Source organism: Sorex fumeus, unplaced genomic scaffold (assembly GCF_029834395.1).
Source record: "Sorex fumeus unplaced genomic scaffold, SorFum_2.1 ptg000013l, whole genome shotgun sequence".
Lineage (NCBI taxonomy): Eukaryota > Metazoa > Chordata > Mammalia > Eulipotyphla > Soricidae > Sorex > Sorex fumeus.
In genome coordinates, this window is record NW_026606070.1 from 13,846,582 (window position 1) to 14,134,939 (window position 288,358).

The window sequence follows — 288,358 nt, forward strand, 5'->3', positions numbered from 1 at the left end:
ATGGAGCTAGAGAAGTTCTATAAAGAAGACCACACCTTCTACAAGATCATTGTGGGTGATTTTTATGCCAAGATAGGACCGAGAAGATCAGCTGAAGAACTTCACATCGGGACCCATGGCCTAGAATGGAACGAACAGGGTGAGAGACTGTCAGAGTTCATCATGTCGACCAAGACCATCCATGGTAACTCACAGTTCCAGAAGGCAGAATCTAAACGATGGACATGGGAGTCTCCCGGTGGACGATTCCACAACGAAATAGACCACATCATATTCAATCGACGGTTTTGCCTGACTGATGTCGCTGTTGTCCCAAAATTTCGAACGGGATCGGACCACTGTCTCCTTCGTGCAAAATTCTACTTCACAGAGCAGGGAGAAAGGGCTGCAAAGTTCAAAAAGAGAACTCCCAGAATGACCACCAACTGGGAACTCTTTGGTACTATTGCGGCAACATGGGAAGATGCCATTGTTGACAACATTGACGAGGAATACGATCGACTGGTTCAGCACCTCCATGAATGTGCGAGGAACGCCAAGAGAGAGATAGCCACAAAAAGTCGCCTATCTTCGAAAACTCTTGAGCTAATTCGCCAGCGTGGTTTGGCGCATGCCTCAGGCAACCGCAAGCTAACGTCCGAGCTTGCAAAGCAGTGCAGAGATGCGATCAAGGAAGACCTCAAAGAGAGAAGAGCAGAAGTACTGGTAGATTCACTAATAAAAAAATTTTTTAAAAGAGCGAAAGCATTTTTTAAGAAATTAAAAGCTGCAGTTAATCTCGAATCCGTGCATGGCTGAACTGACCAGGGTAAAGAGGAGGAAGGCAGTTTAGCCTAGTGCCCAACCAAGCAGAGTCCCAGGCAGTCATTTGCTTCCACAATCCAAAATCACTGCCATGGCCCTCGCCTGACTCCACCGTCTCAGGACAGACCGAGATATCTGCTGAAAATTTGGGCATATGGGTTTTGTGACTAAAATCTCCAGGCTTTCTTGGAGTTGGGGTGGGCTACCTCCCAGACTCCCAATACTCCTGGAAGCACTGGCAGGTCACGTCCATGGACCAACTCCAGCATCACCAGGTAAGCTCTACTACCGGTCTTGTTTCAGAGACCCATAAATAAATTCAAAAGCTATAAAAGCAGCTACTAATCTCGGACCCACGCAACACTGAATAAACCAGTGTAAATCGGATGGGGGTGGGGGGGCAGGTTAACCTGGTGCCCACACAAACAGAGTCCCCAGCTTCTGTTTGCTTTCACAATCCAAAAGCACCACCATGTCCCTGGCCAGACTCCATGGTCTCAGGACAGACCTTACTGAGATATGATCTGCTGAAAATTTGGGTATGTGGGTTTTGTGATTGAAATCTCCAGGTTTTCTCAGAATCAGGATGGGTTACCTCCCTCTATCTTTCCATACTTCTAGAGGCTTTGGCAGTCACATCCACTCCCCAAAGCTGCCACCCAGTTCAAAAGCTGCTCCAGCCTTACACTCTGATAAAAATACTGAATGCCCTGAACAAACACGATGACTTCTTAGTACCTGTATTGCAAACCATCATGCACAAAACCAGAGGGAGGCTGGGGTGGGGGGTGGTGTGTTGGGGAATAGTGGGAGGGAAATGGGGACATTGGTGGTGGGAAATGTACAATGATGAGGGACGGGTGTTGGGTCATTGTATGACTGAAACCCAGTCACGAACAGCTTTGTATTCAATAAAAAAAATTTTTTTAATAAAAAGTAATGTGGAGTTCATGCCTGTTTCAGTCAGCTTAATTAGTGGCTGTATAAATAGCAGTACTCCTACATTAAAAATAAATAAATAAATAATTAAAAAGTGTGTAAATCATCTCATTTTAAATTTCTTTATTCTATAGGTTTAATTCTGTTATGACAGTATGTCTTTTGAAATCACTACATAAAAGAAAAGATTTTTCTATGTTGTTCTGGAGGTACTGAAACTTTGTCCTACCAATACTCTAGGCACAAATTTGCAATAAAACTAAAGTATTTGCTCCTATATTGACAAAAAAATAACCCCTAAAGTATTGGTCATGGTCCTTAGGATTATCTTAAAATGTGAGAGGTCAAAAAATAATACAGATATCTCAGGTTTTAAAGACCAATAAGACATCTCTTTGGCTTCAAGGATTTTAAAGTATGGCATTGAAAATATGATATTAAAAGCCATCACTGGGGCTGGAGTGATAGCACAGCAGGTAAGGCACTTGCCTTGCGTGCGGCTGACCGGGGTCGATTCCCAGCATCCTATTTGGTCCCCCGAGCACCGCCAAGAGTAAATCCTGAGTGCAGAACCAGGAGTAACCCCTGAGCACCGCCAGGTGTGACCCAAAAAGCAAAAAAAAAAAAATTCATTATGAAAGATAGTTAACATCTACTGAGTAACTTATGTGAACCAGAAATCATGCAGTTTGTTGCAGTGTGACCAGAACTGGACAGTCTCAGACTAAATGAAATAAGTCAGAGGAAGAACAAAAAGCAGCTGATCTCACTCATATGTGATAAAGGTAAGGTAAGGTAAAGGCCCTCCCGTTGATCGTCGATTTGCTTGAGCGGGCCCAGTAATGTCTCCATTGGAGACTTTGTTGTTACTGTGTCTGGCATATCGAATACTCTTGGTAGCTTGCCGGGCTCTCCGAGAGGGGCGGAGAAATCGAACTCAGGTCGGCCATGTTGGCTGCGTGTAAGGCGAACGCCCTACCCACTGTGCTATCGCTCCAGCCCAATATGCATATCATATGTGATATGCAGAGAAATATTATAAGAAGATAAACAATATGAACAAAGTCTTGGCTTTTGTGTGCAAAACTGAAACCACCATGCACTGAAGGGAGGACTGAGGGAGGAACAGGTGAGCTGGGATAACCCAGAAATAGCAGTGAAGGATCTTGGTTTTCTGATGTTAGCGAAGGTGCAGTAAATTTGTTCAGCAAAATTGTGCAAGTCAACACTATTGTAGACGTTTTACCTACACAATAGGAATAATTTCTTAAAGAGCAAATAAAATAGTGTCAGAACCCCAATCTGATCCATTCCTTCAATAAGAAGGCTACATCTCCTCAGCTAGGCTGAACCCCAAATGTTGAAGGTTAACACTCAAGCAGAAACTTCACTGCACAGTGACCCAGGCTTTGGTGAGGACCAGAATTTGAATCTATGCACATGAGAGCTAGAGGAGCTGGAGAACGGAGAGGTCAAAGGGAGCAGACTGTAAACTATGCTGGTTCCCAAATGTAAGTCTAAGGAATACAATGCCAAGAATTTCCCCATTGTCTCAACTCAAACTAATGAATAGGACAAGGATTACTCAAGAGAGGAGGAGTATGGTTGGGTGGCATTAGCTTGAAGTAGAAAGACTGTAGGTTGAAACACTACTTAGTATGTCGGACAGAAGATTCAGAATGTTTTCAGTCAAAAATGATGAGCAAAGCAATCATGAATTTGGAGCTAAATTAAACGGTCTGTTATGTGATATCACCACAGAACATAATGCTCTCAACGTAGAAGGGATTTCTCTTAGCTTTGAGGTCTCATATCACAAACATTTTTTTACATTTCCTCCAATGTCTTTATGTGTAACTGGAACATTTTGTTGTTGCTTTAATATTCTCTAGGTCAATGACTGGGTTAGGCATTAAAGAGGATGATTTATGTGAATACATTAACAGGGGAAAGGTGAAAAGCATGGGTTTTGAAAACTAGATTGCTTCAGTTCAAATCCTACTATGCCATTTGTTTTTTAGGTTTTGATTGATTGGCTGGTTGGTTTGAGGGCCACCCCTGGTGATGCTCAAGGCTTCTTCTGGCTCTGTGTTCAGCCTGAGGTTCGGAGGACCATGATGCTAAGTTGAACCCAAGTTGTAGCATATGAGGAAAGCACCCTACCCACTGTATTATCTCTCTGGACACCTGAAAATGCCATTTGTTAATTATAACTTTGGGAAAGTCATTTAATCTTTCTGTGCCTCAGTTTACTCTCACTTATTAAGTGAGAATAAATCTTACTTTCTCTTAAGGATGTTATAAGTCTTAAATATGCAAAGTACTAAAACTGTGTCTTTTGCATGGAAAGAGTTCAATGAAGAGTACTTGGAACTGACAACTTTGAAACCATAAACCCAGTAAGGTAAAAGGTAAAGGTAAAGGCCCTCCCGTTGATCGTCGATTTGCTCGAGCGGGCCCAGTAACGTCTCCATTGGAGACTTTGTTGTTACTGTGTTTGGCATAAACCCAGTAAGATTTTTATTTGTAGTAATTAATGAACAAGACTGGAGACAATGTATTGAACCCAAATTATCCATGGGTTTAATGTTCTAAATGGTTTTATTATCAGTACTAAAAACTGCTGCTTGGAGAAATTTTTAACTCTACCCATCATTAATTTAAAATCTCTATAATGTTGGATTTATATGCCATATTAATCTTTTCCCTGGAGAATTTGCCTCAAAATATTTCCTGCAATACACCTGATACTTCATGTAATTACATATTTTATTTATATTTCATTATATATAAGCATTATGGGGATATACCTGTTTTGTTTCCAGAGTAATAAAAATGGCTAAATATTATGGTACATTTTTATGTGCCAGTTACTTTGCTAAACGTTATGTGACTAGTATTAATATTTCACTCAACAACTATTTGAAGTTAGCACTATTATTCTATTTTAATATTTTATTACAAATGTTTATCATATTCCCATTTACAAGTGTGGAAAATATGTTACTACCTCCTGATTCTGGCCTCAACTATATGATTTGTTTAGTTACAAACAGATATAAGTTACAAACAGATATAAGGCATAGAGAAGCTTAAGAAGCAAGTACATGGATAGACTTGCTTTTCTATACTTCTCCATCACCTTAAAAAATAATACCTTGGGTAACCACTTGCCAATAAGAAAAAGAAAATGGGGAGAATCACTAAGCCACTAGGAAAAACCAGCCAAAATCAGCTCATCTCCAGCTAAATTTCTGACACATGAAGAAATTCACCTAAAATAAGGAGTTTCTCAGATCCCTCTAAATAGTGCTACATCTGAATCCTATAAATTTTGATGAATTGAATTTTATTTTCATTCAGTTCTTTATTCTTTGACTTCACTTGAGATTTCTTTGATGCAGTGCTATTTAGAAGTGTATTGTTATTTACTATTTGGTGATTTTCCAGCTATTTTTCTGCTTAGGATTTTCAAATTTAATTTCATAGTCCTTTAAAATATTTGGTTGTATGTTCCTATTATTTTAATTTGTTGAGACATGTTTTATAGCCCAGGATGCAGTTTATCTTGATGAACATTCCATTTAAATTTTAATGTAAATTTTTTCCTGATCCAGTTGTATGGGGAATTCTATAATGTTAATAAGGAAATATTGATTGATAGCATTTTAAGGTCACTAAAACTTTGCTGATCACCTGCTTCAATGAACTGACATCTGAGGAAAGGTGTTAAAATTGACAACTATATAATAATGGATTTATCTGTTTATTCATTCAATGCTGTTGGCCTCACTTTTTTTTAAAGTACTGCTGTATCTTCTTGGAAAATTGACCCCTAAATTATTATACCATGAACCTATTTATCCCAAGAGGAATTCTTCTTCTGAAATATGCTTTTCTGAAATCAAGTTTCTTCAGAAATCAAAAATGAGTGCAAAGTAAAATACTTAATTTTTAAATACTTTTAAAATTTAAATATTTTTAAATGAAATTATTTTAAATATTTTAAAAATTATAAAAAATACCTTCTGAAATAAAAAATGCCAGGCATTTTTTTCATTATTATTAGCTTGGTATTAATTTCCCCATCCATTCTGACACTTCTAATTTCCCCGAGTCTCTATTAAAAACATATTTCTTATGTACACTATTTAGTTGGATCTTACTTTCTGTCTTATTTTTGCCAGGGAAACAAAAGGCAGAGGGTGAATGTAGCCAAACCTTTTGAGTGGTCCTCAGGGGCTTTTCCTGACTCTGTGCACAGGAATGAGCCCTGGTCATGCTTGGGAGACCATATACAGTGCCTGTAGCATGCATGACAAGCTCCTTATCTCTGTGCTATATCTCTCACTCAGGATCTTATTATCTATTTATTATAACAATTTGTCCTTTAATTTCCCCCTTTAAACTTTCTTAAAGTGATTTTTGTTTAATATACTTGTACTAGCATATAACATGTTTGTAACTTTTTCCATTCATTTCTATCTTTCTGGTTTTTTTTTTTTTCTGGCTTTAACTGAGCATTTCTTTATTATGTCATTTTATCTCTTCTCTTACTCTATCAATAAGAATGCTTTAAAATATTTTTAGTAGGGGAGCTGGGGGAGATAGTTGAAAGGACTGCAGCTTATGTTTTATATTCACAAGCTCTAGCTTTAATTCCCAAGACCTATGAGCACTGCCAGGAAATACCCAAGTACACCAAACTAGAAGTAGTCTCTGAGCACCTTTGAGTGTGACCTCAAAACAAACAAAAATTTAATTAAATAAAATCAAAGTGTTTGTAGTTACTCTAGAATTTGAAGTACACATTTTTTAACCAATTAAGTTCGTTCTTTGCAAATGTCATACTATTGCTATATATAAGGGGAAAGTATAATGTAGTACAGAATTTCCCATATCACATTATTGCCATTAATTTCACTTATCAACATTCAATAATTACCAATACTTAGGTATTATTTTGATTACTCTGACAGTTTTATTTTAATTACTAAGAAAAATAAAATATTTTACTTGATATTCATTTATCCTGTTTGTGCTTTCATATATAGATATAGATATAGATATTTGTATATACATATATTTATGTTTTAACGTATTGTTTTCTTTCTTCTTGAAGAACTACACAGCATTTCTTATAGTAAGTCTACTAGCAATACCTTCTCTCAAATATCTTATTTCTGAGAAAGTCTATTTATCTTTTTCTGTTGAAGGATAATATCACTGGGCATAGGATTCAAGGTGTTTGTTTTCACTTTAATCTAATTATGCCACTGTGTTATACTCTGGTTTTCTTGGTTTCAGATGTAAAATTCATGGATTCATGGTAATTCTTATTTTATTTCTATACAGGAATATGCTGCTATCGATTTTTTTCAAGTTCTCCCCTTTCTAACATTGGTTCCCTATAATTTAAATATAATTTGCCTAGCTAGAGATTTTTTTTTCACTTGCCCACTTGATATTCTATGATGAGTTCCTGGAGATAAAACCCATTAAAACGCACAGACCCTAAGATTCCAAGCTTAGGGCTTTCACGCTCTGAGCATTTCACACTCAACCTCTAGCAATTTATTAAAATTACCCTTTCATTTTATTCTTGTTTATGATGCCAGTGGCTTCTGGTTTAGATCAGTAAGTTTAAGCAATGACACCCTGAATTCATCTGTGTCTAGATTATGGAGTGGCAGTTTGTGCTGTAACCTGACTTCTTTGAGAGATCCAAGGATTTGAATTCAACTCTGCAAGGATATTTTAGTTTTCAGTGTGTTCAGCTTTTTCTTATCTAATCACTGGGAGTGATAACTTTTAAGCTCTTTACATGTCAGAACCAGACTTGATAACCATCAAACCATGTTTAACTAGAGAAGGTGTTAGTCACAAATTACATTCTTTCTTGGAATAGATTAATGCCATCCTTTAAAGTTTTCCTTTAATAATCTTCATATGTATTTTCTAATTTTTAAAACGAACATGATAAATCATCATGAAGGGGTGTGGTGCTACCAGCAAATCAACCAGTACCCACAGGGTAAGTGCATCAGCAGCCTGATGGTCCCTTCAGGTTTTTGATACCCCCAGATAGCTGCTGTGCCTCTGGTCAGACCCCAGTATAACTTAGGACCATGTTTCCTGAGAAATTAAATGTTAAGTATGTAGGAGCCACTCACACAAACCACATCCGACTCAGCGATACACACTCACTTATAGACCTTGTGTCAGAGACTCATAAGTAAATCTCCAAAGAGATCAAAAGCCACAGTTAATCTTGGACCTGCGCAAAGCTGAACAGACCAGGGTAAATCAGAAGGGGGGGAGGGGGAGCTAGCCTGGTGCCCAGCCAAGCAGAGCCCCAATACTGGCTTGCTTTCACAATCCAAAATTGCCACCATACCGCTGGCCAGGTAAGTAGAGTGATAGCACAGCGGGTAGGGCGTCCGCCTTACAAGTGGCCAACATGGCCGACCCGAGTTCGATTTCTCCGCCCCTCTCGGAGAGCCCGGCAAGCTATGGAGAGTATTCGATATGCCAGACACAGTAACAACAAAGTCTCCAATGGAGACGTTACTGGGCCCGCTCGAGCAAATCGATGATCAACGGGAGGACCTTTACTTTACCGCTGGCCAGAATCCACCATCTCAGGACGGACCTCAGTGAGATACAATCTGCTGAAAATTCAGGAATGCAGCGTTTGTGACTGAATTTCTCAGGGTCGAGATGGGCTACCTCTTCCCACCTCCTTGTACTTCCAGAGGCCTCAGCAGTCATTTCCACACCTCAAAGCTGCCACCCAGCTTAAAAAACTACTCCAGCCTAAACTTCTGAATAAAAATATTGAATTTTTTTTTTTTTTTTTTTTGCTTTTTGGGTCACACCCGGCAATGCACAGGGGTTTCTCCTGGCTCTGCGCTCAGGAATTACCCCTGGCGGTGCTCAGGGGACCATATAGGATGCTGGGAATCGAACCTGTGTCGGCCATGTTGGCCGCGTGCAAGGCAAACGCCCTACCCGCTGTGCTATTGCTCCAGCCCCAATATTGAATGTTTTGAATAAATACAATGACCTTTGAATACTTGTATTGCAAACCATAATGCACAAAAGGAGAGAGAGAGAGAGAGAGAGAGAGAAGAGAGAAAGAAAAAAGAAAGGTGCTGTCATAGAGGCAGGCTGGGGGCAGGGAGGTGTTGCAGAATGATGAGAGGGAAATGGGAGACATTGGTGGTGGGAAATGTACACTGGTGGAAGGATAGTTGTTGGATCATTATATGACTAAAACTCAATCATGAATAGCTTTGTAATGGTCTATTTCACAGATATTCAATTTAAAAATTTTCAATGTTGTTACAAGTTTTAAAAGTAAGTAAATAAATCATCATGAGATGCAACAAATTTGCTATGAAATTCAGAAGACTATGTTTATTCAATCTCTGAACTTTTTTTCCCCCTTGAAGCTGATCCCATATCCCAAAGAGCCCATCAATTTAATTGGCTGATTAGAATTGTACAGTAACCTCAGAGACCTGACAAAGACTTTATCCATCAATGAAGTGTCTATAAATCATCTATTTGCAACCAAAAATAAACACAACATCATATGTTCACAGAGCCCATATAATATCTGTTCTTAGATATCTAGAATGAATAAAAAATTGTATCATAAATACTGTTAAAGAAATGCAATGCACTGATAAATGTGTAAGGTAAGGTAAAAGGTAAAGGTAAAGGCCCTCCCGTTGATCGTCAATTTGCTCGAGCGGGCCCAGTAACGTCTCCATTGGAGACTTTGTTGTTACTGTGTCTGGCATATCGAATACTCTCTGTAGCTTGCCGGGCTTTCCGAGAGGGGCAGAGGAATCGAACTCGGGTGGGCCATGTTGGCCGCAAAACTGCTAAATTTCTTTTATCACCCTAGGGAAATTTGAAGATATTTAAACTCACCACATTATTCATTTTTTTTTGGAAAAGATTGTTTTTACAGAATGAAGCTTGCTTAGAAAAATGTGAAAGGAGAGACAAAGGTGAAATGTATGTATTCAGAAGAGAACACAGGCTTCTCCAAAGTGGAAAAACAAGCAAGGAAAGATACCTTGGAGACAAACAAGTGTTCAAGGGATATATGTCCAAGGGAGAGGACAGGTTAGAAGAGCAAATTCCATTATTCTAACTCCATAATAACTCCATTATTGATTGTTCAAAATCATGCATGCATTTAAAATAATTTCAGTAAGAGATCTAGTTCAACCTGAAGTCCCTCTTACCTAAAAATAAAGACATAAATTAATGTTGGCGGTTTGTGTAATTAATGTTCATGTAATTAATAAATAGACCCCAAGGCTTTATTTAAACTTATGAATTGGTGGAAGGATCAACAAAGGAGCTCACGGTAAAACTGAGAACAGACTCAGGTGAGTGTCCATGCAGAATCTTTGGGTTTAGCAGACAACCAGAAAGAGCCACAAGAATGGGGGTTGCTAAGTACAAAAATAAAATTTCCTTTTGAAAGTCAGTAAATACACCTTCTCTCTTTCTGCTGATAATGTGCATGAAGGATAAGGATCTTCCAGGAGACATTCTGCCGGTTAAAAATGGAGACTGGTCTCATTCGCAGGGTATTGAAAACAACAACAACAACAACAACAACAAAACCCCATAATATGTGAAAAATACCCAAAGACAGTATAAATAAGGGCCAGGAGGACTGGTTCATGGTAAGAAGCTTGCCATCAAGGGAAAGGAGAGTACGGTTAAGACAGAGAAGGACCACTATGCACTATGGCAATGAAGTTGGGAATGAGATATGAGTCTGGACAAGAACTGAGAGCTGAAGGGAGGCAAAGTTATATGCTTAATACCCATTCAGTAACAGTATTGCAAACCACAATGCTGAAAAAGAAAATGAGAGAGAGAGAGAGAGAGAGAGAGAGAAAGTGTCTGCCATAAAGGCGGACTGTGGAGGTGGGGTGAGAGGAGGTGGGCTGGAGGGAAACTGGGGACATTGGTGGTAGGAAATGTGCATTGGTGTAGGGGTGGGTGTTGGAAGACTGTATGATTGAGACTGGATCATGAGCAACTTTGTAATTCAATTTTTTTAAAAGAAGAATGGATACTGGAGTCAATGAGATACATCAGATGGTGGAGCATATGTCAAGTGCTAAATGTGTTAAATTGTATCCCTGGCACCGCAGGTCCCTGCTTCAGGTCACCCCTCTCTCACCACCAGCAGCACACGAACTTCACTGGGTTGACTCCTAAAGATTGTGGGGAGTGGGGTGGAAGTAGGGGGACTGGGCTGAACCACACAGGAGAGAATGAAAGGTTTGTACTGAAAAACTGTGGAAGAGCAGAGAAAGACTACTGTGTTTTAAGTACAATTTGGTCCAAAGACAAAAAAAAATGGACTAGGTATTTCATGGGGTATTTCATTCTCACTGACTCTGTGAATTATTTTTCAGTATTTTAAAACTTCATTCTTGAATCGTAGCTCACACACTTATTAGCTTTAAGTTTAGTTTTAACAAACTTTAATCATGGGTGGAGTTTCTTTAAACATGCACATTCATACTCTGACTAGGAATCAATCTTTATCCATGATGAAGATTATAGGTAAACACTGTATACCAAAAATGTCAGAAAGACCTCTAATTTTTTTTATTAGTGAAACACCATGAGGTACAGTTGTAGACTTACAAATTTTTGTGCTTGGGTTTCAGTTATACAATGATCAATTACCCATCCAACCAGCAGTGCCCATTCTCCACCCCCGCCAATCCCAGTATCCCTCTCACTCCCCCATCTCCCCATGCCACCCTGCTTCTGTTGCAGGGCACTCCCTTTTGTTCTCTCTCTCCTTTTGGGTGCTGTGGTTTGCAAAAGAGGAATTGGGAGGTAATCATGTTTAAGACCTCTAAATTTTTATGACATAAACTTTAACATGAAACCAATACAATTAATTTAACCACTAGGAAATACAAAAGAACCAAAAAAGTGGCTCTGTAAATTAAAATACTTATTTATAATTTTAAAAATATCCTTTTAAAGGATATTTTAAAGGATATCCTCCCCCTGCCTGCGATAGCACAGCGGTAGGGCGTTCGCCTTACAAGCGGCCTACATGGCCGACCCGAGTTCAATTCCTCCGCCCCTCTCGGAGAGCCTGGCAAGCTACCGAGAGGATATCGCCCGCTCTGCAGAGCCTCCAAGCTCCCCGTGACGTATTCGATATGCCAGACACAGTAACAACAAAGTCTCCAATGGAGACGTTACTGGGCCCGCTCGAGCAAATCGATGAACAACGAGAGGGCCTTTACCTTTACCTTTACCTTAAAAATATCCTAATACCAGCAAAATAAAGGTTTAAGTGAATAATTTTTAAATTTTTGTAGCTAATATTTATTAAGTTATAGTTTTATCGATAACAGAATAGCTATTACTATTGTAATATAACTAATGTAAGTTACCATTACTTATGTTAATAACAATTTAAGATGAATAAGATGTGTACTTTTAAGAGTCCACTACTCTTGATTTTTGGTAATCTTGTTAAATAACTTAGTTGTGTCCTTAAACTAAAAAACAGTGTTCTTTATGCTTGGACACATAAAAATGGTACATTATAGTGTTGAAATAAAAGTACTTCACATATTATATCTGATGGTAAATATTTTCCTATTTTTAAAAATTATTTGTCCATCCAGTGTTTACATAAAAACATGACAATTTTTTGCAAAAGATCTTAACCACTCTAAAATTTGAAGACTTGTTGTTTATCATGGGCTGGAGCGATAGCACAGGGGGTAGCACAGTTGCCTTGCATGCAGCCGACCAGGTTCGATTCTTTCGTCCCTCTCAGAGAGCCCAGCAAGCTATCGACAGTATCCCGCTCTTACAGCAAAGCCTGTTAAGCTCCCCGTGGTGTATTCCATATGCCAAAAACATATGCCAAAGACAGTAACAACAAGTCTCACAATGGAGACATTACTGGTGCCTGCTCGAGCAAATGGATGAACAACGGGAGGACAGTGCTACAGTGATATTCAGCAATTGTATAGATATCAAAACAATACTAAAATGCCCTAACATTGCATCATTCCCTCCCTCCAGCCCCCACTACTCATACTTAGGTAAGCTTAGGATAATAGTTCTATTATCAATATCTACTGATTTCTATATTATTTTATCTATTCATCTATTTTGTATCCTTATATTAAACATGGGGCTAGAGTGATAGCACAGCGATAGGGCATTTGCCTTTTTCACAGCCAGCCCAGCCGAGCCGGGTTCGATTCCTCCACCCCTCCCTGAGAGCCCGGCAAGCTACTGAGAGTATCTCACCTGCACAGCAAGCTACCCGTGATGTATTCAATATGCCAAACACAGTAACAACAAGTCTAAAAACGGAGACGTTACTGGGCCCACTTGAGCAAATCAATGAACAACGGGAGGACAGTGACAGTGACAGTGATATTAAACATGAGGCAAAATAAGACAATACTTGCCTTTTTTCAATTGATTCATTTCTCCTCACATAATTTCTTCAAGCTCTTTCCATTTAGTTGTGAATGACTGAATTTCTTTTTTCCAACTATATTCCATTTTATATATAAATATATAAGTGGTTATACCAACATAAATATAAATGCTTTTTTCAATAATCTGTAGATAAAAACTTGAGTTACTTCTATAGTTTGGATATTGAAAATAATACTTTAGTAAAATATTATTTTATGAAAAAAAAAAACTCTAAAGTGCAATGAACCAGAACTTAAGCCTAATATTAAAAAATTAGATCCCTGCCTTTGATCAAAAATTTGTATACACCTCTTACTGCATATTATATCCAATACTATATAAGCTGCACTCATGGTATAATTATATGTCTAGTTAATATATTGTCATTAAAGACAATCTAATTAATTTTAATAGGAAATGAGAATAAAATTTTTTAAATCACTGATTTATCTACAGGGATAATATTTTCACCAAAAACAAGTCATACTGCTACTTGAATATTTTCATAAATTTATATAACTTAAGTAATAATCAAAATTCTTCGTTAGGACATTGTAATAGAAGACCTCAGGACCTTGTAAAGAATCAGCAGAAACACATCTTTGTCACAGCTCACAGAATAAAAGAAAAAGTTCTTATAAATGAGCACCATTTAATTTAGAAAACTGATGATGTTGTTCAAAACACAGTAGAGAATACACAATAAGATAGAATTGAGAATGGAAAGTCATGTGTATTAACAAGATAAAAAGTTTTTATTATGGAAAATCCTTGTTTAAATTTTACATGGAGCAAAAAGGAGGAAGATTATGGTATCTGAGATTAGTATTTCAGCCGTAAAGATGGTAATTCAGCTTTCACTGGGACAAAATGAAATGAGTAAAGCACTGATCTAAAGACATCGGACAACTAGCAAGAAAGTAAAGGACGAAGGGACCATATCTAGTAGTCAGACAGGGCTTGTCTTTGCAGACTGAGTGATTCCGAATGGGGAAAGTATTGGATGAGGGATAGAAAGACTGAGCAGAGCTATCCACAGGGCTAACAGGGATGGGAGTGAGTGGTGGACTGGAGAGGCAGGAGTTAAGGTTTAGATCCTAGGGGGAAAAAAAAAAGGTCTTTGTATGCTCAGTCTTTCATTTGTGATTTAAAAAGAGACATCTTAATAGCTTGAAAGGAAAAGAAAATAACTTGAAAAAAGAACCAGAAATAGGCGAAGTCTTATGTTCAGTTCAGTCAGGGTATAGCAGATTCAATAATTTGTTCAAAGTCATACAAATGCTTCGAGAATAGATGGGAATTGAACCTGGCTAGTCTGGCCAGGATTCATGCTTTTTGTCATACTATATGTATGATAGCTCATAATGTTGACACCTAAATTTTGGAACAATTTTACATCTGAATGTTGATACAGCAGTACAGAAAACAAAATACAACAGCATATTATAAGTATAATACCACAATTTGTGTAATTCAGGCTGTTTATGCAAAAGGAATCACTGTAAGGAAAATTACAAATTTAAGAAAATATTGATAGAACAAAGGTATCATTTAATTTCTGATATTGACAATTTTTAATAAAATGCAAGCATAAAGTTTACATATGGTATCAATTGTTTATTTAAAAGACATTTACTAACACACAAATAGAAATATTATTATGCATATATGAGCTAAAGTACTCATTAGTTGATAGAAAATTAATCCATAGTAAAGCTGGGAATTAATTATAGTTTGTGTTAGCATTAGGGCATTGCTTGGGTCTGTTTTCTCTGAACATTTTTATATGTTTTATAATTTTGTTATCAGTTTTTTTTTCTGTTTTTATTTGGGGGTCACATCCAGCTGTGTACAGAACTTACTCCTGCCTCTACCCTCAGGGATCACTCTTGGCAGTCTTGGGGGACCATGCAGGGTATCAGGGATCAAACCTGGGACAGCCACATACAAGGTAAATGTCATCCCACTGGCCCTATCATCAGTTTATTTTAAGTTGAAAAATGGAAGCTCATTACTTATCACTGAACATGGAGACCCCTTTTTTGTTTAGTTTATTTAGTCAACGTGAATTACAAAATTATTCATATTCGGGTTTCAGGAATACAATGTTCCAGCACGAATTCCTTCACCAGCTCTACTATCCTCAACCAATATCACCCTCTCTCCCCCCCCCAGTTACAGCCTACCTCTATACTTCAATTATGAATTTTAGGTGGTTTGCTTTACTGTTACGGACAGTGTTTCATGCCTAACACTTTACCACCTCCTTTCAGCAGCCTCTCATGGAGACCTCTGTATAAAGCATTATAAGGAACTAAATAAAGGATGGATATAATGGATATAATGGATAAATAGAGGATCACAGGTTCTGAATCTTTCTTTCCTTTCACATTGAATTTCTTAGTTTGGGACTCCCACACCAAAGGAATGAATGATTTCAGGTCCCTGTGACTTTCTCTGTCGTTTCTTAAATTTCTGATTTCTTGAAGCTAAATCAACTTTTAAAAATGTATAAATGCTTTAGAGATACAGTGTTTCTATACCCAGTCATCACCGAAGGGCCAATACCCGTTTACCACATTCTTTAGAAATAAACTCAACCTACATTCAGAGCTTGAAATGGGTATTTTCCCGTCTTCTGAGTTTGTGGTTGTCTGCTGGGATTTTCTAGTCTTTGCACATAAATAGATCAGAGTGGTTAGAGCTCAAGCTCCAGCATTTCCCAAAATGGGTGATACCAACTCGGGTGTGGGTGGGGGCTGGAGTGATGCTTGGTGGGAGAGAATCTCAGCCTTGGGTGCAATGGGGTTGCACTTTCTGTTTGTTATACAGAAGAAGGTAGAGTTCCACTGAGTATTCTTTTTCTTTTTTCCTGAAAAAGGTCTGTAAACCAAGTAAGATTGGGAACCTTTGCACTGGTACATGAGATCATAATATATTAGACCTAACTCGTGGACATGTATGGTCTCCAGTCTCCTATGCCTTCCTCCCACTATTGTCCCAACCTCTGCTCTATGACCTCAACATCACTTTCTTTTTGGTCCTTACTGATATCCACTTTTTTCTTCTGTATTGAATAACACATCAGAACATTTTTTTAACATTAAAATAACATTCCAGGTTAAAATGTAAGCATAAAATGATATGAAATGATGTAATGAGCACCCAGAGCTGAGGAACTTTACAATGGTGTGTTTCAAGCTCCAGTGATAACATCAGATTCTTTGAGGATGTTCAGCGAGAAAAACAACATATGGGTAAGTATAGTTTTTTGTTTATAAATATATGTTAGAAGTAAATATTCTCACTGAAGTAAAACTGTTTGAGTTCACAACGCTTTCTTTCAATGTTTTCTAAATAAGCTAAATAGAACTTATTACTGAACAGCTGTCTGTACTCTTCAAAGAAAAAATACAGTATGATGGAGGCCAGATGGGGTATTACAACTGGTAGGGAGTTTGCCTTGTACGCGGCAGACCCTGCTTCGATTCCCAGCATCCCATATGAGGCCGCAGCACTGCCAGGAGTAATTCCTGAGTGCAGAGCCAGGAGAAACCGCTGAACATCGCTGGGTGTAAGACTTCCACCGCAAAAAAAGTTTGTGGAGGCTGGAGTGATAGTACAGGGTAGGGTACTTACCTCACACGTGGACACCTCAGGTTGGATCTCTGGCATCCTATATGGTTCCCCCTTCTCCCCACCCCCCACCCCCACCAGGAATGATGCCTGAGCACAGAGCCTGGAGTCAACCATGAGCCAGGTGTGGCCAAAAAACAAACAAATTTTTTTAAAAAATACTGTTGGTATCACATGCTAGATAGTGAACCAAAACCAAAGGGTCATTATCAAAAGAAGTGCAGATTTATCATTGCTAATGCAACAGGATTTCTGGCAGGTCAGGACATTTTTAGGCATACACTGAAAGGAAACTCCCTGCCTCATTTACTCTGAGGATGACTCCTAAAACTCTTCTTTTTTTTATGACAGCTTCACATGAACAAGAATTAGCATGAAAAGTTTTACATGGATGACACATAGGAAAATCCATGACACATAATTTTAGCTCCATTATAATTTGTATTTCCTGTTTTATTCATGCTGCTACCTAACAAGCATAGAGCAGTATTTTCACATAATTTTGAAGCCAAAAATGAACTCGTGACTAAATTTTACATCAAATTATACAACACTTTTTAAGTTTTTAAAAATCGAGACTGGAGCTGAAGTACAGCATGTGGAGCTCTTGTCTTGTATACAGAGTTCCTGGGTTCAATCACCCACACCCCACAAGATCCCCTGAGCACTGTTAGAGACGATTCCTGAGTGCAGAGCCAGGAGTAATCCCTGAGCATCACCAGGCAGTTCCCAAACAAAACAAAATAAAAAAATTCATAGGAACAGCAATACTTTCAGAGTATCCAGATTTCTGTGGAAGTTAGTCTTTGATTATTATAAGATTCAATAGTCAGTTTACAATATCCAATCTACATACACCAAAGACAAGTAGAATTCCACTTTTATCACTCTGAATTTTGAAATGCATACTTTAAAACTGAATTATTGAAAGTCTAGGAAAATGATCAGCTTTTCAGTGATATAATAGTAATGTCATTGAAATGTGAATATAAAAAATTATTTTAGGATACATAGAATTTTTATAATTAAGCAGTTTTAATATATATGATTGAAATTTCTATTTTCTGGAATATTAGATAACAAATACACAAATAACCAGAATCTGTAATTCAAATTGTAATTCAAATAATCTTTTAATAAGTGACCATTGATAGCAGAAACCCATGAAGTAAATGGCTTAAACTACACAAATCTAGTTAACTATTTTTTGAAAAATTAAACATATGTTATTAAGGTTCATAGATTCATTTTTTATTTTATAGCTTTTTAAGACAATTATTTATTGTGATATTATTTTTAATTATTATAATTCATACAGAAAATAACTTTGATTTTAGATCACTTGACATCCCATTACTCATTGATTTGCTCATGCGGGCACCAGTAACGTCTCCATTCATCCCTGTGGCATGCTAGAATGGCATCTGCTCATTCTAGGAACACGGAAAACCTCAAACCAATTGTTCAGGGTCTTGATGAAGAAGTCTGACCATCTCATAGGTGGGCGGCCATGTGATCTTTTGACATCCAGTGGAATCCAGTCGGTAATGGCTCTAGTCCAGCGGTCATCTCCAAATCTCATTATGTGTCCAGCCCATTTGATTTTCGACACCTTGGCAAATGAGACAGAGTCCTTGATTCTTGACCATCGACGGAGGTCAGAACTCCAGATTCTTTCTCTCATTTGAGTGAAGCATGATACTTCAAGCATAGCTCTTTCTATTCCTCTTTGGGAGACCCAAATAGCATTCTCATCCTGTTTTCGTAGGGCCCATGTCTCTGAGGCGTATGTTAATGCAGGAAGAACAGTGGAATCAAAGAGATGTGCCCGGAGCCGGAGGTTCTTCTAGCTATTTCTTCGATGCTCTTGAAGGCGTTCCAAGCCACTCTCTTCCTCTTGCGCAAGTCAGATCATTCATCATGTTGACTTCTCGACCTAGGTACACATAACTGTTGCATTCGGAGATGTTCGTTCTGTAGAGAGCAAATGAAAAGTCAGGAACAAGACTGTTTCTCATAAACATTGTCTTCATGAAATTCAGTTGTAGTCCGACCTTTCCACACTCAACAGTCGAAGTCAGTCAGCATTTGTGCCGCTTGGTTAATGTTTGGTGTTATTAGAATGATGTCATCAGCAAAGCAGAGGTGGTGTAGTTGCTTACTGTCTATCTTCACTCCCATTCGTTCTCATACCAGTCCTTGCATGACGTTCTCGAGGGTGGCACTGAAGAGTTTCGGTGAAATGTCATCACCCTGCCAAACCCCTCTTTTGATGTCAGTGATCACTTCCTTGTAGAATGGTGAGATCCTGGTAGTGAATGTGTAATACAGCTCACGAAGGATCCTGATGTATTTTGAATGCCCTGATTGGCTAGGGCTTCAATGACCACTTCTGTCTCAACAGAATCAAAGGCCTTCTTTAAAACAATGAACATTAGACAGAGCAGCATCTTGAACTCCCAAGAAACCTCAATGAGCTTGATTATCGTGTGGGTATGGTCAATCGTGCTGAACTTTTTTCAGAAACCGGCTTGCTTGCATGGTTGTCCTTCATCTAGCATTCTGCCAATCCTATTCAGGATGACTCGAGTGAACAGCCTGTAGATGACAGACAGTAGGCAGATTGGATGATAGTTGTCAATATCGTGGATGTCTTCCTTCTTGTACAGTAGTACAGTCCTGCTGGTTTTCCATTGGAACAGAACCTTGCATTCAGACAGGTAGCGTGTGAAGAACTGAGTCAGTGTATTGATGAGTACTGATGGCAGGTTCTTCAGGTGTTTAGGTCTGACCTTGTCTGGGCCTGGTGCTATTCGCTTCTTTACTGAAGAAATGGTGTGTTAGATTTCGGAAGCGAGAACCTTGGGAACGACATATCCATCCTGCAGAATTTGTTATGTAGGCAGGTGGACGTGGCTATTGAAGAGATCCGAGTAGAGTCATAGATAATCTTCTCCATTGCCCTTCGATTTTAGATATTCAAATTAATTAATACATATCCTTCAGGCCAATGCCCAAGAAAACTAAGCTTTAGAATATTCTTTTTTAATTTTTTTTAATTTTAATGTAGAGGTATTGCTATTTATTCAGCCATTGATTAGGCTGATTGAATTGGGCATGAACTCCACACTTTAGAATATTCTTATTTTACTACTTAACTGCATCTTATTTTGTCATTGATTTATGATAAATGAAACACAATTCAAGCATTTATACCAACTCACAGACACACCAAGAGAACATACAAATGGATGTTACATAAGGAGAGTCAAGCTGTAGTGTCCAGTGGCCTGGATTTGGATGCTTCCATCAGACATTTTTATTCATGTTGGTGTTCTCACCCCACGGAGCTTACTCCTTCTTCTGAGCTCAGAGGTCACTTCCCACAGAGGTGCTCGGTGACCATAAGGGCTGTTGGGGATTGAATATGGGTGGGATCATGCAAGACAAATGTCTTACCTGCTGTACTTTCACTCCAGCCCTTCTATCAGAAATTTCTTTGACATCTAAGTCCTTCATACTCGATGGTCTGTCGGTGCACTGCTGCTTGTACCCTGGGTACCTGTGACTGAGAGCCTATTCTCAGCTTCTTCACTTTCAAGATCCATGCAGAGTGTCTAATAGACAATCATTTTCCCCCCACAAGCCCCATGACTTCAGGTTATTTTGAAATTTTTTTTCATCATAGTCTCTCCGTAAACATATGAATAGATTTCTTGCCTCCAGCAAATGAAGAACTTTATCTTGAAAAAATAGACTTTTCAGTTCATTTGTGTTATCTGGGGACTGACTGCAGAACACAGTAGCTATGTATGCTCAATAAGGAAAACATTCTGAATGGGAAAAGGCTGCAAGTTAATGGAACTGTTTTATGGGAGCTTTGTTTATGCAATTGACGGTGTAAAGAAGCAACAAATTTATGAGGTTACAAACCAATAGTTTAGAAAATCTATCTGGCCCCAGGCACTGACTTATCTGCTTGTATGCAACTGAGCACCACCTTTTCCAGTATGGTCATAGAGGTCACCAATTGCAATATTAACATCCAAAGTCTCCCAAGTTAAAGGGGAGGACGGACGTGCCTTCCTGTCATTCACATGCTAGGCACATGCACATCTTCTGTCTGAGCTCTCACTTGAAAAAGAATGAGCGCATCTATGTGGAAAAGGGAGTGGTTTTACAAAACAAGCAAAAGACTCTTGAGTTTTATTTTGCAGTCTTTGAGTAAATTTCCTAACTCAGGAAAACGGTCAGCATTTAAGCTAACCATGAAAAGTTTTATTTGATTCTTCTTTAAAAACAAACAGAGATATTGGGAGACAACTCAAGAGGTAGAGTTCCTGTTAGCATATGCAAGGCCCCAAGTTCAGTCCCAGTCACCATCTGTCCCTCTAACACGTATCACCGCAGCAACTCTAGCTGTCACCCTGGTGGCCTTCTCTGAGCACTGCTGACCCCAAGCTAGGCACCACTGGCCAAAGTACCAAACTGTCAGGATTGTATTGCCAGGTAGATCATGACAAGTAGCCCCAAGTCACCTGACCTGTTGTACATGTGACCCCCTACCGGAAGAGTTAGCCTCCAGTATAATTTGCATTAGCACTTCAAAGCATGTCCGAGTTGTCAAAATCGCTTTCTTATTTCTCATATAGCACAGCGGTAGGGCGTTCGCCTTACAAGCGGCCAACATGGCTGACCCGAGTTCGATTCCTCCGCCCCTCTCGGAGAGCCCAGCAAGCTACCCAGAGTATTCGATATGCCAGACACAGTAACAACAAGGTCTCCAATGGAGACGTTACTGGGCCCACTCGAGCAAATCGATGATCAACGGGAGGGCCTTTACCTTTACCTTCTTCTCGCTATAGTTAACAGTTGACAGCTGGTATTGGTTTGATGGAATACCGTGACGGTCCCTGGGATCAGAAAAAAGGTACGTTTTCCAGTAAACTAGGTGCCCTGAAAGTAAAGGATGATGGTGCTGCAAAGCAAAAGATGCTGTTTTCAGAAAGGTCATGAGTGATGGCAAGACAATTTTTACTGCATGCGATCCATTTTCTTAGTCACGCAAATACAACTACAAGAGGATAAACTAATTTTGCAATGTTTTGATTTGTTTTGGCTTTGGTACCACACCTGTCTCTACCCAAGGCTTACTTCTGGATTTGGATTCTGGTACATTTTGTTTGTTCCCTGGGCATCTAATTGTGCTCAAGGCTTACTCCTGGCTCTGGACTCGGGCCATATAGGGTTCCAGGGAATAAAACCTGGGTTGGCTGTGTGCAAGGAAAGTGCTTTACCTGCTGTAATATCTCTACAGTCCAAAGGATAGATCAATTTTCAGCAGGATTGCAAAGCTTATGAAGACATGCTCACTCACAGGAAGCTCTCTAGCCCTTCGAGTAAATGGACTACACTTCACCCAGAATACCAGTTGGCAAACATCTGCTTATCCAGTTCACCTCAAGAGTCCTGAACCCCATTATAACATGTGCTGCGCTCAAAGCTGGAGCTTTAATATATACTGAGTTTGACTCTATTATTATAGATTTCCTTTTTTATTTCTTTTCTTTCTCTTAAATATTTTGTTAATTATTTTTATTTATTCATTTATTTTTTGCTTTTGGGGTCACGCCCGGCAATGCACTGGGGTTACTTCCAGCTCTGCACTCAAAAATTACTCCTGGCGGTGCTCAGGGGACCATATGGGATGCTGGGAATCGAACCTGGGTTGACCCACATGCAAGGCGAACGCCCTTCCCACTGTGCTATCACTCCAGCCCCTATTTTGTTGCTTCTTAAGCAAATTCTTTGTCCACTTCATGTCTACAGCATAACAATACCTATCATAGACTACAGAAAGAAATTTCCCAGCACTTTTTGGGGCACCATTTGAATACTTTTGAATTCAATGGTGTCCTTGGAAGATTTTAAAAAATTAGGAAGAAAATATACTATGAGGAAGGGAAAAAGAATTGGAATATTTCATATTAGCATTGCAAGTGGTAAATGGGAGAAAATCACCTTAGGGTGATAATTAATTTAAGAAGGAAGTACAAACAAGATGTTTTCTATCCATTTCTAGCTTCACAAAGGAAAAAGTACATTATAATAAGTTAGAATTTGGTTCCTCAGGAACATGAAGCCTTAGAATTATGTTCCTGATGATCCTGTAAAATTTTAAGGGAGAATGGAGGGCTATAAAAACCCCAGGTCTTCAAGATTTCCAGAGCCAACTATAATTAGAATATTTTAAATGTTTAATAATTATAATCAAGGTTTAGAATGACAGACAAGGATGTAAATCCAAATTATAATTCTATTTTACTGCTTGTTTTGAAAACATGAATTTATTACAATATAAAGGAACAATTTGAGTGTAATAGGAATTCGGTGTTTGTATTCAATTTTTTCTCAGAGGACCACTAAATTATGCACAAAGCTATAGAGCTTATCTACTCACATGCTCAAAAACCAAATATGTCCCAGTTACCTTGATTCATATTTGTGTAAGGAGATACTTCTTCACATCTACTGTTACAGCTTTTTGCCCAATTCCTTTAATTCTTCCTCCATCATATGACAAGAAAATCAAATCTATAATCCTCTGACTTCCATGGCAATTTTAATTGTTTTTCAAGCAAAAAGTAATATATACTGAACTATTAATGCATTCCTGAATCAAATAAACAAATGAAACTATGCAAGTAGTCTTATTAGATTTGTTTTTATTAATTAACACCAGAAAAAAATTAAATGTTATATCCCTAATTCAAGTTTCCCATATGCCCTTTGAATGTTTTATCACACAATTTTGTAGTTATTTATTTCATTTTGTTTTGGACCCATACCTGATAGTGCTCAGGTGTTATTCCTGGCATTTCCTGGGGACCAACAGTGCCAGGAAATAAATTTGGGGCTGTCACATGCAAAGCATGAGCTCCCTTATCCACATGTGATGATTCTGAAAAAGGCATAAACCATGTCGCAATAAAACTGAGTATTGAATACCAATTGGACCTCTAACAATAGTTTCAAATATTAATAATCAGAAGTAATATTTATTGAATGAGTACTGTGTTCTAAATATTTTACATACATTATCTAATTTACCTTAATCCTAAAATGATCCTATGGGTTAAGTGTAATTATTATCCCCATCTTATAATAGAGGATCCTCAGCTTTAGAGGGGTTAAATAATTTATTTTCTATTACAGAGACAATAAGCATTTGTCTGGTACAAATCCAGCTCTCTTAGATTGCAGGGCATACTTTAATCAACACTGATCAAACAATATCTGTGGCTAAGCATTATGATGAATGAAATAGGAGTTGGATCTGGAGAGCTTTGGGGTCAAATCCTTGTTCTAACACTTTACTAGCTGTAGACCACACTAGTTATGTAAAATTTCTACATTTCAGTTTCTTCATCTGGTAATTGGGAAATGACCACAAGAAAATGCTAACAATCATTGAACACTTGCGCCTTAAACATGCTAGAAGACAATGATTATCCCTCTTCTCCAAATATCAAAACTGGGGTTCAGAAAAATTAAGAAACTTGTAAACTGCAGATTATCAACCAATTAAAAAAATTTTTAAAGAAAAGTTGAGAAACTTGATAGTAGTAGCACACCTAGATAAGGATGGCGCTGGGATTTAGCCTCAAGCTGATAACCTCCAAAAATCCATCAATCAATAAATTGCTCCTGGCTGTCTGTAAAGAATGAGGCGCTGTATATAAATCACTTTGCACGGTGCCCAGTCTATGGTACTTAGTAAAGGACATAAATTATTATAAATCAAGTAGGAATATATGGGTACCATTTAAGAGACTTGATAAAATAAAAAGGATATCCAGGGAATTGAAAGGAAAGAAAGATAGTATTTGTAAATAATACCCTAAAAAATATTTGTAATACACAATGGAGTACTATGTAGCTCTTAGAAAAGATGAAGTCATGAACTTTACATACAAGTGGTACAATATGGAAAGTATCATGCTAAGCGAAATGAGTCAGAAAGAGAGGGATGGACATAGAAAGATTGCATTCATCTGGGGGATATAAAGTAACAAAATATGAGATTAATACCCAAGAATAGCTGAGATCAACACCAGGAGAATTACTCCATAACTTAGAGGCCAGCCGGGTATTCTAGGGGAAAGGACAATTCAGATAGAAAGGGGAACACCAAGTGGAGGGTGTTTGGAGGATCCTCCCAGGAGGGGAGATGCAGGTTGAAAGTAGACTGGACTGAACATGTTCGCCACTCAATGCCTCTTTTGCTGGTCACAACACCCAAAAGGAGAGAGAGAACAAAAGGGAATGCCCTGCCACAGTGGCAGGGGGGATGGGGGGATGGGGGGGGACGGATATTATCCTGGTGGTGGAAAATGGGCACTGGTGGAGGGATGGGTATTTGATCGTGGTATGACCGAGATCCAAGCACAAAAATTTGTAAATCTACAACTGTACCTCATGGTGTTTCACTAATAAAAAAAAAAAGATACTGAGGTGCCACTGTTAAAAAAAATATTTGTAATAAATAATATTATAAATAAATGTTTCTCAAGGATGAACCTCCATGGGGGGGGGGTAGGAGAAGGGAATGTTTAATATCTTGGAAGACAGATATGAAAAAGGTAATATATGTGGTGGGCACACCGAAGGCCTTTAAACACAGATAGGAATCGTGTGGTTTACTCAGGTAGCAAAGATCAGCTGTTGTCTGCAATGGATGGTCAGTGTAGGAGCCCTAGAAGCGTGGAAAGCCCCAGAGCACCTGAGCCTCCGGCGGGAAGGTCTTGTCAGAGAAGAATCTTCAGGAAACATGGGATGCAGCAAGGTGTCAGTGACCAGGGAGGTAACCTAAGCAGGGCTGGGCACTAAGAAAACAAATCTGGCAAGGACTAGCAGAGAGTGACTGAAGGCGTGGGCAGGGCAGTGTCTGAGTCATGGGATGCCACCCTCGCCAGCTTACAGGTGAGTGTGGGTTCTCCTAAAGAGCACATTCCTGGGCAACCTGTCTGGCTGAGATTAGACGCAGGGCTGGTGTGGTTTGCGGTACAACAAGGCCCTCTACAGGCATGTGCATGACTAGACCCAGAGGAATTCATCTGAGGTCAGATTCAACGCACACAGTAAGTCTATAGAAGGGAAGGTCCCAGGGCAGCCTGGAGAGGCGCACAGTAATAGAAGCTCCAAGGGGTGGCAAGGGGTGGCTAGGTACAATCCTAGCAAGGCTGTGTGAAGATGACTTTATATCTTCTGGATGCTTTTTTAAGTTCGAAAAGCTGTGTGTGTGTGTGTGTGTGTGTGTGTGTGTGTGTGTTAAATATCAAGGTTTCTTTTTTCTTTTTTTGGCGGGGGGGGGGGGGTCACACCTGGTGATGCACAGGGCTTACTCCTGGCTCTGCACTCAGGAATTACTCCTGGCAGTGCTCAGGGGACCATATGGGATGCTGGGAATCGAACCCGGGTCGGCCATGTGCAAGGCAAATATCCTACCAGCTGTATTATCCCTCCCGCCTCCTAATATCAAGGTTTCTAAATATAGGTTTGTTTTAAAGCAAACACCACAAAACCCAATGAAAATGTGTGTGAGCTGGATCTGTCCTAGAGATGTGACCTTCTCAATATCCAGCATCAGAGCAAGAGGGGATGGAGAGGTGGCTTTTAGAGTTTAACTTCACTTAACAGAAAGAACAGCATTGCAAGGGCCTGGGTGAAATTAACACACAGCCTGTTCGCATTACATCATAGGTGGTTTAAGTTCATTTCCATTTATTGTTCCAGTCAAAGGAAGTGTTTCCCAAACCCCTTCTGACTTTGGTGCGCCCCCACCCGCCTCACCATACCAGTCGGCCTCCTAATCTCACGCCCTCGTCTCCTCATTTATGTGAGTTTTCATTTTTGACTCCCATGGAATATTCTGGGGGCCATATGGCTCCTAGTGGAGAAACACTACTCTAAGACTACAGGTAAAATTAAGGATTGATTGTGATTTGATTAGTGACAATTTATTACAAAGGTAAAAATCACTTCTCATCTAGTCACAAAACTAAGTATGGCCCAGTAGGGTGACATCAGAGTCAAATGATCACTGTGCACAGAGGGATAAAGTGTTCCTTGGTGACCATCTCATCTCCTGAGTCCTGAGGATAAACCCTGCTTTACAGTCCAGTCTCTCCCCAGGCTTGAAATCTGCTCTTGCCCCACCTATGGATGGCATGCATATCTCAATTTCTGTAGGTGACAGGGAGTTTTTGTGGTTGATCTGTGGCAAAGGTCACTATTTTACATATTTTAAGGAAAAGAACTTTTTATTTGCATACAAATCACTTATATCTCTAAGCTCAGAAGAAAGCAATTCTTATTTGATCATTTTGAAAGACTGTTGCTGATTTTTTGAGGTTTAATACTATATGTGGTTACAATATGTAATTATACCCTTTTTCTTCACCTACTAAATATATAGGATTAAAAATCATGATGTCTGTAATATATTTTCAAATGATTTGTCACAATTACATGTAGGAAAAAGATGATATGAAAATGTAAAGAACTATTGGCTTCTAAGTGTATACAAGTATACATTACATTACACTTTAAAAAAATTTATTTGTTTTTCACAATAAAATATTAGAAAAATATCTTTCCAAATGAGCCAACAATCTCATACTAATATTTTTCATAGGGTTCCGGGAAGCATTATCGTACAGAACATTCATAACAACTGCATGTACTCAGACTTAAACAGCTACAACATGATCTTGAAAATAAAATGGATTGTCTTCTTTAAGATTCTGTTACCAAAAGTGTGGATTCAAGTAATAATAATAATGATTTTCTAACATTATTAGTGCCCATAGATAGTAACTATATTATGCTGTTGCCTCAACTTGATTTATGAAGAGACTACTGAACCAAAATTTTGTGCAATTTTATAGCTCTAGATTCCATTCTTTCCACAAGGAAGTGAAGCTAAACTAACAACTACTTAAAGAGCAAAAAACAGTGTTAATTTTAGCCCAAATGTGTCATGACCTGAATTTCAATCTGGGTGACATGTTTAATATGCTACCAATAATATCTGAAATATAAAAATTAAAAAGTCCATGATATATATAGATAGGCTGTGGCTAAATATTTCAACTGTTTGTGTTACTATATAATCATAGTTCCAATCTTTCTAGATGCATTTTGGAAGCTGTGGGTGTTTTCCACATTATGGAACGTTTACCTTGTTTAGTTCTGGCAGCCAATGAAATAGAATAAAGTGACATATTTAACCACGTGGATATTCTCAAAAGGTAGAGCTTTTGAATTTTTAGGAAATTAACTGCTTAAGCTTTTGTACTCTAAAACTGTACAATGAATGATTGAAAAAGCAATAGAAACTTGAGGCTGCATACGGAAGACATGCTTCTGAATGTGCTATGACTCGGGTAATGCCAAAGGTTTGGGCAGAAACGTGGGATCAACCGGATTAGCCGAGCTAGAGTCTGACAAATTAAATTTCAACATGTCCAGTTCACTGCGGCAGATGTTAGTATCCTGATGTCATGGAGCCATGATGTAAGTTAGAAAGAGTGGAATTTTGCAAGAAGGATTCTGGTAACCCTTCCCATGAGTGTGGGTTGCCGGATATCAATATTTACACCACACCACAGAGAATGTGTTAGGTTTTGCAACTGAGAGAGAAGTTAGATGGTTTACTCATGGTATTCTGCAGAGAAGCACAGTCCTTACAGTCACCATCAAAAGCTTAAACTGCTAGTGTTTGCCTTGGTATTTTCCTGAGACATTTTTCCATTTAATGTAATGAATGAAAATCCCCTCCATATCAGTTAAGTAGACATATATAAATGAAAGAATTTGATTTGTACTATGCCACAAAACATTAAAAGAGAAACCGTGTGACAGTTTCATCCAGTTCAAATGTAATAAAAATTTAATTAAAAAAATTAAGCGGGAGAAAGAGAATGCTATTTCTTTTATAGCTTTAGTGTTTCAGGTAGTAAAATGAAATTATAGAGTTTGCTTCCACGTCTACCATATTTCCAAACTCTAACTAATGAAGTGCTTATGGAAACTGAAGACCTAAAAATGTATTATCAAAGAACTGAAGGACAGACACAGGAAGGAGACAGTAAGAAACAAAACTGATGAACCCCTTGGCCAGTTTGCTTTATGTCAGAGATATTGAAAACGTGTAATCATTTCTTTCCTAAATGACCTACTCCATCTCATAGATCCATAAATAGGTGAAAAAATAGTTTACCAGAAATGGTAAAGAAAGTTTTCAAGCAAGGGTTCACTTTTATCAGGAGGCAATTCTTAATTAAGCTTTATGTTTTTTCCTGAACCCTCCCCAGATTTTTAACACCTTTTGGAAATGCTTTAGGAAGAGCATAGCTTTCTAGGTGCGGTCCCTGGAATCACTGGGAGGAAACTACCTCCCCACTCTGAGAAATGATGTAACCTTTGCATACTGAGTGAGGACATGCAGAAAGTGCTGATGCGAGCTTCCTCCATACTAAATGCCTTCTGAAGGAAAAGCAAAGCAAGGAAAGTACTTTCTACTTAAAGAAGAGCAGAATGCTAAGTTTTTGTTGGGAACTAAATGAAAAATCATGCCTTCATATAAACAAAAGACTTTTAAAGAGACAGCCATCATATCAATATCCAGGTTGGAACTGCATTTAATCAAGGTCATAATTAACATTATTCTTCTAGTCTACATCACATTGTTTGGGGAAGGGGCAAGTGGGAGGGTTGACTCCACAGTTATAGGTTGACTCTAAAAGAAAGATGTTAGTTATTATGATACTTCAATTTCATTTTTATTTGCTTTAAACACACATATTTCTTTAAACTTAAATTATTATTTTACAAAACAAATTCTAGAATACACACCTCCAATAATACCCTGTGGAATGTTTGGAGCTTGCAGAAGAGGTCGAGGGCAGAGGGTGGGGTGAGGATAACTTTCTTACAGAACAGATAAGAAACTTACAAATTTTAGAGCTGCAGAGCTTTATAGAAAAAAAAAAAAGTAAAACCAAAGTCCAAAGAAATTAAAGGACCTACCTTAGACTACTTGAATTACATGAAAGAAATGGTTTTTAAAGGACCCTAATTCCCAAATATTTATTCCCTCGTTCAGTTTTCTTCGTGTGCAAATAAGGTATCAAGTATCCAGAAATGGTAAAGAAAGTTTTCACATGTTGTTGACTGGTGAAAAACTCCTATGTTCAATTCTTCAGTTTCTGTTTCACGGTCAATTGCAGAATTTTATTATTAGTAGAAGACTAGGATATTGATCCAAGTGGCTAGTCACATGGTAATTCCACTAACACTAGGAAGAAATGATGAACATAAGTATTTGAAGACCAATGAGTGCAACATAGTTTTATAATCCGCAGAGAAACAGGCAACGTTTTGCCTTCTCCAGACTCAATTATCCAGATAGGGTTCAGCTATCAGAAACTCTTGAGCTCATTTCATATTTTACAGATAAAAGTTGCAGTATTGTCACAAGCTGAGAGTGAACTATACTTGGCTTGGATGTTGCATTTTCATTTTTCTCAGACTTCAGCTTCATGTTTGTTTCACTGGAGGTTCATAACACTGATATCTTACCTGTTGATATCACATTATTTTAGACACCACAAAAGCAGCATCTTTGGGCATAGGTCCAGAACATTGGAAGCAAACACACGAAGAACTCAAGCTTGGTACTGCTTTAAGTTGCTGTTATGTTGATTACTGTCTTGAAAACTTATATCCAATGTGTTCAAAACTCAGAAGCTCAAAAGCACAAAGTTCAGAAACACAAAACTCAGTCTTTCTGCAGTGAGAACAATAACCATACAATAATAGCCACAAACCCAGAGTAGGATTATGAACTTGACTTTTGTCATAGTTATCCTCTTGGCGTCCATAGCACTCAATGACAGCAATCTAAAGATGAAGGTGGAATCTCTCATTTATCATGAGCCCAACTTCCATTATTTTAAAGTCCAATCAGCAAGGGAAGAAGTTTTGGTGATTCATTTGAAGTTCTCACTTTTCACCCCACTGATTTTTATAAATGCCTCGTGAAGACTTTTTATAAAAGTCTCATAGCGATCTTCCTCCAGAACAAATGTTGTAAGGTGATTTCAATTTTAGACACCTGAAACAGAGCATTGGTTTCCATATGAAATCGATTGCAGTTTGCATGACTTATTGGTGATGATACAAATGCTCAGGAGTAATAGTTGCTCTCGGGCCCTTATCCACTAGTAGACCCATCATCCAGCAGCTCTGAGGGTTAGTACTAATACAGTATTAATAGTAATAGAGCACATCCTGATGAGAGGATTGCTTTGATTGACAGGGAACTGTGAAGATTCTTGAGCGATTTCAAGATTCCTGGGAACCCCCAGGTCCTGTGCTACTAGGAGCATTTTGCCATATAATGGTTGACTGATGCAGGAAACTAAAGGGGATCTCTCATCTTCCTAAATCTGTCATGCCATTCATGTTCTAGACCTCTCTGTGGAATCGAGCTGAAGCTAGAATTCAGTGAAAGCCTCATGTTAATTTTTACCTTCTTTTTCTAGCTCCCTTTATTTCAATATAGATTTAACCTTAGAGAGATCTCTTGACCAATTGTTTGCACAAGAGTTTTCATTTTAGGTTCTACCTCTAGCAATCTGACCTCAGAACACCTGTCATATAACTTTAAAAGATTTCTTTTGCTTTCTTTCTTGGTTATGATATTTGATATTGCTATATGATACATGATATTGATCTATAACATGCCATATATTAAATATTTCTTTCTTTATATGGGGTATTTCTTTCTTGGCAATCGATATATGATATAAATTTATATGATGGATTTTATAGATATGATTTACAATAGCCTAACATATTTTGTCCTTTGTAAGTCGTAATTATTAAACAAATTTTTTTCTTTGGTAATCAATTTTGGTTATCGGGAAAATGATTCAGTGATTTAGCTAATAGTATATAAGTAGCAAGAGAAATATATTTATAATTTTTACTGTTTATCTTGTATTATTTCTTAATTTCACTAATCATATGAAGCTAAGGAAAAAATATTAGTGTGGGTAAGCTAGAAATAAAAATTTAATACATACATAATTTGTAATTCGTGGGAAAAAGTTTAATTTTTCAAAAATTTTTTTCTTTTGGTTTGGGGCCACAACTGACTGTGCTCACGGCTTACTCCTGACTCTGTGCTCAAGGATCACTCCTGATGGTACTCAAGGGACAAAAGGGATCCTAATGTGCTGCAGATTAAGGGGATGGGGGAAATAGATCAGTGGCATAGACAAACTGGGTCTGACTACATGTAATATAAGAGCTTATACCCTGTACTGTCTCTCCAACCCTTCTGAAATGTTCAACAGTAGATAGTATTTCCTAAATGTACTATCAGTTGATATCTGGGGGAGAAATGAGATTCATTTCTTGATTTGTTCGTGAAACAATTATTTACTGTGAATACTATTTATTATGAAAATTTCTAGGGAAGAACAGATACTGTTTTGAGCATTAACTCTTTTAGTGTGAATAACTGTGAAACTTCAGAGTACACCCCTATAAAGGCTTCCTGTTCTTCTCACTTATAACTTAGATATGAGATAAGGGTGAAGGAAATTGTAAGCTGGAGCTATTCTCTTGGATCTCTGAGTACATTTTTACCACTTGCTTGTATTTATAAGAAAAGGCATCAAGACAAGCGTCTAGGTAGAGATTTGCTAGATTGAGAGCCACATTTTCACTTAAGAACTATCCATGTCAATTCTGCCACATCATGGGTGCTTAGCAAGTATTTGTGAACTAAACGAGTTTCATTGACTTTACGTTTTGTCTCTTTTCATACCTCTTTTTTATGTAGCAGTAAAAAATAGCAAGAAAACCACTTAATAACAATCCAACGCCAATCCCAATTGCAATGTATTTTTCATAAGAATCCACAGCATATGAAGTTAAAGTCAAATGCTCACATCTTTCTCCAGTATAGCCAGTAAAACACCTTTAACAAAAAAAGAGAATATATACAATTTAAAAACTCATGACAGAAATATAAAGACAATTTAAAGAATGAAAACGATTTATTAGAAAGAAAGAGACAAGCATAAAATAAACTCCAATTTTTTTAAGTTATTGAGAAACTGCATATTTTATAAGAGTAACTTAAACTGCCATACTAATGCACCTTCCTTCATTAGTAGAAGATAAAATAATATAATGAGTTAATCTAGAAAACTGTTAACCTACTACTTCATAGGATGCCACTTCACTGATCAATAATCATTAAAATGTTCATTAGTGACATTAGAAATGCATTTTCTGAGGTATTTTTGTTATAATGTATTTCATTTTCTCCTATAAGAAGTCTTAAAAAAATCCCTGGAATTGGAGTCACAGTGATAGTATGCTAGGTAGTGTGTTTGCCTTGCATGCCAGCCAAGTTTCAATACTTGAAGTTCCCCGAGTCCCACAAGTGACCCTGAGCACAGAGACAGAAGTAAGTCCTGAGCCCCTTTAGTTATGACCCCAAAACCATGAACCAACAAACAAACCTGGAATCATCTTTGCATGTTGTTAAAATGCAGATTCTGACTCAGTAGTTCTGAGGTAGGACATATATTCTGCATTTCTAACAAGACCCCAGTCATGCTAAAGTCAAATACGCATATTTTGGGATAACAAGGATCAGTAGTTTAGAAAAAAGACTCTCTTAGTTATTGAACTATAAAGTTGGTGAGTCAATTTCAGATCATGTACCTTTTATACTAGATAAAATGTGAAAATATACCTTAGGGGGAACCATAAGCATAAATCCACTTATTCATCTTATGGACTTGGAAAGTTCTTTAAAATACCTGCAGATGGCTTTTTCCAGCTCATGGTGGAATGCACAAACACCATTGATGCAGTAACTATTATGGTCTTCCAGGCAAGGATGTGAAAACTTCAGGGCAATGGGTCCCTCTATGTAGTCAGCTAGGGAAAGAAGATACAAGATTAAATGATCAAGTGGGACATACTTTCTTTCATAGTGAATTTGTAAAACAAATAAAGAGACCTTTTCATTTTTCCCCCAAGTAACAATGATTTGAGCCAGGGAGAAAGTTCTAAGGACATGAGAGAGCCTTGGGCTTGTTTCCTCCTGAATCACCCAGGGCATTCACTGAGCAACCTCCAAGCACTGAGTAAGAAGTAGCTCCCATGCACTTCCTGGTATAGACTCCAAACAAAAAGAAGTAATATTGGTTGATAACATTGTGTAGGTGTCAAGTATATAGCTTTATAATAAGTATACTAATATATACTATGTTATAATTCCCACTTAAAGTCTCGTTTCCATTCACCACTATATAATGGACCTTGTTTACTCGAGTTATTTCCTGATCCTCTCTAGTACCCATCATTTTGTCTTCATAATATAAGTGTTCATCATTGTTTTATTTAGCTATTCATTTGTTTTGTTTCTTTCTCTTCAATTTCAGGTCTAAAGCTTATATTTTGACATCTGTATATATTACATAATTACCAGTGAAAATCTAGTTTCTATCTAGAACCATACAATTGACTCTTTTTACCTGTATTGCCCATTCACCATCACCCTAATTCTCCAGTAATTACCATTTTTTTAAAAATAGACTCTACTGGCTTGTTTTATTTCGAATTCCTAAAATAATCCTTACAGCAAAGCACAAAAATTGAAGTATTACGATTCCTTACTGATGTTAAACTGTCACTACAAAGCTACAATCACACAAAAATTGCATGCATGATGTTTGACTCAAGACAGAGATATCGTCAATGCAACAGAATTGAAAACCCAGAAAAGGCACACACAAATATGGATAGCCAACTTGCGACAAGGAATGGGAGATATGTGCCGAAAGTAGATAATGAACCAAACATGATGACCTCTCAGTGTTTGTATTGTAAAATATAATGCCAAAAAGTAGAGAGAGAGTATGGGGAATATTGTCTGCATGGAGGCAGGGGGAGGAGAAGGGGGTTTTGCTGGGGATATTGGTGGTGGGGAATGTGCACTGGTGGGAGGGATGGGTATTTGATCATTATGTGATCATAACCCAAACATGAAAGCTTGTAACTTTCTCATGGTGATTAAATAAAATTAAAAAACAAACAAACAGAAAACAAAGACTAAGAATATAAAATGGATAAATAGTGTTGTTCAATAAATGGTGTTGGGAAAACCAGGTTATTACATGCAAAAAAATTAAACTAGAATAGCTTTCATCATACACAAAAATTAATTCAAAATATATTAAAGGTTTAAAGATAAAAACCACACCCCTAAAACACATAAAAGCAGTAAACTCATCAATATTGACCTTAGAGCTATCTTTGTAGATTTGTCTCCAACAGAAAAGGTATTCAGCACTACTTATCACTGTGGAAAAAAATCAAAATCACGAATAGGTGTGAGGTATCACTGTGAGGTATCACCTCACACCAGTTAGAATAGTTATGATTGGGCCAGAGAGATAGAGCAGTGACTGGGCCAGAGAGATACGAAGTGAGTAGGGCACTTGCCTTGCACACAGCCAATCTCGATTCAGTCCCTAGCACCACATATGGCCCTCCGGTACCAAGAGGAATGATCCCTCAGCAAACAGCCAGGAATAAACACTGAGCACAGTTGGTGTGGTCCCCTCAAAATGGTTAAGATTAAAAAGACAAAGGAAACTCTTATACACTGTTGATGGGAATGGAAGTTGGTATAATCTCCATGGAAAATAGTATAGAGATGTCTCAGAAATTTAAAATGGAAATATCAGTCCAGCCATTCTATCTATGCCTGAGTATCCAAAGAATATAAAAATACTAATTCTAAAATATATATGACCACCGTGTTCATTGTCGAGCTATTTATAATGCTAGATAAGGAAACAGCCTAAGTACCTATTATTGACGGATGAGTAGATAACGAAGATGTTGAAGATATGGAAACACACACACACACACACACACACACACACACACAAATATAAAGTGCTACTCAGCCAAGAAAGTATGAAATTTTGCATTTGCAACATCCTGGAAGAAATGTGGTCATAATGCTAAGTGAAAAAAGTCAGATAGAGAAAGACAAACACCAAATTGTTTTATTCATGTGGTAGGTAAAGAAATGAAGCCAACAACAAATAAAACCAGAGATTTCTATTTTTAAGAATATTCTTTGGGTGTTCTATCCTTGGAACTACGGATTGAGTCTGTTGGCAGGTTACATTCACAAGGGTTGGGTTGATATCATTTAGATAAATCATTCATCAATTAGGAGGTGGAGGTGGACAGATCATTTTTCCATTCTTCAGAAGCCACATAATGAGATAAAGATACGTTTGCCGAAAGGTGGCAGCATTTATTGTAGTCTTAGCAGGTTACTTTGAACATTGTTTCCCAAATGTGTGTCAGAATGATAATAAACATAGATTATGCACAACTTTTTCCATTCCCCTATTTACACCTGAGAAGTGAGAACTTAGAAATATTTGGATTGACACTTATCAGATCATCAACTTGATTTCTCTTCCTTCCCAGAGAGGAGTAAGGTGAGACTCCTCTCACATATCACTGTCATGTGTAGCTGATTTTAAGAAGCATTGTTGTAACCTACAGAAGAATCCAGAAACAATGTATGACTCATGCTTAACAAAGTTAAGACAAGATCTTAAAATATTAATTAAAAAATTAAAAAAATCACAGGACCAGAAAGATAGTACAGGGGTTAAGGCACTTGCCTTGAATGTGGCTGGCCCAGATTTGGTCCCCTGAATACCACTGGGAGTGATCTCTGAGCACGGAGGCAGGTGTAAGTCCTAAGCACCATCTCGTGTGTCCCCCTCTCTCAAATCTACTCAGTTAAGAGGGATTATAACAGTGGGAGAGTCATGGCTTAGGAATTAAAAATCTTGGCTATTGGGCTTTTTAAAAAAAATCACTATGCATTTGAATGCATATATTGAGCAAAACTTTTGTAGCATAGTGTTGAGAATCTTCTATATTGAATGCTTCATTGTGAGAGGCTGTGGTGCAGTACAATGTATATATTTCTGCTTGTTCCAGATACCCTAAAGACATACATCGATACCATTTGAGGGGGGTATGGAGTAGGGGTGACTCAGGTAAAACCACACAATTTGGGAGGTAAACTTTAATTACCAATTCATAAACTTTTCTCAAGAGAAATTAGTGTGGTTTTGTTCTTGTTATTAATAAATATATCCCCTCATCTCTAGTTACCATATATTACTATATTTGACGTAGAGTAAGATAATTCTACTTATTTGTTTTTAGGAAAGAAAACAAATCTAAAAATGAACATTTTTTATTTTTTAAATTATTTTTTGGGGGGGAACTTAGTCCTATACTAAGTTCCTTCTAATGGTGCTCAGGGAACCATATGGGATGCTGGGGATCAAACCTGGGTCAGCTGCATGCAAGGCAAATGCCCTACCTACTGTACTATCTCTCCAATTCCCAAATGGGCACTTTTTAACATTGAAAATACTAAACCTTTTGGTACTAACACACCAACATGATACAATGTTGTATGACTTCATTTTGTTGAGAAAACATAGATTAGCTTAGTTTAAAATTCACATTTATTTTGTAGAATGGTAAATCTAATGCCCATTTTAATAGTACCTCTCTGAGACAGTGTGCATTTTCCAGTATAAACTATGCTTGGTTCTTCCTACTTCAGGACTAAATAAGTTCAATAAAAAAGTCTAAAAAAAAGCAACATTTGCTAGAATACATAACACCCGAAAGAAGATACTCTAAGGAAAGTAATATTAAGTGCCCATTTATACGTAGGGTCCTAAGATGCACATTCTTAAAGTCTAATAAAAAGTATGGGGAAAACTCAAGTTATCATGAATAAAAAAGGGACAAACTGCAGCTGCGGAATATTTAACTCCCCTTTCCTGACCTCATGACCTGTAACTTGGAGAAAAGTATTGCAGTATAATGAAGGGAAAAAAAAGTGACCTGAGCAAACTGTGTGAAGTCTCTTACAGGAAGGATACTGGCTGTACTTCTGGAAATTTCAGCAGTCATTCCCTTCTAATGAAGCTATTTCTTTCATCATCGTTCAGGAGTTCAGAAGACATAAAGTTGACTAGAAGTCACTTTAAAATCCCACACTAATTTTACTTTGCAAATTGCTGGATTTTCACAAGATAGAGTTGAATAACATTTTCAGTAAATATTTGAACATTTAAAATCATTCGTATTTAAAAACATTTAAAATAGAAATACATAAGTAATAGTCTTTTATATGATAAATGACATGTTTGCCTTGCCCTTGTACCTGCCTGGCTCTCAGAGCATGATATGCCCTTTGTCTGTGCTGTCACATTACCACATCACCTAATGTCCTATCAGGTGTCTGCATGTGATTTCCAGGAGAATCCCTGCTAACCCAGAACATAGGTTCATCTCTTAGAGGTGAACTTGGCAAGCTGGGTGAACTGGGTATGCTTTCCAAGTTCATCTCTAAGAGTTCAAGCAGGTTTGAAAAAACGCTGATGTTCAGATCTATTCTAATAGCCAGATCTATTCTAATAATAATAATAATAATAATAATAATAATAATAATAATGTAGGAAAGAAAACATAGTAACACCTTCCACAACTATTTGTCTGTCACAAGTGGTTAGGACAGAAAGCTCTTATTAACAACAACCCCCCCCCACCCTGACCCCCTTCCCCTGAAAAAACAAACAAGAGAAAGATCTTTCCAAAGATAAGAGAAAGTGGATTAAAGCTTCTTCATCTTGTAACTAAATTCATTTGGCTGCAAAGGGTATAATCACAAATCAAAATATGATGTCACTCGTTAAGAATGCCAAAATAGGGACAGACTACCTCCAGACACGCCTGGCATACTGGGAACCAGTGAGGAAGCAAGCAGAAAAACATGGTATGTTTTACAGTCAGCTCAAGACTCTTTCTCTCATTTGCTTCACATCCTCTTTTTCAAAAGACAAATTCATGCTCTGGTTTCTCTGCAGATCATAAAAATCCTTTGCCTTTTACTAAAAAACACAAACGTGTTGGCCTGTAGCTTCCATTGAATAGCATCTTGCCCAGTGAGTTGACTAAACTTTACAGAAAATTACAAATTTCCAGCATTGTTTCTAGCACTGTCCAAATTTCTTCCAAGAGTTTAAAAGAAAAGATTCACAAGAAATACAAAAGTGCGGGCTGGAGCGATAGCACAGTTGACTAGGACGTTTGCCTTGCATGCGGCCCACCCGGGTTCGATTCTCAGTATACCATATGGTCCCCTGAGCACCGCTGGGAGTAATTCCTGAGTGCATGAGCCAGGAGTAACCCCTGTGCATCGCCGGGTGTGACCCAAAAAGAAAAAAAAAAAGAAATACGAGAGTGCTAAGACAATACCTTCTGTTTTGTTAGCTGTCCAGTTACTTTGCTGGGCTGTGATTTGAGGGAACGCCGTCACCGCTGCCTCCTCGGTCAATGCTGTCATTGCTGTGTGAAGGAAAAAGGACACTCTGAACAGGTGTGTCTCCTGTGTATGAACCACAGGGTAGCCTCACTGCTGGTCTATTTCTAATAGAAATAGACTCATTCACCTTTGAAATCCAAGCCTCACCAATTTCCTGACAGTTTCACCTCCATACCAATTCCTTTGACAATGTCATAATTATGTGAAACAGAAGCAGGTTAATTTTTCAGAGTGTGTGAATGCATTTATCCATAATTCAATACAAAGATGTTACTGTACTTTCAAATTGTATCAACTATTCTTTGATTAAATAAAGCATGTTTTAGGTTCTCCAAAAAAAGGGAGCCAAAACGTATCTAAAGAGGAACGTAGTATTACACAAGAAACTAAATTAATTCACAGATTTCCTGAGTCAGATCTCTGTCACAAGCAACTGTTAAAAGTCAACTGCTCACTAATTCGGAGAAAATAAGCTCCATTCATTCTTCACACTCAGATCAAATTAACAAAACGAAAAATTTACTTACCATTGAATAAAATGTAGACTGATATCGGAACTCCAAAAGCCATTGCCTGTAGTTGTTAATCGTACCTTTCTCTTAGCCTCCCAGACTGCCGGGTGGCAGGTTTATATTGCGCTGACTGAGGCTTTCTTGCATTTATATTTCATGAAGCGTCATCTGGAACTTCTTACCAATCAAAAAAATATGCACTTCTGGCAGTGGCAGAAAGCCTCCAGGCACTCACGCACTTGTTTAGGATACCTGTGTTATCTGGCAATGTGATCAAGCTTTCTTTTGAAACACTGGTTTCCTGTTACCTGTGGGCATAATCATGTATGTAAAGGGACTTAAAACAACAAAAAAGCATCTGAACCCAGGAAAAGCCCCATCAGAGTGAACAGAACTGGACCAAGTCCAAAGATGCTAGCAACCTGTTCAGGGTTCAAAAAAAAAAAATTGGAATTTCGTCCTTTGCCTAGTAGGTCATGGCTTAAACCTGTTAATGAAAGAAATATCCCTGAGACTACAGTCTTTCTGTTACTTTTGTTATAGATGAGATGCCATGGCAAGTTAATGGATTTTGCAATTTACCAGTTGACAGATTGATACCAAGATGGAGGTTTAATATTCCATTTTCATGTTTGCTAGTTTTACTACCACAAATTCAATACAAGTAGTTCTTTTAAATAGCATAACATTTACTTTAATGTCATTATACCATTTGATATATTTCTTCTTTGGCAGGGGATAATAATGTAGTTTTTAATTTAAGGAAATGCCACACTCTCTCCCATAAATGCTGTATCACTCTCACTACCACGTTTATCTCTACATCCTCAGCAGCACTTTTTAATCTTTGATCTTTCTGAGATTTGCATTTTTAACAGATGAAGTGGTATTTCACTATGGCTTTGATTTACATTTCTCTTATAGTTACTGAACATATTTTAATATTATGTATATGTATTATTTGCATATTTAACATATTTCTGAGTCAATCAAATATACTACCATTATCTAGGATCAGTTTGTGGCCCCAAATTTGGAGAGAACCAGTGAAGTATCAATATAAGAATGATATTAACAACATTAACAATAATAAAATTTGCATTAAGAGAAAATACTTGGTATGACTGAATTTCTGTGAATAGAAAGTTTTCAATTTAAGACAATATTCCCATTTTTCTCTGTTAATCTTATGATTATCAAAGTAGCATTTAAAAGAGATCAAAACATGTAATTATTACTGTGACATTTTGTGACTATAAAGGCTGACCGTTTATTTTTCCTTTCTCACAAATTATTGCAATTTATTAACATATTTTGCTGATATGCCATTTAACATGGAATTTCAATTTGCTTATATATTTTGTACTTTCAAAATCTATTTTAAAAAGCCCAAAGAGACTTTCATTTACACCATTGTCGACCCAGAAAATTTATCAGAAAGGAGCCTTTCTTCTATTAAAATTTGAATTTGTCTTTGGAAAAATAATATACTTGTTAAACTTGTGATTCCTATGGCAAAGGGAATCACTTACTGCTGGAGTCATCTTTTTAAAGTTTATATATATATATATATATATATATATATAGTACTTGACTTTAGATGTAACTACATGTTATTTCTACTTTTGTGAGATTCAAAAAGTTATTAAGACAATTTGTGTATATATTCCTAGATTAATCACCTTTTGCACCATTGATGATTATTTCATGTAGAAACTGCTTACAAAAAGTTAAACTCTCATAGCTAATTGTGGCTTCCATAGGGGGAGCCTACACTTATATCAATGCCTTTATTTCTAAGACACAGACAATGTAGAGAGGTGTGCTCCCAAGTGGTCCTGGAGTGGAGGTAACTGCAATTCTTGGCCAAGCAGGCCAGTGAGTCCATGGAACATGTGATGCTGCTTTGACCTCAGACACTCAGTCACCCTGGCCAAGCTGGGGTCTTCCAGGCTGCATCTGGTGATGCTCAGAGGACCATGCAGTGCCAGAAAACAAGTCGTGTTGGCACATGCTGGGCTGTGTTATGTGTTAACCCCTAAAACATAAGGCTACTTAAGGAAAAAGAAGACAATCATCCTTCAAAATGATTTTATTATTCAGTTGAAATAGTATTAGTTATAAACATCTAGTCTATTTCACACAAATGATCAAAAGTACATGCTGGTGAAGACATGTCTTGGTAAGAATCATTTTTAGTTCATAAACAAACTGGGTCTGGCACATGAAAGAACACAAATACAGTAGTCTCAAAATACTCTTCAGTTGAAATGCACAAATATTTCTAATTTAAATTGTTATTATAAATAGAGCACATACTTTGAGAAGCAAAAGCTATAAAAAGAAAGAAGATAGGATTTTGGACAACAAAGCAGTAGATTTTTCGTCATATCCTAAGATTTAGCATTGTCACAGTTGAAGACTCAAGTTTATCCATTAGATTTATGATTTGGAAAACAAACAAAAACAACTTCTAATGAAGTCCTCAATCATGCTACATCATATCTTTCTTCTGGAGTGTGTGTTTGTGTGTGTGTGAGTGTGGGGAGAGAGTGGGGAGGGGGCTCAGGATCACATCCCATGGTGTATTAAGGGATGACACTCCTGGCAGTCCTTAGGGGACTATATGTTATGCCAAAGATTCAACTGGAGACAGCCATGTGCAAGGGAACTTCTTTAACCTCTGTACTATCTCTCTGTCCCTACATCAAACTTTTTGAATATTTGAGTAAAAAATTACAACCTTAGTTTGTATATATATATATATATATATATATATATATATATATATAAAACATTTTTATTCCTCCCAGCTCTGAGATTTTAGCAGCCTCTTCTAGTCTTTTCCCAATTATTGGAAGCTCTTTCAGGGTAAGGGGAATGAGACCTATTGTTGTTACTGTATTTGGCATATTGAATATGCCACGAGGAGCTTGCCAGGCTCTGCCCATGCAGGCGGGATATATATGTGTTGTTGTTGTTGTTGTGTGTGTGTGTGTGTTTCTTTTGGATGTCCTGTTATTTCTCAGCAAAAGCATTGCCCAAATATTTTTCTGGTAAAACAAAGAAAATTACATATAAACCTAACACATTCTGATTACATTTTTACTATAACAGTAATTCACAATTGAAATATCATTTGCTTTCCAAGTAGTACTGCAGTTTTTGCCTTCTTTATGTATTTTTCATTCCTAAAATAGAACACTATTTCTTATTAGTATAATACTATAGGATACACTATAATACTATAGGATATCTATGAAATCATGAATTTATTTTAATACTTCATATTTTTTAACAAGTAAGCTCTTTTTTAAATGTACGTTGTAGAATGTAAGATACATACATATTGAGCACGTAATGAAAAAAAATTTTATATTAATGCCCATTGGCTGCTTAAAAACATTGCTGAAAATGTACTGTGATATTTAGTTGTGTCAAAAATACATTCATTTACTATGAGCCCTTTATTGTTTTATTGTTATGGACAGTATTCACAGAATAAACAAATATCAACACTGTTCATCAATGCTGCTTTGTATTTTTTCTAAAACTCAAAGTCCATTTGTCGGAAATGCATCAAGTTGGGTGAATCATCTGATCTTCAATGATTCCCACAAATGAAAAAATAAATATGATGTAGGAATAAATAGTTTTTTAGTAAAATATAAAGGTATTGCTATTCATGAAATAAATGGCGAGATTTCAACGTGCTTTATTCTCTTGCGTGATCTAATAAATGACTTTTCTGGCTGCCAGCAGGGTGTTCTTCAGAAGCATCGCCACTGTCACGGGTCCCACGCCTCCCGGAACTGGGGTGATAAAGCTGGCCTTCTTTTTAACAGCTGATGGAAGAAACAGAACATCCTTAGTTGACTTTCTGAGTTGATTTTCTGAGATCATTATTTTCAAATGTAAACAACTGTTGAAAGATAAGTGGAGACAAACTAAAAATTGGAAGAATGCATCTGAGCTTTTATCCATTTTGAACTTAGAAGTGGATAGGAATGCGCTACTGCACAGGAGCCAGATGGCAGACGGCAAGATTTATACAGAAAAGGCAGAACCAAAGAAATCTACTTGATGAACTGTAGCTTAAATCCCAGCTGTCTGTTTGGAATTGGTTTGCCTTTAAAAATTTTTTTTTTCTTTTTGCATCACACCTGGTGATGCACAGGGGTTACTCCTGGCTCTGCACTCAGGAATCACTCCTGGCGATGCTCACGGAACCTTATCGGATGCTGGGAATCAAACTTGGTGGGCTGTGTGCAAGGCAAACGCCCTGCCCACTGTGCTATCGCTCCAGCCCCTGGTTTACCTTTTGATTTTGTAAACATTATGGAAACTAGATTTTTATTTCCTTCTACTAGAGATGAATTGGTTTAATGGTTTCCATGTTTATATCAACCAAATACAGTATATTTTAACATTAAAATGAACTTTTAAATGTTCAAATCATCCTTAGAACAAAGTAGTCTATACACATAAATACACACGTGGACATATACTTCTGTGAAAGCTAATCATTACTAAAAAACACAATAAGGTCAAAAGTACAGGTTAAACATTCACACAACTCAATTATTTGATGAAAATCTATTACTAATATATTCAACTACATGTAATTCCATTTAACTATTTCTAAATTACATGCTATAAGTCACAAAGTGACTATAGGTTATGGATCACTGTCACTGTCCTCCCATTGTTTATTGATTTGCTCGAGCGGGCCCCAGTAATGTCTCCATCATGAGTCTTGTTGTTACTATGTTTGGCATATTGAATAGGTCACAAGGGCTGGAGTGATAGGATATGGATAATTATTTTTATTTGTAGTTGTTTTCTTTTTATTATTATTTTTTAATTGAATCACCGTGAGATACAGTTACAAAGCTTTCATGATTGAGTTTCAGTCATACAATGATAGAACACCCATCCCTCCATCCATGCACATATTCCTTCAACAATGTCCCAGTGTCCCTCCCACTAACCCCACCACACCACCTACCTTTATGGCAGGCACTTTCCTTTTTTACTCCCTCTCGACTTTGGGTCATTATAGTTTGAAATATGGATACTGGGAGGCCATTATGTTTGTTCCTTTTTTTACTTTCAGCATACATCTCCAATGATGGTTGGAGGGATCGTTTGGGATGGGAGAGTATATGGATATTTAATACCCACCATTCACTGAAGTAGAGAAATCTTATAATAATAGCATCATGCATGTATAGGTAGTATATTCTAGTATAAGTCTAATAAAACCATTAAAAACAGCAGAGTTACTGAACACATAAGCACATCTGTTCTAAGATACAGAGTCTTCTTATTCAGTGAATACGCAAGAAAACTGGAAGATAATTTCAGAGAGAGAGAGAGAGAGAGAGAGAGCAGAGTACAGAGGTTAAGGCACTTGCCTTGCATGCAGCCAACCCCTGTTTGATCCCTGGCACCATGCATACAGTGAGTGAGGACCATCAATAGTGATCCTTGAGCACAAGAGTCCATAGTAAACCCTGAGCATAGTCAGGTGTGGCAGCAAAATAAAAGGAAAGAACAAAGGAAGCAAGCAAGCAAGAAAGCAAGCAGGCAAGAATTTCAGCACATTTTATTTAAGAATATTTTCACACCCACAGTGTTATAGATGAGTGGTTCCTTGCATTGGCCTACATGTTTATTGCTTCATCATGAGAATAAGAACACAGCTCTTTCCAGATAACTCAAAATCACATTAACAATATACCTTAAATCATAATATACAGTCATTAATCACATTATTCAAACACATTGCCTTTTAAAAGTCTGTTCATATACACTTCTTTTTGTTTTGCTTGCTTGCTTGGGGGCCACAGTCAGCTATATTCAGGGGCTACTCCTGGCTCTGTGCTCAGGAGTTACTTCTGGTACTGGTCAGGGGACAATGTGGGATGCAGGAGATTGAACCTGGGTCGGTTGTGTGCAAGGCAAGTACTTGCTCTAATCACTGCACTATCACTCTGGTCCTTGTTTGTATATACTTCTATATAAATAAAAATCAACATATGCCTTTAGGTCTTTAGTATTATTTTTGCACATTCTTATATTTTAATATTATGTTTATCTTTTAATATTATTTACCTTATTTAAATTATTTAAATGTAGCAGTGCATTGCAGTATTTTTTATAAGTAAGAAATAATACTTTCTATTATTTATTTATATTTTGCTTTTTGGGTCACACCCAGCATTGCACAGGGGTTATTTTTGGCTCATGCACTCAGGAATTACTCCTGGCAGACCTCAGGGGACCATATGGGATGCTGAAGATCGAACCTGGATCGGCTGCGTGCAAGGCATCAAAGAGGGAGGAAGGAAGGAAGGAAGGAAGGAAGGAAGGAAGGAAGGAAGGAAGGAAGGAAGGAAGGAAGGAAGGAAGGAAGGAAGGAAAAAGAGGGGAAAATCTTGACTGTTGTAATTTTCCTACATTTTTACAATGAGTGCTCATAGCTCATCATCTTTGAATTACATGCACCAAGTACTTCAAATTACACAGCTGATTTAACCGAGTTGCTTTCTTCCTGAGCGTCCAATCAGATAAACCACTACTCTGCTCAGTTATCTTGACCCTCCTCTTTTAAATTATGTTTTTCTTAACATGATTACTATTATATTCTTTTATTCAAAAGTGGAGTTTGGGGTGGAGAAAGAGGAATGAGGATAAGTGATTGAATAAAATGCTTGCCTGAAATTCATAGCTCATGCCTGAATTTATGCATACTTTACTGGTACTAACAAACATATTATTCTTTCTTGCCTATACTATATGATAATAATAGGTCTTAATCTGATCTCTGCTAAGGCTTCTCTGAACTTATTCATAAGCATTCATAAGCATCAGTTGCATCAAAGCTTAAATTACTCACTAGACAAAAGTTCATATTACTGTGAACACAACTGATTATTCAAATTCTCGGTTCAGATAGTTTTATCGCCTATAAAGTGAACAGAGGAAAAAATGAAGTTTTGGAAGCATTCATAAGGGGGCAAAGTGAAGAGTCTGGCTAAAAAAACAAACAAATATAATCTCTATTGATTTTCATTGGATTTTATGAGAATCTGTGTGTGTCAGAGAAAACTGCTTCCTGAATAATGTTAATATATTATTTGTTTATGTACATGAGCAGCAGGAAATAAAAGTGAGTAATTTTTCGAGAAAGGTAGGAAATCAATACTGGCAAATGATGCTAATAAAGAAACCCTCTAATCCAAAGTATAAGTATAAAGCATGTCCTAAGTGAGTTGTTTATGAGGACTGGAAATGACTTATGGGCTAAAATTAAACATATGAGAAAGAGTTCATGTTTGATGCTTTGAAAAGCATCTTTGCCAATGATATCTACAAGAGAGTAAGTTAACAAACATGACATCATCTGATGAACTTCTCACTGGCTGGCCTTTCCCCTGAGGGAAGACAAGGTTGACTTATATATGATTTTTTCAATGATAAATCCTATTACATGTGTGTGGGGGATGGGAATGTCCTATATGCTTCACTGGAAAGAACTGCAGAAGCATTCTGAGCAATAATTTCTCTCACAGACTTATCTACTGTGTGTTTAGGTGTGAGGAGAAGGATGGGCAGGGGGAATAGTTGAAGTGGGGTATGTTTAACCTCCCATACAGTGATTTAGGGTGCTAGGGGTCACTTAAGTCAACCAGCCCTGATGGTTCAATGCAAAACATAAGGATGGGGAACTAGTTGGGTGGGACCACCAAGGTCAGGCTGGCAGTGCCTAGAGTCACTAGGGCCATACTTAGCCTTACTCTGGGGACCCCAAAGCTCTACCCAGCCAGGTTGAGGAGAAGCCAGGGTGCTGGGGATGGGAATCAGGATCAGCGTCAATTTCATAAAGAAAACATTATTTAACAATGAATGAAACTGACCACGTAGGCATATAAAATAAGGAAACCTTACTGTTTATTCACATGGAATTGCTCTGGCATAGGAAATTTAGGTGAAGATGACCTGGTCATACTTAAAGCATGTTCCTAAAAAGAGGATATTTTGAGAAAACCCCAAAATTTTTATGACAATTTATTTGCAGGATTTCTCTGTCAACCTAAACCCTGCAAAAAAAATCTGTCATATATTTCTTTGAAAGTGATATGGTTCTATCGGCATGGCTTAGCATACTTGTCCATGCTGAGCAGTAGAGAAACAAAGATCCTTATTTAAAATAAGCCATTTTGAGTACTAGGAATGTGGTTCAAGTGGCAGTGCCCATGGTTTGCAATTGTGAGGCCCTGGATTCCCTCCCCCACACACCAGATTGGTCCCCCTCCCCCCACACTCCTGGTCTTGGTGGCTCTAGAGGGAGAGGCCTGTCCCCAACTGGCCACAGCACCATTGGGCATGTATCCATATCAATTTCAAGCCTGCCTCCTAACAATCAGCTATTTACACACCATATTTGCCTTGGCTTATTGGACCACACCTGGCATTGAACAGGGATTACTACTGGCTCATGCATTCAAGAATTACTTCTGGCGGTGCTCGGGGGACCATATGGGATGCTGGGGATCAAACCTGGGTCGGCTGCGTGCAAGGCAAACACCCTACCTGCTGTGCTATCACTCCAGCCCTACACCTGCTATATCTTTAAATATACTTTTCCTATGCTTCTTCTTCTGATTCACATTTATTATTGCCTTTTAGATCTAGCATTCGTCAATTGCCTCGAGCAGGCCCCAGTAACGTCTCTTTCATCCTAGCCCTGAGATTATATTCAAGGCTCTTTAGGAGAATGAGATCCATCACTGTTACTGGTATTTGGCACATTTGGTACGCCACGGGGAGTTTGCCAGACTCTGCCCTGGATCTAGCATAAGTGTGACTTATTTTGGCTCTCAATTAAATACCCAGGGTGAATTAATTTTCATTCTCTTATTCAGATATCTTAGTAAAGTGATTTTGAACTGAAGTCTTAGAATATTCTGGAATCTCCTGAAAATTGGAGTCTACACAAAAAAACTCCTCCCATGGCAAGTTGCTGAGAACTATTACTGATAAAAGAGATCTTTTTACGCCTTGCTCTGTGCTCAGGGATCACTCCTTCCAGGAATCAAGGGACCAAATGTGGTGCCAGGGTTGGTGCCAGGGATCAAACTGGGGTCAGCCATGTGCAGCACAATAGTTTTAACTCCTGTATGATCTCTCTGCTCCAGAAATGAGAGATGTTTCTAATGGGATGTGAGTGGGACAGGGAGGTCAGTGATAAACATAACGACAAAATGGATAGCACTGCATTGTAGCACTGTCCTTCCATTGTCATCGATTTGTTCAAGCAGGCACCAGTAATGTCTCCATTGTGAGACTTGTTGTTACTGTCTTTGGCATATGGAATATGCCTGGGGGAGCTTGCCAGGCTCTGTGATATGGTGGGATACTATTGTTAGCTTGCCAGGCTCTCCAAGAGGGACGGAGGAATCAAACCTGGGTCAGCTACGTGCAAGACAAATGCCCTACCCACTGTGTTTTTAATTGGTGGAAGTTCACTGTTTCAGTGAATCTACTTCACAGTATGGTCTTAGGGTTTCCACTCAAATCTCTGGCAACCTCAATATACAAAGCTGTCATCATATGTAGATTCATAGTTGTTAATATTTCACTGGTTAAACAAAGTCACATGGCCAAGGTCAAATTTAAAGACTCAGGATATGAGAAGTGGCAGTATCACATTGCCAGGTGGATGTACATGTGGAGACAAAAAATATATACATTCATTACCAAGGAATCCATTGCCATAATCTCTTATTTTCTGTTCTCTACCATATCATACTTTCAGCCTGCTGCCAGATTTACTCCTTAAAACACAGACTAGAGGATTTCAGTTGACAAACATGTGTAGGATAAAACATTAAGATTATTCATGAACTTGTCCTACATCCTTGTCTTAGCATTCACATGTTCTAACTCAGTTATTCACTGTTCACATGCATCGTACAAATTGACCCAAAGAGCTTCACACCAAAATTTTGAAATGTTAACAGCATTGCACTGTTAGGAGTAGGATCTAACTGCGCCCAGGCACTCTGTTCATGTTTATCTTTGCCAAGCCCTGAAACCTGAAGGATGAATAACAAAAAATTCCAGACAAAATGGAAAGGTGGAAAGTAGACAAAGTTTTGAAAAGACAACCATCTTTGTGATGAAGTCAGACAGAAGATTCACTTGGGAGAAAAGCAGCGTGAAATTGGGTGTCTAGCAAAAGAGGGGCAATGTGGCTGACAAGCAGGAAGAAGGAGGCAGAGGTGGGAATTCAGTTCATATAGAGTCTGGCAGATAATATCGAACGTGAATATTATACCGACAATCGCTACAGTATTTATAAAACTTCCAAAAATATTCTAGGAATGATGAGATCAAATGATGAAAATGCTTGCGATTGCTCATTTTGCTTATGAAGTGAATGTATTGCATGCAGTTGAGGAAAGAGACTATACAAAAATAACAGCAAGGGGCCTGGAGTGATAAGACAGTGAGTAGGATACTTGCCTTGCATGCGGCAGATCCGAGTCAAATCCCTGGCATCCCATATGGTCCCTGAGTACTGCCAGTGGTAATTTCTGAGTATAGAGCCAGGGGTAACCCCCAATCATTGCTGGGTGTGGCCCAAAGCCCAAAATAATAATAATAATAAGATCAAGCAAGATGCACTCATATGGGAATTCTGCTTCTTATAGAAGTGTCTCAAAGAGAACAGTAAGTGAGCTGGAGAGATGATACAGCAGGTAAGGTACACAGGGTCACCCAGATTCAATTCCCGGTATCCCATATGGTCCCCCAAGCATAGCCAGGGGTAATTCCTGAGTCCAGAGCAACACTGCCTGTGGCCAAACAAAGACACCAAAATATCAAAACAGAAAACAGACAAAGGGCCTTAAAAAATATGTCAAAAGTGACAGAAAAGTTCCAAGGTTTTACAGATGTACAAAGGAGTAAGAAAGAAGGTGGGATGCAACATAGACACAGGGAACAGAGAAGGCCAAGGTTTAGCCCTGACAGTAGAGCTAGTGGAATGTGGAGAGCAAAAAGGTTCACTGGACTGAATTACATGGTGAGAATACCGCTGGAAAACATAAGGCCAGGGAAGTGGTGGTGAGTCTCTGAGCCCAAGGCCAAAGCTCTGGAAACAACTTGTGTGACAGCAGCAAAGCCAGGCATTACTGTGCTTATGTGGAAGAAGAGTTTAGGAAAGTCTTTGTGAGTGAACTGGTCTGTTGATATTTCTGAGATGGACAGTTCTGCAAAACAAGAAACTGAAGAGAAAAATGTATATTACTAAATATTTTTCGTAGAAGTTAGTCAAAGTAAGGGAGCTATTTATGTTGTGATTCTAGAATGCCTCAAGTTCTGAGAAGTTCCTGTTATCTGAGAAACTCTTTTCCAAGGCCTGGCTTCTATGGCTAGTTCTCCTTTCCTTGCCCTCACTGCTGTGCTGAGCAGGGGTCTCACACAAGACCCTTGCTGAGGATCACATTAGTTGTGGCACCTGAATACATGTTTGCTAGGGGTGGCACTCAAGTTGTAGTGATCATGCCCATGCTGGTTGTATATGTGACACCAGGGTCACACTTACTGGCCTTGGTGCTCACACATCTTTCACTTTCAGTGCTTGTTAGGAGTTGCAGGCCATTAGTTGTGGGGCCCAAGTACATCTGGCTGTGGAGTGGCCAGAAATTGCTTGTGGTATTGGAGACAGCAGACAGCTGGGTAGCCAAGACTATGCTCAGTGTATGCAGCAGAACTGGTGATCAGAGCTCTGGCCTTATGTTTGTAAGACAGTCATTCTAAGTCACTCTATCCCCTGGTCCCTGGTACATATGGTTACTCTGTGGTGTCCCCCTTTTCTTCACTATTTGAAGCATGATTTCTCTCAAATTTTGTACTTTAGATTTATAAAATGAAGAACTGAGCCTGGTTTAGTCTAATAATCCTATTATTTTTACTTAAAGACAGTGATTTTTCAATATAAGGGAAATTAATAATAAGTATGGAGAAGAGGTTCTTTGATATTTAGAGGTTGTTTGATATTTAGCATTTATAATGACTGCAGGAATGATGCAACTAAGTGGGTGATCAGTTTACTTTGTGGGATGGAGGGAAGGAGGGAGGGAGGGAGGGAGGGAGGGAGGGAGGGAGCGAAAGAGGGAGAGAAAGAAGGAAGGAAAGAAGGAAGGAAGGAAGGAAGGAAGGAAGGAAGGAAGGAAGGAAAAAGGGAGAAAGAAAGGAAGGTAGGAAGGAAGGAAGAAAAAAAGGAAGGAAGAAAAAAGAAGGAAGAAGGAAGGAAGGAAATAAGGAAGGAAGGAAGGAAGGAAGGAGAAAAGAAGGAAAGAAGAAAGGAGAAAAGAAGGAAAGAAGAAAGAAAGAAAGAAAGAAAGAAAGAAGGAAGAAAAAAGAAGGAAGAAGGAAGGAAGGAAATAAGGAAGGAAGGAGAAAAGAAGGAAAGAAGAAAGGAGAAAAGAAGGAAAGAAGAAAGAAAGAAAGAAAGAAAGAAAGAAGAAGAAAGAAGGAAGAAGGAAGGAAGGAAATAAGGAAGGAAGGAGAAAAGAAGGAAGAAAGAAAGAAAGAAAGAAGAAGGAAGGAAGAAAAAAGAAGGAAGAAGGAAGGAAGGAAATAAGGAAGGAAGGAAGGAAGGAGAAAAGAAAGAAGAAGAAGAAAGAAAGAAAGAAAGAAAGAAAGAAAGAAAGAAAGAAAGAAAGAAAGAAAAGAAAGAAAGAAAGGAGAAGAAAGAAGGAAGGAAGGAAGGAAGGAAGGAAGGAAGGAAGGAAGGAAGGAAGGAAGGAAAAAAGACAGAAAAAAGGAAAGAAGAAAAAAGAAGGAAGGAAGGAAGGAAGGAAAAAAGGAAGGAAGGAAGGAAGGAAGGAAGGAAGGAAGGAAGGAAGGAAGGAAGGAAAGAGTGTTCACAAGGTGACCTGTGTTCACAAAGTGTGGAAAAATTGCTTATGAAGGATACCAATGACAGCCTAAGAGATGCTGAAGTTTCCTTACAACTTAGGTGTTTTTTATGTGATAATTGGCCTCTGGCACTGACAACCCATGCTTCATGCAGAGTGTCTGTGGCTTATGTGGTTTAGGTTATTACTTCCTCTGGAAATTCCACATTCCCAAGTTCCTAAGCCTGAGTTGAAAATGCTAAACTCTTGCTAATCCTTTACAAATAATAAACCTCCTTAAGTAGAGTATACACTAAAGTTCTCAAGTGGTGGAATTTCTACAAGGACCTAAACAAAATTAATTTTTCTAACAATGTTTGGAAATAAAATATTTTGGCAAAGTGTACATGGCATTTTTATACTTTATAAATCTATTTTGGGCAAAGAAAGAGGAAATCATGTCTCAAGTTCCTACACTGTTGTTTTATGTCTCTTTGTATTTGTCCAATTCTCTGTTATTTCTCAGAAATTATTCCATAAAACCCATGTTGGATTTCTAAAAATGCTACTCCTAGTTTTTAAAACTTATTTTCCTCCCCGAGTAAAGGGGATGGTGCCTTATCTGTGGCAAGGCAGCGAAAGAAAGGAGTTGTTTCTCTGGTGTAAATTTCAGTCTCCTAGCACACATGTGTAATTGTCTAAATTAAATGCTTGGAAAATTTCCCATGCTTCTAAATGCAGGCCATTTAGGCATGACCTCTCAGACATATCCACTGTAATGAAGGGGAGACAAGTTTCAGGAAAATGAAGTACATGAATAACAACCAGAAAAACCTGACTAGCATAGACTGGAGAAATAATATGACTCAGGAGACAACATGGAAAACATTCTACTTTCTCAAATGGTTCGTATAAAAATGAAACTTAAAAGCATGATGAGCTGGGGGAGGAAAGAGAGCTTTCTCTTAAGTGAATGGCTCACCATTAAACTCTTATAAATCAACAAAAAATCAGTGGCCCCAGAGGCAACTTACTATGATTTCTCTTCATCTAGTTACTTGGTTTCCGGAGTTTCTTCAAGTTTTCTTCATGTATCAAAACACTCATTACCATGAGTGTAGGAAGCAATGGGATAGACAAACGGGAATTAGTGCCCTAATTAAGTATAAAAGTTTTGAGGCTCTGATCGTGATACATATTTTCATACAAATGATGTTGGCTTCAAGAGATCAGTGAGTGAGACTGAAACAAATGTTATGCAATCTGTTTGTCTATGGAGGTTAAACATATAAAAATTAGCTTACTATTATTATTCTTTTTTATGTTTTAGTCACTTTCATATTAAATTTGTACATTCAGTTACTTGCCTCATGAATGCAAATAATCAAAAATGCCATCCATATCACTCAGAAGGCATTCAATGAGGCTGAAAAGCAAACCAGTCACCTAGTGAAAGTATGAAGTTGTTCTCTGTGAACTCCGAACTATGTCCAAACAATGGAACTTTCTGGCCTTGGATGATGTTAGCTATCATGTTTCTACTTACATATAATCACTTCCATGATTCTAGTAGCTCTATCAAACTGTCTTTTAAAAAGATGTCTCTTATGACCTCTTTAAACAAAAAAAAATCATCATTTATTCCTGTCACCATTCAATTATTTTTCCTCTTCCCCAAATCTTTCTTTTTGCAAACCAATGGACATCTCTATCATAGAGTAGCAAATCTATAAACTAAGTAGACTGTAACATCTTCCAAATCTTTTGATAGAGACTCAATCTTAACAATCAGTGGTAATCAACTAAAATCATTAGAAATTATATTTTCCTCCTAAAGACACTTGTAATTTAATAATAATCCCAGAAAAACATCTACAAAATAACAAATAGACAACCCCTCAACCTCAGTATAAGAGAAGAAAGACTCAAAGACATCAGGTCCTTTTCTTATTCCTGTGACTGTCCATTCTGAGCTTCATCTTTAACTCCCCTCTATAGAGGTACATCAACCAAATGAAAATACATTCTAGTAAGTGTAGAAGGTTTGTAAAGGTTGAACAGATTTCAAAGACTAGATTTCACATGAGCATCTTGTCCATATCATAGGCCACGGCAGAGGCAGTTGATTCACTGATACTAGAACTCTCCTAGAGAGCCTCATTGGTTCTACTTGCTTGATTAAATAACCCGTATGGTTATGAAATAACCCTGTATATGTATTATACAGGGTCATTCCCTGAGATGCTTTGTAATTGCCATCAAAATCCTCTGAGCTTAAGTATGAGGTATTCCCTCTTACTAAAGTTGGTTTAGGGGCTACTTTATAACAATCTATAATAAAAAAGCAGATATGTTGACTGAATGTGTATGTGTATGTGTGTTCTACCTCCCCAAGATCCAAATGTTGAAATCCTAACAACATTCAATATAAAGGTATTCAGAGGCAGAATCTGTATATGGCTATGGATGAGAGTAAAAAACTCATGAATGAGATTAATGCCATTATTTAAAAAATAATAAAGTCCCTAGAAATCTCTTTTGCTCCTTAAGTCATGTGAATGTACAACAAAAAGTTAGCTCTGGTGAGCAACTGGGTCTTCCCCAGAATCCAACTATAACTGCAGCCTGATCTAGCACTTTCAGTATCCAGAACTATAAGAAATAAATGATAGTTGTTTACACTACTCAGTCTGTGGTAATTTGTTAGAGTGGCCCAAACTAAGTCAGATACATATCATCCAATTAAATGATTAACACTGACAACTGAGCAGGTGAGGAATCACTTTAATTTGGTTGTTTATAATATCACATATTAATAGTTCTGCAAAAGTGCCATAGTTCAAAATAGTTAAATTTCTTTAGAAATTGTTAATACACCAACTTTTCCATCTTTTACAACACGTACCTGGGAGTTATTTATCCTAAAACCAGTTCCAAAGGCAGCTAAGACATAAACTCTTATGACCATACATTCCATGTAAGCAGGAAGTAGACTAAATCTACTTTGTTTATCTTGTGCATGGCTATATCCCTAGTACCTTGAAGGAATGCTAAGTGAGAAATATATCTGAAGCAATCAATGAATAATGCAACAAATGTTTCACTGGATTTGAGTTGTAGAAAAATATGCTTGATGCTAACTTGATGGGACCTATTGTTCCAATGAAGACAATTTTAGGAAATTGCTTCTGTAATGTAAGAGCAATCCTAAAGATTTGTAAGTACAGAGGATAATCACACAAGTGACCAATGGTATGACTAAGGAGGCTGAGATAGACATGGGATGAGGATACAAAAGAAACACAGGACGAGGAACTTACAGAGGCATACAATTAGTAAGGAAGGACTAAATAAAAGTGCAAGGTAGTACAGGCTTAGGAGGCAAATGACTAAGGCAGATGAGGCCTGTCCCAGGAGCTTGGAGAAGATGGGTGTAGGCATGAATGCTTCCCAGCTGTTTCATACAGATGTTGTGTAAAGGACAGATATCATCAGAGAGTCAGGAAGATAGCTCAAAGGGCCGTATACATGCCTGGCATGTACCAGGTCCTGAGTCCAACCCCTGTAACACAGGCCAACCTTTTAGTACCACTGGATATGGTCCTAGTGGCCCCAAGTACTGCTAAGTTTGTTCTGGAGGCCCCCAACACTACTGGACTTGAGCAACATCATATCCTCAGGCCCCAACTATAAACTGTCCGGCTCAATTGTGGAGCTCACCCAGAAAGAGCCCTGTGTCCCCTGAGCACTGCTTGGGAGCAACCATGTTCCTGCCATCCCAAATCCCTTCCCCAAAACAGACCTCATCAGAAGAGAGTTAAGGTCAGAAAAGTAATGAGGAACTGGATGGTAATGGAAGTACGTATTTCTCTGTTTATGGGTTAGTACTGTATTGTGACTGGAGAGATAGCACAGTGGGTAGGGCGTTTGCCTTGCACATGGCCAACCCAGGTTCGATTCTTCCTTCCCTCTCGGAGAGCCTGGCAAGCTACCAAGAAATGGCAGAGCCTGGCAAGCTCCTCATGGCATATTCAATATGCCAAAAACAATAACAACAAGTCTCACAATGGAGACACTACTGGTGCCCGCTCGAGCAAATTGATGAACAACAGGAAGACAGTGCTATAGTGCTACTGAATGGAGAGCAAAGGTGAGTACCGTACATGCACACAGACAGACAGACACTATTTTCTGCCAGGCATTATGCTCAGCAAGGCACATACATTAACTCATGTGAGGTGATTACTTCAGTTAATCTTCATAACAACTTTATAAGACACGAATTATTATCTCAGGTTTTCGGTTGATAAAAATCGAGTCTCAGAGAGGTAAAGTTATTTACCTCAGCTCCTAATTGTTTCAAGCAACAGATTAACATGCAGTCTGTCCCTGACTCCGACTCACATCCTTTTATGAAAGATCGAACCGAATAGGGCAGAAAAGAAAACTGTCTCACAGATTACAAATGCAGAGTGCCAGGCTCACGCATGACATACAGATGCCACTGTCAGGAAAAGGGAGAGAAAAGACAAATAAAAATCTGTCTTAAACACCCACCAGAGGCTTAGTCTCTCTAGTAGCTTCTCTAGTCATTTCTCTTTCAGAGTTTTTCACGGGAATGACACCCAGTGTCATTCTGGCTCTATGTGATTTCAGACGCTCGTCTATCAAAAGAGTGTATCAAAGGTTTACTTTGACTACAGGGCTGGGATTTTGAAGAATAATTCTGACGATGGAGTCCCAAATGATAGGGTGTTTTTATAGTATACAACAAGCTTCCTAAACAAGAGGATTTTTCATTTTTTTAAGAGTAGAGTTAAAGCTCTAGCTATTTAAGTTATAATTCACAAATGTTTTTAATATCAAACATCCCTCTTCCAACAATGGAGGACTTACGACTGAGAAGATACGGTTCTTTATAATTCCTCCTCCTTGCTTTTGATCTGCTATTCACTTCCCTTCTCCATCTGCTCACTCTTTACACAGACTTAGGAGAAATGGGTTGATCCTCTAAGACTGATCTCAAAAGGATTTTGAACTGATACCTGCACTGTTACTATTTAAAACCTCTGAAAATCATAATTGATTTTTCCATACTTAATCATATACTCAATCATTCCAACTCCCCTTTTAAATTATATCTACCATCTTGATACCTCTTATTACCTTCACCCATTACCGCCCTGGTCTACACCCCATCTTAGGTAATTTCTTACTTGGATAATTACAATAGCCTCCTAATAGGAATCCTATTTATACACTTACCATTCTAAGGTTTGTTAACTATTTAATGGCGTAGTATCTTGTCAAAACGAAAGTCAAATATCACTTCTTTGCCTCAAATCTTCCAATGCCTTTCTGTTGCACTTAAGGCAGAAAGCAAATTACTTTCCAAGTTCCTACATGAAGGGGTACTCTCCTGCTATGTCTTGAGTGTTTTTTTCTAGTTATTCTCTCCTTATTTTTTCTTTTCTGGTTACAGTGGCCTTCTTGAAGCTCGGAGCTCTTTGAAATCATTGCACTATGTCTCTGGATGGTTCTGCCCCACATAGTCACAGGCCCTTTCCTGCATTTAGCTCAGATCGGCAGTGAGCCTTCTCTGGACACCGTTTCTATGTAACTTCCATGCACAGTTCTTTAGATTGCGTTTTCTTAACCTATTTTGTAACATCAAGCACTACTTGAATATATTGTGTGATATGCATAATTTATTAGCTATCTCCTTCAACCAGAACGTAAGTTTCTTGTGAGTGCTTGTCAACAGAGGTTGCCATGTCAACATAAGTATCTTTATGACAATTTCTGATATGAATATACCCTCACCCTCTCTTCTCTGTAGCCCCCAGTGCTGCTCTGGTCTCCAGGAACTTCTCAGGTTTAATCCCAGGCTCTGCCAGCAGAATACTAATTCTAATTCCTGCGGCACCCTTTATGTCAACCAGGAGTACCATCTCTGATGCACAACTGGCATCACCACTAATCGTATGAGCACCACCACTAAGTGTGTGACTCCTTAGCTCCTGAAACAATCACAAAGGGAAGGGAGGCGGGGATGAAAATAAATAAGACATTTATTAGGGGCTGGAGAGATAGCACATCAAGTAGGGCACTTGCCTTCACTTGCAGTTGGCCTGGGTTAAATCCTACCAGATGTGATCCCTGAATATAGAACCAGGGGGAAGCTTTGAGCACTAGTGAGTGTTGCACAAAAATTATTAAAAGAAAGGTCAGGAAAAAATAGTTATGGCTGCAGGTTTTTCTAAAAATCTATGTAACAAGTCTAATTTCTCAAATAGTTTTATTATATGAGTAACAGTAATGAAAATAATTTTTAGATATACACAATAGTTTTATTACAGATGCTTTTAACTACTCCCTCTCCTTCCAACATCTTAAGCTGGAACTGGGATATACTGTAGCAGTTGAAGGGCTAGTGTAAGATTTCTCAGATAGTGATGGTGATACAATCAAAGATTAAAATAAAATGTTGTTAACTATGTAGCTTTGATAGCACAGCAGTAGGGCGTTGCCTTGCATGCAGCCAATATGGCCGACCCGAGTTCGATTCCTCCGCCCCTCTCGGAGAGCCCAGCAAGCTACCCAGAGTATCTCGCCCGCCCGGCAGAGCCTGGCAAGCTACCCGTGATGTATTCGATATGCCAAACACAGTAACAACAAAGTCTCCAATGGAGACGTTACTGGGCCTGCTTGAGCAAATTGATGAACAACGGGAGGACCGTGACCATGATGTAGCTTTGAAATTTTCTATTATACTTTCCTTAGGAATAAAATAAAAGCAGCAAATTTATGCCTCCAAAGAAAAGCATTAACTAAGAGAAATATAGGACAGTGGAGACCGTAAGGGCAGAAATTCTAATTCCCTGGCTATGAATCCTTCCTGGCCCCATTACTGCGTTATCTTGGGCAAGATGCCCTATCTCAGTGTCCTTGAAAGATGGGGAACACTAACAGTACATATGTTCTATGGTTACTGTTAAGAATTAAATGAACAATTTATGTGGAAGTTTGAGTGTAGATTCTAGTACACTGCAAAGACATTGCAGTTATAAGTCGTTATTAATTACTAAATGAAGAGCAATTCCAAATAATCAGAGAATAGAACATTCCCTGTAAAGAAAGATGCTCACATCTCTTAACCTTAGTGCAATTTTCTACTAGATTTACCTCCCACTTCTAAGAACACTGGCTACTTCATGACTGAGGTGAGATGGCATGGAATTGTAGTGTAGGGAAGGGCAACATTTGCCTCTCTGGATGACACCTGATAATGCTGATCTCCAGACAATTTCTTCGAAAGAAGGAAAAATGGAGAACAGAACAGAGAGTGAGGGGAAAAGAGAAAACCAGTAAATAAAGAAAAGTATGCTGGGGGAACTGATACCTAAACACAAAGAAACAACCAGACATGAATGCAAATATGTAAACTAAGTGTCTAAATCAATAAGAGGATGTGATATGTATACATAATGGAAAACTTCACTGTCTGCACTGTCCTCCCATTGTTCATCGATTTGCTTGAGCGGGCCCAGTAATATTGTGAGACTTGTTGTTACTGTGTTTGGCATATCGAATACGTCACAGGAACTTGCCAGACTTTGCCGTGCGGGCAAGATACTCTTGGTAGCTTTCCAGGCTCTCCGAGAGGGGTGGAGGAATAGAACCTTGCTGGGCCACGCTGGCTGCGCTCAAGGCAAACGCCCTACTGCTGTGCTATCACTCCAGCCCAATGGAAAACTATTCTACAAAATTTTAAAAAGATTAATTCTGACACTTTGACAGTAACTTGAAGGGTTGATGCTTAGAGAAATTAGTCAGATGGAGAAAGAAAAATATTTGACTTCACTCATATGTGACAAAAGATAAAATACTTGGGCAAAAGAGATAACTCACATGGTAAAGAATATGTGTAGCATGTGTCAGGCGCTTAACTCAATACCCACACCGTGCCCCAAGCACCATTTGGGATGGCCAATACTCTTAAAAATCACTTGATCACTTGAGATCCCATTACTCATCAATTTGCCTGAGTGGGCGCCAGTAACATCTCCATCCGTCCCTGTTGTCTGCTAGTGTAGCCCAATGGTGTCTGCTTGCTTCAGGAACATGAAGAGCCTCAAACCATTCGTTCAGGGTCTTGATGAAGAAGTCTGACCATCTCATAGGTGGGCAGCCACATGATCTTTTGACATCCACTAGAATCCGTTACTAGTCGGTAATGGCTCTAGTCCAGGGGTCGTCTTCAAATCACATTATCTGTCTAGCCCATCTGATTTTTGACACCTTGGCAAATGAGACAGCATCCCTGATTCTCGATCGTCAACGGAGGTCGGAACTCTGGATTCCTTCTCTCACTTGAGTGAAGTCTGATACTCCAAGCATAGCTCTTTCGATTCTTCTTTGGGTGATCTGAATGGCGTTCTCATCTGTTTTCGTAGGACCCAGGTCTCTGAAGCATATGATAATGCAGGAAGAACAGTGGAATTGAAGAGATGTGCCCAGAGCCGGAGGTTCTTCGTCCTCTTAGCTATTTCTTCAATGCTCTTGAAGGCGTTCCATGCTGCTCTCTTCTTCCTGCACAACTCAGGTGCCAGGTCATTCAGCATGTTGACTTCTCAACCTAGGTACACATAACTGCTGCATTTGGAGATGTTCATTCCCTTGAGAGCAAATGGAACGTCAGGAATGAGTCCCTTTCTCATTGACATTGTCTTTGTGAGATTCAGCTGGAGTCCGACCTTCCCACACTCACGGTCGAAGTCAGCCAGCATTTGTGCCACTTGGCTAATGTTTGGTGTTATTAGAATGATGTCGTCAGCGAAGCAGAGGTGGTGTAGATGCCAACCATCTTTCTTCACTCCCTTTCCTATCCAATCCAGTCGTTGCATGACGTTCTTGAGGGTATCACTGAAGAGTTTTCGTGAAGTAGTATCACCCTGTAGAACTTCTCTCTTTACGTCGATGATCACTTCCTTGTAGAATGGTGAGATCCTGGTAGTGAATCCGTAATACAGCTCATGGAGTTACCTGATGTATTGGTGAGTTTGAACACCCTATTTGGCTAGGGGTTCGATGACTGCTTCAGTCTCAACAGAATCAAGACCTTCTTTAAAACGATGAACATTAGACAGAGCGGCATCTTGAACTCCCGAGAAACCTCAATGAGTTTGGTTACCATGTGGATATGGTCAATAATGCTGAATCCTTTTTGGAACCTGGCTTGCTCAAATGGTTGTCCTTCATCTAGTGTTCTGCCTGCCTATCCTATTCAGGATAACTCGAATGAACAGCTTGTAGATGAATGGAACAAACAGGGTGAGAGATTTTCTGAGTTCATCATGTTGACCAAGACCATCCATGGTAACTCACAGTTCCAGAAGGCCGAATCTAAACGTTGAACATGGAAGTATCCCAGTGGACAGTTCCACAATGAAATTGACCACATCATATCCAATTGATGGTTTTGCCTGACCGATGTCACTGTTGTCCCAAAATTAGAAACAGGATTAGACCACCTTCTCTTTCGTGAAAAATTCTACTTCATAGAATGGGGAGAAAGGGCTGCAAATTTAAGAAGAGAACTCCCAAAACGACCACCAACTGGGAGTTCTTTGGCACTTTTGTGGCAACATGGGAAGATGCCGTCATTGACAACAATGACGAAGAATATGATCGACTGGTTCAGCACCTCCATGATTGTGCGAGGAATGCTGAGAGAGAGAGAAAACCACAAAAAGACACCTGTCTTCAGAAACTCTCGAGCTCATTCACCAACGTGGTTTGGCACAAGCCTCAGGCAACCACCAGCTAACATTTAAGCTCGCAAAACAGTGCAGAGAAGTGATAAAGGAAGACCTCAAAGAGAGAATAGCAGCAGTGCTGGCAGACGTGGCAGAAGCCAGGAAAAGCATTCACAATGCTGCTTGACCTTCACCGACTACAAGACCAAGATGACTGCCCTCCGACATCCTGATGGATCTATCACATCTTCCAGAAAGGCAATGGAGAAGATTATCCATGACTTCTGCTTGGATCTTTTCGTAGCCATATCCACCTGCCCACACACCAAATTCCGCAGGATGAATATGTCGTTCCCAATGTTCTCCCTTCCAAAATCTGACATACCATTTCGTCGGTTCAGAAGCAAAAAGCACCTGACCCAGACAACGTCAGACCCGAACTCCTGAAGAACCTACCATCAGTACTCATCAATACACTGGCTCAGCTCTTCACACACTACCTGTCTGAATGCAAGGTTCCATCCCAATGGAAAACCAACAGGACCATTCTACTGTACAAGAAGGAAGACATCTACAACATTGGCAACTATCGGCCGATCTGCCTGTTGTCTGTCGTCCACAAGCTGTTCATGTTTAAAAATAAAGACATAAAAGCAAACAACAACAATAACAACAACAAAAATAACATCTTGGTTTGGAAAACACAGTGATGGTTACCAAAAGAAGGGAGAAAAATGGATGAAAATATCAATGGTTGACAGAGATTAGACTCTTGGTGGTGATCATAATGCAGTAGATACAAATACTGATTTATAGTACTATACATCTGAAACCTATGCACTATTAAAATAATACTTCAACAATAACCTGATACTAAAATCAAGCATGAATATTTAGAATGTTTCTGTCTCCTTTTCTTAACAACTATATAACCTCAGGCCATATCTGATATAAAATATCATTCTTAAAAGGAGCTGAATGAAAACCAGCAAATAATGGAACTGATCCAAAACAGGCACCTATATTTTCTAAGATATAAAAGGAATGAAATGATTTCTGCTTTTACATACTATCAAATTTTCAACTATTGACATATTTCCAACATCCCCCTAATGTAGTAATTGATTAAATTATTTCTTAAAAATAAATCTCATCAGTATAATCTTAAACTGGGCCATTTTTTTATTTCTCTCTCAATTTTTTTTGAGTAAGAACTTCTACAAAGGTAATTGGCGTCAATACTTGTTTTTGCCTACATATATTTTGTTTATCTTGGCTATAGCTTTAGTGAAACTTTCACCGATACTCGCTAAGCACAGCCACAATTTCCCCATGGCAATTTGCAGCCAAATGCTACCTATAAGGTGAGTGGCATAGCCCAAGTTCAAGTCCCTCCCTCCCAGCTGTGGGATCATCCCTCACCTCAGGTTAAGTTCTGATGAACAACCTGAAAAGCAACATGTCAAAACCTATCACTAGCCTGCAACTCAGGATGGCTGAGTCATAGCCTTGCTGGCAAGACATACTTTATACCATGTCCAGGGCTTCCCTAGGGCTCAGGCACCATGAACTAGCAGGCTGGCAAGAATGAGGTATCAATCATATGGGTATATTTATGATAAGCTCAAGAAGACCTGATAGTCCCAAAGATTCTGTCTTTCTACATGCTCATTTAGTCCTACTCAGTTGAAACTTCAAGATGCACCAAACATCAGAACTGAGGCAGTCGACGATTTCACTAAACCTGATAACACCCCAGACAGTCAGTGAAGATATAAAGTTGTCAGGTTACAATAAAAAGATCAACTAAAAGAAATTTTTCAAAGGGCTGGAGAGATAACACAGTGGGTAGGGCGCTTGCCTTGCATGCCGCCAACCGGGGTTCAATTCTTGGCATCCCATATGGTCCCCTGAGCACCACCAAGACTAATTCCTGAATGCAAAGCCAGGAGTAACTACTGAGCATTACCAGGTGTGGCCCCAAAACAAAACAAAAAACACCTCTTCAGTGTCCCAGGTTGTTATTCCTTTTCTGTTTATTATACATTTTGGTTTCTCTTAGTTATTTCCTTATATATTTAGATACACATAATATGATTTAAACTAGTGTTTCTCAACTGAGGGCCAGATAGCTGAATGTGGGGCCCAAGTATATTCCAAGGAGGGCATAGATGAAAATCATTTAAATGCGGGTCCATGGCAAAAGAACAAGGGGAGTCTACTGGTAGGATGCAGGATGCGGGGAGGGAGGGTGTCATAGGAAGAAAACAAAGAAGGGGACCACAAAAGTTGAGGAAAAAGTTGAGAAACACTGACTTAAGCTACCCAGTGAACCTGAAATCTATACCTCTGTGGGACCCAGCATATGCACCCACACAAAAAAGGCTCATTCTTAAATATTTTCAGAATTAATCTGGGGAAGGAAAAAAAATCTTGCTAAGGATAAAATTGTATGGAAACAAATGACTTAAGACCAAAAAAATATCCTGGAGGAGAATCACAACATGTGGTTACCTTGCCCTATGAGTAGTCAGGGTTATGAAGTGCAAACCTCCTGGCTTTTTATTTTTGGCTTCGAGCCAATTATCATAGGCTGCCTGTGCCTTCCAGGAGCTTCTTAACTATGTAGAAATTCTGCAATGAATAACCATACTATAAGGTTTTCAAGAGGCAAAAAAATGACAGGAGGAAAAAAGATTTAGGTCACGTTTAAAATAAAACGCATCTTACTGAAAGTAGACTCTAGACCGAACATGATTGCTACTCAATGCCTCTTTTGCAAACCACAGCACCCAAAAGGAGAGAGAGAACAAAAGGGTGGGGTGGGGGGGATGGGGTGGTGAGAGGGATACTGGGATCATTGGTGGTGGAGAATGGGCACTGGTGGAGGGATGGGTACTCAATCACTATATAACTGAAACCCAAGCACAAAATTTTGTAAGTGTACAACTGTACCTCATGGTGTTTCACTAATAAAAATTTAAAAAAGAAAAATAAATAAAATGAAAAAAAATGCCTCTTATTCTTTCAAAAATACAAATAAACTATTGATATCTGACACTAATGATTGAACATCACTTAATCACTTAATCACTTAACTTCCCGTTAGTCGTCGATTTGCTCGAGCGGGCGCCAGTAACGTCTCCATTTGTCCCTGTCGCGTGCTAGCGTACCCGATGGCATCTGTTCGCTCCGGGAACATGAAGAGCCTCAAACCGATTGTTCATGATCTAGACGAAGAAGTCTGACCATCTGGTAGGTGGGCGGCCACGTGGTCTTTTGACATCCCGTGGAATCCAGTCGGTAACAGCTCTAGTCCAGGGGTCGTCTTTAAATCTCATTATGTGACCAGCCCATCTGATTTTTGACACCTTGGCAAATGAGACAGCGTCCATGATTCTTGATCTTCGACGGATGTCGGAACTCCGGATTCGTTCTCTCATTTGAGTGAAACGTGATATTCCAAGCATAGCTCTTTCAATTCCTCTTTGGGAGACCCGAATAGTGTTCTCATCCTGTTTGCGTAGGGCCCTGGTCTCTGAGGCATATGTTAATGCAGGAAGAACAGTGGAATCAAAGAGATGTGCCCGGAGCCGGAGTTTCTTCGTCCTCTTAGCTATTTCTTCGATGTTCTTGAAGGCGTTCCAAGCCGCTCTCTTACTCCTGCACAGCTCGGGTGCCAGGTCATTTGTCATGTTGACCTCTCAACCTAGGTACACATAGCTAGAAACAGTCTCATTCCTGACGCCCCATTCGCTCTCAACGGAACGACCATCTCCGAATGCAAGAGCTATGATTGAACATAAAAACTAAAATAGAGAAACAAGGTCAACTATTAAACTGCATATCAGCTGCATGCGCTGCTAATATTTACCCATAGACTCAGGAGAGCCCGGCAAGCTACCGAGAGTATCTCGCCCGCATGGCAGAGCCTGGCAAGCTACCCATGACGTTCTCGATATGCCAAACACAGTAACAACAAGTCTCATGATGGAGACGTTACTGGGGCCGCTCGAGCAAATCGATGAACAACGGGAGGACAGTGACAGTGACAGTTACATACTCAGACACACAGTTCACTTGCACACCCACATCTATGGACTGTAGGCCCCAAAGTTGACAGGAATCCTGTGAATGACATCCTGTGAGGACAGCAGCATGTTCTTGGATAAGGCACATCTGTATTTTGCTCTCGAAGACCTCTTTGTGCCCATAGAGTGTATATGTGTGTATACATATACATGTACACACACATATACACACAAACACATATATTCACACATATATAATGTGTATGTATATATGTACATATATATACACATACACACTGTGTATACACAGACACGAACTGTACATATTTATGCATATATATATAGTGTATATGCATCCAGTTTTTCTTTTTCCTTTTACCTTTTTTTTTTAGTACAGGCTCAGATTGCAAATCTGGATCTGGTTTCATGTACCCTGGAATCTCATATATACCAGTACAATTACTTAGGAGATTTCCACGTATCTCTACTTTCAGTTTTACTTAACACTATGTGATAAGTTGGGTAAGCCATAAGCTAGCTGATAACCATATTCAAAGCAAAAATGCAAATTGTGAATAATTAAAAAAACTGCATCGTGTATTCCGTTCAGTTCATCAAGACACAGTTACAACAAAACATGAACCTGATATTTTTTCTATCAGAAAATACATATTTATTTATAACTTTTACTTGTGGAGGCACACTCGGTGATGCTCAGGGATTATTTCTGGTTCTGCACTCAGGATATATTTCCAGTGGTGCTTGGGGGGACCATATAGGATGCCAGGGATCGAACCTGGGTTGGTCACAGCATGTAAGGCAAGCACCCTACCTGTTGTACTACTGCTCCTCCCACAGAAAATTCATATTTATTTCTAGTATAAAGTGCTTTCACTTACTTTACTATAGTCATGTCTTACTAGCACCTAAGATTCCAAGACTATAGGTAAAAAAAAAGGTAAAGGCCCTCCCGTTGTTCGTCAATTTGCTCGAGCGGGCCCAGTAACGTCTCCATTGGGGACTTTGTTGTTACTGTGTCTGGCATATCGAATACGTTACGGGGAGCTTGCCAGGCTCTGCCGTGTGGGCGAGATACTCTCGGTAGCTTGCCGGGCTCTCCGAGAGGGGCGGAGGAATTGAACTCGGGTCTGCCATGCTGGCTGTGTGCAAGGCAAACGCCCTACCGCTGTGCTATCGCTCCAGCCAAGACTATAGTGAAACCTTAATACAGGAAAGTATCTGACAGAGATATTGGTAGCTGAAATAGATTAGGGGTCAGGAATCTGGAATCATATTTGTCTTAATGGCTCAGTTTTGTCACCAATAAATTAGAAAAAAAATTGGTTACACTTGGTTTATTAAAATTATTACTACACATTGGTTACATGATTACAATAGTGTTCAAGTTCACAGTATTGATGTACAAAGTTACTACACTCAGCTCTGACCTCTTTTCCTTCAGAACAGCTGATTAGTAACTTAGTAACATGTCCTTAAAATCGTTAAGTTTTTTTGTACATGCAAAGTAGAATTATTTTTTTCTTTAATGATTTGTTTGCTCGTTTGGGGGCTTTACCTAGCAGTGCTCAGGGCTTGCTCCTGGCTCTGTGCTCAGCAACCACTCCTGGCAAAGCTTTGGAGACCATATAAGTGCATATAGGACAAATGCCATACCCTCTGTACAACCTCTCCAGCCCCTCTTCCCTTACTTATTAAAAGAAATAGTTTATTACCTTCAAAGTCCACATCTCCGACTAATTTTGTCTTTCCTGTCACAGGGTCAGGGACATAATTGATACCCACGTCAATTACAGCAGCGCCATCTTTAACCATATCAGATGTAATCAGCTTTGGAACACCTGAAAGCAAGAGAGAGTTGTATAACACTGGAGAATACTTTGTCCAACAGCACAGATTCACGCATAAAATGTTTCATTGTTATGGTTGTAAAATAGGTACACAAAACACTGTTTCTAAGAAAACACTGTTTCTAAGACAGAGAGGTCAACTGCACTTGGATTTTTTTTTCTGATTAAGCAGAACAAAAGTAGCCCACAGTGATTTCTTTGGATAGAATCCTGACAGGAGTGACCCTTTCCCAGACTTCTTTCAATGGAGATATACTTGAATGACCGCTTTTATTATCTTATATACTACAATAGAATGAGGAGATTTGGGACATAATACTGTCTTCGGCCAAGACAAGGGAGTGCAAGAATAAAAATGGGGAAAAATAAGATAGCAATTATTAATATTCATCAGACTTGTGGTAAATGCCAAATACTGTACAGCTTATATCACTTACATATACTTAATCTTTGAGCTTTCTTTGTTTTCTTATTTTCTTTGATTCATTATATCAATATATAACTCAGAAATAGAAAATTCTATTCACTGTTTCTTCATTCCAACTAAAAGAGTTCTAGATCTATTTCCTATTAATCTATTTCCTATTACTATTTTCGAGTTTTACCTCAAGTATAACAGTACCAGGTAACCAGACTAATGTCCCTCTTTCTTTTTTTTTTGGTTAATGGTTAACAAACCACCCTCAATCTTTGTGATTTAAACCAGTTATGATGATGAGTCACAGTTCTGTGGATTGACTGAGCTCAGCTGGACTGCTCCTGTTTGGCGTGCAACTGGATTCAGACAGAGGAGACTGAAATCATCTAGAGCTGTGTCCAGACAGAATGTATGAAGTGGCTGGACCACAGTCTGCGAATGATGCTAATGGTGAAGGAGTCACCTACGTCTGTTAACTGGAGCACACAGACATCTCCTCTCTGTGTGGCTTGCAAGCTGTGTTGCTGGCTTTCAAGAGTTAGTGGTTCTATCTAACCAAACCATAGGAAGCAAAGTTGACAGTCTTTTAGGATTAGAATGTGGAGACTGGCATATGTCTTTTCTGCAGTATTCTGTGGTTAAACAATGACAGATCTCTTTCACCCTAGTTTGAAGAGGAGAGATAGAGATTCCATTTCTCTCAATAGCAGAATCTAAGAGTCTGTGGCCATCTTTACACCACGTTACCTCTGATGGATAGTACAGCAGGTAGGGTGCTTTCCTAAGCACATGCTGACCTGGGTTCAGTCCCGGTCGTCCTACGTGGTTTCCTATCAGGAGTGTTCCCTGAATATAGCCAAGTGTGACTCAAAATTTTTTTTAAAAAATCGTTGGCATTGTGATTCTTATGTTATCTCTGTCTTTCTGCAGGTCTACTTCCGGAGTGCTAGTCTATACAAGAAGCAGAAATCTAACAGGAGTCTTTGGTGCTTTCTATCTCTGTCACAATGGTAAGTAAAACCTCAAGCTAGGAGAGTGAAGGATCAAATCTTGAGGAGGAAAGCTCCATCATTTCAGCCGAAGCCACTTACGACAAAAGTCAGCTTTTAAGTAGTCACTAGCTGATGGAAGATGAGCAAACTCAGTAAAGATCAGTAAAGATCACCATAAGTGAGTGATTAAAAAAAATAATTTGAAAATGTATTATTGTTGAAATAGACTGCATTTTTACACCACAATAGACACTCTATATTTGCAAATGACATAAAACTAAATAAAATAGTAAGCTGCCATTCTGATTGACAGACTAAGAAGCAAGAAAATTTTGAAAGGAACAAATGTGAAATTTTGCACAGATGTTAGCTTTATTTAAAAGTCATTGAAACAGTAACAACTGGGAACTGGGAAGATAAGATGGGGCTTAAGGCTCTTGCCTTGCACTTGGCTCACCCAAGAATAACCCCAGTAGATTTGGAAAAAGACATCAATAGCAACACAATACTAGTGGGAGACTTCAACACTGCTTTGTCACCTCTTGATAGATCAACCAGACTCAAGCTTAGCAAGGAAATACTTCATTTGAGGGAAACAATGGAAGAAAGGGACTTAGTAGATATATACAGGACACTTCATCCACAAAAAGCTGAATACACATTCTTCTCAAGTGTACATGGAACATTCTCCAAGATAGACCACATGCTGAGCCACAAAACATGCCTCCATAAAATTAAGAAGGTAGAGATTGTATCAACAATCTTCTCAGACCATAATGCGCTGAAATTAGAAGTAAATCACACACAAAAACAGAAAACTAAATCAAACACCTGGAAATTAAACAGTGCACTATTGAACAACGAGTGGATTAGACAGGAAATCAAAGAGGAAATCAAAAGATTCCTAGAAACGAATGAAAATGAGAACACGAGTTACCAAAACTTATGGGACACAGCAAAGGCTGTGTTAAGAGGAAAGTTTATAGCTCTACAAGCATTCCTCAGGAAGGAGGAGCGAGCACACATAAGTAACCTAACCTCACAGCTTAAGAGCTTGGAGAAGGACCAAAAAAAGGAGCACAACCCAAACAGGAGAAAGGAAATAATAAAACTCAGAGCAGAGATTAACGAGATGGAAACCCAAAAAACAATCCGAAAGATCAATGAAACCAAAAGCTGGTTCTTTGAGAAAATTAACAAGATCGATAAGCCTCTAGCAAAACTCACAAAGAAAGGGAGAGAGAAAACCCTAATAAACCAAATCAGAAATGAAAAGGGGGTCATTACAACAGAAACCACAGAAATTCAGAGGATCCTCAGGGAGTACTTTGAGAAGCTTTATGCCACGGAACATCAAAACCTCGAGGAAATGGATAAATTCCTAGACTCCTACAGACTCCCAAGGCTGAACCAAGAAGACCTGGAATACCTGAACAGACCTATCACCATCAAGGAAATTGAAATGGTAATAAAAAGTCTCCCCAAGCACAAAAGTCCTGGCCCGGATGGATTCACTAGTGAATTCTTCCAAATCTGTAAAGAGGACTTACTCCCAATGCTCTTTAAGCTTTTCCACGAAATTGAAATATCAAAAACACTTCCGAACAGTTTCTACGAAGCAAATATCACACTGATACCAAAAGCAGACAGAGATACCACAAAGAAAGAGAATTACAGGCCGATATCCCTGATGAACACAGATGCAAAGATCCTCAACAAACTACTAGCAAATAGAATCCAACTACTCATCAAAAAGATCATACACCATGACCAAGTAGGATTCATCCCAGGGATGCAAGGATGGTTCAACATTCGGAAATCAATCAACATAATCCACCATATCAACAAAAGAAAAGATAAAAAGCATATGATTATATCAATAGATGCAGAGAAAGCATTTGATAAGATCCAGCACCCCTTTATGACGAAAACCCTAGCCAAAATGGGTATAGAGGGGACCTTCCTCAACATAATTAAAGCCATCTACCACAAGCCTACAGCAAGCATCATCCTCAATGGGGAAAAACTGAGAGCCTTCCCTCTAAGATCAGGGACGAGACAGGGATGCCCACTCTCTCCACTGCTGTTCAATATAGTACTGGAAGTACTTGCAATAGCGATTAGGCAGGAAAAAGATATTAAGGGCATTCAGGTAGGAAAGGAAGAAATCAAGCTCTCACTATTCGCAGATGATATGATACTCTACTTAGAGAACCCAATAACTTCCACCAAAAAACTCCTAGAAACAATAGACTCGTATAGTAAAGTTGCAGGTTATAAAATCAATACCCAAAAGTCCATGGCTTTCCTATATGCAAACAGTGAGAGAGAAGAAAGCAACATGAAAAAAACAATCCCGTTCACAATTGTGCCCCAGAAAATCAAGTACCTAGAAATCAGCTAAACTAAGGAAGTAAAGGACCTGTACAAAGAAAACTACAAAACGCTACTTCAGGAAATAAAAGAGGACATGAGGAAATGGAAAGATATCCCCTGCTCACGGGTCGGGAGAGTTAACATTGTCAAAATGGCAATACTACCGAAAGCATTGTATAAATTCAATGCAATCCCTATAAGGATACCCATGACATTCTTCAAAGAAATGGAGCAAACACTCCTGAAATTTATATGGAACAATAAGCCCCCACGAATAGCTAAAGCAATTCTTGGGAAAAAGAAAATGGGAGGAATCAATCTCCCGAACTTCAAACTGTACTACAAAGCAGTAATAATTAAAACAGCATAGTACTGGAACAAAGGCAGAACTGCAGACCAATGGAACAGGGTTGAATACACTGACATCTCCCCTCAATCATATGCTCATCTAATCTTTGATAAAGGTGCAAGTAATGTGAAGTGGAGTAAGGAAAGCCTCTTTAATAAATTGTGTTGGCTTCACTGGACGGCTACATGCAAAAAAAAATAGGCTCAGAACTCTGCCTAACACCATGTACAAAAGTAAGATCAAAATGGATTAAAGACCTCAACATCAGACCAGAAACCATAAGGTACATTGAAGATAAAGTTGGCAAAACCCTCCATGGCATTGAAGCTAATGGTATCTTCAAAGATGCCACGCCACTGGCCGAGCAAGTGAAAACAGAGATAGATAAATGGGACTATCTTAAACTAAGAAGCTTCTGCACCTCCAAAGAAACAGTGACCAAAATACAAAGACAGTCTACATAATGGGAAAGGATATTCACCGAATACACATCTGACAAGGGGTTGATATCCAGGATATACAAAATACTGGTTAAACTCCACAAGAAGAAAACATCCAACCCCATCCAAAAATGGGGCAATGAAATGAACAGAAACTTTCTCAAAGAAGAAATCCGAATGGCAAAAAAGCACATGAGAAAATGCTCTACATCATTAATCATCAGGGAGATGCAGATCAAAACCACAATGAGATACCATCTCACACCTCAGAGACTGCCCCACATTCAAAAGAACAAAAGCAACTGATGCTGGCGTGGATGTGGCGAGAAAGGGACACTCCTTCACTGTTGGTGGGAATGTCCACTGGTTCAGCCCTTCTGGAAAACAGTATGGACGATTCTCAAAAAATTAGAAATTGAGCTCCCATTTGACCCAGCAATACCACTCCTGGGAATATATCCCAGAGAGGCAAAAATGTATAGTTGAAGTGACATCTGCACTTGTTTGTTCATTGCAGCACTCTTTACAATAGCCAGAAACTGGAAGAAACCTGAATGCCCAAGAACAGATGACTGGTTAAAGAAACTTTGGTACATCTACACAATGGAGTACTATGTAGCTCTTAGAAAAGATGAAGTCATGAAATTTACATACAAGTGGTACAATATGGAAAGTATCATGCTAAGCGAAATGAGTCAGAAAGAGAGGGATAGACATAGAAAGATTGCATTCATCTGGGGGATATAAAGTAACAAAGTCTGAGATTAATACCCAAGAATAGCTGAGATCAGCACCAGGAGGATTACTCCATAACTTAGAGGCCAGCTGGGTATCCTAGAGGAAAGGGCAGTTCAGATAGAGAAGGGAGCACCAAATAAAGGATGTTTGGAGGATCCTCCCAGGAGAGGAGATGCATGTCGAAAGTAGACTATGGACTGAACATGTTTGCCACTCAATGCCTCTTTTGCAGACCACAACACCGAAAAGGAGAGAGAGAACACAGGGGATTGCCCTGCCACAGAGACAGGGGGGATGGGGGATGGGGGTGGGAGGGATATTATCCATGGTGGTGGAAAATGGGCACTGGTGGAGGGATGGGTATCTGATCATTGTATAACTGAAACCAAAGCACAAAAAATTGTAAATCTACAACTGTGAGCGATAGCACAGCGGGTAGGGCGTTCGCCTTACAAGCGGCCAACATGGCTGACCCGAGTTCGATTCCTCCGCCCCTCTCGGAGAGCCCGGCAAGCTACCGAGAGTATTCGATATGCCAGACACAGTAACAACAAAGTCTCCAATGGAGACGTTACTGGGCCCGCTCGAGCAAATCGACGATCAACGGGAGGGCCTTTACCTTTACCTTTACAACTGTGAAAAAAAAATAAAATAAAATAAAGGGGAAAAAAATGAAAAAAAAAAAGAATAACCCCAGTGACCTTCCTGTAGGTTCCTAGATTCACAGAGCCAGAAAGAAGCCCTGAGCACAGCCAGGTATGGCTTCAAAACCTTTCTCTCACTTTCCTTCTCTCTCTCTCTCGTTCTCTCTCTCTCTCTCTCTCTCTCTCTCTCTCTCTCCATATATATATATACACACACACACGTTTCTACTATATATATATATACTATATATACATAAAAATTTTAATGTATATAAGATAGCACTGTAGCACTGTCCTCCCGTTGTTCATCGATTTGCTTGAGTGGGCCCAGTAATGTCTCCATTGTGAGACTTGTTGTTACTGTTTTCGGCATATCGAATACACCACAGGGAGCTTGCCAGGCTCTGCCCTATGGAGGATACTCTCGGTAGCCTGCCGGACTCTCCCAGAGGGGCGGAAGAATCGAACCCGGGTTGCTTGGGTTGGCGGCGCGCAAGGCAAATGCCCTACCTGCTGTGCTATTGCTCCAGCCCATATAAGACAGTGTCCGGATATAATCATGTAATAAAGTTATGTTTCCACTATATATTGATTGAACTCTCTGGAGATGTTGGTAGCATTTCAACTGGTCCAAAGAATAGTCCAGGATGTGAGGGCGACCTGGCTGCGACATCTGTCACCCCATTTATCACCAGGGTTGATTCGGCTGATCTGGATGGCTAGGCGGGTGTCCCCTTTCTCCCTCACTGCTCCATGTGCGTCTCTCCCGAAGCATCCCGAATAGGGACGGACTGGTTTTCTCATTCGAGGGTATAGGAGTAGCTGCGTTCCCCTGCTAGAACCTCCAAAGAAACTCCCAAAGAACAGTCCAAAGAAGAACAATGCAGCTGATCTAGAAATCATGTCATACAGAACAGGTTTCATAAAATTGGGCGGTTTAACTGTTCACTATTGGTCTGAGACAGGATTAAAAAAAAAAACCTTTTGCAGCAATGTAGAGCAACTGCATACACCATTAATTCAACTAACTTTAGTTTTTTGTATGGCAAAGTCAAGCAGGTATTTATTTGCATTCTGGCATAGGGTCCTTATTCTGTACGCACTCTGGGCAGGCACCAGTATGCATACAATAATGTTGTTGTTTGAGCTCACTAAAATATGTATTATTTAAGGTCAGAAAATAAAAACAAATTAATAAATCTCTCCATTTTCTGTATAATGAAGAATAAACTGTATTGGCTGTACAGATCTTAAATTGATATGACACCATTGTATGTGACTGAAATATTTAAGCCCACTTACTAGTGTTTTTTCTGACTTTTATTTGCTTCAAACAAATTCATTTTTAATGCACACAGTCAAGATCACATTTAAAAATCACATATATATATACACACATGTTTCTACTATATATATACTATATATACATAAAAATTTTATTTTATATAAGATAGCACTGTAGCACTGTCCTCCCATTGTTCATCGATTTGCTTGAGTGGGCCCAGTAATGTCTCCATTGTGAGACTTGTTACTGTATACATACATATATATATATGTCCTACATATCCAACTTTGCAACCACATTTTCAAATGCTATTAGCTAAATTGGTTGTAGAGGGAGAAGAAAAAACTTGCTGTGTGGAATCTGTTTTTTCTTTTTTTTCTGTGGTAAAATCAGCCCTTCCTGGAGAAACTGTAAAAATTAACTTCTGGGAGCCAACAGGAGTTAGCTCCTTCTCATCTCTGCTCCTAAGAGAACGTCATGGTAGAGCCCTCCTGAATGTCTGTAAACATAAACTCAGATTTGTCTTATCATATCTGGATGATATATTTGGAAAGTTAGACTTTGATAATCTTGAGGATCCATGCAAGTCTGACTAAAAACTAGAGGTCATGATGTCAAAAAACACTCAGAAATCCTGATTACCTTTGTGGTTCTCTGAGCCTCTTGCTGGGAAACTGTTATATCTCTCCCATTGGGGTCACTGTCACTGTCACTGTCCTCCCGTTGTTCATCGACTTACTTGACCGGACTCAGTAACGTCTCCATTGTGACACTTGTTACTGTGTTTGGCATATTGAATATGTCACGGGTAACTTGCCAGACTTTGCCATGCAGACGAGATACTCTTGGTAGCTTGCCAGGCTCTCCGAGAGGGGCGGAGGAATCGAAACTGGGTCGGCCTTGTACTGAGTATAAATTCTGATTTCTTTTCATTTAGGATCTCTAAATGGCCCCCTCTCCACCCACGAGAGTAAGAAACCCTTTTAGAAATACTTTAATTTTCCAGACAGAATTAATGAATGCTGATGCTGGTGGAGGTCTTATCATAAACAACACAATTTGTCTTTGCTCCTGCATTTTTCTTTTCCTTCCTTCCTTCCTTTCTTTCTTTCTTTCTTTCTTTCTTTCTTTCTTTTTTTGTACATATGTAAAGAAAAAGTTCATAAGGAGAGCGGAGGCTAAGCTAGATAACTTCATTCCTCAAACCAACCCTGGTTACCTTTGTTGTTCTTTGAGCTCAAACTCCAGGGACTGAGAAATTCATAAAATTATCTTCTGAACCCTGGAAATTTCTGTGAAAAAAAAACTGTCTAAGATAACTTAGAAAATTTTATGAAAACTTACTTTGTTTTGTCTAGAAAAATCTCTTCCAACCATTCTGTCTGCAGGGAACTACGAATCAGTCAGGCACATAGCTGAGGAGAGGTCATGGTGAGCTAAAGGCGGGCGGGAGACACACGCAACACTTTGAACTGACCAATCCTAGACTTGATTTGCCTTTGTCTCAACTCAAGGCCATTCTCCCTCTGACACAGATGCCTCTTCTTACATCAGTTTACACTATAGCCCAAACTTTTTATGCTTATCTAAATTATATTATTTCAACAAGGGCAATTTAAAATGAAAATAGTTATTCTGAGGAACTTTTGATATAAGTGAAAGTGCTTTAGAACATAAAGGAAGAACATGTAAAGCATCACGTTGTCTGCATTTTAAAAATACTTTTGAGGAAGTTTCCAAAAGTTTTTATATAAAAATTACTTCCTCAAAACAAAATTGTTCCCTTGTTTTAGTCAGGCTTTTTTTCTTTCTTTCTTTCTTTTTTCTAAAAAAAAAGGTAAAAAACTGAAAATGATCTATTTGGGAACTTTTTCAAATCACAGCCCAAGTCTATTTTTTTTATCTTGTTATTTCTCCTCCCCTTCCCTGTATTTCACCATTTTTTGGTGACTTGCTTCTTTTTCCTCCTGCATGGCCCCAAACTCCCAAATTACAATAACCCCAGAAAGTTACATTCCCCTCAGAGTATAGACGGCTATTTTGGTTTTAAGATTTAGACTCATTTTGGTTTTTTTTTAGTTTTTTTTTTTGTTGTTGTTGTTTGTTTGTTTGTTTGTTTGTTTTACTCCAGCAATGCTCAGGGCTTACTCTAGTATCACTGGATACTGAACTGAAATCCAGTGTTACATGCTTTCCAACATCTAGAGAGAATTTTCAAAGAAGTTAGAAATAACTTTTGGAACATATAACTCAGGGATTCCAAATATATATATAGCAGGTAGTACAGATATTCATATGTAAAACATTGGAATGAAATGGTAGATGCAAAACTCCCAGCTGGCTAAGAAATCAGAGGGTCTTAGTAAAAATATACATAGATCTTTTGGAAATGATCCTCAAACTCATTCCTGTGAACATAGACTGGACTTTGACTTTAAATAAAGGCTCTCTCCAGTGGGAACTTCAGACATGGAACTCTAGTAGGGTTAGAGAGCAGGAGGAAATAAACACGGATGCAGATGGAGACTCACTAAACAAGAAAAGTTATGACGGAGACAATGCTGTTGCAGGGTTATAACTATTCTTACTGAACATTTTGAAGGAGCCTAAAAGAGACTCTGAATAAAGGTATGCTCTTACGGATAAAATAGATATTCCCAGCAATTCAACACCAATAAGGAATATTGGGCTGGAGCAATAGCACAGCGGTAGGGTGTTTGCCTTGCACGCAGCCAGCATGGCCAATTCGAGTTCGATTCCTCCGCCCCTCTCGGAGAGCCTGGCAAGCTACCAAAGTATCTCACCCGCACGGCAGAGCCTGGCAAGCTCCCCGTGACGTATTCAATATGCCAGACACAGTAACAACAAAGTCTCCAATGGAGACATTACTGGGCCCGCTCGAGCAAAAGGAATATCTCGATGGACATGTGAAGATATTATAAATAGAAAAAAAAATAGCAAACTAAAAGAAGCAAGTCATGTAATTTGGTCCTTGAGGAAGAAAAGGAGAAAGAATTAAATGCCCAACCTTCTATTTCATTCCTAAATTCAGAAAATTTCTCATAATATTAACACAGTCATTGATTAGTCGCAAACTCTGCTCTATTTATTTATACTTGAATAATCTTCAGAGACTGTTCATGTCTTAAGTTACATAAAGGTACAGTCTTTCCTCCTCTGTGATCTGCTAACTTGAGCAATAGATGCCCACTGAAATGAATTTTCCATATAAAATAGTATCTTAATGGCCTCTTAAAATCCCTGAGAAGGGGCTGAAGAGATATTATAGAGAGGGTAAGACATTTGCCTTGACTGCACCAGCCCAGATTCAACTCCTAGCACCACATGTAGTTCCCTGAGCACAGAGTGAGGAGTCAGCCCTGAGCACTATCAGATGTGGCTCAAACCTCTCCTACCTTCCCCCACCCAATCACAATAAAATATAATCTCTGAGCATTACCAGTTCATTGCGAGCCCACAGTTAATTTGAACATTGATTTAGGTTTACTGGAATCTATATGTCCACATCAAGCCCAAACTGAAGATTTCAAATCTGGCCTTGGGTATATAGGTGATGTGGAAGAGTGTACAGCTATATATCCAAATTACAGATTCAACACTGAAAGCATGCCATCTAAACTACAAACACCAAACTCTGAAATGTGCCTGCCAAGGTGAAAAGACAGAGACTGGAGGGTGCATGGAAACAGTGATGAAGAGAAGCTGATGCTGGTGGTGGGATTGGTTTTGGAATATTATATGCCTAAGACTCATCTATCAAAACCCATAAATCACAGTTCTTTAAATTAAAAATGTTTTAAAATTCTAGTTTATAACTATAATATACATGCTAAAGTTCAAAGTTGGTTTAGGAAGGTAAACTACTTATGTTTTTCTCCCCAAGCAACTTAATATATCTATGAATTAATTTCTGGCAGAAGAAAAAGGTCTATTATTAATGCAAATTTGCAAAAATAATTGGTATAATTATTTAAACTCTTCTCATAAAAAACTTTAGGAAGATACTTCATTTATGATTTCTATATTCTAGTCAAAGAAAATCTCTAGTAAGTAGATCAATCAATGCCTACTTTTCATCGAATCATTCAAAGTTAGTGACTTTATTATTAGGTGAGTACAAATCTTCTCTATTATGATTCCTTATATAACGTATATGAAATAGTCAAAGTTATCTTATAAAAATATACTGAATAAATATAACATATTAAAATCATGTCAATAGCTAAAGTACACTGAAGGCACAATTCTATAGCCCAGGGTCTAATTTTTCCTTGATATCAAGGCATAATGACTGAGCAAATATAAAACTGTATTCTATTCTCATTAACTAGAACCCCAGTTGGGGATCTGGAATGAAGAAATACTACAGGAGTAAGATGCCTGCCTTGCAAATGGTTCTATCCCTAACCAGGAGTGATTCCTGACCACAGAGCCAGGAACAGGCCCTTAGCACAGGTAGGTGTGACCTAAAAATCAGGAAAAAAAAAGAGGAAAAAGGGGGGAAATAACCCCCAGGTAGGTACTTCCATATGCCCACTTGACAATATCAGGTTTAAGTTTCACAGAATTTAAAAAAATTAATCCTATCCCTATGTTCCCCTCTATCATAGTCATCTTTAAGTCTTTATGAAATGGCTCAGTTCATTCAGACTGATAAAAGGAAGCACTACATTTACACATCAATTTAATTAGTAGAGTTCAAAGGACTGTGCTAACATTATCTAATTAAACTTCACAACAATTCAGTGAAGCAAGAGAAGGTTTACTTATTATCCTATTCACAGAAGAGAGATTTTGAGGTGCTGAGAGGCTAAACGATTTCTTAGTTTCACAATGATGAGTCAGAAGTGCGGCTGGGAACAAAACCAGAACCTTGTTCAGATATAAAAGTAACACCACGGAAATGCTTATTCAGATGGGTCACTCCTTCAGCTGGAAGTTGTCCTACTACATAAACAACCAGAGTAATTGCAATGGAATTTATATGAATGTATATGTTTCTAGATCAGAGAAACTTTCTTCAGTATTATTTGCTTTGGATACAATAGTATGATGGCTAAATGGATCCTGCCTCAATGTAACTTACTTTAGTTAGTAGTAAGAGTGCTCAGTGTCTAACTCCAGGGATCCTGCATCTATTCCTAGGATCCCTCAAGAGGTTTTTATAAGCCAATGAGTCAGTGGCAATAATCACAGGGAAAATAATCTTTCCTCACTCTTTTTCTTTCCTGTTTCTTTGGTTCCTAGACAACTATTTGGTTCCTAGATAACTATATAACAGTCCAGTTTCCCAGTGTCAGCAGGACTCTGGTCTTTGTCATAGCTGATCATGTAGGGTATGACATTAATAGGCAAGCACGCACAGTATCAGCTTCATGCTAGATGGAATATTAAGGTTAAATGAAATAAGTTTTAAATAAAATTTAACATTTCTTTTCAAAAGAGAAATGTTTTCCAATCTGGGTGTGTAAAATTATCAGTGCAAGGGGAAAAGGCACTAAAAGAAAACAGATGTTCCCAGATGGTGGAAAATGTACACTGGTGGAGAGATGGGTGGTCAATCATTGAACGACTGAAACTTAAACATAAAAGTTTTGTAACTGTAGCTCATGGTGATTCAATTGAAGAAAGAGAAAGAAAGAAAACAGATGGTGGGCTGGAACAATTCTATGGTTGGTTTCATAGGTTCTCCCAGAATTCAGTCTGAAAACCAATGAGTCTAATTTCTTTGTTTTCCAATTCTTTGTTTAAAGAATTGGATCCCGAAGGACAGACTGTCTAGATACCATATACAAATATGGTGTGATGTTTAGAAAACACAAACTTTTTTTTAATAAACCATGATATCTCCTTATGTATATTATTAGACCTTCCTTTGTCTAACTCCTTTAAGCACTGAAACAGCCACTAAAACTATCTGTAATGACTCAAAAAAGGGATAGACAAGAAAGAGAAGCAGAGAATAAAGTATTCCCTGGCTTTTGGACTCAAAAGTCTAGCACTTTATATAGACAGATTCAAACTAAAACATGGAGAGCCTTGTATTAAAACATTAGAAGATTTCAAAGAAGTGGTAAGAGTATAGACTAAAGGTTCCCAGAGCGGGGATACTATTAGCAAGCTTTGGACGGATCGGGAGACAATTGGCGAAAACCTCAGTATTGGTTTATGATATCAAAAAGGGTGTCTCAAAGCTTGTGAAAAGGCTGAGAAAGCTGCATGACCCCAAATAATTAAATGGTTCCAAGGTGCATCTAAGTAAATTCCTAAGACAAAGCCACCAGAAACAAATGCACTGGAAAGGCAAAAATGTCTGGTACCTCCACAGTGCAGGTGAATATCACTGCCCAAGGACCAATAGGTCCTATCTGGATGCCAGATAGGACCGTGAAAACCATGTGCCCCTAACATGTCTTGGTACTTACATGTAATTTCAGGGACAACAAAATAGTTTGAGAATTAATTTAACCTACAAATATCAAACTCAGAAATAAACATGTTTAAAGTACTCTGGGAGGCCAATTAAACTTTACTTTAGACTCTCAACTCATTCTTCTCAATTCAGAGGTCACCAAGATTTAGAGCCAGAGAAATAGTATAGCAGGTAGAGCATTTGCCTTGCACACAGTTGACCCGGGTTCGATCCCCATCATCCCATATGAGTGCAGAGCCAGGAATAACCCCTGACCATCATTGGGTCTGACCCGAAAAGCAAATATAAACAAACAAACAAACAAACAAAACAAACAAAAACCAAACAAAAAAAACAGAGTTCAACAAGCTTTTCCAGGATCATCTCACTCTATGGTAGATTTTCAAGTCATTATCGAGAATGATCAAAGAAATCACCTTAATTGTTTCTTATGTCTCAAAGATCATTTTCCTAAGCTGTTAAATAATTAGTGGAAGTAAAATGCAATTTTTAGTTTTTTCAGGTGAAAGGTAAATCTAGTCTGTTGCTACATCTCTGTCATAGAAATCTCATGATTGCATTATTATACTTTTATAAAATGACAGTTCATACTGACACGTTAAAACCTAGACTATTTCTTAAAACTTCTGCCCATTATGTAGATGAATGCTGATTTATGTTGTCCTTGACTGGTGAATACTTATTTTTCATTGTTCACTACTAAAAACCAAAATGCAATACATTTCTGTATATATAGATTACAATTAAGATATTAAGGAAAGAGGTGGATCTCTAAGTTACATGCACATTTTCAGGTTTAATGATTTTTTCAAATTACCTCATAGATTGACCGTAATGAAATGAAGCAACTTTCATTAGCAATGTATATTTTCCTATAACTTTTCCAACACTTGATACCATCAAACTTTTTATTCTTTGCCAATCTGAAGAGCAAACGTTACTCCTTTTGTTTGAGTTGAAAACTGTCTAATAATTAGTGGCATTAACAAACATTCGTATGTTTATTGTACATTTTCTAACCTTTCTTAACTAGATATTTTCATTTTTCAACCACGATTTTTAAAAATGACTGACTGATATTAATTCTCCGAAATTTTTATTTATTTATTTTTCTTTCTGGATCACACCCGGTGATGCACAGGGGTTACTCCTGGCTCATGCACTCAGGAATTACTCCTGATGGTGCTCAGGGGACCATATGGGATGCTGGGAATTGAACCTGGGTCAGCTGCACACTGTGCAAGGCAAACACCCTACCCTTCACCAGTGTACATTCCCCATCATCAATGTCCCTAGTTTCCATCCCATTACCAACCCACACACACACACCCAGTCCGCCTCTATGACAGACACTTTTTTTCCTTCCTCTCTTCTGTCTGTCTGTCCCTCTCTCTCTCCATTATGGTTTGTAATACAGATACTCAAAAATTTATATATATATATATATATATATATATATATATATTCCTTTACCTACTTTCAGCACAGAGTGATCATTTCCAACTATTTTAATATTTGGGGTTTTTGTTTGTTTGTTTGGGTCAACACAGTAATGCTCAGGGGTTACTCCTGATTCTGAACTCAGAAATTACTCCTGGCATTGCTCGGGGGACTATAGGGAATGACGGGGATAGAACTCAGACTGGCTGTGTGCAGGGAAAACACCCTCCCTGTTGTAATATGGCTCCAACCCCTTTTCATGTGTCATTATTGAACATTAATATAATGTCTTTGGGGAATATCTGTTCAATTATTTACCAATTATTTATTTACTCCTTAAACAAATAAACACCGTGATTTACAATACTGTTAATGATAGGATTTCATGTATACAGCACCACACTCTCCACCAGAAAATTCACTTCTTCCCACCTCTGTCTCAGGGTCCCCTCCCACCCACCCTGCCCCCACTCTTGGTAAGCCAACTTTGGCAAACCAGTTCTCAGGTTCAACTGTCTTTGATCATTTGTTATTCCCATATTGTTTCCTTCTATCCCACATATGAGTGAGAACATTCTGTACTTGTCCATCACTAGCTGACTTCACCCAGCACTTTCTCATTCCATCCATGTAGTAGCAAATTGTATATTTTTGCTCTTTCCTATAGATATTTAGATTCCACTGCGATTATATACCACAGATTCTTTGTCCAGTCATCTATTTCATTTGATACCTTTCAATAATTTATACCTCTATACTGATATTCTCTTTTTGACAAGACTTGTCATCATGTCTTCCTTTATATCTCTAAACATAGCTTTCTTTACTTTTTCGACTGTAGTAATAGTAGGTAATTTTGAAGTCTTTGCTAAATTTGATAGCTGAGCCTTCTAAAAGATGTTTTATATTGTTCCCTGGATTTTTGGTTAAATATTGGATATTTTATGTAAGATAGCAACTCTGGATTTTGATGTAACCTACTGACCTTCTAATTGTTTGCCTATTATTTACTGATGTGTCCATACTACTTCAGTGAAATCTATTTCTCCTATAGTGTGCAACTCTGTTACTTCTTGGAGAGCACAACCTTAGGCACATAGAACCAATACAGGACAACGGTGAAAGCTTTACAGAGCTCTCTTTATCTTTCCTAGGCCTCTCCTGCACACTTATATCTTCCTCTCTTGGTACCACACTCAATGTTTAGACTATACTAATTTACAATTGATGCTGTACTGTTTCAACAATACTGTTGAGGAGAAATTGTTCTACAATCTGATTCAATTACATTACATCTTTGCAGTAGTCCATGAAGTAAGTTCTTGTTCAACCCAGAAGGCATTTTATCTTCCTTTGTTTCTCTCTATTAAGCCTAATAGCTTCTGTATGCTTTAGCTTGTTGCCTTCATGGAACTTTAAGTTGTCCACCACTCAAATTGTCATTGTTTCTAACAATGTGTTTACAGCTTCAAATTCCCTTCACTCTCCTCTAATTAAGTTATTTTTCTTAGAAATAGTGATGGGGTAACCTATTTGAGCACACTACCTCATAAGCAAAAACTTTCCCAGACCTGGAGATAGAAAAGTGGTCCACTGCTGAGAATGACACTCCTGCTTATAAGTTGGTATTGGAAAACAGGAGTACTGGGAGCTCTAGTCTCTGCCACTTACCTCCTTGAGCATGAAACCTCTACCACACCAGTGGAAGGAATGACAGTGAAAGAGTCCTAGTGTTCTTGACTTGCATACCTGAGAAACAGCTTCTGCCTCATGCATGGGAGTTGCATGGGATGAGCCCACACTTATTTTATCTGTTCTTGTTTGTAATGCAGCTTCTCAACAAGTAGCTGAAGCAAGTAAGACATTCTGGCAACTTCCCCTGCAAGGCAGATATTAGACTGAGATCTAAGTGGAGACGGAGCCCTTGGTTCTTAGATGAAGCATCCCAGAAAAGAAATTCTGTCGTGTTAAGCAGAGGACCATTATTCAAATAACACAGACGTTAACTTTTTCTTAGAGATAGTAAGTCTCTATTTTCTTGGATGAATATTTCTCTATTTAATATACTTATTTCGGTTTTGGTTTTTTGAGCTCTACCCAGTGTTTCTCAGGGCTTATGCCTGCTCTGTGTTCAGGAATCACTCCTGACGGAGCTCAAGTGACCATATGGGGTACTAGGAATCAACCTGGATGGGCCACGTGCAAGGAAAATGCCCTGCCAGCTGTATTAATGTTCCAAGTATCTTTCCAGATATTTTTCAAATAGCTAAAAAAATTTTTTTGCCAGTTGTGGATTTTTCCTTGGGGAGGGTTCATAGAACTCTACCCTGCCCATAGGTTTCTCTGCTTAATATATTTAAGATATTTCTTGTTCTGCACTAATATTTATGCTCATATCACTAAAAATTTAGTCATATTATCTTCAATGAAATAATCAACTTTTAAAACAAATTTACTATAAAATTCATGGTGTCAGATATTAATATTTTATAACAAAAATCTAAAACCTTGATGCTAATACCATGATTTGAATGAAAACATCCACATGTTACTGTAATTACTTTTTTGTGAAATATTTGCTCATCAACAAGCACCAGCATACTTTTTGAGGTAGGTAATTTTGTGTAAGGAAAGGGAACAAAAAAAAAAAGTAGGCTATTTCTACCCTCTAAACGACAAGTTTTCTTTCTTTAACCATAAATTAAGATGACAACTCTTGACTGCAAAGAGATGTCAAGCTATACTAGAGAAATAATGGTACAGGCTAGAATATATTCTAAGTGGTCATATTCACTGAGTTTTTCACATAAAAATAACAAATATCACTAATAATACAGGTAATAATAATAATGTACATTTAAATATATATACATATATATGTATATTCCAAATCTAACACTAAACAATACCAGAAGTATGAGAATAAACTTGTTTGACTGTTGTTGAGATTTTGTGTGTATTGTATGTATCCTGGACATTAGTCTTTGTTAGATGCAGCACTGCAGCACTGTTCTCCCATTGTTCATCGATTTGCTCGAGCGGGGCACCAGTCTCCATTGTGAGACTTGTTACTGTGTTTGGCATATCAAATACATCCCGGGTAGCTTTCCAGGCTTTGCCGCGTGGGCAAGATACTCTCAGTAGCTTGGCGGGCTCTCCAAGAGGGGTGGAAGAATAGAGCCCAGCTCTGCTGTGTGCAAGGCAAACGCCCTACCTGCTGTGCTATCACTCCAGCCCTTTTTTAGATGTATGCTGTTGAATATTTACATGTTAAAAATACTTATTTTTAAGACCATTTTAATTATATATCTAAACTATATGCAAATTTTTCTCACTGTTAGTCTTCTGTTCACCTAGTTTGGTGTTTGTCATTTATTATCATTGCTAAGTGCCTACAGTGTCATTTCCCATGGGCTACCCCCTCTAAGGGCATCCTGGAACCTTCCAGCATGCCAAGGTGGACTCGGTTGCAGTCTCGCTGCAGAGAAGCTGACACTCAGGGCATTCTTCTTCACAGATTCATTTTCAGATTTGGCTCAAGTCCAGACTCCCATAATTGTACGGTATGTGCTGCAAAGGCCCCATGCCATATGGGAAGGTACTACTATTCTCAGCTCCATGGGGAACAGAAAGATAATGGCACCTTTCCCAGCACTCAGTTACAACCAATGTTCACTGAAGTGGTCCTGAACTATGTATATAACTTGTTTGGGTACAAAGATACCAGCAACTTTTCCCCAAGAATTAAGCAAGGACCCAACTCTCTGCTGCCTCAGATTGACTTCACAGGCTCATACTATTCTGAACCTTCTTGTTACTGATTGTTTTTTCTTTTAGAGAAATATCCTTTTGCTAGTCTAACAGAGAATCTTTCTTGCTCTAATAGAAAAAGCTACATCTATTGATTTTAATTTAAAAAAAACATTGGGGTCAAGGAGAGTTTTGAGTCACAGTCAGGAGTGCTCAGAGTTAACTTCTGAATCTGTTCTCAGAGATCACTTCTGGTGGGCTCTAGGACTGTATGTGGTACCAGGGATCAAACTCAGAACAGCTGCATGCAAGCAAGCAAATACCTACTGTACTGTCTTTTGGGCCCAAACACATCAAATTTTGATTTTGATTTTGATCTAATGTCTGGAGAACTCAGTTAAAGATCTATGCGGGGGACCAGCGCAGTAGAATCAATGGGTAGAGCGCTTGCCTTGCATGTGGTCAACCCAGTTCAATTCCCAGCACCCCACTTGGTCCTGAGCCAGCTAGGAGTGATCCCCAAGTGCAGAATCAGGAGTAAGCCCTGAGCACCATGGGATGTGGCTCAAAAGAGAGAAAAAAGGATCTATGTGGTAAGAGTAGCAGCCATCCATGTCACAAAGATGGTATGTCATCTTCATACGAATGTGTTTTGTGGGAAGAAGATGATGAGTTGGTTGAAGTGGAAAAGATGTTAAAACTGAGTGGATGTGTTCAGAGGTTTAAATAACTATTAGATATGCAAAGGCAACACCAAAGGAGTAAGACATAATTACGAAGGGTTTACACATAAAATCTCTAAAGTTGCAATCCTACAAGGAGAATATCTAGATAGGAAATATTTTCATGATTTCAACCTATTCTGACTGAATAGCTTCTATGTGCCAGTTTTTGTAAAAGGTGATGAGGATAAGGCAACAAGCACAGACAGAAATCTCTAATGGGGCCTAAATTTTCATAGAGCAGATAATAAGCAAATAAATAATTTTCCATATAGGCAGTGATATGATGCCAGACAGCCATGCCCTTTTAAATATATGTCATTTGAATAAATAGAAACCTGAATGGAAAAGAGTTATGTAACTTCACAGTTCCCAAATTTTGGGGGATCTAAACTACTTTACATGCCCCAATTTTTTGAAGCCCCAAACAACTCAACTCTGTTCCTTTGACTTATATTATTCATTTCATCATGCAGATAATTTAAGTTGTCATTTAAATTTGTGTAAATTAGATCTGATGTATGTTGTCAAAATAAACAACACATTTTAAATTAAAATAACTGCATACCCCCCATACAAAAAAGAAGAGAAGAAAAGGAGGAGGAGGAGGCAGAGGAAGAGGAAGAGAAAGAGGAAGAAGGATGAGGAGGGAGAGGGAGAGGGAGAGGGAGAGGGAGAGGGAGAGGGAGAGGGAGAGGGAGAGGGAGAGGGAGAGGAAGAGGAGGAGGAGAAGGAGGAGGAGCAGGAGGAGGAGGAGAAGGGGAGAGGCAGGAGGGGGAGGAGGAGGAGGAGAAGGGGAGAGGGAGAAGGGGGAGGAGGAGGAGGAGAAGGGGAGAGGGAGAAGGGGGAGGAGGAGGAGGGGGAGGAGGAGGGAAAGGGGGAGGGGGAGGAGGAGGGGAAGGAGGAGGGGGAGGAGGAGGAGGAGGAGGAGGAGGAGGAGGAGAAGAAGAAGAAGAAGAAAACGACAACGACGACTAGCACAGTGGGTAGGGTGCTTGCCTTCTGATGTTCCAACCTATATTTGATTCCCAGCATCCCAGAATCACTCCCACTAGGAGTGATTCCAGAGTGCAGATCCAGGAGAAAGCACTGGGCACTGCCAGGAATGTCTCAAATACACACACACACACACACACACACACACACACCAAAAAAACGTGAGAAGAGAGGTTCTGTTTTATAATTTTGAAAATCTTTAAGACAACTGGACTCTCAAATCTGAATTTGTGATGAACCTTACACACAGAGATAACTGGAAAAGGGCGGAGCGCTGTCACAGCATACCAAGATAACCGGCTATCTTTATTTGAATCTATACCAAAACTTGTAAGCAATATTTTCCTAAAGGTCAGCTGCAACGTGATATTTGAAGCCACGTCAATGAACTTTCCATACTTCATAATATTAAAATCCAACACTGTCCTGACACTTCAAATTGATTTGATAATATCTTGTACCTTTATTTAGAAAATATACCATTTCATTAAATTATGCATATCTTCCAAATTCCGTCATATACCATATTAAACTGATTTCTTTGGACAAACATTAAAGCATCACACTGTCAGCTTGTCAAAAGAAGACTGCTTTTACTCTGAAATCAAATTATAGCGAAGTGCAGACTGTAAATACAAATACAACCAGACTCACCCCAACTCACCTCTATACTCCCTACCAGACTGGGTTTTGGTATCTCCCCACTGCCAACGCAGTCCCCTGTGAGTCAGTTCCTACAAGGCTACCAGAAGATTCTATGTATCCCACCAAGTGAAGGCTGTCCCACCTTATGCAAAATTCTGGTCTTAGACTCATACTGTATATTTCCCAGCAGATTGGAAAGACTGTAGTGATGAATATAATAAATGATGTCACTCTTCATTCTAGACCTCACCCCCTAAACAGGGTGTGACATTTTCTCCCACAGGCCCAACCTTAAATGTAGAATAATCACACAACAACAGTCGGTACAAATAGTAACAAGAGGGTTGCTCTGTCACACCTATCAACAAACTGAACAGTATAATTTCCAATTTTGGTCCTTTCTTAAACATTAAAACCAGATTTTAAACCATTGTTTGGGATCAAATCTCTTAAGTTCACTGTCATCATAGATAAGAACAGAGAGCCAATCAAAGTTAGGAATAGACACTTTGACAAAAAGGGGAACAAACTCTCTAACTCTCAGGGATTTAATGGGTGGCTCTGTTACCTTGCCTACAAGCTTTGTTTTGGGAGAATTACTAGTTGCTTATAACAAGCTTTGTGATGTTTTCTGTTTGTTTGGTAGCCATAAAAAAAAAATAAGGTCAACACATTTATATTCATTAGAAACTGCTAAAATATGCAAAGCATGAAACTCTGAAGATGAAATGTTTTTGATTCTAAAACATTTTTTTAAAAAAAGACAAAACAATAAAACCAAATATCAAAAATGAAATGCAAAAGTGCTTCTTTTAACATCTGAACAAAATTCACAACAATGGACTTGAGAAAACTCAAGAGTCCCCCCCCCACCCCCCGCCAAATACATCAAGGATCTTTTGCATAGTCTTTTGATATCATAACATCACCTTCCCATGTAACCTAGTACATGTGTGATAAGACTGCATGCTGACATTTCATGAAAAGATAGTTGATAAAGCCCTTGTCCTAGGAAACTCAAATGCAATGGGTAGAAGATGACTGGTAAACCTGAAATGCACTGTAATAAAAGATAACATGTGTGTGAGGGCAGAGGGGTACACAGATAGAATTGAATTTAAAAAAAAAAAAGGAAAAAAATACTATGAAAAGTCTTCTTGCCTGCTGTTAATAAATCCTCTAACACCGTATGTTAGCCAAATCACCACTACTTCCAGGGGACTTTCTATTGTCACCCAAATCCTAATACTAGACTGGGTCTTCTTCTTCTTCAAAAAAAAAAGCTCCCTTTTTCCTTTAACAATTTCCAAATTTTGCCATTATATTTGCATGTCTTTATCTTACTAGTGTTCAATATAAATATTATCCTATACATAAATAAAATTTGAAATTATATAGACTTTTCTAAGGTTTAAAATATTTATATAGGGATTAAAACATGAATGACTCCCTATTTATTACGAAGCATGCTATGAACACAATCAAACTCATCCTTGACTGAACAATGGAGAATATGATACTAATGAATCTGAGTAGCCTTAGGAGGCTAAGGCAACAAGAAAGCTTTGGAGGCCAAGACTATGAGACTACAGGGCTCCATATACTTTCATGTAGAGTAGACGCTAGAGGCTGCATGAGGGCAGAAATTAAGTATCTGTATACACCTTCCATGGTACACAGTCCCTAGCACTACTGGGTCATCAATAAGTGGGTTCAGCAAATAAAAGGAGAGTGTAGCTAGAGACTAGCTTAATATGCCAGCCCTCTAAAGTGGTGAATTAATTAGGAGAAGGACAACAGAATATGTCCCAGAGGAAAAGAAAAGTCAATGAAGAGAGCCCTGCATGGGCTGGAGTGATCGCACAGTGGTAGGGCATTTGCCTTGCGCGCAGCCAGCCCTGCCGAGTCGGGTTCGATTCCTCCGCCCCTCTCGGAAAGCCTGGCAAGCTACTGAGAGTATTCAATATGCCAAACACAGTAACAAGAAGTCTCACAATGGACATTACTGGGCCCGCTAGAGCAAACTGATGAACAATGGGAGGACAGACAGAGTTCATGAAAAAGCAGTTTCATGCAGTTCTGTAATCACTCACTACAATTTTGAGCTCACTAAATTTTCCAATTTCTGACTCAAAAACTCAAAGATCTCTTTTTAAATATTTTTTTCATGGTGTAAGGGAGAAGAAAGCTTCTAATTATCAAGAGAACATTATTTAAGTAGTTTCTCTCATTTATGCCTTAAATTTAATTGGCATGGCTGGCCCTGCAGGCTGTAGGGAAGGAATAGGAAGGTGACACAGTTGTTAACTGCCTCTGAAGCTCTTAAGCAAGGGGAACAGGGATTCACAAATGGGAGCAAGTAGTGAACAGAAATTCCAGGAGTTCCGTATCTGCAATCGCAGAGAGAAATTGGGGCCTCCAGCAGTCACTCCATTCCACGGGGTAGTGCAGGACACAGTAAAGTCATAGTAAGAATTCTCATGGGAAAACTGGATGTTACTGTTAATTTCTACATTACAAACTAGTCGTTGCCTAGTTGGGTAATCGGGTTTGCCATTAGAACTGTATAAGCTTGCAATCTGAGTCAGTGGAAAGAACTTGAGCTTTGGAGGCAAACAGATCTCCACCTTGACAATTACTTTGTGGGATCTTAGAGAAATGGTTTGATTCGATCCCACATTTCTAAAATCAAATACATCTCTTCCTACTGCTTACCTAGATACTGCAAAATTAAGAAAATGAAAATACAAAGTATGGTGCTTTTCATGTTCTAGCAGTCAATGAATGATCTTTAGAGTCTTAGTTTTGTAATTAACTTTTCAAGCATAATATAAGTATTAGGTTGCATACAGTTTTACTGATAATAGATCACTATAAGTAACACGTAATTCACTAACTGTAGTTTTTACATGTCGTTTCAAAACTAAATAAATATAAAATTAATTTTCATGAATATCAATGTGGCAATTTTTGCAGTTCAACTTATTTAGCAGATATATTATTATTTACTTAGGGTTAGAAAAGACAAATAAGGCTTAAAGGACCACATCCAATAAGTTAAAATTGCCTTTATTTACATATTTTAAAATTAACAATTTTAGCCATTGCTGCTGCAAAACTAAGAACTCAAACTGAATCCAGGAAAACCCACACCACAATTAGCCATTATTTTTTTGTGTCCTGGTGGAGACAGACTTTCTTTTAAAAAATTATTTTAAGATTAATGGTGCACTAGCTAGTTTCCTTCTTGAGTTTACAGGTTAAAATCCCTAGGGAAATGAGTCATGTTGATTGTAAAAAGACATCATACAAATGTCAATGATTAAACAAAAAGAAAAAAATTACTCCCATTGATTTTCAACTAATTTCTTGGCCATCAATCATATACCCTAAAAAGTCCCAATTGCTTAGGTTTTTCCAGTCATGGCACTTATTTTGTTAGAAATACTAAAGCAGGTCATGTACTTGCCTCACACACAGCTACCCCTGGTTCAATTCCCACACCACATGTGGTATCCCATGCTTTTCCAGGAGTGTTCCCTGAATACAGGAGCCAGGAGTAAGTTCAGAACACGGCCAGGTGTGGTCCAAAAACAAAACAGGGAGGAAGGAAGGGAGGGAGGGAGAAAATCTGGGTGACAAAAAGAAATGGGGATGATGGGAAAATGTTTGCGTCTCTGCAGAGATTGTGGATATGCACTCCATCACTATTCACATTATGAAAGTATTTAATGAAACCACTTAATTTTTTAAATAGTGATATTCATAATTCTCAAAATATGAGTTTTGTCATTTAATCATATGAAATAAAAGCAGAAAACTTAAATGTCCCTGAGTTTTTTTTTTTCCCCTTTATTTTATTTTATTTTTTTTAAAGTTGTAGATTTACAATTTTTTGTGCTTTGGTTTCAATTATACAATGATCAGATACCCATCCCTCCACCAGTGCCCATTTTCCACCACCATGGATAATATCCCTCCCACCCCCATCCCCCCATCCCCCCGTCTCTGTGGCAGGGCAATCCCCTGTGTTCTCTCTCTCCTTTTGGGTGTTGTGGTCTGCAAAAGAGGCATTGAGTGGCAAACATGTTCAGTCCATAGTCTACTTTCGACATGCATCTCCCCTCCTGGGAGGATCCTCCAAACATCCTTTATTTGGTGCTCCCTTCTCTATCTGAATAGCCCTTTCCTCTAGGATACCCGGCTGGCCTCTAAGTTATGGAGTAATCCTCCTGGTGCTGATCTCAGCTATTCTTGGGTATTAATCTCATACTTTGTTACTTTATATCCCCCAGATGAATGCAATCTTTCTATGTCTATCCCTCTCTTTCTGACTCATTTCGCTTAGCATGATACTTTCCATATTGTACCACTTGTATGTAAATTTCATGACTTCATCTTTTCTAAGAGCTACATAGTGCTCCATTGTGTAGATGTACCAAAGTTTCTTTAACCAGTCATCTGTTCTTGGGCATTCAGGTTTCTTCCAGTTTCTGGCTATTGTAAAGAGGGCTGCAATGAACAAACAAGTGCAGATGTCACTTCGACTATACATTTTTGCCTCTCTGGGATATATTCCCAAGAGTGGTATTGCTGGGTCAAATGGGAGCTCAATTTCTAATTTTTTGAGAATCGTCCATACTGTTTTCCAGAAGGGCTGAACCAGTGGACATTCCCACCAACAGTGAAGGAGTGTCCCTTTCTCGCCACATCCACGCCAGCATCGGTTGCTTTTGTTCTTTTGAATTTGAAATGTCCCTGAGTTTTGCCATTTAATCATACCAGACTTATATGTCAAGCTGTGATTAGTGAAAACAAAACTGGGCTAAAGATGTAGTAGATATCTGCTCAGAAGAGGAAAACACCATATATTTATTTATGTGCTATTTGAACACTGTGCAGGAGGAAGAGAGCGGCTTGGAACGCCTTCAAGAACGTCGAAGAAATAGCTAAGAGGACGAAGAACCTCCGGCTCCGGGCACATCTCTTTGATTCCACTGTTCTTCCTGCATTAACATATGCCTCAGAGACCTGGGCCCTTCGCAAACAAGATGAGAACGCCATTCAGGTCTCCAAAAGAAGAATAGAAAGAGCCATGCTTGGAATATCACGTTTCACTCAAATGAGAGAAAGAATCCGGAGTTCCGACCTCCGTCGACGATCAAGAATCAGGGACGCAGTCTCATTTGCCAAGGTGTCGAAAATCAGATGGGCTGGTCACGTAATGAGATTTAAAGACGACCGCTGGACTAGAGCTGTTACCGACTGGATTCCACGGGATGTCAAAAGACCGCGTGGCCGCCCACCTACCAGATGGTCAGACTTCTTCATCAAGATCATGAACATGAAGGAACATGAAGGGTTTGAGGCCCTTCATGTTCCCGGAGCGAACAGATGCCATTGGGCTACACTAGCACGCGACAGGGACAAATGGAGACGTTACTGGCGCCCGCTCGAGCAAATCGACGACTAACGGGAAGTTAAGTGATTAAGTGATTAAGTGATTTGAACACATGGATATAAAATGTTACTTATTTGCAGTATTATTTATTAGCAATTTATTGGAATTATAGTTGCAACTTTGCAAGTCTTGCAAACAAACAAGTGTTGAATATTTTCCTAAAATAGGACTTTTTCTCTATTAAGAAATTTTATAATAACATATGGAATATGTTAAATATTATTCAAAATTCTTGATAAGGTGATACATGTTTGATGACTGACTTTTCAATTATTATAATAAGGACACTTAAGGTAAAGAAACAAGAACTATTACACTCACAAAGCATGGCAGAAGAGTAAGGAAATCTTACACAATCCCCTAAAAGCATGGCAAAAGATTAAAGATTTCACACCTCTGTAAAATTAGGGCAGTAATAAACAAAGAATGAGGAATCAAGATCAGGGGCCGAGAGATGGTGCAGAGCAAGGTGTTTGCCTTGCATGCAGCTGACCCTGATTCAATCCCCTAGAGTGAATCTGGTTTCCTGAGTACCAAAAGGAGGGATCTCTGAGCACAGATGAGAAAATAAGTCACAAGTATGTCCTCACACCCCCCAAAAGAATCAAGACCAAGCACAAGACATGTTTCCCAGTTCTGGTTCATTCATTTCATTATATAGCCAAGACAATTCAATTCACTATATTCTTATATTCACTAAAGCCTCAACCTTTGATATTAAGGAACAAGGAAGTTCTAATAGTACTAATAGTAAAGTGAGGAAGTCACCTGGGTTGCAAGTGACCAACCAGGCTTGATCCCCATTACCCATATGGTTTTCTGAGCCCACCAAGAGTGATCCCTGAGCACAGAACCATGAGTAAGTCCTGAGCACTGATCAGTGTTGCCAAACCCCCCAATACCAAAGAGAGATAATAATGGTACTTACCTTGTAAAGATGTATGAATTTTAAATAATGTATTGCAGAATCTTCAATAAATATTAGTCATTATAATAAATATCATGAAAACTGATATTTAAACAAAATGTTGAAAAGCCTATACTAAGACTCAATAACTAAAGGTTATTTTCAAAAGCATTTAATGAAACCACTTAATTTTTTAAATAGTGATATTCATAATTTTCAAAATATGAGTTTTGTCATTTAATCAAATGAAATAAAAGCAGAAAACTTAAATGTCCCTGAGTTTTGCCATTTAATAATACAAAATAAAAACAGAAAACTTAAATGTCCCTGCCCATGGTATTTTGAAGAAATATTATGGACCAGTGCTAGAGTGCTAACGATGAATGAGATACATCTGAAACAATATTTTTCTAAAGTTTAAAATACTTAAGAATCAAAAATGGATTTTAGTTAACTAACTAGAATTCATCTGCCTCACAGGCATTGGGAGGGTTGGGAGGGGGGGTTATTGGGTTTCTTGGTGGTGAAAAATAAGTACTGGTGAAGGGAAATGTGTTTGATGATTGCATGACCGAGACTTAAACCTGAAAGTTTTGTAACTTTTCCCACAGTGATTCAATAAATGAAAATAAATAAATTTAAAAATAGATTTTATATTAGTTACAAAGCTAGCTTTAGTGAAAATCTGTATTTGTCCCTGACTAACTATGTATAGAACAAAGTATTAATGACATCAGTGTAGCACTATGGGCTGGAGGTAAGAGGAAAGAGTTTCCCCAACAAAGAAAATTCAGATGAAATGGAAAAGGCAGAAGTTAGGATCAAACCAGAGCAGATGGAAGTTTTCTATTGTTTCCTCTTGTGTTTATTTTCTTGCACTGCTCCTTCTTCTTAGCATTACTGAAACCTAGACAACTTCAACTACTTATTTGCAAACAAACTCAAAATAAAAAATTACCACAGGTTTTGCATCCTTAGGACTTTGTATTTCCCACCTAATTTTTTTATTTTATCAATTTTTTTTAAAAAATTAAACACTGTGGTTCACAAAGTTTATAATACAGTTGTAACAGGCTTTCAACTTTTCATATAAACTTTACATATGAATCCATTTAATCCATATCTATTTCCATTTCTTTTTAATCCCAAGGAAAACCACTTAGCTAGCACTTTATAGGACACTAACCATGCAGGTTTACAGTGACACCTCCAAACTGCTCTTATATTAAAAGGTTAACAGCCTGAAGGGACATGTGTGAGGACTGGAAAGGGTTCATATAAATATGTTTTTCTTTTCAATGTACAGCTATGAAATCAATGCATATTGGAGAATTTGCATTTAGAATCTAGAGAGATAAAGAAGGAATCAGTATTTATCACCTTTACTCCATGCCTTAGTGGTAACCACTCTCTTCAAGTTAAATTTTTTTTTCTTCCCCTTTGGTTCTTTTATTGCTGTTCGTGCCCATGGCTTACTTCTGGCTCTCTGCTTAAGGATCATTCCTGGCCGTGCTCTGGGGACCATATGTGGTACAGGAGATGGAATCCGGGGTGGCGTGTGCAAGTAAGCCCCTTGCCACTGTCCATCACCATTTGACTTTTTCTATGTTTGTCCATTTATATGTGGATATACGTGGACACATAGAATTTTATCACATACAGATATAATATATATTTAATAGAATTGTTTCCTCAGGCTAGAGATGTAGGTTAAGTAATTGAGCACATGCTTTGCACAAGCAAGGTCCTGGGTTTCACCCCCGCACTACATAGTCCCAAAGAACCATTGGGTGTGGACCATGAAAAAGTAACCCCCAAAGTGCATATACTTAAAACTGGCCATAAGAATTCATATGTAGGAGCTGGAGTGATAGCACAGTGGGTAGGGCGTTTGCCTTGCATGCGGCCGACCCGGGTTCGATTCCCAGCATCCCATATGGTCCCCTGAGAACCGCCAGGAGTGATTCCTGAGTGCAAGCCAGGAGTAACCCCTGAGCATCGCCGGGTATGACCCAAAAAGCGGAGAAAAAAAAAGAATTCATATGTATTTAAGTACATGCCTGTCGTGATCTACTAAATTTTTCCATATTGTTAGATGCTTAGGCGGCTTCCAATATTTTGCTAATAAATAAATCTGTGGTTGATATCTTTGATTATCTTGGCATGCCTAATTATAAATTTCTTTAGGATAAATTCCTAGATGCAATATTTTGGAACCTGATATAAAGGCTGTTCAGAAAGCATATATTCAAAACAAGTTTATAATAATCATATATTATTTGCACTGAAGATATTTACTCATTTCTGTCTAATATCATGCCCATAGTATACTATTTTCTGAGTCTTCCAAGCCATTCAGTGCTGCTATGTCAAACTTTTACTAAAAAGTCAGCATCATAAAATAAAAAGCAGACCCTTCAAAGAAAGGTTTTTGACTTAAGGAATCTGATTAATTTTCACATAGTATGCCACATTATTTTTTGGAATTTCTTGGCCAGCTATCTTGGGAAAGATGTTTATTACAAAATACACTTTGTTGTCTCTGTGTGTATTTGGAGTGTGTATATGTGTTCTCCAGAGACAAGGAAATTTCTCAGTAATCTGTAAAATAAGTCTGAATTATGCAACCCACACAAAAGGAACATTACTGAAATGCACCTGTCGTTTTGAAATGTAGTATCTGATCCTAAATATTCATTACTATCTTGATTCACTGGGCAGAGATTAGTGAGACACTCAGAGGGAACTGACCATACTTTGCATATTCACAGGACAACTATGACTGATCTGAATTTGTTCCAACCACAGTCGCGCATGGCGCTCATCAATCCTCGAGTTTTGTAATAAAGGTAGGTCATTCTAAACGAAGTAATTATTAATTAAGCAAATGGGAAATGAATTTGAAGAAAACATTTGGCTGAAAGATGAAGGGTAGAGACAGAAACCTTTGTCTCTGATATAAATGAGTAGAAAGAAAGGCTTTCATAGAAAGCTACCAGAGAAACGATAAGCAACACAGTGTTCTATCCCTTTTAAGGCTCTCCTTCTCACCCAAGCCACACCTAAAGAAGGTGGCCAAGAGCAAGATGAGAATTTCCAGTGCACAGTTCCAACACCACCTCCCTGAGGATTATCACAGAGGTGTTGACGTGTGGCATTTTGATCCCTGATTTTTTTCATTTTTCATTTTCCTGAATTTTAATTAGATGTAGAGAGGCGAGTGCAACGCCACACTAAATAGTGGCATCTCCATACGCCTGATGGAATCATTTCACTTTCTTCCCGTCAACACGTCTGGAAGATATTCAGCAATCCCACACGCTTTGCACACACCACAGGTATGATGACTTCACCCAAGAAGGGCTCAGATGCCTACCCACACTGGAAAGCAAAGCAATGGCATCTTCTCATTCTTTTATTGAAGGCAATCATCATTTCTCAGCTGTTTTCTCTGTCTCCTCCCTACCTTACTCGTGAACTCTGCAGGTGCAAACTCTGAGTCAAAGGTGCTGATGAAATGTCATACTAAATATTCATGAAGTGGAACAGCCCCAAACAAGGTGTGTGTGGGGGAGTGCGGGAACCTAAATTTGGGGAATCATTGACCCCTGTGAAAGTCTTCTTCAACTTCTAAGGGGTGGGGGAAACTTAGACGAAGACAAGCACCTGACTTCTAAAAAGCACCGACTTTTCTAATTGGCAGCATCGGTTTTTCACTAGAAACTAGAAATACAAAGGTAAATCAGGTTGGTTGTGGCCACTAAGTGACACAGAGGAATGGGTATCACTTTAAAGCTGCCCATACAATGTACCCAAACTCATGCTGCCTCAGCGTTAAGTCTTACTGTTCTCTATCCATCACAGCTCAACAAGGTTCTAAGTATCTCACACACTCCTTATTTCCCCCATGTCAATATGATGGGTTTAAACTTTACATAATACTATGGAATATTATGTGCCTTCCATGCCATTGCCAAACAGTTTTTTTTATAGCTGAAAACTGACTTGATACTACTTCAGACAAAGTAACATCAAAAAAATAATAATAAACTAGAGAGCCCAAGGAGATAGCTCATGTGATGAGCATACACAAGGTTCTGAGTGTCATCCCTGGTACATGCAGACCCCAAGCAACTGGCTATGGTCTCTAACCATAAAAAAGTGGGGGGTGGGGCAAAGAATGATAACACAATGGACAGTGAGCATAAGGGGTCCCCAAAGCACAGAGTAAGAAGTAAGCCCTGAGCACTGCTGAGTGTGACCCAAAAAAGAAACAAGTTGACCATACATTTGCTTTGGTTTATCAAAGACATTTTCACACATCGCTATAAAGATCCTTTCAGGGGTTGGGGGATAACTCTCAGGTCTGGAACCCCAGAGTCCCCAGAGCATTCCTGGGAGCAACCCCTAAGTACCAAGCCAGAAATTGCTTGAACACACACTGGTATGATAAGTCTCCCAAAATGTTTCTTAAAGATGATAAATGGTGGGGCTACAATGTTTAAGAATTATGAGACTTGCACTTAGCTTCAGAAGAATGTTAACTGGTCTTAAACAAGCAAAGTGCTGCAGCAAAACTAGGCTTTTTTTTTTTGGCACTGATGACACAGATGAGAAAGAAATATGGTGGCACTTATCACATCAATCAATACGCTTCAGACATGCCAATATCAGTCTGCTTAATCTCACGGTACACACAAACGCACTCTGATTCAGGACTCCATGTCCACTAACACATGCCAATAACTTTCAGACCATCAGATTAGAGTGTTTCCAAAGTCCAAAACCACTTATCTAAATCTTCTACTAAACCCTCACCTGGATTTTGCACAATGCTTAAAATTCAGCAAGTTCAAATTAAATTTATTATCCCCTCTTACCTTTTTTTAAATTTTTTTTTTTTAGGTTGGGCTGGAGCGATAGCACAGAGGGTAGGGCGTTTGCCTTGCATACCACTGACATGGCCGACCCGAGTTCGATTCCTCCGCCCCTCTTGGGGAGCCCGGCAAGCTACCTCGAGCAAATCGATGAACAATGGGAGGACAATGACAGTGACAGTGATTTTTAGGTCACACTCAGCAATGCTCAGGGGTTACGCCTCGCTCTGCACTCAGGAATTACTCCTGGTGGTACTCAGATGCCGAAGATTGAAGCCTGGTCGGTCTCATGCAAGGCAAACACCCTACCCCCTATTGCACTGTGGGTATTGTCCTATTGCTCTGCCTCCTTTACTTATCTTGCTCTTCCAAACCCCGCTTCCTTTCAACATGTTCTCACTTGTTAATGGAAATCCCATATACCCAAAGTCAGAAAGATTTTCTGTTCTCCTCTTTCTCGTTCTCATTTTCAGATACTCCTATATTCATTTAGAGTAACATCATGTCAGTTCCAGATTCATCTCTGCCCAGTGGCTGCAGAATGACGCTTCTAAATAAGACCAATAATGCCTACAATTACTTACAGATTTCCAGGATCTAGTTGATAAAATTCAAATTTCTTCAGCTTGACTTTTCTGCTGGATCCCTGCCTAAATCATCAGCTGCTCTCAATCACAACTCACAGAGAGTCGGTTGTCTATAAATTTGAAATAGTTAACATTCTGCTTCAGTACATGCACAACGTTTCATCAATCTAAGCTGTTTTCTGTCCTTTTCTGCTCAGTAAATTTCTATTCTTTCTGAAAGATGGAATACAGCACAAACACAAACATCTCATGATCATAGTGACTAGCTCTATCTATCTCTAAGGTGCTTTTGTCTCTGTCACTGTTTTTCTATCCATGGCTGTGTCTCTTTCTGTCTTTCTGTCTTCTCTTTCTTTCCGAAAGATAGATAGACATTAATGACACACACACAAACATACATCCTACCTTTAATATTGCCCAAGCATATCCATTTGTTTGTACATCTTTCTCCCCTGCTACCCTCTGAACTTCTGAAGTGCTAGAACTGATTTTATGTACCTTTGTTTTCTTGTATCTGATAAAAGGACTAATGTATAGTTATGATAAAAATAGTATCTATTCAAATAGCAAATGGATGCCAAAGAATATTAATAGACATATCTATAGCTCTGTTCATAACAATAATATATCATAAATATTTGTAAATTAATATATCATAATATCAACATAAAAATGAATATTCGATTAACTGGATATTCTATCTTTAATACCATATATATATGCATACAAAATCTCCATTAAAATTTATTAAAGCATCGTGATTTTCAGTGTCATTCATACATGAATTTTAAACATACAATATTCTAGCACTGATCCCACCACCACTAACCAATGTTCCCCCACACACACCACCTCCCCAATACTTCTTCTTGACAGACACCATTTTAGGTTGGTTATTAAACTTTGGGGTCTTATGATTTCAGTGTGGTTGACTCTGTAGTTTGGATACTTAGCACTCTCTTCCCTTCACGCCACTGATGTATTTGAATCCCCTTGATCCCAGCCCTTTACTGCTTCTCATCTGTCTCTTTTCCCCCTTCCCACTCTATTTCTTTCCTTCTTCTTCCTATACTCTGTGACCAAGGGTTATCAGAACACCCCCCCTTTAAGCCACTACATTCCCTCATTCATTTATTCTATATATCACATATATGTGATAACATCTTGTGTTCATCTTTTTTCTGGCTTACTCCATTTAACATGATGTCTTCCGGTTCCATTTACGTTGCAGAGAACTACATGATTTAATCATTTCTTATAGCTGTGTATATATACCACATCTTGGTATATATGGAAATCTTCGTGACCCACATACCTGTCACTGGACATCTAGGTTGATTCCAAATGATAGGTATTGTACTGAGTGCTATAATGAATAAGGTGTGCATAGGTCCTTTTGAATGAAAGTTTTTCCGTCCTGGGGACAGATACCCCAAAATGGAATTGCTGGGTCATATGGGAGCTCAATTCTGAGTTCACTGAGAACCCTCCTTACTACTTTCCATAGGGGTTGGATAAGACAACATCCCCACCAGCAGAGGAGTAGAGTTCCTTTTCACCACATCCCTGCCAAAAGAGATTGTTATTTTTAATATGTGCCATTCTCACTGTCATAAGATCATATCTCATTGTTGTCTTGATTTGGAGGGAAATCACCACTTTTTAAGAACAAGACAAGTTTCAGAAATGCACATGTATTGAAGACATACAAAAACAATATTTAGATCTGAAAGATTTGTAGGTGTCCCTAATGTTCTTGCCTACTTTTTATGTATATTTTAAATATTTCATAATATCACATTATGCTACTATCAGAAGTAACAAAAAGCATTCCTTTAGTATACTGAAATTATAGCTTTATCATTTACACAGAAAAATACAGAACAAAATCATAATGACATCACTTTTACCTATGAGAATAGCCTATTTCAGAAAAGATTGGAAACAACAAATCTTTTCCAAATTCTCCAACATTTGGAGAAATTGGAGAAAATGACGTCTCGATGCACTGTTAGTGCAAATTGGTACAGTTTCCATGACACACAGCAGAGAAATTCCACTAAAAGATAAAAATGGGAATACCCCATGACCTGCAGATGCTACCCTTGGCAATTATTTGTGGAATATAAAAACACTAAGTCAAAAATTTGTACACCAAACATAAGAGACTAACACCCAAGAGTGGCCAAGATTAGTAGCAGGAGTTTCGCTCCATGGCTTGGAGGCCAGCCACACATGCTAGGAGAAAAGGGAGCTCAGATAGAGAAGGGAGCACCAAAGAAAGGGTGTTGGGAGGATCCTCCCAGAATGGGAGAAGCATGCTGAAAGAAGAATACAGACCAAATATGATTGGCACTCAATGCCTCTTTTGCAAACCATAACAACCAAAAGGAGAGAGAGAACAAAAGGGAACGCCCTGCAACAGAGTCAGGGTGGGGTGGGGAGATGGGGGGTGGGAGGGATACTGGGACCCGTGATGGTGGAAAATGGGCACTGGTGGAGGGATGGGTATTTGGTCATTGTATAATTGAAACCCAAGCACAAAAATTTGTAAGTCTACAACTGTACCTCATCGTGTTTCTAATAAAAATAATAAAAATAAAAATTAAATTAAAAAAATTAAAAAAAATTTGTACACCAGGTTTACACCAGCATTATTCACAAAAGATACAACAAGGAATCAACCCAAATGCTGTCAATATACAACTGAATGAGAAGACTGTAACATTTATACTCCACATACTACTACTTATTTTTAAAAAGGAAAAAGATGAAATTGCTTCTTTTTTTTTGCAATTAGATGAAAAGAACTACAGGTGATAAGTGAGATGAGTAAGAAAGTGAAAATAATGCAAATAGTTAAAACAAAATAACTCACAAAAATAATATAAAATAAAATAAACACAATAAAATCAATTCCTAGACTTAGTGAAAACTATGGTGGTCATCAGAAGGAAAGTGGGATGTTGGGGGAAAATAGAAAAGTCTTTCTGATGTGAAATGGCACTACGACATTTGGTCGTGGATCAGAGGTGAAAAGATATAATAATATTCTCCTGAAATATTATATACTGCAGATCAATAATAAAGCAATTTGGAGAAAAATAAGGAGTGGCATGTGGCTTATAAAGAAACAAAGCTAGGGATAGGTAATGTCCTGTTTTAAAGAGCCTTAGACTCTGACCAGAGAACTGAACTTACCCAGGGCAGGAGGATGTGGGCTCTAACATCAATGAACACAGTGGAGGGACACTGGCACGTTGGTGGCAGGGGTGACACTGTACCCGTAAAAGGGATAAACATTTGCTCTCATGCAAACCTGTGTTATCTAAATAAAAAATAACTGCAAAACTTAAACAAAAAGCAACCAAATTATTTATTATTTCTAAATGTTTATATGCAATGGCTCAAGATGGGCTATGTATACTTAATAGTCTAACATTTGTTGAGTATTTGTAATATGCGAGGCTTTGTGCTATGCTCTTTATGTGGCTTGGATGGAATAACAATACTATCTAAGAGTTTATTATTCTTCAATGAAGCTGAAGGTTAGCGATGACTTGTCCAAAGTTACATAATTAGCAAGAAGTAGAGTTGGGATTCGCAATTGGAAATTCTTATTTGATCAGGGCCTGTGCATTTACACTACCCTGAATCACTGGGAAAAAAAAAAAACTGGTGACACTGAGATAAATGTAAAATTTAGGAAAGCAGGAAGAGATTGCAAATAGAGAAGCAGAGGTGTCCTGGTGCCAAACTAGGAAATGAAAACTAGGATATGGGGAGAACAATAGCGTTACTCAAGCCATGAAATGTGCATCTACTCAGGCATCCAGGGCTGTAAGTGAGCAAGTTTCACTCCTGAGTCGGATGAGCTGCAGATGGTGGAGTAGACGACATTCCACACCCCACCCCGAAGTCTGCTCAGTGTCCTGGCATCTAAAAAATTACCGGCCCTGCTGCAAAGAGGAGGAAGTTCATCAGAGGGAAAACTTCATTGAGAACCCAGGGTGATGTTTGATGGGAGTACATTTAAAACTTTATGACACACTGCAAGAGGTGGTGAAAAGAAATTGGTTGGTCTCTTGGTGTTTTATGACTGGTTAAGTATAAATATACCAAATTACTCGACTGGATAAGGCCATTTATGCTATTTTATATTATAGTATCTATCATTAAAAATGTTGTAATAGCGACGCTGGAGTTCTCACTATAAAGGTTCGTTCATCATGCTGGAGGGGATGGCTTAGTGGGAAAAAAATACTAGCTTTCACCAATGATGACACTCCGTATCCAGAGGTTAATAGACGAGTGGCTTTGACTCAGCAGCTCATCTTCTGACTGAAACTAGTTCGACAGAGTTTACTCAGATGGGTGGAGGGTCCTTTGAACAATGTCTTGTGGGGGGATACACCTTACCCTGCCTGGATAATGAGATTCTTGGAACTTTTACAAACTTAGGATTTTCCTCTAGTTTCCTGGAAGCACATGCTATCGTAGAGTTAAAAGAACCTTTAAGGCATTCTTGGATTTGCTGTCAAGTTCCAAAGAGCCTTTCCTTCTTCATCATTGGGTTCCATAAGGCCTCCCCTTTCTGTCCACCCAACCCCATCTTAGATTTTCTATAATCAGCTGACTAGTTTCTTCACCTTTCTCATAATTTTTTTTAATTTCTTTTTTTAATTTAACTTTCCCCTTACACCTTATATAAACACTGTGGTTTACAAAGTTGTTCATGGTGCTTTGCTACAGATGTTCTGTATACCAACACAAATCCCACTGCTATTACACCTTCCTATCACCATTATCTCCAATATTTCCAACCACCCCTCAAACCCACCCATATGAGGCTCTCGATGATTTATTTTATACTCTTTGTTATAATTTGCTAAAAGAAAGATCAAAAGAAGAAAGTTTCATCAGAAGAAAGTTAGAGAAGATTGTGTATCTCACAAGCTATAACTAAGATATTGTTACAGGTTAAGCCTTCTGTGTTGATATTTTGCTGATCACGATTGGATGTCTTCTACATCACTTCCCATTCAATCCAGTGTTGCTATTCCTAGTTTATCCATATTGTAGGGCTTGAGGGGTCAAGCAGCCATGTGCTCCAGAAGTCCAAAATTTTTAGCAAGATGATACAGCTGAAGTTAAATTTTCAACTGGGTGGCACTTTGGGGTGCGTGTATGACTGTCATAACTTCCAGAAGTACAGGGAGATGTTGGGAGGTAGTTCATTCCCAACTCCGTGAAAGGCTAGAGATTTCAGTGACAAAGCCTGCATACCTGAGTTTTTCCACAGATTAATTTCTGAATAAGGCTTGTTCGAAGCAGTGGATTCTACTGAGGCGCATGGCGGATTATGGAGCGTGGAGGTCTTTGGTTTCTCCTAATTTCTTAATCTTAACATTTACATTAAGTTCAGTCCATCATCTATTTAACAATATACATGACTGTTTTATGAACAAACCTTTTGCTTTCCTGACTTTATTAACTATATTGACAAGTAAAGAATGTTTAATAGTTCACAAAAATTAAGCGACTACATGTACATCACTCAACAAATGTAATGATACCATCATCATAAAATAATCTTTTAAACATTTTGACGTTTTGCTTTTGGATCACACCCGGCTGTGCTCAGTGATTATTTCTGGCTCTGCACTCAAGGATCACTCCTGGCAGACTCAGGGGGCCTTATGGGGTGCCACGGATCAAACCCATTACTCACTAGACTATTTCTCTAGCCCCCTTTTTACATTTTGGTCAGCTAAATTTATAGCAGTTTGAAGTCTTTGTTCCAGATATAATCTCAACAACACTACAGTACGTATTAAGTAAATATCCACTGTGTCAGATATTGTTCTAAGAACTTGCTATCATGCTTAAATAAATAGCAATAATGACAACCATGAACAGAAGTTATGAGCTATAACAATGAACTGAACTTTAAAAAGACATGGATTCTGGGGCTCAGAGAGGTAGCTTTGTATAGGAATTTGAAGCTTCTTTTTTTGGGGGGGGGTGAGTTTTGGCTCACTCCCAGTAATGCTCAGAGTTAACTCCTTGCTCCCCACTCAGGAAATACTCCTGAGTGATGCTCAGGGGATCCTATGGGATGCCGAGGTCTGAACCCATATCAGTCACATGCAAGGCAAATACCCTACCCTCTGTACTATCTCTCTGGCCCATGAAGCCTCCTTTCTAAATGCATTGTCTCATAGGGTCTGATTGTCTCATTTGTATTAGTCTAAATCTGTTTTTCAGGGACATGTCTAAAATGAAGTGATAGAGAGTGACACCTATAAGGTTAGGACTAGATGAATTGGAGAAACTGGGAAGATCAGATTAATATCTACATATATTCATTTTATTCATGCTCCAGGACTGTCACACAATTATTTCCTCTTTTACTTTTTTCTCTTCTGCAAGCTCATTCCGAGATTTCATCACCGCATTCTTCAGTGTCATCTCTCTGACTTTATCAATCACTCGGAAACCTCACATTGCTCGTCCTTCTGCTCTTCCTGATTTCTAGATGTGACTGATTCCATATATGCTGACATTCCAGTTATGACAATGAGCCAGCCCTCCCTGCTCAGCTACCACTGCCATTAGATCATTATCTCTTCTTTAATACTCGCTTTTGATTGTATTTGTTTATTTCCCACACATTGCCTGATGTGGTCATTTTTCATTCCTATTGTCTGGTTGTATGGGATCTCTTTTCATTTTTTTACATGAATTCGGGCCTTTTCTACTATATCATTTCATTGATATATTTTATCCTTAAAATTCCAGGTGATTAATTAAAAAGAAAGAAACATAACAACCTGTCACCAACTCCTGTTGAGTTCATTTGTCCCCCAAATTTTATTAGCTATATACTTATTCCCTCAGGACGACTCTAGGGCTATTTATTAACAAGGCATTTAACATTCAGCATTTAACACATATTTGTATCTAGTTAGACGTCTCCGAGCTAGAATAGAAGGCAAGGGAAAAAGACCCACTTGCACTGGACTCAAATGTCTACCAGCCAGGCACTTGACTGGCGCCCTCTTGTGGTAAGGAAATACGCACCCGAAAATGGCCTCAACACTGTCTGCACACCAGGGGATGGAGTACCTGCTGCCTCCTATTTTGTTAATTTTATACAATTATTTTTTCTTTTTTTTTGGGGGGGGGGAGTTTTGTTTTTGAAACAGAAGTTCTCAGAGCTCAGATCTCGGAGCTGCAATCCAGGATCACTCCAGGAGGGGCCCAAGGAAACCAGACTATGGTGCTAAGTATGGTACATTGGTGGGCCGCGTGCAAAGCAAAAGCATGACCTGCTATACTATTGCTCCAGCCCCTATCAATCTTGACCTTCCTTTCCCGTCTTTCCCCTGTATTTCCTTATGTCTTTTTATTGGAGAGGTGGTGAGGAGAGCCACACCAGGCAGTGCTCAGGGAACTTACTCCTGGCTAGAGGTTGATCCCAGCAGTCCTCATGACACTAGGGATCCAACTGGGACTAGGCTGGTGCAAGAGAAGCACCTCCACCCCTGTACTATCTCTCTGGTCCTATCTTACTTTTTTAACAATCCAGTGGTACAATATAAGAAACTAAAGGGTGATGATAATGTGGGTACAGTGACTTTTGATACAACAGCCTGATTTTGTCCCAAGAGAACTCCATGATCCCTGTAAGAGATCTGTGACAGGCCACTAGCCATTCTCATTATAAGACAGCAAAGCATAGGTCAGGACATAGCACAAAGGACTGGAGTGCATGCCCTGCAAGCCTGAGGCCTGAAGTTTGATCCGTAGTCCCAAATGGTCCCCAGAAGACACCTGACAGCTCCCCCAAACACTAAGCTAAAGAAGCACCTCACTGCTGGACCCCAGCACTGAACAGCCTGCCTGAATTACTGAGCCAGGGATACCCACAAGGGCACCCCAGAATACTGCAGGGGAACCACCAGCACAGCCCCCAAGAAAAAAAAACATTAATAATAAAAAATGAACATGAATGCATACTTTGGGATTTTTCCTCTTCTAAAAGAAAGCATTCATTTTAGATTATTATTGATAAGTGAGAGCTAAGATGAACTGTAAATTATTCCTTACTAGTCATTAACATGACCATTCAAATTCCTCTCTACTCATCAAAGTCTGATGCATGAATTCAAATAAATGTTTCTAAGGGCCAGAAAGATAGTTCAGGGTATAAGGTACTTGACTTGCACCATATACAGTCCCCCAGGAACCTCCAGGAATGATTCTTGAGTACAGAACCAGGAATAAGCCTGGTGTGGCCCCAAAACAACAACAACAAAAAAAAAAAATAAAATAAAATAAAAACAAAATGTTTTTGGAAAAAAAGGCCAATGTAATATTTGTCATGTATATATATATCAATTGGTGCAACATCTCACTACACTGTGATATGAAAAAATGTTTAACTTTTTCAAATCATCGCACAGTGGTAGGGCGTTTGCCTTGCACGCAGCCAACATGGCCGACCCGAGTTCGATTCCTCCGCCCCTCTCAGAGAGACCGGCAAGCTACCGAGAGTATCTCGCCCGCACGGCCCGCACGGCAGAGCCTGGCAAGCCTCCCCGTGATGTATTCAACATGCCAGACACAGTAACAACAAAGTCTCCAGTGGAGACGTTACTGGGCCCGCTCGAGCAAATCGATGAACAACGGGAGGGCCTTTACCTTTTACCTTTACCTTTTTTCAAATCACAATATCTTGTCATTCCCATTGAAAAATAAATCACATTTGCATCTACATAAAGAGTTTCCAAAAATCTATTCAGAAAAGACATTTGTACTCCTCTATTCATCACAGAACCATTCACAACAGTCAAATCTAGAAAAACCCAGTGACTGGATAAAGAAACTATAATTCAGATACATAATGGAATACTTCCCAACTATAAGAAAAATCAAGCAACTTGCTGTCTAGAGGTTGGATCTGAAGAGTGAAATTAATCAGGAGGAGGGGGACAGACACATAATGATCTCCCTGGTGTGTGGGATTATAAAGAGACATAATCAAGGTATAACAAATACCCAGAGGCAACAGAAACCAAGGACTGGTCTTCAATAGAGCTTACTACAGGGGAGGGATGGGGTATAGAGGGAGAAGAATACTAGAGCAAGTGAACACTCCGAGGGAGGATGTGTGAGGGACTGTGTTAGGCATGAGATTCAATCATTAATAGCACTGTGGGCTGGAGCGATAGCACAGTGGTAGGGCGTTTGCCTTGCACGCAGCCAACTTGGCCGACCCGAGTTCGATTTTTTCACCCCTCTCAGAGAGCCCGGCAAGTTACCGAGAGTATCTCGCCCGCATGGCAAAAAAGCTTGCCAAAGTCTGGCAAGCTCCCTGTGATGTATTCGATATGCCAAACACAGTAACAACAAAGTCTCATGAAGGAGACGTTACTGGGCCCGCTCGAGAAAATCGATGAACAACGGGAGGACGATTGTGATTGTTTGTGAATAGCACTTTAGATCATGGTGCCTGAAATAAAATTTTAATTTTTAAAAAAATTCCCATTTGAATATAATTTCTCGTAAAGACTATGAGATGTAATTACTTGTCCTAACTAATCCTTTATTTCCAGTAAAGCAGCTATTTCTATTTTTACTCCATAAGAAAAGTAAGGGAACAAGTGAAAGATCAATTCTGCCTTAATAAGGTATCAAGAAAAAAGGTAAATATCAGGCAACATGCACTCTGGGTTTCAGAGAAAGGCCTATAATAGAATAAGACATTGAATTAAAATAAGTTTAAAGTTTATTTAAACTACTATTGTTTTCCTCATCACAGCCAATTTATCCTGAAAATTTTACTCTTCTTTTATAGTTTATATGTAGCCATAAATGAAAGCAGAAAGTTTATAAATTACTAGTACACTGAACTGATGAGCAAAATGAAAAGCAGTCATGCCTTAAATATAGCAACTAATTCTTTGCAGTGCAGGAAAACTTAAGTCGCAAGAGCAAAAGTAAAAGTAAAGGGTGGCGTCATTTTGTATGTTTGAATATAAAACAAATTACAAAAAAAAAAATCCATGAAGTGCAATGCTATTTTCTCTATTCATACTTCTGTTCTAAAGTCAATTTTTCTTAACACACTATGTGTCAAACCATAATCAGACCATGTCAGTTTCCTATTGTTAATGTAGATTTAATGGACCAATATGATGATTACCAAGAAGCAGAACCCAGTTGATGGTAGTTAAACTTAACTCCTCTAAGAAACTATATAAATTAGGACTGGAGTGACAGTACAGTAGGTAGAGTGTTTGCCTTGCACATGGTCAACTCAGGTTCAATCCCTGGCATTCCATATGGTCTCCTGAGCATTGCCAGAAGTAATTCCTGAGTGCAAAACCAGGAGTAAGCCCTGAGCATCACCGGGTGTGGTTCTTCCCAAATCCCCCCTCCCCGCCAAAAAAAGGGGAAACTATATAAACTAGCTCCTCTAAGAAACTAGCTGTTCTTATAGATATGTCAGTATTTTGAACTGGAATTCCTCTGATTATAACATTCTACCAAATAAGATCCATAAAGATTTACCTGCAGCTACTATGATAACATCAGCCAACTGTGTGTGGATCTTCAGTTGTTCTCTGGGAGTGTATCTGTGAGCTATTGTCACAGTTGCATCACCTGGAATTTAAAAAAATGCCATTAATAATTATTGAAAGTTTTAAGCACCCCAATTCAATTTCTGTAAAACTATAAGGATTAGAAAGCTATTTTGAAATATTAAATCACTTTTGAGCAAAACCTAAAAAAGAAAAAGCTAGATGACCACAAGCATTGTGTCATCTAGCTTACACTGATCATAAACAAAATCAAATGAAGGGTTGAGGGGCCATTTGTCAGTAAGGCACTTGCCTTGGATGAGGTTAACCTAGGTTCTCCCCCTGGACTACATATGGTTCCTCAAGCCCTTCTAGGAGTGTTTCCTCAGCACAAAACCACGAGTAAGCTCTGTGCACAGCTGGTGTACCCAAAGCCCCCAACCCCAAATCAAAAAAACAAAACAGAATCAAATAAATCCAAATATGGTTAAGTATCATTCCAGCCGGAGTGATAGTACAGAGGGTAGGGCATTTGCCTTGCATGCAGCCAACATGGTCGACCCGAGTTCGATTCCTCCGCCCCTCTCAGAGAGCCTGGCAAGCTACTGAGAGTATCTCGCCCGCACGGCAAAGCCTGGCAAGCTACCCGTGACTTATTCAATATGCCAAACACAGTAACAACAAGTCTCACGATGGAGATGTTACTGGGCCCGCTCGAGCAAATCGATGAACAACGGGAAGACCGTGACCGTGACCGTGACCAATGGTTAAGTACTAACCATCATATAAGAAAATAAATAGGGTTCTAGAAATCCAGTATTTGAAAAAACTTTTTATTTACAGGTCAACATACAGGCACAGAGAATGACTTAATGGCTTACTAATAAAAGAAGCATAGATATTAGAGAGAAATATATAGAGAGCTATGCCTCTCGGTGAGCCCGGCAAGCTACCAAGACTATCCCGCCTGCACGGGCAGAGCCTGGCAAGATCCCTGTGGCATATTCGATATGCCAAATACAGTAACAACAACAGGTCTCATTCCCCTGACCCTGAAAGAGCCTCCAATCATTGGGAAAAGACGAGTAAGAAGAGGCTGCTAAAATCTCAGGACTGGAATAGAGACATTACTGGTGCCCACTCAAGTAAATCGATGATCAATGGGATGACAGTGATACAGTGATAGATATACTGGAAACAATAAGATAAACGCACATTGGGAGCACAGGTGAGCAGTCAATTCTCTATTAGGAAGGTATTAAGAAAGAGTTCCTAAAGAAAGCAGTTTGTCAGGCCTTAAAATATGAGTAGGGACATGCTAATTAGGGAAGGAATAAAAGGGCATTACGGACCAATAAAAATGCAGAAAAACATGAGGTAACTATGAAATATACTTTTGGGAAAAAAACAGGTTTGCAGTCAGAGAAAGCACTCACACATACTTCAGTGAGGTGACGTATGCATAAGAGAGGCTGGGAAGCTGGAAGATTAAAATGTAAGACAAGGGGCTGGAGACATAGTAGAGCAGGTACAGGGACTACTTTGATCCCCAGCACCCTACATGGTCTCCCAAGCCTTCCAGGGGCGATCCCTGAGCACTGCTTGATAAGGACCAAAAACAAACCATAAAAGATATATGTTAAGAAAGTAGATGTAAAAAAAAAAAAGTATACCCAGTCAGATCTGAATTCAAGATTAAAGGTCTAAAACAGGGGGCTGGAGCGATAGCAGAGCGGGTAGGGCATTTGCTTCGCATGCAGCCGACCCGGGTTCAATTCCCAGCATCCCATATGGTCCCGAGCATTGCTAGAAGTAATTCCTGAGTGCATGAGCCAGGAGTAACCTCTGTGCATTGCTGAGTGTGACCCAAAAAGCAAGAAAAAAAATAAAAATAAAGGTCTAAAACAATTTTGAGGAGGGGTGGGGACAAGTTGACCAGAAAAGAATTGTACTGTGAGTTCTCCATGGAATCAGTACAATGTAGGTCTAATACACACATAAAAACAAACTGGAACACAGCATCCCCTGACAAGTCTCACAAGGAAAATTCACTAGAGGAAAGGATTTCACCTCAGGGAGACTCAACTCAGTGGAATTTGGAATTTTGCAGACATTAGCAGACATTTGCAACTTTGCAGACATTCAGAGCAAAGGACAAGAGTTTCCCTGGGCAGGGCAGGGCTGAAGTAGAGATTCCAGGACTAAAGAAACCAGAAGTCCAGGACCTAACAGCAAACACCATCCTAAGGTAAGAGGGAGCTAAATGCTAAAGACTCACATAACATCCGTTTTAAACTCACGTTAGCTAAGAGAAAACGGATTCAGTTCTCAGCAGCACAATCCAGTTGGTTACTGCTCCCACCTCGAGCCCAGAGTGAGCTCTCCAGAGTGAGCCAAGCTCTACAGGGCCGTTCCTGAGCCAACAAGGACCCGCCGGCTCACTGCCAGAGAGATTCCTATCAAGCCACTAGCCATTGTCCAGAGCTCATTTCTGTACCGGATCTCGTGAGTTGCAGTCTCTGGACTCCCTAAGCACCACAAACGTTTGTACAACCACGTGTGGCTGGGCTGAGAACAGGTGTTCTGGAGCAGAGGGGAGCACAGTCAACTCAGCAGGGCCACCCGAGACCCACCCAGCTGCTCCTTCTGGACAGGCTCAGTCACAAGCCCACCTCAACAGCCTCCCTATCTCACTGTCTCAGTTCTACCCTTCAAGTTCCAGCTGTCACACCAGGCAGCACGGAATCCAGGGAAGTCCCAAAAACACAGGTACATCTGAGCCATCCTCTAAATCAGTGGATGCTGAGTGCAAAAGGTCCATTATTCTCCTTAGATGTTTCCCTAAAATGGGTAAGTCAAGAGGGCACTCCTCGGAGGTGTTTTCTGTTTGCGAAAAGATGAAGATTTCCAGGAGGAATGGTGAGTGATTTTTTTCCTGAAAAGGAGGCAAGGAGACCAAGTAAATCTGGGGCTGCCTGCCTTAGACCAACAGGCAAAATGACAGGCAAAATGACTTTTTCAGATCACTTCCTAGTTTCCTTTCTCTCCCTCCCCCTAGTAAGTGCAGTCTCCTCAGAGACACATGCTGTAGATGGGTCCCTCCACCTTCTGTACAGTATGGGGCGGGATGGGGGTGGGGGGGACAGACGCTCACCCTCCACCATCTCACTGGCTGAAGAGCAACAGCCACTGCCTTCTCTGCCATCACTGCCCCGGATGCTCCGGGTCCCACCGATTCTGCCCTCAGTCACCCCCTCTGGAAGCCAATTCACCCATTTTCAGGTGTCCAGATGGAAAAAGCTTGAGCGGGTCCTTATATGCTGTGCAGAGGCACCTAATGTTCTTTTTTTTCGATAGCACAGTGGGTAGGGCGTTCGCCTTACAAGCGGCCAACATGGCCGACCCGAGTTCGATTCCTCCGCCCCTCTCGGAGAGCCTGGCAAGCTACCAAGAGTATTCGATATGCCAGACACAGTAACAACAAAGTCTCCAATGGAGACGTTACTGGGCCCGCTCGAGCAAATCGACGATCAACGGGAGGACCTTTACCTTTACATATATTTTTATATATTTTATTTTCACAATAGTTCATTGCAGATACTATTCAAACACCAATCCCACCACCGAGCACCTTCCCAACCACAATGAGAGGGAAGTGTATGAAGGCTGTTGTTTTCCATTCTGGAGCCATTTAAGCCCATACATAAGAGAATACAAGCAAGTATGTTAAAATCAAACAAATGTGTGCTACTTTTGGTACGTAAGTGGGCTAGAGTATAAGAAGGAAATTCTGCGTCACTCTCTTCTGGGAGCTTTGGTTTATAGTCTCTGGGTCTTGACAGTTGATGAGATTACATGGCGCTGGGGGCAATTTGTGGGTGTGACTGTCAAGCTACTGGAAAACTCGGGAGCTGGGGGAAAGCAGTCCAGTCCCGATCTGAGTGGGCATGGGTATCTCAGCCCCAGGTCCTGCATACCTGGGTTTTTCTGCCAGTTCCCACTTGGGTTAGGGTCATCCAAGCGTGTGGAGAGTGGCCTTGAGCATGGTGGTGGTTGGATTCTGGAGGTTTTCAGCTCCCGGGGTTCTGTTTGGGGCAGTGAGGGAAACTAATCCTGCCCAGTGAAGCACCTAAAGTCTTTTAATGGTGATGCACGTCCAATTTGTTGTAAAGCAAGGGGGAGAGGAAAAGCGGAAGGCTCAACCAGCCACAATACTGATACCAATCCTAGAGGAAATCGATTCTTGATGTGAGCAGGAATTCGTTTTGTGTCTGTTCTAATCTTCTTTAGCCATACCTTTTCTACCCTTTCTCACTAATAAAAGATGTTCCACAGAATAAGGAAAGAGTCTATTATCGGACCAACTGTTAAAAGCATCTTCCTTTTTAAGAGCTGAAGTTTAGGTTTTTTGCATCTCTTACTGTGATTTTAAGTCTAGTTTTGACACAGCTCAGAACTAGTCACAACTTCCTTTTCTATGAAGCAAGCACCTGTTTGTACCTGTATCAACAGATGAAGCAACATGGCAAACCCCATAGGACTCACTCAGGCTTTTACTCTGTCCGAATAAGGAAGGATGGGTCCTTTCCAATACATTAGTTCAAGCCATGGCTTAAAGGTGAAAGCACTGAAGTAATTGCAGGGAGGAAAACTAAGTTAACTCATTAACCCGATGGAAAAACAGAAGCTTAAGCTCTATTTTAAGACAAATATCTGGGGCTGGAGCTGTAGCACAGCAGGTAGGGCATTTGTCTTGCATGTGGCACACCCAGGTTCTATTCCCAGCATCCCATATGGTCCTCTGAGCACCGCCAGGAGTAATTCCTGAGTGCATGAGCCAGGAGAAACCCCCGTGCATAACCAGGTGTGACCCCAAAAGCAAATAAAATAAAATAAAATAAGACAAATGTCTGCAGAGGTCTAAAGAGTTTAGATTTAAACATGCCATTTCTTTTCTCACTTCCAAAGCAGATATTTCATCTTTCAGCAAAAACAAACCAAGAAGTCTTTCTACAGAAAAATTATCAGTAGAAGCTAAATAGGCACAGCCAAATTGTATGTGAATAAAATAATTAGCCCATTTATATCAGAATTTATATAAAATCTGCCTTCGGTGCTTTTTGGATTCTTCAGAGGGCTTCTGCCAGAAGTCAAGGTAGTTGGTTTGCCCTATAACTTATGAAAAATTTACTTCCTTTTTAGTTTCAATGGAAAATTCCATAAAAGGGATTTATACTCTGCCATCTCCCCCAGACTCTACTGTCTCATTTTCTACATAAACAATGGCACTGTAGCACTGTCCTCCCGGATGAGTGGGCAAGAGTAACATCTCCATTGTGAGACTTGTTATTACTGTTTTGGGCATATTGAATATGTCACGGGTAGTGTGCAGGCGGGATATTCTTGGTAGCTTGCTGGGTTCTCCAAAAGGGACAGAGGAATCGAATCTGGGTTGGCTGCATGCAAGGCAAACACTCTACCCCTGTGCTATCGCTCCAGACCATATAAGTAATAAAATGTAAAAATTTTAAAAAGAGAGAACTTATTATATATACTTTAGTACTTTGTCCAGATGAACTTATATATTCTATACAAAAGACAAAATTCAAGTTCACTTAGTCTGGTTGCAGTGCCAGAAAAAGAACTGTTGATGTTCACAGTAGTAAAGCCAGAGTGAGCACTCAGTGACTTGAACGCTTCAGCAGAACAGCATTCTGAGGATTATCTTCCTGACTCTTTTAGGAAACATGAATGATCTCTTAGGTGATACATCTTTTTCCCTAGGGATAAATTCTGCCTTTGGATCTCACCTGAAACACAGCAATAGTACTGATAATAGAGCATCTCATGAGAGAAAATTCACAGAAAGTCATGCTAATACACAAAGTATGTCTTTAACTTTATCTTCTTATAACTTCTTGTAATTTGCAAAATGAAGATCCACGTTCCTGATCTTAAAGGAATACTACCCTCTCTCAACTCTGGAAGTCCACTTGTGGAATGTTTTCCACTTGGATTGCACCTTATTTCTCTGGACAGGTTACAGGACACTCAAAATTTAAGCCTTCCTTTCATGGTAAAAATGAACCATATTTTAATACGTTTGTATCTCATCAAGACTGAGCTAGTTCTTTTTTGTTTGATAGTTCACCCCTTTTAAACATCTATTCCAAAGGTCTAAAGAGTAAGAGCAATTGTTGTGAGGCAGTCCAGTTCAGATCATATAAGGTTTTATATATCACAGTAGGGAATTTGGACTTTATCTTAGCATTATGTTCCAAGTGTAAGGAGAGTTATGGATGGCTGATGATTGAGACTTGCCATAGGATAAATCAGAGACCTATAGTAGCCGAACGAAGAATAGAATCAGGGAGATCAATATGTAAATGTTAATGTCCAAGCAAGATATGGATCTTATTAGCAAAGGTGGTAAAATTAGATGTATATTTTACAGATTGCTAACAATGGGTCAGGCATGAGAAATATGTAAAAAAAAAAAAAAAAGAAAGGTGTGAACAACTAAGTGAGTTGATAGTGCCACATAACAAGATGTGAAAGGTTCTGAAGAGTAAAATTAAGAATGTAGGAGCCTGTGGATTTGATTACGAAGCTCAACGTTTCACTTGCAAGGTCTTGGGTTCCATCCTTGGGCGCCATAAGCTCCCCAAGTACTGCGGGGTGTAGCTGTATAGCACGTAACTCTGAAAACCTTGGGAAGTGGCCCCAGGGCAACAACAAAGTGTGAAGGTAAGTTTAAAGTGCCCATTGGCCGTTCAGGTGGCGCTGTCCTTTAGAACTTATGTAAGTCTGTATTGATGGCACTTAAAGTTATGGAGCTGGAAAGGACAGTTTGAGGAAGGGCCATGGAAAAAAGAAAGTTAGTTCTGGACTCATTCCAACACTTTGCTGGGTCTCTCTCAACCCTGAGTATATTAGAGCTCCTTAATGAAACAGTTAAACGAGCTTTATCGACCTTTTGGGGAGGCAAAACAAACAAAAAATAATGAAACTCAGGTCTAATCTCATAAAGATCCTGATTTAGTGGTTTTGTTTGAGGCTCATAGTGTATGTATTTTTAAAGCTCTGGAAGACAGTTAATTGCATACCTCTAATTTAGAACTGGAAAGAGGAGAATGCCCCCAAAACAGAAATAACTACTGAGATCAAAGAAATACACACCTGTGGTAGCTTTAATCTGTGCTGTAATAATAGAATAGCCAAAAATTGTGGCTATAGAACTAGATTTAAAATAATACTATAAACCTTACTCAACCCATTACATTGTTTTCTGTTTATCGGAACCCTTGGGAGAAATTACTTTTTGGTCTCAACATCAGAAAATGGCTTATTTATCCTGAGGATAGAATTTAACTTTAAAGATACTAATCGGGAAAACAATCATTCTTTTCTGAGAACTAAGAAATTCTCAGGATGAAATAAGTATATTTGTATTATTAGCACTGTTTTAGCACTGTCCTCCCGTTGTTCATTGATTTGCTCAAGCGGTCCCAGTAACGTCTCCATTGTGAGACTTGGTGTCACTGTGTTTGGCATATTGAATACATCACGGGTAGCTTGCCAGGCTTTGCCGTGTGGGTGAGATACTCTCGGTAGCTTGCCGGGCTCTCTGAGAGGGGCAGAGAAATCGAACCCAGGTCGGCCAGGCCAACTGCGTGGGAGGCAAACGCCCTATCGCTGTGCTATTACTCCAGCCCCAAAATAAGTAACCCAATCATAAAAAAATAACTTAGACCCAATCACAGAAATTTACCAAACATGTAAATAAAGCACACCCATATATTTAAAAAAGCAGCATGCTCGGCAGTGGGAGTGACTGAATAAGATATGCCTCTTTTCGGCAGTACACTTATTATCCTTGGCTTCTTTTTTGTTTCCAGGCCCTGCTTCCCTTTCCCATAAACTATTTCTCATTTTTACTGTTTTACATATTGCTGTAGTCCACCTTAAATATGTGTTAAAATAGGTACATTATACTATGTAACATGACTTGAGTATTTACTTTGTATGAACTAACTAGCTCATTGACTTCTGCCTCCCAACAACCTCACATTTATTTTTGTTTTAATTCAGAAAAATTTGGGTGACTTATGTAAAAAATATCCCTCACTGTACACAGTAAAAATCTGACAAATGTATTAGGGTATTTATACCCCTTTCAAGGGTGGGAAACCTTTGTTCTGTCGGGGCCATACAGATATTTGTAACATCATTTGTGGGTCATGCAATATGGGCAATCCTCCTAAAAAACAGTTCATTATGTTTTGTAGTGGGCTGGAGTGATAGCACAGTGGGTAGGGCGTTTGCCTTGCATGCGGCCGACCTGGCCAACCTGAGTTCGATTCCTCCGCCCCTCTCGGAGAGTCTGGCAAACTACCGAGAGTATCTCACCCTCACGGCAAAGCCTGGCAAGCTCCCCATGATGTATTCAATATGACAAACACAGTAACAAGAAGTCTCACAATGGAGACGTTACTGGTGCCCGCTCAAGCAAATCGATGAACAACAGGAGGACAGGGCAGTGACAGTGATGTTTTGTAGAAAACAGACATAAGTAGGCAAATGGGGCTGTAGGGAAGCATACATGTCTGTCTCATCATACACCAGGGCCAGATTACAAGATTTCAAGGATTCACTAGATAAGGCCGCAGGCCTTATGTTTCACATCTCTACTGCACCTACCAAAAGCACACTGCAGATGTGATTCCTATTACATTCTGTGTATATACACAATACATACTGCCAAGTAGCACTGTAGCACTGTCATCCCATTGTTCATCGATTTGCTTGAGTGGGCACCAGTAACATCTCCATTCGTCCCAGCCCTGAGATTTTAACAGTCTCTCCTCTCATCCTTCCCAACTCTGCTGTGTTGGAGGCTCTTTCAGGGTCAGGGGAATGAGACCCATTATTGTTACTGTTTTTGGCATATCAAATACATAACGGGTAGCTTGCCAGGCTCTGCTGTGTGGGCGGGATACTCTTGGTAGCTTGTAGGGCTCTCTGAGAGAGACATAAAATATGTATATAGGCATATATATGCATATATATATTTCCCTCTATGATTTGTTGTCTACTGTCTGAAACCCATCAAATATGGTGTGGTAATTATGGAAAATGAGTGGGGAGTATCTTATGATGGGTTGTGCATCTGCACGGTTCAGGATTATGTTCATTTTATGCTCCCTTCTGGGAGAAGCAGCCATGAGTTCTGGACGGTGGCCGATGAAGAGTACACATAAAATTAATGCCTGCCATTAAATTTTATAGCTTTTTTTATAAAAAGGGTATTTTTGTCAACCAAAAGCCAGAGTCCTCCTAAATAAAAGTTCATTATCTTTTGTAAAACACAGAAATATCAATGGTAACTTTAGTCAGTAACATATGTTCTGAGAGATCTGAAATATAGTCATCACGATCACGATCATCCTGTTGTTCGTCAATTTCCTCGAGCAGGCACCAGTAACGTCTCCTTCTTCCTAGCCCTGAGATTTTAAAAGAGCCATTTCAATGCTCTTTCAGGGTTAGAAGAATAAGACCCATCATTGTTACTGGTATTTGGCATATTGAGTACGAGACAGGAAGTTTGCCAGACTCTGCCGTGCGGGCAGGATACTTTTGGTAGCCTGCCAGGTTCTCCAAAGGAAAAATAAGATAATAAGATGTCGTGTGGCCGCAAATGTGGCCACACGCTTCTTGGAGCTGGGTTTTATAGTCTCTGCATCTTGGTCATTGATGGGACCAACCTGGCGCTGGTGGCAACTGGTGGGTGTGATGCCTACCTACTGGAAGATGGGGGGTCTGGGTGGAGAAGGCCCAATCCCAATCCGAGTAGGCTTGGAGACCTCAGTCCCGGGACCCGCATGCCTGGGTTCCTCTGCCAGTTCTTTCATGCATGAGGCCCGTCTGGACATGTGGAGAGTGGTCCCAGCATGGCCATGGCTGGCTCCGGAGATCCTCAGCTGCTGGGGCTCTGCTCGGGGTGGGGGGGAGGGGGGAAGAGGAACTCAACCCTCCCCCCTCCAAGGGGGCCCCGGTGAGGACAGCCAGGTGCGGGAGCAGGAGACTCTGAATCTCTTCTCTTGTTATGTGTCCCTCTGCAACACTTCCTTTGGCTTCTTCTGCTGCAACCTAAGTGCTCCTGCTTTTTAACCGTGAAGTCTTTCTAGGAGGTGTCAGTATCTCTTGCTTCGGTTCAACTTGGCACAACAGTGTTTCATTTCACTGAACAAAGCATTAATATTCAACACAGGATGGCAATCTTTCCATTTTGAAATCTTGGTTCCAGTCCGTCTGACAGTACAGCTCACACCGTGCGAATTCCTCAAGAGCTTGTTTTGTTTGATCTCTGCAGAGCTGGTAGAGCATGAGAAAGCAGGTTCATCCAGCTGTTGTACAGCTCTGTCCTCTAGAATGAAAGCCTGTATCACTCCTGCATCTGGAAAAATGCCACTTAAACTCAGCATTGATTTCCCAGCTTTCTAGCCAGTGGATGGAGAGTTTCCTATCAGCAGGTGGCACCCAGAGGTGAGGAAGCACTGTGTGGAAGGTCAAGAGCTTTATTTTTCTTTTGTTTTTGCTTTTTTTTTTTTGCTTTTTGGGTCACACCTGGCAATGCACAGGGGTTACCTCCTGGCTTTGCACTCAGGAATTACTCCTGGCTGTGCTCAGGAGACCATATGGGATTCTGGGAATCGAACCTGGGTCAGTTGCATGCAAGGCAAATGCCCTACCCGCCATGCTATTGTTCCAGCCCCTACATTTCTTATTGCATGAGAAAATGTCAAAATGGACAATGGACACAGGTAACCAGACCAAAGCGCCCAGACTCATTAACAGTAGACTCGGCTGTTCCACAGTCAGTCTTCACCAATCGAGACTACAGGTAGAGTATGAGTAGCTATCTTAAAATAACTTTAAAAATAATGAAGATATTATTTTATATGAAGAATTATTATATGTAGAATTATTTCCCTGTTAATGAGGATCAGGTAAACTGGATCATCCCTCTCAGTCAGTTCCCCAGGGAACCAGATTCTCAACAGTAACAAATTGCCAGGTCACGGGTAATATGATTGTGAAACTATTAGAAAAAGTTTCAAGCAATCAAATGATATCCCAATGTTTAGTTAAAATAAGTTAGTTCAGTCATTGGACAAGAGGTTTATTGTAAGCAAAAGCCATAAGTTGTACTGACTCACTCACTCCTGCATTGCATGGTTAGCATTATTGCTAGGCCCTGTGACAAATTCCAGGGAAACAAAAGTTTGTGACAAAATATTGAACATTTACAAGTTCACATTTACTAGACATACTATGTATGCCTAGGAAAATGAAACACATTAACAATCAATATCCAATAGAATTAGTATTGTTATGACAATATACACAATACGTAAAACCTGGGTTGGATGTGTGAAAAGCATACTATATGCTGCTGTATTTCTCCAGCCCCTTCAGGCTGCATTTAAAATAATGACTAATATTAGTTTCAACGGTGTAATATTCCCAGCTATCTGCCGCGAGAACACACAGTACTGTGGAAGCACAAAGCCTCCCAGATACTAGTCAGCACAAGTCAGGAGATTCTAACATGAAAGTTTTCCTCCTACTCAGACTTTTAAAAATGAGATTACAGCAAGCATTCATTCATTTCTATTACCTTCTATAGAAACTCAAAGCCACAATTCAGTAATATTTCATGGAACAAAAATCGCCTCCGTGTCACACCTATGCATTTCTAATGTGAGGCAATGGGACAGGAGGAGGGAACACTGCACGCTCGCCATCTCCCCTGCTCCAGTGTGGCCAAGGCTCATTCTAGAGGGCAGCAAACACCCCATTCTGCTCGGCTGCCACCCACACCGCTTTTCCATCCTAGTTGTGTGGTCATTTTGCCTGGCGTTGCACTCCCAGGTGTACGGATTTGGCTCTTCATATTGAAACCTGAAAACGTCTGGATCAGCCTGGAGCTATGTTGTATTTAACCACACAAACCACATACATCACTTGATTCTCGCCACAAACATCATCTTCAGCATGACCTCCTAAAGGCACTGGAGGTCGGCGATAATATACCCAAGGGGTAAAAAAAATGTTCATTTTCACAACTGGAGGCAATTTCCATAAAGGCATGGCATTACTTCTGGCAAAATATCTTGTGGGTTTATCATTGAGATAGGATAGCGCTTGAATAACAAGCACCTGATACCCACAAAGTTTCCGCACAAGGGCAGTTTGAGCACAAAAGTGCAAGGCCAGAGAGGAAGCACGTCTCTGAGGAAAGTATCTAAAGGTGGACGCTGACCACACAGACTGTCACCTTCTGGAAAGAGAGGACTAAGTTTTTCTAACCCACTGGATCCCATGGAACTTCATAGAGAACAAGTACTGAGTGAATGCTGCCCAAATAAAATCCAGAACATTCCTATAAACAAAGTCAGCTGGTTGGCCTTTCTAAACTGCTCTTTTTGACTGACACCCAAGGATAGTAGACACAAGGGTCAGGAATATCGCTCCATCGTTGGAAGCCCGCCTCATGAGCTGGGGGAGAAGGCAGCCGGGATAGAGAAGGGGTCACTAAGTCAATGATGGTTGGAGGGATTACTCGGGATGGGAGATGTGTGCTGAAAGTAGATAAAGGACCAGTATCTCAGTATCTATATTGCAAACCATAATGCCCAAAAGCAGAGAGAGTATGCAGGAAATTGTCTGCCATAGAGGCAGTAACGTCTCCATTGTGAGACTTGTTGTTACTGTTTTTGGCATATCAAATACGCCACGGGGAGCTTGCGAGGCTCTGCCATGCGGGCAGGATACTCTCGGTAGCTTGCAGGGCTCTCCAACAGGGACAGAGGAATCAAACCCGAGTGGGCTGCATGCAAGGTAAACGTCCTACCCACTGTGCTAACAAGTCAGAGTTCATATGTACAATGGGTCGTTTCACTTACTGTGTCGAGCACAGTGATCAGTTTCTTATATTCATATCTCACTTAATTTCACAATAACCCAATGAAGAAGCTATTATCTCTTATGCAGGTGAGGAAAGCAGAGAGTTGCACAGATTCAGTGACCTCTCCACGGGCACAGCGATAAGTAGAGGGGCTGCACGGCAGTCTATGCTCCTGACTGGAGTGAGCTCCCATTCCCCCAGTTCGGATCTCCCACTTCCTTGAGTGACCTTGGGAAAGTGCTCTGCCCGTCTCTCACTTTCTTCAGTTCTGAAATGTGTAACACCCAGTGGTGTTTGGGACAACTCCTGACTCTGTGTTCTGTGCTCAGGGTGTAGCGATGCAAGGGTGGGGGTAGGGGTGGGGGGATTCAAATCAGGCTACCAGAGCAGCAAGGTGAATATTCCTCTCCACAATGTCTCAGGGCCCAAAGCTAAGTCTCTTTTAACGTTATCTGCAACACCATTGGTTCTTAATTTACTATAATCTACATACATATTTTTTTCTTTTTGGGTCACACCCGGCGTTGCACAAGGGTTACTCCTGACTCTGAATTCAGGAATCACTCCTGGCAGTGCTTGGGGGACCATATGGGATGCTGGGGATCAAACCCGGGTCGGCCACGTGCAAGGCAAACGCCCTACCCGCTGTGCTATTGCTCCAGCCCTACATACATATTTTTGTTTGTACCATATTTAATTCCTTAAACCCCCAAAAAAAAGAGAAATAAAAAGCAAAGATCTCATTATTCATCAATTTATATATGTGATCCTCAGGCTCAATTTTCCTTTGATTTTTGAAGCTTAAAATTTGTTTTCATATGCATTATTTCCATCATGATCTTAATCCATCTCTGAAAATCTGAATCAAGAAACTGAAATTCATCCACCAACAGTAATACTGATAATATGTGTACTGTCTTCGCTGTGAAGGAGAAACTGATACATAAGATGTGGAAGCTAGTAGTGACCTGTCTGTGAAGATGGATTCGGTGAAGAATTAAATGGGAACATGCAGGGGGATACTGTTTTTTTTTTCCAACTTTTTAAAATGTCTAAATTATTGGGTTTTTTCCTTTAAATAAAATATATAGAGCAAAAAGAAAAAAATGGAAGTAAAGGAGTTGTGTACATAATGTACATACAAGTAAGAAAGGCAATTATGTTATTAGGTAAGGAATTAGAGAAACTTTTATAAAAACCCACAAATAGGGGCTAGAGAAATAATACAACAGGTAAGGGCCTTGTCTTGCACGCAGCAGACCCAGGCTCAATCCCTAGTACCCCATATGGTACCCACCCCAAGCAAACACTGCCAGGAGCAAGACCTAAACGGGATATGCTCTAGAAGAAATAATAATAAATACACATCTTATATTTTCAAACATTTTTACTTGATAATTTTAAGAAATAATAACCTTCTAATTTTAAAGAGACTTCGCAAGGTCTGCCTACCTCCTGGCCGTTCATGGTCTCCATCCGTGTGTAAAAGCATGGCAATGGGCATCCCTACATTCTTGGATCTTCCAGCCACCACCACATTTTTCCCAAATGTTTCAATTCCTTAAAACACAGAGTTTAATATAAGTGAAGAATCAATCAACAAGAGTCAAAGTAAACATTTGAACTCGAAATGAACTTGCAACATTCTTTAAAATCTTCTAGTTACATATGGATTACTGAGTTGTTTATAAAGTGTCTATAAATTGCTCAGATTATTTATGCTTCTTGCATTTATCATGTTCTCTGTGATTATATTCTCATTAGCCACAAATATTTTCAAGTTGCCATTACATTACTTTAATGCAGTGAGATTCTCATAAAGTGAGTAGTGCAGATTTAAAATATATTTTGCACTGATTATAAAGAAGATTATAACAAGATTAAATTTGATTGGTACTAAAACTTTAAGCAAACATGAGATAAAATTAAATCTGTTTTTTTTTTCTTTTTTATTTTGTTTAGTGGCCACACCCAACAATTCTCAGGGATTACTCCTGGCTCTGCACTCAGGAATTAGTCCTGGCCATCCTTGGAGACCATAGGGAATACCAAGGATCAAATCCCAGTCAACCGCATGCAAGTCAAATTCCTTACCTCTGTACTCTCACTCTGGCCCTATAATCATTTTTTATGCATAATTTTTATTAATTACTGAAATCACTTTTAAAGGTATTTTTTATACAACACACACTTTACTTCATAGGAGATAAGAGTAAATATACTAATTGGAATATTTATATTCCAAATATTTATCTTCTCTTTATATAAGAAGAAAACTGGTGAAACTTTATGAGAAATAAAGTTTGCAAACACAACACAGGTTACCTCTATGGGGCATATTCTTTCCGTAAATAAAAGTTGTTAGAACTAAGATTGTTTTTAAGCACTAATATTTGAAGAGTATGATTCTGGGATTTGCACTGGAATTTTTCTCTCCATTAGGAAATAGCCAAATAAAAAGGAAATGCTTCCAGGAGTGAAGGAGGTAAGAACACCATCCAGGGAAAAGACCTCCAGGAATCAAGAAATGAATGCAGAAATAAGCATCTTACACACCTTTCTGGACTGTGAGCCTTACTTATTTTATTTTATTAATTCTTTTATTTTATTTTAGATTATTTGGATGTAGTTTCAAATAGCACTGTAACACTGTAGCACTGTCGTCCCGTTGTTCATCGATTTGCTCGAGCAGGCACCAGTAACGTCACCATTGTGAGACTTGTTACTGTTTTTGGCATATAGTGGCGTATTCGATATTCGTAGTTTCAAATGATGATTTAAAATTATTATTTTAAGCTACATCTTTCTATAATTAAACTTTTATAGATTACCATTTTCTGTCTCTTACTCAGACTAACTAAGGGGTTTCCATCAAGGCAAATGCTGTTTGACACTTCACACCCATGTCCTACAGACCACAATCACCAACCTGTTCTTTTAATTATTTCCCAAACAGCACCGGCAGTGGCAGGTACAAGGCAAGGCTGATCAAGGCACAGCCTTCCAATATTGATAATATGAAAGCCATCGACATCTTTTTCAGGGGCAATTCCATTGCACACTGTTCGCTCATCCACGTGATCTGAAAAGTAAATAAAATTGCTCTGATTTTGTAACTGTTATTATTAGAAGGCTGCAAAGTGAAATCTAAGGACCTCACAGAGAGACCACTTATAAATCAGCTTCAGTAAACATATCCAATCACTACTTTGTTCCCTGTCTTGCTACCAAAATAGTAGGATAAAATGGTATATCTTGATGGTTATGATTAGCTGCTATAAAAGTACATGTAATTACAGGGCCAACATAGCTGAGCTGAGGAAGAAGAAACTGGTGAAATCAAACAATATCAGTGAGATCTGGCAACCACCAGGTAATGTCTTTGTGTCTGTACCTTTGCATCCAAAGAAAACTTGAACAAATAGTTTTTCCATATAAAACATTTTCACTAATAGCCTTCTGTACTCCATTTTTATCATTATAGATTTAGTGGAAAATATAGTCACAATTAAAATAGTCATCGTTCATGCCTAGATTCCTCCTAATGTCCATAGTAAATATACATACATATATATGTATCACAATTGTAATGCAAAATCTCATTATATTTCCTATAAGACTACATCTTGAGCAGTAAATTAATCAATTAAAAAGTAAATGTAGGGGGGTTGGTGCCGCCAGCAGGTCAATCTGTACCCGTGAGGCGAGTGCATCAGCAGCCTGATGGCGCCTTCAGACTTTCAGATATCCCAAAATTGCTGCTATGCCTTTGGCCAGACCTCAAAAACTTGGGGCAAAGTTTACCAAGAAAGTAAACGGCCAAAAGTTAGGCATATGGGAAACACACCCACAAACCACCTCCAGCTCAGCTATATAATTGGAGGCATGGCCTCTCTCGTTCCTGATTGAACTGCTTAATAGCCATGATCCCAGAGACTCAGAAACAAATCTGGAAACCCAGCGGCTTTTGGCAGAAATGTGTCTGGTCCCTGCAGTAGGTTAACAGTGCTGGGCCAACCCAGGTGGGAATAGGTTTTGTGTCTTGGCCTGTTCCCCCTGGCGGCCTGGTGGCCGCCATCCTTCAGAGTCCATCGGACAGCCAGGTTTGGGCCCCCAGTGATGAGACATGCAGGGTCTCATGGGATTGAGGGGGTGCGGTCCTGTCCTCCCCACCCCAACGAGACCCCAAGTCATCGCCCACAAACGGCCTCTCTGGCTCCTGACCAAGCTGCTTAACGGCCATGATCCCAGAGACTCAGAAACAAACCTCGAAACCAAGTGGCTTTTGGCAGAACTGTGTCTGGACCCCGCAGTACATTACTGTCGCCGGGCTACCCCAGTGGGGAAAAGGGTGCTGTCCCTCTGCCTGCTTCCCCCTGATGGTTCGGTGGCCATCATACTCCAGAGGCCATTGGACAGTCAGGCTTGGGCCCACAGTGACGAAACTTGTTGGGCCTTGCAGGATGGGGGCGGAGCCGGGCCTGTCCTCCCCACCCCAACGAGACCCCAAGTCATCGCCCACGAACGGCCTCTCTGGCTCCTGATCAAGCTGCTTAATGGCCATGATCCCAGAGACTCAGGAGCAAATCTCGGAACCCAGCAGGTTTTGGCAGAAATCCCTCCAGATTTAAGTGTTAAAATTTCAGAATTTCAAAATCACATGGCCCTACTGCTGCCACGCGACATCATATGTTATTCATAACCAGCAATAGAACACGAATTGTCTACTGTTGCTTTTTCAGCAGATCTGAGTATTGGGGTAAAATCTCAAATAATAATGGTGGGTCTGGTGTCGAAATATTGAATGTGATCAAAGTAGAGAGAGAGTAATGTGGAAATCATCTGCCCCACAGGTAGGGGGAGGGTGTGGGATGGGGGTATACTGGGGTTTTTGGTGGTGGAGAATGGGCACTGGTGAAGGCACGGGTGTTTCATTGTATGACTGAGACTTAGACCCGAAAGCTTTGTAACTGCTCTCACGGTGATTCAATAAATAAAATTATATATATATAAAAAAAAAGTAAATGTAGGTGCACATATGGCGCTCGAGCCCATGTGCTGCTTGTGCCTGAGTGGCCGAGCACATGTTGTGCCTGAGCACATGTGTCACCCACATCTCCCCTCTTGAGATGTGTACTTTTGTGCTTTTCTATCTAATGCTGGGGTGTGTGTAAGGGCTCTCTCCACCCTTGGAGAAGCCCATGTTCTCTCTTGAGCACGTTACTCTGTCTCTCTTACTCTTCACTCTCTCCCACTTTCCTCTTCCTCCTTCCCTTCAAAAACCCTCCAAATAAAATCTGTTGACTTCAAAAAAAAAAAGAAAAAGAAAAAAAAAGTAAATGTAGTCATCTCATTTTGAAAAATATTAATTATAAAATAAACTCTTACTATTCTATACACACCATAAGTTAAATCACCCTAAAATACAATTAACCCACGTGCTTAAATTTTGAACTATGGATACATTTGTTACATAAAAGCTTCCATACCCATTATATTGTGGAAAAGACTAAAATGTAATTTTTAAAAATATTTCCAGAATTCAAATTCAAACTGCTTTCAACAAAATGTCTTGTGTCTTGGATATTCTGTATACCAAGACTGGTAAGACTACCATCTTACTTTAAGCAGATCCAATTATCATTAGATCACCAAAGTAATTAAATGTGTAAAAGCAGTTATTTCAGGGGGTCAGAGAGATAGTATAGTGAGTAGAGCACTTGCCTTGCATGCACCCGAATCAGTGTTCAATCCCTAGCACTCCATACAATCTCCTGAATATGGTCAGAAATGATCCCTGAGCACAGAACCAGGAGTAAATCCCTTAGCCAGGTGCAGCCCTCTCAAAAAATTAGCAGTTTCAACCATAGCACTGTAGCACTGTCCTCCCGCTGTTCATCAATTTGTTCGAGTGGGTCCAGTAACGTCTACACTGTGAAACTTGTTGTTACTGTGTTTGGCCAGGTGCAGCCCCCTCAAAAAATTAGCAATCTCAACCATAGCACTGTAGCACTGTCCTCCCACTGTTCATCAATTTGCTCGCGTGGGTCTAGTAACGTCTCATCGTGAGACTTGTTGTTACTGTGTTTGGCATATCGAATACGTCCCGGGTAGCTTGCCAGGCTTCGCCGCGCAAGTGAGATACTCTCAGTAGCTTGCCAGGCTCTCCAAGAGGGGCAGAGGAATCAAATTCGGGTCTGCCGGGTTGGCTGCGGGCAAGGCAAACACCCTACCGCTGTGCTATCGCTCCAGCCCATCTCAACCATATTCAAAGAGAAACAAGGGGGCCAGAGCAATAGTACAGCGGGTAGGGCATTTGCCATGCACGCGGCCGACCCGGGTTCAATCCCTGGCATCCCATACAGTACCCCAAGCACCACCAGAAGTAATTCCTGAGTGCAAAGCCAGGAGTAACCCCTGAGCATCTCTGGGTGTGACCCAAAAAGGAAAAAAAGAAAAAAAAAAGAAACTTTTTAAAGAAAGTCTCTCCAATCAATACTTTTTCTACTTTGAATAACTGTATTCATTCTATAATGTTATAGCAGGATAAGTCTCCATCTGTGTTTCCTGAAACTAGGAGATGACAAACAATTTAGTCTATAAAAAAAAAAAACTTTTTAAAAAGTTCTCTACAACGGACCAAGGATAAGGTGCTGCTTGGATTCTGGGACGCTGGTGTACTCATGTTGGCCTGAGGAGGACCCCAGGTCATCCTACGAGGAATTAGGGGTATTCCAGAGCTGCACCTGGTGATGTCTGAGAGATCACGTGGCGGCGAGAATCAAACCCATGGCAGGAACATGCCAGGCATGTGCCCTAACCACAGTACTCTCTCCTGACCCCTTAGTTCTTTTAATGCGCAAAACACTTTAATAGATACAGTATTAAGGAAAGTAATCTAATGGGCAATATCCAGGTGAAAAGAAATGCAATTGTGGTTACTTAAAAGTGAGGATGGAAGATAAGCACAGGTATGAACTGGGAGGGGTATGAGGAAATCCTAGGCTGATAACAAATATTCCATCTCTTGCTGTGTTTAAGTTACACGGGAATTTATATTTTTCAGGATTTATGGAACTGACACATTTAACATACGTGCATTTCAATGCATTTGCCCAAAAAAGTATTGCTGGTATTATAAATTTCAAATAAAATATTAATATAACAATGCTATGTTCTCTGACCATTTTAATGTGAAAGATCTATTTGATTTTCATTGGTTGCTTCCTTTCAGGACTTGAAAATTAGAAATGTCGGGCAATTTTTATGCTAATAGGTAATGTACTCTTTGAGCAAAAATATAAGATCCTTGAAATTAACTCATTAGGGCTCTTGGCATTAGAGATCCTGGGTTCAATCATTCATTTATTCACCATAAAAATATTTACTAAGTATTGACCACATAGGTGATACTATTCAGGAAAACCAGAGAGACAAAATTCTTCCTTCCTAGAGCTTACATTTTAATGGAATAAATTAAATGTCTGCTAATCAATTTATTTAGCTCTGATCTTCAATTGAGTTTATTTTCCAGAAAGTTAAGGAGAGAAATACTTTTGGAAGTTATGTTCACAGTTCTCAAGACAATAAAAACATTTAGTAAGAAAAAATACTTAGTGATACTTATAATCTCTGGATACATTAAAGTTAATTGAGCATTGCCTAGGGGAAAATCTTTGCTTGCCTTTTCATATTCTGATCACAACCTTTACAGCCTACCTCAGCTTCCTCTTTTCTGGGGAATCCATCCACCCAGTTCCAGGTACTGCCCAGCTCTCCAAAAGAGCTCAGGATTTGCTTCTCAAAGGGATGTGGTTTTAGTGCCTTTGTCAGAATTCATGGCTGGGCAATTTCTTCTTAAATTTTATTATTACACAGCTCTTTACTAGGGCTGCCGTATATATCAGCCTGCAACCTTTTCCCCCTAAAGATTTTACCTTCAGAAAATTTTAAGGGGTATGTGGGTGAAGGTGATGTAGGCAGGCAGATTACGGAAAGCCCACTGCCCCTCCCCCAACCCCCATCATGGCAGTGAAATTTCTGGGAAGTAATAAAGCCACCAGTCCTAAGTCTGACCCACCTTGTGGATACAGAAAGCAAGACCTGATAAGACCTCCAGCAGCAGACCCTGAGGTCTGAACAGCCAGAGGGACTCCTCCAGACAGAAAGGGCCTAAAGAGAAATACTGGACAACCCTCAATTCCTTCCTTTGATCTGATAATCCTCAGCCCAGACCAGAGCAGGTTGGACCCACCCTCCGAGAGAAGATCCAGCAGGACCAACGGTCAAGAAAAGGCGTTTCAAAGAAAGAAGACCACTCCCAACCCTACACACTTAGCAATAACCCTAGCAAGGGACTCTTATCTAGCTAGAAAGCCCCACGTGGTTTTTTATAGGCTTGGAAAAACCCTATAAAAGCCACCTTGAACAAAGGAAGGGTGGGCATATGCTGCCTGAGCCCTTGTGCTGCTTATGCCCACATGGCCAAGCACATGTGTCAGCCGAGCACATATGTTGCCCAAGCACATGTGTTGCTGCATCTGCCCTCTTGAGATGTGCACTTTCCTGTCTAATGCTGGGGTGTGTGCAGGGGCTCTCTCCGCCTTTGGAGAAGCCCAGGTTCTGCCTTGAGTGCATTACCTTCTCTCACTTTCCTTCCCTCCACATCTTCAAAAACCTCCAAATAAAACCCGTTTTTTTTACTTCTTCTGGGCTGGAGCGATAGCACAGCAGGTAGGGCGTTCGCCTTACAGCGGCCAACATGGCTAACCCGAGTTCGATTCCTCCGCCCCTCTAGGAGAGCCCGGCAAGCTACCGAGAGTATTCGATATGCCAGACACAGTAACAACAAAGTCTCCAATGGAGACGTTACTGGGCCCGCTCGAGCAAATCGACGATCAACGGGAGGGCCTTTACCTTTACCTTTTTTACTTCTCTGCTTGTCTACTCCTGAAATTCTTTTCTGTGAGGCAAGACAAGAACCCGGTAACTGTGGGTAAGACCTAAGACTGACTTTCCGTTCCTGCAAAGAGCAATTTCTCATCCCAACCTGAGTCTGTGGCTCCCCAAGAAATCGGGTGGCAGAAATCAACTCCTGTGCCCAGAAGACTGAGTGGCTTGACGGCCACTCAGTCTGGGGATGGGGCTCATCTGAGACATTATCAGTCCTCGTCTTCTCAGCTGGGTCTCGGCGTCACAGAAGCAGATCTTGAGAAAGGGATCTCTCTCCTCTCCTCCCCACCTCACGTAAGCCACCTGTGGGGCCCACCAACAAAGGTCTGTTCTCTGTAATTTCTTCATGCTGTAATTAGGGATTTACAAAAAACATCGCAAAGATAGTTTTACAGAGGGTTCCTGTACATCCTTTATTCAATGTCCCCTAATGTAACAACTTACCTAACCAGGGTGCATCTGTCAAAAATTAGGAAATTAATACTGAGATACAGGACTGTTAACTAAACTTCATTTTTTTATGAAAATCACCAGTTTTCACAAAAAGACACTAATATATCTTTTTCTATCTATTCTAGAATCCAATCATCTAATCTAGAAGAGTACGTAACATTTAGTCTGCTGAAGTTAAAAACATTATTTTCCATGCTCCCAATTAAGTTAAAATTATTACAGAAAATGTGGTGTTTTATTATTTAAGAGAAATCATTAACAAAAATAACACAAGTTGTCAAAATGCCACTTGTTCTGTGATTATGAGTTCAGTGGAGAAAAAACTGCTAATTATTTGGTACCTTTTAGCTATATATAGTTTCACATATTTTCTATAATATATAATTTTCACAGCAGCAAGCTTGAAAGACGTTCACAAAAATTTAAAACATTCTCATTTTTTAGTGGAAAACAATGATTCTTCCTAATGTGATTGTCAAAGTTAGGATTTTTTTCCAATGACATACTATTGGAAGTGGGAATGGGAATAAGGGAGTGGGAATAAATTCCTGAATACACTACAGGTTTCATACAAGTATCATGGTCTAAATAAAGGGCATTTTGATTTTGCTAAGTTCCTTTCCAAAGGTGAATGCACTCAAGATTAGATGAAAATAGCATGGCATGGGGAAAAAGCAAAAGATTTAGAAAAAAAAAGAAGTCACTACTAATATATATATATATATATATATATATATATATATACACACACACACATATATATATTTAAATCAGATATTTTAAGAACTAAAATCCTGAACTGGAACAAAAGTACTGCAGGTAAAGGGCACTTGCCTTGCATATGGTCAACCACGGTCCCGTCCCTGGTATCACCTGAGCACAGAGCCAGGAATGAGCACTTCCAAGAGTGTCCCCACAATAAAAAAAAAAAAGAGCAACAAAAAGCCCCAAATCCTCTCAGCCAACATGATATAACATGTTTGTGGAATCGTTGCTCAAAAAAAAAAAAAAACACCATAATTCTGTTGATGTGGGTGACTTTAAAATAAAGTCTTAGGATTGAATCTGATGTAGGCAGGCAGGCAGACAGGGAAGGCCCCCTCCCAGGGCAATGGCAAAAGCCAACCTTGCAGAAAACGTGAAAAAACAGGAAATAAGGCCTGACAAGACCCTCACCCATCTACAGAAACAGACCCAGAGAAGCAACAGATTTTGACCTAGGTAGAAGCCCTACATATAAAGGTCACCTTGAGCAAAGGAAGATGCACAGATGCTGCCAGAGCCCATGTGCTGCTTGTGCCCATGTGGTCAAGCACATGTGTCACCCGCATCTCCCCTCTTGAAGATGTGTAAACTTGTGCTTTCCTGTCTAATGCTGGGATGTGTGTAGGGCTCTCTCTGCGCTTGGAGAAGCCCGGGTTCTCTCAAGCACGTTACTCACTTTCTCTTCCTCCTTCCTTCAAAACATCCAAATAAAACTGTTTCACTTCACTGCTTACCTACTCCTGAAATTCTTCTCTGTGAGGCAAGACAAGAACCCAGTAGCCCTGGGTCCTGGGTGGCAGAGGCAGATGGGAAGAAAGTAACCATCTTTCTCCTCTCCGTTTCACGTAAGTCACCCGTGGGGCCCACCAACATGATTTCAACCTGAGAATTCGTAGGGAAGGTGAAATGTGGCCACTAAGACAGATCACCATTAATTGAGAAACCATAAAAAAAACTTCCGCTGCAACCATGAACATTATTATGGTTATTAGGAATGGTTTACAATATTCTGTAATATGAGGGGCTGGCTTCACACCTCACTGTATAATACCACACCCACACCAAGGTTTCCAGTACCATCCCACCTCCAAAACAAAATCCCTTTACTAGATCCTTCCTTATTAGTTCCTCCCATCCTTCCCCATCCTTTTTTTTTTTTTTTCGGTTTTCTGGCTAAGTAGGAGTCAGTTTTCTTGGCATCCACCAATTTGTTTGTTTTAGTAATTGGTATTCTACATGACTTAAGTTATACAATTAAGTCTTTCACTTCCTTATTTCACTTAACATAATGACCTCAAGATCCATTCCCTGGGTCCCCAAACACAAAAGAGCACCCTCTTAAATGGCAGAGTGAATACACCATAGGCTCTTGATCCAGTCATCTTTTGGTAGGTTTTTAGGTTGATATCATATTTTGTCTCTAACACTGCGAATATCCCTTCTAAATTGTGTTAGCATATGTCTGAAGTGGTTCTGCTGTTCATATGGAATTTCCACTATTTTTTAAGGAAAAAAGTTACTGGCTGCTGAACAGCGCCATCATGCGGTTAACATACTACAGAGGCAAGAAAATTATCTTCTGTTTTGTTCTCCTCACTCATAAATTTTGTATTTAAAAAATGTGACCTATGAGGGGCTGGAGCAATAGCACAGCGGGTAGGGCGTTTGCCTTGCACGCGGCCGACCTGGGTTCGATTCCCAGCATCCCATATGGTCCCCCGAGCACCGCCAAGAGTGATTCCTGAGTGCAAAGCCAGGAGTAACCCCTGAGCATCGCTGAGTGTGACCCAAAAAACAAAAAAAAAAAGTCACCTATGAGATTAGAATGTAAGTGGATAAATGACATTTGGCAATGACTTTGTCTCTAAAAGGACAAGGGATGCTCAAATAACATCAAAATCTTTTGCAAAGAAATAGTCTGCTTGAAATTCTAATTTTTAAAAATTTAGATCTATCTAGTGCTATTCAGGGTCAAAGAAATACTTCAGAGGATTACTTCAATGCCTGATCCCCTGTACTGCATATAATCTCCTAACCCCTCAAGAGCCATCCCTTGGCGCAACAACAGAGTAAGCCCTGAGCACAGCTAGGTATGGTACCCAAACAAAACAAAAGTAAAATAAAATAAATCTCAAAAGCATAATTTAGTGAATTCAAAAGAATTCACAATCATTTAGAGCTTATTACCTTTACCTTTACCTTTAGAGCTTATGACTAAGTTTCAATTTTAGTCTAGGCAGATTTCAATTGGTAATTATTTCTAATCAATTTGCTAATCACCCATTTTCCATAATAACGTATCTGCAAATCCACCACTAAAAAATATATTTATCCTACTACCCATGTATGTTTTGGCTGTAATGTGATGCAAACCTCTTTCTGTATCCTGAACTAATCACGCCCTTGATTTCTTTTCATATATTTAACTGCACATATTTTTTATTCCTATCATATTTGTCTTATTGTTAGGACTCACTTAGCCGGAGAACTGCCATGATAAGCTTCTTCCAGGAACAAGAAAAGCAGAAAAACCAGATGCATTTGTCAAAGATTACATCCCCGGAATAAGATCAGGACTCCGGAATGTGTCAGGGAGGTGGGCTGGATGTTGTGAGCCAAAACAACAACAGCAAAATAGATGTGTGCTCTGTAGGTAATAGAAAATTGCTGAGTAATTGTCAAAATGAAAGTGTGAGAACTTGCCGAGGCAGATACTTGGACCCCAGCTGGCTGGAGCAATAAATCTCGCTATGTCATTTGCATTATCGGCTCTGTTCTCTGTCCTTGAGGGGTGGTCTACTCCAGACTCTAACATTATAAAACATAACTATATTGAAGAATATTAGGGAGGGTGGGGGCGGCTGGTGATTGAGATTTCAGAAGTAAAAACACCCAACTCTGAAGAAAATTGTAAACATTGATCTAAGAAGCTCAATTATCCCCAAAGCAATAATATGTATATAAAACCTATAATTTCTTTCCAACTCTGTGACCTTGGGGGTAAATGATTTAGCTTTTCTTGCCTCAAAGTTGGTATCAGTAAAATGTACAAAACACCTCAAACTTGACTGTTTACTATAGTTGCTACACACATTCAATGAGTTAATAAATGTCAAGGGTCTGAGATGCTTCTCATAATACGTATTACTCATACTAATTTTGTATATTATTGTCTTCTCTGATTTTTTTATTAAAAATAAATTGCTCTTTCTCAGAACATCCACGTATTATCATAGTTCCTTCAATGCTAAGCTTCTCACCCTCAGAAATGAGAGCAGAGTTCAAGTATAGATAGATCACCACTGCCATCTAGTGGCTAGTACTAATCAAGTCACCAAATGCGAAATTAGAAACGGTAAAATTTCTCCAAAGGTGAACTTAATTTTTAAAGAAGAACTACAGTTAATATAGCTATTTGGAACATAGGCTGTATATATTTTATATTCATTATATAAATATTTGAATGAGTAAAATTTTAAGCTGGCAAACTCTCAAAGACTGTAAAGAAAAAAAAGGTTGCCTGATAATTATAGTAGCAAAAAAAGGCTTTTTTTTTTAAAGGGCTGGACTACATTCTTTGTTTGCAGGAACCCTGGTCTCAGTCTCTGACTCCTCAAGGTATCCCAATCAGTGCTGAGAAAAGCTTCTGCTTTCTTGCATTTTTTTTCCATGAGCCAAAAAAATGGGGTTAAGTCTATTGCCAAATGTTGGGGATCATTTCCATGATGTTTAAGAACCTATAATCCTTTATAGATCTTAATTTCCAATTATATAAAGAAAGGATGTTGCATTGTTGACGACTTTTCTAGTTTTAAAAGTAAGTGATAAGTCACTGTACAACAGTGTCTTTATTTGGGGGGGGAGGGGATTTTGTGTTTGTTTTCATGTCTGCAGCGCCAGGGAACAAACCCAAGAGCTCAACATACAAGCATGAATTCTTCTACTAAGCCAAATCTCTGGCCCCCATGCCACTTTTAACACTATAGATTATACAGTGTATTCACGAGAAACATTTTTCTTAGGAGAAACTTAAAAAAATTTAAGATCTTTCCTAACGATCATTCTTTAATGCAGTTATATGGGAAAAATTATTTAGAAATGTAGAATGTGAAGTCAGAGAGATATCACAGGGGCTAAAGCACTTGCCTTGCATGAGACTGACCCCAGTTCAATCTCCAGGTTGGCCCACTGTCACCCAAATACCACCTGGAGTGATGGCTGAGCAGAGAGCCAGGGGGGAGTCCTGAGCAGTCCAACCCTCCCCCCTCCAAAGAACAGAAACATAAATCTGGATATAATTTAAATGACAAATAAGTTATAACACATACAAAGATGTTATTGTACCATTGGTAATAATAAACCATAATAGAGATTCCATACAAAGTACCATACAGCTTTGCTTTCTAGTAACAAAACCTTCTGCCCAGTTTCTGGTGGTTTAGTCATTTTTATTATCCCAAGCTATTGGGCAAAGCAAAAATCACATGACTGACAAATGCCTAAATGTTTTCTCCATAATTCCCATTATAAACATGCCATTAAAATGTTTTTTTATTACATGGCAGGATAATAATTCTCTACTCCCATATATTTTATAACCACTCTCAGTGTCATGATATACTCTTGAATATCTCCTTTCATCAAACAAAGCAAAATACATATAAGAACATTATCTACCTGGCAGCGGTAATTGAACTAATATACCACTGACTCTTGGGTCTGTGTTCAACTGATCAGTTATGTCCAGAAGTTCCTCCTGAAGAACATCCTTGGGTTTGAGAATAATCTCACTGCAGATACCTGGAAGAAAAACAAACACAAACATGATACATCACTTGACAACAAAGATCCCATGTCTCATGACTAGGCAATTGTTCCTGTCCCACAGGAAGGAAAAGCTTCTAAAAACTAGGTTTGATACACCATCAGGAGGAATTTCTCAGGCAATAGAAATGCATTCTTGTGATTCTCATGCATTTCTTGGCCTAAGTAGCCCATGTGCTGAATTACAATTATCTGTGATAAGGGTGCTGTTAGTACATTTGAAGAGAAAAATACTAATACCACCACCACTATTAGGTCAACTTTGACAGTGAATTAGCCAAATTTATTATATGATTAAAGCAGGTGCAGCCCTTAAAATGTAAAATGTTCCTCACACATCTTACCATGGGATCTGAAATCATGCAGAATCGGGTCTCTAAGAAATAAATATGAAGGGAGAGTAAGAGGAAAAAAAATACAAACTGTAGTAAGTAATCTATAATATTAATATGTTATTCAAATAGCATTTATCTGATGACTGTCTTTCATAATGGTCTCACTTTGAAGTTCAATCAGAAAATAGAGTTTGGTAACAAAGACGAGTAGGACGCATCCCCACCTACGGCAGATGCAGCCGTAATCTTCTTCCTGACGTATGTATGACTCGCAGGATTATCTCCCACTAGGATGATACTGAGGTGAGGTCTTCTGTTCCCCAGGGAAACCCAAGATTCCACACCTCGCTCTATCTCTTTCTGGATTTGTTTGGCCATTTCAGTGCCTGAGATGACAATGGCATCATGCCTATAAAAAACAAAAGAACAAACATTGTGGTTAATAAGGAAACATGAACAACATAAGTTTCAGACATGAGTGAACAAAACATGTGATTTCCCATGTGATCAACAAAATTTGGTTTTGTTCCAATATGTCTGAACCCATTTTCTAGGTTCATAAATAAATTTCCAATTTTGTGAAGGATCCCAATTCTGCTTTTTCATTTCTACATCATAATCTATCCGTGGGATGGATTTTTGTAATATTCATATGACATGGCATATGTAAGTTATAAAACCACACAGGGGAGAGGCAGATGAACGCAGCAAAGTTAGAACCAGCACTCTTCTATCCAGAATGTGGTGGCAGTCTTGCCAACCTAAAGTCAAGTGCTCTCTCTAATATGCAGATACAAATATCCATTTTAGTCTTGCATCACTGGTCCATATACTGATATAGATTAATACAATTTTTATATAAACAGTATTCTAGGCAGTCTTCTGAAGAAGACTGTTTATATAAAATTATTCAGGATGTTAAGTGATTCTGGGCTGGAACGATAGATAGCACAGCGGGTAGGGCATTTGCCTTGCATGGGGCCGACCTGGCCGACCCAGGTTCGATTCCTCCACCCCTCTCGGAGAGCCCAGCAAGCTACCGACGGCATCTCGCCAGCACAGCAAAGCCTGGCAAGCTACCTGTGACATATTCAATGTGCCAAAAACAGTAACAACAAGTCTCAAAAATGGAGACATTACTGGGCCCGCTCGAGCAAATCGATGAACAATGGGAGGACAGTGACAGTGATTAAGTTATTCTGAAATATGGTTTATGAAGGCAAACCTCAAAATGCCTCCAAGTTTGCTCAACTTGGAGATTCCCGAACCCCACGATAATACCCTTGGGATTCAAACCCTGAGGAGGAAACCTAGGGTTCTACAGGTTTGAGACATTTCCACAGGTGCTTTGTGCACATGGTTATGTTGGAAAAATCATTTCTTCAGTTAAAATCTGCTTTTGAGTCTTTACTGATGCTAACTTGTCACTAAAATAATTTTAATGACTTTCAGGACATGGAAATGGTGACAGATTCAGTGTATTCAATTTTACTATATTATTCTATTTTGTATAGCTGTCTTAAAGTATAATTGATATAAACAGTATGTAGCACTGTAGCATTGCACTGTCCTCCCGTTGTTCATCGATTTGCTCGAGCGGGCACCAGTAACCATACGTAAAATATAAAATTAAATGTTTTAATATATGTATATACCTAGGAAACCATTACTATAGTCAAGAAAATCAGAATATCCATCAGCACCCCTCCAAAAAAAAAGCTTTCGTATAGTCTCATAATTCTACCTGTTCCCGCTTATATCTCCTCACATCATTATCTTCAATCATGAATCTTTTTCTCACTATAAGTTATCATCATAAAGTTTATAAAACAGACTAATGTAGTATATACTAATTTTTATCTAGCTAATTTCGTTCTGCTTAATTATTTTAAGATTTAATCCAGGGCCAAATCAATGCAACAGCAGGGAGGGTACTTTCACTCATTGCACAAAGCAAGCCTGGGTTTGATCCCCATACTCCATATGGTCCCCTGAGCCCCACCAGGAGTAAGTTCTGAGTGGAGAGCCAGGAATAAGTCACTGAGTACTGCCAGAGTGACCTAAAAATTTGTTTAAGAAAGATTTATTCATATTGCCACACTACCCATAGCTCTTTCTCCTCAATATTGAATAGTTTTCTATTGTAAAGATTTATCTAAATATCTTCATCCATTCAACTGTCAAAAGATATTAGCTTATTTCTAGATCTTAATGGCTACAAACATGCATGCCTTGTATAGACATAAGCTTTTATCTTAGACAAAGACCTTTGGGTGGAATAGCCAGCCCACGTGGTGTGTTATTTTAAATTTGTAAGAAACTATCCTTTCCAAAGCAGTCATACTATTTTACTCATTTACACATACTATGAAAGTCGCTTTTGCTCTAGACATGCCATAACTTGATGGTATCAATTTTCAACATTTTAGACATTCCGGCGCTGCATTTTAGACATTCTAGTGCCTATATGGTTATCTCATTGTTTTTAATTCCATTAAAGAATGATGCTAAACATTTTTTGGCTCTTTATTTACCTTCTGCCTAACTCCTTTGATGAATAATATAATCCTTTCCATTTGATTAGTTATTTCCTTTGCTATTGAGTTTATTTTGTTTTGTTGTAGTTTAGGTGACATGGGTACAATAGCGTTGACATTCATGCTTTTGGTGTTCAAAGTTGCTGTGCTTCCATCACGAGCCAAAGGCGCTCTACCACTGTCTTTGTCCCTTTTAGCCACTGTTGTTTTTGTTTTTTGTTTTTTGTTTTTGTTTTTGTTTTTTTTGCTTTTTGGGTCCACCTGGTGATGCACAGGGGTTACTCCTGGCTCTTCACTCAGGAATTACCCCTGGCAGTCAGGGGACCATACGGGAAGCTGGGAATAGAATCCCGGGTCGGCCACGTGCAAGGCCAATGCCCTACCCGCTGTGCTATTGCTCCAGCCCCAGCCACTGTTGAGTTTTGATATTTCTTTTATATAATCTACATTTGAAGGCCTTTATCAGATGTTATTTGAGATCGTTTTCCTCATTTGTACTTAGGTACTGTTCATTCTATAGCTCTTGACTTTGTTGTGTATAAGACATCCTTGCTGAATTCTAGGTCACACAGGTTTTCACCTGTTTCTTTCAAGAAGTTTTATGGGTTCAGGTTACTTATTTTTTAGTCTTTTATTTATTCTTTTATTGAAATAACACTGCATTTTAAGTTGCGGGTGTATTCCTGAATATCAATATGTGTATATATACCACATTAAGCTCACCACTTCAAGTCCAATTCCATTCTTCACCAGGCATTTTTTACCTTGTTCCAATTTATTCATTCCCTTTCTCCATTCCCTTCTGGTAAATACTAATTTGTCTTATAATGAAAATACTTACTTTGGGGGCTAGAGTGATAGCACAGTGGGTAGGGAGTTTGCCTTGCTTGCACATGGCCAACACGGGTTTGATTCCCAGAATCCCATATGGTCCCCCGAGCACCATTAGAACTAGTTCCTAGCAGAGCCAGGAGTAACCCCTGAGCATCACCAGGCATGACTCCCCCCACCCTCAAAAAAGAAAAAGCTTACTTTTTATATTATTTAATTCATTTGTTTTCCCTAAATGCCACATAAATGGCATTTAGTCTCCGACTAATTTCATGAAACATGATTCCCATTAGGTTGATCCAACTTGTTGCAGATGGCAAGATTTCACCTTTTATAGCTGAATGGTATTCCACTGTGTATATATGTTACATTTTCTTTGACAAGTCTCAGTTGATGGGCATTTAGAAAGATTTTAGCTCTTAACTATTGCAAATAAGGAAACATTAAATATGTGTGTACACATATGTCTTGAATTTCCACTTTTAATTTGTATGAGTCATCTCCATACTGCTTTTCATATTGGCTACACCAAGTTACATTCCCACCAACTATATATAGAGGTTTCCTACCCTCAATACTAATTAATTACATTTTGGGCAATAACCATTCTCACAGGTGTTAGGTATATTCTGAGTTTGGTAAAAGTTTTTTATTGTTTTTTACCAGAATACTATCAAATTCTTGTTCTATGTCTATTGAGATTACCATATGGTTCTGGGGGTTTCATTTTCTTAAACTGCTGAATTACACTGATTTTCAATTGTCAAACTAACCTTATATATTTGGAATAAACTTCAATGGTCATAACATACCTATCATTTCCAAAAGTTAGATTTCATTTAAAAAAATTTTTAAATTTGTATTTCTGTACAAGGGAGGTGGGCTGAAGCGATAGCACAGCGGGTAGGGCGTTTGCCTTACAAGCGGCCAACAGAGCCGACCCGAGTTCGATTCCTCCGCCCCTCTCGGAGAGCCCGGCAAGCTACCGAGAGTATTCGATATGCCAGACACAGTAACAACAAGGTCTCCAATGGAGACGTTACTGGGCCCGCTCGAGCAAATCGACGATCAACGGGAGGGCCTTTACCTTTACCTATAAATCTGTACAAGGGAGGTATTGCTTTATAATCTTTTCATATAATGTTTCAAATAGTTTTGGTATCAAGGTGATGTTACCTACATATAAAAAGTTAGGTGTTCCAACACCTTCAAATTTCCAAAAGATTTTGTGTAAAGTTGTTATTTCTGGCAGAATTTAGCAATGAAGCATGGTCATGGAGTCTCCTTGAGGCAAACTAAAAAACTACACATGCAAATTATAATATAGGTTGTCATTGAGGCTATCTAGAATTATATAGTATGTTCTCTAGGCTGACCTGTGTGCATTCTAACAACTGGTAGATAGTTACAATTATAGGAAAAATCAAGCTAAGCTAAAACACATTTCTCATTGAGTCTGTGTTCTCATGAGAAACTTTTTACACTATTATGAATTTCCGGTGCCTGTTTTTTTTTTATTATATAAGTACACTTTTAATACTAAAGATACAACGACCTCCTATATTACCAAATATTAAGCACGAGTCTGCTTTTTAGTTTGTTTCTGGGCCACACTCACCGATACTCAGGTCAGGACTTACAACTAGCTTTACACTCAGGAATCACTCCTGGCAGTGCTCAGTGGACTGTCAGGGGATACGGGTATCAAATCCAGGCCGGTCACTTGCAAGTGACCCACCATACTATCCCTACGCCCCCTCATTACTTTGTAAATATTTTATTAACTTTTTTAATTGTCTTGAGATTCTATGAGATTCTATGGTTTATAATACTGTGAATGGTTTCTCATGCACATAATTCCAACCACACCCATCACCATGGTACCCACCTCCCTCTCCAAGTAAGCATGACTCCCTTTCAAGAGGACATAAATACTTTCCAGGGCCCGGAGAGATAGTACAGGGGTTACTTGCCTTACATGTGACCAACTTGGGTTCAATCCCTAATACCCATATGGTTCCTCCCCAGCACAAAGCCAGGAGTAAGGCCTAAGCACCACTGGGTGTGGCCCAAAAAAGAACAAAAAATAATTTCCATAAATTAAGGTGGCATAACAATACTTCATTACAGTAAAACACTCTACTAAAGAAACAAATTTTTCTGTAAATATATTAGAATTCAATTTTAAGGTCAAGTATTTATTTATCACGTGTATTTCTATTTTTTTATAGGACTCCCCCCAGTAAGGAGCAAGCAGCCTGAGCCGCTCCAAGAACTGCACAGCCCTGTGGAGTTGGCTGGCATTCAGATGCTCTTTTTATCTTTTCTAAAAACCAAACCATTAAGAACTTCATGTTGCGTTTACAACACACGGATAGCAATGAGCCACTGGCATGTCTTTTGGGTTGATTCTGATTTACTTATCACTTACTGTGAAACTGATAATCAGTAAATATGACCCAGGAAAATTATAACCTATAATGCACGACAAACCTGACCCTGACAACCTCAAAGATGACAATGGTTATCTTTCAAAAAGACCATGTATGTACCAACCAACAGGCTCTCATATGTTGGGGTCAAAGAGCACCAACGTGCTAAGTCAGTTAACTAATCATAGCTGGTTGACTGATCTGGCTTAGCTAATCAGCCCCCATAAAACTGCTACCCAATTATGATTCGGGAGGTTTATGGCGTAACAGCTGGCCCACCCCAGGGATTCCCTCACCACTGAGCCCAGGCAAGCTTGTCTGTGCAAGCAACACATTCTCTGTATAAATAAAAGCAAGCTGGCATTAGTGGAAGCTCCTTGAGAAAATGCACCTTCCTCCCCCAACCTGCCTGGGTGATGGGCACTTTTTCCCCTCCCCCCATCTTCCTAGTGTTTCCCTCCCGAATTTATCAGCCCCACCCAACCTCCTTGCCAAACTTTCTGCTTGAATACCTTTTCTAATGCCGATGGGCATTTGATATGAAGTTATTTGTATTGAATAAATTTGTAATTGTAGTATGACTGAGAAGATCTATTTCACTTATCTACATATGACAACCTATTTAAAACGTCAAAAAGGTATAAGTCATTTCGTGACTTTTTAAGAATTTGTCTCAGAATTTAATTTGAAAATTATTATTCTATTAACCTATTGCTAAGAAAATTATCAGTCTGATGTTAAGCAAAGATACAGCTAAAAAAAAAAACCTATTCAGGCACCACAAATTTGGCACGTTATTTTCCTCAACAATAGGGATATTTCAATTTGGACTGTAGATAGACTGACTTCAGTCTTTACATGAAATATAAACTTAGCAAGGAATGGAAGGCTTGTTATTCTTGCACAAAAGATAAAGGGATCCAAGTGGGGGTACGTTTCATATTAGCAAGAAGGTGACAGCAGAGTTTTTTGGGGTTTGGTTTTTTTCATTTTTATTAGTGAAACACCATGAGGGACAGTTGTAGACTTACAAAGTTTTGTGCTTGGGGTTTCAGTTATACAATGATCGAGTACCCACCCCTCCACCAGTGCCCATTCTCCACCACCATTGGTCCCAGTATCCCTCCCATCCCCCATCCCCCCATCGCACCCTGCCTCTGTGGCAGGGCATTCCCTTTTGTTCTCTCTCTCCTTTTAGGTGCTGTGGCTTGCAAAAGAGGCATTGAGTGGCAATCATGTTTGGTCCATAATCTACTTTCAACATCATCTCCCATCCTGAGAGGATCCTCCCAACACCCTTTATAAGGTGCTCCCTTCTCTATCTGAGCTGCCTTTTCCCCTAGCATCTGTGGCTGGCCTCTAAACCATGGAGTAAACCTCCTGGTACTTATCTTGGCTATTCTTGAGAGTTAGTCTCCTATTTTGTTACTTTATGTTCCTCAGATAAATGCAATCTTTCTGTCTGTCCATCTCTTTTTGACTCATTTTGCTTAGCATGATACTTTCATGTAGTACCACTTGTATATAAATTTCATAACTTCATCCTTTCTAACAGCTACACAGTACTCCATTGAATAGATGTAACAGTTTCTTTAACCAGTCATCTGTTCTCGGGCACTCAGGTTTTTTCCAGATTCTAGCTATTGGAAACAGGACAGCAGAGTTTTGAGTATGCAGAGACAGTAGACTTTGGGACATGCTCGGGGGCTGGAACGCATGCTTTTGCATGTAAGACCCCAAGTGAGGCTCTAAGACATGCAAGGCATTAAAGGAATAAAAATTATGCACTTTGTGGCCTGGAGCAAGATTCCTGCATAATAACCAGCCATGAGTTTTGAAACACTAATGTCCATTTGAATTATGTTCCATATGGACCACGTCTTCTGACTTGTGTTTTTCCTAATCAAACTACACTTCACAGAAAACCTCATTTGTTACTAATCAGCAATTTACCTCACTCATTGACTGTTTAAACTTATCCCAAGTTCCTACTTCTGTAACTCTCCCTCCACAACCTTATTATCTATTTTAAAATTTCACTGAGCACCAGAGAATTCTGTAAAAGACAAGACCATGAAAGATGATCTGGTTTAGGTTCCCTGGGTCCCATTCTTATCACTCCATCAGGACATTACCATGAAAAGATAAGTTCAAAGCACTGGGCATGGGGGGAATGCAATTTATTAAAGAAATGCTAAATTATGACGAAGGCCATGAACAACCAGATGAGATTAGTTCTTCATTCCATTGATCCAGAAAAACTGACTTTGGAGAGATTACATTAAAATACATTGTCCCTGGTAGGAAGTCTGCCACAAAGCGAGAGGGAGAGTGCAGTTAGGACAGAGAAGGGACCACTATGACCAAGATTGTAGGAAATGCTCACTCAGGACAAGAATTGAGTGCTGAAAAGAGGTAAAGTGATACGCCCAATACCCTTTCAGTAACTATATTGCAAACCACAATGCTTAAAAAGGAAAACTGAAGAGAGAGAGAAAGAGAGAGAGAGAGAGAGAGAGAGAGAGAGAGAAAGTGACTGCCATAGAGGCAGGATGTGGGGATGGGAACTGCGGACATTGGTGGCAGGAAACGTACACTGCTAAAGGGGTGCTGGAACATTGTATGACTAAAATTCAGGAACAACTTTTGTAACTATGTATCTCATGGTGACTCAATCAAAATTTTAATTAAAAATGTATATAAAAGAAACTTAGTCTCTTTGAAAAACTGCCTTTCCTAGTCATTGAAAACAATTCTACCTTGGTTAAAATCAGGCTATAGAAAATCAGTTTTAATTATGGTTTTAACAGGGCCTGGGTCCTTTAAGTTTTTAACATGAGGATAAAAATACTTTTATATCACTTCACTGCAAACACAGAACTACTGAGTAAGTACTACAGCGGAGAGTCTAAAAGAAAGTCTAATGGATTTTTAAAGTCTTTAATTATTAAAGTCAATTACCGATCACCCAAGCCAGGGCCCCTTGGAGGGGAGCGGGTTGAACTTTCCTCCCCGCCCCGACCAGGGCTCCGGCGGCCAAAGACCTCGAGGACCAGCCACCACCATGCTGAGACCACTCTCCACACACATGAAGGTACTGGCAGAGGGACAAAGCCACGCGGGTTCCGGGGCCGAGATCTCCAAGCCTACTCGGATTTGGGCCGAGCATCCTCCACCCAGATCCTCCAAATTCCAGTAGGCGGGGGTCACACCCACCGACTGGCCCCCTGGCGCTGTGTAATCCCATCAGCGGCCAAGACTCAGAGACTATAAAACCCAGCTCCCGGAAGCGCAACATCTTATTATCTCATTCCTACTTTGGACAAACTGGCAGGCTACCGAATGTAGCCTGCCCACACAGCAGAGTCTGGCGAACTCCCCGTGGCGTACCAATATGCCAAATACCAGTAACAATGATGGGTCTCATTCTCCTAAAGAGCCTTGAATATAATCTCAGGGCTAGGATGAAGGAGACGTTACTGGGGCCTGCTCGAGGCAATCGACGATTAACAGGATGATTTGTGATTTGTGACCCACAACTATTGAATCACAAAAACCACTCTTTTACTAACTCCAAAAATGTCTTTAGAAAAAAAAAAAAGCACTTGCCTTAGCTGCACTTCAAGAGTTTAAATGCCATTGGCACCGAACCCTAAAGAAAGTGAAGCATCCCTAAAGAGCTGTCGGCTAGTACACAAAATCTGACAAATGGTATTAACAGGAAGAAGAAAATCTGCCACAATAATCTTTTTAGGAACCATTAAGCAACAGATTAAACACATCACAAATGCTTGGGATATCCATTTAGTTCATGAAAATGAATACTTCAGGTAGGATGATCAAAAGCAGGGTTTAAAAAAAAAAATCCCTATTAGAGGATAACTGCAACATGCTTTGAGTTTGGCATTCCTGTACTGAAAAGGGACAATCAACTTCCCAACTCTATACAGAGAAAAGCAATAGACTAAGATTCAAGACCTGCTCTTCCAGCCCGGAAACACCCAACTCACTGTCTCGATGCCTCTTTGCTGGTTTGCTTACTCACTTGCTCCTCGAAGCTCTTGTTCTCTCTAGAACACATATTCCAATCCTCCTCCATCCCACCCTCAATCTTTCTAAGGAAGTTTCATTCAGTAAAAACTATCTCACTTTACACATATGCACACACACACACAAAGATTCATAAGATTTATTATCATGTGTTTATAACCAAAGGACATTTTGATTTCTAAACTCATCATACAACAAGACAAATAGCAAGAACTTAACCACTAAGAAATATTTTTTAACTTGTTAGCTGGCTCACTTCAAGGAACATGCTGTAACAGTGTAAGGACTTATTTACTTCCTTTATATCAAATATATTTTCTTCCAAAGAAAAAATCTAATCTCTTATGAGTAAAGAGAAACTGCAAATTTTAAAGAAAAAAAAGTTAAATGATTTTTCAAATATGCATAACTTTAAAATTCTGCCCAACATTATTCTTGAAATCCCACTTTTTTAAAGAAAAAAAAATCCCTGCTATTAAAAAGTATGTTTCATCACTCTATAAATCTAAAGTATTCTTAAAAATAATCAAAAATACGTTTTTCATTTTTTAAATCTGGTCCTATTTAGCTCAGAAACTAGTAATAGAGCTGCAGATTTCAAACTGCAAATTTTGAGAGAGTGGATCAAACTCAAAGACAGAATTTCAGTATACAGACACTATTCTAAGTGTCTGTAACTCAACACTAAGATTCAAATTTCAAGTCAATGTGATCCTGTCAGATTGAAGCCACATCCACTATGACAGCCAACGTGTCACTCTATGATTTAAAAAGATGACTGAGGCTGGGGGACAAGTGGGGAGGCAGACAGTGGCGACCTCTGGAGGATGGAATCTCTTCTCTCTGCTGGTCCTAGAAGAGAAAAGAGACACCAATGAGCATCAACACACTGTCTGAATTCCTCCCGACCCGAGACCGCCAGTCCGCAGGTGTTTCTCAGCCTTCAAGCGACCTCACCTTCAGATACTGTATTCTGTATGCTGGGTTTGCCAAACACAAACCCTATGAACTTCCTGCAGTTAAAAAAAAAAAAAGACAAAAAAACCCAAAAACCTTTAAAAAAAGGGGGGCCCAAGAGATAGGTCAGCGGGAAGGTGCTGGCCCTATATCCGGTCAGCCCCAGTTTGAAAACCTGGCACCCCAAATTTTTTCAAAGCAATGATCCCTAAGCACAATTGGGTGTGCCCCCCCCAAAAAAAACACCCTGATTTAAAGTACTGGCAAGTTTTATACAGTGATCTGCATCAATAAGAGTTGAAAACAATAGCTTCTTTGACTATTTTTAATTTTTTAAGATTATTAGATATAATTTTTAATGTTCTGAACTATCCATGAACTTGTGTGTGCGTACAGCAAATAGCTGGAACCAACTGTTGTAACTGAAACTACAGTGATTCCCATTTTCAAAGACATGAAGAAAATAAGAATGTGGTGTTGATTATGTCAAACCTGACCAAGTAAAATAAATTGCAGAGTTTGGAAAAGGTTGCCCTTATTCTGGGAAAAATAAAAAGCCCTAATCAAAAGTAAAAATTTTTAAAAAATGGCCTAACAGAGGGACTGTAGTGGTAAAAAGAACTATTAGTGGGTAACGTCCCCAATCATTCTTTCATAGAATAGAGAGTATCGTTTCCCTTGATGGTAGAATTGATTATTTCAAACCAACCGGCAAATTCTATTAGACACCAAGAGAACTTACACCAATGAATCCTAGTTACTTTCTCGCATACCCTGGTCGGCTCACTAGAAACTTTAGATTCTATAGGAAGAATTCTTCACTTTCACTGACGACCCACATTCAAACAGATGGGTTCCATAGGGATCTAACCAAGTGAAGAAGCAGCAGCTATATTTTACTATGACCTTCTTCCAGGTCCTGTACTGGACACTGGGCACTGCAACAGCAAGACAGACCTTTCTGGACATGAAGGTAGCAATGAAAGCAACACTGATGGCAACGCCTGCCAAAAAAAAAAAAAAAAAAGTCTCTTCTAGTCTCACTAGCTCTGGGTCAGGAGCCTATATTTTTAGCTTCCCGGGTGTGTTTGCAAGAGGGACGGGGCCGAGCGATCCCGTGCAACAAGGCTGAGAGTTAAAACCAGGATGCTTTGCCTTTGCAACCCACACGTGCAAGTTTCCAGCCGACCACACAGTCCGCGGAGTCGCAACGAATCGCGGGTGGATAAACGCAATCGCAGGTTTAAGAGGGGATCAGGACGCACCAACAAGGAAATTCAACCAACCAACCAACCAACCTAACCCCAGGCAAGACCGAATCCAGAGGCTGAACCGGGCCGAGTTCCAAGCGCGTGCTTTCGTCTTCACAACGCACTAGTAACACCCGTTTCCGACCCAAAACACAGTCCTCAAGAGACGCCGCCAGGAAGGATCAAGGCCATCCCGGTGCTAGGGGGCAGCCCAGAGTCAGTGTGATGCATCCAAGCACAGAACCCGAGCCGACTCCGAAGGCGGGGCAAGACCTCATCCACAAAGGAACTGCAGATCGCCGGACGACGCCCACCTCTCTGCTTAGGAAAACACAGACCACGCGAGCCCAGACGGGCGTGCGCGACCCGGGCAGCACCACGCGCGCCGCCGCGTCCCCGCATTGCCGAAACGCGCGGGTGCAGCCGTCCGGCCCGGCCTGGACCCCGCAGGCCCCCGCACCCCGCACGACCACGCTCCCGGGGTGGGGGAGGGGGTGCGCTCGTACCTGACGCCGCTGTTCCGAAAGCCCCGGAGTCCCCCCGGCCCCGGCGCCCGCACGCGGCCCACACGGCAGCGGAGCAGCGACAGGCCACGCGTCGGCACCGTCATGGCCACCGAACCGCGGCTCCGGGACGGACGCGTCCCCGCGCCGCGCCCCCTAGCGGCCGGCGGGAGAGCGCGATCCTCCACCCCCGCCAGCGGCCCGGTTCCGGGACACCGGGAGAACGCCGGGAGGCGGGGTCGGGAGCCGGGGGAGGAGCCTGAAGGGGGCGTGGTCGAGGGACGCCGCGACCGCCGGGGTGGGAGGCGGGGCCGGGACCGCCCAGAGGCGTGGTCTGGGCCGCCAGGGGGCGGGGCCTAGACTCAGGACGGGCCAGGCTAAAAGTGTGACCTGGTTCCTCGCCCACCCGGCGTCCCTCTGACCTTGCCCCAGCGAGACCGCAGAAGAGGCGTCTGAAATAATCAGTTCATCCAGCCTGGGCGTTTTCTCCCCCTGCAGAGCTTCCCGAACTTTGTGGAATTTAATTTAAAAGCAGGAAGAAGTCACTGATTATAAGTCACTGTTAGACATTAGAATTTGATTTAAAAGCAGGAAGAAGTCACTGATTTCTTTTTTGTTTCTCACTCCTTTAGTGTGACCTTAGCAATAGCGTGAGCTGGAGCAAAACCGAGGGTGAAGAGAAGGAGCCTAGTTGAACGGGGTCTGGGTCTTCGGATTTCTTTATCTGCTTTTTTCCCCCTTGCTTTTTGGGTCACACCCAGCTATGCATAAGGGTTACTCCTGGCTCTGCACTCAGGGTGTGCTCGGGGAACCCTGGGCAGTGCTCGAGGACTATATGGGTTGCTGGGAATTGAATCTGGGTCTGCCGAGTGCAAGGCAAACGCCTTACCCGCTGTGCTATCGCTCTGGCCCCATGTCTTCATTTCTTAATGCCTTAATTTCTCTTAGTACACTAGACCTAACGTATGTAACATAAGTGATGAAATAACTGCACTTTTCTAAATCAGTTTTTTCTATTACTGTAGTCACTGAGACGTAAGGCAGGTATGTGAGTGGGCTGGGAATGAACCTGGGTCGACCACAAGCAAGGCAAGTACCCTATCCACTGCACTATCTTTCTAGCTCCTCTTTTACGGAGGACTTTATCCTGGCTATAGTTATTGTTCTTTTGTATTTATTAATTTACTGGCTGACATCTCCTATCAGACTGGAAACTTGTGGGAAGACTGGTTTTTTAAATGCACATTGATCTTCAGAAGATATATATATACAAAGCACAGGGGTCACTCCTGGCTCTGCACTCAGGAACCACTCCTGGCGGTGCTCAGGGGACCGTATGGGATGATGCTGGGAATCAAACTTGGGTCGGCTGCCTGCAAGGCAAATGCCCTACCAGCTATGCTATCGCTCCAGCCCCCTAGAAGATATTTTTGAACTCATTTGAATTGGAACAGGGAGGAGAGAAAGGTCACAGAGAAAGCAATGGACTAGAGCAGTATAATTTTAACAAAGTTTCCCATCAGGCCAGGGGTCTCCTGGCGCCTGGCTGTCCTCACCGGGGCCCCTTGGAGGGGGCAGGGTTGAGTTTCTCTCCCCCCTCCCCGCTCCGAGCAGAGCCCCAGCAGCTGAGGACCTCCGGAGCCAGCCACGGCCATGCTGGAACCACTCTCCACACATCCGGACGGGCCTCATGCATGAAAGAACTGGCAGAGGAACCCAGGCATGCGGGTCCCGGGGCTGAGGTCTCCAAGCCTACTCGGATTGGGACTGGGCCTTCTCCAACCAGACCCCCATCTTCCAGTAGGTAGGCGTCATACCCACCAGCTGCTGCCAGCTCCAGGTTGATCCCATCAATGGCCAAGACGCAGAGAATATAAAATCCAGCTCCCAGAAGCGGACATCTTATTATCTTTTTTTTTTTTCCCTTTGGAGAACCTGGCAGGCTATCAAAAGTATCCTGCCTGCACGGTAGAGTCTGGCAAACTTCTGTGTCGTATTCAATGTGCCAAATACCAGTAACAATGATGGGTCTCATTCTTCTAATCCTGAAAGAGCACTGAAATTGCTCTTTTAAAATCTCAGGGCTAGGATGAAGGAGACGTTACTGGTGCCTGCTCGAGGGAATCGACGAACAACAGGATGCTTGTGCTTGTGCTTGTGCTCCCATCATTATTTCGTGTTTCCAATCTGAGTTGTTTGGAAATTGCAAAAGTAAAGCCTTAAGTTCCACACATTTTAATGTCACAAGCATATATACTTCTATACAACTAGTGCCTGTGACATTCCTTGGAGTATTGTACTTAGCTAATTAGCTGTACACCGCTTTGCTAATAGGGCACCTTTTTACTAAATCATGTTCATTCTTGGAAGATGATCACACTGTCAGCATTGTGGTCAACACTGGCATCAGAAGCCATCGAAGTTGAGTTAGATTCCTATGTAGCAAGTCTATTTGGCTCTGCCGGATGCCCAACAGGTACACTAGCTTATTAACTTACTCCAGGCAGAGGAAATCAATCAAGCAACTTGTCCTAAGACAGGCTAAATAAGGAGTTGATATAAGGGGAAAACAATAGCCAGGAATAGACAAGTAAGGAGAGTGAACCTGACAAGGAAGGAGAGTAAACCCAAAGTGAAGCCAAAGCTTCAAACCAGAGGAGTAGCTGCAGCCCAAGTTATTTTGCCTAGGAAACCAGTCAAACACATCAGTAAATAGATTTGTCATAAAAATGAAGCTTTCACTTTTTATCTTTGAAGTTATCATAAAGACAAAAATATGATGCAATAGTTATTTTCATAAGTTATTCATTGATGGCAAACTAAGAATCTGAGTAAAGAAAGTAACAGGAAAATCTTCACAAATTTTAATTTAATATTTTTCTTGTGGTCTGCCTAAAGAAATAATGTAAAATATAGAAAAAGGTGTGTACCTAATAAAACTATATAATTGAGATAATTAAATATTATTCGGGGCTGGAGCGATAGCACAGCGGTAGGGCGTTTGCCTTACAAGCGGCCAACATGGTCGACCCGAGTTCGATTCCTCCGCCCCTCTCGGAGAGCCCAGCAAGCTACCGAGAGTATCTTGCCTGCACGGCAGAGCCTGGCAAGCTACCAGTGATGTATTCGTATGCCAAACACAGTAACCACAAGTCTCATGACGGAGACATTGCTGGACCCACTCGAGCAAATCGATGAACAATGGGAGGACTGTGATACCATGATACCGTGATTCAGGGCTTATTAGTACAGGATCATTTATGTAATTAAATTATTGAATGAAACTAAAAAATAATAAGAATACCAATAATAATAGCTTTCTGAGGTTTTACTCGCTGTTGAATATTCTTCTTTGTGCTTTAAGTAGATTGCTTTAGTTCATTTTCACATTAGGGCCAGGAGATAGCACTGTTTACTGATAAACAATCTTACAATTTCCATAGCAGCCGCATTATTTTACATTCCCTCCAATGGAACTGAAAGGGTTCCAAGCACTTTGCATCCTTTCCAATACTTGCTTTTGTTGTTCTTTGAGTTTTTGATAGTAGTCATCCTAATGGGGATATAGGGCTTAAATTACTATAACTCGGTCTACATTATTCCCCTAGTAATTATAAAGCTTATTTTCATACATTTGTTAGACATTAGTATGTCTTCTTTGGAAGAATGTTTATTCAGTTTATTTTTAAATGAATTGTTATTGCTGTTGTTATTATGTAGTTATTTGAAATTATATACTCTGGATAGTAAATCATTATTAAACACATAGTTTATAAATATCTTCTCTCTTTTATTGGTTAAATTTTTATTCTGTTCATTGTGTCACATGATAAGAGTTTTGATTGGTATTATTGATCACTTAAATATTAAATTGGAATTGTTTTTTAAATAAAAACTATATTTGGATTACAAAAGTTTTGTGTGTAGTAGAGAAAATTATAAAGTTCAGAAAAGCTGAATGAAATAAGAGAAAAAGAGAGAATAATCAATAGACAGCACTTTGTCATCATAATTTTTCTTCAAATCAAAATGCCATCAATATTTGTGTGTACTGTTCTGAGGAGTTTCACTATACACAGTATTTTTACTTCATCATAATAATACAATATTAAAAATCTAGTCACTATTTGATATATTTACCATGAAAAGGAACATTTATTCAAGAAAAGTAAACAAGCATAATGTATAAGTTTCAAATAACACATTTATTTGAGGTATTTTTCTAGCACTCAACTCTCAACTCTAAAAGTTCCAATGAAAATATTGATTTTATACTAGTCATATTAAAATTGTCTATATTCCATTCATGACTTTATCTCTCTTATGAAGAAAACTCATTATAACTGGAAAAGACTAGGCGGTAAATGGAAGAATCCTTTATCTGTGAATAGAAAGAGTCTCTAAAAAAGAACATTTTAAAAAACATGTACATATTGTACTTTTGAGTCATTTAGATGGAAAAAATTAACTGCATGTACATTCTGCTTCATCTTTGCTACATAAAATAATGCTCTTACATTTAAATAGAAGGTCCGATAAAATGAATCAGCAACAGTGAGTTTTTAGCTTTATTTGTGGAATTATTTGTAATTTTATTAAAGGCAATTTGTTACACCACTGGAGGGATAATACAGAAGTTAAGGTGTTTGTATTGCACACAGCCAACCTTTTTTAATCCCTGGCACTATGTATGGCGCAGCACCAGCAGAAGTGATTCCTGAGCACAGAGCAAACAGTAAGTCTGAGCAAAGTTGAGTGTAGTTCTAAATTACCCTCAAAAGAAAAAACAATTTGGCACCGTTGAGTTTCAGCTGTAGATTTTAACTGTAAAACTAAAAGTGAGAAGAAAATTAATGTTAATTTTATTACTAACACGTATTGAAAAACCATTACTTAGTTCTACTGTGACTATTGCATGACAGGCATGACTTCAAAAATTAATCCTTAGAATAGTTTTATAGGGGCTGGAGCAATAGCACGGCGGGTAGGGCATTTGCCTTGCACACGGCTGACCCGGGTTCAATTCCCAGCATCCCATATGGTCCCCTGAGCACCGCCAGGAGTGATTCCTGAGTGCAGAGCCAGGAGTAACGTCTGTGCATTTCCAGGTGTGAAAAATGAAAGAATAGTTTTATAATGACATAAGAGAAATTACTATTTTTTTTATTATTTTATAGATGTAGCTCTAAGGCTCTGAGAATTTTAGTAACTTTTCAAATTTATAATTAGTGTGTGCTAAAGTTGGGGTTGACACACAAGTCTGTCTGTTTATAGCAACCATTTCAACAAATACACTCTTATTTCCAAAAATTTCATTAATCAAACCCTTTCAAATTAGGACTCCCAATCCTCCATTTAAAGATGCATCACCATAATATCCGCATTGGCTCTATTTTTCAAGGAACTCTCACACACACAGGAAGTTTATGAGCCTAATAGGTACTGAGAACAAGAGTTCTGGAAGGTGTGGGGAGATATTTGCCTCCTTTTTATATTTCATTCTGTGTAGTTTGGGGGTCACATCCTGCAGTTTCCAGATCTTACTCCTGGCTCGGTTCACAAGCAGTGCTCTTGAGGACCATATGTGTTGCTGAGGATAGAATCCTAGTTGACAGCATACAAGGTACTATCCACTGATTAATTTTGTTAATGTAAATCCCCTTTGTCCTTTAAATTTGTACAACTCTGTGGTGCATCTATTTTATTTTTGATAAGCAAATATTTTCATCAATTTGATTACTCGATGGGCTGGAGCGATAGCACAGCGGGTAAGGCGTTTGCCTTGCATGCAGCCAACATGGCTGACCCGAGTTCGAATCCTCCACCTCTCTCAGAGTGCCCAGCAAGCTACCGAGAGTATCTCCCCCTCATGGCAATGCCTGGCAAACTCCCCGTGACATATTCGATATACCAAACATAGTAACAATCATCACAATGGAGACGTTACTGGGCCTGCTTGAGCAAAATCGATGAACAGGGAAACAACAGTGACAGTGATTACTTGATGTTGTGAGTTTTAGTTCCTTAAATGGCTGGCATTAGGTTAAGAATGGTTTCTGAAATGGCTGACAATATGGTAAGAAAATATGAAATATTTATAGAGGAGGTTATAAATGTGATCTCTAAAAGAGCATTAAAGTTTGAAAAACTCAACAAGGAGAAATGGACCAGTTGGGGCTGGAGAGATAGTACAGTGTATAAAGGATCTTGCTATATATATATATATATATATATATATATATATATAAAACCAAGTAAGTAAATCACTTTCTATGGGCTTAATTTTGTTCCTCCTAAAGTTCATATATCGACATACTAAATTATTTTTTCCTTTTGCACCATACTCGGCACTGCTCAACACTTACTCCTGGTATGACTCAGAGAACCAAATGTGATGCTAGGAATGGAACGTGGGTCAGACTTGTGCCAGGTAAGTGCTCTATCTGCTGTATTATCTCTCCAGTCCCAGGAGGTCAGCTATTTAATGTAGCTAAGTTAACAAGAGATGACTAAGGTGCATCCTAATCTACGTTAGTGATTGCTCTTTTCAGAAAATAAAATTAGAATGCAGTCTTCAAAGGAAAGACCCACGAATATTATATACATATATATTAATATATATACACATATATTAACATATCACAATAATCGTCGATTGCCTCGAGCAGGCCCCAGTAACGTCTCCTTCATCCTAGCCCTGAGATTATATTCAAGGCTCTTTAGGAGAATGAGACACATCATTGTTACTGGTATTTGGCATATTGGGTATGACACAGGGAGTTTGCCAGACTCTGTATATATGTATATATATGTATATATGTATATATACATATATAGATATATAAAATGTATACTTATATACTTAGAAGATGGCGATGTGCAAGCTGAGGAGAAAAGTCAAAATTAACTTGCTCTGTAAACACCTTGATCTTGACATTCTACCTTCCAGAACTACAAGGTAATTAATTTCTGTTAAGTCACCCAATGGGCTGGAGCGATAGCATAGCGGGTAGGGCATTCGCCTTACAAGCGGCCAACATGGCCAACCCGAGTTCGATTCCTCCGCCCCTCTCAGAGAGCCCGGCAAGCTACTGAGAGTATCTCGCCCGCACGGCAGAGCCTGGCAAGCTACCCATGATGTATTCAATATGCCAAACACAGTAACAACAAAGTCTCCGATGGAGATGTTACTGGGCCTGCTCGAGCAAATCGATGAACAACAGGAGGACCGTGACTGCTAAGTCACCCAATATATTGTACTTTGTTATAGCAGCTCAGGCAAACTAATACACTACATAAGCCCAGTGATATTGTCTACAGTGACAGACAACCAATAAGAAATAAGATTGATGGAAGAGGACCGTCTTGGATCTGGGAAACTAGTTGAAAATTTAAGTTAATGGTCTAGTTGAAAGCTGATAAAAGTCATAGTTTAGGCAACTGCAAAGGAAAACAAAAGCATAGAAACAGGAGTAACCACTGTCACACTGATGTGTGTGACAGCAAAATCCCTTCATTTTTTAGTCTAAGGGATGAAATATTTATAAAATACCACAGATTTCTTGTTTACAGGCACAAAACCAGGATGCAGGAAGCCAGCAGGGTACCCAGTAGCAGATGCGAGTCTTGGAGTCAATCAGGCAACCACAATGGAGAGACCAGCTCCATACCACCCCCTCAAGGTGTCTCAGCAGGCTTCTGTTAAAATGAGACAAGACCCATATCCAGATGGTAGCTTACAACAACCCAGTAAACTAGCAGTAGAATTCAGGTAGCACAGAAGAGACTGTCCCCAGCCTCATCCACATGCCTGACGTTCATTCCCAGGCATAAGTCATATGGTGGACCTTCCACTGGTAAAGAGACGGAAGTGATCCAACTTACTTCCTCTGAAGAAACACACCCTCTACTCCCCGTCTGTTTGTTCCAGTTTGTCATGCCAGATATCTGCTTTGTATTTTCTACAGCATGTGGTCCCTTCTATTCAGATTCTCTGTCCGAAGCTCCTGACCACAATCGGTTCTCTCCACACCTAGATCCCAGGGGTCCGGATTAGTGAAAACTATAGCATGCCTGGCTGGACCTCATGGCTCAAATAATACCTAAAAAAGATGGAAAGTTCTGGTCTGCTCAGCAGTGCCCTTCCTCATAAACTGTGGCTGTGCTCTTATCTCTGGGCTAGGAAGACTTTTCTCCTTATACCCCACTGTCTCTTGGGCCAGCAAATTCTCTAAGAAACAGGCACTGGGAGGGGTGGGAGGGGGGTATATTGGGGTTCTTGGTGGTGAAAAATGAGTACTGGTGAAGGGAAAGGTGTTTGATCATTGCATGACTGAGACTTAAACCTGAAAGCTTAGTAACTTTTCAACAGTGATTCAATAAATAAATATAAGTAAGTAAGTAAAGGCCCTCCCGTTGATCATCGATTTGCTCTGGTAACGTCTCCATTGGAGACTTTGTTGTTACTGTGTTTGGCATATCGAATACATCACGGGGAGCTTGCCAGGCCCTGCCATGCGGGTGAGATACTCTCGGTAGCTTGCCGAGCTCTCCGAGAGGGGCGGAGGAATCGAACTCGGGTTGGCCATGTTGGCTGCATGCAAGGCAAATGCCCTACCGCTGTGCTATCGCTCCAGCCCTAAATAAATGTAAGAAGAAAAATAAATAAATAAATAAAATTATGAAAAAAAAAGTAAGATGGAGTTCATGCCCCATTTAATCAGCTAATCAGTGACTGAATAAATAGCAGTACTCCTACATTAAAAAAAAAAAAAGAAACATTTATTCTGCTCTTACCTACATATCTCACTATTTGGTAAATTATTTTACCAGTCCCACATCTTGAGCCTCTCAAGGTCCAAGTCCTTGATAATTCCCAAATATACCTTCAAAGCCCTCTGCCGAGAAAGGGTACACAAATCTGGAGAAAGGATAACACTGCGTATTCAACTGGAATACAACTCCACTTGCCCCTTCTTTTCAAGCCTCCTGTTTCCCTGATAAAACTTTTGTTATAGCTTAACTCTCTCAGTGAATTCTTTCACAACAAATCTGTTCATCCACTCACCAGACCCAACAGGAATTCCACCTGACAGTTGTAGTGACATGGAAGCAGCAAGACTAAAATACAGCGAAGGGAAGTTGACACTCGTGATGGAATTGGTATTCAAACATTGTGAGCCTGAAACTCAACCATAAATAAAGTTGTAAATCACAGTGTCTTAATTGAAATAATAATAATAATAATAATAAAAAGACCTAGAATCCAGATGGATATTTCGAGAAAGGATCAATTATAGTGAAATCCAAGTTGCTGGTTTAAGCTGCTGAGTAAATTGTTTATAAAGCTAAATGGAAAACTAGTGGTAGAATTGAGTCCCCATGTGAACTCTGAGGAGAGCTAACTAAACCACATCATTGGTTTACATGCCGATACTGGCAGCAAGGAGAATATGCAGAAGAAATCCTCCAGGTTAAGATCATAGCACCTTAGGGAGGGGAGGCTGATGGAACTGGCAGAGAACTGCAATCAGGATGTCTTCAATGATCTCTGATACATTACTGTGTCACAAGAAAGAAATGCACCTCACCCAGAAATACAGAGGGTCTTTTTCTGGAAGTTTTGTGTTTGAACATTCCATGAAGGCTGAGTTAGCCCTGGGAGGAGCTGGCACTGGTAATTGAAGAAGAATGAAGAAAAGAAAGCGGAGATAGCAATCCTGGTGTCGGGCTCAGCCCTGCCACTAAAAAACTTTACAACCTTGGGCAAGCCAACTGCCTTTCGCCTTCTTTCTTTTCACTAGCAAGTCATGTTGAAAATGAAAAGGCTGTTATTTCAATGCGCGGCAAGCTAATTAATATTTGGGGGAATGAGGAAAAGCTTTGTAGTGACTTATAAGACCTGAAGAATATGTAAAAATTAAGCAGATGGAAGGAGGAAGTGGAGAGGAAAGGAAAGATGTTCCGATTATAGGGAACGGCTCTGCAAGAACCCGTGCCAAAATGAAAAACTAAATGGTATTTTCAGAGTAGTTTAATGGAAGTAGAGTTTCATAGGATGAACTGATGAAACCTAAATTGCAAAGGAGTTAAATAATTTGACTGATAGAGGCCATTGCTAATAGGGTCTGACTCACGACTGAGTTTGTTGGTACTGTTTGTGATAAATTTAAACTATTTATCATATTAATCTCTCCACAATGTCATACAAACAGGAGAAATTTTCCAATACTAGTATGGAACAGCATTTATGTTTACGTTCCATTTTTTTGTGTCTCTCAAAGATTTTTAATTCATTTGAACCTAAATATAAAAATTAGGTTGTACCCATTAATACAAGAGTTACTAGTGTAAGGGTGAAACTGACGCCATGACAGGCGGCAGAAATCAGCAAAACCAGCTAGGCCTCAGGTTCAGTTACAGGAACTAAAACAGTTTCAGTTTCCCAGCAATAAAACAATGTGTCACTAGCCAACCTGAACCCACCTGGGCAAGTTCCCAGGCTCAGCAAGTGGGCTCAATTAATCAATTCTCACAATGCCCCAGAAGTTGCTTTTTTGTTAACCCTAAAAGAACAAGAAGTCTATGTAATCATAAAATTGGTACCGATACTGGAAATTATCGTTTAAATGTTGCCTAACCACTGTTACCCTAGACACTTGCCAAAACACCTTTGTTCTGTAACTAAGTAAGATTATTTTTGAAACAATAAGGCATGTACTGCTTATGTAATCAAACCATATATAATCAAACCATATAATCAAACTTCAGGCTCACTGCCTGAAGTCGGGGTCGCTATCAAGAGACCACTCTGTGGGTAAGATAGTTGACCCCGGTATACTGGAATAAAACTACTGCTTTTGCATTATTGTGTTTGTGTCTGTCTGTTTTGCCACTTGGGAACCCAGAATTCCGAGTTTAACACTAGGTACACTGAAGAAGGCACAAAGTCTAATTCAGCGACAACCTACTAGTCATTGTCTCTACTCTAGTTCTCTGAAAATATAAAAAAAATTTTTTTAAGTGAATTTTCAAAGCAAAACAAAATTTTGACTACTTCCCTATTGTAAATATACTTAAAACTCAATAAATAAAGTATGAGCTCAGAAAATCCACAGTAACTCCATTTCTTTTACAAAAAAATGAAATGAAATCCAGATCTAGATCAGTTCGGACTTAGTTCTGGATAAATTCTGTTACGTTCCATCCAGAAACCAGTTCAACTGGTTTGCCTCTGCCTCTTCCCTAAGAACAGTGAGCCACTACCTACCCTGTACCCCAAGTTAAGATCTCTTTGTTTCTGTGGTCTAGTGTTTTACTACTCTAATGTGCAAGTAAAATTACTTTGCTTGCCCTGCATGTGATGTGTTTGGGTCCCTGGTTTTGAAGGTTGTTTTTGTTTTGTAGGGTCTCACCCAGCAGTGCTCAGGACTTCCTCCTGACTCAGCACTCAGGGATCATTCCTGGTGGTGCTCATGGGGCGATAAACTGTGCTGGGGATCAAACCTGGGTCAGCTGCATGCTAGGTAAGTGGTTTATTTACTGCATTCTCTTTCAGTACCCCCTGCCCCAATTTGAAGTTTCTAATTCTGAGGCAATAGAGATGCAACACTGAGTTTTTCTCTAACAAAATCAGCTGCAGAAGCACATGTCCCAGTGGGGCAGCTGGCGTTACAGGACACATTTTATTCGTGATATTCCCAGCTCAATATTATTTCTGACCACTTCTCTGTTGTCCTTTCCTGAACCTACCTAAAGCATCCTGCTTTTCAATCCTTCCTCAAAGTCTGCCCTCATTGTTCCACTTCTGTCCAGAGTTTTGTTAGCTTGACAATTTTTCACAGCACTGTTGGTATTAAAGTTTTCTCTTTCCTCCAAAAGGAAACAACAAATGTTATGTCACTAGTACATTCATAAATTGATCTGTATATGGTATTTGTATTGACCAACATAAAAGGACTTAGAGCCATTGAAATGATTGCTTCAACACAGTAATAACAAGTCATGCCACATTACATTTTCCTTTTCCTTTCTCTTTCCTTTTTATTCATTCATTCATTTATTTATTTATTTATACCCTCACATCCGAGCGATAGCACAGCGGGTAGGGCGTTCGCCTTACACGCGGCCAACATGGCCGACCCGAGTTCGATTCCTCTGCCCCTCTCGGAGAGCCTGGCAAGCTACCGAGAGTATTCGATATGCCAGACACAGTAACAACAAAGTCTCCAATGGAGACGTTACTGGGCCCGCTCGAGCAAATCGACGATCAACGGGAGGGCCTTTACCTTTACCTTTACCTTTATTTATATTAGGTAAAACACGCCCATCTGTGTTCAGGGCTTACTTTCAGCTCTGCACTCAGGAGTCACTCCTGGCAGTGCTTGGGGGACCATATGAAATTTCAAGGATCAAACCCACATTGGCAGTGTACAAGGCAAGCCCCTACCCACTGTGCAACTCTATGGCCCTATTTCCTATGAAAATAGAAAACATCTCTATTTTCATCTATAGCTACAAGTCACTCAAATCTCCAGCAGAGTTTCTGTTTATATATCTATCTACGAGGCTTTTGCCACTCTGGAGAAGCCTGCATTTTCTCTTGAGCATACCTCTGTATGTCACTGTCACTGGGTCACTGTCCTCCCGTTGTTCATCGATTTGCTCGAGAGGGCCCAGTAGCATCTCCATTGGAGACTTTGTTGTTACTGTGTCTGACATATCGAATACGTCACGGGGAGCTTGCCAGGCTCTGCCGTGCGGGCGAGATACTCTCGGCAGCTTGCCGGGCTCTCCGAGAGGGGCGGAGGAATCAAACTCGGGTCGGCCATGTTGGCAGCGTGCAAGGCAAACGCCCTACCGCTGTGCTATCGCTCCAGCCCCACCTCTGTATGTATTGCTCTAAAATCATTCCGATATTGCTCATCTCCTTTACGTGCTCAGGAGTCAAGCAAATTAATTCAGAAGCTCTCAAAGTGAAAAGTCCCTCTGAAAGGAGGCTCTTTCATTATTTGCAAAGAGGAAATACTACCTTTAAATAATAACTCGTTTTGGGCACTGGAGAACGTGTTCAGTCATGGAGCACATGTGCTGTATGTGAGAGTCTGAATGTGATCCCTGGCAATGCATGGTCCTGGGGCACTTCCTGAAGTGACCTCAGAGAACTGTTGGGTATGGACCCAAAGCAAATTTTAAAATGACTCATTTGAAATTTGAAGGAGATTTTAAGTTGTTTTTTGGTCTTTGGGCTGGAGCGATAGCACAGCGGGTAGGGCGTTCGCCTTACAAGCGGCCAACATGGCCGACCCGAGTTCGATTCCTCCGCCCCTCTCGGAGAGCCCGGCAAGCTACCGAGAGTATTGGATATGCCAGACACAGTAACAACAAAGTCTCCAATGGAGACGTTACTGGGCCCGCTCGAGCAAATCGACGATCAACGGGAGGGCCTTTACCTTTACCTTTACCTTTTTGGTCTTTGAAAACCAACTCTATAATACATATATTTCAAAACCAATGTATCTAGATATCACACTAACCACACAGGACACACTATTCCATGTATGCTCTAGCACAGTTGTTTTGTTTTGTTTTGTTTGTTTTTACCATTAACTATGAATAAGAGAAAGAGTAAGGTCCTCCCGTTGTTCATCGATTTTCTCGAACGGGCCGAGACTTTGTTGTTACTGTGTTTGGCATATCAGTACGTCACAGGTAGCTTGCCAGGCTCTGCCGTGAGGGCGAGATACTCTTGGTAGCTTGCTGGGCTCTCCGAGAGGGGAGGAGGAATCGAACTCGGGTCGGCCATGTTGGGTGCATGCAAGGCAAACGCCCTACCTGCTGTGCTATCTCTCCAGCCCAACTGTGAATAACATCAGTTAAAATGCAAGAAATTACCTTTTCAGCAATAAACAAATTAGAAAGCATTTACTACTATATAAGCAATGGGCACATAATATGAGTAATTCTGTGCATGAATTTCTGACAGATTGGCCAAATCTACAGAGCCATCTCCCAAGCTGCCAACATAGAATCTTCACCACGTGCTGTTTAGCATTTTATCTCTAGCAAACTTTATGGCCATTTTTTTTAGTGTATTCTGATTATAGAACCTCCTTAATTTGGAAAGCATGCATTGTCCAAATTATGAAAGTGTTGCTAATTAAGTTCCTGTGTCAATTAATTCTAAAGTTCTTAGCTGTACTTCGTACGCCTTAGGCTCTGCAGAATCCTCAGATAAAATCATTTCATCATAGTCTGAGCAAATTGGAAAATCCAAGGTTATAGAATGATATAAGAATTTGGGTTTTTGTTTTTAAATTTGTTCTTCTTAGACGGCACACTTGACTGTGCTCAGGGTCAGTGCTCAGGAGATTATACAGCACTGGGGAATGAACCCAGGCTTCCTGCATCCAAAGCGTACACTCCAGGCTGCAGGTTTTTTTTTTCAAATTGGGATGGTAATTTGGGGTCATACCTTGCAGTGCTGAGGGGCTACTTCTGGTTCTGTCCTGGGGGTAGCTCACTATGTTTGCAGGACCATGCAGATCCAGGAAGAAACAGGAGTAGATTACATGCAAGATAGGTGCATTAGCCCCTCAACTATCTCTCACAGATGTCAAAATATGTCTTATAAGAAAATTTAAGAAATAGCAACTAGCATAAGAGAATAAATAGGCAAAAAGGAATCAAACTTCACAGGGAATCAAGTACAAGTAAGCCATAGGGGTGTGAAAAGATACTCAATTCTCACTTGTAATAAGGGAAATTAAAGCGTCAATAAGATGCACATTTTACAAATAATATATACATATATTGGGTATCTGTTATATATATATACATATATATAATATCTAAATAATTTAATGAGCAATCATAAAATGTCTGGCAATTCCAGTGGTAGCCAGTAGGTGGAGGAAGAGGCACTTTCATGGGGACTGGACCAGCTGTGTGGACCTGATACTGTATCCGGCAGGTCTGGTTCCAACTGTGGCTTGGGAGAAATCAATAGACATCGAGAGACATAGTGACAGATACGGAAGAGATTTGCTTGCAATAAGCAGGTAAGTTGGAAAAGCAGGTAAGTTCTCTTGCAGCCAGGGTTTGATTCCTGGCACCCCACGTGATCCCCTGAGCACAGTCAGGAGTGAGCCCTCATTTACTGCCACTGGGTGTGGCCCCAAACCCAACAACCAAAAAAAAAAAAAAGACTTCCCAAAACTTTTTCCACTTGTGACTCTTTTCAATGGATATGTATTTATGTGACCCAGAGTGAGTTGTATGGCTATGCAAATCTGACATTTCCTGATAATAAGTCATGCTTTTTTTCTTTTTTTTTTTCTTTTTGGGTCACACCCAGCTAGGCACAGGGGTCACTCTTGGCTCTGCACTCGGGAATTACTCCTGGTGGTGCTTGGGGGACCATATGGGAAGTTGGGAATCGAACCTGGGTCGACTGCGTGCAAGGCAAATGTCCTACCCACTGTTCTATAGCTCCAGCTCCCATGCATTTATTTTAAAGCTTTTTTCTTTTTCTCCTAACTCTGAAAGAGTCTTGAATATGGTACTTTTAAAAAAAAAAAAATCTCCGGACCAGGACGAAGAGACGTTACTGGGGCCTGCTCGAGGCAATCGACGAATAACAGGATGGTTGTGTGATTGTGTGTGATTTTCTTTTCTTGGCCCAGATTCGGTTAGGTGATTCTATGTGTGGTCCACAGCTGAAGAAGGACAGAGCTTGGGAGAAAATTTTGAAAGATACAAAAAGCTACAAAACAACCCAGAAACATTTAGAGGGATAAACACAGCCTGATAAAAAGGTACCTGTTGTCAGGTCAGGAGCCTGCCTGGGGGTCACTGGTGGATAGGAGTGGGACCCTGATACAACCGAGGGAAGCAATGGAACCTCAGTCTCAAAGTCCTTCTTTTTTTTTTTTTTTTTTTTTTTTTATTTATTTATTGAATCACTGTGGGAAAGGTTACAAAGCTTTCAGGTTTATGTCTCAGTCATGCAAATATCAAACACATTTCCCTTTACCAATACTTATTTTTCCCCATGAAGAACCCCAATAAAACCCCACCCCCCACCCCTCCCCGTCCCTGTGAGGCAGATGAATTCTAGTTAACACTCTATCCGCTCAAAGTCCTTCTTTTTGAGGACTCACTTGCAATAACTCTCAGCCGAAGCTGAGGCAGCCTGAGAAAACTCTGCATAAATTCCACTCCCCTGAGGCTCCAGGCCCTTCTGCCCTGCTCAGCCTCTTCTTCAGAGTGTGACTTTACTGTAGGGGCGCTCATCTCTCTCTTTCTGTACAAACTCTTCTTAGAATGAATCCCTTTTCTCCTTAAAACTATTTCATGTCACTGTCACTTGTCACTGTCCTCCCGTTGTTCATCGATTTGCTCAAGCGGGCCCAGTAACATTGTGAGACTTGTTGTTACTGTGTTTGGCATATTGAATACGTCATGGGGAGCTTGCCAAGCTTTGCCGTGCAGGCGAGATTCTCTCGGGAGCTTACCGGGTTCTCTGAGAGGGGCGGAGGAATTGAACTTGGGTCGGACGTGTTGGCCGTGGGCAAGGCAAACACCCTACCCGCTGAGCTATGGCTCCAGCCCTTCATGTCACTATCTTTCATTTTTAGAAATTATATTCTCTGATATAAAGACAAGAGCCTATAAACCCAGGTGGAGATTGAAATGAATTTTTCCTTTATTCCTCAGAAGAGCATAACCTCACCTCAGCCTGAGTCCCACACACAACTCCTGGAAAACTTGTGTGGTAAAGGACTATCTCCCACAACATAAAGATTAGGGGGGGTCTTGATTACTGCACCTCGATTAGTGGGGCTGACAGGACCTCAGGAGCTCCTTCCTGCAAACTTCATCAGTCCTGATCTCCCTGAGCACAGCTCCCACCTACAAAAAACAGCCTTCCTCCCCCAATTAAAAAAAAAAGCAAGACAAAAACTAAAACACCTAAATTGTTTACAGCCATCTGAGCTCCAGAATTATTGAACTACAATTTATCTTTAAACTGAGAAATTCTTTTCTGTGAAGAAGGGTCAGGACTCGACCTGGGTAAGGTCTGGGATTGACTTTCCTTTCTGCAGAGAGGAAAGCCCACAGCAGAATCAGTCGTAGGTTTTTCCAGCTATTCCTTGGTGACTTATGTGACATGGGGAGGAGAGAAGTAGCAGTTTCTAGAAGGGGAACTGCCTCTTCCTCTTTCTACACCTCTGCCATCCAGGAACAGCTGGGGAAATCTAAGACTGATAGGAATCTGCTGGGGTCCTTACTCCTTGCTCGAAGGGAAAGTCTGTCCTAGATCTTCCCCAGACCTTTTGGGTCCTGGCTTTTCCCTCACAGAGAAAAAAAAATGTCAGGATATGATGGATGATGTTGATTGAATTGCAAACGTTAAACCATCCTTTCATCCTTGGGATGAATCCCACTTCGTCCTGGTGTATGATCTTTTTGATGAGTTGTTGGATTCTATTTGCTTAAAAGATAAAAAAAAAATAAGAAAAATAAAAAAAGGAATATCAGGAGAAGATGAGCAGTGAAGTTAAAATAGGTTATATTTGGAAGTTTTGAGGGAGAGTTGAGGGGAGAAAGGGGGGAAGAGAGAGAGAGAGGAGAGAAAATATTGAACTCAAGAGAGAACATGGGCCCCTCCAGAGTGGAGAGAGAGTCCCAGGACACATCCCAGCGTTCAAGCATGATGGTATGAAAATGCACTTGTCAAGAGGTTGAGATGCGGGCCACACATGTGCTTAGGCACCGTGTGTGCTCAGCAGCAACAAATGTCCTCAGGTAACACACATGTGCACCTCCTCTGTTCAAGTTGACTTTTATAGTTTCTCCCAAGAATGGCTTCTACCATGTGGGGCTTTCTATGTAGGGAAGAGTCTCTTGCTAGAGTGATTACAAGGGGCTAGAGTTGGGAATAGTTGATGGTCTCCTTTCCTGCTGGAACTCCTCAAAGTAAGAGGGTCAGGGTGGGTCCAGCCTTCTCTGGGTCTGTGCTGGTTCCAGGAAAAGTTCTTATCAGGCCTTAATTCTTGTGTCCACAAGGTGGGTTTTTAGAAGCCTGAGGACTATTGTTATTAATACTTTCCAGGAATTCATTGCCATGGTGGGCCGTTTCCTACCTATCTGCCTGTTGAAGAGCTGATACATTTATGATCATTCATTCCATAAGCATCGGAAAACAAATGCATTTCCTTTACTTTCTTCTTTTATGTTGAGTTTTTCCTCTTCAGGAATTTGGGAGTCATCATTATGTCTCAGGGACCATCTCCCTTTTCACTTGCAACATACAGTTTCCTAACTTTAAATATATATATATATATATATATATATATATATATATTCCCCTTTTACTAAGGGAAAAATAAAGCTTAGGCTCATTAGAAAGTTCCACTTCAAATCACTGTTAGAAAGAAGAGTTAAAACTGGAATCCACTCTCATCACACAACACACTGACTAGATCTCTGTTGAGTTTTCAATACTTTTCCCCTGAATGCACATAGGATGTTGTTCTAGAACAAATTTCTTATGAACTAACTCATAGTGGATTGTGTGTCACTTCCTGTTTGCCTCAGGTCTCACCCCAGGGACAAATGTGAGGACATCAGTCAAGACTAATTCTCCAACTCTAACAGCCAGACACCCCGTAAGGAAGAGACGAGGAAAAAAGTGATTTACCCTGCTTATAAAAGGCAAGGAGATATTTTTACTCCACTTCCCTCCAGAAGGTTCTTCTGGGAATTACAATAGGCCCAAATCCTAACTCCAAGCAATGTTGTAAGTAAATAAGTCTCTGGAGGAGTTAGTCATTTATCTGCACTTTTATGACCAATGTGAATTTTAGAATTCTGTAGCTTCAGACACATAAATTCCTTGGGAAAGAACATTCCAGACTCCCCAGTAGTGTCAGGTTTATCCCAGAGACTTGGTCATGGATACAATCATGTATTGGGTCTTCTATGGGGAAATGAGAGAAGTTTTATTATTAGGTACAGACAAGCTAATTAGAGAAGTAGATACAAATTTAACTTTAACTAGAAAAAGTTAGAGCTTCTCACAAGAACTTCAAGAAATCCTAAGAAATCTTTCCCACAACCTAAAATTTACCCTTCATGGATTAAAGAGAGAATCTATGCTGGCATTAATGGAACTTTCAACAATGGTTTGCACTTACCTACCTCAGTACAATGTAAAAACTGCTTTTACACCCTATATCTTTCATCTTGAGCAAAACCCATTTCAGTTGTAAAGAGGCCTGTATACTAACTTTTAAGGAAAGGACATGTAAGCTCAGAGTAGATGCCTCTTATCTGCAGTTACCCAGATCCTCAAGACATGCCTGGACATGCACCTCCTTCTGCTGTAAGTTGCAAGTGAGCCTAGGAAAAGGTCCTGAATCAGAGACAAACACATATACCTGGCCCTGACACATGCAAAGTCATCTTTCTCCTTGTGTATAGAGTGTATTCTTTCCCAGTGGACTCAGGTCTTTCCTTCCACTGAGATGAGAACATTAGTTTCCTCTGTCGAAATCTCTTGTGCTCTGGTCATTCTGGGTGAATCTCAATGCAAATCTAAAGGTTTAGTAACATGCGGACACCAATACACCCGTGAAGCATGACAGTGGTGTAGAACTGAACTTGTGATAGTGATCTCTCCATGAAGGTCAGTAGGGTAGGAAGTGGGGCTGGAGACCAGCTTGCCAATGAAAATTGGGAAGTAAAACTACCATTAAGGCAGCTGCTGTCTATTTTCACAGTTCATGTATAAGATCGGTGCCTCAGAGCACCAGAGTCTATCCACAGAGTCATAGCCCTTCATTTCCTAGCTCAGCTAGCTGCACCAGTAGCAACGCCTGCATCCAAGTCAGCGAGCTCAGTCCATTCCATATCATGCCAGAACAGATGGCTCTCTCTCTCACCCTTCAGCTATGGAGGTGGCAGAAGCCCCTAAAACAGCTCAAAGCAGCTGTTGTGGCAGAAACAACTGAAGCTGTAACAAGTGGCTTAAACCATGATCCCAGAGACTCAGAAACAAATGTCGGAACCCAGCAGCTTCTGGAAGAACTGTGTCCAGACTCCGCATTAGGTGACCAGCCCCCGGCCACCCCAGATGGGAATGGGTTTCATGTCTTGGCCTGTTCCCCCTGGCAGCTCGGGGTCCGCCATCGTCCAGAGGCCAATGGACCACTGAGTAGGAGCCCAAAGTGAGGAGACATGCAGGATCTCATAGGATGGGGGTGGGGCAGGCCCTTTCCACCCTTCCTCAACGAGACCCCAAGTCGACCCTGAGTCGCTGCCCATGAACGAGCCCTCTGGCTACTTCACAGGCGGCTTAAACCATGATCCCAGAGATTGAGAAACAAATCTCGGAACCCAGGGGCTTTTGGCAGAAATCCCTCCAGATTTAATTATTAAGATTTCAGAACTCCAAAATTGTATACTATTCTTTATCAGAACAGAAAACAAATTGTCTAATGTTGCCTTTTCAGCAGATGTGAGTGTTGGGGGAAAATCCCAAATAATAATGGTGGATCTGGTGTCTAAATATTGAATGTAATCAAAGTAGAGAGAGAGTAATATGGAAACCATCTACCACACAGGTAGGGAAGGGAGTGGGATGGGGGGTGTACAGCGTTTTTTGGTGGTGGGAAATGTGCACTGGTGAAGGCCGGTTATTTCATCATTGTATGACCAAGACTTAAACCCAAAAGCTTTGTAACTGTTCTCGCGATGATCCAATAAATAAATTTATATTAAAAGAAATTGTATGAGAGACAACTAACTGGATAGCATGAGGGGCTAACAGGAGGTCTAGGCGATCCGGGTCCTTCCCTCCTTTTCTCTGTGACTTAACCTAAGTTATAAATGGTAAAGAAATTGCTCAGTTGTCAGCCATTCTGACAGTTCTAAAGGATAAAGACTGGACCCTCTTGGGCATGATTCCATAGAAACAGCCCTGATGGGATGCCGAACGACACCTACCCCAAGAGAAGCCTGGATGAATCCTCTAAGGGGAAGAGAAATTTCAGCAAAATTAAAGGCCCTGATTAGATGGAAAAATGACCACCAAATCTTCCAAATCCTTTTTCCTGGCTAGTGTTCCCTAGAGAGAGAGATCCGTATCTACATAGAAAGCTCCTCAGCACGGACAACTTAGAAAGGAGCCTATAAAAATAACTTTGAAAAAGCAAGAAGCATGCATTCCATTTCCTTATTCCTAGTTGGGATGTGCTGTTCCTTTCTTCTGTGGAATTTTATGGAATTTTATGGAGCTCCCTCTTCTCTTTCTCTCCTTGTCTTTCCTAAATAAAAATAATTTGCTTCACTATTTGAATTGTCCTGGAATTTGTTTCAGCAAGAATAGGCAACACATCAGAAAACCAAGGTGAGGCTCAGGACTTCAATGTCTATATGTGTAGAGCTCTTGTGGGTATCAAGAGCACTCCACCAGTGAGGGCCCAGGACCAAATGTGGGAACAAGAGTATTCTCTCTCCCCACTCTGGCTGCTATTGTTATGAGGAGTGAAGAAAGGTTGTCTAAAACAAATAGGAACAGCACCTTTGAGGTTTGGTCGCAGATAATGAGACAAACACATGAGAAGACAAATACATATGGACTGTCCAAACTTTTGGTCTCCTGGGCAGCCATCTGTGATCTCACAGGCAGGATATTCATTCCATACAATATTCTTGTTCCTTGTGAGGTCCCAACAGGCGAGTCCCTGCTGACAGACATTAAGGACAGTCGGTACGCACATCAATGTTTAAGAGCAGAGACTGGACTGTTTACATAGCTATCAGAAGGCACCCTTCAAATAGAAAAGTCTTGTCTGCGTCCTATTCTAGTTTGCCCATGCAGTCCCTAGATCTAAAACACTCTAAACAGTTTTATTCTATGCTTGCCTGGTGCACTTTTTTGGTAGATATTTGTTCCCTATTGTTAAGGGAGCAATTGTCACATTTGGCAGGGGAGATAATCTAGATGAAATGATTGGCCACGATAAACGTCACTTAAATAGCTAGTCAGATAACAGGAATAGCTAAGGGCTGGGGTCAGAACTATAGTACAGCGGATAAGATGTTTGTCTACACAAGGCTGACCTGAGTTTGATTCCCGGCATCCCATATGGTCCCTGAGCACCGCCAGGAATAATTCCTGAGTGCAGAGCAAGGAGTAACCCTGAGCATCGCCAGGAGTGTGTAACTCAAAGAGTTAAAAGAAAAGAAAAGAAAAGAAAAGAAAAGAAAAGAAAAGAAAAGAAAAGAAATAGCTAAAGGCAGCTACAAGAAAGATATAATGCAAAATACTGAATAAAACTTTTTTTCCTCTCTCCCCTCCCTCACCCCCTCCCCTCCCCCTCCGCTACACACACACACACACACACACACACACACACACACACACCGAGAAAGAGACAGCTAGAAGAAATGGCAGCAGGGCACCAAGCCCTGCACAGCAAGATACAAGCAGAGAAACACCAGCCATCAAGCAGTGGACCTCAGATAAGATGGTGTAACTAGATGATGCGTTAAGAACTCAGTGCAGACAACAAAGATGGTGAGACTGCAAGGACCTGGATGACGAGGACCTAAATGTAGCTAATACCAGGATGGCAAGAAAAGCAGCTGAGTGGCAAGAAGCAGCCAGCAAAAGTGACGATCTTGATTGCAAAACTTACTATTCCTATAACTACCGCAGATGTGCAATTGCTTTAGTTGAAAAAATGAGCTGTAACACCAAGAACATTTGGTAGCCTGCGTGCTTATCTTACACAACAGTCACAAGAACCCAGAAGTTGGCTAGTAATGTATCTCCTGCTCCCTGGCCTCCCCAGGGCACACTGGTAATAATTACGAAATAACACCCTTCACAATTAAACCTTTATGTGGAGGGAATACGTCACTGTCCACAGTTTTAAGCTTCCTTGAACCCTCTATTTTAAAAATTGAATTCAAAGTAAGAAACTACTTTATTATAATTTAGCCCTTACCTTTATTATGAGATGTGGAATAAGATTTGGACAAAAAGGTAATTTTGTAAAGTTGTTTTGGTTCAACCATGAAGAAGAAATATGCCTTTCCCTTTTGTGGGAGCCCAGCCTATCCATATTTCAGGTCCTTACTGAGGTCCTCATAAGATGGCCTGTCTGTACTATAAATGAACTACTATGAGACCAGGCCAAGAATCCATTTCAATAACACCTTGTGATGAAATCCTGTGTTCTAAATTACATTTCTGCCAGCCTAGACTGTCTCCTGAGCCAAGCAATGATCACAAAGTTCAAATGTATTTTTTTCTTGTTCAAGTTGGGATGTTAAAAAGAGAACAGATTTGTAGCTTTCTATTACTTCAACGGCAAATTTTTCCTCTGTTGAGAACGACTCACCTGTCAAAATGGTATAAAACCCAGGGTTTTTGTGGGAACCAGCTAAGCAGAGCTCTCTATTGTCTTCTTCCTCCTGACAACCCAAAATTTCAACCTCTGAAAACTAAAGTTTTTATTTCATCTATGAAGCATTTGTATCTTATTTAGTTAATAGAGGATAAAACAATGTTTGAAAACTATCTAATAAGATAACTTAATAAAGAGCTCTTTAAAATATGTCTTAAATAATTCAAATTGAATAAAAAGTCTTACTTATAACTGAATAACAGGTTTGTTATTCAAGACAAACCTGAAATGTAACATGTTATGTTAAATATTGGTGACTCTTGGGCTATCGAGATTGTGTAGTATGGAAGACACTTGCCTTGTATGCTGTTAATCAGGTTCAATTCCCACATGATGGTCCCCCAAGCACCACCAAAAGTGATACCTGAGGATCAAGCCAGGAGTGTGACCTGAACATCACTAGGTGTGGGTCCTCCATCCCCCAGTCCCCAGTCAATAAAAGGCAATTCTCAAAGTCATCTGTCACTGTCCTCCCGTTGTTCATCGATTTGCTCAAGCGGGCCCAGTAACATCTCCATTTTGAGACTTATTGTTTCTGTGTTTGGCATATCGAACACGTCACAGGGAGCTTGCCAGGCTTTGCCGTGCGGGCGAGATACTCTCGGTAGCTTGTCTGGTTCTCCGAGAGGGGCGGAGGAATCGAACCCGGCTTGGCCGGGCTGGCTGCGTGCAAGGCAAACGCCCTACTGCTGTGCTATTGCTCCAGCCCTCTCAAAGTCATGGACTTCAAAAAAAATTTAAATATTTCTTGAACAGGAATAAATCTAAAGAAAGTCTGGCTAGTGGAGATGTGTGAGTATGTGCGTTGGAGTGGGGTTTGGGGTAGGGATGGAGTAGGAGTTACGCTCTGTTGCCAATTTACAGTCTTTGGAGAGTCAGAAAGAACTAAAGAAATTAAGAAGTAAAAGACAAACTTTTAATAAAAATCTTTATTTTCATATTATTTGTGAAAAATACATCAAATAGTTAAACTTCTCCATTCTAAGACAGAGAAACTTTAAGTAACAGAAATTAAACAAGGCATTATGCCTTACAAGGAAGACATAAAATGTCTCAGGGATTAATAAAACTTCGCAGTTTTTAAAAATTTCAACATTCGAAATATTGATGGTTTCAATAAATAACTGATATTCTTCTCAACAGTACAAAACACCTGTGATGACCATCCCTTCCCAGTCGCCATTTTATCATCCAGTCTCTACCACAGTCGAAGATATAAACTTTCCTCCTCCCCCCAAAGTCTGTATAATGAATGAAAAACATTTAAAGTGCCCAATATACAAATTAAATAACAGGACTGAACTGATTTAATATAAAAAAAACTATAAATATCAGTACAGGGGCTGAGGAGATAGTTCAGGAATTGACCAGGGTTTGGAGCCAGGCATTACAATGCATTCCAACACACTCAGATGTGTCCTGGTTACCCAAGGGATTTTGGAACCCCAATACTGAATCTTCCAATCTGGCCAAACAACAAGGAATTGGACCTGGGCCCCCTGAACACTGTTTGATAACAAGACAGTAAGCCCACCCAAACAGCAAATCACCAAACACATTCACATCTTTAAATTAGAACATTAAAATATAAGCCTTCATAAATAAATAAATAACCACTGTAACACATACGTCAATAAATAGAACCCTCATAAAACCTAGTCAAAAACAAGGAACAAAAATCTAGATGGCCCTGGAAACTATTCATCCTTCCTTCGGATTCCTCCAAGAGTGGAACTGAATGCGATCAGCTTCTTCCTTCTTTCTAGCTTGATTGACTTCTGTAATGAGAAAAGCGTTTTGGGGGTTAGTTAAGCGGCTGACAGCAAGGAATTTACTGCTTACACCAACTGCTGCCCTGTGAGGCAGAAACTGCCCGGCTCCTATATTCTACCTAATTAAGATTTAGGGTTCTGTGGTAAAAATCATATTGTCTTCAAAATGCCAGTATACCATACTGGACCCAAGAAAGCAAACCGCATAAGACCAACCCAGTTTAATTCCTCAACAGCAAGCGTATCCCCCTGACCCCCACTATTTTATTAAAACTCAGAGAGATTAAGTAATTCCTCTGGTGTTAGAAGAATGATAAATGAGGTAACTTTTACATTTACTCTTGGCATGAGTAAGTCTAGGTTTTTTTTGATGAGTCTAAGTGAATTTGAATTCAAGGCAGAACCATGTGACCTCAAATCGGGGCCCTACTTTTCACCCTGAGGTCCAGTGAGGAACTGCAACAAACACTGCTCCTTAATCGATAGGAGGCATGTTAGATCACTGTCCAGATCTACTTAATCCCTAAGAAACACACACACTCACCCACTCATGTGAGTGGGAGTGCAGAGAGCTTTGTGGATGGAGGCTAAAGGAACTTCATCTGGGGCCAGAGCAGATGAATAAACTTAAGTTGCAAAAACGATTTCCTGTTCTTTAAATACTGAATTTCCCCTGTCATAATTTTTAGTGGCAGAGGGCAGTATTTATCACCAATAGCTGGAGTCACATGGGGGAGCAGACCCACCAACTCACTTTTTCAGCATCTTGTCGACGAGTTTTTTAACCAGCGGGGCTTCGGGGTTGAGACAGGCTTGCTGACCGTTCTTGAGAATGGCTCTGCGGAGAGAAGCGAGGATGCCATGAGAAGAAGTCGCGCTGGGGATGCGCCTGGGGGATAACGGGATGCAAGGAGGCAGCGCAGGACCACGCGGCTGACACTTACACGACTTCGGTGCGGGGGCAGTGGGGTGCCGGGGGCGTGACCGTCACGCTCTGGATGTTCTTGAAGTGAATGCCCTGCATGGTCTCCAGGCACTGGCAGCGCAGTTCGGAGGCCAGGGACGCCCCTGCAGGGAGGAGAGAGCGGGTGAGCTGGGGGGTCCCCTGGAGAGTCGCCCTGGGCCGCCCGGGGCCGCTGAGTGGCGGGGTCGTACCTGCAGCTTGCCGGCAGGCGGCGCCCAGGAGCAGGAGCAGCAGCGCGGCGCGGAGGGTCCCGAGAGCGCGGGGGGCAGCGGGGGTCGCGGCGCGGGCCATGGTGCTGAGCGTGCAGGGTCTGAGCGTGGAGCGCGGGAGTCGGAGGAAGAACCTGCAGAGCGATCTGAGCGCCCCGAGAGCCGCCAGTCCCTTTTATCCATTATCGGGGCTGGAAGGTGACGTCGCCCCCGCCAGGGAAATTCCCGTGTAGATCCCGCTCCGGAAGGAAACGGGGCCTCGCCCCTGCGGGGTGGGGTGGCAGGTCGAGGGATGGGCACGGGCTGGGGGGCCTGGACACCCCGCTGCCGCCGCCGGTCCTCGGAGTAGCTCTCGGACTCGGGGATTTTTCTCTGTCCCAAGCGGCCGGGAGGCGCCGGGATGGAGTGACGTCATTGCTAAGTGGAGACGCGCGTCTGGAAAAACGTCCTCAGAAGCATCATCCTAGCACTCATTCGTTGGCAACTTGGATTCCCTGCTCACATTGGACCTGTCTTTGGTGCTTCGGGCCGTCGAACTTATCTCCAGGCTCGGTTTCGTTTAGGTCCGCGTAAACGCGTTCTTAACCTACAGCCGTGCTCCAGGGCTGTGCTGGGGGACCTTGGCCTCCTTCCTGGGGTTTTTTTTTTTACACTCAGTATAAATAAATCAGCACACATAAGTCGCTTGGTGCCGTAGGGGTGAGGGGCCAGTGTGAAAAGTTTATTTCAGGGCTGAATTCAGCCGTGTCGTAATCCTACACAGTTTCCTTCTGTGAAATTCTGGAACTTCCAGGGCTCTGGCAAGTCCTTGAGTGCTCAGGTTTGGTGTGAAGGGTGTTTGTTGATGATTCCACAAACTATGAACAGTTTGGGGTTGAAAATTTTTTTTCCGGGGGGGGGGGTGTAGGGAGGAACTGCACTGAGCTCAGAGCTCTGGAGTTTCTAGCTTTGTCCTCTGTGCATTTGGGTACTTTTTTGGCCAATGTGTAGTGTGGATAGCAGCATCTTTTGCCTATAGAAGTGGCAAAGAAATACATTTCTGAAGTCCCTGCCATAGAGGCAGACAGGGGCGGGGGAGGGAAACTGGGGACACTGGTGGCAGGAAATATACACAGGTAGAGGGACAGGTGTTGGAACCTTGTATGACTAAAACCCATGAACAAGTCTGTAACCTGTGTATCTCAAGGGGATTCAGTAAAAAGGAAAAGAAAAAGAATAATACAAATACAATACAAATAATAAGGTAAAGGTAAAGGCCCTCCTGTTGTTCGTCAATTTGCTCCAGTGGGCCCAGTAACGTCTCTATTGGAGACTTTGTTGTTACTGTGTTTGGCATATCGAATACGTCATGGGTAGCTTGCCAGGCTCTGCTGTGTGGGCGAGATACTCTCGTAGCTTGCGGGGCTCTCCAAGAGGGGCGGAGGAATCGAACTCGGGTGGACCATGTTGGCTGCGTGCAAGGCAAACGCCCTACCGCTGTGCTATCGCTCCACCCCAATACAAATACAAATAATACATAAAAGAAAAATACATTTCTGTGGCATATCTAAATTTTATCAAGAATGAAACCCCGCTTTTTTTTATGGGCAGACATTACCTTTCATTTCAGAGTTATGTGGATTTTTCTACCTCTGGTGCTTTGATTTCTCCTCGAGAAATAACTGCAGTTGTGTTTTATTTTCACTCCTGTTCTCCAAAGACATTTTGAAGTGCTCATTCAAGTCTTTGTGAGTCAGTAGCTAGTATTTCACTCTCAGTTTCAAAGACTCTTATTGTCTTTAAGTGGCTTGGGTGAGAGTCTAAATACAGATTGGGAAGAGGAACAAGCGGTCCATGGGAAGGGTTTGGACAGAGGGTCTCTCTCTTACTATCTCTCTCTTTCTCTCCCTCCTTCCCTTCCTCCCTCCTTCCCTCTCTCTCCCTCCTTCCTTTCTTCCCTCCCTCCCCCCCCTTCCTAACTGCCAGGGTAGGAACTTCCTGTTATTGCCTGGTACATACCTGGAATCTGCCTGTGCCATAGTTCCTTCTCTGCGTGTAAAATGACAGTGCTAGCCTCACTACTGGGGCACATTTTGATGAATAAACTTTTAAATAAAAACTATTTTCGATGACTAAGTTCAAATTTACCTGGGAAAATAATACTATACAGAAAGAAAACTGGTATTGTGTGCAATAATATTGCCCAAAACAAAACAAGGAATTCGCAGAATTCTCCTGTATAAGTTTTTTTTATTGTTTTTTTTCTTAAGAGAAAACTTAGAAGATTTTTGTTGCCTAGCTCTACAAAATGTGATTAAAAAGTAAAACACACACACATATTTTTGAAGCTTATAAATGACCATTTTGGGTCTCTCAAAGAAGAATCGAAAGAGCTATACTTGGAGTATCATGCTTCACTCAAATGAGAGATAGAATCCGGAGTTCCGATCTCCGTCAACGCTCAAGAATCAGGGACGCTGTCTCTTTTGCCAAGGTATCAAAAATCAGATGGACTGGACACGTAATGAGGTTTAGAGACGACTGCTGGACTAGAGCCATTACTGACTGGATTCCACAGGACGTCAAAAGATCACATGGACACCCACCTACAAGATGGTCAGACTTCTTCGTCAAGACCCTGAATGATCGGTGTGAGGCTCTGCATAGTCCTCAAACGAGCAGATGCCATTGGGCTACACTAGCACGAAACAGGGATGAATGGAGACATTACTGGCACCCGCTTGAGTAAATCAATGAGTAACGTGGTATCAAGTGATCAAGTGATCAAGTGGTAAATGACCATGTTATAAATAAAGATTTGTTTTCTCATTCCTCCTCATCCCCCACCCTTCCTCTACCTCACCCCTCCTTACCCCAATAATCATGAGGACAGTGCTGTGGAAAAGAAAAGGGAATTGAATTTTCTTTCAAAAGAAGTAGGAAGGGGCTGAAGACAGTTGAGCCAATGAGGCACTTGCCTTGCAAACAACTGCCCCATTTCATCCCTGACGTCTCCTATGTTCTTCGGAGCCAGGAGTGACCCCAGAGTCAGGACTAAGCCCCTTAGTATCACAGAGGTTGGCCCTAAATTTCTTCTCCTTTGAAAGGGGTACGGGGATGGAGAGACTGTTCAAATAGCCAGCAGGCACATGGGACTCCAACACTGCCTGGTGCCAGATCATCTTGGAGCACCCCCAATCCAGAATAACCCCTGAGTACCCAGATGTGACCCAACAAACAAAAAATGGGAGTAGGAAAGAAAAGATGACCCAAGAGTTATACAATTTTGAATAGCTCCTTGGTAATAAAGAATGTGTAAGATATTATTGTTGTGATTTTTATTTTTCAATTTTTTTTTGTTGGGAACACATTTTTTAAATTTAGGTAGCAGTCATCAATAGAGAAATACATCTGTCCTTTATAAGCTAATCAGAAATAAGCCATTCTTTAAAAAGTTAAAGTGGTTTTATTTTATTATTACAATTACTTGTGGCAAAATCAATTTTTTCCCCTGATTTTTGGAGCAATAGCACAGTGGGGTAGGGCTTTTGCCTTGCATGTGGTCGACCCGGGTTCGATTCCCCATCCCTCTCGGAGACCCCGGCAAGCTACCAAGAGTATCCCGCCCACATGGCAGAGCCTGGCAAGCTCCCTGTGACGTATTTGATACACCAAAAACAGTAACAACAAGTCTCAATGGTGATGTTACTGGTGCCTGATAGAGCAAATCGATGAACAACAAGACGATAGTGCCACAGTGCTGATATTTGGTCTACACCTATGTGCTCAGGGTTTACTGCTAGCTATGTTCAGAGAACTGTATGGAGTTCCCAGGACGGAACCTGAGTGGGCTGCATTCCAAGGAAAGCACCCTCCCAGTTGTGCTGGCCCTGAAGCTGCACTGGACAAAATTATAGAATCAGAATGAATGACTTTGTTGAGTGACAGAGTCGCTTTAACAATTACACAATAAACACTCCTCGCCCCAAAGAAATAACATTAGAAGAAGAATTTTGTCTTATTCCTGTGATTAAAGAGTTCAACTTCTTGTGTCATGCTTAAACAGCAAACCTCAAAATGTTCCACTATTTTGGTCCACTTGGCTTTTATTTTGTCACTTATCACTTATCACTTAACTTCCCGTTAGTCGTCGATTTGCTCGAGCGGGCGCCAGTAACGTCTCCATTTGTCCCTGTCGCGTGCTAGTGTAGCCCAATGGCATCTCTTCGCTCCGGGAACATGGAGGGCCTCAAACCGATCGTTCATGATCTTGACAAAGAAGTCTGACCATCTGGTAGGTGGGCGGCCACGTGGTCTTTTGACATCCCGTGGAATCCAATCAGTAACAGCTCTAGTCCAACGGTCGTCTTTAAATCTCATTACGTGACCAGCCCATCTGATTTTCGACACCTTGGCAAATGAGACAGCGTCCTGATCCTTGATTGTCGACGGATGTCAGAACTCCGGATTCGTTCTCTCATTTGAGTGAAACGTGATATTCCAAGCATAGCTCTTTCTATTCTTCTCTGGGAGACCTGAATGGCGTTCTCATCTGGTTTGCATAGGGCCCAGGTCTCTGAGGCATATGTTAATGCAGGAAGAACAGTGGAATCAAAGAGATGTGCCCGGAGCCGGAGGTTCTTCGTCCTCTTAGCTATTTCTTCGACGTTCTTGAAGGCGTTCCAAGCCGCTCTCTTTCTCCTGCGCAGCTCGGGTGCCAGGTCATTTGTCATGTTGACCTCTCGACCTAGGTACACATAGATGTTGCATTCGGAGATGGTCGTTCCATTGAGAGCGAATGGGGCATCAGGAACAAGGCTGTTTCTCTTATTTTGTGACATACATTTTTTGGTAGTTAAATTTAATAAAAATCTGTATCTGTCTGTTCTTTTTTCTAATCAGTCGACTTCATCCCCCAAATTAAATCAGTTGGGAATGAATTCTCTATACTGGGATTTTCCCAGAAGAGGAACTGGAAAGTTTCGTCAGTCCTTATTTGCTGAGGTAAGGACTCATCCAAAAATCATAGGATCAACTGAATGGGGTGGGGTGGAGTGGGATGGGGGATTGTTTACAAGAAGTCAACATGTAAGTTGAGAAACATGTATGACCACCAGAGACTATAGAACCATCTTCAGAAAGGTGAAAGGCTAGAGAGGGTTGATTTTACAAGTAGATTTGGGTTTACCTATGGACTATATATCTCGTTTTCCAGGAAACATTGGATGTTATGACAAAAACTAAAGGCCATGGAAAGTTTAGGAACATACATAATCATATATTGCAAGTATAGAAAATGACAGAGAAACATTGTTGAGATCATGTTGTTAAATATTGTAATCAGGAAACACATTTCCAAAAGTCATGTTGTGGGTCTTCTCCACTGGGGCCTGAACGCTTCCTCTTTTTTTTTTTCCTTCTTCTTTTTTTTCAAAGTCTTGTTGAATTTAATGATCAATTGCAATGAAGAGGCCCTGTACAGACAGGAAAGGTTGTCTTGACCCTGTAACTGTTTCCTTCTTGGTCTCTTCCTCCTTGGACAGTCTTGATGATTTCCTCTGTGACTGGAAAGTTGCTCACGGTGCTTACTTGCTTCCTTGGTCAGCCGGGAGGCTTGGTCATCTTGCAGGCTTGCTTATCTGCCTTCAGCTTGTGGATATGTTCCATGAGGATTCTCTTGATTTTTGAACACGTCCCCTTCTACTGTGAGGTACCAGCTGTGATGCATGTGGAGTCAATTTTCTTCGATTCCGGCATCCTCCTCCTTCTCCAGGTCACCTTCTCTGGCACTCGGGGCTGGCAACACCTTTGCGCTTACCTCTATGCTGGCCCTTAAGGCCCGCCGACGTCATCGAGCCCGGGAATGGACAGTCACAGGTTTCCAGATCATCAGCCCATCTTTGATCAGCTACCGGATCTGCCGTCGCGGGTTGGCAGTGGTGGTTTCGTTGATCTCGCTGGGATTCAGCCAGACCTTCTTCTTGCCCCGTAACAGAGCGCGGGAGAGCCTCTTCCGAAGCCTGATCAAACTCATGCCTTGAACACCTTCTTAAGTCCTGAATATTTTTAAGCTACGGTTTAGTCCAATCAAAGCAAAAGGATGTCTGGGGGAAAGAGAAGTTGTCACATTTTCCAAACTACAAGCCATCAACCAGAATGATTTCTGCTTTCTTAATCCCCCAGATCCTGTCTCAGTTTTGACAAGATGGAAAGGTGGTACAAAGTTTTACAACAGTTTTCATGATTTGATTTCAGGGATAAGAGTTGAACCAGTTTGGGAACTTTGCCATGCTTTAATAACAAATAACCTTCAGAATTTGATATAGGCTATCCAGACATTTCCTCTCTTTATAACACTTGAAAGAGAAAGTGGTTTTGCAAGTGATTTCCAGATTCCAAAGTTGGATTACAAGCAAAGACTCAGTTTCAAGTAAATGTTCTGTAAAGGAGAAAAAACATTTTATCAGTAGCCAAAGGATGAAACACTTACAGAAACATCTCATATTTGTAGATCTATCACTTGATGAGACTTGCTTAATAAACATCAGATGCTTATAAAATTAAGTACAAATGGAAGATTCTTTTTCTTTCTTTGCAATCCAGTTCTCAAAATTCAATCCTTAAGAGTCCTCTACTTTTAGAAAAAAAAATTAAAAATTGTTGGTTTTTTGAAGTGTACAGAAAAAATAATGTTCTCTCTAATATTAATAAATGCCTTCCTCACCCACTTACTTGTTCAATGAGCTAAACTGGGTTGTACTGGTAGGTTTGGGTTTTTGTGCCTCCACGTTTAGGTCATGCAATCACCCACCTGGAATCATTCTTAAAACAAGAGTTTTGGTTGCTCAAATCTACCTGAGCAGTCTTACTCACCGCCTGGTGCAGATCTTACAGATAGTATTGCTTTAATATTTAGAGTCGCTCTGGCACCTGAAATTGTTCCAGGCATATTTTCTTGCAATGAATTGCTTCTGGGAGAATCCCTGGGGCCACAGAGGGGAGGATGAGCATCTCTGAAGGTGCCATTGAATCTCCGCATCCATTTACTTCTTCAGTCTGGAGAAGCTCGTCCAGTGGCATCCACGTAGTCCAGTCTCTGGACATTTATTGATTTTTTTCCTGGTCAGCACCCCTTCTTCTGGTTGACAGGTCCTTGGCTTTCCTTTGGGAAGCTTCTCTTCCTCCTCTCCATCTAGGTAGTTCAGGCAGGGTGGCGCTGAACCAACACTCAGTAATATCACTTAGTCTAGGTTCAACTTTCAGCCACTCCAGTGTTGGCATGGCAGGAGACCTTAGCTTGACGGAAAAAGAAAAGTCTCCTGGAGTCCTTTTTTTTAAATTAAGAAATAGTCAGAGGCAAGGGGTTGAGATCAAGGATATACAAAGTACTGTTTGAACTCCACAAGAAGAAAACATCCAATCCCATCACAAATGGGGCAATGAAATGAACAGAAACTTTTGCAAAGAAGAATCCGAGTGGCTAAAAGGCACATGAGAAAATTCTCTACATCATTAATCATCAGGGAGATGCAGATCAAAACAACAATGAGATATCAATTCAGATCATAGAGACTGGTCCACATCCAAAAGGACAAAAGCAACCTGTGTTGGTGCAGATGTGGAGAGAAAGGGACCCTCCTTCACTGCTGGTGGGAATGCTGACTGGTTCAGCCCTTTTGGAAAACAGTATGGACGATTCCTAAAAAATTAGAAATTGAGCTCCCATTTGATCCAGCAATACCACTGCTGGGAATATACCCCAGAGAGGCAAAAAAAGTATAGTCGAAGTGACATCTGCACTGGTTTTTTTCATTGCAGCACTCTTTACAATAGCCAGAATCTGAAAAAAACCTGAGTGCCCAAGAACAGATGACTGGTTAAATAAACTTTGGTACATCTACACAATGGAGTACTATGTAGCTGTTAGAAAAGATGAAGTCATAAAATTTACATACAAGTGATACTACATGGAAAGTATCATGTTAAGCGAAATGAGACAGAAAGAGAGGGATAGACATAGAAAGATTGCATTCATCTGGGGAACATAAAGTAACAAAATAGGAGATTAACATCCAAGAGTAGCTGAGATTAGTACCAGGAGGTTTGTTCCATGGCTTGGAGGCCAGTCACACATGCTAGGGGAAAAGGGAGCTCAGATAGAGAAGGGAGCACCAAATACAGGGTATTGGGAGGATCCTCCCAGGATGGGAGAAGCATGCTGAAAGTAGACTATAAACCAAACATGATTGTCACTCAATGCCTCTTTTGCAAACCACAACACCCAAAAGGAGAGAGAGAACAAAAGGGAATGCCCTGCCACAGAGGCAGGGTGGGATGTGGGGGGTGGGAGATGGGAGGGATACTGGATCCATGGTGATGGAAAATGGGCACTGGTGGAGGGATGGATATTTGATTATTGTATAATTGAAACCGAAGCACAAAAATTTGTAAGTCTACAACTGTACCTCATGGTGTTTCACTAATAAAAATTTTAAAACAATGGTCAGAGGGCCGGAGCACAGTGAATAGAGCATTTGCCTTGCATGTGGCTGATCTGGGGTCAATTCCTGGCATTCCATATGGTCCCCTGAGCCCCATCAGAAGTAATTCCTGAGTGCAGAACCAGGAGTCACCCCTGAGCATTGCCGGGGTATGACCCAAAAAGCCAAAAAAAAATTAAAGAATAGGGGAAGTCTGGTTGTAGAAAGGGCAGATTGTAGACTGTTTGTTACCAGGGGTCATCAATAAATTCTTATTAAAAAAAGAAAGAAAGAAAATAAACAGTCAGAAAAACAAGCCCTTCCATCTTTCTGGGTAAAATCTGATAGACTAAAACTAGGAGGTTGAGGAGAATTTACCAAAATGAAGTCAGAATGTAGATATAAAAACCTGATCTGGCGTGAGACAATTATTGAGGAAATTTTTTGTTTGTTTTAATTAGGGACCACACCTAGTAGTGGTCATATTTACCCCTGGTTCTGTGCTCAGGGATTACTTCTGGTGGGGCTCAAGGAACCTTATGGATAGCCAGGGATAAAGCCGGTGAGGCAAATGCCCTACCAACTGTAGGACCCTTCCGATCCCTGAGCATTTTTATCTCAGCAGCAGCTTTATCTCATCTACACAAAGCTCTCTTAGTTTCGTAGTCAAAGAATTCCCCTTTTCATGAAGCCAAATTGAATTGGGGTTTTGTCACTGCTCCTTCCACTTGCTGCTAGAGTTATCTTGGGTGTGGGGGGTACGTCTGGCAGTGTTCAGGGTAACCCTGGCTCAGTTCTCAGGGCTCATTCCCAGCAGTGCTTCAGAACCATTTACCATCACTGATTGAACCCGGTGGCCCCTATAAGCAAAAACATGCACTCGGACCTTTGCGTCATCCCCCTGCCCCCAGCTCTGGGCTAATCATTTGACTGATAACAGCAACTCAATTCGAATATAATTTTCTTCTTTTCTCGTTCGTTTCACCTTTTATTAAGTTTGAATGAGGTAAAAACCATGACAGGCAGCTCTTGTGATTTTTGATGCACTAGGGAAGTTGAACAAATAAGCAGAATATTTTGGAATATCCCAGTAAAATCAGATATGAACTATGAAAAAGAATGAGGAATTAGAAAAAATGCCTACTCTACCTCTTGGGTTTTTTTTTTTTTTTGGAAGGGGGTGGCAAAGGATATGGAGCTATACCCCTGTAATGGTCAGGTACTCATCCTGGCTCTGTGATCAAGGGTCATTCCTGGTAATGCTCAGGGGAAAACATGCAATGCCCGGGGTCAGCCACGTCCAGGGGAAGTCCCCTAACCCCTGTGCTGTCTGTTTGCCTCATGCTTACTCATTTCAATCTTAAGAATAAGGAACTCAGGGTCAGGAAAATAGCAGAGTGCGTAAATTGCTTGCCTTGCACACAACCGACCTGAATTTTGCTGGAGCGATAGCACAGCGGGTAGGGCGTTCGCCTTACAAGCGGCCAACATGGCCGACCCGAGTTCGATTCCTCCGCCCCTCTCGGAGAGCCCGGCAAGCTACCGAGAGTATTCGATATGCCAGACACAGTAACAACAAAGTCTCCAATGGAGACTTTACTGGGCCCGCTCGAGCAAATCGACGATCAACGGGAGGGGGCCCCAAACAACAACAACCAAAAACAAAAGAACACAATAACAACAACAGAAAGAAGAGTTCTAGGTCAGTTTGGAACAGGAAGGTTCATAGATGTTCCAGAAGAAGGCTAAGGTGAGCAAAACTACAGCAATCAGAAAGAGCTGGAAGCGGGAGGGGGCTTCCTTGAGGAGAGGGGAAGGACTGAGGCAAGGGAGGGGGTGACACTGAGAGGGGACCCCTGTTCCCAGAGGAGTCTGCTTGTTGGTCAGCTTTAACATTGCCTCCAGGTGTTCTCAACGCTCTGTTGTATGAACACACTGTGACATTTATTGGTTGCCTACCATGAGAGGGTTAAAGACCGGGGGATAACCTAAAGGATTGGGCTGTGTGAAGAAATGAGGAAAAAGCCATAAATTAACCTTAGAAGACAGTTATTAGACAGATATGAGTCAGAAAAACAGTATAGGGTTTAAGTGCCTGCGTGTGGCAGGTTTTGCTCCATGGCACCACATATGATTCTCTGAGCACCACCAAGAGTAATTCCTGAGCACAGAGCCAGAAGTGAGCCTGAAGCAATGCCAGGCATACCTAAAAACTCTCACATGCCCAACAATAGACCTCTACCACATACAATAGGCTATATAAATGGTCAGTTTTGCAAAAAACATCCAGAATGGATAAAACTAAGCACCAAATATGAGGTTCTTTGATACCTAACTTGCATACTTCCTTTTACAATACAGCAGTCTTTTCTCTGATTCCTGTGCTCAAGTCATTCTGATGATTTCAATGATCCATGATTGTTTAAATGCATGGAGTTAACACTGAGCACCATCAGCTTCTTAAGTTTGGGCATAATTCCGAAGATTTTAAAAGAATAGATTTCAACTATAAATTTTGTTTTTCCATTTTCGTAAGATTGCTTTTCAAATTTTTGCGCATGTACTATTGAATAAATGATTAATGCCCAATAGATAATTGACTTAAAGGAGAGAGAGAGAGAGAGAGAGAGAGAGAGAGAGAGAGAGAGAGAGAGAGAGAGAATGGAGAGAGGGAACTTACCTTAGAGGCGTGGGGTGGGGAGTGAAGCTGGGAACATTGGTGGTGGAAAATGTATGCTGGTAAATTGACAGGTGTTGGAACATTATACAACTAAAACCCACTGTAGCCCTGGAGCACTGTCCTCCCGTTGTTCATCAATTTGCTCGAGCGGGCCCCATAACGTCTCCATCGTGAGATTTGTTGTTACTGTGTTTGGTATATCGAATACATCACGGGTAGTTTGCCAGGCTTTGCCATGCGGGCGAGATGCTCTTGGTAGCTTGCCGGGCTCTTCGAGAGGGGCGGAGGAATTGAACTCGGCTTAGCCGGGCTGGCCACGAGCAAGGCAAATGCCCTACTGCTGTGCTATCACTCCAGCCAAATCATGAAAAACATTGTAACTATGTATGTTACTGTAATTCAATTTAAAAAATAAATAAAAATCTAGCAAAGAATGAATCATTAAAATATATCATATATAGTATAGACCAAAGTTATACAGGAATGCCAAAATGACAAAAGACTATGAAAAATAAAAGCAGTAGATGAGAAACTGCCTTTGTGGAAATGCTTTTTGTTATAGTCATGATAATCAGTATATAATGATGACTCTGTTTTGATGCTTCCTATCTTAGGTCAACAAGATTTAGGAAGCTGAGGGATGAGTAATAAACCACAGATGTATCACACACAGTATATGGATACATATTTCATTTAGGAAAACTACAAATCACCATTAAAAACTTGACAACTGGAACTTCTCCCATGTAATTTTCAACATTTTGAAATTTGTTGGCAAAATCTTTATGGCCCATATTTGTTTTTTTTTAGAAGAGGAACAATCTCACAGCTCCACTTTTTTTTTTTTTTTTTTTTTTTTTTGCTTTTTGGGTCACATCTGGTGATGCACAGGGGTTACTCCTGGCTCTGCACTCAGGAGTTACTCCTGGCGGTGCTCAGGGGACCATATGGGATGCTGGAAATCGAACCCGGGTCGGCCGCGTGCAAGGCAAACACCCTACCCACTGTGATATCTCTCTAGCCCCAGCTCCACTTTTTGAAAAAAAAGTTTTATCCATGCAGCTGTTAGGTCTAGAGCTTATATACTACCCTCAGAAGTTGTTTGATCACTTTCTTTACTTCTGTTCCAAATGTCTTACTACTTTATTTATTAAATGTTCAGAGATTTGTTATGATAATTATCCCTAATTATTGTTTCTTCTATTGCATTTTCCTTCTATTTTGCTTTATAGATTTTGATTATATAACACTCATAATGTTTAGAATTGTTTTGTTATTTATAGTTGTCTCATTTTTATGTTGAATCAATCATCTTTCTCTCTAAGACTACTTCTTTCTTAAATACTAAAATACAAATTAGCCCTCAATATATTTATCATTAGCACATTAATACCAGAGTAATGATTACTAATGAGTAATTAATACATTAATATATCTTCCCAGGAACTTTCATGGTCTAAAACTATTAAGTTATCTGTATCATAATAGTTAAAAAGTCTTTTTAGTAGCATAGACCTTTTGTCTTATTTATATAGTATTATAACAAAGTAAAAAGCTTTGACTTAATGTTTATTCATTATAAAAATTTATTATACTTCCTTATATAATTAGATTGGAGTTTATGGTCTTGAAATTCTATCTATCATTTGAAAAAACTTTCAACTTGTAATAGTTTTAGATGTAAAAAATGTGTATCAGTAGTATACGGAATTTCATGTAACCCCTTCCCCAATACTTCTGCTTAAAACTTACATATTCATAACACATTTGTCAAAACTGTGCACTTACAATTATTATTGACAGAACTTACCATTCAGATTTCTCCCATGGGAAGATCATGGGGTACCAAGGATTGAATGGGGCTCCAGTGTGCAAAGCTTGTGTCCTTTGGGCTAGTCTCTGGACCCCTAACATGGATTCTATAGATCATTTCTCTGGAGTTATGCTAGGATTGTAGGCTTTGAGTAAGAATATCATGGCAATGAAGTTTTCCTCCCATGTCTTAGGGAGGTAACAGGAATTATAGAGGACCTGGATGAGTTCTCCACCAGTCTAGCAAAATTGTGAAGCAGGGCTGGCGAGAGAATACAGTGGATAAAGCGCTTTCACACGCCCAACCCAGGTTTAATTCCTGGCATCCCACATGGTCCCCTGAGCACCGACAGAAGTAAGATCTGAATGAGGAGCCAGGGGTTATCCCTAAGGACTGCTGGGTATGAACCCCCACCCCCACCCCAGCCCGCAGAAAGGGTTAATCAGGGTGTGCTCACGTCTGCTTGATCTGCATGGTGCCCTGCAGCCTAGAAACTGGGGGAGCCTTGGAACCTGAATCCAGGGATATTGCTCTTCTGGGTGAGAGGAAAGGTAAGCAAGTTCCACAACCTGGACAGCAGGTTGCCGTGTGTGTGAAGTGAAGGGATTCAAGGACAAGGTGAAGTATATATAAAAGACAAAAGGGTTAAGTAATGGGAAGGTCCACAGCTGGCAATGGGGCTCTAAGGAACAGTCTTTCCTATCAGGTTTTGCAGTAGGGAATTTTATGGATTTACTAAGGTTGTGACATATTCTTGAGAGGGATTGGGATAGTATAGTATGATCTAGGTGGGTCCGAGATAATGAAGATGTCTGGAGACACTCCTACTTTTTACTTTATGGTATTTATCCCCACACCTCACTATTTTTGTTATTATTTTAGATGGTAAAAAAAGCTTGAGTTTTTTTTTTTTTTTGGCTGGAGCAATAGCACAGCGGATAGGGCGTTTGCCTTGCATTCGGCCAATCCGAGTTTGATTCCCAGCATCCCATATGGTCCCCTGAGCACCACCAGGGGTAATTCCTGAGAGCAGAGCCAGGAGTAACCCCTGTGCATTGCTGGGTGTAACCCAAAAAGCAAAAAAAAAAAAAAAACCAAAAAAAAATTGAGTTGTTTTTTTTTTTAATTTTTGTTTGGGGCCATACTTGGCTGTGTTCAGGGTTTATTCCTTTCTCTATGTTCAGGGATTATTCCTGGAGGACTTGGAGGACCATCTGGGTGCCTGGACCAGCCGTGTGCAAGGCCAGCAAGCACCCTACCCTCTGTTCTCTCTCCAGCCCATTTGAAATTTTCAAAAAGAATCTGCTTTTCTAGCATCATTAAAATGGAAACAATTGCATGACTCTTTAAAAACCAACTTGTCAAAAGCATTCAATAGGATCCGTATTAAAATCCAAAGGTTTATTTTAAAGAAATATTTTGAATAATTAGTATAAAAGCCAGAAACAATGATTTTTTTTTTTAAATTTTAGGGGTTTAAGTCTTAGGACTCTCAAGGTAGTTGGGAGGATGGTGTGTCAAAGGTCCTTTTGAGTGTGAGAAATATAAGGTGACTAGTAGGAGTAGCCACAAAGGTAGATTTAGCTACGGACACCTTAGAAATCAACAGGAAGCAAACAACCAAGAATTAAATGAAACTTAAGCAAGTTATTTCTTTTTGTAAAACTTTTATTTTTATGCCATTAGTAACAACAACAGTTGAACTTCTCTGTTGTCAGAGAAACACTGCAGAATAAACATTAAACAGGGCATTATGCCCTACAAGTAAGACATAAAATGTCCAAGGGAAGCCTCAACATATTCATGTTGAACACCTAATATGAAACAATTTCAATAAATAACAATGACATTCCTTCAAACCAGTACAAAAGCAGAAGTGCTGTCACTTTCCCTGGCCTCAGAGCTGGCCTCACTCACCACCCTCTCCTCCGCCCCTTCCTCCTCCAACACAGTGCCGTCACTCGATGTCTGGCACAATTCATGTTTCACAAGATAACTCCAAGCTCATTATCTTCAAATAGCAATCCAACTGATTATGTTCTTACAAAACATTCACGTCTTTAAATAATAATAATAATAATAATAATAATAATAAGTAAAATATTAAAATACAAGCTTTGGAAAATAAATACAAACATAAATAGAATTCCCACACACAAAATATAGTCAAGCACATGAGCGACTTTCTTGGTGTCCCAGAGGCGGATGGTCTGGCTCTCTTTCCCGTTTTCGGTCCCTGGAAAGGCAGGAGCAGTCTTCCAGGACATCACATGGAGGAACTTTTCTAATTGTTGGTGCTGCCGCTGCTGTGAGGAAAAGGCTGGTTACTTCCAGGGTTGCCCAGGAAATCTCTGCTTCTCTAAATGGGACCCGGAGGCTGCAGGGGGTCCATGGGGGCAGAACCTGGGACAGACCCACCAACTCACTTTTTCAGCATCTTGTCGATGAGTTTCTTAACCAGCGGGGCTTCGGGGTTGAGACAGGCTTGCTGACCGTTCTTGAGAATGGCTCTGCGGAGAGAAGCGAGGATGCCATGAGAAGAAGTCGCGCTGGGGATGCGCCTGGGGGATAACGGGATGCAAGGAGGCAGCGCAGGACCACGCGGCTGACACTTACACGACTTCGGTGCGGGGACAGTGGGGTGCCGGGGGCGTGACCGTCACGCTCTGGATGTTCTTGAAGTGAATGCCCTGCATGGTCTCCAGGCACTGGCAGCGCAGTTCGGAGGCCAGGGACGCCCCTGCAGGGAGGAGAGAGCTGGTGAGCTGGGGGGTCCCCTGGAGAGTCGCCCTGGGCCGCCCGGGGCCGCGGAGTGGCGGGGTCTTACCTGCAGCTTGCCGGCAGGCGGCGCCCAGGAGCAGGAGCAGCAGCGCGGCGCGGAGGGTCCCGAGAGCGCGGGGGGCAGCGGGGGTCGCGGCGCGGGCCATGGTGCTGAGCGTGCAGGGTCTGAGCGTGGAGCGCAGGAGTCGGAGGAAGAGCCTGCAGAGCGATCTGAGCGCCCCGAGAGCCGCCAGCCCCTTTTATCCATGATCCGGGCTGGAAAGTCCGTAGAGCCGGGGCAGGGAAATTCCCGGATCCCGAGGTCCACCCGGGCCGGGAAGGAGCGGCCCCGCCCCGACGGGGTGACAAGGGCGGAGAGGGGCGGAGGGAAAGGGGGGTGACATCCGGGGCGCCGTCACCCCCGCGCCGCAGGCTCATTCCTCTGGCTCGGGATCCGCTCTGCGGCTTTGCAAACCCGAGAGCTGGAGGGAGTCGACCCCACGCCCCGGCACCGCCTGCCACCGCGCCGCTTGCTGCTTGAATCAGGACAGCGCATGCTCAGGAATTTTAGGACTGAAACTTGAATTGGGGGCCCTATTTAAAAAAAAAAATTATCCTCTTTTTTTTTCATTTGATTTTTGCAGATTTTATTCTTCATCTTCAACTCTTGTTTGGAGGTCCCTGTCGTTTCAGACTCCACGTGAGTGAGCAAAGTGGCCTTTTCCCTGATTTGTTTTAGGATCACAAAACATAGCTTTTCTAAGGTTGCAGGACGTTGTAGGCGGAGAGACAGAATATTGCAAAATTAATCAAGAGGGATTGCTTTGTTATTTCAGATACGGTGAGGTGTATCTCAAACATTCTGAACTCTCCAAACCTGTCATTCCAGGGCACCCCTTTCTGCCCCGGGAGGCCTTGTTGGACTGTGTCTCGCCCTGTCGTGGACAGAAGAATTTAAACCTGGGTAATTTATTTAATCTCCTTTTATTGTTGTTATTTTTAAAATTATTCTAGGCCCCATATATCTTACAGACACAGGTCACCACCTGGGTCTTCATGGGTATCACACCCTAGCTCCACACACTCCATCAATGTGTCAGTTTGCCCCCATCATGGTCCCAGTATTTTCTTCCCCCCACCCCCAACATCTTGTGGTAAGCTTCCTAATGAAGAACAGTTCTGAGTTTCTGTTGCCTTTGGGCGCTTGTTATCTCCCTATTCTGTCTCTTTGTATCTCTCACAGGAGACCCATCATTTTGGGTCTGTTCCCCCTCCTTCTGTCTACAGTCAGCATAATACTTCCCAAATCCATCCACTGGGTGGCAACTTGCATGACTTAGCTTTTCATATCACCCAGTAAGAATTCCATTGTGCATGCATGCATGCATACAGTTTCTTTATCCAGTCATCTGTTCCTGGACACGGATTGTTTCCAGATTTTGCCTACTGTGATTAGCGTTGCAATGAACACAGGGGTGCATATATCTTTTCTGAATAGAGTTTTTGGGTTCTTAGGGTGTCAAGAAGTGGAATGGCTGCGTCATTTGGAATTTCAATTCCCATTTTTTGAGAAGTGCCCATACTGCTTTCCCAAAAGGCTCTCTGTAGACATTCCCATCAGCTGTGAGCGAGGTCCCTTTCCCCCCAGATCCATCTCAACACTGTTTCAGTTTTTTCCTTTGTAGGGTTAAGAATCTTACTGGTTGATATCTTACTGTTGTTTTGATTTTTATTTCCCCAATGATAAGTGAGGCAGAGCATTTTTTCCTATACCTTTTGGCCATGTGTATGTCTTCTTTGAGGAAGCTTCTGTTCTTTTTCACTCACCATTTTCGCTGTTTTTATTTTTCTTGTAAAGTTCTACCAGTGTTTTCGAAATCTTACATAGCAACCCTATATCAGATGAGCGGTGAGCAAATGTCCCCTCCCAGTTTTTGGGGTGTCTTATTCTTGTCATCATTTCTTTTGTGGTGGAGAAACTCTTTTGTTGGGTGCAGTACCATTTACCTTTGCTTCCCTTTTCTAGCCCTTTCCTTGTTTTTCCTTTGTAAAAGAATGGTAGTGCCTGCTTCACAAGATTGCTATCAATATTGAATATATTAACTTTTATTAAACACTAGCAAATATTGTGTTAGGCAGATACTTGCTTAACAAAATAGAAGTTAACAAAATAGAAGTACAATTTAATATTTCCACTCTCAATTGGTAATCATGTCTTCCAGGCCTACCCTATTGGCAAGGTAGTAGTTGACGGGGTTCTTGGGGATCATTTGGTTTTATAGAATGTCTTGAGGGTAAGGCCTTGTGATAGGATTTATTCCTGTATAGTGCAAGATATCCAAGAGCTTGTTTGCTCTATGCGTTTGATGAAGATACAGCAAGAAGGTGACTATCTGCAAACCAGGATCATTTCTTCAATACTAAGAAAGTGGGAAGAAAGAGTAAAGACCTGGAGATACTTTGAGGGTGAAGAGGGGTGAGTTTAGGGATCGGCATAGTGAAAAGGAGGCCAAGTCATTAACCAAATATTCAGGGCTCTGATAGCACTGACCTTTTGATGGAAGCAGTAAGGATTTAGAAAACATGTTTGTCAAAATCCAAAGTAGTTGATCTTAATGAACAAAAGGATTGTAAAGGTGATGAAAAGCTCAAGTAGTACTAGAAAGTATGAAATTAAACATACAATTCACAGGATGCCATTTCTCGGACAATATTTTTTAGCTCAGTACTGAAAACAGTGAAAGAGTAGGAGTAAGCAAGAATAAGGGATTATCCTGGTGCAAGGTACATAAAGTAATTTGTAGAAATGACTAGCATTGACAGAGTTCAGGATGAACTGGAAGCTAAATAAATTAGGGGAAGGTGTAACACATTGAAAAAATGATGGCGATGGAGATGTTTGAGGGACATTCAGGTACACATGAAATGGTGAGCATGTTGAGTAAGTCAACTGTTGAGAGGAGAAAGACAAAATATTGTAATCTCTAAAGGTTTTTTTCAATTCCTATAATCTCGTGGCATTGTTCTGATGAAATTTGTCAAATGCGAGATTCTGCTTGAGGGTGTCATTTGAAGGTAGAAAAGGATAAAGAATCATAAAATTCCGTTAGGAGAGATGGGTGGAAAATATGGTGGAAAATGAAGGGAGGAAGGTGTAGTTGTATCTTACATGTAGTGTGCCTAACATGAAATATGAATATGTGAAACTCAATACTACCTATGTAGGACACTTTGTATATTATTGTTTAGATGGGTTTCTTATTCCATCAATTTTTTTAGAAAACCCTTATCAAAAACTTTCACATTGACCTAATGTTGTTATCTACCCAGTGATTTAGATTTGAAATATTTTTTTAGGCTCTCCTGTGCCTGGCATTTTTCTAGAATCTATTATACTAAGGAGGTTATAGTTTCTCCTATAAAAGAACAATTTAGAAAGACAAATAACTACAATAGCTTTTAGAGTGAGATCTGGGTTGGGTATGGTGCTTTGGATTGAAAAAGACGACTTAATTGTGAACTTTGCTATTTAAGATCCCATTTAAGTAGGATCAGAAACATACAAAGGGAGTGTCCATATATACTAGAAACCCATAGGATCCAACATACCTTGAATCTCCCACTGTTTCCCTCCACCAAAGCCAGTCAAGAGGTCCTTCGGAGGTCATATGATGGATTGTCAGACTAGCAAGTAATCTCACCAGGAGTGAACCATCCAAGTTTGCCTTTACTTCTGCTCTTTGATTTTGAATAAACCTTGCTTTCTTTCTTTGCTGTGGGGATGGGAGGCATACTCGAGTGTGAAGGTCCACACTGTGTGTCTTTCTCAGAAGTGCTCCTGCTTGAGGGATCCTATAGTGCTGGAAGTTGAAACCAGTGTCCTGATTGCAAAGCATGTGCACTTGTCCTCTGAGCCTTCTCCCTGCCCCTATGCCCTGTTTCTTTATGGAATAGCTGCTTGCTTTGGTTTGAGATCAACCTAGGCCACACTGGATCATTAAGATTTGAAAGTGTTTTTTTTTTTAATTGAATTACCGTGAGATACAGTTACAAAGCTTTCATGTTTGAGTTTCAGTCATACAATGATCAAACACCCATCCCTCTACCAGTGCGCATGCTCCACCACCAAAGTCCCCAGTATACACCCCCACCTTTTCAACTCTCCTCCTGCTTCCATGGCAGACAATTTCCCCCAACCTCTCTCTCTACTTTTGGACATTATGGTTCGCAATACAAATACTGAGAGGTTATCACGTTTGACCCTTTATCTACTTTCAGCACACATCTCCCATCTCGAACGATTCTTCCAACCATCATCGACTTAGTGATTCCTTCTCTATTCCAGCTGCCTTTTCCCCTAGTTCATGAGGCAAGCTTCCTACTATGGGGCAATATTTCTGGCCCTTGTGTTTACTGTCCTTGGGTGTCAGTCTCATATTATGTTAAAACTTGGAAGCTTTAACTGTATTTATGCTTCATGACTCCTTCCAGTTTTTCTGACACCCACACAAAACGGACACTGGGATAACCCTCTGCTGTGGCTGACTCAGTCACGCAATGAATAATTGACATGATCAGGCAGCAGATGAAAGAGGTGACTTCAACCAGAAGAGTAGCATTCCCTGGTTAGTTTATGTGACGTTAGGGGGAGATAGGTGTCAGTCTGCCGGGTCCCTCTCTGCTTACCTACCTGGGTCATCTGGTGAAGTGCCTGGGGAAATCTAGAACGAAAAGAGTCTTGTGTGGGCTCCTGTGCAGATGGGCCTCGGGTCTCCCCAGTCCTGAACCAAACCTGAGTCTTATTCCTTCTGCCCAGTGTGAGAAATTATTTCTGCCACCTAATTTCCCAGGAGGGGTTTGAGGGTGGAGCTGCTCTTTGAAGGAACAGAAAGTCACTCCTCAATGCTATTTAGGCCCTTTCTAGAGCCATCGCCTTCCCACAGGAAAGAATTTCAGGAGAAGATGAACAGTTGAAGTAAGATAAATTTCTTTCAGAAATGACAGAATGGAAAAAGAGAAGTTTCAAGAGAGAACACAGGCTTCTCCAGAGTTCAAAGTGGGAAAAAGCAACGTCCAAGCATTCCGCAGTGAATTCCCAAAATGAAAAATATATGCCATCAGTACACATCCTGGCAGGGATGCGGGCCAATTCTCCACAATGGTGGTGGTGGTGGGGGGGTGCTTTTCACCTTTGCCTCTGCCAAGTTAGCTTACAGTTTTCCCAATCTGTACCCATTCCAACTCTGTTGCCAGAACAGTTGCTAGGCTTGGAGCTGTTGATGGTCTGGTTTGAATCTTCAGTAGCTTTGCTCCAGGGGTACAGCCCTGCTGGAAGTCTGGAACCTGCATTGTAACATTTTGGGGTACCGGTTTAATTTAGAGTGTTTTTCCCAATATACATTACTGGGGCCCCCTAGCTCACTGCCGGCAACAATGATGTAGTTTGTTTATTTCTTGTTTTCAGTTAAAAAACAGAATCTTAACATAAAATTAACATAGTCCCAGACCAGATACAGTACAAGGTAGACACTTGCTGTGCAAGTGTTTGACCTCTGTTCAGTTTCTGAGCACCACTAGTGGTGATACATGAGCACAAAGCCAGGAGTAACTCCTTAGTACTGCAGAGTATAGGCAATAAAAAATTAGCACTGAGCACTTTCATACTGTTGTTCATCAGTTTGCTTCAGCGGGCACCAGTAATGTCTCCATTGTGAGATTAGTTACTGTTTTTGGCATATTGAATATACCACGGGGAACTTGACAGGCTCTGCCGTGTGGGCGAGTTACTCTCGGTAGCTTGCCGGGCTTTCCAGAGGGGCGGAGGAATCGAACCCAGGTCGGCTGTGTGTAAGGCAATGCCCTACCTGCTGTGCTATGGCTCCAGCCCATAAAAAAATAAAATAATTAAAAAATAATGATAGTCTCGACCACAGAATGTACTGTAAAATTTGTAGTTTCACAAGAGTGGTTGATGAGCTTTGCGTGTTGATTTTTGTGGTATTAAATGTGGTTTGTATTCACTGGGATAACTTTTTCCTTCTTGACTGTAAAGCACTCCAGCTCTGACTTATGGTTTTGGCAGATTTCTCCTTGCTTATCTGTAGTGTTTGCATTATTGAGTGGACACTGATAAAATAAAATATATTTTATCTTTGTCCATGGTTTCCGCCTCACAGCTCTCAAAACACTTGGAATTTCCTAAACGTTTAGTGGTAAATGTGCCTTTGTTTGTGGATGGGACTCTTTTGAAAACACCTTAAGGGGGGGGGGTTGGTGCTAGGAGACGCAACACTATATTGAGAGGATTAGAATTTCCGGTTCCTCCCAGGTCTTGAGGGAGAGGAACTGGATATTGAATTAATTAGCCATGGCCAGTAACTCAGTCATGTCTATGCAATAAATTCTTCATAAAAGCAAGAGGTTGATAGGAAAGTGTTCCAGAGTTTCTAGACTGGTGAATACATAGACATTTGGGGACAATGATACATAGACCCAGAGAAAGCAAAGAGGTGTTGCTCAACCCATGTTCTAGAACTCACTCAAAAGGTCAGTTACTTCAGAGACAAGGGTTGACCTGGGGAAAAATGAATTTTATTCAAATGCTAACACCCTGAGAAGATATTAGATTTACTGTCCACCATCCTAGCCCCCACCAAGCTACTTTTCTTAAAGGGGACTTACATAGAACTGAGAGAAAATTTAAGGTTGTGGGTGGGAGAGAATTCTGTCTTGAGGCAGTCCTGGCTGGCCTCGGTGGTCAGCAAGTCCAGAGTTGTAACTGTCACTGTGATACTGGGTTAGCAGCTCCTGAGTGGGTCCTTGAATTTTGTTCGTAAAGTTAAATTCACAACTTCACATGTGGGGCAACTAAAAACTCCAGTTGGGGTTCTGGAGAGATAGTAGAACAGTTAAAGCACTTGCCTTGTATTTCCCAAAACAGTTTCCATGGGTTCCAGGATTGATCCCTGAGCACAGAGCCAAAAGTAAGCCCTGAGGACTGCTGGGTGTGTCCCCCAAACAAAAACCAAACTCCAGATGTTTAGGATACTAAAATTTCTTTGTGTTACAATTTTAAATCACTCTACTTCTGCACGTGGCTCTGGGTGATGTCCAACTTTCTCTCGCTCTGCTTCCAGGGTGCCTGACCAGATCCTGTCTCAGGCCATTTCTATTTTCTGGTATAACCTATTACTTTAGTCCACTCTGTTTTCTCCAGTATTGTCTCAGATCCTGTCCCAGGCAGTACTCCATACCGAGAAGGGCTTCTAAACATGGTAATCTGTGCATCTTGTTGGTGCCCGTTGCTCTGTGTCCCGTTGGCGTTCCTTTGTCTCTGGTCATGTTTGCATGAACGAGATCTGCCACTTTTCCTGCTGCTCACCCAGGCACGGTGAGGGGTCAAATAGGAAGATGCCTATCATGTATGCCCCTTTGAAGTGTTCTCACTTCCAACCTTTAGCCATGTCTATTATCCATTTGACTGGCTATTCCTTATGTTGGTGAGATTTAAAATAACCACATAATAGATTGCCTGACCTGCCTCCCCTCCCCTCTCCTGTTCTATGGTAAGATGATAAGTTGGCTAAACAGTATCCATATCTGATGTTGGCATGGAAAACTTCAAACATCATATCCAGAGTTGGCATATTCTCTCCCAACTCCGTAACTCGACACAGTTTAGCATTAGACATACAATGCAGGGCTATATCTTTGAGGATTGTGAGACAAGGCAAAGGTCAACGGGGAATGAGAGGCTATAAGAAGTAGATACATGAGACACAAGATGGAGTCCCTAACATTTGTCCACTTATAGGAGCTCTGGAATCATGCCCCATATTTTACCCTAATGTGTTTCCTTTTTTTTTCCTGTATTTTATCCTTCTACACTAAACTAGTAATTTAGGAAGTGAAATGTTTCTTCAAGTTCTGTGAGTTACTCAAGTAGATGAACTGAATTTGAGGAAGATACTCTGAAATGTATCCAAGTGGTTAGAAACAGAGCTGATAGCTTGGGTTTGAGACTGAAATCTAAAGGATTGTCACTTCTACTTTTAATCTGTTGAAGTGGTGCGGTTTCAGCTGGACAGTGTCAGAACTGAGCTGAGTGGAGTTGAGTTTTCTCTCAGCAGGCATCCAGTGACTGCTTGTCATAGTAGGAGGTACACACCATCCCACCCTACCCATCCTACATTTGAATGTCATTATCAGTTTGGGATCCTAATAGATTGCTTGTTTTATGGGCATGCTGTGTGAAAATTATATGCATTCTAGGGATAAAATACTTCCAGAAGAAGAGTAATATTTCTTAGGTCTAAATTCTGAGTTGAGGCACAGTCTCAGTTTTTCATGGTGACATTTTAATCATATTAAGAATGAAATGAGATTAGTATCTTTTTTTTTTTAATTTTATAGACGAGGGACTGGTGTAGAGGATCTTAAAGGTAGAGTTAAAATTGTAACCCGAGGGTCCAGGGAGACAGGTCGAGTGATAGAGCACAGGCCTAGGATGTTCAGTCTCTCCCACCTCTTCCCCCTCACTCCCGAATTACTGGGCCTGAACAGCAAAGCATCACCATCAGCCACCAAGAATCCCATCAGGCTACACCATTGGAGCACGGGGGCTAGTCCCTATAACCCAAGACTCAGAAGCCTCAAAGTCAGTCTTTCTGGACAAGGAAGGAAACCTTTGGGAAAAGCGATAAAGCCCATGAAATCTTTTTAGATTTAATTTAATTTAAACCTTTTTAGAAAGCAGTAAATTGTAAAATTTTCTTAATCTGTTTTGTAATAAGAGTCAAACAGAAATGTAAGGACCATTGCAACTAACTACTAGCCCATGTACTGATAACCCAAAGTGTACTGTATTACTTCTTATGTTAATCATCCCCAAATGCCTTTACCCCAAAGCATTACCAGGAAGGGCTTCACCATCTCCTGCTGAATCTGACTCAACACCAAGAAATTTGATGGGTGCTTTTAAGCTACAAACAGTGATGCCTTAGTATAGGTTGCAAAATCTACACTGTGGACTATGATTAGTATTTTAAAAATCATGAAATTGAGTGCTATGTCATAACACATAACTAGTTTGAGAATTCTTTTGTGAAGCTCTTGATATAGGAGCTGTAGAAAATCACCTGCACCAAACGAATACCATGATTTGATTTTATGGATGGAGGTTGTAAATGTTAAGATTATTTCTTGTAGACACTATCTACTTAGAGTTTTTAGTCAGGAAAAAAAAGCTGAATTGATGCCACTTGTATTTCATCACTCTCTGAACATTTGCACAATAATTAACTGCTGTGTAACCTGTGCTTTTTCCTGAAAGAAATACTGGCTTCAGATGCTCTTGTTCATAAGGGTAGTATTAGATTTAGAAAGTTCATATTAGAGTTAATTTAAAATAAGAAATAACAGCAAAAATTGTTTTAGTTCGGTAAATCAATTTTTTTTTCCCTTTTTGGGTCACACCCAGCAATCCTTAGGGGTTATTCCTGGCTTTGCACTCAGGAATTACTACTGGCAGTGCTCAGGGGACCATATGGGATGCCAGGGATCGAACCAGGGTTGGCCGTGTGCAAGGCAAACACCCTACTCACTGTGCTATCGCTCTGGCCCTGGTCCGGTAAATCAATTTACTAATTTTTACATCTAACAAAGGTTATAGCAGGAAAAATTAAATCTTTAATATCTTGCCACTTGCACCCTTCTTCCTAATGTATTTTTTTAACAAAGAAGTTGAGATCCTTGTATATCAGTTTCAATGTTCTTTTCTTGTTACTTCTAAAATAAGCTTGTGAAATGTCTGAATCCATTTTCCATATCTATGAAAGTACAAGGAACAATAATAACAGCAAGTTATGGTTATTAATAATAACATATTTTATTATTAGCAATAACATTTGATATGTTTATATATGAGAAACAGGCTGAACTGTGTGTAAATTGCCTTACAGTAACCCAAGTAATAAATATTAAAAATTTCTCACTGTAACCCTAGCAATAGATATTAAAAATATACACATTTCAAAGAACAGGAAAAATAATACCCTTCTAAAAAAATTTGAGCATTTACATGGAGATGATTGGGAGACCTTGAATGTTTGACTGTGAGTAGTGTTAATGCTATAATTCTGTTTGGCACTTTGGGTGAAATGTAAGGAAGAAAGTCAAAATGGGATGTGGGGACAAAATTCTGAGAAGAGAGAATCCACTCTCCTCTAATGAATCTCTGTCCTATCTATCTATTTAGTACAGAATTGTAAGCTCCTCTTTAAGGCAATAATGGTTCAGGCTTGAACGTATTTGTCCTCATTTCTTACCCTATTGCTGTCCTACTTTCCAGATAACTAATAAGTTGCACTATTCATTCAAGACCAAGTTCATCTATTGATATCATTCGAAAGCTATTTCTTATATCTCATGACTTACTGCATGATGCAGTAGAAAGAGGGTGTGTGCACCAGGAGTAATTCTAAATGAAGAGAGAGGAGTAGTCCCTGAGCATTGCCAGATGTGACCCAAAAAAGTGAAAAAAAAAAAAGAAAAAAAAACAGCATAGGTAGGAGAATAAGTGGAGGAGTTAACTAGATTTTTCTCTTTGTTTTACATGTATGAACTCCAAGATATTTAAGCTTTTGATATTGTTTCCTAAATTGTAATTTTGGATAATATTGCCTTTCTTGAAGAGTCTTTTTTGAGGGATTCAAAATTATCTATTATATCTAATACGTACTTACGAGATGGTACTACTGTGATTATACTTTTCTAAAATCACCTAGGTAGAATAATCTTTGATTTATCTTCTTGTGACATTTTATTTCTAATATGTTCAACATTTGCCAGAATATATTGGAATGATAATCATATGTAAAGGTAAAGGTAAAGGCCCTCCCGTTGTTTATCTATTTGCTCAAGCGGGCCCAGTAACGTCTCCATTGGAGATTTTGTTGTTACTGTGTTTGGCATATCGAATACATCACGGGTGGCTTGCCAGGCTCTGCCGTGTGGGCGAGATACTCTCGGTAGCTTGCTGGGCTCTCCGAGAGGGGCGGAGGAATCGAACTCGGGTCAGCCATGCTGACTGCGTGCAAGGCAAACGCACAGCGGTAGGGCATTTGCCTTGCGTGCAGTTGGTCCGGCCGAGCCAGGTTCCATTCCTCTGCCTCTCTCAGAGAGCCCGGCAAGATACCGAGAGTGGTCAGTAATAATGATAATCATATGTAAAACCTCATTTTTGAATCAATCCCTGTAGCCTAATATTGCACATAAAGATACCTGCTATTTATGTTGGAATGAATGATACGGGCCTATCTTGGGGGTAATGTTGAGAGAAGTCATTAATATCTGAAAGGCATATGTGGAAGACTATGAATTAATGACTATTGATGGAATCAGCATAAAAATCAAACAGGTGAGACTTTCACCTTACATTAAGTTGATTTAGCTTTTTTAAGAAAGTACATAAGACAGATATAGCAGTATGTATGAAAATATTATGATCAGTAGTTATAAATTCTTTTCATCAATTTTATTAAAATTTTTTATATATAAGTCACTAACCAATTTTAAACATAAAATTTTGTGACCTATCAAAAAGTTGCTACAGATTATTGAATAATTCATAATTTATTACTATTAAATTATTTTATGTATTCATATCTATATTTCTTTTCCTTGAATCAATAATGATAAAATATAATTATCTTACTGAAATGCAGTCAAGGAAAAATTTCATTTATAAGTGTAGCATGAATCATAATATTGATCTATATTTTTATACATCTTAACATGGCCTGCATGATAACAAGGATCCAGATATTTTGAATAATTAAATTAATCTATGACATTTATGACTCTCCATATAAAATTTATTGCTTTACATATCTTGAAGACAGTTTTGATATATTTTGTTAGAGCATTTGTCAAGGTGATGTATGTGATTATTTTCCATTTTAGTAACTGTTCCAAGAAGTTTTAAATATTTATACAGGGGAATGGGGGTTTCTCTTTGAATGCTACCCTAAGAAATCACAATTGTTAGGTATAGATCTGAGTCCACATGGTTTTGAGTCTATGATTGATAGGTATGTGCTAGAGGAGAATTTGGGAGAAGAATTTCTCAAAAAGAAACATAAAATAGATGGCCAATGCATGAATTTTGGGAAAATCTTGAATATTATTTATTAATATTTAAACATATTTGCATTCATTTGAAAAATTGTTTATTTCATGTTTCTCTATATTTTTTGTTTTTATTGCCAGGGATGGAACCCAGGGTCTTACTCATGCAAAGCAAATGCTTTGCCACTGAACTGCATCACTGGTTTTTCTATACATGGATATTTATCTATACACAGGGTTTATTTTTTAATGCTTAATATACAATAGTGTTAGTGACTTGGAGTAGAGTATTTGGGGGATATAAGAAAAATGGAGTAGAATTTTAAAATATGATTTAAGATTTTCGATGGTAAAGCTATGCTTTGAGGTGAAATAAATTATTTTTTAACCTGATTTTACATGATTTTGAAAATCATGAAAAACATGATTTTACAAGTCTAATTTGCTGATTAATTAGCATCAAATATTTTTTAAAACTAGAATCAAATCTGATCATATAATACAATATGACATTCTTCAGAAAAACAGAATTACTGTCTTGCTTTTAGTGGTTCTTCAAAGTATCCTTGAAAATTTTTGTAATGGGAAACCTGTCTATTTTTTAGTGATTTGAAAATCTATTATTTACTTGTTCTAAGATAGCTGATTTTGTCTGGTTTTCAAAAAAGTGCTATTTTATTGTATTTTTAAAGTAAAAAAACATGAGATAATTACTTCAATTTCTTGAAGCCATCTAAATTATAGGATATTCTACTTCAGGGAATGTATTTCTCAAGTTGTATTTATTACACAAGAGGGTTTAAATTGCTCATAAATTAGTATCTGGACAGCAATTTCCACTTCCTGGAGGGAAATTTTCAGCTAGGGTGAAATTCTGAACTGGTCATCCATGTGTCTCAGGATATGCCCTAGGAGACAATGGGACCGTACTAAGCAAAGAGGAATCCAGTTCTTCAAGGAAGAATTTGGGGTCAGCCGGCCAAGTGCATCTCCGATACTAACTAACCTTTGCCACAACTTTTCTCTGACAGGCACTGCTACAGGAAATGGTGCTTTGTGGTTTGAACGACTTCGGCGCACATGGCTCATAATAAACCAGAATATGAGGAAAATGAATTTTTATTGCCCAATATGCATTACTTACAACATAAGATATTGGGGAGGAAACCAGACAAACTCAGCCTGCAGCCTCAGATCTGTCAGTTTTTGACTAGACTAAGAAGAATAGAAGTGAAGTAAGAAAAGAAACTATCTGACCTTGGCTGCAAAAGACAATAAGGTGTCAGCAGGCACAAGGTAATACCGTTTCCCACTTCTACTGAAATGCCAGGACCATGACGAACGTATGCAAATAAAGTGTGAACCGTAATTTCTGTAAAACAACTTCCCTGTGCCCGTGTTTCCTGGCTTTCTTGGTCTAGAAAACGAATAACATTAGTTCACATTATAGTTAGCTGTTCATTTTTTCCTACAAGTTAAGCCAAGGAATGTTCTTTTCATAGATAGGCCAGGACCTTACACGCAGGGCTTGCTAGTGAGAGAGACTTTTGGCACAATAAGAGAAAGAGTTGGTTTCCCTTATTCCATACTTCTCTCCCACATCTCTTCCAGTCCTTAGTTTACTGAGGAGTGACTATTTCACTTACTCCTCGAACAGAGATGACTTTGCTTTTAACAAAGTGAAAGTCACTTCACTTGGTTTTACAGAAACACCACAACTCCATTTTATGCTTAAAAACTCGTCCTACTGAACAGGATATATATGCACATGTACTTCCTAGGGTAAAACACAATCCTTGTTTGTTTGTTTGTTTGTTTGTTTGTTTTAGAAAGAAAAGCAGAACTAAGACTGTGTTGGAGAGAGAATGTCCCTTGCGTCCCTTTCCACCTCATCCTTGGTCAGCGAGCTTTCCCCAGCATTACTCCTGGTCACTGCTGTGATTAAACCAGCTCACACCATTACAAGAGCTGAGTGTTAAATTGTTAGGAATTATGTTAGCCAGTTACTAATTCTTAGTAGTGTGAGACTGGTCATAATGAGAATTTATGAAAATCAGCAAATGATAGAAATTTGGAGGTTTTTTTTCCTTCCTTACTAATATGCTACTGCATTTAATCCTCCTCAACTCTATAAAGGCAGAGTTATAGTCCTTCTTTCCTTTTTAAATTTTAGTTTTGGATCACACCCAGCTATGCTGAGGGCTTATTCCTGGCTCTGCCTTCTGGGATCACTCCTGTCAGACTCACAGAATGATATGGTATCCTGAGAGTCACACCTGGGTGTGCCTCATATAAGTGACCCCCTACCCATGTTGCTCTGATCCTCTAATCCTTATCTCATATCCATTCACGTGCCTTTCCCCTTTCATCTTCCTTTAGCTTCTTTTCTTCCCACTTCCCTTTACTCTATTCAACTTGGAGTTGAATCTTAACCTTACCTGATTAGTTTTCTCATTTTTGCCTCTTGCTGGTCTTTAACCACTCCGAAAATGTCCATAGAGGATTCTGAGGAGTTTTTGTAACACTTATTTTATTTCTTTGCATAAGCTATGGCTCTGTTAATGAAATACTAGAAGAGGATTTCTCTTCTGAAATCACAAATGTGGGCATATCTTGACTACATGTTCTGGACATATCTTAGACATCTGAGGTCTCCAGATTCCCTTTAAAAGACACTCGTTGGGGATTTTCAATGACTGGTTCTCTTAGTCCTGGTCTTAGAACATGTTTCTAAGCAACAGTTGAAATTTGGATGGCCTAGGAATAAAGTGTGTATTTTTAAGAGGCCTAAGTATTCCTGGGTGGATGTAGAAAGAGGTGGCATATATTAGAATTGGAGGAACTTTAGAAATGATCTAACATACTTTGTTAACCTGATAAGTAAAAAATGTTTAGAGTGATAGTTAAGAGTGATAGTTATAAGTCAGAATTCAGAACCTGTCCTTCCCTACCACTATACTGCATGTGGGGTAGTATGGCAGTGCATTTAAAGATCTGCAATAATACATATTTAAAAATAATAGATTATCATCAAGATAATATCCACTATTATTTTAAAAAGGGGGGGCAAAAAACTAATTCAATAGAGAACTTCATTGTTTACTTCAGGAGATTCTGAAAAAGAAATCATTTTATCTTCGGTAATAATCTGTTCGTGAAATCCCATCAACGGCCAAGACTCAGAGACTATAAAAGCCAGCTCCCAGAAGAGAACAGTGCAGTCTCCTGCCCCCGCGCCTGGCTGTCCTTTCCGGGGCCCCTTGGAGGGGAGTGGGTTGAGTCTTCCTCCCCGCCCCGACCAGGGCTCCGACAGCCGAAGACCTCCAGGACCAGCCACCACCATGCTGAGACCACTCTCTGCACACATGAAAGTACTGGCAGAGGGACAAAGCCACGCGGGTTCTGGGGCCGAGATCTCCAAGCCTACTCAGACTGGGGCCGAGCATCCTCCACCCAGATCCTCCAAATTCCAGTAGGCCGGGGTCACACCCACCAACTGGCCCCCTGGCGCCGTGAAATCCCATCAACGGCCAAGACTCAGAGTCTATAAAAACCAGCTCCTGGAACCGCGCGGCCGCATTTGCGGCTGCGCGACATCTTATTATGACATCTTATTATCTCATTCCTTCTTTGGACAAACTGGCAGGTTACCGAATGTAGCCTGCCCACATGGCAGAGTCTGGCAAACTTCCCGTGGCGTACCCAATATGCCAAATACCAGTAACAATGATGGGTCTCATTCTCCTAAAGAGCCTTGAATATAATCTCAGGGCTAGGATGAAGGAGACGTTACTGGGGCCTGCTCGAGGCAATCGACGAATAACAGGATGGTCGTGATTCATGATTCGTGAATAAACTGTTCGTATGAAATAATAGTTTATGTTAACAGACAAGTTAAAAAAGATCTTTCAAGCAACTTTGCCCAATTCTGATCTTTGCCCAATTCCCAGTCTTTGTTGAGCTGTTAAACTTGTTGAGTTTATTCCTCCAAACAACTTTCAGTGATTCTGTCAAAGCACTCTTCTCCATGTTGAATCTGATCAGTCTTTTTCTGATCAGAGATTTTGTTGTAGGTATTTCTGAAGAGTTGACAGCTGACATAGTGTACCGGAGAATAGAATGTAAAAGTGAGGAAGATTATGTTTATTTTAACCAAATTGGGTGTAGTTTGAGCTTTCACTTCCATACTGGGAATGTAATTTTTCCTGGAAGTATCTGATTGTGTTTTGTTTCACAAATTTTGTAAACATTCACCCTCAGTATTTTATTAGTTGAGAATTTTTTTTTATTAGTGAAACACCATGAGGTACAGTTGTAGATTTAGAATTTTTTGTGCTTGGGTTTCAATTATGCAATGATCAGATACCCATCCCTCTACCAGTGCCCATTTTCCACCACCATGGATAATATCCCCCCACCCCCATCCCCCCATCCCCCCATCCCCCCCGCCTCTGTGGCAGGGCAATCCCCTGTGTTCTCTCTCTCCTTTTGGGTGTTGTGGTCTGCAAAAGAGGCATTGAGTGGCAAATATGTTCAGTCCATAGTCTACTTTCGACATGCATCTCCCCTCCTGGGAGGATCCTCCAAACACCCTTTATTTGGTGCTCCCTTCTCTGAGCTGCCCTTTCCTCTAGAATGCCCAGCTGGCCACTAAGCTATGGAATAATCCTCCTGGTGCTGATCTCAGCTCTTCTTGGGTATTAATCTCATATGGAGCGATAGCACAGTGGTAGGGCGTTCGCCTTACAAGTGGCCAACATGGCCGACCCGAGTTCGATTCCTCCGCCCCTCTCGGAGAGCCCGGCAAGCTATCGAGAGTATTCGATATGCCAAACACAGTAACAACAAAGCCTCCAATGGAGATGTTACTGGGCCCACTCGAGCAAATCGACGATCAACGGGAGGGCCTTTACCTTTTACCTTTTAATCTCATATTTTGTTTAAGTTGAGAATTTTTGCTTAGGACAAATGTATTCTTTGAAGTTGAAAAGTGTGATGTAAAAGTTCACAGAATACAGGGTTGGGTGACTCCAAAAGTATGAAAGAAAGTGATTTGGAGAAGTGGAAAAAGCAATGCAGAAGGCAATTCATACATAACTCAGGGTAAGCAGAGGGTTGAAGAAAGGGAGATGGGTCATGAGAACTAAGCAAAGACCCATTCTGAGAAAGGAAGGAACAGGCAGGAAAGTTTAAATAATACTGTCTTATATAATTTTAAGTCCTGCCTTTTTAATAATTTTATTTTTACAATTTTATTTGTGTCTTGATGGCTTCTAGTTCAAAATAATAATCCATGGACACAGTACTTTTCTTTCATTTCTATTATTTTTTAGCAGGGCTGATAGTGGTGGTTTGAAGTCAACCCATCTCTTCTCAGGACTTACTCCTGGCTCTACACTCAGAGTTCGCTCCTGGTGGTGCCAGGGATTGAACTGGGGCCGCTGCATGCAAGTCAAGTCCCCTGCTAGCTTTAATATCTTTCCATCCTCACTTTACCTTTCTAAAAAGAGCTGCTTATTTAGCAGGAGAGAGACAAGAATCAAAAGTGAGCTGGGCCTAGAAAATGGGGTTCCCCTTCATCACTATAAGCATGTCTGTTGCCAGTATTAGAGGACTATGCTCCAAAGTGTTTCACTATAATGGAAGCTTATTAGCATGTATATTAATACTTAGATCTATAGATCTTGAAGCTATTGCAGTACACACGATAAATAGTAATTGCTATGTAAATCTGCAAAGATGATGGGAATTAAGATATCTACTGAATAGCTACTCTGTCAAGTATACTGACATTTTATACAGATTAATTAATTCATTTCCCTCCCCCTTCCAGCAGAGCCCCAGCAGCTGAGGACCTCCGGAGCCAGCCACGGCCATGCTGGGACCACTCTCTACACATCCGGACAAATCTCATGCATGAAAGAACTGGCAGAGGAACCCAGACATGTGGGTCCCAGGACTGAAATCTCCAAGCCTGCTTGGATTGGGACTGGGCCCTCTCCACCCAGACCCCCCATCTTCCAGTAGGTAGGTGTCGCACCCACCAGCTGCCGCCAGTGCCAGGTTGGTCTCATCAATGGCTAAGACGCAGAGACTATAAAACCCAGCTCCCGGAAGCACGCAGCCACACTTGTAGCCGCACAACATCTTATTATCTCATTTTTCCTTTGGAGAACCTGGCAGGCTACCAAAAGTATCCTGCCCGCACGGCAGAGTCTGACAAACTTCCCGTGTCATACTCAATATGCCAAATACCAGTAACAATGATGGGTCTCATTCTAACCCTGAAAGAGCATTAAAATGGCTCTTTTAAAATCTCAGGGCTAGGAAGAAGGAGTCATTACTGGTGTCTGCTCGAGGCAATCGACGAATAACAGGATGATTGCAATCGTGATCGTGATAATTCATTCAAATATAGCATCAATCTTATGAGGAAGAATTATGTTATTGTTTGTTTGTTGGGCCACACCTGGCAGCACTCAGGACTTACTCCTGGCTCTGCACTCAGGGGTCGCTCCTGGCAGACTCAAGGGACCATATGGAGTGCTGGGTTCAAGCCTGTGTCAATGTATGCAAGGCAAGTGCCCTACCCACTGTACTCTCGCTCCAGCCACAGAATTATTTATTCTTTATACATGGAGTTAGTGGGACAAAGGAGTTGTCCTTAACCACATGGGCAGCACATGGTCAAGCTAGGAGTCTAAATAAAAACAAACTGATTTTGAAAGGGGAAGGTTTATGTTGCCCAAGGTTGATGTGGAATTAATCCACCGGATGTGACTTTTCATTCTTATGACTGAAAGAATTTTCTCTAGACTGACTTCCGGCTGAATGCATTTCAATTGTGTTTCTCTCATATCTGCATCTTTTTAATGATATGTGTCTCAAAAACCCATTCTGATTGCTGCATCAGGAAACTGGGTGAGTAGTCCCAGAAAGAAGAAAGATAATCCGAGGAAAAACAGTGAAAAACAGAACTGTTCATACTGGTGACTATGAACCAGTAAAATGTATACCATTAAAACTAAACTAAATTTAGATCTCCCCAACTTGTCTTCCTCTTGGCCTGTCCTCAAAACTGCAACCATGTTACTGTCCTCCAGTGCCAGAGTAAAAAGAAGGGAAATGAAAGTGCAGAGAAAGAGGCCACCCTCCCCGATGGGGCTAAAATACATGGCTTTAGCAACAAAATATATTGTTCTGGCTTACAAAAAGGTCCGTTGTTTTGGCTACTGGCCCCCCCCCCCCCCCCCCCGAAAGTCTCTAAAATAGACTGAGCTGGGGTGCTGCAGTCAGTTTCCTGGTGCCTCTGTGTTTGACTATGAGAAGGTTCTCAGCTATCTGAGTGGTATCATTGTTTATGTAAAGAAGGTTCATCCTTATCTTTAGGATCGTCACCTCAGTAACTATGTCCCTAGAAACTGCTAACAATGACAAATACAGGAAAAGTATAAAGCAAATATCGTGGTAAAATATTGGATAGCCAAATAGATCTAGTTATACGAATGATTTTGAGAAAACCTTCTGTGTTGGAGAGGTATACCTCAATATGCTTGTTTTCCATGTGACTGATGTGGGTTAGATTCTGGCATTGTATATTCTCCTATGAGTGTTGCCCCTGAGTACAGATGTGGCCCACGCATGTGCCCCCATACTTGCAATGAAAAGTTTTTGTAATTTAAAAATTAAAATAGCAGAACTTTAATTATGAATTTTTATAGAAGAAAAGCTCCTAAAAGCAAAGTTAATAAAATAAAATGATCTTTTATAAAATAAAAGCTCCTAAAGGAAAGTTAATGTGGCTGGTTAATTTTCTCGATAGTTGATTATTTCAGAGTAATAAAGGCCGGAAATTTTTTCTTTTCTCTTTCTCTCTGGAGACCTCTGTCGTCGAAATGCTCAGGGAAAGGTATTTTAAAGGGAGATTCTGAAAGCCCTGGGAAATTCCACAAGGAGACAAGGCCTCAGATCCATGTCAACCAATGACATTGTCCAAGAGTCAGTGATTCATGGATCAGGCATGCTGAGATTGGAATGGAGTCAACAGAAGGAGGTGGCCCCAGACAGAGGACCACTTGGCCCCAGATCCAGTCTAGCTATGAAACACTTCCTTCCTCTTTGAAGTGACTTTTCTTGAATGATCATGCTATGTGAGGAACTTGGGAAACACGTCCAGCTCCTGATGTTAAGGGAAAAGCAACCAGGGAATTACTTGGGAAAGGATCCAGCAGGATAAACAATCTTGCAGGGAAGGGAGGGCTGACCGTAAGTAAGATCCAGGTCGTCCATTTTAGGGCAGGAAACTGAACTTTTAGGAAATGCCCAAACACTGTTGTTACCTGGGTAAAATTCATAGATTTAAAGCATTCAAAGGTTTTTGTCATGTAAAGTATGGTGAACTGTAGTCTAAACAGGGAGTAGTATAAGCAGACTTAAAGGTACACCATTTGAAAATGAACTTGAAGGCAGGAAGAGACATGACTATGGAAAGGCCAGAGGGGCCAAGCAGAGAAAAAATTTTACCAGGCGAGAATGCAAATTAGACCCTGAAACTATAGCAAAGCAGATAGACAATGAAGATTAAGATCAGGAAAAGACACAGTTAATTCATTGTAGGATAATAATAGTTTGCCCTTTCTTCCTTGCCGCAGGGAGCTTAGGTTTATTGGGTTACACCCATCAGAGTGCTCCCAAGGCACTCCCATTCCTCTGTATTTATCTTTCACCTCTCCTTTGTGCTCTGCTTCCCCTATCTATTAATCACTTATTTCACCCAATCAGTCCCTGTAACTTGTAAAGTCCGATTCCTAAGAGGATTCTGGATTTTGTATTTGTAAGTGAAATATTGCTTTTCTCTTTCTCTTATGTCCTTTGCAGAGTTTACTTTATAGTAATGTCCTTTTGTATAAACACAGGAAGACAGTTGATGCTATGCCTTTGTAACCTGGGAGTTAATTGACTCTGAAAAATATTTACTCCTCAGCATCTGTCATATTTACTTGACTTACGCCTCAATTGCCCTTAATTCCTAACACCCAAAATGCAGGATTCTGACGAAGAGACTTGAATGAATCCAAGTCAAGCTGTGAACCACCCTGGCATTAAAATAGGACAGGCCAAGCACCACAAAACTTATAATAAGTTAAAAGCACAGTCATAGACACATTATGTCATTACCCAAAGAGAAACAACTGGATAAGGATCTTGATAGGGTTATAAAGGACTAATCTGGCCTGAGGACTGTAGTCTGGGATCTATAGTGAGATGCCCCCAGGAGAGCCACCCTTTAAACTTATATATCTCTTACTGTGTCCATACAAAATGACTAGCAAGATTATTAAGAAGTAAATTTAAAATGACTATTTAAATAGACATGAACTATTTAAAGGAGAAATACACCCAGAGATGATATTTTGCCTGTAGGTGGATCTCCTAGCTGGATGAGCTCTTTGTCTTAGAAGAAGCTTTTCTGGAAGGAAGGGCTTTGCATATGTTGATTATGCTATTTGACCTATGTGGAATTGCTGCTCACAACCTGAGAATGTGGGCACTTAAGGGAGACAGAGTGAGACTAGCATGAGGGAAAGTAGGAGACAGGAATGAGGGGCAATGTGAGACTGGAATGGGCCCTCAGTGAGATTGGAACAGGCATGTGGGGAGAATGGAATAAATCGTGAGATGGAGATTGGAATAAATGGTGACTGATCACCAAACAGCCTGGGGTCCCTGTTCTCTCCCTCTATGTATCTGTCCTAGGCGACAGGCTGGGGTGGAGAGATGTTTCTTGACCACCAAACACACCTGGAGTGCGGCCCACACAGTTTTGTGAACACACAATTTGTATTAGAAAGTTCACATGTGAGGAACAAGTAAATAAATGGCTGAGGGTGGAATAGACCAGTTAGGAGATCTCTGCGCTGGCTTGAGTTAGAGAAAGGAGGAATCAGTCTAGTTCAGTGGAGTAGAAAGGAAGAAGAAATTTGTGAATACATTTTAAAGAGGAAACTTGGCAGAATTGCTATAATTTTTGGTTAATGAGATGATAGTTTATTTTTTATGGTTTTCTGTATCCAAAATGAATCACATTGGTAGTACAAGCTGTGATAAAAATCAAGGAGATAAAGGATCTAAAGAAGGAAGGGGAAGAAGAGGAAGGGTACGATGAAAGGAAGGATACAGATGGCAGAGGTGTTAAGAAAAAAGACTCAATGATGTATAGGAAGTTAAGAGTGGTTCCATAAAGAAAAAGGATTACTGCAGAAACCTCATTATTTTGTTATAGAAGTCTTTGTTCTTTTTTTTGGTGTGGCAGGTGCAGGTGGCATACCTGTTTGTTCTCAAGGGTAACTTCTGGCTCATCTCTCAAGAATTACTCCTTGCAGTGCTCAGGAAACTTTATAGAATGCCTGAGAACGAATCTGGGTCGGCCTCATGTAAGGTAAGGGCCATACCTCTGGCTCATCTGTTCTAGAAATATTTATGAAACAAGCATTATAGGCTGCATTGCTCAAGATGGGTATAATGTAGATAGAACGAGCAAATAGGAGATGAGAAGAGAGGAAGTTTTTTCTGATTCTTCATGGTGGTGTAGCTATGACTGCTGAGATGACTAGAATGTGCCATAGAAATCTTTGAGCAATCTCTGAGTCAGGTTTCTTGGACAGAGAATGCAGTGACTCATTCTCTGGCACTGTCTGATCCTAGCTGCAGGCTCTTCTTCCCTGATGCAGAACTTTTGAGATCCTGGTGGCTCCTGTATTGTTTGAGTGTATTGAAACAGCATTGTGGTAACTAGTTGTTCTTAATGGTCTTACCAAATGCTTCTTTTTCCTTACATGCTTGCAAAATCAACCATAATAATTAATAATTACAAGAAAAATAATAGTAGCAGATAATAAGAAACAGAAAATATAATTTACTGGCCAAGGGACCCATGAGTAATGTTAGCAGCTTCATCGAGTATTCACAGTTTTAAATTTGGAGAGTCACTATTTTCCAATGAAGAATCAGTAGCACTGTAGCACTGTCCTCCCATTGTTCAATTTGCTTGAGCGGGCCCAGTAACGTCTCCATTGTGAGACTTGTTGTTACTGTGTTTAGCATATCGAATACATCATGGGTAGTGTACCAGACTTTGCCTTGTGGGCAAGATACTCTCGGTAGCTTGCCAGGCTCTCCGAGAGAGGTGGAGGAATCGAACCTGGGTCAGCCGGGCCAGCCGTGTGCAAGGCAAATGCCCTACTATCTGTGCTATCGCTCCAACCCATAAAGAATCAGTAAGGGAACAAACAAGTGCAGATGTCACTTCGACTATACCTTTTTGCCTCTCTGGGATATATTCCCAGGAATGGTATTGCTGGGTCAAATGGGAGCTCAGTTTCTAATTTTTTGAGAATTGTCCATACTGTTTTCCAAAAGGGCTGAACCAGTCGGCATTCCCACCAGCAGTGAAGGAGGGTCACTTTCTTGCCACATCCGGGCCGGCACCGGTTGCTTTTGTTCTTTTGGATGTAAGGAGAGGGAGAGAGAACAAAAGGGAATGCCTTGCCACAGAGGCAGGGTGGGATGGGGAAGATGGGGGTGGGAGGGATACTGGGCCCCTTGGTGGTGGAAAATGGGCACTGGTGGAGGGATGGGTACTTTATCACTGTATAATTGAAACCCAAGCACAAAAATTTGTAAGTCTACAACTGTACCTCATGGTGCTTCACTAATAAAAATTTTAAAAAAAGAATCAGCAAGGGACCTGAAATTCTATGTAATGACTTCCCTCATGGAGCCATCACTGCAAGCAAGCCTGGTATTTCTGGACGAGAGGGCATTAGGTTAATGTGCTTCGTCTCTTGGTATGCCAGTGCTTTCCAATGCCACTTTGCCTTTAGAATCCTGTCCTCAAATCTGGGCATCCATTCATAAATCAGCTTCCTCAGGAAGGTTAAGTGGCTTTGAAGGTTAATGACTTTGAACTGATAGGTTTTACAACACTACCAATTGCATTTTGCATGACTATCTGTACTCTTACTCAATTGTAAGATCTGTAAAGGAAGACACTGCGTCTTATTCTCTAATACAATGACACCCACAATGCCTGACATATAAGGAAAGAAAAAAAAAGGGAAAATTACTTTTCTTGCTTCTAGTCATCATTTTACTATAGATTTCATCTCTTTCTCCAGTTTCTCCGAACACAAATTTGTTCAGTTTTTCTTTAGCATTTTTTGTTTGTATTTTGTTTATTTGTTTGATTTTTTGGGGTCACACCCAGTGATGCTCAGGGGTCACAACTTGCTCTGAACTCAGGAATTACTCCTGAATTACTACTGGCAGTGTCCAGAGGACCATATGGGGTGTCGGGGATCAAACCTGGGTCAGCTGCATGCAAGACAAATACCCTACCCATTGTACTATCCCTTTGGTCCTCCTGGCTAGCTTTTTACTTGCACATTATGGTGCTAGTGCTATGTGGATATTTTTTGTACTTTAACATAAACACAGAATTTATTGTTGTCTCAGTCTTTCTTTTCTCTTTTTCTTCTTGATCTCAGAATATCTTTATTTCTACTTTTTTTAATTTAATTTTTTAAAAACTTCAATTAAAATTTTTATATATATTTTATTTTCATAAAAATATTTCACACTAGTTCATTACAGATAATATTCAAAAGCTGGGCTGGAGCGATAGCACAGGGGGTAGGGTGTTCGCCTTACAAGCGGCCAACATGGCCGACCCGAGTTCGATTCCTCCGCCCCTCTCGGAGAGCCCGGCAAGCTACCGAGAGTATTCGATATGCCAGACACAGTAACAACAAAGTCTCCAATGGAGAAGTTACTGGGCCCGCTCGAGCAAATAGACGATCAACGGGAGGGCCTTTACCTTTACCTTTATTCAAAAGCTAATCCCACCACCAAGCACCTTCCCACCACAATAAAAGGGAAGTGTGTGAAGGTTGCTTTATTTCATTCTGGAGCCCAGAGATAAGAGAATACAAGCAAGCATGTTAAAACCAAACAAAAGTGTGCTACTTGTGGTAAGTAAGTGAGATAGAGTATAAGAAGGAAAAGTTAAAAATTTTTTGGAGGTGCCATATTTCCAATACTTTTGTTAATGGTAGGCTTAAGCACACATCACCCCAACACCACACCCTCCACCAGTGTGTTCACTTCTTTACACCATTTCTCCCCTTCAGTCCTCCATGTACCAGCTGTGCTAATCTCCATCCTGTAGACCATAATACTGACTACAGTATTATGACTATTGAATGGACTCTGGGACAGTGCTTATTATGTCCAGATATTGAAGCTATTTTTAGAAATATGATTAAAAGCAGTGGGAACAGAACAAGGGAGTTTCATTTAGCAAATCTTTAATTTTCCCTGGGGCATAAATTGGTACTTACATCCTACTTTCTGGGATGGAAAAATCCTTTTGGTCCCAAGTTTTGTTTTATTCGGGGGCCACATGTGTCCTTCTTGGCATGGGATCTAATCCGAGCTTCTGCATGCAAAGTTTATGCGCCAGTATTTTGAGCCCATCTCCTCAGCCCTAGGCCCTTTGCAATGACTTACCTATGGAAATGGAAATATGTTCTTGCCCCTCTTCCCTTTGTTGCTGTTGATGTTGTCATTGTATGGCCTGGTTGTGTTCACGTATTTCTCAGTTGCTTGCCGGGGTCACACACTCAACCACAGTACTCACCAAGGTTGCTTTCCTTTAGTTGTGGATTTGGTGCAAGCTTGCTGAGGATACCGATCTTGAACTGTGCTCATGGGCTTTCTGACTGTAGTGTTTGCCCGGGGTACTGTGGTCTTCCCGTGCTCTCCAGGGTTATAATTATTGGTCACAGTGCTTACATATACATGGGTGCAGTGTGCCTGGGAGCACTTGCAGAACCGGGGCCAGTCACAGATAGCAGAGGGGCAAGGCTCAAATAGTAGTACAGCCAGGATCATGCTTGGTTCATAACTGGCACTTGGCACTCACAGATTTGTCCTGGCAAGGCAGACACTTTAAGTCACTGAACCCAGGTTAATAGGACTGAATCAGGTATCTGGAACCCAGGTTGCATTCTTTGATGGTGCAATAAGAAATATGCTATTTATCACCCTAGAATAATGGTTTTTTTTTTGCGGGGGTCATACCCAGCGATGCACAGGGGTTACTCCTGGCTCTGCACTCAGGAGTTACTCCTGGCGGTACTTAGGGGACCATATGGGATGCTGGGAATCGAACCCGGGTCAGCCGCGTGCAAGGCAAATCCCCTACCTGCTGTACTATCTCTTCAGCCCCCACCCTGGGATAATGTTGCCCAAAATGAATCTAAAGAAACATCAGACAGATCCTGATTGACGAAATTTTGTTTCAGAATAAAGAAGTTTAAAGAGACATGACAACTTAATGGACTGTGTGATTCTAAATTTAGATCCAGTGATAGTTCTACCTTTCTTCACATATTCAGTCATCCATCATCTAACTATCATCCACTCATCCATCATCCATCTGTCCATCCACCCATGAATCTATCCTTTTGTTCATTCATCTACCTATCATGCAACCATCTATGTAGAAAATATTAAAACAATTTTCATAACTTGAATAAAGTCCATAGGTTGCATAATTGTATTGTATCGCTGCAAATTTCCTAGTTTTAATCTTTGTAATTCAAGTCAGAATTTTTCCCATTCTTTTTAAAATTTATTTTAATTAATTAATTAATTTATTTTTTAGAATTTTCCCATTGTTAGGAAGCATTGAAATATCTGGGTGTAGAGGAGTATTCTAGAATACTTAAAATATTTTTGCCAACATTATGTAAGTTCTAAGTTACTTCAAAATAAAACTATCAAATTAGGAATATAATTACAAATAATCAAATTGAGGGACATATCCTGTTATAAGCTGAATCTTGGTGTTTCCCCAGCCCCAGATTTGTATATTGAAGTAATCCTCCTTGTGTGGTATTTGGAAGTTATCTTTGGGTGAGAATTAGATCATCAGTGTGGAGGACTTGTCAGTGCAATTAACACTCTTATAAAAGAGATTCCAGTGAGCTCTCTCCCCTCTCCTGTCACACTGAAGAGCGAACAAGAAGACCAGGAATGAGTCTTGACCAGACACCAAAACTGCTGGCTTGATCTTGGACTTCCCAACCTCCAGACTGAGAAATAAATGCCTGTTGAAGGTGCTTCATCTATGCTGGTTTTTTTTTTTTTTTTGCAAATGGAATAGATTAAGACACATACATTCTAAGCTAGTTATACCAAATCAGGTTAAAATTTAAGCATGTTGAAAATTGGTTGAAACCTACAAGTATTTGTTTCTCTCGGGGTTAGTTTCAAAGTGCAGGGGGGCATAATGGATTCTGTGAAATTTCCAGTAACATAGTGCAAGCATGAGGGTGCACACACATGTAGTGTCGCAAGCACAGAGAACAGAACAGGCTTAGGAGCACTAGAGCCAGCTCAAGTTTTTGAGAAAGCTAAGCAAAGCATACCAGTGTCTGGGAGCTATACGAAATGAGAAGGAACAGATCCAGTATAAACATAGCTTCCAAGTAGGAGATGGCTCTTTGTTCTCTTGGCAGTCTCCTGCTTTGTGTAAGACCTCATTAAAGTTGACACATTTTTCTGAGCAATTTCTTTTGTCTATGAGACTCAGAAAGTAAGGCTATCCAAATGCTTTGAGAAAAAAGTTTTTTTTTTTTTAAGTTCCAAGAAATTTGTTAAATGTTAACCAGGCTGTAAAAATGGCTTTCCATGGCCCCCTAGACACTCATCGCTGTAGAAATCTCTAATAATAAAAATAATATCAACCTGAAAATTAATTTTGATATATCTTTAAGTACTCTAACCTTCTCCCTCTGTTTTTGGCAAAATCTAGTCAACATTTGTGGATCCCACAAAAGTCATATTTTTCTGTTTTGAGCAAAAAAGAAATACTCTCTTTGTGAAAACCAACATATCGCTAATGTCTTTCTAGTTTTATTTTTTATGTCCTTTTATTTCTGAACTCCAGGCCATGATTTTATTTATTTGATTAAATAAGATTGCAAAACAATGTGGGGAATTGGTTAACCTGTATAGTGCATAGTGAAAATGATTTGAAAAGCAGGTGAAAACTTCTGAAAGAGTAAGTTGAATTTTATTTGGAAGTCATTGTGATTACATGATGCTAAGTGCATATTGGCTAATCTCACAATTTGAGTCCAAATACTTGGGAATGTCTTTCATCTGGGTCCAGTGGCCTTTGGGAGTATAAATGAGACATAACTGTGGTGTCCAGAAAATTGTGATGAAGTCTGGTGGGAATTTCCTCCTCACCCTAAACCCAAAGCACCTCTGGTTTAGGCACCACAAAGTCATATGTAAACCAGGTGATTAAACTTATATGAGTGTGAAACTCCTCATCAAAGAAATCTTTTCCTGGATCACCAGTAGAAGTGGGTGCAAGAAGGTCTATATATATAGTTTTGTGGATATGAGTTAAATTTTCCTAATTTCACTTTACTTGTTTTGCGGTACACCTTGTTGTGCTTGGAAACTTCAGGTTTAGAATTCAGGGGTTACTCCTTGTATTACTTAGGGGTTTTGGGGTCCTACAAGCAAAACATGCTACTCCTCTCCCTTACCCATGTCCTCAATTAAATTTCTTCATTAGCCCTGGGGTTTGGTGCTGCCAGCAGGTCAGTATGTACCTGTGAGGTGAGTGCATCAGCAGCCTGATGGTGCCTACAGACTTCTAGATACCCCAAAATTGCTGCTGTGCCTTTGGCCAGACCCCAACAACTTGGGATCAAGTTTACCAAGAATGTAAATGGCCAAAAGTTAGGTATGTGGGAGACATACCTACAAACCACCTCCAGCTCAGCTATGTAATTGGAGGCAAGGCCTCTCTGGTTCCTAATCAAACTGCTTAATGGCTGTGATCCCAGAGACTCAGAAAGAAATCTCAGAACGCAGCGGCTTTTGGCAGAAATGCGTCTGGTCCCCACAGTAGGTTACCTGCCCTGGGCCAACCCAGGGGGGAAAGGGTGCTGTGCTTCCACCTGCTCCCTCTTGGGGGCTCGGTGGCTGCCATCCTCCAGAGGCAATTGGACAGTCAGGTTTGGGCCTGCAGTGATGAGACATGTGGGGCCTCACGGAATGGGGGTGGAGACGACCCTTTCCTCTCCACCCCAACAAGACCCCAAGTCGCCATCCATGAACGACCTCTCTGGCTCCTGATCAAGCTGCTTAACAGCCATGATCCCAGAGACTCAGAAACAAATCTCGGAACCCAGAGGCTTTTGACAGAACTTAGTCTGGTCCCTGCAGTAGTTTACCAGTGCCAGACCACCCAAGGGGGAAAAGGGTGCTGTCCCTCCACCTGTTCCAGAGACTCAGAAACAAATCTTGGAACCAGCAACTTTTGGCAGAAATGCGTCCAGTCCCCACAATAGGTTACCGGGGCAGACGCCCCCAACCCCAGGTGGGAATAGGTTTCATGCCTTGGCCTGTGCCCCCTTGGCGGCTTGTTGGCTGCCATCCCCCAGAGACCATTGGACAGTCATGTTTGGGCCCGCAGTGACGAGACATAAGGGGCCTCATGGGATGGGGGTGGAGCCAACCCTTTTCTCCCACCCTAATGCGACCCCGGGTTGCTGCCCACGAATGGCCTCTCTGGTTCCTGATCAAGCTGCTTAACAGTCATCATCCCAGAGACTCAGGAACATATCTCAGAACCCAGCAGATTTTGCAGAAATTCTTCCAGATTTAATTGTTAAAATTTCAGAATTCCAAAATCACATGGCTATCATTGCAGCTGCAGGACATCATATGTTATTCATAATAAGCAATAGAAAAAAATTTTCTATGGTTGGCTTTTTGGTAGATCTGAGTGTTGGGGTAAAATCCCAAATAATAAAGGTGTCTGGTTGTCGAAATATTCAATGTGATCAAAGTAGAGAGAGGGTAACGTGGAAGTCATCTGCCCCACAGGTAGGGGGAAGGTGTGTGATAGGGGGTATCCTGGGGTTTTTGGTGGTGGAAAATGGGCACTGGTGAAGGGACAGGTGTTTCAGTCCGGCAAGCTACCAAGAGTGTCCTACCCTCACAGCAAAGCCTGGCAAGCTATCCGTGATGTATTCAATATGCCAAACACAGTAACAACATGTCTCATGATGGAGCTGTTACTGGGCCCACTCAAGCAAATTGATGAACAACGGGAGGACTGTGCCTTGCCGACCATGCCGATGACCAAGACTTAAATCTGAAAGGTTTGTAACTACTCTCACGGTGATTCAATAAATAAATTTATAAAAAAAATAAATTTCTTCATTTGCCATGAAACCAATAGGAAATATTAAGATATCAGTTAAACTACTTAATGGACTCTCTCTCTCTTTTTGCTATTACTTAAAAAGGTTTTCCCTTGTATTTGCTTTTGAAATGATAAAGTAAAAGCATTTTAATATTATTCTGAAAGTAAAAATTTACCTTTTAAAATATAGAATGAAGAAGCAAACCTAAAAGCATTGATTTCTCCAAAAATGCACGAAGAACTTGTTTTATTTATTCTTAATTGTATTTAACTGCTCTTATTGATGAGAGATGAATGGTTAAAATTTAAGGATAACTTTTCTCTGGCTTCTCAAATTTTTTCAGTAATATGCAAATGAAATTTTTGGCTAAGAAAATCATACCTCCAGCCAGTGCTATTGTTCCCCATCTACATCATAGATTGGCATCTCAAGAAGCAGATGAAAAAGTTCTAGAGATTTCTTTCAGTGATGTTTATTTTAACACTACTGTACTATACACTTGAATGTTTTTGTAATTTATAACCATAATAAAAAATGAGGGCTAGAGCGATAGCACAGCGGTAGGGCATTTGCCTTGCACGCAACCAACAGGGCCGACCCGAGTTCGATTCCTCCGCCCCTCTCGGAGAGCCCGGCAAGCTACCGAGAGTATCTCGCCCGCACGGCAGAGCCTGGCAAGCTCCCCCTGACGTATTCGATATGCCAAACACAGTAACAACAAAGTCTCCAATGGAGACGTTACTGGGCCCGCTCGAGCAAATCGATGATCAACGGGAGGGCCTTTACCTTTACTTAATAAAAAATGAAATCACTTATCCTGAGATGATTTTCAGGATCAACATTTCTTAAAGGAAGGGGAAGGAAGATAACTGGGAAGAGAACAGTTGAGTTGTGATGAAAGGCTGCAGAGACAGTTCAGCATGGCAGGCTCCAGAGCAAATATTGTCTCATCTAGAGCTGAGCTGATGACATTACATCCTCTTTTAGCCTCATTCAGCCTCTGGATGCAGACTTCTCCTGTCAAGAAATAACCTTGAGTTAGGCAGCTCCTCCAGCTGAAATACCAAATTCTTTCTAAAAGAGGGACCTGAGCTTGGGAACATCCTGTTAACAACTTGGCGCCATCACTGGAGACCAAAAACAGAAAACATCACTTCACTTAATCACTTAATCCCCGTTATTCATCGATTTATTCGAGCGGGTGCCAGTAACGTCTCCATTCATCCCGGTTGCGTGCTAGCGTAGCCCAATGGTATCTGTTCGTTTTAGGAACATGTAGAGCCTCAAACCGATCATTTAGGGTCTTGACGAAGAAGTCTGACCATCTTATAGGTGGGCGTCCACGTGATCTTTTGATGTCTCGTGGAATCCAATCAGTAATGGCTCTAGTCCAGCGGTTGTCTGTAAACCTCATTACATGTCCAGCCCATCTGATTTTTGATGTCTTGGCAAATGAGACAGCGTCTCTGATTCTTGAGCGTTGACGAAGATCAGAACTCCGGATTCTATCTCTCATTTGAGTGAATCGTGATATTCCAAGCATAGTTCTTTCGATTCCTCTTTGAGAGACCCGAATAGTGTTCTCATCCTGTTTTCGTAGGGTCCAGGTCTCTGAGGCATATGTTAATGCAGGAAGAATAGTGGAATCAAAGAGATGTGCTCGTAGTTGGAGGTTCTTTGTCCTTTTAGTTATTTCTTCAATGCTCTTGAAGGCATTCCAAGCCGCTCTCTTCCTCCTGCGTAACTCAGGTGCCAGGTCATTCATCATGTTGATTTCTCGACCTAAGTATATATAACTGTTGCATTCGGAGATGGTGGTTCCGTTGAGAGCGAATGGAGCGTCAGGAACAAGGCTGTTTCTCATAAACATTGTCTTCGTAAGATTCAGCTGTAGTCCGACCTTTCCACACTCACGGTCAAAGTCCGCAAGCATTTGTGCCGCTTGGCTGATGTTTGGTGTTATTAGAACGATGTCATCAGCAAAGCGGAGGTGGTGTAGTTGCCGACCATCTATCTTCACTCCCATGTTTTCCCATTCTAGTCGTCGCATGATGTTCTCGAGGGTGGCACTGAAGAGTTTTGGTGAAATGGTATCACCCTGCCGAACCCCTCTCTTGATATGGATGATTACTTCTTTGTAGAATGGTGAGATCTTGGTAGTGAATCCGCAATAGAGCTCACGAAGGATCCTGATGTATTGAGTTTGTACGCCCTGATTGGCTAGGGCTTCCATGACCGCTTCCGTCTCAATAGAATCAAAGGCCTTCTTTAAATCAATGAACGTTAGACAGAGCGGCATCTTGAATTCCCGAGATACCTCAATGAGCTTGGTTATTGTGTGGATATGGTCGATGGTACTGAATCCTTTTCGGAATCCAGCTTGTTCACATGGTTGTTCTTCATCTAGTGTTCTGCTAATCCTATTCAGGATGACTCGAGTGAATAGTTTGTAGATGACAGACAATAGGCAGATTGGGCGATAGTTGCCAATGTCGTGGATGTCTCCTTTCTTGTATAGTAGTACAGTCTTGCTGGTTTTCCATTGGGATGGAACCTTGCATTCAGACAGGTAGCGTGTGAAGAGTCGAGCTAATGTATTGATGAGTACTGATGGTAAGTTCTTCAGGTGTTCAGGTCTGATCTTGTCTGGGCCAGGTGCTTTTTGTTTCTTTACCGACGAGATGGCATGTTGGATTTCGGAAGGGAGAACATTGGGAACGACATATCCATCATGTGGTATGTGGTATGTGGGCAAGTGGATGTGGCTATTAAAGAGATCTGAGTAGAATTCATGAACAATCTTCTCCATTGCCCTTCTGGAAGATGTGATAGATCCATCATGATGTCGGAGGGCAGTCATCTTGGTTTTGTAGTTGGTGAAGGACAGGCGGGCATTACGAATGTTTTTCCCAGCTTCTGCTGCATCTACCAGTACTGCTGCTCTCCTGTTTTTGAGGTCATCCTTGATGGCTTTTCTGCACTGTTTTGCCAGTTCGGACGTTTGCTTGTGGTTGCCTGAGGCACGTGCCACGCCACGTTGGCGAATAAGTTCAAGAGTGTTCGAAGAAAGACGGTTTTTTGTGGTTATCTCTCTCTTGGCATTCCTTGCACAATCATGGAGGTGCTGAATCATTCGATCGTATTCCTCATCAATGTTGTCAATGACGGCATCTTCCCATGTTGCTGCAACAGAGCCAAAGAGTTCCCAGTTGGTGGTTGTTCTGGGAGTCTTCTTCTTAAACCTTGCATTCTTTTCTCCTCGTTCTGTGAGGTAGAATTTTGCACGAAGAAGACGGTGGTCTGATCCCGTTTGGAATTTTGGGACAACAGCAACATCGGTTAGGCAAAACCGCCGATTGAATATGATGTGGTCTATTTCATTGTGGAACCGTCCATCGGGAGACTCCCATGTCCAACGTTTAGATTCAGCCTTTTGGAATTGTGAGTTACCATGGAAGGTTTTGGTTGACATGATGAACTCAGACAGTCTGTCACCTTGTTTGTTCCATTCCAGGCCATGGGTTCCGATGTGGAGTTCATCGATTGATCTTCTTGGTCCTATCTTGGCATTAAAATCACCGACAATGATCTTGTAGAAGGTGTGATCTTCTTTATAGAATTTCTCCAGCTCCATGTAGAATTTCTCAGTTTCTTTTTCACCATAACTGGATGTTGGTGCATAGACAACAAAGATAGAAACTGCCGGTAGTGAGCCACATTTATTCAAGTGTAATCGTCCGATTCGGGTTGTTAGGCATTCAAATGAATCAATGCTTGTGACTAAGTTAGGGGGAAAAATAATGGTACTGTTTTTGATGATGTCATTTGAAAGTCCTTAAGGATTACTACTTTAGAAGACATGATTAAGAGACTGGAGCGAGTACAGTGGGTAGGGTTCTTGCCTTGAATGCGGCCCACCCGGATTCAATCCTTGGCACCCTATATGGTCCCCTGAACCACACCAGGGGTGTTCCCGGAGCACAGAGCCAGAACTCGGCGCTGAACACTACAGGGAGTGTCCCAAAAACAAAGAAACAAAAAATAAAAGTTATGGTTCAAGGACAGATTAGCAAACTAAAACATTTTAAAGCTATTCACCATTAATTTTAACTAGAAAATGTATTCTCTTGTTATTTTTATAAAGGTAAAGGTAAAGGCCCTCCCGTTGATCGTCGATTTGCTCGAGCGGGCCCAGTAACGTCTCCATTGGAGACTTTGTTGTTACTGTGTCTGGCATATTGAATACTCTCGGTAGCTTGTCGGGCTCTTCGAGAGGGGCGGAGGAATCGAACTCGGGTCGGCCATGTTGGCCGCTTGTAAGGCAAACGCCCTACCCGCTGTGCTATATATACATACAAATACAAATTCTTTTATTACCACGGCATAGTTAAAGGTCAAGAGTAAGATCACAGGTCCTGGGAATATATCCCAGAGAGGCAAAAAAGTATAGTTGAAGTGACATCTGCAATTGTTTTTTCATTGCAGCACTCTTTACAATAGCCAGAATCTGGAAAAACCCTGAGTGCCTGAGAACAGATGACTGGTTAAAGAAACTTTGGTACATTTACACAATGGAGTACTATGTAGCTGTTAGAAAAGATGAAGTCATGAAATTTACATACAAGTGGTACTACATGGAAAGTATCATGTTAAGCGAAATGATTCAGAAAGAAAGGGATAGACATAGAAAGATTGCATTCATCTGGGGAACATAAAGTAACAAAATAGGAGACTAACACCCAAGAATGGCTGAGATTAGTACCAGGAATCTTACTCCATGGGTTGGAGGCCAACCACACATGCTAAGGGAAAAGGGAACTCAGATAGAGAAGGGAACACCAAATAAAGGTGTTGGGAGGATCCTCCCAGGATGTGAGAAGCATGCTGAAAGTAGACTATAGACCAAACATGATTGTCACCCATTGCCTCTTTTGCAAACCACAACACCCAATAAGATAGAGAGAACAAAAGGGAATGCCCTGCCACAGAGGCAGGGTGGGATGGGGGGGATGGGCGGTGGGAGGGATACTGGGATCTGTGGTGGTGGGAAATGGGAACTGGTGGAGGGATGGGTATTCGATCATTGTATAATTGAAACCCAAGCACAAAAATTTGTAAGTCTGCAACTGTACCTCATGATGTCTCACTGTCACTGTCCTCCCGTTGTTCATCGATTTGCTCGAGTGGGACCAGTAACGTCTCCATTGGAGACTTTGTTGTTACTATGTTTGGCATATGGAATACGTCACGGGTAGCTCGCCAGGCTCTGCCGTGTGGGCAAGATACTCTCGGTAGCTTGCCGAGTTCTCCAAGCGGGGTGGAGGAATCAAACTCAGGTCTGCCATGTTGGCTGTGTGCAAGGCAAACGCCCTACCGCTGTGCTATCGCACCAGCCTGATGTCTCACTAAAAATAAATAAATAAATAAATAAATTTAAAAGAAAGAGTAAGATCATAGGGATCAAGAATGGGAGAACATGCTTGGAGAGCTGAGCAGTGCTGGAATCGAACCCAGGACTCCTGTGTGCAGAGCATCTTTCTAGTTCATTGATCTATTTTATTTTCACCCAGATTGTTTTAAAGATTCTGAAGATATCACTTTCTCTCCGGAGGAACTTAGATGGATGTTTTATCCTCTCAAAACCTCAGTTGCCTTAATCTGTAAAATGGCTGTCTGATGTAATTTATGTGATCTTTGTGAGGTTAAATATAAATGGTTTATTGCAGAGATCAGCACACAGAAACAAATGGATATGTGCAATTATGACATTGTGATAACATCATCCATTCTTTTAATAGTAAAAGTCAGCCATTACTATATGATATCATTTGGTGGGTGAGTGGGGAGACACACCCGGCAGTGTTCAGGGTTACTCCTAACTCTGTGCTCAGGGATCACTTCGGATGCTGCTTTAGAACCATGTTGTGTTGGGAGTCAAACTGGAGTCTATTCTGTGCAAGCACCTTAACCCTGTACATCTCTTCAACCCCATGTGATACCTTTTTAAAAAAGCAACTTTGTTGGTTTAGTAGTAGAATCCCCAAATTCCCAAGCTCAGGGTTCCATCTCTAGGATTTTTCTCAACTCGTCACAAGGTGGCTCCAAATTCACATCCTTTATGGATCTGCATTCATGGAAAATGAATGAAACAACAAGAAGAAAATGCAGCATAAATTAATTTTAATAATGATCTAAAGAGTGAGTAATCTACTTAATAACTCTTCATTTTGGCTAGTTATAAAAGAGAAAATGCTTTAAATGTTTGAAATGAACCATAAAACTGAAAATTGTGTCATTACATTGACACACTTCAAACAGTATGTGGCCCAAGAACATATACGCTTTACTGAGAAAAACTTATCTTTACCTATTGGTTTGTTAACAATATTTTTTTGGTTCTACCTGACTGCTTATACAATAGTTTGAAGACCTTTTCTTACTATTCTTTTCTATATGAAACAGTGAAAAGCTATAGATTATAAATCATGGAGGATCCTGTTGTATAAGCCTTAGATTAAAGCTATTTAAAATATTATGACTAATTTTTTATTTCCTCTTTTAGAATCCCCCAAGTTTTAAGATGAGACCACAAAAATTTCCTTCCAGACAGTAAAAAAATCTCCCAAGGTTGGGTAACTCAAAGCTAGAGAAAATGTTTGGCAATAGTTTTAATCAATAGATAATATTCAAATAAATGGTAAAGTAAATAATATAGAAAAATGAGCATATAAAGCTGCAATATTGCAGTATAATGGTTAATAGTTGTAGAATTAGAGTCAAAATTTAGCTTAGAAGTATAGCTTGGACATGTCACTGCAAAACTCCACTTTATGAAGGTTTTGTGAGAATGAAATGAAATTATATGTAAAGTCACTGTCACTGTGCTCCCATTGTTCATCGATTTTGCTTGAGTGGGCACCAGTAATGTCTCCATTGTCAGATTTGTTATTACTGTTTTTGGCATATCAAACACGTCATGGGTAGCTTGCCAGGCATTGTCCTGCGGGCGAGATACTCGGTAGCTTGCCGGGCTCTCCGAGGGTGAGGGGGAATTGAACCCGGGTCTGCTGCATGCAAGGCAAACGCCCTCCCCACTGTGCTATCGTAGACATTTTATCTTGAAGATGGTAATAAAGGAGCATATCTATCTTAATATATATTTGACTATCATCACTGTTTTTATTAACAATGTCTTAGTATAACAGAATTTGTGTGATCTTCAACAAAAAGATCTAAACCTAACCCTGTTGATATTTCTCAACCTGACTGTGAATTTAATTTCAATATGAGCTCTAAATGGTGGATGAACTTCCATGTTTATTTGTTTTTGTAGAGCTAAGATGACTAGAAATAATAACTCATTGTTGCTTGGAAAAGCAAAGATGGGAATTTAGTGAAATGGTCCAACATGTAGTTTAGCCATAAACATAGAGAAAATATTTTTTGATGAGGTCATAGTATTTTTATAGAAAAAAAGAGGTTTGGGTTGATAGTATATGCTCTACTACATATTTAATTTTTATTTTAGAAAAAAGAAGCAGAAAATGGATATTGTACATATATTTTATAGCATTGTAAAAGTCACCTGTCATTGTCACTGTCCTCCCGTTGTTCATTGATTTGCTCAAGCGGGCCCAGTAACATTGTGAGACTTGTTACTGTGTTTGGCATATCGAATACGTCACAGGAACTTGCCAGGCTTTCCAGTGCGGGCAAGATACTCTTGGTAGCTTGCCGGTCTCTCCAAGAGGGGCAGAGGAATCGAACTTGGGTCGGCCATGTTGGATGCATCCAAGGCAGACTCCCTACCCGATGTGCTATTGCTCCAGCCCATGGTAAAAGTAGACCATATAATTGTAGTACAGTAAGTCACAATTCATTGGAAAGTGTGATTCACTTTATTCCCAATACATCCAACTTAATGTATTACATGAATTGGTAAAATTGTATTGTGTATTCAAGTATGGCTAGGGCTTTTGCAACTAGTGGTCAAGAGTAAGACTTTAGGCAATTTTGTAACTCAGATGTGAGCATATGTTTTAGATTTTCCCTGCATGCTAATGTGTTTATAGATTACTTTCCAAATAAATATGTTAAGACACAAACACTTTCATCAAGAATGTTGTTGTATGCCTAATAATTTCAAGATGTATTCAATGCAATATGCATGTTGATCTTTTGAAACTCACCAAAAGCTTAATTGCACTTTTAAAGACAAAAGACAGAAAAATGAGCAAAACGGGTCTGGAAAATAATCTGGTGGGTAGGGTTCTTGCCATGCACACAACCTAGCTGGATTCGATTCCCAGCACCACCTACATTCTTTTGGTCCAAGGAAGAGTGATTTGGTCCAAGGAAGAGTGATTTTCAGCATAAAACCTGAACTAAGCAATGAATACAACTGGTTGTAACCCCAAAACCACTGCCTCCCCACTCAGTAAGACAAAAAAGAAAAAAAGAACATAGGAGATTACTTATGTATATATACATAATGATATGAATGTGCACCCACAGTTAATAGTGATATCCCACCTATTTTAAACAATAGGAGGATATCCCACCTATTTTAAACAATAGTAAGGAGCTAAGATATTATAAACTATTTTTAATGCTTTGCCCCCTCAAATAGAAAAATTTATTATTTGTGGTCCCTTTATCAGAAGTAAACTATTATTTATTTGTGGTCCCTTTATCAGAAGTAAACTATTATATATAGCAGGAAAAGGTGATCCTTCTTAAGTAGCTAAAGCTTATTTCCAATCACATAAAAATTTGTCACGGAATAGCATCATGATTAGATTTCAAGCAAAACTTTGAACCATAATGGGGCCAGAGAGATAGGACAGGATGTAGGCACTTGTCTCACAAGTGGCCACTTCATCTATGAACATGGTTTGATCCTTGGTACCACATATGGACCAAAGAACACCGCCAGGAGTGGTCCCTGAGCACTGATCTAGGAGCAAGCCTTGAGCATCTCAGGTTGGTTCAAAAACTGGGAAAGAAAGAAATAAGAAAAGAAAACTAAACTACTCAACTATCACTCGAAGTCTCTATAGCACCTACTTACCCCAGTCTCTCTATTGTTAATCCTAAAACTTTTATTACAAAAATTTTCAGCCCTGACTTACTTAGCTTTCTTCTCCATTCTTTTATCCATTCTATTTGGACCAACTTCGTAGGTGAAGTGGACCCTCTTTGATCTTTTGATCTCTTGGCTCTGTGCCCAGGAGTGACCCTTGGCAGTGTTTAGCAGATCAAATGTAGTGCCAGACATTCAAGCCAGAGTCAACATCATTGCAAAGCAAGCATTTTAACACCTGAGCACCTTAATCTCTTCAGCACCTAGAAAGATTTTTTTTAAAAAAATACTATCCTCCCACTTTACATGTTCCCTTTCTGATGTGGTAAATAAATCTCTAGAGCTTAAACAAAATATTTAGAACAACTGATTATTTGGTAATCAGAGTTCTAGAGTATTCATTCCCTACTAGTATAATTTTTGCCCCTTAGGGAATTTTTGTCTAAGTCCAAACTTTTTTATTGCTGTAATTTGGAGAGAAGGATATTGCTACATATTGCAGAGAGCCCAGGGATACTTACAATGCAGTATTTCTCATAACAAGGATTAAATGGTGCAAAATGTGGATAGAGCTTAGACTGAGAAGTCCTGTCCTAGATACAAGAAAAGAATTTGATGTTTGGAGGATGACAGACATTAAAGGGTTGAGGGGACCAAAACAATGTAGACACTGGGTGTCAAAGAAATTTTCCCAAAAGTTGTTGGAGATGTGATAAAACTAAAAATGAATTTGTGATGTCTGACAAAAGGTACTTTGCTAGAGAAGTCTGGACAAAAAATGTCTCACATAGTCTCACAGAGCATAGAAAGAAATATGTCCTGGCAAGGGAAAAGAAACCTAGTGAATCACTTTCTCCTTATCATGTCCTAGGAGTTGTAGGAAAAGTCTATACCTAAGAAATTCAGAAAGGCAGATATGGACATAACCATGAGTACCAGGCACACCAATGTCAGAGATGTACAGAGTATATCATTACCATACCAGTTCTCACTTACCACCTAACTTGAAAACAAGTTCAAAGAAAACAACTACCCAATAGAGTTTTATTAATCATTGGAATGGTGTTGAACTACAGAAAAACAAATATAGTTTTTGCATAGTATAGCTATGAATAATTTTTACATATTATTATAGCTTAGGTAATATGGCTATAATACTATTAATGTGCATAGTTCTTAAGTATGTTTACTGCACTTCATAACCACTTAAGTGCCAAGACCTTCTGCCATTGTCCTTAAATGACTCTACCTGCCACCACATCTTGGTAATCTCAATTTTGTAATCCAAAATCAAAGGTTTGTCATCATTCAACACTGTACATTCCTTTGTTTGTTTGTTTCTTTATATACCATTCTTACTCTTTTTTTGAAGATTCTCCATATTGTTTTCCATAGAGACTGAACTAGATAATATTATCACTAACTGCACTGCACTGTCCTCCCATTGTTCATCGATTTGCTTGAGTGGGCCCAGTAACGTCTCCAGACTCCATTTTGAGACATGTTGTTACTGTGTTTGGCATATCAAATACGTCATGGGTAGCTTGCCAGACTTTGCCATGAGGGCGAGATACTCTTGGTAGCTTGCCGGGCTCTCCGAGAGGGGTGGAGGAATCAAACTCGGGTCGCCAGGTCAGCCTCCTGCAAGGCAAACTCCCTACCTGCTGTGCTATCGCTTCAGCCCATTATCACTAACAGTAACAGTAAATAAGATTTTCTTTCTTTTTGAACCACATCCCCAGCACACAGATTGTTTCCAGTCATTTGATTGATGCCTTTCATCTGGGATGATAATTTTATGCTCACTTTGCTTTGCATTTCTATGATAGCTAATGATGATAAGTACTTTTTATATGTTAACTAGCCACCCATTTATTCTATTTGGGGATGTGTCTATTTGTTCCTCTCCCTATTTTTTGATGGGATTACTGATTGTTTTGTGGCAGTTGTGCCCAAAGGCACAACTGTGAGGGCTTTATAGTGTGTGTAAATACTATCTCCCATTTAGCAGTGGATCTTTTCATTTGAGCCTGTTTCTCTTGCCATTTAAATCTTTTTAATGTGATGTAGCTGGACTAACATTTTAAAAATAAATTTGACTATCAGTTTTGCGCTGATTTAATATTTTAGTTAAGAATTAAAACAATATGAATAAGTGTTCAAAATATTTCAAACAATACCCACACTTCTTTATTTGATTCACAGATCCAAATGTTTCCAATAGGTACAGGTATTCATAGCTCACTTAACATGCAGAGGGATGGAGGTTTTGTACCTACCTACCAGCAATTGGGTTTTTTTTTTTATTCTTATGTGGATTCATTCTTTGGGGAAATTCTATTGTCCTGGTAGTACCAGATTTCATTATCAGATTTCCTCTGCTATGGTCCAATGAATTCTGTCTTCAAAAAATCCATGTCAGTCTCCAGAAGTCAATCTGCTCCAGAGACAATCTGCTTATCTCGTCTAAAATAGAAACCATATTTTAAAAATTCCAGAATGCCAGAGATTATTTTTAGCTCTCAAAAACTCTTCTTAAGGTATTGAAGTGGTAGTACATAGGGAAAGTCACCTGTCTTATACTCAGCAGACCTAGGTTTAATCCCCGGCACCCCAGATGGTCACTGGAGCCCTTCCTGAGTGCAGAGTAGGAGTAATCTCTGAGCACCGATGGGTGTGACCCCCAAACTGAAATAAAACAAAACCCTAAAACAACAACAGAAAAAGAAACTCCACTTGATTCCTCTAGTTTCGGATCAAATTCATCCCCAAAAAGAGTCTTTTCAGAACTGTGCCAATGATTCAAATAACTGGTGTGCATGATTTCTATGTAGGATCTCTGGATTCAGTGTCCAACACTGCATGGTTCCTGAGCACTGCAGGGAGCAATCCCCAAGACCCGAATACTTGTGATGATTAACCCAGAAACCCCAAGTACAATTGGGCACAACTGCCACAAAACAAAAATAAAAGTTTCTAAGACCCTGCATCATCTCTTCAAAGAATAGATATAGAAACCTTCCCTACAAAGTAGGTAATTAACATTTAACTTTGTTTTATTCTCAGTATTTTACTTTTTCCTGCTTATTTATGAAGAATTGCACATGTATTTTAGACGGCTGGGAAATGGCAGTGTTGTTCCTGTGTATTTATGTCTTTACCAGGCATTAACTTGCCTTTAGTCATTTCCTATAAGAAATAGTCCTCTGCAGAACTGCCTAAATTCTATTATCCTTGAACATTAAATTTATAATATGCAATTGATGCTCTGGTAATAATACTATTCCTACCAAAATAGTTTCTTTGCTTGAAGTTCCCAGGAGGGTTATATATTTTGTAGAGGTCTAAAATGGAACTTATATCAAATATTTTGTAATTCATTCTCCATGTTCTTAATGTTTCCAGTAAGTACAAGACTCAATATTTGAATAGCATTTATTTCAAAGTTATGTAAGAAACCTAAGGCAGTTCTGCAAAACGAGTTATCAACATTAACAGTTCTTGCAAATAGCAATTAAAATTGGTCTTTAAAAGAATGACTTTTATTTCAAGGCAGTATTGATTACAGTTTTTAGCTATTTTGTAATTGCTGAAGTGTAACATTCCAAAGGAAAATGTGTATATATTTTTTAAACTACTGATGATCACTGTTAAATATACAAAAACATTTATGAGCAAAATTTCAATATATCAGCCAGATACTTAACTCAGAAGCTTAAATATACCATGTCACAAAACAATTATATATGAAAGTTTTAAAGCTATGTCAAAACCGTGTTTTTAAAAAAGTAGGAAAATATTATGAAAAGCAACTTAATCCTAATTCTTCCCTGAGAGGCAATAGAATTCGACCAGATTTATTATAAAGACTTTAACCATCCTTGGGAATTTTCTTTCTTTGATATCATCATACAGAAAAGAATTTTAAGTGAGTACTTGCTTTGCATTCTGTTGCACTACTCACACTTCTAAAGTTTCTCGTCATTTCATGGTTTTGACCACTTACTACTTCCCAGATTATTATGTGGTTTCTTGTTGTTTCTATTGTCTAATGTTTGGTTAAAATTTCCACACACTTTGATTTGATTAATTTGACACAGACCTTGAACAAAACCAGATTGAAAAGAATGATTTATTTGGTAATGGATATGTCGACATCATGGACATAGTAGAAAGTGATGAAAATGCTGAATTAGCATCAGAGATGCCATGGTTGAATTCCATAATAGTACAAAATCAAGTTTTGACTCATTAGAGAAACATATCACGCCGTTTTTGACACAGGAGAAGAACTGTTCCTTGGAACATGTGACAAAAGAGGTGTAGGTGGTGCTGGTGTCCTTGTCAACACGAACTTGGCCATGAGCATTGATTCATTTGAATGCCTAACAACCCGAATAGGATGATTACACTTGAATAGATGTGGCTCACTGCTGGCAATTTCTATCTTCATTGTCTACGCACCAACAACCAATTATGGTGAAAGAGATATTGAGAAGTTCTACATGGAGCTGAAGAAGTTCTATAAAGAAGACCACACCGCTACAAGATCATTGTCGATGATTTTAATGCCAAGATAGAATCGAGAAGATCAACTGAAGAACTCCACATCGGGACACATGGCCTAGAATGGAACAAACAGGTTGAGAGACTGTCTGAGTTCATCATGTCAACCAAGACCATCCATGGTAACTCACAGTTCCAGAAGGCCGAATCTAAACGTTGGACGTGGGAGTCTCCCAGTGGATGGTTCCACAACAAAATTGACCACATTATATTCAATTGATGGTTTTGCCTGACCAATGTCACTGTTGTCCCAAAATTCCAAACAGGATCAGACCACCGTCTCCTTCGTGCAAAATTCTACTTCATGGATTGGGGAGAAAGGGGTGAAAAGTTTAAGAAGAGAACTCCCAGAATAACCACCAATTGGGAGCTCTTTGGCACTATTGTGGCAACATGGGAAGATGCCGTTGCTGACAACATTGATGAGGAATATGATCGACCGGTTCAGCACCTCCATGAGGAACGCCAAGAGAGAGATAGCCACAAAAAAAGCCTATCTTCGAGAACTCTAGAGCTCATTTACCAACATGGCTTGGCACAAGCCTCAGGCAACCGCAAGGAAACATCCAAGCTCACAAAGCAGAGCAGAGAAGCGATAAAGGAAGACCTCAAAGAGAAAAAATCAGCAGTGCTGGCAGATGTGGCAGAAGCCGGGAAAAGCATTCACAATGCCTGCCTGTCCTTCGCCAACTACAAGACCAAGATGACTGCCCTCCAGCATCCTGATGGGTCTATCACATCTTCCAGAAGGGCAATGGAGAAGATTATCCATGACTTCTACTCGGATCTCTTTGATAGTCATGTCCACCTGCCCACATACCAAATTTCGCAGAATGGATATGTCGTTCCTAACGTTCTCCCTTCCAAAATCCAACATGCCATTTCCTCAGTAAAGAAGTGAACAGCACCCAGCCCAGACAAGGTCAGACCCAAACACTTGAAGAACCTGCCATCAGTACTCATCAATCCATTGGGTTGGCTCTTCATACGCTACCAGTCTGAATGCAAGGTTCCGTCCCAATGGAAAACCAGCAGGACTGTACTACTGTATAAGAAGGGAGACATCCACGACATTGGCAACTATTGCCCGATCTGCCTGTTGTCTGTCATCTACAAGCTGTTCACTTAAGTCATCCTGAATAGGATTGGCAGAACACTAGATGAAGGACAACCATGCGAGCAAGCCAGGTTCCACAAAGGATTCAGCACCATCGACCATATCCACACAATAACCAAGCTCATTGAGGTTTCATGGGAGTTCAAGATGCTGCTCTGTCTAACATTCATTGATTTAAAGAAGGTCTTTGATTCTGTTGAGATGGAAGCGGTTATCGAAGCCCTAGCCAAACAGGGCATTCAAAACTCAATTCATCAGGATCCACTGTGAGATGTATTAGGATTCACGACCAAGATCTCACCATTCTACAAAGAAGTGATCATATATGTCAAGAGAGGGGTTTGGCAGGGTGATACCATTTCACCAAAACTCTTCAGTGACACCCTCAAGAATGTCATGTGACGACAGGAATGGGAAGGAATAGGAGTGAAGATAGATGGTCGGCAACTACACCACCTCCACTTTGCTGATGACATCATTTTTAATAACACCAAATATTAGCCAAGCAGCACAAATGCTGGCTTACTTTGACCGTGAGTGTGGAAAGGTCAGACTACAGCTGAATCTCATGAAGACAATGTTTATGAGAAACAGTCTCATTCCTGATTTTCCATTCCCTCTCAATGGAATGAACATCTCCGAATGCAAGTTATCTGTACCTAGGTTGAGAAGTCAACATGACGAATGACCTGGCACCTGAGTTGCGAAGGAGGAAGAGAACAGCTTGGAACGCCTTCAAGAGTGTCGAAGAAATAGCTAAGAGTACAAAGAACCTCCAGCTCTGGGCACATCTCTTCGATTCCACTGTTCTTCCTGCATTAACATATGCCTCAGAGACCTGGGCCCTACACAAACAGGATGAGAACACTATTCGGGTCTCCCAAAGAGGAATCGAAAGAGCTATGCTTAGAGTATCACACTTTACTCAAATGAGAGAAAGAATCCGAAGTTCCGACCTTCATCGACGGTCAAGAATCAGGGGTGCTGTCTCATTTGCCAAGGCTTTGAAAATCAGATGGGCTGGACACGTAATGAGATTTGGAGACGACCGCTGGACTAGAGCCGTTACCAACTGGATTCCACGGGACGTCAAAAGATTGCATGACCGCCCGCCTATGAGCAGTCAGACTTCTTTCAAGACCCTGAACGATTGGTTTGAACCCTGAACTTTGTATTCCTAGAATGAGCAGACGCCACTGGGCTATATTAGCATGGGACAAGGATGAATGGAGACGTTACTGGCACCCACTCAAGCAAATCGTTGAGTAATGGGATGTCAAGTGATCAATTGATCACGACTAAAAACAAATGAATAACCTTGATTATTACTACAGAATGCTGGTGTCCAACTTTAAATGGGTATTCTAAGAGAAGAAGATATGATTGGTTATTCTTTGTAGTAACGGAAATTTTAAATGAAATGATTTTAACACTGAATGCAGTGTCAGTTTTCATCCTCTGAGCATATAGGTTCTCTTTACAATTATTGCATAAATCGTGAAAACTGGAGACTATAAACATATACCATTTTCATTGTAGAATTCAGTCTATAGTGAGAGAAATATTTTATAGACAGATATTAATAGAGCTTCTTCGATCTCAATTATTTTAAACCACATTTAAATTAAAATTATTTTAAACTACATTTCATATTCATACTCATATGACCTCTACACAATACATAACCCTCCTAGGAACTTCAAGTGAAGAACCTATCTTGGTAGGTATAGTATTATTACCATTACCATAGTGAGCCTCCTTACCTATCAAGCAGTTAATGGTATTACTGAGTATTACTCAACTCAAGGCATCTGTGGATGTGATTCTCTTTCTTGTCCTCAAGCTCTGATTTGAGTTTTGGCTTCTTCTGTTCTGGCACTGAAACTGACCACTGAGTTATTTAACTCAGCTACGATATTCTTTTTTTTATTGTATTACATATACATATACATATACATATACATATACATATACATATACATATGACTGTATCACTGTATTACTGTCATCCCGTTTTTCATCAGTTTGCTCGAGTGGATGCCAGTTAAAAACATCTCCATTTATCCCTGTGCTAGTGAGCTACGATATTCTTAACTGATTCATTTCTCTTTGAATTTTTTTATACTTTTTTGAACTTTCTCGAAAATATTGATTTCTCTTTTACTGATTTCTTAATTTAATTAATTTCATTAAATATTGGAGTGTAATCCCATCAGCCGCCAAGACTCTGAGACTATAAAAACCAGCTCCTGGAGGAGAAGAGCGCAGTCTCCTGCCCCCGCGCCTGGCTATTCCTCTCCGGGCTGGTTTGGATCCCTGGCACCACATAAGGTCCCCTGAACCAAGCTAAGGGTAATTCCTCAGCACAGAGCCACCAGGAGTAAGCCCTGAGAACTGATGGCTGTCACCCTCAAACCAAAAACTATAGTAAGTTAAATTAAAAAATAAAACGCTCCATCAGACAGTAAATTTATTATTTCTATAAGTTGATTCCTTAATTCTGTAGAAATTTTTATCCCTGAAAAACTCCAAAATTCCAATAATTTACAGAACATGTTAATTTCCAAGTGGAGGCCGGGCATTTACTTAGCTGATATTAGTTTATCAAGTTGAAATAGTGTTTGTATTATGCGTTTACTAAGGAAACCATTGTACTCCTTAAGCTCAGGCTTTGGGTTCTTTAGTGTGTTTTAGATAGAAAATTCTATTTCTGTTTCCTCCATACTGTAGATTTCCTCTAATCTTTCCTCTAGTAATCAACATTTTCTCTGACTCACAATATTCAAATGTAGGTATTACTGCTGGTTCATGTTAGATCTATAGTTTTCCTATCTTTTCTTATGAACAAAAGGATTATTTTCTTTCTTTTTAAAACTAAAAAAAATTAATCACCATGTGATACACAGTTACAAAGTTGTTCATGAGTGAGTTTTAGTCATACAGTGTTCCAACACCTGTCCCTTCACCAGGGCACATTTCTTACCACCACGGTTCCCAGTTTTCCTCAAAAGGAAAAGTACAGATTCATTCGTTCCATTAACCACATATTGACAGATTTTTTTTGGACCATGGAAAAGTAAGTACATATTTTAAAATTTTATTATTATTGTTTTACTCCCCACTCCTGTTGTTGGTATTGTTGTTTTGATGATTGGGGCTTGCACTCTGTCTGAGTGTGGTGTTCCACAATTTTCAACTGTGGCGCTGCCTAGGAATTGAGCATTAATTTGTGTTGCTCATATACTTGGTGCACAGCTCACTGACTCTTAGTCATCCTTTAGTTGTGGTGCTCACACACTTGGTTGCTCAAGCACATACTTCAACAACAGTTGTGTTGTTCACTATCAGTTGCTGCAGTGCTCACACACAGTGCTCAAGCAGGGGTTTCACTTCCAGGCTACAGTGCAGGCACATATCTTTAGTCGCGGTGCTTGCCAGGGGCTCCATCTCTCTTCTTGTGTTACACTTGTCCAATTGCAGTACAGCCAGAAATCACTTGCAGCTCCAGGCTAGCTGGGATTCCAGGATCATGCTTGGTATAGTTTGAACTCCAGGCATTTGGACTCATAACCATGTGCTTGCATGAAAAGTTCTCTAAGTCATAGTACTGTCCTTCATATCAGAAAATGCAATATTCAGTCTTTTCAAAAGAACTATAAATCCTTATTTCTAATCATTTTTGAGATTTCTTAGCAAAGTATCCTAATGGGGAAAAAGTGTTCAGGGCACAGAGTAGAGTGATGAGGAAGGATTAACATTCAAGGACAGAATGCTGTGAGTTTAGAAGACTTGAAAATTCAGTTATAGGACTGGGAAGAGAAAATAATGGATGAAATGCATCCTTTGCTTGTAGGAGATCTGGGTTCGATCCCCAGCACCACTTGGTGTCCTAAGCACCACCAGAAGTAACCCCCATATACCCTCAAATAGAGGCTACCCGAACACAGTACCTCATCCCAAAAAAACTTGGTTTGGGGGCCAGAGGGACAGTATAACCCATAAGGTTCTTTCCTTGCATGCAGCTGATCAGGGTTCAATTCATGGTACCTCTATGGTCCCCTGAGCCCCAGCAGGGCTGATCCTTGGACAAGGAGCTAGGAGTAAGCCCTGAGCATCACTCAAAAAAGAATTATATTGAAGGGTATATTCAAGCTTTGAATGGTGAGGTTAATGTGGCATAGAAACATGTTGATTTTCTATTTATTTATTTATTTATTTATTTATTTATTTATTTTGAATACCCATCCCTCCACCAGTGACCATTTCCCACCACCACGGATCCCAGTATCCCTCCCAACTCTCACCCCCCCCCATCCCATCCTGCCTCTTTTGTTCTCTCTCTCCTATTGGGTGTTGTGATTTGTAAAAGAGTTCCCTTTTGTTCTCTCTCTCCTATTGGGTGTTGTGGTTTGTAAAAGAGTTAAGCCTGATTTTCAGGGAGAAACGTTGGATGATTTACTTTCCATTGATCACTTTGTATTTAAGGAGATGTGCAGCCGCGTAAGCGACAGCGTGGTTTGGAGTAAAAGTCCTGGTTCCCGCATGCCCGAGCTATGCTTGTAGAGGCTCATGGTCACCGGGGTTCCATCTGGAGAAGGCGGGATGCAGCACCTACCTCATCTGGGACTTCCCGGTGATCTTGGCTCTGTTTGGACCCTGGAGCATTCTCCAGGAGCTGTGGAGCCTCCCAGCGGCCTTTTTCTCTGTTGCTGTGTGCTTGTAACATGTTGGTTTCCAATAATGTATTTACATAAACTTATAACATAACATTACTATACTACAATAAATCAATATGAAAAAACAAAAGAATTTTAGTCTATTTTTTACCCAAATCTTGACCTTAGATAAATAGCACTGTAGCACTGTAGCACTGTCCTCCCACTGTTCATTAATTTCCTCGAACGGGTACTAGTAACATCTCACAACAAATTGTGAGACTTGTTGTTACTATTTTTGGCATTTCGAATACATCATGGGTAGCTTGCCAGGCTTTGCCATGTGGGCGAGATACTCTCAGTAGCTTGCCGGGCTCTCTGAGAGGGGCACAGGAATCGAACCTGGGTCGGCCATGTGCAAGGTAAAAGCACTACCCGCTGTGCTATCGCTCCAGCCCATAAAACCTAAAAAATGGTAATAGTATAATTTATTAAACTAAAGCCAAACACGGTAATATATACTATAAACACCATTTTGTAATGAATACTGTAGTGGAAAGTTCATTGGAAGTTTATTCATATTGTATAGCTTACCAAAGAAACTTCTTATTATTAATAGAACTTAAACTTCAAGTATACTTATTAATTGCTTATTATAAAATGGACCTATGCCAATAGACTCCCAAAGGTCAGTGTAGTGAAGTAATACACAGAACTACATTTTTCTGGGGCTGGAGCGATAGCACAGCGGGTAGGGCGTTCGCCTTACAAGCGGCCAACATGGCCGACCCGAGTTCGATTCCTCCGCCCCTCTCGGAGAGCCCGGCAAGCTACCAAGAGTATTCGATATGCCAAACACAGTAACAACAATGGAGACGTTACTGGGCCTGCTCGAGCAAATAATAGAGAAATGTAATGAAATATTCAGCATGTAGCCAACTGTGTAAGAAACTGAGTCTTACTAATCAATTCCCTGTAGAGAAAAGCACATTTAGGACAGAAGGAGCTGCAGCAGGTCAGGAAGGATATTGCCTCCAGCTGTGGTGCTCCTGGCCAGCAAAAATATTTCTTCCCCACTTTTCTGTCTTTTCCAGCTGAGCTTCCCAGAAAGCAACAACTGCCTATTCTCACTCCTCTAGTGAAGCCATAGCCTGTGTTTATTGTAACATGCTCCTTATATTCATAACTGCCCTGCATCTAACTGCCAACTATTTCACACTTGTCAGATTTGTCTCTTTTATTTCAGGATATTAGGAGTCGAGACTTTTGTCTTGTAGACTCAGAAATCTCCAGACTATCCGAGGCACAACCAATTCTCCATACTCTGCTCAATGCCCCAGACTGAAGGCAGATGGGCACTCTCCAGGCGAAAAGCAAATATGCAGTCATACAACTGATTGGTGAAAACGAACTTGTTATTTTCCAAGAGCATTATCTATATCTATATAGGACCCGGGGCTGAGATCTCCAAGCCTGCACAGTTTGGGACTGGACCTGCCAGTAACTAGACAGTTACACCCACCAACTGCCGTGTAACTCCAACAACGGCCAGGATCCAGAGATCATCACACTCAGCTCCTGGGAGAGAACAAGGCAGAGTCTCCTACCCTATGCCTGACTGTCTCCACCAGGGCCCAACAGCTGAAGACCACCGAGGCCCAGCCAAGGCCATGCTGGGACCACTCTCCACACACTTGGATGAGCCTCACGCATAAAAGAACTGACAGAGTAACCCAGGTGTGTGGGACCCGGGGCTGAGATCTCCAAGCCTGCACAGTTTGGGACTGGACCTGCCAGTAACTAGACAGTTACACCCACCAACTGCCGTGTAACTCCAACAACGGCCAGGATCCAGAGATTATCACACTCAGCTCCTCGCGACATCTTATCATCTCATTCCTAATTTGGTCAAACTGGCAGGCTACCAAATGTAACATGCCCACACGGCAGAGTCTGGCAAATTCCCCGTGGTATATGCCAAATACCAGTAACAATGATGGGTCTCATTCTCCTAACCAATATGCCAAATACCAGTAACAATGATGGGTCTCATTCTCCTAACCCTGAAAAAGCCTTGAATATGGTCGTGATCGTGATTATCTATATGATAGTGACCATGCTGAATAAGAAGGAAAGAGAGAGGAGCCCAAAGCAGCGGGAGGTAAGATCTAGATGAATGATCTCTGAGCAATAGCCAAGTCCCAGACATTGAGAAGAAAGTTACTTGATGAAAAATCTATTTATTTATTTATTTAATTTTGCTGTTTGGGTCACACCCAGCAATGCTCAGGAATTAGTCCTGGCTCTGCACTCAGGAATTACTCCTGGTGGTGCTTGGGAGACCATATGGGATTCCAGGGCTCGAATTCAGGTCAGCTGTGTGCAAGGCAAACGCCCTACCCACTGTACTATCACTCCAGCCCCGATGAAAAATTTATTAAGAATACTTTCTCAAGAAGCAGGCAAGTGGCATATATCAGAGATTTGGAAGCGTACAAAGGAAAACAAAATAGGATCTTATAGGAAAGACTTTCCCAGGAGAGTTGTTTTAGGTTCCACCTGTTGTGAGTAAATTCCAGAAAGCAGGCTGTTCCGTTCCTCTTTGAGGCAGCACCCTGTCACTTGCCAGCCATCTGCACCCTCGGAAGTCCCTGAGTTTTTCCTACTTTCAGCTGTGCAGACTCAGCGGAAAGTTGAAATCCCATGCCTGGCGGAGTTCAGTGGTGGACAGCCTGCCTTTGCACAAGTGTCATCCACAAGTGTAATCCCAGCAGCACCATCATTGTCACCAGGCAGTCTTGTCTCTGTCACACTCACTCTACACACACCCAGAGCCATAAGAATATGTAACTGAATACTCCACAAGCACGTGTGTAATGCCCAGCCATTATGCTAGCAGTGACTACAGGGGAAGGGACAGTGGAGGGGAATTTAAAATGAAAGGGTATTTTCAGCCACTTTTAGAGTCAAGATGGTGCCATGGATGAAAAACACTTTCAGGTTTTTGAGCCATTTCCCATGATCCCAACCCAGTTTGCTTCTTCTTCTTCTTCTTCTTCTTCTTCTTCTTCTTCTTCTTCTTCTTCTTCTTCTTCTTCTTCTTCTTCTTCTTCTTCTTCTTCTCTTCCTTCTTCTCCTCCTCCTTCTCCTCCTCCTTCTCCTCCTCTTTCTCCTTCTCCTTCTCCTTCTCCTTCTTCTTTTCCTCCTCCTCCTCCTCCTCATCCTTTTCATTCTCCTCCTTCTCCTTCTTTTCCTTCTCCTCCTCCTCCTCCTTCTCCTTCTCCTTCTCCTTTTCTTTCTCCTCCTCCTCCTCCTCCTCCTTCTCCTCCCTCTTTCTCTTCTTCCTCTTCTTCATATTTTTGGGTCCCTAGGGTTATATTCCCAGAAGTGGTATTGATGGATTGTATGAAAGCTCAATGTCTAGCTTTTTGAAGAATGTCCATATTGTTTTCCACAACGGCTGGAGCAGCTGGCATTCCCACCAACAATGAAGGAGAGTCCCTTTCCCCCTACATCCAACCAGCTTTCTTAGCTATTAAACCATCACATCTCCAAAATATGAACACTGCTTATTCACTCAGAATGTTTAATTCTGTGTATTTGGTGTGGGAATAAGAGTCATTTCTCTCTAATGTATGTGTTGTGTCTTGCCCAAAATTCTTTATAGTCTGCCTTTATTCTTTTAACTCCCAACCATCGTGCCTGTTGGCCCTTCCCTTTTTCCTTGTTTTCTTTGTATTTCTTGTTGAAAATGTTTCACAATGAGTCTTCACCTTTTGGCTATATGAGGCTGATTTCAGTGAGTGGAATTAGTGGGGATCAGATTGCAAGAGGTCTGGCAGCTGAAGGGGTTGGATAAGTTTGACCCTATATCTTTCTCTGGGAATCATAGCTCATGATCCAAACAGAGTCTACTCATAAGTCTGGATTCTCACCAAGAATGTTTTTGAGGCCAAACAACTCCAGGCTGAGGCTGGAGATGGGAATCACTGCTCTCAACAGAAGCAAGTAGGTGCTTGGAATGGGTTTCAGGCAATCTTCATAACAACTGTTTGGGGTGAAAATATTATCATCACTTACAAGGAAACAGAGTGATTTGGGGTTTAAAAAATGCCCAAATTTATGCTGCTTTGAAAGATGGAAGCTATTTCAGGTTGATTTAGTCTGTGCTCTTTGCAGTGTATTAGTATCTCACATCCTAAGGGATGCGAGAATCCAGGGGTAAAAAAATTATGGAATGCAAGCTTTTGCATGAATGCTTTTTGAAATAAAAACTATCTTTTTGTGGGCTGGAAAGATAACACAAAGGCTGGAGCACTTGCTGCATGATGGGATCCCAGGTCAGATATCTACATCTATGCACACTTTTGTGAGTTAGTACTAGGTGCTAGACTCCAGGTTAAGCTATTTGCATGTGTTACCTGATTCTATCCCCACAACTCTATGAGACGGTACAGAGAAGGAAAAAGTTATAGGAATCGAAATGTTAAAAAGCAGTTTATTTTTTCTAACTGCTACACAGTACTCCATTGTGTAGATGTACCAAAGTTTCTTTAACCAGTCACCTGTTCTTGGGCACTCAGGTTTTTTCCAGATTCTAGCTATTGTAAACAGTGCTGCAATGAAAAAACATGTGCAGATGTCACTTCGACTATACTTTTTAGCCTCTCTGGGGTAAGTCAAAAAATTTACATACAAGTGGTACTACATGGAAAGTATCATGCTAAGCGAAATGAGTCAGAAAGAGAGGGACAGACATAGAAAGATTGCATTCATCTGGGTAACATAAAGTAACAAAATAAGAGACTAACACCCGAGAACAGCTGTGATAAATACCAGGTTGTTCACTCCATGGCTTAGAGGTCAGCCACACACTCTAGGGGTAAAGGCAGCTCAGATAGAGAAGGGAGCACCAAATGAAGGGTGCTGGGAAGATCTGCCCAGGATGGGAGATGCCTGCTGAAAGTAGTCTATGGACTGAACATGATTGCCACCCAATGTCTCTTCTGCAGACCACAGCACCCAAAAGGAGAGATAGAACAAAAGGGAGTGTCCTGCCACAGAAGCAGGGTGGGATGGGGGATGGGTGGGTGGGACGGATACTGGGATTGGTGGGGGTGGATAATGGGCACTGGTGGTGGGATGGGTACTCTATCATTGTATAACTGAAACAACTTGTGGGTCTACAACTGTACCTCATGGTGTTTCACTAATAAAACAAAACAAAACAAAAAAGCAGTTTATCTGGAATCAGGGACCAAGTTTTCTATTCCCTAGTCCATTAGTTCTATCCCCCAAGTGCACCCAACAGGTCTAACATACATTTGGTTGATTATTCACCTGTCATGTGTCCATTTCTTTTCAAGTATTGTGCTTGTGAACATTTACATCAAGAACTGTTCTAAATCCTTTACATGAATTCTTTCATTTAATCTTGACAGTCATCCTATGAAGTAGGAATTATCATTCTTATTTTACAGATATGGAAAATAAGACAGAGCAAAGATGAATATATTGTTTAATGTCACATAACTATTCATCTACTCTCAGCCAATGGCCACCTCTTACCAAACCAATCATACCCAGTTATTCATGATGTTTTCTTCTAGGCCAGAAAACTCCCTTTGTCCTTATCTAAATAATTGTTCACCTTTCTGCAAATGGCACATTAGCTGCAAAGCATTCCTCATTTTTCTCTTTCCATTATAATTTCACAGGATTGGGGAAGAGACCTCCCAAGAAGAGCTAATAGAGCTGGGAGCAGTCTCAGTGACACTAGGCCCAGTGGAGCCTGTTGGGTGATTAAACTGGTGTTTCTGGAGGTCAGGGTCATCCCAGTGAGACTCAGGATCGCTAAGGTCACACTTGGACTTACTTGGGACCTCTGTGGTTGTACCCAGAAATGGTGGATGTAGGAATAGAAGCAAGTTTGCAGATCAAAGATCTACTTTTCCTGAGCTCTGCCTGTGTGACTTTCTGCACTCTGTTCTTTTAGGTAGCTTTGGCATATAGGTCCTTTACCTTCATTCTTTAATGTAGGATAACATTTGTTTGTCCTTTCTGCCTTGCCACAGGGAGCTTAGGTTTATTGGGTTATTCCCATCACAGTGCTCCCAGTCCTCTGTGGTTTTTATTTTTATAAACTCTTTCTTTGTGCTCTGCTTCTCAACCAGTGAATCACCTTAATCTCCTAATTAGACTCTGTTAACTTGTAAATACTGCTTTTCTCTTCTCCTTAAATCCTTTGTATAGTTAATTCAGAGTAATGTCCTTTTGTATAGACATAAGAAGACAATTAATGCTATGCTTTTGTAACTTGGGAGTTAACTGACTTCGAATGATATTCACTCCTGGGCATCTGTTCTCTCGACTTAAGCCTCAGTTGCCCTTACTTCCTAGCACCCTAAAAGCAGGGGTTTTGTATACCCATCCAGTTCCCCAATGAGAGGGAGCAAGCTGTGAACTACCCTGGTATCAAAATGGCCAGGCCACAGTGCCATGATACTTAACCATAAGTTAAGAGCATGGTCATGGACAAATTCTGTCATGATTCAAAAAGTGACATCTGGATTTGCTAGGGTTAGGAAAGATCAGTCTAGTCTGAGATCTATAACAAGGTATCCCCAGGAGAGCCACCCTATGAGCTTAATGTATCTCTTACTGTGTCCATACAAAATAATTAATATTAAGAAGTAGAATTAAGATGCTAATTAAGATGTTAATTAAGTTATTGTACTAAAGAGAGGAGAAACACCCCTCAGTGGTATTTGCCCTTGAGCAGAAGAAGGGCTTCCATATGTTGATTTTGCTACCAGATGGTATATGGTGGCTACCCCCAATGAGGGGAATTGGAGAGAGACTAGAGAGAGACCAAGGCTGTGAGTGGGAGCGTGGATAGACTAGCATGGGGGCAGGAAGAGACAGGAATGAGGGGCAGTGTGAGACTGGAATGGGGAGCTTAGTGAGACTGGAACAGGTGCATGGGGAGAATGGAATAAACGACTACTGATCACCAACCAGCCTAGCGGCCTCGTTTCCTCCTTTGTTCACCCATGGCATGGGCTGGGTGGGGGAGTCAAGCGAGACCACCAAAGGCAGGTGGTGGAAGAGAGAGCCGCGGGGTGTTCCCTAGTCACATGGAGATTGCACACTTTGACTCCTTTTATTATTATAGGTTTTAATTCTCCCGGGACAATAATGATATTAACAAAGGAAAGCTGACAAATAAACACCTAGAAAGCATGTATTTGTATACCCATGTGTTTACTGAGTGAAGAAATAGAGTATCAAGATATTAAGACGCATAATATATGTCAATGATCCCAAGAAACATAATATATTGCATCTAGACATCTCTGAAATTATCATATGCAGTGACAGGAGCCGAGATTACTTAACTGATTTTTCCCTTTCTAAATGATTATGTTTTCGAACCCGCAGTGTCTTAGATTTATCAGTAGCTTGTAAATGGTAAAGACCAGACTTTACCACTCTGGTGATAAGATTTTGAACTTTAGAGTTTTCTGACAGCAGCATTGCTTTTTTCTCTGCGATAAACACCCTACTAAAGAAATACTCTAAGCAAATTATTTCCTCCCTTTCCCACATAATTTTGTGCATTGTCATACATTTTGGCAGAGTCTTGATAGATTACAGCTGTATAGAGGTATGCTCCTTGAAATCCAAATTCCTTCTTTTCCTGTGAACAGAGAGATAGCTTAAGTAGACTGATGAAGATGTTTATTATCATAAGTTAATAATGTTAATTGAGTACAGCTGAATTCTGTTGGAAGAAGAGTAAACTGAGGCCTTATTTTTTGTAAACTTTCTCAAATGGGTTGTGAGGGGAAAGGTTTGGGAAGTTTTTTTATTGCTCAAGGCAGTTGAGAAATGTGGGAAATAAGAGAAGTGGTTGTTTGGTAGTGTTTTTTAAAGCATTCGTTGGAAATCATTTTCAACCAAATGAACCTGTTTGCTTTGTGCAAAGTGTGAACTAGTTGTTTTAAGGGTTAAGGGGATATGACAAAGAATCTATGGAGGGTCAGGGAGGTAAGTTAATAGTCAAAGGTTCATGGTTCATACTCTGCATGCATAGAACATAATTTTGAGCCCGGGTACTGCATGGTTCCATGAGTTTGGTTACTTTAGCACCCCATCCCCACAAGGAAACAAAAATTTTTATAAGTTGAAAAGTTGAATAGTAAAAAAATTGCACAAATATGAAGAGAAAATGGGATCAGAGAGAAAATACAGTCAATAAGATGCCTGCTTTGCACATGGCTGACTTGGTTTTATTCCTGGCTTAGATATGGTCCCTCAAGTCCTGGCAGGAATGATACCTGAACACAGATCCAAGAGTATGTCCTGAGTAACACCAGGTGTGGCCCAACCCCCTCACCCCCCAAAACATTTAAGGAAATTAAATAACTCAGATAAATAAAACATGAAAAAAACCTTGTTCCCAAGGAGATGTGCTAATTCCCCCAAATCTAAACTTAATGTTGGTCACTTAACTAAAAGAAGTAATATAATAGAAGATTGCATTCAGTAAGCTCATAACTCAGAAAAACTACACAGAAAGGACAAAGAATCTGGCAAACTAGTCCTCAACTGTAGTTTTCATCAAATAGTTAATTAAGTTCAGGTAATTTTAAACTTCAAATGATTTGTTGTATGAATCACCTTGGAGAATGTCAATAAGCTGTATATAGATATGTACTATCAAGTTCAATCTGCTCAGGATACTTTCATTAAAAGTACAAGCTAAGGATGTATAAAGGTATGTGTGCATATGTACTGGTGACAATATAAATTGACAGCTATTATCTCTGTCTTTTTTTTTAAGCTGGAAAATGCTTTTATTCAAGGTAAGGTGGTTTCCAATTAAATAATAAAATGTTATGAAACATATCAGGAAAAAATTTCATCTAAAACAGGACTTAAATTTTCCACTCAAAACTGCTCTTCATCTGAGAAATTCAACACATGTGAGCATTACCAGAGGCACATCCAATTCATTAAACATTTGTTTTTTGCATTTTTTTATACATTCAGAAAACTTTTTATATTTTTTTCCCTAAGTTTTAGCAACCACCACATATTATTCCATCCCATGTGGAGGTCTCCACACCCAGTTTAAGAAGCAAAGATCTAGAACATTAATTTTCTAATTGTTGTTCTAACTTCAACAGCTATAAGATACAATTAATATGAGGTCTGTTTAAACGTTATTGCATGGTTAAACTGTATGCAAATGCTAGCCAGAAACTAATATTGGTAATTTCATATAAACTATAGTATGGTATGTTTGTAAATATTTTAAAAATACAACTTAGGCTGGAAAGATAGTATGGGGACTAATACATTTGCCTTACATAAAGTTGACACCACTTAGATGGCACTACATCTGGACCCCCGAGCACCGCCAGGAATGACCCCTGAACACACAGCCAGGAGTAGAGTAGCCCATGAGCACCACCACGCTGTGGTCCCACACCACCTCCACAACTAAAATTACAATTTAAGAGCTGGAGAGAGAGCTCAATGAGTGTTTGGTCTGCATGCCAAAGGCCTGGGTTCAATCACTAGCACCACAGGGTCCCTGACCACCAGCAGGAGCAGCCCACAGAAAACACACACACAATTTTACTACGAATTGTATGGCTCGGTGGGAGGTCCTGGGTTTGATTCCTAGCACCACATGGTCCCCAGTACCTGCTGACAGGACCCAAGCACCACTGGGTGAGACCCCAAAACAAAAAATACTAAAGACCTTTTCACTAGTTACAGTTATAAACCTTAAAATTGGGAGGTTGGTAGTATAATTCAAAGTTGGAAATGATACCTCCCATTTCTTTTTTTCCCTCTTACGAGTACTTTGGCTCATCATGAAGTTTTATAGCTCTGTACAAATTTTAGTTGCATTGTTCTATGTTTTTGAAAAAAAGTCACTGGAATTTTAATGGGTGTTGCATTTAATCTACATAGTATTTTGGATAGGACTTAATTTTAAGATGTTGATTCTTCCAATTCATGACTAGGAAATGTCTTTCCACTTTTCCTTAAAATTGGGAGGTTATCCAGGTGGAGCCATTGTAATAAAGAGGAAATTTAAAAGTTAAAGCAAAAGAAACGGAACTAGTATGATAAAAAAAAAAACATCAGGGGAAAGAGGGATATGACCCTTCCTGACTCTGAAGGGAATCATAAGGCAAGGAAGACAGGAATCTTAGAAGCAGAAAAACACCCTTAGCCACAGGAAGTACATGGGACTTTGATCACCACTTTGAGTAAGAGAATTTTAATTCTGCCAACAACTCAATGAACAAAGAAATGGAGACCCCCGTTTTACCAATTCCCCCATACTCCAGAAAAGAACAAAATCCTGCTACACCTGGATTGCAGGTCAGATGAAACATGGTAGATAACTGACCTACCAAACCGTAAGACAGTAACCTGCAATATTTATTTAATGCTTGAATTCATTTATTTTTATTCCTTCCGGTTCCCCTTCATTGTAAAGATGATGAAGTAGAGAGGGGAGTTACTTGCACGCTGACTTGGCAGTGGTGCTCACCAAGCTCTGGACACCTTTAGTTGCTGTGATTTCCCACCTACTTACAGAGCCTTGACTGGTGAATAGGCACAGTTATGGCTGTGGTGCTTACCAGGGTTCACTGTGCTGCTTACACACATGCTCACCACAGGTTACTTCCTGGGCTTGCTTCTAGCACTTAGTTTTGGTGTTTACCAGGATTGCATCCCTTTTTGTGGAGCTCACACACCTTGCTTGTGGTGCAGCCAGAAATCACTTGAGATACAGGGGAGAGTTGTTCCTCATTAGTAGAGCTGCCTGGACCATGCTTAGCATGTTTGGAACACCAGGGATTTAAAGTCATGAACATACCATGACAAAACAGATGCTTGAAACCACTGCCCTATTCATCAAGGTCCAACACCTGTATAGATTAAAGTCATTATGTGTGTTAAAGTTAAAGTTAAAGTCACTTGTGATAGTTGCAATAGAAAACATATACTAACCTCAGTGTTTAAAGGACTCAGGGTTTCTGATAGTAAAATATGAAAAAACATGTTTTTAACATCTCTTATCGGGTCCTTAATGATTCTGGTATATTAAGTCATGCCATAAGTGAAAATGTGAGTATAGTCAACAAAAAGAGTAAGTAATTAAGAGAAAGCTACAATTAATTCTTCTACATAAAAACTCTAAATAAAATTCATGAGTATTGTGAAGAGTATTTCATCTTGGGGTGATTTCTAAGGTAGTATCTTGGGTTTTCATAAAAACAAAACCATCTGACTCCGAAGAGAGAGCAGGAAGAGGACCAGAATCCTCTATTTCCAAGTCCTGTGGTTTCCCCTGCTCATAATCCAGGTTTGAATTATCTTTCACTTGGGTCTCTTGATCTTCCAACTCCAAAGATTTATCTGAAACTGGAATGACAACCTCTTCATCTTCATTTTCATGCAAAAGAACTACAAATCATGTTGGGCCTGTAGGAGAAGTGATTGTCCTTGATTTGCAGCCATTCCACACCACCTTCATTTTCTTCACCTTCCTTCTTTTCTGTCAGAAGAGTTCTTGTCATGCTGAACTTCTTCGTTGTGTGGCATTTGTGTTTTAGTACCGTTTTATTATAGCCTAATGCACCCACATGTTCAACATCCTCTTCAAATATAATGCAGGTCCCAAGAGCATCTTCACACTCTCCAGCAAAGACATAGCTACCCATTGCAGAATGTAATTCTCAGTGTCAATTCCCAGGATCTTGCATTTATTCTCACATTTTGAGAAAAATTTGAATCAATAATCCCGGACAATTCCACCAGAACCAACTGCTGCTCCTCCTCCTCCTCTTCCTCCTCCTCGTCCTCCTCCTCCTCCCTACCTCTGTCTTTTAATGACATTGAATCTGCCTGCATTGGTAACTTTCTCAATATAAGATTCTGGATAAATATGTAAGTCAAGAATAACCAATATAACTTTTGCCCACATTATACATGTTCATTTTTGGACGATGGGGAACCTTCCAAAGTGTGTTTATGGGCCTCAGAAGCAAGTTCCCGAAACCCTAGTCCCAGATGTGTGGGTCTGATAGTTTAGTAGTTGGGTTGTTGATGTGGTGCTACTCAGACCCACAGTGCTGAGGGACCAGGGAAGCCCAGCTGTGCTCATTGGCCTCCAGCACTACGAGGACACATGCAGTGCTGGGGATGGAATCTAGAGCCCAGTGCATGCCAGGCTTCTGCTCTTGCCTCTCAGCCTTCTTCTGGCCTCTATTACATGCATTTCTTGTCATGTAACAGTTTCTTTCATTTAAATTGCACTCATATTGGGTTTCAAGCCACTTTACAGAATTTCTATCTTTAAAAATACTAATAAACAGTCGGGGCCCCGACCAGGGCTCCGGCAGCCGAAGACCTCCAGGACCAGCCACCACCATGCTGAGACCACTCTCCGCACACATGAAGGTACTGGCAGAGGGACAAAGCCACGCGGGTTCCGGGGCCGAGATCTCCAAGCCTACTCGAATTGGAGTCCAGCATCCTCCACCCAGATCCTCCAAATTCCAGTAGGCGGGGGTCACACCCACCACCTGGCCCTCTGGCGCCGTGTAATCTCATCAACGGCCAAGACTCAGAGACTATAAAATTCAGCTCCCGGAACCGCATTCGCGGCCGCATTTGCGGCCGCACGACGTCTTATCAGGACATCCTACTTTGGACAAACTTGCAGGCTATCGAATATAGCCTGCCCACAGGGCAGAGTCTGGCAAACTCCCCGTGGCGCACCAAATATGCCAAATACCAGTAACAATGATGGGTCTCATTCTCCTAAAGAGCCTTGAATATAATTTCAGGGCTAGGATGAAAGAGACGTTACTGGGGCCTGCTCGAGGCAATCGACGAATAACAGGATGATGAATGAATGAATGAATGAATGAATGAATAAACAGTATTTCTGAAAGCACTGCTGGGTGTGTCCCCTCCCACAAAAACAAACTAAAAAGAAAAGGAAATTTTTCTGGAAAATAGACAGGGGATGGGGAGATCATACAGCAGGTAGAGTGGTAGCAGGCTTGCCGTGCTCATGACCGCCTGGAGTTGGATTTCCTGGCACTCCATATGATCCCCAAGTCTTCCCAGGAATGATCCTCAAGCACAGAGTCAAGGGTAACTCTGAGGAGCACTGCTGGGTGTGACCTAAAGCCACACACACACACACACACACACACGCACACACACAGAAAAGAAAAGAAGACAGAACACTTATATGTTACGTCTGGTTCATATATACTGTAGCAGGGTCATTCATGATTTGAAACATGCCAATAAAATACAAAAAAAATATTGTTTCTGTTCCTTAGAAAAATTTTAAAAAAAGCTTAACTTTTTTGTAAAACACAGAAGTCATTGATTATCATAGTATTAATTTGTTTTTAATTGCAGTATCATGCAATTAATATAAACACCTGGAGCATACAATGTTACTACCAGAGTAGCAAATTTCCTTTCACAGCTATCCCTAAGTTCCTTCTTGCCCACCACCCTCTCCCCTCTGGCAGACTCAGATCTGTCGGTAGAATTTCAGGCTTTGTTTTCATTGATCATGTCCGTTCTCTTACACTCTATACACTCTATACATCTAAGTGGGATCATCCTATAATTGTCCTTCTTTTGGTTCATTTCACTTAGCATGATCTCCCCTCCTAGTTTTATGCAAGTTGTAGCAAAAATGCAAGACTTCATCTTTACTTCTAGCAGAGTAATATCCCATTATGTATATACAATTTTTTTTTGGTTGGGGCGTATATCGGTATATCAGTGTATGTTGATATACTCCTTAAGAAGCTACTTCCAAGCAGGCCTAATTTAGAGAATTTAGATTCTGATAAAAGATAGCTGGTGGAAGGCAGTATGCTGTTTCTCTCTCTTTTTTGGTATGGGGCTCACACCTGGTACTCATCCAGGGTTATTCTTGATACATTCAGGAATTACTCCTGGCAATGATGAGGGGCCATATGGGATTCCAGGGATTGAATTTAGGTTGGCGGCATGCTAGACAAGCACCCTACCGGTTATACTAATCTCTCTGGTCTCAGCACACTGTTTCTTATCCTAATAAATTTCTAGTTAGCCCATGGGGTTTTTTTGGTTTTGTTTTTCTGGGTGCCACCTGGTTGTGCTCAAGGCTTGCTCCTGGCTCAGGTCTCAGAGATCACTCCTGTCAGTGCTTGGGGGATAGTATGCCTGCTGGGGGTTGAACTACATCAGCTACATGCAAGGAAAGTGCCTTAACCTTGCTACTATCTTTCCAGCCCTAACAGATGGTCTTTTTTTTTTTTTGTAGGAGTACTGCTATTTATTCAGCCACTGATTAGCTGATTGAATTGTGCATGAACTCCACCTTACTTTTTTTTTTCCATTTTTTATAATTTTATTTATTGAATCACTGTGAGAGCAGTTACAAAGCTTTTGGGTCTAAGTCTCAGTCATACAATGAAACACCCGTACCTTCACCAGTGCCCATTCTCCACCACCAAAAATCCCAGTATACCCCCATTCCACACCCTCCCCCTGCCTGTGGGGAAGATGATTTCCACATTACTCTCTCTCTACTTTGATCACATTCACTATTTCGACAACAGACCCACCGTTATTTGAGATTTTACCCCAACACTCAGATCTGCTGAAAAGGCAACAATAGACAATTTGTGTTCTATTGCTGGTTATGAATAACATATGATGTCGTGTGGCTGCAGTAGGGCCATGTGGTTTTGAAATTCCGAAATTTTAACACTTAAATCTGGAGGAATTTCTGCCAAAAGCCACTGGGTTTAGAGATCTGCTCCTGAGTCTCTGGGATCATGGCTGTTGAGCAGCTTGATGAGGAGCCAGAGAAGCCGTTCGTGGGCGATGACTTGGGGTCTCGTTGGGGTGGGGAAGACAGGCCCGGCTCCCCCCAGCCCCCATCCCGTGAGGCCCAACAAATTTTGTCACTGCAGGCCCAAGCCACCTAACAGATGTTCTTAAGTACAGAAAATTCCTCAGAAGTAAAAAGAGAGGTTAAAAAGGTGACTGTAAAATCTTGGTAGAATGAGTCATCAGGCTGAAGATGATTCTTAAGAAAGGAAAGATGTCAATTTTTTACTATAACCTTAACTGTAAGATTTCAGCAGAGAAGACAGTGAGATAGATAGGAAACTAAATTTTGAAACTTATTTAAAAGAGTATTAAACTTTGACTTAGATATGTAGGAAAAGTAAGTGATCCTACAGAAAGGTGTAAAGGGATGAAAACTAACAATACTACTATTGAATAATAATAGTAATATTAGTAATAAGTAATCGCTATTTACTGAAAACAGGTTTGTTTGTTTTTTTTTTTGGTTTTGTTTTGTTTTGCTTTTGCCACACCAAAACAGTGCTCAGGGGCTTCTCTTTGCTGGAGGTTGGGGGTTGTTCCTAGCTGCGCTCAAGGGGACTGTACCTTGGAGATCTAGTGCACTTTTGAGATGCAAAGTCCCCTTTGAGCTACTTATGCCTGGAAGCTATGTTTGTACTTTGTACTTTACTGTACTCTTTGTATGTATCCTTTACAGCAAAATTGGTACTACGAGGTAACCATTCTTTTTCTTTTCTCTCTTTTTTTTTTTTTTTTGGCTTTTTGGGTCACACCCAGCGATGCACAGGGGTTACTCCTGGCTCTGCACTCAGGAATCACTCCTGGCGTTGCTCAGGGGACCATATGGGATGCTGGGAATCGAACCCGGGTCGGCTGCGTGCAAGGCAAATGCCCTACCCGCTAACAGATTCAGAGAGGTTGACTAATGCCATTATGGCACACATCGAGATAGGGATGCCTAAATAAAGAGGTATATTGGCAGAGATGTAGAATGCATTTCCCTTTGACTCAGAAATTCCTTTCTATGAATTCATCCTATAAGTACACTTGCATAACATGTTCAACAAATGTTGAATAAATCAATTCATTAATTATTATATTGTTGTAAAAGTCTGGAAATACCTAAATGTCAAAATGGATTGGTTAAACCAACAAAGATACATTAGGGCAGTGAAATACTTTGTCCTCATGCCCCACTCTAAGTAAAAAAACAAGAAAGTAATAAAAGTTTTATGTACTGAAAAGAAAAAAAATGTTCCTATTTATGTCATCATAGATTCTTGTGGGGGATAAGGGATGTGAATCAGCCTTGCATGTGTTTGGATCTAGATTAACCCCTTGGCTGAACCACATGGACTTATGAGCACAACTGGGTTTGGTTCTGTCGCCTTAGCACAGCTAAGTATGGTTCCTAAAACTAACAATAACAAAAATATTATTGTGCACCAAAGAATTTCCTAGGCATAAATATACAGTTTGATAAAAATGATTATTTCTAGGTATAAATTTAGGCAACTCATTTGGGGCACTAGGAAAGAATAGTAGTAGCTCTTTGGTCTGTTGAATCACATTTCCCCTTACATTATTTAAATTTTTACCATATACACACCCCGTTCCCCAACAAATACATATACTTATTTGTTGATGTACATTTTTGAACCCATGGAGAAGAAGTCACTGTCACTGTCCTCCCATTGTTTATCGATTTGCTCAAGCGGGCCCAGTAACATTATGAGACTTGTTACTGTGTTTGGCATATCGAATACATCACGGGTAGCTTGCCAGGCTTTGCCGTGTGGGCGAGATATTCTCTGTAGCTTGCCAGGCATGAACTGAATAAAATGTGAGGAGTATAGCTCTCTTTGACCAACTGGGTAAGTTTAACTGGGTCAGTTTTGAGGAATGTGACATTTAGAGATCACTTCCTGAAAGGTTAGAATCAAAGAGAGACGGTACCTGGGGAAGGTGCCTGTCTTGCATGTGGCCAGTACAGCTTATGTGGTTCAATCCCCAGTACTGCTTATGGTTCCCAAGCACCACTTGCAGTGATACCTGAGCACAGAGCTAGGAGTGAGCTTTGAGCACTGCTGGGTGTGACCCAATCTCTCACTCCTGTTTCAGGAGTAACATTAATATTTTTAGATTAAAAATATAGGAAATTTCACTGACATATTTTATAGATGTAGAAGGAGTCTATCTTATCCTCATTTGACAGTGGATATGACTTATTGGGACAGGGATAGAACAGAGACATGATGTCAGTTAGGATACTATTTCTGGATTTCAGATGAAAATTTTAGAGTGTTCAAATTCAGGAGCACAAAAGCAAGAGAAAGGAAGGTTAAATCAGAATTGAAAGGGGAGTAGAAATGATAAGATCTAGAGATAAACCAGAGGAAGAAAGTGAGATGACTAATTTTCTTCTGACTGTGCAGCTGTTACTGGAGTACAAAATAAAAAAAAATAGATCCAGGGTTTGTAGGTTTCAGGAAGATAGTCAGATCAATGAGATCATTTCTTCCTCCTTCCATTCACTGGTCCTTCAATAGAGCATTGTTATGGGTAAATGCATATTTCAGGGTTGGGTGATAAGACTTGGCAATACTATGTCTTTTCAATCATGAGAATGGTCAAATTTCAAGGGAAGAGAAAGTTCCAGAATGACTCTATAAAAAAGACAAAGAAGGAACAGCAGAAGGTGGCAGTAGTTAGGACTAAGATGATAGACCCTGACGTACCCAGAGAGAGGCTGGCAGGACCAGTCATCAGTGTTTCTTAGACCTCTGAACAAGTTCTGCATCATGGGGAAGAAAAACACACACACACACACACACACACACACACAGAGAAACACACACACAGAAACACACAAAGGACCCCCCCCCCCGGAGTTTTTTTTTTTTTTCAGAGTCTGGGTGCAACTAGGGTGCAGTGGGCTCTTGATAACTAAAGCAGAAGTTGTGGAGGAATGAGGGATAAAAGTCTTTGTTCCTTGAGTCTTATCTTGTCCCTGATACTCTTGGTTTTCTAATCTCTGGCAAATCATTTAAATTTGTGTCAAATTTAATTTGACACCTTCCTTCTGGCCAGGAGGCAGTGGAAGCTCATGCTTTATATGCAGCCCTGTATTCAGCACCGTCTGGTTGGTCCCTTAATCCCTACAAGTATCACCTTCTACATCGCCAGATGTGGTACCGAGCACTAATACAGGGATTGAGTAGCAAGTATCCTGGGCCCCATGGGCTGAGAATCACTGGGTGGGGTCTTCAGGCCTCCTGTGGACCCGTTGGAAGGCTGCCCTATCCCCCAAAACATTTTTTTTCCTATTTTAAAAATTTCCTTTGGATTTTTATCTTTGTTGTAATATTGATGGGTCTCATTCTCCTAAAGAGCCTTGAATATAATCTCAGGGTTAGGATGAAGGAGACGTTACTGGGGCCTGCTTGAGGCAATCGACGAATAACAGGATGGTTGTGATCGTGATTGCTACCGTGATTGAGAATTTCACACATTCCTGGCAGTGGTACTGATTTTTTTTTAAAAAAAACAGCTTTATTTTATTTATTTATATATGTTTATTGAATCACCGGGCTAGAGTGATAGCACAGCAGTAGGGCGTTTGCCTTGCACGCAGCCAACATGGCCGACCCGGCAAGCTACCAAGAGTGTCTCGCCTGCACGGCAGAGCCTGGCAAGTTCCCCGTGACGTATTCGATATGCCAGACACAGTAACAACAAAGTCTCCAATGGAGACTTTACTGGGCCCGCTCGAGCAAATCGATGAACAACGGGAGGACAGTGACAGTGACAGTGATTGAATCACCATGGATAAAGGGTTTCAGCCTTACAATTTTCCAACACCTGTCCCTTATACATTTCCCAAAAATCAGTGTTTCCAGTCCCCACCCCCCCGACACACCATAACCCCAACCTGCTTTTATGGCAGACACTTCTCTCTCTCTCTTTCTCTCTCTTGTTCTCTCTCTCTCTCTCTCTCTCTTTCTCTCCCACCCTCCCTCTCTCTCTTGCTCTCTCTCTCTCTCTCTCTCTCTCTCTCTTTCTATTATTTAATATAATTCAAATTCAGTGACATTGATTTTTTTTTAGCACTGTCCTCCCATTGTTCATCGATTTGCTTGAGCGGGCACCAGTAACATCTCCATTGTGAGACTTGTTACTTACCTGCTTAGGGGACCATATGGGATGTTGGGAATTGAAGCCCGGTTGGCCATGTGCAAGGCAAACTCCCTACCTGCTGTGTTATCGATCCAGCCCCGATATTGATTATTTTTAAAATGCAAAACATCAACAAAAATGTTTTTAACTATTAATTCATGCAGAACAATTCCATGAAGGAAAAACATGTATCTTCAGAGACCTTCCACAGGCCTGTCCTCTTCTTGAGTCTTTCCAGAGTCCTTGTGATGTGGGAGGCCATGCAGCTTATTCTAAGATCGTTCTCTTGTTTACTTTGGAGTTTCTTGGCTCACTACAACGTAACTGGGAAGGAATTTTATTTTTTCTGTCCTTCTTAGAATCTACTGAGGGGTAAATCTCCGTCATTTTCCTCTGAAATGTTGCTTTTACCCATTCTCCTTCTCCTGTCTGAAATCCCTTTCAGTTTGATATTAGTTTTATAACTTGTGATCCTGAGATGTTTTTGACCATGCTTAATCTCAGAGCTAATTGTTAGTGTGTATTTCAATAACATGATTATTATTTTATCTTTACCCTGTTCCATAGGAATGAAACTTGCTATTACTTACGACAGGTTAGAGGCTTGTTCTGTATAATTGTAGAGAAGATTCTGTGTGTGTGTGTGTGTGTGTGTGTGTGTGTGTGTATGTGTGTGTGTGCATGGGTGGGGGTCAGGGGACACCCAGGAGAGGCACACCCAGTTGTACTCTGCTGGCCATGTGGGCCTGTGGTTGCTGCCCTGGACCAAAGCAGCGCTGTTCTGGCCTAACAGAGCTGAGGCTAGCAACGCTAATGCTACACCTAGTGGTACTAGGGATGGGGAGGTATGTGATGCTGGGGTGAACTCAGGTCACTTGCATTCAAGGCATGTGCTTTGCCCCTTTGAGCTACCTGCCTGTTTGATAAGATAATATGAATAGGTACCATAAAATGGTCTTTTTAGGTCTAACTGGGAAGACTAGTTGGGATTTTACAATTTTAATAATATTAAGTAGAACTCTATAACTTTCTTTTCTTTTAGGGGAGATGCCTCTCAAGCAGTGTTTAGGGGACTTGGGGTCCCTCCTGAGGATACCCTGCCACCTTCATCAAGTAGTTCTATACAAGGGTCTCAGGATGCACCACACAAAAAGGTACAGTGCATGTAACTGTATGACATAGATGTTATCCCTCACTGCATACTTAGTTCTGATGTCACAATGAGTGCAAATTCCATTACAAGAAATATTTCTATTTTGAAAATTATAGAATAAAGCCTCACTTTATTCTGAGATCCAAGGTGCAGGTGGTTAAAATGAGTAGGAGGTTAAAGCCCTTGGTGCACAAAAAATTGAGCAATTAAGTACTGAGAAGTTTTGACAAGTATTGACAAGTAATGAACATATCGATGTAGTTAACGATAATATCAAAGGATGGTGTATAGAGAAAACAGTAATGAAGAGTCAGAGGTAGGCAGGAAGTTCAGGATAAAAACATGCACTGGCAAGCTCTCTCGGGCCCAAGTTCTCTCTGGAGCGCGTTTCTTGCTTTCTTGTCTCTGTCTGTTTGCTTGCTATTCTCCTCTCTGGAGAAGCCTCTGCTATTGAACACGTGTTTCCTCTCCTTCTCTCCTCTCATTCTTTCCAAGTGAGCTTTGTCCAGTGAAAACCATATTGCTTCACTAAAATATTTTTTCTAAATTTTTTAAAATAATGTGCAAGCCAAGGGATTGAGGGAGCATAGGAAGTAGGCTTGTTTTAAAAATACTGAGAGGGACCAGAATGATAGTACAGAGGGTAGGGCATTTGCCTTGCATGCAGTCAATTCAGGTTCAATCCTCTGCGTCCTATTTGGTCCTCCAAGCATTGCCAGGAGTAATTTCTGAGTGCAAAGCTAGTTGCAAGTCTTGAGCACCACCGGATGTTCCAAATAAAAATTAAAATAAAACATTTTATTAAAAAAATAATATGGAAAACTGGAGAGAAGTACAGTGTTTAAGACACTTGCATTGCATGTGGCTGACCATATTTTAACCCCCTGAGCCTCATATAGTCCCTACGCAGAGAGCAAGGAGTAAGCCCTGGTCACCACTGGGTATGACTCTAACACCCCTTCACCCCACCACAACTCCAAAATTATTGAGCCTAACAGAGAAGTATTTTATCTACTATATGAGTTTGTGAGACTATCCTTTTAATTTAATTCCTTTTATTGGAAATTTCATATGACTCCTTTTATAAGTAGTCAGTTACCCACCTAAAAATAATATTTGATTGTCAGAATGGATAAAGCAATTTATTCTAGTCCTAAATTAGCATACAGTGATGATACAAAGATAACCTAGAGGAAGTCCAATTCAAGACACTAAGAGCTCTTAATGTACACAGGATATCATGTTCTTCTGGTCATGAGTTAGGGTCACTAAAATACAAACAAAAGAGCAACCTATAACTATCTAGGTATAGAGGATAAACATGCAGTTTTTATTACTTGCTTGTTTTTGGTTTTTATTGTTTTGGGGCCAGCCACATCCAGCAATGTTCAGTACTTACTCCTGGCTCTGTACCCAGGAATTACTCCTGGAAGTGTTTGGGGCACCATTTGAGGTGTGTCGGGGATGGAATCCAGGTGGGCCAGGTTTAGGCAGCATCCTACCCACTGTACTATCTCTTCAGCCCCAAACATGTGTTATTGGTAAGAAAAATGACACTATAAGGAATAAATAAAACTTCATGTGTTTGCAAAGAAGAAAAATTTAAATACCTACAAATGCTTAACGTGTGTTATCTCTTCTTCTGTCATGAGAGCCCATAATAAAAAAGAAAGCATGCAAATCCTCAGTGTTACATGAATTTTCACCCTCCCATAGATCTGAGCACAATCTGACTTGGGATCTTGAACACTAAAGCATAGTCATACAGGATTCAGAAACACCTCTTCCCAACACAAATACCAGACTGACACCAGATAAGTAAGAAGCCCATCATACTTTTATATCGCTTTCTTTTGCCTGTTTTTATTTTTAAAAAATTGAATTTTTCTAATTTGAGTATTTACCTCTTTCTTTTTACTCACTTCTAATACTGTTTTTGTTAAAAAGTGGTTTATGTATTTTAATAACACTTTAAATGTATCCATTATCATGATAATGACATGACATTCATGTTTCAAAAGAATACAGATTTCTCAAAATCATATTATTAGAATAGAACTTTTTGAATTACAATTTTCTTTATAGCGTCTTCCTTAGAGTCATGAGTTATCACTTAGTAAATATCTATCTATTGAGCTTATAATGAATAAAGCATAATACTGGTATAGAACATATATGTATATATGTATGTTACATATACTGGTATAGAAAAGAGTTATGTCTTCAGGACGGAAAGTTATCAACTACTCATATATATTCTTTGTCATGAATCTCTGCTAACTTCGTTAGTTTTTTTGACAGCATGAAAGCCTCATTTATTATTGGAAAAGAAGGGAAGAACATCAAGTTGTTTATATAAGATAATTCTGTGTTTTATTTTCGGTTGCAACATCCATTACTGCAAAGCTCTGCCCCTTTGAAGTTTATTACATGAGGATGATCAAATCACAATAAAACTAACAATGAAAATAATATTAAGATAGTTTCATAGCAAATTATGAAACGCAGCATAGCCACAAAATATATATAGCAGTGAAAACTCAAAAGCTTTTTCTTTGAATGCATAAATAAGACAAAGATTATGACAGTTTATGACGTCATCTCAATAAAACTAGCAGTATTGGGTTGAACAGGTAGCTCAACAAGCTGAACACATGCAAGAGATCTGAATTCAATCCCCAGGACCCTGAGCACAGTCAGGAATAACTGCTGAGCACAGAGAGAGTCAGGAGGAGAAGTCCCTGGGTACAACTGGATGTGGCCCCCAAAGAAACAATTATAAAGATAAAAGGCATACAAAGACTTGAAAAGGAGAAAATCAACTGCCTTAATCCCAGATGATATGACCACTCAAAGGATTGACGATTATACAATAAATGTGAAAGAGCCCGGCAAGCTACTGAGAGTATTCGATATGCCAAACACAGTAACAACAAAGTCTCCAATGGAGATGTTACTGGGCCCGCTCAAGTAAATTGACGATCAACGGGAGGGCCTTTAACTTTACCTTTATGTCCAAACACTAATAATAAGTGTAATATAAAATTCAAAGCATCTATCTTTACAACAACTCAAAAAATGATAAATTGGGGCCAAAGAGATAGCACAGTGGGCAGGGAATTTTCCTTGCATGGGACCAAACCAGGTTTGATACCAGCATCCAATATGGTTCCCTGAGCACTGCCAGTAGTAATTCCTGAGCACAGAGCCAGCAGGACCCCTCCCCACCGTGGCATATTCAATATGCCAAAAACAGCAACAACAAGTCTCACAATGGAGACTGGTGCCTGCTCGAGCAAATCAATGAACAATGGGAGGACAGTGGACAGTGGACTAAATTCAGGATGTTTAGTGAGCTCAAAGAAAAAATGGTGGCCCAGGTAGTCAGCAAAGCACAAGAAACTGTGAGAGCAAAAATGAGAAAACTACAATCAGAAGAGACAAAAATGAAGAGTATGGCAGGTGACGTATAAATGCAATAAAAGCAGCAGCTGAGGAAAAGGTCAAGGAGCTCCAACCAAGATAGGATGCAAGAACCCTCTAGAAAATAGCAGAAGACGAAAAAAAAAGTCTTTAAAGAAATGAGTAGAGTATTAGAGAACTATGGGATGATTTCAAGAGGAGCAATGCAAGAATCAGGAAGAACAGAATGACAGATTTAATGAAGAAGCACTAGTTTCTGAAAAATCATAGATAAGAATATCCTAGAGTTGAAGAATGCAGGCCATCAGGATCCAAGAGTCCCAAAGAGTGTCAGGGAAAGTAGATCCACATAGAAAAGCTCCAAGACACATAATCAAAATGACAAAAACCAGACAGACAGACTATCAAAAGCAGTAAGATCTTGGGGGTGGAGTGATAGCACAGCTGGCAGGGCATTTGCCTTGCATGCGGCCAACCCGGATTCGATTCCCAGCATCCCATTTGGTCCCCTGAGCACCGCCAGGAGTAATTCCTGAGTGCATGAGCCAGGAGTAACCCCTGTGAATTGTCGGGTGTGACCCAAAAAGAAAAAAAAAAAAGAAAAGCAGTAAGATCTAGTAAAGGAGACTTACAAAGGAAAGCTCCTAAATTTCACACATCTATATCAAAAGAGACTACAAATCAGAAGAGAATGTTGGGATATAGTCCATAAAGCTTAATGAAATGAACACCTCAGCAAGAGTATTCTAGTCCACTGGATTATCATTCAGACTTGAAGGAATAATGCAGAGCTTCATGGATAGACAACAACTCAGAGAATCAATAGCCTTGAAACCAGTTTTTCAAGAAGCATTAAAGGAGCTTTTCTAAAAGACAGGATAAACTTTGAAGTACTTTGCCACTGAGTATGGCATTCATTCATATGCTAATGGTTATACTTTACTGGATTAAGGAAGGTCTGCTTGTTCATAGCTTATTAAGGAATTCATGCTTTTTTCAATATTTAATTAATGCCCTTTTATTTTGAATGTGCTATGTCTATTCAGGTGATTTTTTTAATATCCATAAAGATTTTTATTATATTTTGCTATTAATGCAGATACTTAAGCATTATACATAATATTATGTTTTCTAGCATAAAGCCAACATTCCTTTTTTAGATAAAACATACTTTTACATGTTTTAAATTCAATTCATATTTCCTTAATATTTTCTCTATTCTTTTTTACCCATACTTACTAAATTGCATATTTATAGGATTTATCTATTTCATGTGAATTTTAAAATGTATTATCAGAGAATTATTCATACTATTATTTTTTAAAGTGTATATACCTGTAAAAAGAGAAAGATATTTTGACCAAAAAAATGTTATCAAACTTATAGAATGGTAATTTTGTGTAATTTGGGGAACTTGACTTTATTGGTTTGTATAAATATAGGGATCACAAAACATTTTTATTTAATTTATTTATTATTTTAGTAGATAGTTTTTATCAAAAGATATTTACATAGAAAGACATGAGGGGAGAGGAAGATAGAAACATGAGTTCAAGAGAGAACACAGGCTTCTCCAGAGTAGAAAAAGCCCACGATAAAATTTTTAAAAATCTCTGTCACATGTGGGATAGAAGAAAAACAATAAGGGAACAACAAATGACTACAGGCATCAAAACTGAAGATTTTGTCTATAGAACTGAACTTCCATGGGAGGGTGGAGAGGCTGGGAAGGGTGCATGGGGCTGGTGAACGGAAGTGGGCAACCTGGTGATAGGTATGATGTTCGAATGAAGCCTGCATAAACGTATAATTAAGAACATTGTAAATTCCCACTACCTTAATAACAATGGTAGAACAAAGTGCCAATGTGATTAATTAAAAAAAAATTTTTTTTAAGTATCCAAGACTTTTTTTTTTTTTTTTTTTGCTTTTTTTGGGTCACACCTGGCGATGCACAGGAGTTACTCCTGGCTCTGCATACAGGAATCACTCCTGGCGGTGCTGAGGGAACCATATGGGATGCTGGGAATCAAACCTGGGTTGGCCTCGTGCAAGGCAAACGCTCTACCAGTTGTGCTATCTAAGACTTTAACCTTACTATCAGCTCAAAGTTGATAACAAAATCATATTAAAGAATATTTTTGTTTGTTTGAGTGATACACAAAATATTTTTGTTTTGGGTGGTCTTAATTCTGATTCTGTACCCAGATATCACTCCTGGCATGGCATAGGGGACCACATTGGGTGCTGAGGATCGAACCCAGGTTATCTGCATGCAAGCTAAGCTCTCTACTTGCTGTACTCTTTCCAGTTCTTTAAGAATCTATTTTACAAAAGAATACTTACAAATCCTCAGAGGATTATGCACACTTACTGACTTTTAAAAAAACTCAAAAGCTCCAAAGAATTTAAACTTTACCTATACTCCCAGTTGAAAACCTGTTATTTATTTATTTATTTATTTATTTATTTAGTTTTTTGGACAGAGTACATGGCCTTTTTCAGAAATGAGAGCATATGTTGGGTATTATTTTCCATTCAGGAATAGCGCTATACGCTATTTGTCTTCTAGCGCTATACGCTAGTTTGGTCTTCTATACTTTCTCTCTACCACATTTTTATAAGCAAATGCCAACTTTGAAAATACTGTATTAGAATTTTCCTTTCCCCCCCATATCTTCACTACTTACATAACTTCTTTTCTACTACAGTATGCATCTTCCGGTATCAATTGGATATAGGTAATGAATTTGAGAGGAATAAAATCAGAATGTGTTTGAATACACTGACATCACAACTCTTGGCCCTTACATCACAGCCCTTGGTATGGGCTGTGTGAGAAAAGAATAGCAAAACCCTGAGTAAGCAACCCAATGTTTAATTCTGTAATAGAAATTTGAAATCAATGCAAATAAATACTGATATATATATTTATGGAGACACACACAAATCTAATCATCTGTTATTATTATGATCAACTAACGTTTATTGGCCATTCTGTATTTGAGAAACTAGTTAATACATTGAGTCAAATGGCCTTTGTTAAATATAGTTAGAAAATTATGGCTAATAAAATAACTTGTTCACATATAAAATGAAAATATAAAATTACCTCGATTTCATTCAAAAATTGCAAACATGACGTTCCTGTGAGATTTTTTTTTAGTTGAAGGTGGCTAATTTCTAGCTGCCTGCTAGTAAGAAAATAAATGCACTATTGATCCTTAGTAATGATTCTACTGTAATCTCCAATGAAACACATGGATACACACAAACTCTTTCTATCCCTGTTAGATAATTATAGGGATTTAAGTAGATTCTTAAAATTTTATTTTAACAATAAATTCTTTGGCACTCTACAATCTGTATGTCATGCATGGGTTTTAATATTCTAGATTTTCCATTATGCCTTATGCCAATAAAATCTCAGGAGAACTGTAATATTTTAAGAATTTGTTTGGTGCTGCAAAGAAAAAGCTAGACCTGTAGTTGGCTTACCACAGAGGCCCAGGAACAGGAAAGCTAGCAGGAGTGATCTCCCGGAGGCCATGTCTATTTGAGTTTGAGCTCAGTGCCTGTGGGGATGGTGACTTGAGCCCTGCAGCCCTCTTTTATGCATTCCCTGGAACCTGAGAACGTTTTGGTCTAAAATTATTTCACCTTGAAGAAATAAAGGTGCATTTATCCAGAAGTGCCTTTGTCACAAGCAAGTGCATAAGGAAACTGGGTTTGTTTTGCAAACTTTATTTTAGTTGTGGGGTTTGGAGCAAGTTCAGATGAAATTGTTGAATAGAGAAAAGAACCTAATACTTCCTGAAAGGGAGTAGGGGAGCCTCATGTACAGTTGTCAATGCCAGGTGTAGTTATTGGTGACTTGGAAAATAAGAGTTGTCAGAATGTCTATACTTCCTTGGTACAGTTAGATTTATTCAAAGTTTTAATTAAAATACCTTTTCCACAGCTAATATTTGTTTTGGGTTTTTGTGCCTATTTGCATAATCCGACTTAAAGACTTAATAGACTCTGCCAAATCTTAAAGGACGTTTATAATACAGGAAAACTACATAGAAACTGCAGTTCACGCTACAGTAGCCCTTGTTTCATCAAAAATAGCTAAATATATATTGCTTGCGGTCTGAAGGCAGCAGTTTCAAATGCACTGGAACTTAAAGTGTGTGTGTGTGTGTGTGTGTGTGTATGAATATATGTATGTATGTGTGTACATGATTGCGTGTGGGTGCACGTGTGTATGGGAGGGGGTGTGGGTGTGGGTGTGTTTGTTTTTATGGTTTTTAGATTTTATCCAGTGGTGCTGAGATCTGCTCTTGGTTCTGGCCTCAGGGTTGCTACAAGAGATGTTCGGGGGCCATATGATTCCAGGGATAGAACCTGAAATTCCTGCATGCAAAACATGTACTCAATTCATTGAACAATTTCTTCAGTTTACTTGAATTTTTTTTTAAAAAATTGTTTTGCTGACCTTAAATATCTCATATTGGCATTTTTTAAATATTAACAAATAAAATATAAAGGCATTTTGTTAGTTTCCCAGGATTGCAATAACTAAGTACCACAAACTGGGTAAATCTTAATAAAAATATTTTTTTGCATAATTCTGGAGGCCAGAAATCCAAAATCAGGGTATTAAAAGTGTTAGTTCTTTCCTAGGAATCCCAGAGTTTTTCAAGTTTCTCTTCTTGTCATATAGTCAATTTTCCTTTCACATTGTATTTTCCTCTTGTATTTTCCAATTAGGTCTCCAAATACAATCCTTTTTATAACAGTACCAGTTATATTGGATTAGAGTCAAACCCAATGATTTCACTTTGATTGCCTCTTTGAAAAAAATTCTATTTCCAAACAAAATAATAGAGATTAAGATTTGAACCTATGAATTTGGGAAATCAGGCTAAGGACACAATTCAATTCATAAGAGCATTTAATAGAAGAATCCGTGATTAATGAAAAAGATTTTCAACAAAAGTAAGCCTAGACTAGATATCAAGATCTTTTTGTTGTTGTTGCCTGTTCACATTACATATATTTTACTTGGAAAGATCATTGTTGAACACTATGCATTTAATGAATATAAGTATTCTTATTTTTTGTGCTCCTGATAAGCACAGGAATTACTTGGAGAAGCAGACATGAAGCAAATTAATCTAAGTGAGTATGTTATTCTAGATGAATGTTTGAAACACCTGGAGATGTAGGAGGGAAAACTTCACATGGATAGTATTGTTGTAAAGATGAAAAGAAGCCGGCAAACTCAAAAGACTGGCAAACTTACAAGGTAGAGATATGCTTGAGACAACTTAGTGAAATGTTGCTGTGATTTGAATGATTGTGCCTCTCCTACTCAAGTTCTCATGTTGGAATTCTAACCACCCACCCCAGTATAATGGTATTGCGGGTGGAAATTTGTTGGGTAACATTGGTCTGGCTCTTTCTCCTTCACATTGATCTTGTCCTTTTTCTTTTGTGCATGGAGTTTAGGTTTACTGAGTAACATCCGTCACAATGCTCTCAAAGCACTCCCATTTCTTTGGCATTCATCTTTAACTTCTCCTTTGTGCTCTGCTTCCCCTATCTTTTAATCACTTATTTCCCTAATCAGACCCTGTGATTTATAAAGTCAGAATCTGCAGAGTCTGAATTTTGTATTTGTAAGTGAAATATAGCTTTTCTCTTTCCTTAATATCCTTTGCACTTTACTTTAGAGCAATGTCCTTTTTGTATAGACACAGGAAGACAGTGATGCTGTGCTCTTCTTACTTGAGAGTTAATTGACTCTGAATAATATTCACTCCCGGTATCTGTCATTTTTTTCTCAACTCAAGTCTCACTTGCCCTTAGTTCCTAGCACCCCCAAAGCAGGATCCTGACAAAGGGATTGGATGGGCCCAGGGCAAGCTGTGAGTTACCCTGGCATTGAAAAGGAACAGGCCAAGTGTCATAAAACTTGTAAGTGAAGAGCACGGTCATGGACAAACTCCATTTGACAGAAAGAGAAGTGACTGAGCAAGGGCCCTCCTGGGGCTAGGAAGGACTAACCTGGCCTGAGGACTGTGGTCTGGGATCTATAGCGAGATGTTCCCAGGAGAGCCACCCTTTAAGCTTAATATATCTCTTACTGTGTCCATACAAAATGACTAGAAAGATTGTTAAGAGGTAAATTTAAGATGATTGTTTAAATGGATATGGACTGAGGAAAGGAGAAGTATGTCCTTAGATGAAATTCCACCCTTGAGCAGATATCCTAACAGGATGAGATCTTTATCTTAGAAGAAGCTTCCCTGGAAGGAAGGGCTTCACATACGTTTATTGTGCTATGTGCTACCCCACCCATGTGTAATTGCTACACCCTACCCTTGTTGATTGTTCTCTATAACTAAGGCTATGAGGAGGGGTGGGGGGGGGGCAAAGAAAGGATGGAGGGAAGGAGGGACAGAGGGAGGGAGGAACAGAGAGAGGGAGGACAAGACAGGGCAAGACTAGCTTGTGGGACAGAGAGTAAGACCAGAGATTGGAATAAATGGCGATTGATCACCAACCAGCCTTCCCTTCTCCCCCAATACCCCCCATTTCCTCCTTCTTTTATCCATTGCCCTCAGTCACCCTGGGTGGGGGTGGGGAAGTGGCCTGACCACTACATGTACATGGAAAGTGCCCACATTTTTTGAACACACAGGAACTGAAGGAGGTGATTAGGTTCCTATATTGAAATCCTCATGAATGAGATTATGAAAGAGACCCCTCAAAACTCCCCATGTTTCTGAGGCTCTGAAGATACAATAACCAATCTATAACCCAGAAGTCGGTCATGCTGAACCAAGCCAGTACCTTGATTTTGGACTCACTACCTCTAGAGGTGTGAGAAATAAATTTGTTATTTTAGAAGCATCTAACCTGTGATTTTTTTAATAGCAGCCCAAGGAAACAAATACTCTTAATGTTAAGAAAGAGATGGAGAAAATCATTTCAACTTCAAAATGAGATGTTTTAATAACCACAACATTCAATTGGCAGTCAAATTTTGCCTTTATTTTTTTTTTATGTAGGAGTACTGCTATTTATTCAGTGACTGATTAGCTGATTGAATTGTGCATGAACTACACCTTACTTTTTTTTCATTTCTTATAATTTTATTTATTGAATCACCGTGAGAGCAGTTACAAAGCTTTGGGGTCTAAGTCTAAGTCATACAATGAAACACCATACCTTCACCAGTGCCCATTCTCCACCCTCAACAACCCCAGTATACCCTCATCCCACACCCTCCCCCTACCTGTGGGGCAGATGATATCAACATTACTCTCTCTACTCTGATCACATTCAAAATTTTGACACCAGAACACCATTATTGAGATTTTACCTCAACACTCAGATCTGCTGAAAAGGCAACAGTAGACAATTTGTTTTCTATTGCTGGTTATGAATAACATATGATGTCACGTGGCTGCAGTAGTGGCCGCGCAATTTTGAAATTCTGAAATTTTAACAATTAAATCTGGAGGGATTTCTGCCAAAACCTGCTGGCCTCCGAGATTTGCTCCTGAGTCTCTGGGATCATGACTGTTAAGCAGCTTGATCAGGAGCCAGAGAGGCCGTTCGTGGGTGATGACTTGGGGTCTCGTTGGGGAGGGGAGGACAGGACCGGCTCCACCCCTATCCTGTGAGGCCCAAAATGTCTCATCACTGCTGGCCCAAACCTGACTGTCCAATGGCCTCTGGAGGATGATGGCCACCGAGACACCAGGAGGAAGCAGGTGGAGGGACAACACCTTTTCCCCCCTGGGGTGGCCTGGCTACAGTAACCTACTGCGGAGTCCGGACTCATTTCTGCCAAAAGCCGCTGGGTTTCGAGATTTGTTTCTGAGTCTCTGGGATCATGGCCATTAAGCAGTTCGATCAGGAACCAGAGAGGCCATGCCTTCAGTTATATAGTGAGCCGGAGGTGGTTTGTGGGTGTGTTTCCTACATACCTAACTTTTGGCCGTTTACTTTCTTGGTAAACTTTGCCCCAAGTTTTTGGGGTCTGGCCAAAGGCACAGCAGCAATTTTGGGGTATCCGCAAGTTTGAAGGCGCCATCAGGCTGCTGATGCACTCACCTCACAGGTACAGATTGACCTGCTGGCGGCACCATACCCCCGCTAATCAGTAGTCTTATAGCAACATTATATGACTAAAATCCGAACATGAACAACTTTGTAACTATGTTTCTCACTGTGATTCAATTGAAAAAAAAATGGGACTGGAGCAATAGTACAGCGGGTTGGGCATTAAAAAAGGAAAAAAAAGAAAAAAATCAATATAAAACGTTTCTCTAAAAACTCAGTAAGCCTCAGCATGAAAGAATCTATTATGCCAAAGTGACATGTTTTAAAAGTTTTTTCCCAACACCTGGAAATAGCTATATTTCCCTTAAAAGAGATTTTGAATCACTTTAGGAACATTTTTAAAGCCCCAGTAACACTACAAACAAATTCATACACTAGCATAGATTATTTAATCAGGTCACCATAGTATTTTTCTTTCTCTTTTTAATGTTCTAATGCTAAACAAATGGAAAGTTTCTTACTCATTTTGGGAGTTGAGGCAACTGCTTTTCTTGTGTGACATAGAAAAGGAACAGCAAGATCGAGCTTTTGATGCTTCAGGCATTTATAGATTAATGAGAAATGTGAGCATTTGCCACTGCACTGGTGCTCTGAGTTTAGTATTATCTCTCTGAGTTAAAGGTAATGCTCAGTAGATTGACCATGATTCCTAAATGCATTAAAACTTTTCTGTGTGAAGGAAAAAATATTAATAAATAAAAACACCCACTAATCTTTCGCAGGAACTTATTTCAAAAGACAAAGTCTATTTCCCAAATCTCTTACTTTATGCTGACCTCCGACCCTCTTTGATCAATAGGCTCTGATAGACATTATACGGATATATATTCCAGGTCTGGGATACAGGAAGCCAAGGCACTTCCCCTCCTGCCCTGCTGGAATGCTGCTTCTGTCATAAATCAAAAGAAAAGAGGTGAGAGGCTGGAGCAATACCACAGCAGTAGCTGACCCCGGTTCGATTCCCAGCATTCCCTACTATTCCCTAACCTCGCCAGGAGTAATTCCTGAGTGTAGAGCCAGGAGTCACCTCTGTGCATCGCCAGGTGTGACCCAAAAAGCATTAAAAAAATAAAAGAGAAGAAGAAGAAAGAAAAAAATCGAGAAGACATGAATTTATCTCCTAGTAACATGAGCCAATGTAGGGGCCCTACGTAGCAACAAATGGGCCAGTGAAACCGTTGGGCTGGGGCAGCCATGTGACTGCAATCACATTGAAGAAACCCAAGAAGGACATGTCTGAGCCCATTCAGGCTGCTAGCTTAAATTTAGCTTAAATTTATACCGTCAAGGTCACGAGCCAGGCTGTTGTTTTCAGTCATTACATATAAGGTGAAGCAACCAATAGACTAACTTAGCAGCTCATGCAAAGTGGTTAGCCTGAGTTATTTTACTTAAAATTGTTGATATATTAATCACATTTCCTTTAGATTACCCACAAGGGCTTATGGTATGAATGGACTATTCACTATTAATAAATAACCGGAGACCAATTCTACTAACTTTAAAAAACTAATGAGGGGCTGGAGCAATAGCACAGCGGGTAGGGGGTTTACCTTGCACATGGCTGACCTGGGTTCGATTCCCAGCATCCCATATGGTCCCCTGAGCACCGCCAGGAGTAATTCCTGAGTGAAGAGCCGAAGAGCCAGGAGTAATCCCTGTGTATCGCCAGGTGTGACTCAAAAATAAAAAAAAAAAACAAAAAACTAATGAGCTTGAACCAATTTTCAAGCTAATAGTCCTCTAGAGAAGTTATTAAAATGATTTAATTAATAAAAATGGTTTGCTTAGTTTTGGTGTCTATGGCAAATCAGAAATTTGGATTCTGGTCCATTTTTGTTGTTGTTGTTTTCTGGGTCACACCAGGCTGTGCTCAGGTTTTACTTCTGGATTTGCACTCAGGAATCACTCTGGCAGTGGTTGGGGGACAATATGGGATGCTCGTGATCCAACCCAGGACACCTGGATTCAAGACAGATACCCTACCCACTGTACTATCTCTCCGGCCCCTCTGTTTCAGTTTTAATATTTTCCATTAATATAATTCTATAACATATGATAATTCCTTCATGGTTTGAGTCTCCACAGTTCCACAGTCCTATAGTTCCCTTAGAGAACTCTCTCTCTCTCTCTCTCTCTCTCTCTCTCTCTCTCTCTCGCGCGCGCGCGCGCGCGCGCTCTCTCTGTCTGTGTGTGTGTGTGTGTGTGTGTGTGTGTGTGTGTGTGTGTGTGTGTTAGCCCAGATTTTGGATCAAACTCCGATATATCTCCCAAGAGATCAACTTCTGGTTTTAATACTTTAGTTGCTTATTCTTTTCCAAATCATCTGGGTTTTGTTTTAAATTTTTGAGAAACAATTCCAAGTACTTTTACTTAAAGATGAAAACATTTCTCCTTTTGTTTGCTTTTTTTTGGAGCCACGGATGGCAATGCTCAGCTCTTACTCTTTTTTGGAATTTTTTTTATAAATCTGTTCACAATAGTTTATTGCATTCATTATTCCAATTCCAATTCCCCCACCATCACACCTTCCCACCATCATTATTTTGAATTTTCCCACCACCACCCAAACCTGCCCCCAAAGCAGGTCTTAAATAATTTATTTTGTATTGCTTGTTATGAAAATCCACCAAAATTGATCCAAAAAAAGTACCTTAGAGGAAAGTGTATGAAGATTGTTGTATGTCACAAGGCTTACTCCTGAGAGAGATCTAATCCAGGTCAACTACATACAAGGCAAGCATATCTGTCCTGTCATACTATCTCTTCAATCCATATCTCTTTTAGTTCAGAGGACAATAAATAGTTTAATAGAAGCACCATTATCTTAACAAAAAATAACTTCCTGGTTATGTACATGATTTAAGGCCTCCTACCCTCACATCTATTTTGGAATTTTGCAGACCTAGATCTCTAGGTCTAACTTTAAGTTCCACCAAGGAAGAGAAATCAGAACTCTTGTTGTATGAATGATTAATGATTTAGTAAATAAATACAGCAGGTTTCATGATTTGACTTTGGTTTCACAATTTCTTCAAAATAAGCAAAAAAAAAAAAACCCAACCAAAAAACAAAAAAAAAATGCTTCTGTAGACTCCTAGAAGTGAAAAATTGTACTTATTTCTGGCCCATATAGTTGTGGGTTCACACTTTGATTATCTCTGACTTATTTTCTGTCTCTTTCCATGGTTTTCTCTCTTCTGATTCTCTAGTATTATACTCTGTAGTATAAATTTAGTAAGATTAAATCTTAAATCCTCAGAGCTAATGCAAGAGGCCAAGTTTGAGGTCCCTTAAGATCAGATTCTGATATAAAGACATGTGTAGTCATTTCTTTCTTTTCTTTATTTTTTAAAGATGGTTATAGAAAGAATAAGTGAGAGAATGAGAAATGTAAGATGGTGAAGAGAGAAGCTTTGATAAGATGCCTAGATGAGGCATCACCATAGGTAACTAGAAGTTAATCTTGTTATCGAGAAGAGAGAAAGATAATACAGTATGTAGGCCTTTTTATAATATGTAAAATTATATATAATATATAAATATATAAAATATAATATATATTTATAATTATATAATATATAATATATAAAGATAATACAGTAGGTTTGCCTTGCATGTGGCCAATCTGGATTCAATCCCCAGGCATAATTATATATAGGTCCCTGAGCCCAGCAGTGACCCCCTGAGCACAGGGACAGAAATAATGTCTGAGAGCTGGTAGGTAGGCATTCCCTTGAAACAAAATCATCACCATAATCATCTTGCTATGAAGTTTCTGAGAACCCTTGTAATTTGGAATGTAACATCCCTCAGAATTGTCCCCGCGAAGCTTACTTTTCCAGTCATGCTAGAGTAAAACATAAGGAATAACTGTCTTTAGACGTTGAACTACAAGTTTTATTTATTTATTATTTATTTTTTTGTTTTTTGGTTCATACCTTAGCACAGGACATGGATGGATGGAGATGTTACTGGCGTCCGCTCGAGCAAATCGATGATTAACGGGAAGACAAGTGATCAAGTAGGTCATACCTGGTGATGCACAGGGGTTACTCCTAGCTCTGAACTCTGGAATTACTCCTGGCAGTGCTTGGGGGACCATATGGGATGCTGGGAATCAAACCCAGGTCGACTGCATGCAAGGCAAATGCCCAACCACTGCACTATTGCTCCAACCCCAGGACTATAAGTTTTAAAGGACAAGGTTTCTTGAGAAAAGGACACTGACAAGGTTGACTTTATAATCACCCAACTGTTTTGCTGGAACAGTTCCGGCGCACTGTTCTCGGAGAATTCAAGCACCACATGGTGAACTTGCTGAACTGAGGCACTGAATTCTGGGAAATTGAGTTTCAGAGAAACTCAGCTTTTTTTTCTGGGAAATTTTTTTCCGGAAAATTTTTCTGGAAAATTTATGAAAAATTTTTTGCTAGGAAATTTTTCTGGGAAAAGAGTTACAGAGCAGAGTTCTAAAAGACAAACTTTAAGCCAAAAAAAAAAAGTTTTGTCAATCTGGGAGCATTTGTCTTTGATCAGTACTAAGTCACTTAGGCACAGGGTGAAATATAGTTTCCAGAAGAAAATCCAGAAATCTGTAAATTAAGATTTTTTATATTTTACTAGATGGGGAGATACTTGACTGTGGAAGCTCACAGAAGGGACATGACTTAGCAGTTTAACTGAAAAGGGTCTAGGGCAAATAGTTCTCTAGACCCCCTTACAGACTTTCATAAGAAATTTTTAAAAACATTGACTTGATGTTCCATGAACTAGAACCTCTAGAATCGTGACCAAGACTGTAAAGGGAAAATCCAAAATCTTGACATCAGCATAGTGATTTTCAAAAGTTCCTGCATCCAATAAATACTTACTATAGATGGCAAGAAGTAGAAAAGAAAAAATATTAGTCAATAGATTTTTAAAAATGACAGAATGATAGAGCTAATAGAGAATGGTTTTTTTTTTTTATTAGTGAAACACCATGAGGTACAGTTGTAGATTTACTATTTTTTGTGCTTGGGTTTCGATTATACAATGATCAGATACCCATCCCTCCACCAGTGCCCATTTTCCACCACCATGGATAATATCCTCCCCACCCCCATCCCCCCACCCCCCCTGCCTCTGTGGCAGGGCAATCCCCTGTGTTCTCTCTCTCGTTTCTGGTGTTGTGGTCTGCAAAAGAGGCATTGAGTAGCAAACATGTTCAGTCCATAGTCTACTTTCGACATGCATCTCCCCTCCTGGGAGGATCCTCCTAACAACCTTTATTTGGTGCTCCCTTCTCTATCTGAACTGCCCTTTCCCCTAGAATACCCGGCTGGCCTCTAAGTTATGGAGTAATCCTCCTGGTGCTGATCTCAGCTATTCTTGGGTATTAATCTCATATTTTGTTACTTTATATCCCCCAGATGAATGCAATCTTTCTATGTCTACCCCTCTCTTTCTGACTCATTTTGCTTAGCATGATACTTTCCATGTTGTACCACTTGTATGTAAATTTCATGACTTCATCTTTTCTAACAGCTACATAGTACTCCATTGTGTAGATGTACCAAAGTTTCTTTAACCAGTCATCTGTTCTTGGGCATTCAGGTTTCTTCCAGTTTCTGGCTATTATAAAGAGTGCTGCAATGAACAAACAAGTGCAGATGTCACTTCGACTATACATTTTTGCCTCTCTGGGATATATTGCCAGGAGTGGTATTGCTGGGTCAAATGAGAGCTCAATTTCTAATTTTTTGAGAATCGTCCATACTGTTTTCCAGAAGGACTGAACCAGTCGACATTCCCACCAACAGTGAAGGAGTGTCCCTTTCTTGCCACATCCACGCCAGCACCTGTTGCTTTTGTTCTTTTGAATGTGGGCCAGTCTCTGAGGTGTAAGATGGTATCTCATTGTGGTTTTGATCTGCATATCCCTAATGATTATTGATGTAGAGCATTTTCTCATGTGCTTTTTTGCCATTCGGATTTCTTCTTTGAGAAAGTTTCTGTTCATTTCATTGCCCCATTTTTGGATGGGGTTGGATGTTTTCTTCTTGTGGATTTTAACCAGTATTTTGTATATCCTGGATATCAACCCCATGTCAGATGTGTATTCGGCGAATATCCTTTCCCATTCTGTAGACTGTCTTTGTATTTTGGTCACTGTTTCTTTGGAGGTGCAGAAGCTTCTTAGTTTAAGATAGTCCCATTTATCTATCTCTGTTTTCACTTGCTCAGACAGTGGCATGGCATCTTTGAAGATACCATTAGCTTCAATGTCATGGAGGGTTTTGCCAACTTTGTCTTCAATGTACCTTATGGTTTCTGGTCTGATGTTGAGGTCTTTAATCCATTTTGATCTTACTTTTGTACATGGTGTTAGACAGAGTTCTGAGCCCATTTTTTTGCATGTAGCCGTCCAGTGATGCCAGCACAATTTGTTAAAGAGGCTTTCCTTACTCCACTTCACATTACTTGCACCTTTATCAAAGATTAGATGATCATATGATTGAGGGGAGATGTCAGTGTATTCAACCCTGTTCCATTGGTCTGCAGTTCTGCCTTTGTTCCAGTACCATGCTGTCTTAATTATTACTGCTTTGTAGTACAGTTTGAAGTTCGGGAGGTTGATTCCTCCCATTTTCTTTTTCCCAAGAATTGCTTTAGCTATTCGTGGGGGCTTATTGTTCCATATAAATTTCAGGAGTGTTTGCTCCATTTCTTTGAAGAATGTCATGGGTATCCTTATAAGGATTGCATTGAATTTATACAATGCTTTTGGTAGTATTGCCATTTTGACAATGTTAAGTCTCCCGACTCATGAGCAGGGGATATCTTTCCATTTCCTCATGTCCTCTTTTATTTCCTGAAGTAGCGTTTTGGAGTTTTCTTTGTACACGTCCTTTACTTCCTTAGTTAAGCTGATTCCTAGGTACTTGATTTTCTGGGGCACAATTGTGAACGGGATTGTTTTTTTCATGTTGCTTTCTTCTCTCTCACTGTTTGCGTATAGGAAAGCCATGGACTTTTGGGTATTGATTTTATAGCCTGCAACTTTACTATACGAGTCTATTGTTTCTAGGAGTTTGTTGGTGGAGGTTATTGGGTTCTCTAAGTAGAGTATCATATCATCTGTGAATAGTGAGAGCTTGATTTCTTCCTTTCCTACCTGAATGCCCTTAATATCTTTTTCTTGCCTAATCGCTATTGCAAGTACTTCCAGTCCTATATTGAACAGCAGTGGAGATAGTGGGCATCCTTGTCTCGTCCCTGATCTTAGAGGGAAGGCTCTCTGTTTTTTCCCATTGAGGATGATGCTTGCTGTAGGCTTGTGGTAGATGGCTTTAATTATGTTGAGGAAGGTCCCCTCTATACCCATTTTGGCTAGGGTTTTCATCATAAAGGGGTGCTGGATCTTGTCAAATGCTTTCTCTGCATCTATTGATATAATCATATGCTTTTTATCTTTTCTTTTGTTGATATGATAAATTATGTTGATTGATTTCCGAATGTTAAACCATCCTTGCATCCCTGGGATGAATCCTACTTGGTCATGGTGTATGATCTTTTTGATGAGTAGTTGGATTCTATTTGCTAGTAGTTTGTTGAGGATCTTTGCATCTGTGTTCATCAGGGATATGGGTCTGTAATTCTCTTTTTTTGTGGTATCTCTGTCTGCTTTTGGCATCAGTGTGATATTTGCTTTGTAGAAACTGTTCAGAAGTGTTTTTGATATTTCAATTTCATGGAAAAGCTTAAAGAGGATTGGGAGTAAGTCCTCTTTAAAGATTCGGAAGAATTCACTAGTGAATCCATCTGGGCCAGGACTTTTGTGCTTGGGGAGACTTTTTATTACCATTTCAATTTCCTTGATGGTGATAGGTCTGTTCAGGTATTCCAGGTCTTCTTGGTTCAGCCTTGGGAGTCTGTAGGAGTCTAGGAATTTATCCATTTCCTCGAGGTTTTGATGTTCCGTGGCAAAAAGCTTCTCAAAGTACTCCCTGAGGATCCTTTGAATTTCTGTAGTTTCTGTTGTAATGACCCCCTTTTCATTTCTGATTCGGTTTATTAGGGTTTTCTCTCTCCCTTTCTTTGTGAGTTTTGCTAGAGTCTTATCGATATTGTTAATTTTCTCGAAGAATCAGCTCTTGGTTTCATTGATCTTTCAGATTGTTTTTTGGGTTTCCATCTTGTTAATCTCTGCTCTGAGTTTTATTATTTCCTTTCTCCTGTTCGGGTTGTGCTCCTTTTTTTGGTCCTTCTCCAAGCTCTTAAGCTGTGAGGTTAGGTTACTTATGTGTGCTCGCTCCTCCTTCCTGAGGAATGCTTGTAGAGCTATAAACTTTCCTCTTAACACAGCTTTTGCTGTGTCCCATAAGTTTTGGTAACTCGTGTTCTCATTTTCATTCGTTTCTAGGAATCTTTTGATTTCCTCTTTGATTTCCTGTCTAATCCACTCGTTGTTTAATAGCGCACTGTTTAATTTCCAGGTGTTTGATTTAGTTTTCTGTTTTTGTGTGTGATTTACTTCTAATTTCAGCGCATTATGGTCTGAGAAGATTGTTGATACAATCTCTATCTTCTTAATTTTATGGAGGCATGTTTTGTGGCTCAGCATGTGGTCTATCTTGGAGAATGTTCCATGTAAGCTTGAGAAGAATGTGTATTCAGCTTTTTGTGGATGAAGTGTCCTGTATATATCTACTAAGTCCCTTTCTTCCATTGTTTCCCTCAGATAAGTATGTCCTTGCTAAGCTTGAGTCTGGTTGATCTATCAAGCAGTGACAAAGCGGTGTCGAAGTCTCCCACTAGTATTGTGTTGCTATTGATGTCTTTTTCCAAATCTATGAGTAGTTGTTTTAAGTACTTTGCTGGTCTCTCATTAGGTGCGTATACATTCACTATTGTAAGTTCTTCCTGTTGTTCAGATCCTTTAATCAATAAGAAATGGCCTTCACTGTCTCTTGTGACCTTCTTCACTCTGAAATCGATGTGGTCTGATATTAGGATGGCTACCCCAGCTTTTCTATGGGAGCTGTTTGCCTATAGGATTGTTTTCCAGCCTTTGACTCTGAGTCTGTGTTTGCTTTGACTATTGAGATGTGTTTCTTGCAGGCAGCAGAATGTTGGGTTCAATTTTCTAATCCATCCTGCCACTCTATGTCTTTTAATTGGTGCGTTTAGCCCATTGACATTAAGATAGATTATTGTTATGGGATTTTGTCCGATTGTTCTGTTGAAATTTGGTGTATTTGAGGGGCCTTTCTTGCCTTAAAGTAGCCCATTTAGTTGTTTTTGTAACCTTGGTTTTGAGTCTATGAAGTTCCTGAGCTGTTGTTTGTCTGTGAAACTGTGTGTTGTTCCTTCTATTATGAATGAGAGTCTCGCTGGGTAATGTATTTTTGGTGAGGCATTTATTTCATTGAGTTTTTTCACAATGTCCCACCACTGTTTTCGGGTCATGAGGATTTCAGCAGAAAAATCAGCTGTGAATTTTAAGGATGCTCCTTTGTAAGAGATTTCTTTCTTCGATCTTGCTGCTTTCAGAATTTTGTCTCTGTCTAAGGTTTTGGTCATTTTGATCAGAATGTGTCTTGGGGTATTTTTATTCGGATTTCTTCTAGCTGGTACCCTTCGGGCCTCCTGAATGTGGTCACAAGTTTTCTTCAGCTCTGGAAACGTTGTAGCAATGATTTCTTTGACAGTTTCTTCTTCATCAAGGTTTTCTTCCTGTACCTCTGGGACTCCAATAATTCTTATGTTACCCCTCTTGGCTTCATCACGATCATCTCTTAACATCTGTTCCTGAATTGTGAGTCTCTTTTCCATTTTCTGCTCTTTTCTGGAGAGTCTCTGAACTTCATCTTCGAGCTCACTGATTCTGTTCTCAGCAGCTCTTACTCTGCTGCTGAGGCCTTCCACTGAGTTTTTCAATTCGCCTACGAGATTTTTCAGGTCTGACATTTCCGATTGCATTTTCCTCACTTCTGCCTTCAAATCCTCTTGTCTTCTATTGGCATTGCTTTCCATTGTTTCTTTTAGTTCCCTAAGCATCCTAAGTAGCTCCCTTCTGAATTCCTTGTCAGAAGGTTGTCTAACACTACAGTACTGTTGGTGTCATCTGGGCTAGACTCTTCAATAAGAATGTTCGGTGGGCTTTTGCGTTGCTTTACCATTGTGACAAGTGTGGTTTAGTCCTTCACGTTCACTGTTACTATTCTGCTTTATATGCAGTGTGAGTTAAGATAGGCTTATGAGTTATTGGCTACTGTGTTTCTAGTGACTGAGCTAAACTAGAGAAGTTTCCATCTAAGAAGGTAGCTTATGGTTCCTATGGCATATGTAGTGGGAAAAAATTTCGCGACCGCGTTAGCAGCTGAGGCTCCGGAAAGAGTCCCTGGCACTGGGCGAGGAGTTGGGAACGTCTCCTGGTTGGAATGAGGAGCCGTTCAGCTTTGTTGCCCAGAGCTGGGCCTCTGTGCCCGTCCCGCGCAGATCAGGGGAGAAAACCGGCTTTCTAGGAGAGAATGGTTTTATATAGTTATTATACATTCACTCCAGTTTAAAAGAAAATGTGAACTCAGTGAAGAGAGAATTGAAAATATATATGTGTTTTACTTAAGGATAGTGGATACACGGGACAGATAGATTGCTCCATAGCTGGAAGCCTGCCTCATGAGAAAAGGGGAGAAGGCAGCTGGAATAGAGAAGGGATCACTAAGAAAAAGATGGCTGCAGGAATTGGTCGGGATGGGAGATGTGTGCAGAAAGTAGATAAAGGACCAAACATGATAACCTCTCAGGGTCTGTATTGCAAACCATAATGCCCAAAAATAGAGAGATTCTGGGGAATCATGTCTGCCATGGAGGCAGGGGGAGGGTGGGAAAGGAGGGTTATACTGGGAATATTGGTGGTGGGGAATGTGCACTGGTGGAAGAATGGGTATTTGATCATTGTTTGATTGTAACCCAAACATGAAAGCTTGTAAGTATTTCATGGTGATTCAATAAAATTATATATATATATATATGTGTGTGTGTGTGTGTGTGTGTGTGTGTGTGTGCTTTGCAAACAATAAGCACATATGTATATAGGGCTGGAGCAATAGCACAGTGGTAGGGCATTTGCCTTGAGCACAGCCAGCGTGGCTGTGCTGGATTCGATTCCTCTGCCCCTCTTGGAGAGCCTGACAAGCTACCAATTGTATCTCGCTCACATGGCAAAGCCTAGCACTATCCGTGATGTATTCAATATGCCAAACACAGTAACAACAAGTCTCACGATGGAGACATTATTGAGCCTGCTCGAGCAAATAGATGAACAATGGGAGGACAGTGCATTCACATATATATATATTTCATATATATATATATATATACATGTAACCCCATCAGTGACCAGGATCCAGAGACTCTAAAACCAAGCTCCCGGAAGAGACTAAGGCAGAGTCTCCTGTCCCCGCACCTGGCTGTCTTCACCAGGGTCCCTTGGAGGAGAGCGATTGAGTTTCCCTCTCCGGCCTGAGCAGAGCCCCGACAGCTGAAGTCC

At 40.2% G+C, this 288,358-nt stretch overlaps 4 protein-coding genes and 2 pseudogenes across 6 annotated transcripts; all 6 read right to left on the reverse strand.

The window, feature by feature from the left end:
- Positions 1 to 30,950: 30,950 nt before the first annotated feature.
- EPGN (epithelial mitogen) lies at positions 30,951 to 40,000 on the reverse strand. The gene is made up of 5 exons (XM_056111293.1): positions 39,958 to 40,000; positions 39,364 to 39,453; positions 33,798 to 33,918; positions 32,792 to 32,944; positions 30,951 to 31,069 (listed from the first exon to the last, which is right to left on the reverse strand). Exons 1-5 carry the CDS (start codon positions 39,998 to 40,000, stop codon positions 31,015 to 31,017), a joined length of 462 nt encoding a protein of 153 aa, XP_055967268.1. The 3' UTR covers positions 30,951 to 31,014.
- Positions 40,001 to 43,346: 3,346 nt separating this feature from the next.
- Positions 43,347 to 153,156, reverse strand: MTHFD2L (methylenetetrahydrofolate dehydrogenase (NADP+ dependent) 2 like). 2 transcript variants are annotated; one of them, XM_056111292.1, is made up of 9 exons: positions 153,046 to 153,156; positions 151,151 to 151,184; positions 140,707 to 140,891; positions 140,001 to 140,123; positions 128,083 to 128,235; positions 126,606 to 126,713; positions 112,173 to 112,265; positions 68,379 to 68,504; positions 43,347 to 43,787 (listed from the first exon to the last, which is right to left on the reverse strand). In XM_056111292.1, exons 3-9 carry the CDS (start codon positions 140,858 to 140,860, stop codon positions 43,675 to 43,677), a joined length of 870 nt encoding a protein of 289 aa, XP_055967267.1. In that variant the 5' UTR covers positions 140,861 to 140,891; positions 151,151 to 151,184; positions 153,046 to 153,156; the 3' UTR covers positions 43,347 to 43,674. The 2 variants fall into 2 exon arrangements, with proteins under 2 accessions (XP_055967267.1, XP_055967266.1); XM_056111291.1 differs by lacking the exon at positions 151,151 to 151,184 and having other exon boundaries at positions 153,046 to 153,150.
- A 24,318-nt stretch (positions 153,157 to 177,474) lies between these two features.
- LOC130020758 (growth-regulated protein homolog) lies at positions 177,475 to 179,556 on the reverse strand. Its single transcript, XM_056111441.1, has 4 exons — positions 179,450 to 179,556; positions 179,239 to 179,362; positions 179,049 to 179,132; positions 177,475 to 178,300 (listed from the first exon to the last, which is right to left on the reverse strand). Exons 1-4 carry the CDS (start codon positions 179,547 to 179,549, stop codon positions 178,285 to 178,287), a joined length of 324 nt encoding a protein of 107 aa, XP_055967416.1. The 5' UTR covers positions 179,550 to 179,556; the 3' UTR covers positions 177,475 to 178,284.
- A 5,491-nt stretch (positions 179,557 to 185,047) lies between these two features.
- LOC130020570 (60S ribosomal protein L19-like) lies at positions 185,048 to 185,480 on the reverse strand (annotated as a pseudogene).
- An 8,600-nt stretch (positions 185,481 to 194,080) lies between these two features.
- Positions 194,081 to 195,455, reverse strand: LOC130020753 (C-X-C motif chemokine 2-like). 2 transcript variants are annotated; one of them, XM_056111439.1, is made up of 4 exons: positions 195,247 to 195,455; positions 195,036 to 195,159; positions 194,846 to 194,929; positions 194,081 to 194,722 (listed from the first exon to the last, which is right to left on the reverse strand). In XM_056111439.1, the coding sequence occupies exons 1-4, from the start codon at positions 195,344 to 195,346 to the stop codon at positions 194,704 to 194,706; spliced, it is 327 nt and encodes a 108-aa protein (XP_055967414.1). In that variant the 5' UTR covers positions 195,347 to 195,455; the 3' UTR covers positions 194,081 to 194,703. The 2 variants fall into 2 exon arrangements, with proteins under 2 accessions (XP_055967414.1, XP_055967413.1); XM_056111438.1 differs by having other exon boundaries at positions 194,081 to 194,725.
- A 60,654-nt stretch (positions 195,456 to 256,109) lies between these two features.
- Positions 256,110 to 256,964, reverse strand: LOC130020571 (general transcription factor 3C polypeptide 6-like; annotated as a pseudogene).
- Between the last annotated feature and the right edge of the window lie 31,394 nt (positions 256,965 to 288,358).

Coding starts and splice junctions, on each gene's coding strand:
- LOC130020758 (XM_056111441.1), bottom strand. CDS start 179,549: ATGGCCCGCGCCGCGACCCCCGCTGCCCCCCGCGCTCTCGGGACCCTC. Junction 179,363..179,449: donor CGCCTGCCGGCAAGCTGCAG/GTACGACCCCGC, acceptor TCCTCCCTGCAG/GGGCGTCCCTGGCCTCCGAA. Junction 179,133..179,238: donor TGCCCCCGCACCGAAGTCGT/GTAAGTGTCAGC, acceptor TTCTCTCCGCAG/AGCCATTCTCAAGAACGGTC.
- MTHFD2L (XM_056111291.1), bottom strand. CDS start 153,149: ATGACGGTGCCGACGCGTGGCCTGTCGCTGCTCCGCTGCCGTGTGGGC. Junction 112,266..126,605: donor AGACCATGAACGGCCAGGAG/GTAGGCAGACCT, acceptor TTTAAATTCCAG/GTGATGCAACTGTGACAATA. Junction 68,505..112,172: donor TGTTATCATAGTAGCTGCAG/GTAAATCTTTAT, acceptor TCTTGCTTTCAG/GTGTTCCAAAGCTGATTACA.
- LOC130020753 (XM_056111438.1), bottom strand. CDS start 195,346: ATGGCCCGCGCCGCGACCCCCGCTGCCCCCCGCGCTCTCGGGACCCTC. Junction 195,160..195,246: donor CGCCTGCCGGCAAGCTGCAG/GTAAGACCCCGC, acceptor TCCTCCCTGCAG/GGGCGTCCCTGGCCTCCGAA. Junction 194,930..195,035: donor TGTCCCCGCACCGAAGTCGT/GTAAGTGTCAGC, acceptor TTCTCTCCGCAG/AGCCATTCTCAAGAACGGTC.
- EPGN (XM_056111293.1), bottom strand. CDS start 40,000: ATGGCTTTTGGAGTTCCGATATCAGTCTACATTTTATTCAATG. Junction 39,454..39,957: donor AGTCTACATTTTATTCAATG/GTAAGTAAATTT, acceptor TCCTTCACACAG/CAATGACAGCATTGACCGAG. Junction 33,919..39,363: donor GACAGCTAACAAAACAGAAG/GTATTGTCTTAG, acceptor TTCTTTCCCTAG/CTGACTACATAGAGGGACCC.